This window comes from Suricata suricatta, chromosome 8, assembly GCF_006229205.1.
Source record: "Suricata suricatta isolate VVHF042 chromosome 8, meerkat_22Aug2017_6uvM2_HiC, whole genome shotgun sequence".
NCBI lineage: Eukaryota > Metazoa > Chordata > Mammalia > Carnivora > Herpestidae > Suricata > Suricata suricatta.
This window is the reverse complement of record NC_043707.1, coordinates 77,799,412-78,075,612: the sequence shown is the minus strand read 5'-3', so window position 1 is coordinate 78,075,612 and position 276,201 is coordinate 77,799,412. Positions and strand designations below refer to the sequence as shown.

General features: G+C 36.0%; 1 protein-coding gene, 2 long non-coding RNA genes and 1 pseudogene across 3 annotated transcripts; 2 read left to right on the top strand and 2 right to left on the bottom strand.

Annotated features, from left to right (window-relative positions):
- Nucleotides 1-118,079: 118,079 nt before the first annotated feature.
- Nucleotides 118,080-134,820, bottom strand: LOC115300073. The gene is made up of 2 exons (XR_003912489.1): nucleotides 134,634-134,820; nucleotides 118,080-118,140 (listed from the first exon to the last, which is right to left on the bottom strand). It is a non-coding gene; the product is annotated as an uncharacterized LOC115300073 (long non-coding RNA).
- Nucleotides 134,821-151,990: 17,170 nt separating this feature from the next.
- LOC115300074 lies at nucleotides 151,991-172,949 on the top strand. The gene is made up of 3 exons (XR_003912490.1): nucleotides 151,991-152,061; nucleotides 154,185-154,245; nucleotides 172,779-172,949. It is a non-coding gene; the product is annotated as an uncharacterized LOC115300074 (long non-coding RNA).
- ADGRL4 (adhesion G protein-coupled receptor L4) lies at nucleotides 152,391-263,064 on the bottom strand. Its single transcript, XM_029949660.1, has 16 exons — nucleotides 262,973-263,064; nucleotides 261,248-261,397; nucleotides 203,557-203,709; nucleotides 196,769-196,918; nucleotides 196,168-196,238; nucleotides 194,996-195,175; nucleotides 194,701-194,884; nucleotides 193,572-193,688; nucleotides 188,403-188,608; nucleotides 186,070-186,243; nucleotides 184,460-184,663; nucleotides 182,240-182,460; nucleotides 182,050-182,116; nucleotides 155,943-156,034; nucleotides 154,177-154,345; nucleotides 152,391-153,819 (listed from the first exon to the last, which is right to left on the bottom strand). The coding sequence occupies exons 1-16, from the start codon at nucleotides 262,992-262,994 to the stop codon at nucleotides 153,757-153,759; spliced, it is 2,223 nt and encodes a 740-aa protein (XP_029805520.1). The 5' UTR covers nucleotides 262,995-263,064; the 3' UTR covers nucleotides 152,391-153,756.
- Nucleotides 190,100-190,684, top strand: LOC115299402 (annotated as a pseudogene).
- Nucleotides 263,065-276,201: the final 13,137 nt, after the last annotated feature.

Below are 276,201 nucleotides of genomic sequence, written 5' to 3'. Positions count from 1 at the left end.
AATGTGTAGATTGCTTTGGGTAGTAATGACATTTTCACAATGTTTATTCTTCCTATCCATGAACAGGGAATATTTTTCCATTTCTTGGTGTCTTCTTCAATCTCTTTCATAAGTTTTCTATAGTTTTCATCATATAGGTTTTTTATATCCTTGATTAGGTTTACTCCTAGGTATTTGATAGTTTTTTGTGCAATCGTGAATAAGCTTTTACTTAACAGTATTCATGGAAGTCCATGGGCTCAGCTTCCTGCTTAAGTATAGAGACTAAAAAGCCTGTAAAGAAACACTAGAAGAAAAATATGACTTAGCACCATAAATCATTATTAGGGCATAAGCCTATCAGAATTTCATTGAAAGGAAAGCAAAGTCGAGCAAAGTCATTCTCTTGTTACAAAGACTAATGTTTACTAGATCCTGGATAATTTTTGTCCTCATGAAGTATTAAATCATGTGACCTTAGGGAAGTAACTGAACATTCTGTGGCTCAGTTCCCTGATCTTTAAAATGGGAATAGCGAAAACAACCACTTTATTGTTTCGTTATGATTAAGTGAATAAACATAGGAATTCTACCGTTTGTGGGTTTTAAAAATATGGCTCTTTATTGCTATTGTATAACTCCTTATAAAGGAGTTGGAACAATTTCTTTCTTTCCTTTCTTCCTTCCTACCTTCCCCACCTCTTTCCTTTCTTCTTTTCCTCTTTCGCCCCTGTCCCTTACTGTATTTGAAACTACCATCTTCTGTCATTTTTCTGATTGATTAAGATTGTTTTGATTGGCCCTGTGTGTCCCTGACCCCTAAATAGTACTGATATTTCTTGATTTTATTTCTGTATTTTAAGAATAAACTTGTTTTGGAATAGTTTTAGATTGAGAAAGGTTGCCAAGATAGTAAAAAGAATTTCCCATATACCTATTATCACTTTTCCCTTAAAGTTAATGTCTTACCTAATCATGACACTTTTGTCCAAACTAAGATTAACATTGGTATATTGCTATTAACTAAACTAAAGACTCTGTTTGGAGTTCACCAGCTTTTCCTTAAGTATTATTTTTCCATGCCAGGATCCAATGAAAGATAGTGCATTGCATTTAGCTATTTCTATTTTTTAAAATTTCATTTTACAGAAAGCAAGTATGTGAGTGGGAGGGGGCAGAGGGAGAAAGAGATTCCCAAGCACCTCCGTGCTCAGCACTGAGCTTGTCATGGGGTTTGATTCCATGACCCTGAGATCATGACCTGAGCTGAAATCAAGAGTTGGATGCTTAGCTGACTGAGCCACACAGGCACTCAAGTCATTGCTATTTTTAAAAGAAAAAATATATTTATAAAATATCAATCTTCAGAAAAAATAAAACTAAACACGATTTGTTCATGAAACACTGATTTTGATAAATTAGGCAACAAAGTGGCAAAAAATTGGAAAATTTTGATTCTTAAGTTCCACTAATTTGACTGTATCCTACATGTTTAATGTTCCAGCCCTCTTTGTATTTCTAAGATTGCAGGAGAAAATTAGAGTATGGCCAGAAACTATAATTTTTTATTTAGTCAGATCTTTTAAGGTAACTTTCAGGAGAGAGATGATAAAATGCTACTTATTATGTACAGTCAACTAAGTGTTTGGATTTTAGTTCAATTGGGATAAATACTATTGAGTTTTAATTTATATAACAATAAGAATAATACAAATAATATGCAAATTGTCTTATTAGATCATAATTTGACCTTCATTTATTTTTTTATTACTTAAATACTGGATGACCTTGGTAGAGTTTTGTTGCTTAAATTTGGTCATACACAAATAAAGAGATTGATTTAGATGGTCTTGAGGGCCTAATTAATCTGGAAATCCCCTGGGTTTTATTTTGTATATGTTCTGAGTTTTATTTTCCATATTTTCATTATTTCATATTTATTTTCATAGTAAATCATGAATGGCTGAAGTATCCCAAATATTATTCTCAAGTTCTCTTGGAAAAGAAAAGGGTTATTTTTTGAGGTCTTAACACACTTTGATAGCTATACAGCATTACATGTGTCAATGGGTTAGATTATTTGGTTTCAGTAGGTGCAGGTAAATTTAAGGATTGATTTTTTCGAATAGTAAGAGGAGCACTCTGCTCAGGACAGAGTGAGGAGGGGTTGTTTGGAAATGATGCCTCTATTAAAAAATCCCAAAAAACAAAACCCCCAAAACCAGAAAAACAAAAACCATGTGCAGCTGACTTCAGAGTTTCGCAAGAGCCTCAGATGTATCTCTGGGTATCATCTTATGGTCACAGTGTAAATAGCAAAGCGTGTCATTGATAAGCCACAGCTTTGGCCAACCAAATTTCAACTTTTTTTTTAGTGGTTTAACCCATTTTTTTTCTTCTTTAACCATACGTGTTATACTTGTGTTTTTAGGCAGGCCCCTTATGGCTTACAAAAAAAGTAGCACTTTTAGTCTACCATCCATTGTCTTCCATAAAAACCTGATGAACTTGTTGAAGGTTTTAGTTGAGACCCTGCTTAAATCTGCACTTGACTTGGAAGTATGTTGCACAGAAATCTTCCAGATGGATCTCTCTCTGACTTATCAGGTGTAGAGAGGGCTTGCTGTAGTCTTTTCAGGTATTCCTTATTCCACAGAGTTTATCGCAGGAAATTTGTTTACATTTTGAGTTTTTAGCTGGTTTTAAAGATATAAATTGAATAATGTTATCCTTAGGGGTGATGTTGGTGATCCTCTTGGTTTGGAGAACTGTACTGAAGCATTTTAGAATCTGTCATTTATAAAGAGTATAAATACTTCCATTTACTTTTGAAAAGTGGCTTTACAAATGCGTCTGGTATTTGAGACTGAGCGCAGTTATGAAAATTATATTTTAGTTTCATTCTGGCTGGCTGGGATTAGTCTAAACATGCGTATTTTTCTAAAACATGTCCCATGTCTGACAAGAAAGGTGAATAGCTATGATTGCTATCATAACAGAATATTTTATAGTCTGTATGTGAAATGGAAGTTGCAGTAAATTTACTGATATTCTAGCACACTCGTTTGATGCATAGTGTGTGGTTAGAGTCTATCCACAGGAAAGCGTATCCATTTTGCTACCCTTGATACTGAACATATCGTATGGTTTTTCTGTCACAGAACATGGTGTCTAGTTTTGTTAGAGTGGCGTGCAAACCCTCTACCACATGGTCAAAATCTGCATCTTCCATTGGCCTGGTATATGCTCCTGAAGTTCAGTCCTCTGTAGATTTCTCACTGTTATTCAACTGCCTCTGTGTTTTCTCACCTCCATATTTGGTTCCCACAACTTCCTTCTTCTGGAGTGTCCGTGTGTGCCATCACAGCTTCTGACGTCTCACTCGTGGCTCAGGGTCCCACTGATCTGCCACTTCCATGAGGCATATGCCCTGTCCACTGGTGCACGACCAGTTGTGGCTCCCAACAAGTGTTCATTCTCTCCTTTGTTCATCTCTGTTTTTCAGTGCATCATCCTAGTCCAAAGTACATTTTCCTTTTCAAGATCTTGTATTTTTGTAGCAGCAGAACGACTAATTCTCCCCAATTTTATTTTATGTGTTTATTTCATGCGTTTTCCTTCTTCTAGACTAGAACACACTTTCAGGAAGGAACCATGCTTTGTGTACAGTCCCTCACAGTGCCTGACACCGAAGTCCTTGCTCCTCTCCTGACACACACACTTTCCTCTGACAGCAGGTTCATGCTGATGTTTTTCGTCACCGGCGTGTATTTGAGTTAGCCTGGTAAGGTATGGCTCCTCTTCTATCAAATGGTAAGCTCCTCGAGAGCACGTTTCATGTCTGAGTTATATTTTTATCCTCCAAAGTACAAGGACAGTGCCATGCACATAGGAAGTGCTCATTAAATCCCTACAGGGTGAGAGAAACAGCCTGTTCAGCCCCCGCACAGGACCATAGCATATTCAGCAGTCCCATAGAAAATGGCATTTACTGTCCACGTTTTAGAAGAGGGATATATCTTATTAGGATAGAAACAGAGGGAATGGAGAGGGGTCATATAACTTAGATCACATTCTAAACCTGGATGGGAGGAGGCTGGTGATGTTGATAATGGAAGAAGAAATTAGCAATGATTTGAAATATTTAATTGTTTCAGAAAAAAGTGATAGTCCTGTTACCACTGGTTTAAACTGTTTTTGAGCTGCTTATCAGTCATGTTTGTAATATTCTCTAGCCCCTGAGGCTTTTGATGTCTCCATTTTAGTTTATTACAAAATGTGTAGTTCCTTAAAAAATAAGGAAGTGGCAACACAATGGGATAAATAGAAGTTTGAGTTCACTTATAATTTAATTTTTTAAGCTTAACAATTAATTTATTTAAATTTAAAAACATTACCCATTTCTTCACCTCCCCACCCCTAGTCTCTTGCAACCACCAAGATGTTCTTTATATTTATGAGATTAGGGTTTGTTTGTTTTTGTTTTTGTTTTCTCATTCCACATATATGGTATTTGTCTTTCTCTGACTCATTTCACTTAGCATAATGCCATTGAAATCTCTTCCAGCTTCATCTCCGGTCACTCCCTGCCTTGACCTTTATAGTTTACTGAAACCAAACTGCCCAGGGGTCCCACAGACACCCCACCACATCATTCCCACAGTTCACTTTGCCACATTCCTCTGAGAGGGGCTTACATAACGCCCTGGTGCAGAATGTCCTTCCTGCCTTGACTCTCCTGTGCACCTGTTACTGGTCTTTCCAAACAGCCAAGACGTCCTTTCCTCCATCTCCTCCACGTGCATTTCCAAATCCTCAGGGGGACTAAATCCCACCGGGGAGCTCATGGGCCTCCTGCCACACACCCACGTGATTGGAATGACCAGTTAATACGCCCTGCTCGGGGGTGAGATGTCTGTCTCGGAGCCCTCAGCATGAAGGGAGTCAGGCAACTGTTGTCACAAATGGCAAGATTTCAATCTTTTTTATGGCTAAGTAATATGCCATTGTGTGTGTGTGTGTGTGTGTGTGTGTGTGTGTGTGTGTGTGTGTGTGTGTATAGACCACAATTTATTCATTCATCCGTTGGTGGATACTTAGGGTGTTTCCATATCTTGGCTATTGTAAATAATGCTGCAATGAACATGGGGGTGCATTCATTTTTTTGAAATAGTGTTTTGTTTTCTTCAGATAAGTGTCCAGGAGTAGAACTGCTGGATCATATGGTAATCCTGTTTTTAATATTTCGAAAAAACTCCATACTGTTTTTTCATGGTAGTTGCACCAATTTACATTCCCACTAATAGTGCATTCCAGAAGATAGGAGGTGATATCTCATTGTGGGTTTGATTTGCATTTCCATAATGATTAATGATGTTGGACATTTTATCATGTACCTGTAGGCTATTTTTATGTCTTCTTTGGAAAGACGTTTTCTCATCTTTTGCCCATTTTAAACTTTTTTTTTTGCTTTTGAGTTAAATGAGTTCATATATTTTAGATATTAGTCTCTTATCAGTTATTTAATTTGCAAAATGTTTTTTTCCAGTCAGCAGGTTGCCTTTTTATTTTTCTGATGGTTTTATTTTCTTTGCAGAAGGTTTTTAGTTTGATGCAGTTCTATTTGTCTACTTTGCCTTTTTTTTGCTTTTAATTTGATGTCAGATTCAAAAAACTAACACCAAGACCTTTGTCAAGGAACTTGTCACCTATCTTCCAGGAGTTTATAGTTTCAGGTCTTACATTCAAGTCTTTAATCTATTAAAAATTAATATTTGTGGGTCCAGTTTCATTCCTTTGTATATTGTCTGTCCATTTCCCCAACACTATTTATTGAAAAAACTGTCCTTTCCACATTGTATATTCCTGGCTTCTCTGTCATAAATTAATTGACCATAAATGTGTGTGTTGATTCTTGGGCTTTCTATTCTGTTTCACTGATATTTGTGTTGTTTTCATACCAATACAATGCTGTTTTAATTACTTTATCTTTGTAATATAATTTGAAATCAGGTAGCATGATGTCTCCTGCTTTGGTCTTTTTCGAGGTTGCTTGCTATTTGGGGTCTTTTATGGTTCTATATTCTTAATGATTTTGTATCCATTTCTGTGAAGATTATCATTGGAATTTTGGTAGGGATTGAATTGAATCTGTAGACTGCTTTGGGCAGTGTAGATATTTTAACAATATTAATTCTTCCAATCCATGAGCACAGAATATCTTTCCTTCTATTTGTGTCTTCTTCAGTTTTTATTTTATTTTTCATTGTTTTTAAAAATTTTAAATTTTATTTAAATGCAAGTTGGTTAACATATAGTATAATAATGATTTCAGGAGTAGAATTTAGTGATGCATAACTTACATATAACACCCAGGGCTCATCCCAACAAGTGCCCTCCCTAATGCCAAATACTCATTTAGTCCATCCCCGTACCCAGCACCCCTCCAGTAAACCTCAGTTTGTTCTCTTTATTTAAAAGTCTTTTATGGTTTGCCTCTCTCTGTGTCTTTTTATCTTATTTTTCCTTCCCTTCTCCCATGTTCATCTGTTTTGGTTCTTAAATTCCACATATGAGTGAAATCATATGATATTTCTCTTTCTCTGGCTGACTTGTTTTGCTCAGCATAATATACTCAGTTCTATCCACATTGTTGTAAGTGGCAAAATTTCTCATTCTTTTTGATCCCTGAGTAATATTCCATTGTGTACACACACACACACACACACACACACACACACACCACATCTTCTTTATCCATTCATCTGTTGATAGATATTAGGGCTCTTTCCATAATTTGGCTATTGTTGATAGTGCTGCCAAAAGCATGGGGGGTGCACGTGCCCCTTTGAATAAGCATTTTCATATCCTCTGGATAAATACCTAATAGTGCAATTGCTGGGTCATAGGGTAGTTCTATTTTTAATTTTTTGAGGAAACCCCACACTGTTTTTCAGAGCAGTTGTACCAGTTTGCATTTCCACCAAGAGTGCAAAAGGGTTCCCCTTTCTCCACATCCTCACCAACATCTGTTGTTTTGGATGTTGAGTTGTTAATTTTAACCATTCTGACAGGTATGAGGTTGTATCTCATTATGGTTTTGATTTGTATTTCCCTGATGATGAGTGATGTTAACCATCTTTTCATGTGTCTGTTAGCCATCTGGATGTCTTCTTTGGACAAATGTCTATTCATGTCTTTTGCCCATTTCTTCACTGGATTGTTTTTTGGGTCCTGAGTTTGATAAGTTCTTTATAGATTTTGGATATAAAATCTATAAAAAATCTTTTTATATCTTCTCTAATTTTTTGTATTAATAACTTGCAATTTTCAGTGTACAGGTCTTTTAGCTCCTTGGTTCAGTTTGTTGCTAGGTATTTTATTCTATTTGATGCAATTCTGAGTGGGATTGTTTCATTAATTTTTCTTTCTCATAGTTTGTTGTTAGTGTAAGGAAACAGATTTTTGTGTACTGATTTTGTATGCTGTAACCTTAGTGATAGTGTTTATTGGTTCTAATACTTTTTTGATGGAGTCTCTAGGGTGCTTGTATATAATGTCATGTCATCTGTGAATATTGACAGGTTTACCTCTTCCTTTCCAATTTGGATGCCTTTTATATCTTTTTCTTATCTAATTGCTTTAGTAAGGACTTCCAATACTAAGTAGAATACAAGTGGCAAGAGTGGACATTCTTGTATTTCAGACCTTAGAAAGCTTTCAGCTTTTCACCATAGAATATGATCTTAGCTGTGGACTTGTCATATATGACCTTTATTATATGTAGGTACATTACTTCTATGTCCACTTACTTGAGATTTATTATCATAAATGGAAGTTGAATTTTTTCAAGTGCTCTTTTTACATCTATTGAGATGATCATATGATTTTTATCCCTCATTTTGTTGATGCGGCATATCACATTGACTGATTTGTGGATGTTAAACCATCCTTGCATCCATGAAAGAAATCCCACTTGATCATGGTATATGGTCCTTTTAATGTACTTTTGAATTAATTTGCTAATACTTTATTGAGTATTATACATATTTTAATCAGGGATATTGCCTGAAGTTTGCTTTTTGTGGCATCCTTGTCTGATTTTTATATCTGAATAATGCTGGCCTCATAAAGTAAGTTTGTAATAGTTCTCCACTCTTCTATTTCAGAAGAGTTTGAGAAAGATTGGTATTGATTCTTCTTCTTCTTCTTCTTTTTTTTTTTTTTTTTTGATTCTTCTTTAAATGTTTGGCAAAATTAACCAGTAAAGCTGTCTGGTCCTGGACTTTTTTGTTGTTGTTATTGGAAGATTTTTGGTTACTGATTCAATCTCCTTTCTAATAATTAGTTTGTTCAGATTTTCTATTCATCATGATTCAGTTTTAGTATTTATATGTTTCTAAGAATTTATCATTTCTTCTAGGTTGTCCAAATTACTGCCATATAATTATTTATAGTAGTCTCTTATAATCTTTTGTATTTCTAAGGTATCAGTTGTAACATCTCTTTCATTTCTGATGTTATTTATTTGAATCATTTCTCTTTTGTCACAGTAAGTATAGATAAAGCCTTATCAGTTTTGTTTATCTTTTCAAGGAACCAGCTCTTAATTTCATCTATTTTATTGATTGTCCCTTTCATCTCTATTTCATTCATTTCTGCTCCAGTTTTGTTATTTCTTTCCTTTTAACTTTGGGCTTTGTTCTTCTTTTTCTAGTTCCTTGTGGTGTAAAGTTAGGTGTTTATTTGAGAATTTTTTGTTTGTTTGTTTGTTTCTAAGGTAGGCATTTCTCTCTACAAATGTTCCTCTTTGAACTACATTTGTTGCATCCCATAAATTTTGGTATGTTACATTTCCATTTTTGTTTGTCACAAAGTAGGTTTAAATTTCTTTTTTGAGAAATCTATGATTCATATTTGATATATGTTTTAGAAATAGCAACTCCATGAGGCAGGTAAGGCCTGTGGCTCAGTAGGGTTTAATGATTCACCCATGTCACCTCTGAAGCAAAATAAGATCTTAGGACTGCAAACCAGTGTGCTCCCCACTCCACGGAGGCCTCCCCTGGGAAATACTCTTGAAATGGCAAACATACACATGCAGCTCATTAGAGGTGGAGAAAGACACACTTATTTAAAGAAATCAAAAGGAGCTTTGGAATAGTCACTCTATAGCAGCATTTTGCTTCATTTCACTAAAATTTTTATTATTGATAAGATGATTACTTTTACTTTGAAAAAATAATCATTCTTTTACCTACATTTTCAGCAGTGTGTGACCAAGGTAAAGACACCATATGACTAATCTTTTGGAATGGGAAGTCAAAGACTAGATAAAATTAAATGTCTTTGACACTGTCACCAGAGACCAGTGCTTCACTACTGATGAGATGGCGCATCTGAGTCTACTTCTGTGAACATTCTTAACTCATGGCTGATACCTGTCGGCTGAGCATGCTTCCTGTCTGGTCTCAGTGCCCTAGCCATTAAGCATTATATGGCTAACTGCTTCTTCTTCTACTTTCCTTGAAGGTCACATAAGCAATAATGGTGCACTCTTATTACTGGGACAAAGATGTAGCTGTATTTTCAAATGCCCATGGTTGTGGCTATCATTTTTCACAAAAGTAAATGGAGATTTAAATTCTGAGGCTTGTGGGGGATGCACTTGGGTTTCATTATGGCTGGTATGCTGATGCATCCTTGCAATCTATCTTTCCTTTAAAGATGTGCAGTCTATCACAGAGGAATGGCACTAATGAGCCTTCCAAACAACTGCGATCACACTTTTTAATAAGCATTGGAAAATGAAACCTATGATGTCTTGCCTGTCATAGAGAAAAAGGAATGTGAGAGATCTACAAAGTCCTGCCTCATGTAAATTGGTATTTGCCTTTCCAAATGACATGTTTGCTAGTAAAGTATACAAAGATGTCTTAGCAGGTACTGGAGAAAGCCTTAGGGCCTGCTGGTGTGCAGCAAGTAAAATCATAAAAAATCTGAACTTGGGCTGGGATGAAATGACAGTAGGAGAAAAGAAAAATTTTGTTTATTGCTTTGTCTTTCTAAAGACTCCTCAGTTCCCATAATGATAAACCATTACATTGACCATAAGAATATTTCAGGCATTCTGTACAATCTGCCTATCTATATCCTAGAATGAACCTGTGATTCTAGGACATAGATAGCCTGATAACTAATTGTTTATCATAGAAAGGGCCTTTAAAAATATAGGGATATCAGGATACCCAGGAATTAAGGGGTCATTTGTCCAGATGAAAAATAGTAGACTAGTGGGGACCACATAGCCAGCACCCAATTTAATCTTCATTCTGAAGACAGAGTCTTGATCTTATCTTAAGAAATGCTTTGGGAAAATTCCATCAGAGAAATGTGATTTGGATGCCAAACATCTCATACAGTGGATATGGGTTGTTCAATCTGACAAATGGAGAAGAATATTAAAAGAAAAAAACACAGAGTCAAATTCCTTTAGAGATCAGGAACTAGCATTTTGTCCATTTACTAATAATCAAAAAATGGCCTTTGTAGCACAGAAAGTCTCTAAATGCTTTAGGGTACCTCTAACCAGTCTCAGTTACTGATCTGTACTGTACTTTAAGATTAGTTCCCGAGTTAGGAGTAAAAAAGGTGCCATTATTTTCTCTTCTGTGCTAGGAAACATGAAAGAAAAAAACAAAAACAAAAAAACCCTTCATTTAACATTTTTAGTAGGCTAAATATGAAATACTTTATACAATGAAATATTAAAAGTACCCATTTCTTGTTTTTTTAATCTAAGCATGATTTTAAAAGGAGATAATGTGATTCTATTTTTGTATAAGACGGAGCAGAATTCTGGATAATCTTATGCTTAGCTTGATTGCTTTATTGATAAAAAAGGAGGACGTGTGAATGTATATTTTATGAGTAATGCATTTATTAGGCACAGACGGTACATAATGCATTAGCCTTTATGTGAATTGCATTGGATTTATCTTTCTTTTAGAGCATATTTTAAAAAATGTTTTACTGCATCTATTATAACCCATTTATAGCTAGGGTGTTACTCCATGGCAAAGTGGGTTAGCATTTTAGAGCAACTTGTACAATGTTATTCAAGGGGAAAAAGGTCATTCAGGCATGCCTAATCAATAATCAACATATCTTGTCTCCCCATTTCCCCTTTTCCTTGAGCAATGCTTCTTTTTCTGTAATCTTCTAGTCAGTGAAGTTTACTGACAAATCTGTGAAGAAAGTGGAATGATTATAAATTAATAGGAGAAACAAACAGATCTAAAACTAGTTTGTAGAGGTAGAGCCAAATGTCTCAGTCTGTCATATTCTCTGACAGAGTGAAGCAGACTCCTGATGGCTCTTTGAGAACAAACTGCCTCCTGCAGGCACCTGGAGCTGGCTTCCACAGTCAGCCTCAAAAAGGAGGCCATTGTGGAAATTATGCTCCAGCCACCTGTTTTCCCTGAATCACTGTCTACATATTAGCTAATATGTTAGCTCCAAATATATTTTAAGTTCATTCATAAGGATAAAACTTTTGGAGATTTTTCAGAGCTTTATAAACTTCTAATTAAAATGTCCCATATATTCTCAAATCTGGCATAGCATTTGTCAGTTTTAGCATGAGCCTGACCACATGGCTTTATCATCTGCAGCATGAATAAGCCATATCCTTTAATGCTGAAATAATCTAAATGGAATAATATGATTCATCCTCCCAATAAAAGTTTTCAGCTGTTTGGAGGTTTATCATGGTATAGAGATAAGTATTAGAGCCTCCATTTGGATTAAGTTTGCATAACTGGAATGTATAAAGCTTCCCTAATTTTTTCCTGGCTTTGCTATTTACGAGAAGTATATTGCATATGAAGAAAGTTTAAAACCATTTAAAACAATCCAAATTACAGTGTAGATTTGTGTTGGAACTCAGCATCATCTGTTGGCCAGATCAAGCAATATTAAGGTCATCTTAGAATTAAAGTTTTCTGATCACTCCAACTCAAATGTTTCAAACACATGAAATGTCATACATGTTATCTCAATATGGCGCCTGTTAGCCACAATTTAATATAAAGAAAGTGATGTTCAGAATCAGATGTCTGACTGCAAGATTCTGAGTTACCTCATTCACCTGCTCTTTTTCCCTACTGCTCTTTAGTGTAGGCATTTTGTTTTGACCATGGTTGGTATTATGTTTCCCTGTGTAGAAGAAGATTTGATTGGCAGGGGGGGAGTACATGTCACCACTGAGAAAGGAAAGCTATCAGCTATTTCCATTACCATTTCTATAATATTCATCTTTTCTAGAACTTTCTAATAACACCCACTGTGATAGAACATCAGATTGTTCATAGGCCTGCCTGTTGTCAGCACGTTTCCAATGGTTTACATTCCATGATGGCCAATATTACCTGTTTTGCTTACTGCTCTACAGTCACTGCTGGCATAGCGACTGGCATGTGTTAGGTACTTAATACATATTTATGGGAATGAATGGATGGATGATATAGGTGTTCTCTGCCATATTTGCCTGACGCAGAGTCATTGCATGGAATGGACATGTCTGTTCCAGTTACTGTGACTGTGTAACAAGCCCAGAACTTAGTGATTTAAAGTAACATTTATTTTGCTTACATAACAAGAATCAGCAGTCTGAGCAGGGCTTGGTGAGAGCACCTCATTTCCTTCCCACTCATCATGGCTGAGGCAGTCCAGTAGACTGGGGCTGCTGGAATTATCTGAAGTCTTCGGACTCAACAGGTCTGAAGGCTGGACTGGAAAGACTCAAAATGTTGAGGACTAGAACAGCTGGGGATCCATGGACATTTCTCTCTTTCTCCATGTAGTTTCTGCTGAATTGAAGTTTCATTATAGATGGACTCTTATAGATGGTTTGGAGCTTCAAAAGCTTGTGTCTTATGGAAAAGAAAAACTGAATTATCTTTTGTAGCTTGGTCTGTGAAGTCACAGAGCATCATTTCTCCATATTTTATTGGTGGAGGCAGTCACAAAGCTCTTCCCAAGGTACAGGGGAATGCACATAGACCCCACCTCTTGATGAAGGGACATAAACATTGTATTGTAAGAAGAACATGTGGAATGAGCTACATATGGGTGCAGCCATTTTTGGAAAAATACTATCTGTCACAATTCTCAATCTTGTTTGATTATTTTACTTGGAAAGTATAGGAGTATTCTAAATTAGAAATCCATAAATCTCTCTTTTCTAGAAATAAAAAGGCAATAAAAGCTTAAGTGAATAAAAATATTTTTACAAGATGACTTAGGACTCTGTTCAATGTAAATTTCCCATTTTATGTTTCTAGGGAGATACAAGATTATTTACATTCTACTAACCCAAATTTTTAAGTTTTGGTAAATTCTAGTTTTTAGAAGTGTAGAGAAAATGGAACAAAAGCATTCACAATTTACCTTCTTATTATCTGAAGAGCATGAAGTACAATATTGTCTGAAGGATATGAACATTTGATGGCAAACATCAGAACCATTTTCTGTTATAATATTGGCCAAATTCCAGGCCAGTCCTCGAAAGTGCCATAGCCCTGTAATAGTATGTGTTATTATTATATCATGCTCCACAGATCATAGTGTCTCTGATCAGAAAAAAAAACCTTCACCAAGATTAGAGAGTCTGGAATAGCATCTATCAGATCATATAAATAAACATTTACTGAATTTGTGTGCTACTCACATATTAATGCACTAGCTTATAATAATAGAGTCTACTCACATTGACTGCAGTAAAATCAGAAAAGGATTTTTAGAGGATGCTTATCTATTTTTTGGTTAGTTTTCATAATTTCAAAAGATATTTTAAAATAGATTTTAATTTCTACATTAGAAATACATAGCATTAAAAGTTCTTCAGTTTTAATTTTAAGTAAGAAATCATAATGGAAAGGTAAGAGTTCTCCAATGATGGCAGAGAGTGAGGTTTAAGTCTCTATCAAACCACTAATTCTGCAGCCCAAGCAAATCACTTAACCCCTCATTGACTTGGTTTTCAGGCTGAGTAATTGAATGAATGGCTGGATGAAGAAATGAAAGAATTGTTAATGAATGGGCCAGGAAGAATGCTCACAGGTTCTAATCCATAAGAGACTCTCAAACATGGTTAGGGTGCTAGAACCTTAGTGAAATATAATGAAATGCACCTAGCGGTATTTCTCAAGGAGAAATTGAATGCTGATGAAAGGAATATAGAACTTTGTTTTCTTTTTCATATTTTATTATTTGTTATTGAGAGAGAGAGAGAAAATCTGAAGCTGCTGACAGCTCAGAGCCTGATGCGGGACTTGAACCCACAAGCCATGAGATCATGACCTGAGCTGAAGTCATACGCTTAACCAATTGAGCCACCCAGTTGCTCCAGGAATATAGAACTTTGTTTGATAAGACCCTTTGGTGGGCATGAAACTCAACAAAGGCTGGAAAGTCATAGGACTTTGGTTTAAAGTGAGGACTTTAGCAGGTTTAAAGCATTCAATTTTGGGTACTTCAGAGAAGAAAAGGGAGGCTTTGTCCCAAGGGAATCTCATTCTCTACTTCTCTCAATGTTCAGCATTTCCTCCCTTCCTCCCTTCCTTTTCAATATCAACTAACATTTATGAGCCACTTACTTTGTGCCAAGTGGTGTTTTTGGGAGTTTTCTATTTAGAAACCCATGTATAAATAAATGTTGGACACTGTCTTAATGAAAATTTATTAGCCTGCCCAGGCACTATGCTGGAGCAATCATGTTATCTCATTTACTCAGAGACTTTCACTTTTGTCCAGTTCCAGGTCATGGTTTTACCGAGACCCTGCATTGATGAGCAGGGACTTCTCTTAGAGCTTATTTTGTTCACTACTTTAGGTTTTCTTTGATGACTCATCACTTAAGATCTTTGAAGTTTTAAACTCCCAGAAACCAAAACATTAAAACAATTTTAAAAAGGAGGAATAGTAACAGATATGATCACATTACCACTATAAGGAAGAGGCTAGCTTCTTTGAAAGCTAAGATGTTATGTTAGGTGGGATAAAATAGATAACCATGGCATTATGGTCAGAATCAGAATAAAAAATAAAACAAGGAAAATGCCAAGTTCAAAGACAAAACTAGAATGAACATCATCTATTGATTCTGAGATTAGGAGGTTTAGATCATCGAAATGGATGTTAGTAAGGTCTGAATATTTGTTAAGGAAAACATAATATGGATTTCAAAATTATGCATACTTTGGACTAATTAAGTCAGATGTATCATGTAAGTATAAAGTTTAAAATAAAAATGATTATTATTTAAATTTTTCAAGTAAAAGTCATGTCACCTGTGATGGAGCAGCCTCATCTCATTTTGCTTTACATCTTCATCACCTATTAGTTGTTGGTATGCAATAGGAAGTCAGGTAATATTTGTGAAAGAATTATTAATGAAATTAATTGGCAAAAACATTAACAATACATAAGAATAATATTAAAAATCAGAAATAATGAAAATGTTTTTCATTAAGATATCACTCTGGATCTTTAGTTCATAATGTAGAAGGATGATATAGAAATTTTCTACTTCTGTTGCATATTCATATTTCTTCCCTTATGTATTTATTCCATACCTTTCTGTTAGCATTTGCCATTCTCTTTGCCTAACACAACTAAACTGTGGGTTTACACTCAAATAACTGTACCTGAATATCAGAGGGTTGAGGCAGAACTCTGTATTTTGTAAAAGGGTCATAGAGCATTGTCATGATCTTCCCTTGTTAAGGACAACTGGGCTACATTATCGTTTACCACCTCATACGTGTGGCTAATCTCTACTTGTTTTTTGAGATTTAGCAGATGGCTAATAATCAATGTAGTAAGAATTGTTAGGTTTTCCTTTATTTTGATGTTTATGAACAAACACAGATGGACAATACCAGTCAAAATAGATATATTTGAGAAGCTTAAGGGGCATTAAAATTTTAAATGGATGTTATCTGGTATTATAATTCATGTTGACAGGGACAGATATTGTCCTTTTATTGCACATTAACTCTAGCATATTAATATGGAGCTTATCTGTTCTAAGGAAAAATAACCTCAGGGTTTTACAGCATTAAATATGGCATTCCATGGAGTTAATATATGAAAACACATTTGGATATAAACTATTACATATTAAGAGTGGACTTTCATTTTCAAGAGAAAATTATTTGTGAGTAAAGAACCCTCCAACATTCTAAGAGAATCTCACTACCTTACAAATTGTAGTAATGTATGGTTTAATTAACTAGCTTCAAATTCCTCTTTGGTAGAAGGCATAATAAAAATACATCAACCCACATATTCGAAGTCACTTATCAATATCAGCATGATATTCAAAATTAAATAGTGATTTAAAGATGCAAAATATATTTTTATATTCTGGAGTGAGATGAAGTACTAATTTTGGTTCATAGTATTCTATTCAACAAATTAAATAATTATAATTATATGTTTAACAGCTAGAAAAATTTTATACATGCCTCTGAGGTAGGGGGTTTAATTTTATAGTCAGAATTCTGAATAAAACCAATATTCTTGATGGAAGCATTCTATAATTATCAGGAAGTGGTCCAGTTTCAATGGTATGTAACTGAAATTAATGCTCACAATTATCAACTCCAAAAAATTATGAATAAAGGATTTTAATTCACCAACAAAAAACTGAGTCTCCAGTTTTCGACTGGTGCAATATGGTTGATTGACATTTTTACTATTATATATGCTTGTGTTCACATGAATTTTGAAGCTCTGGTAAATTTATGGTCATGAAGAGGTATTTTTTTTTAGCCATAATTAACTTTGTTTAATGTTTATGATGAATCAATATATAGGTACATTAAGCTTTCTGTTTTAAACCTAGTTGGTGTTCACCTACTGTTTCTTTTATTTATATTCCAGTCTTTCAACAAAGCATAATATTCTAATGATACAGATATGGGTAAGTTGTGAACTTGTCCTTCAAGGAACTAAAGTGTTAGTGGATTGATAGAGAATTTGAAAAGCAATTACAAAATAATAAAGCAACAGTGGTATTTGACAACCTTGCCTTGGAAGAATGAAGAAGATCTGATAAGGAGATGATATTTAAGCTGGGCTCTGTAGGGTGCATTGATATTGACAAGACTGGTTGGGAGGGGAAAATGGACCTACATTTCATGGTCCAGGGGCCAGGATGTAGAAGGCTATCTGAGAGAGGGACAGAGGGCATTCATGGCAAGGGGCACAGCACAAGTAAGTCACATGTGTATGGACACCTGCAGATCAGACCATCTGAATAGTCATTTCCAGTCAAATCAAGGCAATTTCTTTTAGAATGAGGCTATCAGCCTTTCAACAATAGCCAAATCATGGAAAGAGCCTAAATGTCCATCAACTGATGAATGAATAAAGAAGATATGGTGTATATATACACAATGGAATACTCCATAGCAATGAGAAAGAATGAAATCTGGCCATTTGTAGCAAAGTGGATGGATCTCAAGGGTGTCATGCTAAACGAAATAAGACAGGCAGAGAAGGAAAGATACCATGTTTTCACTCATAGGTCTAACAGGAGAAACATAACAGGGGACCATGGCAAGGGGAAAGGAGTGGGGAAAGAGTTAGGGAGAGGAAGTGAGGCAAATCATGAGAGACCCTTTAAAATGGAAAACAAACTGAGGGCTAAAGAGGGAGGGAGGAAGGGGATGATGGTCATGGAGGAGGGCACTTGGGGGGAAGAGCACTGGGTGTTATATGGAAACCAACTTGGTAATAAACTATTAAAAACAAATGCTTATTTTGAACTTAAAAAAATAAAATAAAATGCATTATAGACCTAAAAAAAAAAAAAAGAATGAGGCTAGAATGAAGGCAGAATGTCAGTTCAACTGAGAGTTTTGACATCTGTATTGTAAGGGAAGAAAAAGTTGCCTTAGTCGTCTTAGTGTCCCTGGCTGGGTCTAAAAATCAAAAGGAAAAAGATCAAAAGGAGAAAAGCATATAAATTTTGTTGAATTTTTACATGTAAATAGAATCTTTTCCCAGATGAAGAGGATCCAAAGAAGTGACCAGAGCAGAAAGCTTTTATGCCTTTTAGGCAAAGAAACAATTAATTTGTGAAGAATTGACAAGACAGAGGGGTTTGGGCTAAAGGTAGTAAATGGTGAAGTAATTAGGACAATAAAAGTTAAACAAGTTTCCTTTGTATAGATTTCTTGGTCCTAAATTTTCTGACTCTGGTAATAAGAATATCTTCCTTCATCCAGGCACGGGGAAGGTGCCTTTCACAAAAATGTTTTAAGACCTGTTTCAGGGAGGAGGGGCAAGATGGAGAGGTCAGAGTGACCTTCCTATTTCTGCCATTTTCCCAAACTCCTTCAGCTTAAAATATTTAATATGCCAAGGTGTCATATTGGGTAGCATATCCTGAACCCCATCATTATACTAAAGGTCAACTGTCTTCCTGTCCATTGGCTCTTGTGCATTTGCAAGTGGTCATATGGTTGTAGTAGTTAGCACCTTTTGGATCTTCTTAAAGAATGAACTCATGCAAAATCATTAATTTTATACTGAGAATTAACTCAGACTTCTGTGGGTAGTGGTGGTGGATTTAACAAAGCAAATGATTTTTAGCCATTTTTTCCAGGCTCCTTGTTTTGCCAAGTCAACTAATGAGAACAATGATGGGGTAAAGATGGGAACAGAGGGTATCCACATCCCCCTTCCCTTACTGATTACACACACAGACTCCTGGCTTTGTTGCTTTTTATATCAAAGTTCTCCTTTGGAGATTACTTAGCAACTTAGCTTTATCCAGGTCGAGATTGAATTTAGCTACTCAAATTTCTACATAGTAGTCAGTGAAATGCATTGTTTGGCTAGCTGTCAGTATCCACACTTCTAGGAGGCCATTTACCACTTTTTAATACATGATCATTGCTTTGGAGGCACATCCCAAAAGGACATATTTATACATTTATTTTAAGAATTCAATGTTGAATAAAATTTGGTGTATAAAATTTTGTCTATCTTATTATTTATTGACGAGATCTCACAGACCTACTTGTGTCCTTCTCACTGTTACTCACATAGATCTAAAAGGTCCCATAGTGGGGCACCTGGGTGGCTCAGTTGGTTAGGCATCTGACTTCAGCTCAGGTCATGATCTCACAGTTGGTGGGTTCAAGCCCCGCGTCAGGCTCTGTGCTTCAGATTCTGTGTCTCCCTCTCTCTCTGACCCTCCCCTGCTTGCTCGTCTTTCTACATCTCTCAAAAATAAATAAAAATATTTAAAAAATTAAAAAAATAAAAGGTCCCGTAGTTAGGACCAACTACTGTGAGCAAAATTACTATGAACACTTACTTCTCTAGCCAGTTAATTAAGCTACCAGTTTAATTTAGATATTTCAGTGTGGCAAACATATATCAAGTTGAATATCACCTTAGAGAAAAAGTCTGTAAACTCCTCTACGTAAAGCCCATGTTGTATGTGTATGATACATGTGTGTCTGTATGTGTGATAATAGAGCTTATTTAAATAACAGAATGGAAGTACAAGTGTGAGGCCTGGGATGTGATGTGGTACAGTGTTAAACAAGACTTGGAGAAGAACCCGGGAGGATGAGACGTGAGGAGCAAACTAAATGCCCAGTGGAAACCTCTCCCATGTTCGCTGATGTTCTTCCTGTATTCCTAGTACCTAAACTTGGTGTCTAGTATGTAGAGGCCACTCCATATTTATTCTTCGAGTGAAGAAAATATTGGTGAGATGGGAAAGGCAGGTGGTTAAAAGTTCTGGACTCTCAGAAGTGGAGGGGAGACGGAGAGAGGTGAAGTCATAAGCACCTTCCATGTGGGTGAGATGGGGGCAAAAGGAGGTGGAGGAGAAGCCAGTTGTGCCCCTTGTGAGCAAGGGGAGTTTTTCCTTACCCAGCAGTATGCTGCTAAGATGATACCTGCCACAATAATTTGTTAGAAGGGATTACTCATTTAAGACAAAGCTTCAGGGGAAAAGGACTATCAAATTAGATCAGAATTTGCTAAAAGAAAATACAAGTGCTGTTTTTGAAAAGAAGTATAGGTGGATATTCTCATCTCTTGGCAAGAAGCTTTAGTTTGACCTACTATTACAAACTTAAACTGCTTTTTTTAAAGACACTGTTGAATCTGATGAAAATTTTATTTTATGAATCTGATGAAATTTTTATTTTATAGATACCATAAGGCTTGTTAACTGGATGTGGAAGTCAAGGGCTAGAACCATGGCTAGGCTCATACCACTAGGAAAGAGATGCACAAGGCATGCTTGCTTAAGAAACTGGTTAGAGGAAGGCATTATCTGGAAATAATGATGGTGGCCTCTCCTTGTCATTGATGGTTCTCACCTTTAGTAATTTCATATATCCAACACACACTAAGAATATCTGGAAGAACAGGTGGAGATGTGCCTGTGATTCCTACACGAAAAGAACCCACATTGTTTTTTTAAAAAATATTTTTATTTATTTTTGATACAGAAAGAGACAGAGCATGAGAGGGGGAGGGACAGAGAGAGGGGGAGTCACAGGATCTGAAGCAGGCTCTAGGCTCTGAGCTAGCTGTCAGCACAGAGCCTGACGCAGGACTTGAACCCACAAATGTGAGATCTGACCTGAACCGAAGTCGGAGGCTTAACCGACTGAACTACTCAGGTGCCCCAGAACCCACGTTGTTTAAATTTCCATTTATTTATGGCCTGTCTCCACAAAAGATTTGGAGCAGGTTAGCAAACATACATCATAAAATAATGGTAACCAGAATTAAGAAGAAAAATTTGGAAGCAAGAAGGTACAAGTAAGAATAGACTAAAGGTGGGGCACCTGGATGGCTCAGTCAAGTGTTTGACTCCTGGCTTTGGCTCAGGTCATGATCTCACGGTTCATGGAATCAAACCCTGAGTAGGGCTCTGTGCTGACAGTGTCAAGGCTGCTTGGGATTCTCTCTCTCCTCTCTCTCGGCTACTACCCTATTCAAGCTCTCTCCCCGCTCCCCTCCGTCTCAAAATAAATAAATAAACTTAAAATGCAAGATTAGATTGAAGGTACTGCAACAAAATTTGTGCGATCTGTTAGGACTGAATAGATATTTTTATCTAACCTCAGATTTAGTTGCAAACTCCCTGGGAACCAAAGTGAAAGGCAAAATATGACCACTATTATGTCTTATGATAAGAAAGGAAGAAATACACACCAAATGCTCAAGGAAAGCAAAGCTGTTCCTAGAACTGAATTTCAAAGGAAATTTTTCACGTGGGACTTTGTTTAGAGGGCATTTTGTGATGTGGTATATACTACCTTTAATAGTATTTCTCTAGAATAATGGATTCCATATGGCTGTTTCCTGTAATTACCTTCTGTAAAAGTTCAGTCAATGCTAAAGTGAAATTCAGTGAAGGAAATTCCACAAGAGGCCCTAATGGTGTGATCTGAGTGTACAACCTTCTTACAGAATGAGCAATGGATGGTCCCTAGATTCGTGGTCTTTGAACCTACAAGATTTTTGAAGAAAATTTACCCTTTCCCTCATCTTTAGGTTAAATTTGGATTTTCCATCTTAAGTTTGAAGTTTTACAAAGTTTGTAATTTATGATACACTCTGACTGTTGACATTTAAAAATATCTCTTACATTATCCTTTTACGTGTATTTACTGGAATCTAACCAACACAATATGAAACACATCATCACCCAAATATACAAATAGAAGTTTCTTTTGACGGTTATAAGTTTTGCATCATTTATCCTTGAATTTTAATTCTATTCGACTTCTCCCACATAATTTAATCCTTATGCAAAATTTTTACCTGAAACTTTTAAGTGACCACTCAAATATATTTTTCTATAACAAAAATATACATTTAAATAATTTTATTTTTTAATTCCTTTGACCATAGCTTTAACTGTTGAAATGTCTACTGAACTGAATTTATACAATGATAATTATTAATGGATAATGGATAAAAAACATTCAGGTGTAGGTTCAAATGTTGGTAGTTAATTGTTAAGCATGAAAAGTAAAATATATCTCAACAGGATTATGTAAGAAAAGGGAAGGATATCATGTTCTTTTCTAATTTGAAAGAAGAAAATTTGTGAAAGGGGAGGTAAGATAGAAAAAGTTGGGCCAAAGGCATTTTTTAGGAAGATCAATTCTGGAAAGGAATATTATATGTAGAAATTAAAGATGTAAAATTGATTCCCTTAATTTTTTTAATGTATATGATTCCTTGGAACATACTTTTTGCATATTCCAGTTTCAAAATGTTTGGAATTCAATTTTTTTTTATCATAATGCACTTACATGCAGTAAGAAACTCAGTAGCCTGCATATCTTGCTGTCCTAAGGGCCCATGGGATTAGGGGCATGTGTGTAGGAATAGTAAGAGCTTAGATTTACTAAAATCATGAAAAATAATGCCCAGTAAGCTTTAATGATATGCTTCATTTGGTTTATAAATACCACACCTAGAAACTGAATAGTTATTAATAAGTTCCTTTAATCTTATGGAAAATAAAAGTCTTTGAATTTTGTATCTTCACTAAGAACTTGCTTTCTTGGATCAATCTTTGGCTCTGCAGGAAGACGTAGCCAAACAATGGACCTCAGGGCAAAGTTTGAAAATTACCAGTCTGTTGTAATGGATGGTCTGCATGGTTTCCGAACAATCTTTATAAATGGTACATTCCCCGCACCCCCCCAAATGGTACATTTTAAAACTGAGTTAAAAATAATTTGACTCACAGTTTTGATTTCTACATATTTTCCTGTCTCTTTGATCCCTCCCTGCTATACTGAAGGCATACTTACTTAGGTCATACCAAAGAAAACAATGACTTGAGAAAGTCTTTTTTAAGTGCAAGCCAGAAAGATCCAGATACTTGGCAACAGAGCTGATTTTTCTGCTCTCAAAGACCATGTGAAACGTGGGTTAGCGTGGACTCTGGAATTGGATTTTTGGATTCCAATCCTAGCTCTACCATTTACTAACACTGTGTGATCTTGTCCGAGTTATTTAATCTCTCTGTATCTCAGTTTTCTCATCTGTGAAATGGCACTTAGGCGAGTTAATATTTGTGAAAAAAATGTCAGACCAGTGCTTAGTGCATACGGACTGGTATATAAATGCTTGTTTATTTAAAAAAGTATACGCACATATAATACTCATAGCATTTTGTACTTTACATACCTCTTTCATGTTAGTTGTATTATTTAAATCTTTCATTATTTTATAGTATATATATATATGTAAAAAACATAGCTAGTTTCTTATCCTACATCAAAGAACTATTAACAGACAAGTCTGTAACTCAAACCTACATGTTCTAGGTTCATATTTAGAAGTTTTGTTTTATTTCTGCCAAATCTATACCTGAATTCACTTTACCGTAGAGTTGTTTTGTTACTTGATTTTCTGATATTTAAAGTTTGAACTTACTGGGTATTTTTAGGTGCTTAAAGCAGACATACCTATGATTGAGTTCTTGCCAGCCTTGAGCTGTCCTCGTGGTTAGACATTACTTTTGACTAGGTTTTTCTGGTCCTTGGTCAAATCTAGGTCAGTTAAAAGGCTGCCACCCTGGGGGCACCTGGGTGGCTCAGTTGGTTAAGCGTACTGACTTCGGCTTAGTTCATGATCTTATGGTTCGTGGGTTCGAGCCCCGCATCAGGCTCTGTACTGACAGCTCAGAGCCTGGAGCCTGTCTTCGGATTCTGTGTCTCCTTCTCTCTCTGACCCTCCCCTGCTCACACACACTCTCTCTCTCTAAAAAACAAATAAAACAATTAAAAAAAAATAAAAAACAAAAAAACAAAAACTGCCACCCTGGAAAGGAATGGTCACTTCAAATAGTACCAGGTGACACTTATACTTGAAGTAAGAGGATTCTTTCACACTTAATGCACTGTCCAGGACTAAGATTTTCCCAGGTTTCTGAATAAAAATTGTAGTTAATAGAGAACAATATGAATATGCCAAAGGTCATTTATTTTCTTTCTGCTTCAAGTTCCTCTAACATAAAGCCCATTACACTGTCTCTGATTGGTCATTATTTTTTTCCTAACTAAACTTGAATAATGATTTCTTAAGGTTTCATTTTGTTAAAATAAAATTACTTCCAGTCCAGAAAGAGAGAAACCGTTCTCCAGAATTTTTTTAAGTTTCTTTTCTTTTCATAAAAAAATTTTAACATTATTTATTTTTGAGAGACAGAGACAGAGCATGAGCAGGGGAGAGGAAGAGAGAGAGAGAGAGAGAGAGTGAGTGAGAGTATCTGAAGCAGGCTCCAGGCTCTGAGCTGTCAGCATTTGAGCCCAATGTGGGGCTCGAACTCATGAGAGCCATGAGCTCACGACCAGAGCCAAAGTCAGACGCTTAACCGACTGAGCCACCCAGGCGCTCCTTAAAGTTTCTTAACTTCCACTGTGTTAATTGGGAAATTGTAGGTCTGAGGTTGAAGGAGAAAAATCTATCAAAGGCCTCTCCACCCTAATTGGTTGAAACTGAAATGTCTCCATCTCCCAGACCCCTGTGAACTCTGGATTTGCTCAATTTACAAGTCTCCAGGGTTTTTTTTTGCCCAGTTGCATGAAGTTCCAATTGAGGGCAAAGCTTCATGCATTGCTTAGAATTCAGTCACAAATTTGAGATTTCTTGTGCTCTTATTCTTCCGACCTAAAACCCTGCCCCAGGGGTGCCTGGGTAGTTCAATTGGTTAAGCATTGGACTTCAGCTCAAGTCATGATCTCGTGGCTTGTGAGTTCATGCCCTACATGGGGCTCTCTGCTGTCAGTGCAAAGCCTGCTTCAGATCCTCTGTCTCTCTGCCCCTCCCCTTTCTTTTCTCTCTCTCAAAAATAAACAAACATTAAAAACAAAACAAAACAACAACAAAACACAATTCTGCCCCACAAAGTCAAGCACCTCCAGTTTGAATGAACTCTTAGGTCTGACTCCTCAGTTTTATGAGCCTGTCCTGGTGTACTTGTGTTCCCCCTTATCTGTGTCATGCCTTTAGGCAAAAGGTGATAGCAAGGCTCATCTTGTGTTTCCCTTCTCTTAGGGATTAAAGTCCTGTGTTGCCTGTTGTCTAATGTTTCTGGTGGGAGGGCAAGTCTGGAACTTTTTACTCCATTGTGGTCTATCTGTTGAATCAAATAACAAAACTTTGGCTTGTGTTTGTATGTATTTTTTAAAAATTATTTTTCTTGCAACTTAATTTTATCATACTTTAAAATTATTTCAGACTGTGACAGAAGGGAAATAAAAAAATGCTACTTTTCACCACAACAGTTTAAACTTTAATGTGCGTACCAATCACCTGGGGATCTTGTTAAAATTCAGATTCTGATTCGGCAGGTGTGGGGACTGAGGCTTTACCAGTTTTGTCAGCAATGGCAATGCTGCCAGTCAGGGACCACATTTTGGGTAGCAATGCTCTGTGCCATAGGACGATCAGCTTCTGGACTCAGACACGTAATAGATATTGATAAACAATAAGTTAGATTTACTGAAGGAGTCAAACCAATTAAGAAATATCAAGACAGCCCAGGTAAGGAAGAGACATCTGTTCTTATTCTCTACCCAACCCTGGAGGAGTTGGTATTAAAGGAGGAACTGAGAAAAGATTACTCAAAGAGGGAGTCAGGGTCCCAGCTCAAGACTCTACTCTGGCAAATAGCTGGCAGTGAATGAAAGCCTAATAGACTTTGAGACTAAACTTTTAAATGCTAAAAGTGATAGAATCGGCCCAAGATAACATCAAAGTACAGGCAAATTATACAGAACATAACTGAAAGCAGTGATTAGAGAAAAACATTTCATATTTATACATCTCAATATTAAGATGACTTGACAGAGTGGTTATGTTTATACAACGCTTGCCTTGAGGAAAATTTTCAACTACATTTCAAAGTTTGTATAGAAATGAAATAAAATCATGCATAAAATTATTTTAAAATGTTACCATAAAACTGTGTTTATATAATTAAAGATTTAAAGCATCCTCTTTATCCAGAGCAAAATACACACACACACACACACACACACACACACACACGCACGCACACATGCACGCATACACGCACGCATGCACGCACACACACATACACCAATTTTTAATAATAGAGACAAGTCACCACTTCTGTGAGTGGCCTCTCTGGCTATTGACTCCAAGTTGGGTCCTTTATTTCTAATGTGTTTATTAAACTTGCTCAGCTTGAAAGGGATTGGGAGAGGCAGTGAAATCTAGGTAATAGAAGATATACAATGTAAGGCTGATTAACTCTAAAGAGAAAAGTTATTTTGTGACATGGAGTAGGCAGTAGGATTGGATGATTTTGTGGCTGCATAAATTGAATTACAATTATTGCCAAAGGCAAGCAGCACCATTAGAAAGCACATCAAAACAGTAACCAAACCAGACACACTGCCAGTGTTTTTAATGGGCGTATCAATTGTCTGTGGATATGTTGTTGAGAAATAACTTGATGAGACTCTTTTTCGACAGTGCTTCAGACAAGGGAACTATTAAGATGTACATTCTGTTGGCCTAGAAAACAGTGCATGTTTTTCAAGTTTAAGTGAATCGTTTCTCGAAAACTTGTGAATAAGCATGTGTGTACAAGCATACACACACGCACACACAAGGAACTTACATTTATGGCTACATTTTTGGTATTCAAGATCAAATATTTGTCTTTCAGTCATCACCCAAGGAGCTGTATTCCCTAAAAACTCTGCATAGAGAATATGGCTTCTCTTTTACAATTCTGAAATTAAAAATGTTATGTCAACTTTCCTATAGGAAGAGGGAAAAATATATCTAAAATTTTGTTAAGATGAATAAATCTACTTCTCTTGAGCTTGACTTCAATCCTACCTCCTCACTGAGGCTTTTTCTGGCCACCTCAACATAAAATAATCTATTTCACTATCATTTAATGCTTTAGCTTCTTATCTATTCACTTATTTGTCATTTAAATACTGCTCAGTGTCAATAATTATTTTTCCTTGTGTTATTTCCACCCAAAACTCTTCCAAGACAGTAATTTTGGTACTTCGCAGTAATTTCCATGGTTCCCAACAACACCTAGGAAATATTTAGTAATAATCACTACCATTCATTGAGTTTCAAGTACCTGCTAGATACTGCTATGTTATTCACATATTTCTAACTAATTTTTCTGATACCTATGTGAGGTGGCTGTTCTTTCCATTTTTTTAAATGATGACACCCAGTCTCAGAAAAATCAAATTACTTGCTAAATTCATGCATTGGATTAGGATGTGGTCTGATTCCAAAGTTTTATTCCTATGATATCCGGCCTTCATGTTACTTACTGTATGTGTTAAGTGATAGTTCAGGAGATCAGATTCCAGGACCAGCTCTGCCTCTAAATATAACTCAGTGATTTTGCCTTAGCATTTTATTTCACGGGCCTTGGTTTCTCTTGCTATAAAATGAAACTAAATCCATAGATTCTACAAGTGTGTTATAGGGGAACTCTGTGTTTACTGAGCTAGATATATAATATATCTATGTTATAGTTGATGAAAGTAAGAATCAAGGAAGTTTAGTAAATTACCCAAAAATATTCAGCCTAAAAATGGGAGTCTAGATTTGAACTTATGTGTTCCTGACCCTAATGTCATTGTCTTTTAACTTCACCAATCCAACAATTGAGGAAAGCTGCTATTGAGTTAATATTGATGTAGACCATCAATTTTCTATTTGGGGAGGAAAGATGCACACCATTTATCCCCTGTATTGCTCTATTGAGCTCAGATTAGTCTCACTTTAAAAAACAGTCTGCCTTGTGCCTGGTGGCTCAGTTTGTTAAGTGTCTGACTCTTGATTTTGGCTCAGGTCATGATCTCACAATTCTTGGGGTTGAGTCCCAGAGTCCGTGCTAACAGCACAAAGCCTGCTTGAGATTCTCTCTTTCTCCCTCTCTCTCTGCTCCCCCCCTCCACTCACTCAAAATAAATAAATAAACTTAAAAAATGATCTCCTTATCAGAGATGTATTGTTTGAGGCAGAAGTTAATCATGCCAAGTGGTCATAATAAATAGCCTCTAGGTACAATAGTAATTTTTATCACCTTTGAGATTCAGCAAAGTGTAGACAATATTTCATATATCTGCTTCTGGTAAATGTTTTACAAAATGTCTTTGAAGCCATTAAAATTTCCCAGTTTTCTAGTTTACAACTAACATTTGTAGTTATCTCTAATGTGTTTATATGATTAGTATGCCCCCCCCCCCCAAGGGCATGTAGTAAAGTAACTGCTTGCTCTTAGATCCAACTATTTTTTAACCACATCTAAAAAAAGTAGCAACTAATTACTCAGGGGTGGATTTGGGGATTATTATTGTTATTCTATTTTACTCACCCCAATCTGGAATCTAACCTGCTTTCTCCCTCCTTTGCCCACCCCCATTGTCATTAGAAGGTATTACATCTGAATTCAGAGCAGTGAGCTGCATTTAATGCTGCTCTTAAAATAGTGTGTAGACTCGGAAAAGCAATTTCCTGTTTAGGGGGAAAGAACGAACAAAACCATAACTATTTCTCCCAGGATGTGTCCGGGTGCAATTTTCACCTTGAATTAAACCTTTAAGTCAAAATCTGCAAATAGTGCCAGAAACTTTTTGGCTTAGTATGGTACAGCAGTTAAGACTATTATTATTTTTTTTCTTTTTCATCAACTGAGTTTACAAATCGGGTAATTACCAGAATGTTTTATTGTTTGCCATTAGGTGAAAATGTTTTATTTGGCATTAAAATGGTTCTACAAAAGAGCCCACTTAAAAAATACATATCAAGGAGTTCTCTTTATCACATGAAGGTCATCCCAACTGCTAATCTAACTTCACTGGAAAGGTCTTTTGTACAATTGATAAATAGGGAATGTGCTTATTTTAATTTCTTACCAAGTCCTAACAGCAGATTTCTCCTCAAGGTGATGTTTAATAAAAAGTGAAGAGCTAAAAGCAGAATCAGCCTTTAACCATGCTGTCTAAATGACTTCTTTATTTTGTCAATGAGTGTATAGTCCAAGAGTTAATTCAGATCTACATGGTAGTGTAGTTGGGATAATCTGAACCATATGCAGTTCTTTTTTTTTTTTTTTTTTTTTGAGACACAGAGAGAGACAGTGCAAGCAGGGGAGGGTCACAGAGAGAGGGAGGTACAGAATCTGAAGTAGGCTCCAGGCTCTGAGCTAGCTGTCAGCACAGAGCCCGACATGGGGCTTGAATCCACAAACCCTGAGATCATGACCTGAGCCGAAGTCAGATGCTCAACTGACTGAGCCACCCAGGCACCCCTGAATCATATGCAGTTCTTAAGAAATGCTGAGAACCATTACTGAACCAGAGCCTGAGTTCCTGTTAATAAATATTGAGATAATGCCCACAAAAACTGGAAGTGAGAAAACTCCTGTCACTAGTTAATTCTGGAAAAATGCTATGAATGCAAGGTTTGTATGGGCCAATCATCCAGTGCCTGCTTGTGTCATAATTTATCTGTTGTGGAATTAGTTCACAGTGAATTTTATGAAAAGTTGAGCTCAGCTCTATTCTATTCTACTGTTTCCAGATGGATGTCTTAGACCTACTGAAACATGTCCACTATAATTGGCCTCCTATAGGTCTGTAACACCTTGCCTGTACATTAAGGTAGGATTTGAAGATTTGAAATTGTGGATATCACTTAGTTTTTGTAATCTTCTAGCATCTGTTTGCTATCTTTTACAGAACTGACACGTCTCTGCTGCCTATTGTTAAAATTATCCATTAAAAATTCTTTTATCATTTATTTTTTGAGAGACAGGGAGAGGCAGAGCATGAGCAGAGGAGGGGCAGAAAGAGAGAGAGAGTCACAGACTCTGTAGCAGGCTCCAGGCTCTGAGCTCTCAGCACAGAGCCCGATGGAGGGCTTGAACCCATGAACTGTGAGATCATGACCTGAGTTGACGTCAGATGCTTAATCGACCGAGCCACCCAGGTGCCCCTAAAATTATCCATTTTTTAGTCATTCTTGAAAACATGGGACTGAGTCTCCACCAAGGGTTAAATTTAGTATAAACAATGTTCAAACTAACGTTACCTGAGGGAAGGAGACTTATCTTGAATTAATATCGGTGATGCTATAAAGAAGGCTCTTGGCATTGCATTGATTTCATTTTGCTGAGAGTGATTTTGAGACATTAAAAAGTAATTGAATATTTTACTCCCTTTACACAGTCTGAAACATCTACAAAGGACAAGGATATTTAGAAGCCATATTATGAAAAATAATACATACTCTATAGGCACAGTTAAATACTTTTGTGCATTTTTAGACTGCTGGCTTTGCAGATTATACCTCAAAAATGAAAATGTGTCTGTCCTGTTTTCTTTTTTTTTTCTCTCTCTCTCTTTAGTTTTACAAAGAGATACTAGCACCAGGAAGAAAACTCTGTGTATTGCATTCTGAGAGAATAAATTGTTAACTGTGGTCAATATACTTCCTGCTGTGTTAGGTTAATAGCTCCTTTCCATTGTTTATTCCAGAAAATGCATTTCTCCAAGGTCATTCTTGTTTCATTAAGTTATTAAAAACTAAAAACAGCAATAACCTCGTGTGTAAAAAAGTTACCCCAGCTTTTGATGTTGCTGTCAGGGTGGCTGATACTGCTGCTGTGCCCATGGCCACGCATGCTGACTGGTGACCACGTTCTTCTCCCCAATCCTATAAAGGCACAATAAACAGGATTGCATCTGTAAATTATGCAAAACTGAAATCTTTGTTTATAAGCAAACACATACCTTTGTTTTCTTTCAAACAGCCATTTAGCTTCTCAACAATAGAACAAAGTTGAGTCAAGTGCCCTGAGTTCTTTATCTAAGTGAGGAAGATGTGAATTGGTCTAGCACAGTTTCCCTGCCTATGACTGCATCATTCCAGGACATGGACAGAAAATAGCTGCTCGTATTGTTGAGTTGAAATGTATTTTTGGGGCGGGGGGGCTTGAAGCTATGGCTGGGAAGAAGAAACATTCCTATTTAAAATAAACAAAAATTATAAGGAATCTTATTAAATCTTTATCTTCAAATTTTGCTTTCCTTCTACCTGGAAGCAGTAATTTAAGATTGCCCCATAGTATTATTTAACATAGTTCCTTGAATATAGTAAACTCATGTAGGACTTGAGACCATGGAGGTTGAATCAAATTTGATATAAAATAAGTTTGATCACGTAATTGCTATGCTAATATCTTTCCAAGTCTGTAGCATCACTGGTGGTCTTGCATTTAGATGCACATTCCAATTTCTATACCCAGGACAGTAGCCTGAACAACCACTGCTGGTCCAATAGTTCTGGAGACTTAGGCTGTAGCAGAGAGGAGAGAAGTATCTCTGCTCTGGTATTAGAATCAATCATGGTTACATCCTCCAATTTTGGTCTAAACTCCTGATGCTAGAGCTCTTTAGAGACAAAGCTATCTCAGCGTGTGTGTGTTTGTGTGCATGCACACACAAACATTCAATTTTCTAAAGCAGCAAACAGGTAGCACCAGAGTGGTTGGGTCAGGGGCAATTTCTGCCATAGTCATATGAGGTCCCTAAAATCTTAGCAAAGAAGGCTGTTTATCATTCATTCATTTAACAAATATTATTAATTATCTGCTATGCATATACACTATTCTGATACTGCAGATAGAGTGATGAAAGACACATAACCTGTATTCTAGTGAGAGACAAAAATAATAAACAATATAACTTCAAGTAGAAATAATCCTACCTGTAAAGCAGATTAAGGAGATAGGGGGTGACAGTTGGTTTGGAGGCATGGTCGAAGACAGTCCCTCTGAAAAGGTGACATTCAGGCAGTTGTGGGTAAGATGAAGGGGACAGTCATGCAAAGATCTATGATAAGAGCATCCCAGGCATAAGGAACAGAAGTGTAGAGACATGGGGGAGGAGCTAGCTTGTGTTGTTGAGGACCGGCAGAAAGAAGTAAAGCATGGCTGGAGTGTGCTGAGGCAGAATGAGAGCAAGGAGAATGTGCGGAGGATCTTTTAATATCCTCAGAGAAATAATGTGGCTTGGACTTTGGTAGTATTCATGAATGCAGTAAGAAATGGTTGAGATTTAGGAAATGTTTTAAAGCACAGTCAGAAAGTCTCATAAGGCATGAAGAGAGAAAGAGAAATGGTTTTTCCATTAACTGAGATAAGAGAACGGGTATCTTGTTTCCCTTCCTAAAGACATCAAGTGTTCTTTCAGACATGCTAAATTTGAGTAGCTTTTTTGACATGTAAATAGAGACCACAAACAAATATTGGCCACTTGTGTCAGGAGTTCTGGGGTGAAGGGTGGAGCTGGAGACATAAATGTAAGAGTCATTTGCCTGTTGATGATATGCAACTCCATGCAACTGGATGTGGTCATCATAAAGATAGAGGAGGTGGAAAGAAGAGGTCTACCATTGGAGGCCTAGAAGAAGGGAAGGAACAGCAAGGAGATTTCACATTGTTAGGATTGATCATGCTGATGAACATGTCTAATCATGCTAATAAACATTCAGATCACAGATTGCATCAGAAAACTGTTTTATGTAAACTCTAAACTTGAGCTATCATGGGCAGAGGAAAATAATTTTCTGTAGTCTCTAATTAAAGCAATTGTAGAAGAAAGCAAACTTTCCAAACTAGGTAGGGTGAATGCCAAATATCAAATGCATAATTAACACAACTCTCAGTCCTCATCTCCCTAAAATTAAAGATTTAGACCTGATTTTTCACCATATCCTATGGTAGAAAATTAATTCTCCAAAAATATAATTTGGTACTTGTTGAATACACAAAAATATTTATGTTAAATCTTAGAGAACTATATACACTTTTTAATTCTCTTTTTAAAAGTATTTGTTTGTCTATTTATTTATTGAAAGTATGAGCAGGGGAAAGGCAGAGAGAGAGAGAAATAGAGAGAGAGACAGAATCCCATGCAGGCTCCATGCTGTCAGCACAGAGCTCGATGTGGGGCTCAATCTCACCAATTGTGAGATCATGAGCTAAGCCCAAATAAGAGTTGGTTGCTTGACTGACTGAGCCACCCTGTGCCCCTTCACTTTTTAATTTCTACTTTGAATTCAGCCATATTTAATGAATCTTTTTGCTGTCTTTTTAGTACCAAAGTAAAAAATTCCTTTGAGCCATTGTTTGTTTGTTTTTTTAATGTTTGTTTAATTTATTTTTGAGAGACAGAGACAGTGCTAGCGGGGGAGGGTCAGAGAGAGAGGGAGATACAGAATCTGAAGCAGGCTACAGGCTCTAAGCTAGCTGTCAGCACAGAGCCCAACAGGGGTCTTGAGCCCATGAACCACGAGATCATGACCTGAGCCAAAGCAGGACGCTTAACCGACTGAGCCACCCAGGCGCCCCTGAGCCATTGTTATAGATTGAACTCTGACTCCTATTTCTGGTGTTCACCATAGGCAAAAAGCAGTCAACTTGTTTCTTTTTCAGGATAATGTCTTAACAGGGATTTTTCTTTTATGTGTACCCTAAACATTATAAATGCTCCAAGCAAATTGTCTAAAGAGACATGTCCCTTTTTCAGGATCCTTTGGTAAAGTAGTTTTAAGAGCAGAAAAGAGGGCATTTGAAAAAATGGAAAAGAAATCCTGTGGTTGCATTAGACAGAGTTATTTTCTTACCTCTAAATGTGCCCTTCATTTGTTAGAGTTGTTTACAAGGGCTGAGAAGGCTGACCTTTCTCTCTGTTTTTTTAATTCTTTGTTTATGAACTGGTATAATCAAACAAGAATGCACATAGCATGAGGAGTGAGTGGTAAACAACCATTGTTTTGTAATCATAGCTAATAACATTATACAATTTCTCAAGAGATTTGCATCATTGTTTGGTGCAAAGCGTTTTCCCATTAATTTAGAAATAGATTCACATATAGAGAGAGATTCAGTAAATCCATTTCAATTATTTCTTCAACAGTGTTTAAAACCAAACGAATGAGAAAGTAATATAAATTTCTGTAATTTATCTTGAATTCTTTTGAAAAAAATGTAAGTTCAAATATCTTTGGCCTACATTGTGTATACTAGTCTTGTTTTAACTGTGCATCTGTGGCCAGAACATCCTTAGCAACTAAAGCAAACACTACCATGCATGTAATGTTCTGTAGAGATGATAGATGTTAAGCATAGTTGTCTTTGGAGGCACAAAGGGAGAGGTCCAATGGAAAGGTGGCTTAACTTCATTCTTGAGGATGGCCAATGTATTTGAAACTTTCTCAGGATCCCATGAAAGCACCATTTATTTTGGGATTGGATTCCATGGAGCCCATGGAAACTAGGATAATACAAACTCACTGTGCATCCCCTCAAGACTTATGGTGCTAGATTTGATATTCTGGAGCTACTTTTCAGGTGGTCACAGCTTTGATTCCTAGGAAAATTCATTAATGTATTTTCTCTGTAACATTTCTTGTTATATAGTGTTCAAAAACCAGAATAAGCATTACTGATGTTACAAAAGACAACACAGGAAAAAAATTTCATACACAGATTCCATCTTATATCCTATTTGATTCATCTACTGAATGCTTATGTCTTCTCCAATTTCATATGTTGAAATCTTAATTCCAATATAATGGGATTAGGAGGAGCAGTGGTTGGGTGCTGTGTAGGTTACAAGGGAGTAATCCTCATGAATGGGATTAGCGTACTTAAAGAGCCCTCAGAGTGTCCCCCTATCTCTTCTGTCATCTGAGGATACAACATTAAGATGGCCATCTGTGAACCAGGAAGTGGGTCCTCTCCCAGCATCCCAAACTGAGAGAAATGCATTTCTGCTGTTTATAAGCTTCCCAGTCTGTGATATTCTGTTAGAGTAGCCCAAACAGACTAAGACACATCTTTCTCAACTTTGTGTTACACAGGAGCATTTCATCACTTACGATGATGCTACCTGCTGCAGTGGATTAGCTTGAAATGGGTTAATAAAAAAAAGTTTATTTTCTTCCTCTCATAAAATCCAAATAAGGTGTTCTTGATGCGACATAGCTTTCTATATTTAGGGACTCAAGCTTTTTCCATCTTGTGGCTCACTCGCTTCTTAATCAGTTTGGCTGGCAACTGTTACATATTACATCTATTGTCACCAGCTCCATGGCTCCAGGGACATGCTGAAGGGGATTGAAAACTGTAGTCCATTATTTAGTAGCCAATTCCCAGTAACACCTCTACACAATGGAGGGGAAACCTTAATCTTTGTCCTTAGACTTCTCTGTCTCAAACATCCTTGACGAATGCTGAAGTGATAGTTCTTCATTTAAAGCTAACTTGTTTGGGGCCTTTGCTTCTAAGAAGTTTTAAAAATATGGGGCACCTGAGTGGCTCAGTTAAGTGTCTGATTTTTGATTTCAGCTCAGATCATGGGATCCAGCCCCACGTCAGGCTCCCAGCTGAACATGGAGCCTGCTTGGCATTATCTCCCTCCTGCACTCTCGGCCTGCTCCGCCCCCCACCAAAATAAATCAATAAACATTAAAAAAGTTTTTTTATATGAAACAATATGATGAGAATTTCAAGGTTAGAATGTATTATTTGAAAGATTTTTTAAGAAGGAGTCTTTCCTTTTTTTAAATGAACTGTTTAATTTTAGAGTCAGTGCAGCATTGATTTCCAAATGATTTACTCATACAAACATTCAGCAAAGGACCAAAGTCAGTTTAATTAAGAGATGATGTCTTGTAAATTGTGATTTGAAATGGGGATTTATTCTGTGGCTTTTGTAGGCGTGGTGAAGGCCTGAGGAAGAGAGAACCTGGAAGGGTTAGAATGTGGTAGGGGGAAGGATGATGTCAGTCACAACTTGTATCTATTTTCTAATTGTGCTGAGTGTCAGGCTGAGTGGGGAATACAAGTATCAAATATGGAATTCAAGTAACAAATAGCAGTGAATAAAGAAAAACTATGCCTCTATTTCTTGAAATGCATTTTTCTTCCAAGTGCCCACTAATTTGTGTACAAGTGAGAGCCTACAGTCTAGTGTAATTAAGATTGAATTGATTCTTTTGGTAAATTTAGTCAAAATAATGATAACTAATAATGAAAATGTATTGCTAATATTGGCAATTTTAGTTTCATTTAAATATTTTCTAAAAATTATATTTATTTATTGAGAGAGAGAAAGAGAGAGAGAGAGAGAGAGGGAGAGAGAGAGGGAGAGAGAGAGAGAATGAGTAAACAGGGGAGGGGCAGAGAGAAAGGGAGAGAGATTCTTAAACAGGGTTTACACTCAGCACAGAGCTCGATGTGGGGCTTGATCTCATGGTCATGAGATCACACCTGAGCCAAAATCAAGAGTTGGACACTCAACAGACTGAGCCACCCAGACACCCTCGTTTAAATTATTTTGAATTCAAGTAACATTTTTTATTTACATATGTAATATTTTTATATTATACATTGATATATGTATATGTACTTAACAGTAGGATGAAGGCAGTACAGCGGTGTTCTTAGACCCCAATGTAGTATCTGGCACATACATAATCAATAATACTGGATGAATGGATAAATCAGATAATCCTGGGTGGAAAATCAGGAGACTCCAGTTACGATGATTCTTCTAATGACTGTCAATGTGACATAACCTATGACTCTCTATTTCTGTTTCCTAATATATAAAATGAGGTAGAAATAATCAATCTACCCACCTAACAGTCTAGACAGTTCCTTGGATAGCAACAAAATAGCAGATATGTAAAACTTGTGAATATTCCAATAGCTGATAAACAGTCAAAATGGAATATATTCTTATTTGACTAAGATATTTCCATATTCTCTTTTAGAAATAAGCTTTCTAACTGGTGCACGCCTTAGGATATTGAAAATCACTTTATTTTAGAAAATTTAATTATATCACCATCAGGCAAGTATACTTTGTGAAATCTTGGAGCCTAGAATCTCTTAGAAATGTAGCCTAATGGCAGTGACTTGAGGCCTTGGAAAAAAGTATACCACATATAATCTTTTCCCCAATGCTTTCCTACTCATGGACAGATGCTTCCCAAGGTACATCCTTCGTATATATTTTTTCGACCTGGATTGCATAAGGGAAGGAATGGTTATTTGAAGGCAATCAAACACCAGGCTAAGAGAGAACAGGAACACATTCACAAATTTGAGACTGAGATGAAAGAGACATGTTTTATTCAAAGTTCAACATCCATTTATTTTGAGGATAGAGGTGTCTGTGTTGTGGCTCATGCATGCTGTGAAAAAAATGCCACGTGTCTTGATAACTAATGTTAGCAAGGAAAGATTCACCAGGAGGGGGCAGAAGCTCATGAAATGCTAATCTTTGAATACAAGAGTGAGAATCAATTTTTAGATTCTAATCTTTTTGGAACATTTCAAAGGACCTAATATTTTGGAAAAAAAAAGGAGAAATCTATGTATTCTGAGAGTAATGATAAGCACTTTCCTTTCTTACTATTCATCTTTGAGGTTTTCTTTTCTTTTCTATTTTTTTCTTACAGTTTGGCTTTCCCATTTTGCTTTTGCCTTCATGCTGTCCCTCCTCTTCCCTCTAAGCTTTCAGACTGAACATGGCATTCATTTCCTTTTGAGCCTTCAGATTTAACAGCCTATTTACCTTAAAAAAATCTGGTTGTGAAAGTACTCCTCTTATGCCAAGTGTTGAAAAGCCACAACTTTAAGCCAAGACAATACTTCCTTCAAAAGCCCTCCTTGAACAAATGATTTTTCAGAGCATTAAACAGGCAATAAGGAGACATTTCCCCTGCCATTGAATGTATGATGAATGTTATATCCTGAGAGTGAATGGAGGAGCCATTTTAAAAAGGTATGAAGAACAAATATTAGGGATAAGTTGGAGACTGCACATTAAGAAGAGACAGAGGACAGTTCAGTTGGATGATAATGGGTCAAACTGATTCTGCAGAATAACAAGATCAACCACTGGGAAAGTCCATTATAAAATACCTTGGAGTGAAGGCTTGCAAGAAGTCAATCTTGCATAAGTATAAAAGCCAAATTCTTTTAGAAACTACATTGCTGAATGTGATTTATTTTTATTTGATATTTTAAAAAAAATTTTAGACCTTTTACTTGAAGGGAAATATTGATTTGCCTAATAGGACACACATTTTGTTTTCTCTCCAGATGATAATGGCTTCAAAGGAAGAGGTGAGAAGGACCCAAAAGAAGCAATCACAGACCACAAGCATAGAATGATTTCAATAATGTTGCATTTGAGTACAAAATTGAGTTAACAAAACTACAGCCTCCTTCAACTTGTAATTCAAACACACAAAATAATGACTTCAATAGGCAAGGAAAATTCACACACCCTTGGAAATTTCTGAGGTACTTACAGAAAGTCAAAGAGAGGACTTAAAGCAAAGAAAAATGTGTCTGATTAATAATTAATAAAGCTGCATTGATTCAAAAAGTATTATTGAATAGAAGCTTTTCAATATCTTAAACATCTTAATGTTAAATGCAATGCCGTTGAATGGCTTTCAAAGAAATGCTTGCTCTTTTTCAAGAAATCTCCATTTAACACATGACTAGCTGGGCTTACTATCTTTGTATTAGCCAGTCTTGAAAGAAACTAGCCATATCCAGGTTCATATGTTGTGTGATTTGCGTGTCTTGAGCCTGATAAATGTAGCTGTAGAGAATACATATGTTTTAAAAGAATCAACCATGCCACTTGCTCTTTTAAATCGCTCTGCTACATTTTAAAAAGTTTTAAAAATGGCTACTTGTACATAGAACAGCAACTGTTGCTCATTCTGTCTTTGCCTCTACTTCAGCAAAGGGATATTTTAAAAAGGAATACATTAGGAGTGCATCAAGAGACATAATGCAATGAAAATGTTTTCCTTTTTTTTTTTTTTTTTAAATCTTCAGTACAAGCATTTTGTCTGCCCTGCAGAAGAGAATGTTTCTCTTAAAGCCTTCATGGCCACTGTCACTGTGGCCACGTTCTTAGCTCCATCAAGGCACTTGGTTGGCATGGACCAAAAAATATGATGCTACTAAGGAACAGCCTATTCCTCACCGGAATAATACTGAAAATAAACACAGCTGAATCACTTGTAAGAATGTATGGCTGAGCTAGTTAGCAGAAAAGCTGTTTCAGGCTACCTTTTCCTTTCTCTCCTTCACTCCCTGTTGCCATGATTCAGGAAGCTTATTTCAGCTAATAACAACAGCAATGTGAAACACTGACATGGAATATTTGGATCTTAAAGTAAGAGGACAGATTTCTTCCAGAAGTTTTAAAGATCAAAACTTTGAGGAGAGTGTGTTTCATACCAAAGAATTTGGAGTTAATCAATGACCATAAAATTGGGTGCCAAAAGGTCTCTGAGAATTTTGAAACAGAAGCTGAATATGCAATTGTTTTATATTACTAACAGTTAAATTCATTTTTTACATTTCTTTTTAATGTTTACTCATTCTAGAGAGAGAGAGAGAGTGAGAGAGAGAGAGCACATGAGTCAGGAAGGGGCAGGGAGAAAGAGGGATACAGAATCTGAAATAGGCTCCAGGCTCTGAGCTGTCAGCGCAGGACCCGATGCGGGGCTCAAACTCAAGAGCCATGAGATCATGACCTGAGTCACAGTTGGACAATCAACCAACTGAGCCACCTAGGTGCCCCAGAAAAATTCATTTTTAATGCATGTAAAAGAATGCTGTGGGAATTTTATAGTTTCTTTTCTGTTTATGTTCCATATTCAGGTATAAAAATATTTAAATATTCTTAAATTTATATTATTAATTATTTATATTTGTTTAATTTATAATTATAAATTATAATAATTTATATTATTACTGATTATATTAATAATATAAATTTAAGAATATTTAAATATTTTTATACTTGAAAATATATATTAGCAAATTTATATAATAAACATTGGTTGAACCCATTATCCAACCTAAGAACTAAAATGTTAACATGACTGGTGTTTATCTCTGTACACTTTATTATTTCATCTTACTTTCCAGGAGAGAAAACTGGATTTATACTAGCAATTTGTATACCAGTGTAGGAAACTATATAGGTAGTTATTTTGGCATATATAATTAATCCAAAGGCAATATCTGGTCTAATTTTTCTTGTCTTCAGATTTATTAAAATGGTTTTAATTTTATGCAGTCTTATAGGACAAGCCTATTCAACATATTTTAAGACATCATTTTTGTAAATTCTTTGTTTCATTTAGTATCTTAACTACTTTCTAATATTTGATCAGCAAATACAACATTGCTTATTTGTCTATTCCTTTGTGAAAGGATATTTGTGTGGCTTCCAGCATTTCTTTTTATTATTAATACTGTTGTTGATATTTTTGCATCTTTCTTGTACACATATGCAAGAAGTTTGCTAAGATTTGTATGTAAGAGTAGAACTATTGGTTTGCAGGGCATGAGAATACGTGTTTAGCTTTACAAGATAATGTCAACAGGTTTTCTGATAAAAAAAAATCCAAATTTACATTCCCTCCAACAGGGTATAACAGTTCCTATTGACTTTCATCCTCTCATATATCATAGTTCTTAATTTTTTGTTGCCCTCGTGGGTATGTGTAATAATTACAGAGGATTTTATTAACTGATTAATAATCCCTTTCTCACTGTAGTCTAAATTACATCTCATTTATTGCAGCATTTACCACATATTTATTGAGTGCCTGCTATGTGCCCAGTACTATTGACTGTGCTCTAGATCCAGCAACAAACAAAACAGAAAAAAGAAAAACCCTGCCCTCCTGAAGATTAAGTTCTACTTGGGCAGAGACCGAAAATGAACATAGTAAGTAACTGAATTATGTAGCATATAAGGAGATAACAATCACCATGGAGAAAAATAAAGTGTGGTTGTGAATCTGGAAATAGGGGGCCAGTTGCAATTTTAAATAGGATTTAAATTTTGGGGGTGCCTGGGTGGCTCAGTCGGTTAGGCATCGGACTTCGGCTCAGGTCATGATCTCCCAGTCTGTGAGTTTGAGCCCTGCATTAGGATCTGTGCTGACAGTTCAGGGCCTGGAGCTGCTTCAGAGTCTGTGTTTCCCTCTCTTTCTCTGCACCCCCCACCCCTCCACTTATGGTGCTCTGTCTCTCTCAAAATTAAATAAACATTAAAATTTTTTTTTAATTTTAAATAGGATTAATTTTTGGGAGAGAAAATTTGAGCAAGGACTTAGAGTAGCAAGGTCTTAATGATGCAGAGGGGGCAGCTAGGGCAGAAGGGATCCTCATATGTTTGAAGACTAGTTACAAAGACATTACATCAGGAGCAAACTGAATGAAGAAAGAGTGGAATGGGATGAGAATGAAAGGTAATTATGGGGCGGGGCCATCTAATGTCTTGTAGACTCCTTTAAAGACTAGCGTTTATATGGTGAAAAGTGACTGTATAGAAGGATTCTGAGCACAGGATTTACATGTCTTGAGGTAAGAGGTTGAAGTATGGGGGCGCCTGGGTGGCTCAGTCGGTTGAGCCTCCGACTTCAGCTCAGGTCAGATCTCACGTTCGTGGGTTGGAGCCCCACGTTGGGTTCTGTGCTGACCGCTAGCTCAGAGCCTGGGGCCTGCTTCCGATTCTGTGTCTCCTCTCTCGGGCCCCCCCATACTCTGTCTCTCTATGTATCAAAAAAAAAAAAAGTATGGAGACCAGGTAGAAGAAGTTTAGAGAAAGGTGAAAAGTGATGATGAATTGGACTATCGTGATAAAAATGGAGGTAATGCTAAGGAGAGTATATACTTCTAAAATATTGGATGATTTTGTGCTCGACCACTGGCTATCTCTCTGTGTAGGTTTTTATAAGGTCTCTCCATAGTGTTAAATTTTCTACACAAATATCTGCTCATCTTTTGTTTCTGTTTTTTTGTAAAGAGCCCCAATCCCATCTCTTCTTGTTCTTGCTTTTGGTGCTTTAATTTTTTAAAATTTTTCATTTATTTTTGAGAGACAGAGTAATCAGGGGAGGGTCAGAGAGAGAGAGAGATACAGAATTCGAAGACAGGCTCCAGGCTCTGAGCTAGCTGTCAGCACAGAGCCTGACACGGAGCTCGAACCCCTGGAACCCCTGAACGGTGAGATCATGGCCTGAGCCAAAGTCGGATGCTTAACCGACTGAGTCACTCAGGTGCCCCCTGGTGCTTTAAACATTGTATCAGTTTGTTACTTCTGTGAGATGCCATTTATTTTTGTATACTGTCTTTCTTTACAACTTGGGTAAAATGCTGCTAAATTCTGATTAATTCTAGCAATTTGTATATAGATAATTCTAGGTATTTTATGTGGTCAGTAATATCATTTACAAATAATGTTTTCTTTCTTTAAGTATTCTTTTAAATATTTATGCTTTTAATTTATTTTGCCTTTCTTAGTGTACTGAACAAGATCCTCAATAAAATTGGAATAAAAGTTAGTGATATGGGAATTATTGGCTTATTCCTGATTTTGAGAAGAATACATTTAATATTTTACCACTAAGATGATACTTGTGGTAGGCTTTTTGGTGTTTATCTTTAATCAGACTGAGAATCTCCCTTCTAGTCTTAGTTTTCTTGATGCTGAGTTTTAAGGGGCTCCTGGATGGCTCAGTCGGTTAAGTGTCAGACTTTGGCTCAGGTCATGATCTCGATGCTGAGTTTTATAAAATTCCCATATCTCTTAGATGATCTTATGCTTTTCCTTTTAAATATGTTTGTGTAGTTTTACAGATTTTCAATGTTAAAGTATATTTGTATTCCTAAAATAAGTCAAACTTGGTCATGTGCATTTTCTATGCTATTCTGGATTCAGTTGTATATGTATTGTTTAAATTTTGCATCTATATTCAGAAATGAGATGAAGTTATTATGATTTTTCATGAGATCATGACCTGAGCCAAAATCAAGAGTCAGATGCTTGACCTGAGACAAATCAAGAGTTGGATGCTTAACAGAATGAGACAGCCAGATGCCCCCTACTTGTATATATTTTAAGGTAGCAGATATTTACCTAAACTAATGAAATGAACACTCAGTCAATTATATATTATGTCTGCTGTGCTTTTGTAATTCATAAAGGATGATTAGCCTCTATTTATAGATAAATAGCACAAGAATGATTATTCTATGGGGTTAGGTGTTGCAAACCAATTCCTACAAGAATGTGATGTTTTGAACATAGGAATGTTAAACCAGAATCTCTATGTGAAATGTCTACTTTTTTTATATGTGTATATACATATACACATATATATATATATATATATATACATATACACAAATGTATATGTGTGTGTGTGTGTGTGTGTGTGTGTGTGAATTTCATTTTATGTATGTGCCAGTTCCCAGATCTCTGCCCTAGCCAGCTAGGCTCCTGTTATCATGTCTGCCTGCTTTTAGATCATCTAACATTTTCAAGTTAACTGAGTCTTATTAATAGTGACTTGACTAATTCACCTTAAGGTCAGAGATCTTTTTAAACTGTAAGGCTCTTTAAGTTGTCACTTCCAAATTGCACCAGACCACAGAAGTTATTAAATAAATAAAATGATTAAGACATGAATACTTTAAAAAACATTCTATTAGAAAATTTAAACAACTTGGTAATATCATGAAGTTGTTTAAATGGATTACTTTTTTTTCTTCACAGTATTATGGAGTGAAACATTTGCTTTATACAATAAAACTCGGTTGGAAGCTCCAAAGTTTTATTTATTTGATAACTTGATGAACTCCCTGTAGGATTGTGAGATAAAAATGCAAGATGTGTAATATTTGGGACATATGCAAACAAATATTTGCAGTTTATTCAAATTTTATTTTTTTCAATTTTTCCACTTATTCAGATTTACCTGGGTGTCTTGTAATTTTGTTTGCTAAATCTGGCAACCCTCTCCCTAGGGGAATTAAAAACAAAAACAAGTTTTCATAAGCACAGTGTGTAATTTTAAAGTAGCACCCAGCTCATCTGATTAAGCCTATTATGTAATCACTTCAAGTAGTTAACATCTGTTCTAGTTAGTCAAAAATAAAGGCAACGCAAGTCAATTAGAGGGGTTTGTGTACATCTTTTATATACATTTAAATAGAATTTTAGACAGTTCTTGGTATGTGGTATATCTTTTACATCTGAAATAGAACTATGGTGTACAATAAGAATAAGTGAGAGAAAAAGGAGTAGCTACATCCTCCCCTGACAATGACTAGGGGTGAAGACTTCTTTCAGAGGTGTGGGTCTAAGTTCACTTTGAGCAACTAACTCAAGATGCTTGAACACTCATACATGTATTCGAGATGCATGTAAGTGAAGGAAGAGGGCAGAACTCTGAACCAGCACTACTTGGAGAGTTGAATCAGGGGTCTAGGACCAGAAAATGGCTTGGTTAGGAAGTAGATGAGATAACTGGTATTTTCAACTAGTCCCTAGAGGTGCCAGTCAAGACCTGCTGCCCTTAATTGCCCATTCAATGATGCGATGAGAAACCCTGGAATATATCAAAGAGGAAGTACTCATAAATGCTCTGTTGGTAAACTTTCACTTTCTGAGAAGTTGCTTTTCCAAGTAGAATAAAAGAATAATTTCCATTTCCATGAATACACTTGCAATTATGTTGAGAAAAATTCCAAATAAGTTTAAAAGCATTTTGGGAATTTGTATTAACGCAAATAGAAAAGTCACATAATGACTGAAGTGATTTTTGAATGGCTCTGGGTTGAGTATGCAAATTATCTCAGATACTTAGTTATTTTAGGTAATAATATAATCTAAGCAGAGAGGAAGGAAGCTCCTACTAAGTTTTAGTGAATAGGTAGATTTTTTTACTATGATTTGGTAAAAGCTGTCTGCCTCCCAATATGACTGCTACCTTGAATTTAACTCTCATTTATGAAAGTCAAAGCAAAGCAAAAAGTAAAACAAACACAATATGCAAAAATTATCAATATTAAATTTCCCAATTTTACATATACTTACATTGAATTCCAAAAAAAATATTTAAGATAAAGTGCCAAATTGCCAAATATTTATTTATGAATAAAAGCATTTATTTTAATATTACCTCTTGCCAATGTGTCTTTAATTAGAAATAGAAAACTGTTCAGGAAGTTGAGTATCAGTCCAGTTTCAATAATTAGTCATGATAGCTGATCATGAAGCTTCAGTATATTGAGTAGCAAAATATCCTTAAACCCTCTGGTATTAATGTTAATACTACCTATAGAGCACTCTTGCCAATAAACAGCAAATGTTTCACTTTCCAAAGTCACTCATGTATGTTGAAAATTAACTTGAATTGGATCTGTCATTTCTTATTTCAAATATATATGTATTTATTTGTTTACTTAATTTTGTTGATTTTTAAAAAATATTTTATAGTAGTTTTTCTCTGCTCTCAATAGTTTAACATGTGATAAAAATGCCTAATGGCAAATTACCTATACAGATGGGGTTTATAAGTATCATGGATTATGCAAAATAGTTTGCAGTAGAATAATATTCCTTATGTAGTAATAAGGAAATTTATTATCTCTCTAATATGTATCACTTTGACAGGATGAAACTTGTCTGTAAAGAATATTGAGCTGAAACCACATTTTGATTCCAGCAGTCAAATTGTTCAATTCCCAGTGCAAAACAAGTCCAAAGGTCTAAGAGTATTTTTTGTTAATATCTCTCAATAAAGGATGAAAGAAAATTTTCATTAGCTATTTAGCTCTCCAGAGTGGAGCTCTAAAGATATCTGTTTGGTCCATGAATAGATTACTAAGGACTTATTTGACATTTAATAAATTCTAAGTGCTACACTGGGTAGTACACAGCATAGTCTATGTCTTCAGAGCTTTCATATTTATTTAAAAAACAAGACGCAGATTTATGGCCAAAAAATCAGATGTACATTTAACTGCATTAAAGTGAGACACAGAACAACCATGTCTCTCCCTATTATGTTACAAATTAAGTGCAAAGTCCTCATCTGGAATTTTATACTCTCCATAGTATGCCCATACTCTCTTTTGAAGTTTTTGGTCCGTTGTTTTCCGCATATCAATACACCATAGTTTGATGGGGCTCTTGGTAATTAGATTAATCTGACATTAGTCAATTTTTTGAATGCTTATTGTGTGTCAAGCATTTTAGTTGCATGGAATCATTCAATACTCATAACAATTCTACAGGGTAGTTACTACTTTGTCCTCATTTTATAACCCAAAGAAAGAGAGAGAGAGAGAGACAGAGAGACAAAGAAGAAAGTGGAAGGCATGAAGATGTTAGGCAGCTTGCCCAAGGTCATAGAATTAGAGGTTGGCACTGTCAGCAGATGAACCTGGGCTGGCCGGTCCCTGAGAACCTAGGTGTTGTTACTCTGTTATGTGTCCATCTTGCCTGCTCTTCTGATCTTCTATTCTTGTTGTTTTTTCTTACAATGTTTCCTTCCACCATTAAAACTTTGTCTGTTTATTGAATTCCTACTTATCTCTTAAGGTTGTTCTCAAAAGTCACCTTTTCTTATTGACCATACAAGATGTACCTTTTCTACTACTCTAAATTACTCTATAGTACTTTATTTAGCTCTCTTCAGCTATTTATTCCTACCTCATATTATTGTAATCTTTGCACTTATCTGCATTGTGAGATTATAAGCATCTTTTTTTTTAAGTTTATTTTGTGTGAGAGAGACAGAGAGTGAATAGGGAAAGGACAGAAAGAAAGGGGGAGAAAGAGAATGGCAAGCAGGCTCAATGCTGTCTCTGCAGAGCCTGATGCAGGGCTTGAACCTGTAAATTGTGAGATCATGACCTGAGCCCAAACCGAGTCGGATGCTTAACCGACTGAGCCACCCAGGCACCCTGATTATACGCTTCTTGACTGTAAGTTCATTCAATCATTTATTTATTCAACTGAATGAATGAATTCATTTATTCATGCAACTCTCTGTCACTGTGCCAGTCTCTGCAGAACATGGAATAACACAGAGTTCCTGACCTCAGGAAAGCCTTTTAGAATATAAGGTAGTTACAACAAATAATTGCACTAACCGTGGGGTCAGTGTAATGACAGTAAGATGCAAGCATGGCAAAACCAGAAGGTTGAATTGAAGCTAGCTGGTGAGTAAGGAGATGGAAGACAAGAAAAACTTTTAAGATTGTTGATATTGAGCTGAAATGACTGGTATTGAAATATTCAAGTGACTGGTGAAGAAATGGATGTTCTAGTCCAAAGTGCCATCACACTGTGTCCCTGCAAATAGTAGGTGCTTAACAAACATTAGCAGAATGTAATCAAATTAAAATCACTGCGTTCAGTTTTCTCTCTGTCAGTCATGACTGCTGCCATGCACACCCAGTGAGAACAACTTTGAAGCCATTGATCAGAAAAGACGTTGTAGAAATGAAAAGTTGCAGCTTTTTGTGAAGTTCTCTGTCAAGCAATCTCACAATTGTGCATCATGGTTAATAGCTTGGCAAATATTATGGGCTTTGTAGTCTTTATTTTCTTTAAAGCTCTCTATTTTTTAGAGATTTCTAGATAAATACATGGCAGCACTGCACATACAGAGTGCGCAGAACAGAACATTCAAGGATAAATCCTACCAAGCTGAGGGGATAAAAGAATTTTTAAAAAGTCAACTTGCATTTCAGGTGGTTAGTCTGGGCCAAAAGAGAATAGAAACAGCTTTCATTTAACCCATTCAATCATTCAAATCACTGGAGAACAGTGGTGGAGTCATCCCCAGGCAGAAGATTCTCTTATTTATTTTTAAAAATGATTTTTTATGCCAATGGTCTATTTCTACCATCTAATGAAAGCTGAAGATCGATTCTTCCCTGGTGAGTGCAGAGAGTTGGCCAAATGTGGCTGCATAACAGGTGACATATGTCAATACCTGTGGAATTATAAAAATGGGCAGCCAGAGCTAGCTCTGGTGTTTTAATATAAAAAAAAAGGATTATAAGGATATGAGAACATGTGTGCTCCCTATGATCTTTGTACCAGGAAAAGCGTGATAGATGTTTCCAGCCAAAAAGCGCTCATACTTTTTAAAAATATATAATATTGTGGAAGATTGAGTGGCTATAATAGTGATTGTATATATAAAAATGTTTACTTGGAATGTATTTAAATAACTTTTCCTCAGCATAGTATTAAAGAAAAAGAACAGTACTTTCCATGGCATATGCCCACATTTGTGCTTTAATCATAACAGCCTCGTTTTCCAAAGGTTTATTTACGTAAGTGCTTTCTCTGTAAATGTTACATTAGAAAAAAAGTACACACATTCACATAACCTTTTAAATCAACGACTGCTGGCAAAATGAATGGAGGAGGCTCAAGAAATATGCCAAAAGTGGTTTGGAAATGTAGTTAGCCTTAATGCTGTTTGTAAAATTCATTTTCACTCTGATGCCTGATTGCATTGCAACACTTTTTCAAGGTTCCATCTGGCACCATAAGTGTAGTGGGTAATCTGTGCTGAAAAGGGAATTTGGGAGGTGTTAAGTACACTGCCTCATGGGGGTCTTGGACTAAGCTTTTTAGGCAGAGGTACTTTTGACTGATTAATATCTAGTGAACCTGACTTTACATCTTCATCTCGGGCCCTGGAGGCCTGTTTTTCAGCCCCTCAGTTCAGCACCTTTTTAGTGGATGATAATGAGACGGAAGAACGCCCTCCTAGCCTGGTGAAAGATATTGTCCTCAAATATTTAGACTCTTTTCACTTCCTAGATGCATTATTTTCAAGGAACTGATGAAACTGACTTTGATCTTTACAAAGATAAAGCTAGAGCAACAACAAAAGTCATAAATGGCCTAATGACCGAGGGAAATTTTTAATGAGCTCTTCAAATTTTGTTCAGTTCTTAAACTCACTCTTCTCACTCTGACGTCATTTTTCTCAATTCATGGAGCACATTTTTTTCCCTTCGGTCTGGCACAGAGCCAAATGTTGTAATTATGAGACCAAAAAACAAAGTAATGTGTTTTGGCTGTTTAAGTTCTGGCTTATTTTATAAATGCTTTTCTTTAAAAATATAAACGCATTTAAAATTGAGAGAGATACCAGGAAACCTTATTTCAGTCACTTTTAATGTGAGCTTTCTGAGGGCAATCTAAGAAAATTCTGTCTCTAGTATATCCTCCTAGGCCCTTCCCTGGGGGGCAAAATTCTTTCTCAAGATTACACCGCCATCTGTTTTCATTCGTTTGGTATTTGGCCGCAATTGTTCATGGGGTATATGTTTGAATAATAATTAATAGAAGTAAATCAAACCTCTCAGAGAAATAATTCTCATATGTGGAATAACAAAAACAGATGAAAATATGACTAGAAATATCAAGTTTATTTTCAAAGTTAAGGACTGGAGATTTTGCCTGGCGGCCTTGATCAAGGTCAATAGGACTCATGTGAGTAAGTCTTGGCAAAGTGCTCGAAAAATGCTATCCCTGGCAAGTATCTAAGGAAACTGGAATCAGGTTAAAAAAAAAAAAGTCAAGAAAACACAAGGGCTTGAAAGAAAGAAAACCTCAGAAACTAATTTTTTTGGTAAAAGCTAGAATAACTTGCTGTATTAAATCATTCAGTATTTTTGGAAATATATTGGAGGTAAAATTCTGTATTCCAGAGCAACCATAACTAATTCTTCTACCTGCTGTCCCTTGGTTTCTATATTTTTTCATTGGCGGTTTCTTTCCTTGGCTCTGCTAAATTCAACCTTCACCTCTTGGGGAAGACCAAAGAAGAGTCCAATTTTTCTTTATTCAATATGGTCTAAAAATCTCATCAGCATGCTGATCTCACTTTGAAATCAATGGAGTCTCAGCCCCCTGAAGAGGTATTTAACTAAATGAGAAACAGCTCATGGGAAAATGACAGGGAAACCATTTTATCATACTATGTACATTTCAAATCCAGATGTGAAAACATGATGGACAATAGAGGCAGAACTGCTTGACAAAGGCCATGATGCAAAGAAACATATTATGTCAAGAATTAATTTAATTCATATAACAAATGTCTCAATTAGACAAAGTGGGGAATAAGAAGAGGCGCATGTTAATGTCATTAACTTGATGTAATTAATGTTTAGTCAGTATGATCAACATGATTCAATATTTACTTGAACCCCTTAGCTAACAAGTGGTATACCAGGGTTTCCAATTTTTTATTGTCTGTGACTAGAAACAACATGTTCAGAATTATAAATAGCACATTTGATTACATTATGTTATGGAAGTTTATCTAGAGTGTCTATATTTTATAATAGAAGCATGATCGTTTTCGGGAATAATTAAAAATCTGGTTATCTCCTGAGAACATTATTTGCTTTGTAGGTCTGCTCAGTGGGAAGGCTTATTCCCTGAGACTTCTCACTTTTTTTCAAGACTGGGAATATTGTCATTTTCCAAGATTGTATTTAAAAATATTTTTAGTTTACTTATTTATTTTGAGAGAGAGACTCCTGAGCAGATTCCACACTCTCAGAACAGAGCACGATGCGGGGCTCAAACCCACGAACGTGGGATTGTGACCTGAGCTGAAACCAAGAGTTGGTTGCTTAATCGACAGCCACTCAGGCACCCCTCCAAGACTTTAAAACTCACACAAAAACTTTCAACATGAAAGTAGCACCATTTGCTTGTCAATATCCTTTCTATCATTTACTTTTCATTTATATTTACATAAAGTTTACATAAAAATAAAAATGCAAATTTCCATTCACATGTCAGGTTATTTATTGAGGACAATTACTTGTATGTTACAGTCATACCCACCCCTTCACTTTCTATTATCTTATGTGATTTCACCATATAAATCACCCCAAATATCTCAATCTCACGGCTTCTTATTTCCTTTTTGAGAGTGTCTTTTCCTAATATTTTTCTCCAGGGGCTTATCTTCATAGCCGTATCCTGAACATTGTCCTCACCGGAAATGGAGTCTCTATAAATAGGATTAGAAGGTTTAACTTCATTGTCTTTCTTTCCAATTACATAACATCTTTTTCGACACCTTACCATCATGCCCCACCCACATTCTTGTTCTTTGGTCTTTTGGAGGGCATTCAGTCTCTTGACATACAACTTTTTCTTCTAGTCTGGACTTACAATAGATATTCATTCTTTTTCACTTCATTACATCTATTCATTCACTTCAGGTTTCCTTTAGCTAATAACCTCAAGTCTTTTGCCTTCCTGACTTTCTCCATCATCACTTCTAATCCCCTGGCAATCAAACATTAAAAATTTCCTTCTACTTTCCTATGCCTGTTAGCTTTGAATGCCACAGGCAATCACACTTTCATGGCTGTTCTCTGATTTATTTAAAAAACTATCCTGATCCGTCCATTTGTTCTTCATGCTCTTACCTGTTTTCTTGCAAACTTAGAGATAATCTTGTCTTCTATTTCAGAGAGAACAGTATGAGCCACCAAGCATGAACTTTCTTTACTAACTCCCCACCCTCTTATAAACATGTCTGTCTGCCTCTAGCTTCATTTTCTTTTCTTCAGTCTCTTAGAGACTAATTCCCAATTCCTCTCTATCCACCTTTAAAAAAAATCAGTGTTTGTAAAACAAACAAAACAACTGATGTATCTCCAGATTGCACACTACCTTAGATGGTACCAGTTTATCTTCACAAGAGCTTTGTGTGTTTGTCCCTGGTTCAGCAATGTTGAGTGTTCAGCCAATGTCACCTTGCTGGTGGCAGAGTACCAATCAATTTCAAGTCTTTTTCTTTCCTCCATACTGCATTGTTAGTTATCCTTTCATATGTAATCTTCCAAATTAAATGTATGCTCTTTATTCTTTGTATCCATAACACTACTTAGTCCAGTACCTTGTAAGGTGAAATCTTGGCTCCAACTACGTATCTTGGTGTCCAATTTACAGAAATGTAATAGAAGAACCTTTCCAATAGCAGTCCAATGGGTGTTGGCATGATCTTTAGAATGCTTGAAAGAGTAATGGTTTACATCACTGAACTATAAAATTGTACTGCCGACTCCTAATGACCTTCTTGACTGTCAAGATTTCCCTCTGGTTCTCCAAATGCCTGAAATTATAAAAGAAGAAAAATATGAAATACTAAAATCATATTATAAACTGCACCTGGAGAAAATGCTTCCAGGGGTCATAAAATCGCTAGGTTATGCAAATGAAACAATTTTATTTGAAAAAATCATAAAGAGAACTTATACCACAAATCAAAGTATCCAAAAAGAAAAAACCCTAAATTTTAATTCAATTTTCTATTCCATTTGGGATAAATATTTATGAAATACAATAAAGAGAAGTTTTTGTCCAAATAACTTTGCATATACAATTGTGAGATTATTTGTAGATGCTGCTTTTCAGTCATTTTGTGGATATTGCTTTTCAGTATAGCAATAGAATAGCATCTCCCTCACTTGCAGTATGAAAAGCAATTTTCCTGCTTTATTTTTTCCTCCTCCTCTTTTTGGGATATTATTGCCCATATGTGCCCATAAGTGTCATATCTGATTGGATGCATTTCCATAAGCTTTTCTAGACTTTGTTAACTATGCATCTCTATTTATTTTAAAGGATAGATGACACCAAAAAAGATTTAATCTACCTGTTAAATCCAGGTAAAAAAAAGAGTCTCTTATGTTTTGCTCCTCTTCATGTTTTTTAATTATTTTTGCTTCCCTTCCCTTATGTTCATCTATTTTGTATCTTTAATTCCTCATATGAGTGAAGTTGCATGATACTCTTCTTTCTCTGCTGTGCTCACAAGCGTAGCTACTACCATTGATCACCTTCCAACACAGTATCATTGACTGTATTCCCTATGCTCTACCTTTTATTTCCATGACCCACTCTTTCTATAACCAGAAGCTGTTATCTCCCTCTCCCCTTTACCCGTCTTGTCCATCCTCTCAATCCCTTTCTGAAGAGAAATAATTCAATATGAAGATACTAGTAGTATTCTGATGGAAAAGTGATACCTGTCTTATTTACTGAGTAATGTCCAAGGACATTTTCTGTCATGAGAGAATGTAAGGAAAAGGAAATACTTATCAGCACATGTATAGGTTAGATTTTAAAACTACCCTTTGCAGTTTGAACCAATTTACTAATTGCCTCATATGACATACAGCATAATGTGAGAAGTGTTGGAAATCCCAACCATAAAACTGATGTCATTAAATCATCATAAGCAGAACACTGTGCATCTTTGTCCTATTAATGTGTATAATTAGAGGCCCCTTGTTCATTTCATGGCAATTATAATATTTTTTTCCAATTGTACCAGCCAGATCATTTGCATTCCTTCACATTCTGTAATATCAGCTCATGAGATGTATTAAATGGGAATCACTCAATGTGATGTAAAAAAGGAGATCAAGAGATGAAACAAATGACTCTCTTTTGCTATCAGTTTGGGAAAACCGATGAAAGCATTGGAAAGAAGTTGGCCAGATGGTGAAGTGTTTTTATCGGAGACTAAATTACAGTGAAGTAGTTTGACATATTCAGTAATACCTGCTAAAACATTAAAAGTGAGAGAGCGACAAACTCCCATGTAACCTCAGAAACATTTGCCTGTTCTAAGTCGGGGCATTCTTCTTTGAACTTATTCCTTTTTGCTCTGGTAGAATTGGGGAATGAGATATGGTTTTTCATGTAATCATTGCATTTTGAATTAGACTGGTAGCGAGTTCCATTAGGTTTGTCAGGAGAAGTAGAATTTGCCAGTATCATATTCTGTAACTTAAAACACTGTTCTCTAGAGAGATGATGTGGCAGGTGCAAGCTTATCCATGTTAGAGTGAATGACTCCTCTGCTAAAGCTTCATGGGAAGAGCTTATTGAATATCTGGTGTGCATTTGGACCCCTCTTCTCTCTACTTGTCAATTCTATTAATTGTGTATCTGAAATTTCTCATTTAATAAGAATGTAGGGGTGCCATTTGGTGAAAATCCTACCCACACAGATGGCCTTGTCTTTGCCTAACTACATTTCTTTGGATCCCATTTATTTTTTTTTTAACATTTATTTATTTTTGAGAGACTGAGAGAGACAGAGCATGAGCAGGGGAGGGGCAGAGAGAGAGAAAGATAGAATCCAAAGCAGGCTCCAAGCTCTGAGCTGTCAGCACAGAGCCTGATGCGGGGCTTGAACTCACAAACTGGGAGATCATGAACCGAGCTGAAGTCAGATGCTTATCTGAGATCATGACCTGAGCTGAAGTCGGATGCTTAACCCACTGAGCCATCCAGGCGCCCCTCCTTGGATCCCATTTAAAGAGGAGTTTTGGAGGTATCTTTGTGGACACAGACTCTCTTCTTGACCTAGCTCCAGTCAGTGCCTCTGATCGCTCCCCAGGCCTCTACCTTCAGTGTCTGTCCAGTGGGGCCTACATTGCTCCGCTGTAGCAAGAATTCCTCATCTTGATGTATGATTGTCTTTGATACCTGGTCAGATTTCTTCTTCCGTCTCCTTAGTGTCTAATCACCCTGCCTTGACCTTGGCAAGAGTCCTATTAAGTCAATTTAGCCGACTCTCCCCTTATCCTTGATATTTCCTCTTAGTATCTTTCCATCTTCTGACCTTCACCCTACCACATGGCTGTAAATTTCTCCTGTCCATGCTGTATTTGGAATTGAGCTCAGTTCTATACTGAGGTCTTTTTCCCCTCTATTGTAACAGTTCCTGAATAGAATCTGTTTTTACCACTTTATTGTCCAGCTCTGATTTTTGTGAACATTCTGAATATATATAATTTCAAAAAAAGGAATTCAATTTGACAGAACACATAAAAAATAAATATGCAGACATTCAAATCAATCAAAGTTGGCTGGTATTTATGTGCATCAAAGTTTTTTTCCAAAATTTTTATTTGTTTCTCATTCAGACACCTTAGTGTCTCTTAGAGTATCCCATAAACATTCTTTTCTCTCTCATCTCCACCACTGGGGTCTAATGTTAACAACATCATTCCAGTATCTATTGATACTGGAAGAGATTGATCTGATTAATACATTCATAGTGAGGTGTAAAGGACTTGATAGGTTATTTCTTCCCAGAATTAAATAATAGATTTTTAAAATTTTAAGGTGAAGGCTAATTAAAAGAAGGAAAAAAATACAAAATGACATTAGTGGGAGAATTCTATGGACCTAGGGAATCATTAGCAGTAATTTAATTCCTCCATGCAGTCACTATCCCACTGTCTGTACATAAAACTTGCACTAATACTGATGCCCTCCTTTAAAAACTCTCAACTATTATATATAGCTATTGATATTTTTACTAAAGGCACAAACTAAAGTTTAAGCGTAATTAATGTATTCTTATATCATTACTTTCAATTCTGAATTTTCACTTTACAAACCACACTTTCTAGAATAAAGAAGTTTCTCTTTGGCATATGATCTTGTTCTTTCCCTATGGTTCAAATGCAGACTTCTCCTTATCTGTAAGTAGAGTCAATATCCTCATAATATAAATTATGTGGAGTATGTAATTTACACTTTTTAATAAGTTGGTGAGAAGTATAGAAAGAAGCTTTGTAATACTTGTGTGATTCCAAAGCAAAAGGATTTTGTCATTCTTTTTGGGCAGTGTCCAACTTAACTCTCTTGTCTTTAAAAAAAGTAGAGATTTTGGGTGCCTGGGTGGCTCAGTAAGTTAAGAGTCAACTTTGGTTCAGGTCATGATCTCACAGTTCATGGATGTGAGCCCCACATCAGTCTCTGTGCTGACAGCTCAGAGTCTGGAACCTGCTTCAGATTCTGTGTCTCCTCTCTCTCTCTCTCTGCCCCTCTCCTGCTTGTGCTTTCTCTCTGTCTCACTGTCTCTCTTTCTCAAAAGAGAAACAATTAAAAAATTAAAAAAATAAAGTTTTAGTATACTTAATAAGAATAGTTATAGCACAGTACCATATATTTTGCCTATAATGAAGGTATTTTTTTTTCAGTTGGCTATCACATTATATATTTTTCCCATTGCTTTTGTTAAGGAATAGTTTTATTAAAAGTTTATTTGTTTATTTTGAAAGATGGAAAGAGAGAGAGAGAGAGAGAGAGAGAAGTGGGGGAGGAGCAGAACAAGAGAGGAAAGAGAGGGGGGAGAGAGAATCTCAAGCAGACTCTGTGCTGTCAGTGCAAAGCCTGTCATGGGGCTTGATCTCAAGAACCATGAGATCTTGACCTGAACCAAGATCAAAAGTCAGACACTTAACCAACCACGCCACTCAGGTGGCACTTAAGAATTTTTGAAGGAAAATAAAATCATGATTTCCATTTAGATATAAAAATGAGTACATATTAAAGGTTTTATTTAACTTGTTAATGAGGAAAATAGATATTACAACTTATTCTAAAGAAAAGTCAAAGCAGCACACATTATATGGAATTATGGAGTGTTGAAGTGAATTGAGGCAAAATTGGCTTTCCCACAGCAGGGGAAGTTTGTCTTTTCATAGAATTTATTTACATGTTGATAGATATGAATTATTTTATACAATAGCTCTCATAGAATTGGAATCAGATAGTCCAGAAGGATGTGCTATAAAAAATGTATAGTTTTGCATTAAAGCACAAAGCTTGCCCTACATTGTGTATACAGGATGAGCTTGTTTATCTGTCCTCCTGGACTGTAGTCAAGAGGCTTGGGTATATGAGGACCGTGGACCTCAGCTGAAACTCCTAAGGAAAATTCTAGAGTTGAATTTACCATCTTGATAGCTCAAAATACAACTAGACTGCAAAGCTCCTAAGGCAGTCCTGAAATTGGTGGCACTTAGGAAAATCTGGACCTGGAATCTTCAAAATAACCTTAGCAGCTAAATAGCAAAGAAAGACCAATGTTAAGAAATTTAGAATAAACAACAAAAACAAAAACAAAATGCAAGTGTCTTCAATGGAAAACTATGCATTGTTTAGACTATCATACCTTTCTGGGTTACTGACGCTAGCTTTTTTTTTTTTTTTTTTTGCCTTTGAGCTATTTTAAAACTCTGCAAGTTGTAGATAACTGTTAGCAATGGGAAATAATTCCTGTCAATATACATGCAAATGAATTTTGTCAGGTGGAAATTCAGTTGATTTCCCTCACTCCTTACCCCTCAAATACTCCTGTGAAAAAAGCCAATTTTAAGTCATTTGCACATTTATCTCAACGTTCCCATATTTCACATAAATCTGTAGTTCTTTGATTTCTTTTTTGATAGATATGCAGGTTTTAAAGACCAGTCTCATATTGAGTGAGTCACATTACAAAATCAAGTAGAAATTGAAGGAAATAATGGCAAATTAGATTACTTGGAATACATTCCTTGTAATCTCTCTTGTACTTCTTAAAATGAGTATGCCTTAGTTTTGGGAATAAAAACTAAGTATTTGGTTTGTAGAGGGATATTTACTAGATGAAAAGCACTACATAATTACCATACTTGGTAAATAACCTGCTATCTCTATATCTTACATTTTTATCAGAATAAATAAGATATTCATTTAAATCAAATCAACTCAGTTCATTTCAAGTTAACATACCTCTACTGTAAGTGTACTAGAGGTGCTTTAATTATAAATTCTTTTGTGTTATCCAAGTTAAATATATTTTGTATAGTTTGCTGTTGTTTTTATGAAAAACTATTTCATAATTGCAAGGTCCTTCTCAGATTTGTATATAAGCAATAACTAATTATAAAAATTTCTTCCAGTTATTGCCAGAAGGCAGTGCCTTCTTTGAGAAAATAAATTGGTTTTTGCCAATAGTTTTACTCAGACATAGATCTGTTCAGGTTTCCATGCCAGTCCCTTAGCCTTCATTATGTAGTTATGAGCAATGAAGAGAAAATATTTACCGATGGAAAACATGTTGAGATAGTTAAGTGGTAAATTCTAGCTATTATTTAGGAAGATCACTAATGTAAGCATCTCATTTGAGGTGAGGTTTTCATGCTCAATTGCAATTATTTGAAATTCTTTTAAAGAAAGTGCTCAATTACTTTGACTAAGTGTAGACAATGAACAAATACCTTTCAAAGACAGCATCACTGAACAATTTCTTGTGAGTTTTCTTAGGGAAAAGTTATGTGTACTTCTTCTGCGTATGTAATACTATGGCACCTTGAAGTGCAAGGGACCATGTATTTGTCAGTTAGGGCTGCTATAACAAAATGCCACTGACTTGTTGGCTTAAAGAACAGAAATTTATTTTCTTGCCATTCTGGAGGCTGGAAAGTCCTAGATCAAGATACCAGCAAGTTCAGCTTTTGGTGTCTACAAGCCAGGACTCCTGGCTCCCTTTGCATTGTGTTCTCACACGGCTCTTTCTTGGTGTGCCAAGGAAGGCGTGGGCAGACACAGAGAGACAGAAAAAGACAGAAGGAGTGTGAGTGAGCTCTGTTGTCTCTTATTATAGGAACACAAATCTATGGAATCAGGGACTCACCTTTACGTCCTCCTTTAACCTAAATTATTCCCTCAAAAATCCTGTCTCTAAATATAACTGCATTGGCGGTTAGGACTTCAACATATGAATTTTAGGGAGATACAAACTTTCAGTCTATAACAGACCATATAGATCAACTCTCATGAAAACTTTTGACTCTGTGTATAAGCATTTTGTTACATATTGGTTAGTGAATTATTCAGCCTGAATAATATTTGCTTATACTAGCACACTTACACAATATAGAGAAACTGACTCTGGCTTCAAGACACCACCTTTAGTGTAAATATAAGACAAATTTACATTCTATTAATGAAATATGTTTCCATAGTGCAGTGAAACTTGTTTCTTTAGTTTGAAATAGGCCCTCACATTGAAGCAAAAGTAAAATATTTCCTTATGTTACAACTTTTCTGAAAAAAAAGTTTATATTTCTCCATTTCTGTGACAAAATCATTCAAAGAATACTTTTGCTGATAATCAAAATGAGACTCTAGTAACAGAGGTTATTGTATTTTAAAGGTAAGAAGTTAATTAGGAACTAAGTGCCAGTTGAGATCCATCGAGGCATTGTGACTATATCCTCCAAAATATCTACTCAGCAGGATCTGTAGAAATGCATGGTTATTACAGGCTGCATTTCAGCCTGTACTGCTGCCAATCTGAGACTGCATCAACTGATATCTCCTTACATATCTCCAAGGTTTCTACATGAACTCACAGAGTCATCACTTTGCGAACAGTATCCTACACACCTCAGTGTCTTCTGGCTTGTTATTTTCTCTCGGCTACAACATGAAATACAATTCAAGCCACATCATACCAACTTTCTTCCTTTTACACTGCCACTTTGTAAAAGATTCATATGAAAGCATTAATAAGAAAAAGAAGTAAGCCCTGTAACCCTAAATAACTGAGATGTTTTTGATTATTGCTATAAAACTGCTTACTTTGGTACATTAAAAAAATAGAAATGTTCTTTAGAAGTAAAACTTTCACTATTTGCAGATAATGTGATACTCTATGTAGAAAGCTGTAGAGACTCCACCAAGAAACTACTAGAACTGATAAATGAATTCAGTATGTTCACAGCATACAGGATGCCATATCCACATACAGAAATCCCTTGCATTCCTATACACTAATAATGAAGAAACAGAAAGAGAAATTAAGAAAGCAATGCCCCCCAAAAGCAATCCCATTTCCAATTGTACCCAAAATAATGACATACTAAGGAATAAACTTAAGGAAGGCTAAAATCAAAAACGCAAGAAACAATTGTTGGTGAGGAGGTGAGAAAAGTGAACTCTCATTCACTGTTGGTGGTAATGCAAATTAGTGTAGCAACTGTGAGAAGTATGGAGTTTCCAAAATTAAAAATAGAACTACCTTATGATCCAGTAATTGAACTACTGGGTATTTACCCAAAATATACAGAAACACTAATTTGAAAGGATATATGTACATCTATATAGCCAAATTACAGAAGCAATGTAAATGTCCATTGATAGATAAATGGATAAGGAGATGTGATATACATGTAAAATGGAATATTACTCAGCCATAAAAGCCATAAAAAGAATGAAGTCTTGTGGTTTGCAACAACATAGATACAACTAGAGAGTATAATGCTACGTGAAATATGTCAGCCAGAGAAAGAAAAATACCATATGATTTCACTTATTATGTGAAATTTAAGAAGCTTAACAAGTGAACAAAGAGAAAAAGAGAGAGAGAGAGAGAGAAAAACCAAAAAACTGACTTTAAATTATAGAGAACAAACTGATGGTTAGCAGAGGGGAGGTTGGTGGAGGGATGGGTAAAAGAAGTGACTGGAATCGGGATTATACTTACGATGATGAACACTGAATGATGTGTGGAAGTGTTGGATCACTATATTGCACACCTAAAACTCATGTAATATTGTATGTTAACTGTACTGGAATTAAAATTTAAAAACTTAAGAAAAAATAGAAATGTTCCTCATACTTTCAGTGTTCAGTGGTGATTATTCTTTCCTTAGGCATATCTTTCCAAATGTCTTTCGAGTTCCTAGCACAGGTATCAATACATTACTATTGTTTCTGTGGTCTGTTTTCTATTTATTTTTATTGAAGTGGGGATTAAAAGCTGCTGCAGAGTATGCGGAATTGAAGACTCACATAAGCATGTCTGCCAAGGATCTCAAAAAAAAAATCAAAATGCTACATTCCCATTTTGGATTTTGAAAATATTTCAAGGACTTTCCTTCCCATTGTTTTTCCAGAAATTGACCATTAAAATGATTTTCATATTCACTTTGACTTTAGAAAATACTCCTTTGTGGTCTTCTAATAAATTATGGACTCAGCTGCCTTTTGGCAACCTTCCCATATTACTTCCATTGTTATGAGGATTTACAAGAGGGAACACATAAATTGATACACATGTAGACCTCATTATTGGGGAGTTCTCATGCAAATGTTATTTATTAGGAGCTGATCACCAAGAATTATAAGAAAATAGTTGGTATTGACCCAGGTGTTAGGGCTCCTGTGATTATCATACTCAGCCATTTACATCACAGCTATATGCAGCCAAAGATCTACAAACACAATTCCCAGTAATATCATTGAAATTCAGCAGACAGGCTATGGAGTCAGACAAACCTGAATTTAAATTCCAGCTTCACTACACATAAACTTAACCTTCTGGAAGTTACTAACCTGTCTAAACTTCTGTTTCTTCACTGGTGGTTGATGAAATTAGAGATTATGTATATAACCACTTAGTATAGCTCTGGACACAATTTTGAGAGTCAATAAACTCTTAGTATTGTTTTTTGTTATATATCTATAAAGATAGGTTATTGCTTGTTTTTCATAGAAATGTCTCTAGCTATGTGTGACTTTGTAGAAAATATTCACAGTATGAAATATTTTTGATTTTTATAAGATCAACGTGAAAATCTTAAATGTTTCAACATATTTGTATTTATAAAATATTATTTTATGTAAATGGTAGCAAGTAGATTTCAAGGCCAAAGTGGAGGCTTAGCGACCAGTTGGTCCAATTGCACTGTAACGATAATTTTGGAAAAGGTACTGGCAGTTTGATGGAAAGTTGTAGATAGATTTGAGAAGTGTTTATAAGATAGATTCAAGAAGCCTTGATGACAGGAAGTAGGTTGTAAAGGGTAGACTCAAAGAAAATTCATAGGTTTTTGTCTGAAGCAACTATTTGCACTGTCATACTAAGAAAGAAAACAGTAGAGTAAAATTGGGTTCAGGGATAAAGTGAATAACAGGTGTACAATAAAATGTACAGATATTAAGGGTTTGATTTGATCTGTTTTTGCTATTTTATTCACTGGTGCAATCACAGCGCAAAACAATATATGGAATATTTTCATTAACTCAGAAAATTCCCTCATGTCCCTTTCCAGTTGATTTCAACTCTCCTGTAGGCAACTATTTTATGACTTCTACTATCATCGATTAGCTTCGTGAATCCTCATACTATGTATAAATGGAACATGTTGAATTTATTCTTCTGTGTCTAGGCTATTCATCGAAACAAAATATTTTTGAGCAAGTCATGTGTCTTGGCAGCTCATTCTTTTACGTTGCTGAGTAGTATTCCTTTGTATGAGACTGTCCCAATTTGCCCATTCTTCCATTGTCAGGCTTTAGGATTGTTACCTGGTTTAGCCTATTATGGGTAAAAACTGCTATGAATATTCTCCTACAAAGCTTCTAGTAGCTGTGTATTTTTATCTTATGTTACTATCAAAGAATGGGATTGCTGGGTGGTGGAGTCGATGTATGGTTCATTTTAATAAGAAACTGACAAACAGTTCTCCAAAGTTTTATCCATTTTACAATTTCAACAGCACTGGATGAGAATTTCAATTATTCCACATTCTGTCCTGCCTTTAGTGAGGCTTGTTTATTTTCCCATTCTAGTAGATGTGATTGGTTTTCATTCTAATTTGTGTTTCCTAATCACAAATAATCATATTTCATATAGGTATTTATTTGTTTAATCAACATTTGTCCCCATCCCCCAACCCTTTTCTTTCCCAATTTTCTGAGCAATTGGCCAAATATGTGAGGCTGTTTTTGACCTCTATTCTGTTCACGGATCTCTTCATCTGTATTTCACTAATATCACACTGTCTTAATTATTGTAAAATTTAAAATCAGTGTGTATTATTCCTTCAACTCTCTCTTTTTAAGGATTTTCTAGATTCTTTGTATTTCCATATGAATTTTAGAATCTTCTTACCAATCTCTACTAGATGTCCTGTTGGGATTTTGTTGAAACCAGAGGGCAATTTAGAAAGAATGGAGATCTCTAAAATATTGAATCTTCCAATAATGAAATGACAAATATATCCCTTTAGGTCTTCATTAATTTCTTTAAATATTGTTTTCTATTTGTCAGTATACAGGTTGTACATATTTTTCATTTGATTTAGTTGTAATACTGTTTATGTTACTTTAATGGTATTGTTATTGCTATTAGATAGGAATGCAGATCATTTTTATATATTTATATATTTTGAATACTGTGAACTTGATCAATTCCTTTATTAGTTCTAGTCATTTTTATAAACTCTATAGAGTTTCATACATCATAATCATGATATTTTCTTTTGTTTTTAATGTTTATTTATTTATTTTTTTGAGAGAAAAGCGGAGTGTGAGCAGGGGAGGTCAGAGATGGAGGGAGACACAGAATCCAAAGCAGGCTCCAGACTCTGAGCTGTTGGCACAGAGCGTGATGTGAGGGTTGAACTCACAAACAGTGAGATCATGACTTAAGTCACAGTTGGAGGCTTAAGTAAACATTTTTACTTTATTATACTGTATAGGACATCCAACACAATGCTGAATAGAGGTGGTGAGACAGAATATCTCAGCCTATTTTCCTATCTTTGAGGAAAAGTCTTAATATTTCATTATTAAATATGATGCTGGCATTAGTCTTTTCATAATGTTCATTATTGGATTAAGGAAGTCTTCGATTTTTATTCTGAATTGTGTTTTGTTTTTGTCTTTGTTTTTTTAAATCATGAATTGCTATTGAATTTTGCCAAATGTTTTATTGCTTTTCTTAAGAAAGTATGTGGCTTCCTCTTTTATTCTGTTAATGGATTAAGTTACTTTGATTTTTCAATGACACACTAACCTAAGTTTCAGGGATAAATTATATTTGGCTATAACATATTATCCTTTTTATGTATGGATGGGTTGGATTCATTGATATTTTATTATGGATTTTGTCCTCTATGTCTATTAGAAATAATGGCCTGTATTTTTTTTCCTGTAATACTTTAACCATAAGCTTATTCTGGTTTTATACAATGTTTTGGAAAATGTCCTCTCTTTTACTAATTTCTGTAAGTTTGTGTATGATAGTTATTATTTCTTTCCTAAATGCTTGGTAGAAGTCAATAGTGAAGCTGAGTCTACAGTTTTTTGTGGGGAAATTTGATATTAATATCCTTAAAAAATATGGGTCTTTTGCATTTTCTGTTTCTTTTTGGGTAAGATGAAATTCTCCATGTCATCTAAGTTTTCAAATTCATTGGCATGTAGTTGTTAAATCTATTTTCTTATAATCCTTTTAATAATTTTAGTATTTCTAATTATCTCCTCCTTTTAGTTCCTGCTGTTCTTGATTTGTGTTCTCTCTTCATAAAATACAACAGGCTAACTTGTTAGCTTTGGCAGTAACTTGAATATATTTTTAGCAGTCCCAAATTGGACTAATTTTAAATTAAAAATGATAATTTGCTATTTTACCAGCTCTTTCTAGCAACGTAATTAGTATCCATTAATACTCGTACACTATTTTTAAATTCCTTGCTGCAAATTAGTCTTCAGAACTAGTACTTAAAGCAGCATAGTAAGCATTAATTTCATTAATGACTAAAATTTAAATATACAATACTTCTTTGCAGCTGAGAGTACTTGAGAGGTACTTTGGTATGTTCATGTTGATGTTACTTGCACTATTAGGTAAAACTAGATTAACTAAATTATTGAGCCATTCAAGAGTTATTGCCCCTTAAAGCAACTCTTGTGCAAGTTACTGGAAACATAATAATGAATAAGATATAGTTCTTGCCCTAAAGGGGCTATGACATTATGGTTTACTCTAATAAGTGATGTGATAAAAGTAGGCAAAAAGAATGCATGAAGAGGTGACTCAATTCAGTCTTAATTAGGAAAGGCTTCTAAGAGGTGGTATCATAAAATTCAATTCTGAGGAATGAGTAAGGGTTAGCTCAGCTGCTCCCAGGATCCTATCTTTCAGAGGCTGTGAAAATATAACCCATCATTATTCACAGATTCTGTATTTGGAAATTTGTTGACTTACTAAAATATATTTGTAACCGCAAAATCCATAGTCATGACATTTTTATAGTCATTCACAGACATGTATAAAGCAGTGAAAGTTTTGAGTGGCCCAGTGTCCATGTCCATGTCCATGTTCCCAGGTGAACTCACCATCCTGCATCTGCTCTCATATTATAAACAAGTATCTTTTTCACAGTATTTTTGGTGCCTTCTCTTCTGTACTTTTGTGCTCTTTGCTGGTGATTTCACTGTTTAAGTGAAGTTGATGTGCTTTCTAGTGTTTCTGAACACAAGAAGGCTGTGATATGCCTTATGGAGAAAATACAAATGTTAGATAAGCCTTGTTCAGGCTGTTGGCCAGGAGCTTAGTGTTAATGAATGACCTACATATATTAAGTAAGGTGTTTTTAAGCAGTAACATACGTTAAACAGTTATGTATTGATTCGTTGATGAAAAGGTTGTGACCAAAAGCTCACAGGAGCCTAAGCCTGTATTTTTCTCTAGGAGCAATGGCTGTGTATTCAATAATTCCATTTTTGCAGTGACTTTATAGAACACACCTACTTCAAATAATGAGAATTGGTTATAAATGTCTTCTGTTTTAGGTTTCTAAGTGTTATAGTCCAGGTGTCCCCACTATCTGAAAATAGAGCATTTTCATAAGAACTTTGGTAAGCTGAAATGACATAAAGCAAAGAAGTAATTACCATTCATTTATATGGAAACATTTTTGAGCATTTCCAGACCCACAGAATAATTTCTCTGATACTGTTAGCAAGTAGGCTTTTCATATGCCTTAAGACATATCTTCCCAATGAATTCATGAAATCAATGGAGATAAAGTCCAAATGCTCACAGACTCAGTTGCAAGCTCTGGTGGCTCACTGCTGAGATGCTGAGTATGGCCCCTGGGGAGGGAGGTTGGTGGGGCCACTCTCGCTGCTCCAAGGGCACATTGCCTGTGTAACAGCCCGCTGCAAATTAAACCCTGAAAGCTACTTTCAATTTTTGATCTTTTTTCTTCATAAAAGCAAAACTCCTCTTTGGATTTATTTTGGTTAGCCAAAACAGGTGCTAATATGTCTTTCTTAAAGTGAAGTGGCATAATGTGGACTTTTGAAAAGTGGGGGGTACCTGTGATTGGTCATGCAGCAATAGATAACTAATGGAACATATAAAATCCAATGATACAGACTTTTTATAAGGCCTGCGTAATCTGATAACTACAACACTTGGGAGAACATGTCTAATAATTAACTGAAAATATTTGGGGACAGAATAAATGCATGCACTTGCAGGTGGATATTTATTCTTTTTTGCTGGAATCAACATTGCTCCATACACTGTTTATTTGCTATTACTGTGTTTTAAGTGATTCTGAGCAGTTTTCTATTTGGAAGCAGTTTGATGTACCAAGAGGTGGCCACCTCAGTTACCTGTGGACTTAGCTTTGTTTTCAGGATCTCCTTTAGCAACGTGTTATGAACAACATAACAGGATTCAAAAATATGTGTTTTGTGGATTTAATGTTGTATAAATCAGTTTGAAAACCAACTAAACAAAATTCCACTGGTTAAAAGGCATACATCGACAACCTAAGATCTCTGTTTGGTTTTCACCCTCCGTGATTACTCTATATTTGTTTTACACTTAAGTCCATAATTATTATTTAAGTTACAGAAGAAATTTGCCTAGTTCTGATGAACACACATAGGTGTTGGATGAGCCATCAGTGAAACATTAAATCGTTGGCGCTTTATTAGAAAGTCCCATTTAGTTTATTAAAAGGTTCCAGATTGTGTATAAAAATAGAAAACTGCTGAATTGGTCACAGGCATCCTGCTGGGATTAGATGAATGGCAGCTGCAAAACCACTGTAAGATGCAAAAAAAGCATGTTAGCTCTCACTAAAAAGACTTGGGGTCTCACTTTCATTGTAGCTCTGGGCCATGTCTTGCTGCCAGCTCAGCTGTTAAATGACTGTGATGTTGGAGAACAAGTTGGGGCTAGCTGTGCTGATAAGGAAAATAATTTAGGAAGTCCATGTGGTCATTCCCCAGAATAGCACCTAAAATGGACAGTTAAAGAAAAAGAATCATAATATTCAATCGTTTGATATGTATACAAAATATCTTACAAAACATAGGAAAAGTAAAGTATTTTACCTGTGGAATTAAATACTTACTGAGAATTTAAAAAATTGAACATCTCGGGGCACCTGGGTGGCTCAGTTTGTTTAGGCTTCAGCTCAGGTAATGATATCACGGCTCAAAGGCTCGTGAGTTCTAATCTTGCATTGGGTTCTGTGCTGATTGCTCAGAGCCTCAAACCTGCTTCTGATTCTGTGTCTCCCTCTTTCTCTCTGCCCCTCCCCTGCTCATGCTGTCTCTCTCTCTCAAAAATAAGTAAACTTTAAAAAAAATTGTGCATCTTAGAGACAACGTTGATTCTGGAAATCATGTGGTTATTTAGTTTAGAAGAAATATAAGAAGACATATAGAATATAAAACATATATTTTTAAAATTTAACTGGTAGCTGAAAAATCACATACATCACATCTTCCAGGATCCCTTTTTTATGTCTTACTAATAGAGTTTGGAGTTTGAGCACAGCAACAAGAATCTTGGCACTTACATCCTTTGTGGTTTCCAATATTGCTCTGAAAATCATAAAGGATGTGACCTATTTGAACTTTAGTTCTGGTTAGACACAGTCACACTTCTTGTTTTCATTTATCATGGAAATGGGAAGGAAGGATGGCCTGAGAAGAAATTAGTCAAGTATTTTGCTTTGACAGTATTTCCTTGCTGCCATTACCTCCACCCCTGCTCCGCCAGGTCATTGATTCCCACCAGGGGGTGGGGGGTGGAGGGAGTGGGGGGAGGGGTTAGGGCAGAGACCTTCAAGCCATGGGTTCAAAAAATATGAACTAATGGCTACAAAAACAACAAATTTTGGAAATGGGAAGATGGGTTACTATTAGGTCTACCCATTTAAAATTTCCATGTTTTAAAAGTCTCAATAATGCTCATATTCCTACAAACCACAAAATGGCCTAAATAAGATTTTATTTCCTCTAAGTAATCCACAAGGAGCTGGAAATGGAACTACATTCTAATGCATTATAGTTTAATAGATACATTATTATTTAAATTGACTGAAATATTTTTGTATTTTTTTATAGAATTACATTCAATCTAGCCTTTGTTCTACCCTGCTGGAAATATTGTTCTTTGGAAAAATCTATTAGAAACTTTGATCTCTTTTTGAATTCACCCATTAACCAGTTCAGTTCACTGATTTGACTCTAAAATCTAAGCACACGGAAAGACTGAAATAATTGGTTTGCTTTGAATTACACAAACTCCTATGGATAGAATCTCTGGATGTATCAGGAAAGCTGAAAATAGTGTGAGAAGATTTCCTTCAATAGTTTCATTGTGCTGGAAAGAATGATAAATTTGTTTTTATCTCTGAAGTAAAAAACCACCAACAAAAGGTTATGAAGTGATATTTTATTACTATAAAGATGTATAATTTACCTTTATGTCCCTTTAGTTTAACAAAATGAATTTTAACTTTAACTTTTCAAAAGATGAGGGATATTTCATAAAATGCCTTAAACTCCATTTTAATTTGTTGTTTTGATCCTATCTTTACATCAATAGTTAATCAAGTCAAGTTAAACCAATTAGGCAATTGAATATTTATGTTTCAGAGATAAAATCTGTTGACAAAGTTTTTAAATTAATAAATTTTCTTTTTTAGAGCAGTTTTAGGTTCACAGATTGAGTGGAGAGAACAGAGAGTTCCACATGCTTCCTGTTTTTATATACACAGCCTTCCCCACTATTTACATCCTGCACCGGATGGTACATTTTGTTGCAATTGATGAACTTGTATTGACACATTATCAGCCAAGGTCTATAGTTTGCATTACAGCACGGCAAACATTTTCCTAAATAGAGATATTTAACATATGTATTTTCATACATATGTGTCTATTGGTGCAATATCCAAAATTTTTTGAAATACTCACTTTTATTATAACAAAGGCTGGACAGTGTTTTGATCACTCTGGAAAGATGAACTTCAGTACACACACAACTTTGGAAGTCACTCAAAGGTTGTGGCAATATCTTTTTTTCTAAATAGATATTCTTTCATTAAAGGTCCCATGTACTCATAAAGGGAACTTGTGAGAAGCACAGCATAAATGCTAGATAGGGGCCAGAGAGGGAATCTTTTCCATACTGAAGACTGAAGTGATCCCCGCTTTCTTTGAGCTTATCTCTTGCAATGGAGCATAACCCAAGGGGTGGTGAGGAGGGGCTTCTGGAAACTGTGTCCTACATGTGATGAGACATCTTGAAGCAACTGCTATTTGCTTGTGTTGGTTCCCTGCTCACGTTATGGAAAGTTTGTAAACTGATTTTGGCTGATAGTGTGTGTCAGAAATTTTTTTACCTAGTTCTTAATCTAGAACCAATTGATACTGACTCTGTAGTCATGTAGCAGGTCCTCAAGTCTAATTAATTCAGATGGACCTGACAAAAATGGTTTTATGAAGCTTCAAAAGGGAGAGCCAGCCCTGAATTATGATGAAATTTGACTCTACGGTATAGACTGAATGGTGCCCTGCCCCCTTGCACCAAGTGTGTTGAAATTTTAATGACCAGTGTGACAGTGTTAGGAACTGGGCCTTTGAGAGATGATTAGGCCATTGGGTGGAGCCCTCGTGAAAGGGATTAGTACCCTTATAAGGAGACCTCAGAGCTCTCTTGCCCAGTCTTACATGTGACAGCGCAGCAGGAAAGTAGCCATCTGCAAACCAGAAACCAGATCCTCACTAGACATCAAATGTACTGGGGCTTTGACCTTGGACTTCCCAGCCTCCAGAATCTCGAAGCAATAAACGATTATTGTTAAAACCACCAGTCTATGGTATTTAAACTAAGACTTTCTGCCTGCACAAACAACCAGCATTTCGAGATCAAATTTCCATTTTTAAAACCTCAAACTGCAACCTTCACCAGAACATATATAACTTCTCCCGTGCTCAGTAGATGTCTTGTCAATGTAGGGACACAATGTGCACTAGTGGCTAAGCAAGCAGGTTTGGAATCACATACATCTGGGCTTTAATCAGAGCTCCCCTTCTATTAACTGTGCAACATGTGGGACATTGCTGGAAACACTCTGGTTCTCAATTTAGCCATGGAATGATTTCCACTTAATAGATTATAACGTGATTATAAGTTACTTGGAGGTTAAGTGAAAGAATGACTATCACCTTGCATAGTTAATGCTAAAAAGTGGGTGTTCCATAAAAAGTTGTTTTCCCTTTATTCCATCTTTTAGGTTATTCGTTTATTTTTTAAATAGTGATAGTGCAATGAAAGAGACCCCTGTGGGCAGTGCACTTCTGAACATTTCTATATCATAACTACAAGATATAAATAAAGATAATATGGAAGGGCCCCATATGATATCATGGGGGATGTCTGCTATCTTAATATTACTACTGCAATTACCTCAGTCATTTGAAAACCGAACAGAGTAAATTCCACAGGGCCTTTACGTTAGGACAGATTTCAAGATAGATTGCTCTTCAAGAATGAATAGGGTGATTTTACTGCCTTTCATGCAATTTCAACAATCGATATGAAGCACTATAATTTTTCAAACTGTATGCATTTGCTCTTGATGGTATTTTCAAAAATTTCCAAGTTGCCTTTCTATATATTCAGACCACGATTTGATTTCTGATATGAGATGTAAATTCTTCCATTTTGGCCCCCAGGATACTGAAAATTGACAGATATGACAAGCGGTGTTGCCTGAGAGTTGGTGAGTTTAAACGAAAGAACAAAGCTGTTTTTTGGCCAGTTGCCATTATGCTCCATCATTATAACTGAATTAATCCCCCAAAAGGAGCATAGTTCTGATTTTTCATGCAAAAAGTTTTAGAAGTCAATAACTTTGTACATAGTACTTCTTTCCATTTCATCTGTGTTCTTTTAAACTTTTTTTTATTATGGAAATTTTAAACATAAAAAATAGAAAGAATAGTATAATGAATCCTCATGTACCAGCTTCAACAAATATCATGGTACTTTATCGCATTTTATTTCTCTCTTCAACTTTTTTCTTCCTGGGATATTTTAAGCAAATCCTAGATATTATGTCTCATATCAGTTTAACCACAAATATTCAGGAATTTATCTCTAGTAAGTAAAGACTTAAAAAAAGCTATCACAGTGTCATTATCATGAACTAACAAAATTAAAAACGATTTACATCCTATAATATCCAGTCTGCCAAAGAAAGAGAGAGAGAGAGAGAGAGAGAGAGAGAGAGAATCCCAGGCAGGCTCAGCACTGTCAGCACAGAGCCCTACTTGGGGCTTGATCTTGTGAACTGTGAGATCGTGACCTGAGCCCAAATCAGAATCAGATGCTTAACTGACTGAACATTGCAGGCACTCGGTGTTTATATCCCAAATAGTCTGTTTTATTGTTTGGCTCAAATCGATATTAAAACAAGTTTTATACACTGTATTTGGTGTCTATTTCATAAGCCTCATTAACTATAACCCCTCCTCCTTTTAATTTTAATTTTTAAATTAAATTAATTTTTTTCTATCTTCAAATTGTCTCTCCCTGTAGAAAGTAAGTAAAAAAAATCTTCTATGGATTTTATTTTTCCATAAGAAGTATGTAATTATCGGGAACACAAAAATCTTAGGATTTTTTCTGTAAGCTAAAACTCATTCATTTGTTCAAAAAGTAGTTTTGGGTGCTTACTATGTGCCAGGTATGTGTAGTGTAACTGGGTAGAATGTTGAGCAAAAAAGATATAATTACTGCTCTTCTAAAGTTAAATGTTTAGCAGGAAAGAAAAACATGGAATCAGACAGTTAATATGCAGTGTGCAATAGAAGTGCAGGGCATTATGGGAGCAAATGAGGGAGAACCTGACTCAGTCTAGGAGTGGGGAGTGTTTGGACTGAATTCTGTCCCCCTAAATTCATATGTTGAAGCCCTAACCTCCAATGTGATTATAATTGGAGATAGAGCTTTTAAGGATGTAAGACCAAATAAGGTCAAAGGTTGGAGCCCTAATTTTCAGACTGGTGTTTTTACAAGAAGAGGAAGAGACACCAGAGCTCACTCTCTTCTCACAGAGAGACAGTCATGGTCATGAGAGGACACAGGAAGAAGGAGCCATCTGCATACTGAGGGGAGATCCCTCACTAGAAGTGAACGCTGCTGACCTTAATTTTGGACCTCCACCTTCCAGAACTGTGAGAAAATGAATTGCTGTTGTTTAAGCCACAGTGTGTGTGATGATTTGTTATGGAAGCCTGAGCAGACTAACACAAAAAGGAATAGTTGGAAAGCAGCAAAGGTAGTCCTTTCTTACCTCTTAACCCCAACGCGCAGGAGAATTCCTTAATTCATTCATCAGCAATACTCATGATGAGTCTATACCGAGGGCTAGGCTAGGATGTGGGTTGGTGGGACAAATCACACACATATCCTGCCCTCACGGGGTGTATGGTCTGATGGGCTATGTAGACATTAAAGCAGGTATGAGCTATAATGTTGAATTATAGATGTTGAATGCAGTGAAGGAGAAGGGCAGAGTCCTAGGAGATCAATAATGGTTTGGAATGTGGGTGGGAAGGGGCATGCGAGGCAGATGAGGAGTATTCACAAAGCTGAGGGAACGCCTCCAAGAGGAAAGGGCATTTAAAATAGAGCTTGAAAAATGAGTGGGAATGCAGGGAAGGCTCACAGGAAGAGTATTTAAAGCCCGAGGACAGAATCAGTTTTGATTCACTTGAGAAACAGAGACAGATCCTGTGTGGGGACTGTAACATGAGAGCCGAGAGCTGTGAGGTGATGGCGGAGTGGAGGGAGGACCCAGACCCTCGAGGCACACGGAGTCATGCTTCTAGCACGACCACTACTGCAGTGGGGGACTCTGAAGGGTAGGACACAGGAGACACCTGTCTAATGGAGGAATAAGGAAAACTACTCAGGCTGCTAAGGGGAGAATGATGTCTAAGCACTAACAAGAAAGCACAAGATCTTAGGAATGAAAGGAGAGGGCAGGTTAAATGACTAGAGCAGGTCACCTCTTGGCAGAAATTGGAGAGGAAAAATTCGTGTCTTGCTCAGCATCTTCTTTAACACAGTGACAATAGCTGCTCTCAAGCATCTAGAACCACTCCATCCTGACTCGTCCCACTTATGTTTATGATTATTTCCTCAAGGCAGCCTTTCTAGCTTCCTGTAAAGTCGGTGGGGTTCCCATTCTCTCGGACCAGGGATCAGCAAACTATTTCCTGCAAGCCGAGTCAGCTCTGCCTGGTTTTGAAAATAACGGTTTATTTATTTCTTTCATGGCTGAAACACAGCCACGCTTATTTGGCTATGTATTGTCGGTGGCTGTATTTGCGCACAACACAGACATTGAGTCGTTGTGACAGAGACTGTATTGTTCACAAAACCTATAGTATTTAATATCTGCCTCTTTGCAACAAACGTTTGCTGATCTCTGTCTTAGATGGCCGTTACATACATTCTCCTTTGTCCACAAAGCTTTACCCTTCTTTCCCCTCGTGACTCTCAGCTGAGAGCCTTCCTTTTTAATTCAAAAAGAGATTAGAGATGCATAGGAAAAAGGCCACATTCTTCCAACACCACCTATATATATTCCTCAGGCGCTCTCTAGGTTTCCTGTTCTCTGCTTTCTTTTGATCTTGTCAAACTTGATGAGAATTTGAAAGAGTTCTCTGCATTTACTATATATTTTCTACTCTTCCATATTGTAACTAGGTATTCTAATAGGAATATTCTTGTCAAGGCCAGTAATGACTTCTTTGTTACCCAATTTATGGGTCAAATCCAACATGCCTTATAAATAGCAGTTGACAAAATTAGTCACTTCCCCTCTCTTGAAGCCTCAAAATCTATTGATTATTCTCTTACTTCACTGTCTTCTGAATTTCTTTGTCTTTTCCCAGGATTTATTTTTCTTCCCATCTTTTACACATCATTGCCCCCAGAACTGTTTCTCTCTCCTCCCCTGTATGTACACACAATATTAGTGATCTTACACACTCTCTGGCAGAAGTGCTCTCTCTGTATTGTCTCTTCTTTGAATTCTGGATTTATATTTCTCTGTCTAGTTGATGTTTTATTATTTCATTTTATTTTATTATTTTATTTTTATTTTTGTGAGAGAGGGTGCAAATGAGTGAAGACAGAGAGAGAAAGAAAGAGAGAGAGAAAGAGAGAAGTGGGCTCACCCAAAGTGACGTTCATGTTTTACTTGAAGTAGGTCATGAGCTCACCAGAAGTGGGACTCAAGTTCATCCAATGGGGGGCTCGAGCTCACGCAATGTGGGACCCAAACTCATGAATCATGAGATCATGACATGAGCCAAAGTCAGATGTTTAATAACTGAGCCACCAGGTGCCTAGTTGACATTTAAATTAAATTTTTCCAAGTACAAATTTTTAATTTCCTCGTAAATTCTACAGCCTTATATGGGTGACAGACATCTCCAATCTTCCAGTTGCTTGGACTAAATGCTGTAGTTTATTTGGGGGGGAGGGGTTTTCTCTTTCTCTTATATCCTAAACTCAATCCATTAAACTACCCTAAAAGATTTGTGCAAAAAGTATTCAACCACTTCTTGATATATCTACCTCTATCATTTTATGCATGCCAATGGTATCTTTTATCTGGATTGTTAAAATATCCTCTGAGTTGGTCTCTCTGCTACCAGCCTTGTCTCTCTGTCATCTATTCTCCACACAGCTGCCGAAATGAAATGGTACTATTTAAATACTCAAAGCTCTCCAGAGACCCCTTGGGCACCCATATCAATACCAAATTCTTTCCTTGTAAAATATAGTCACAACAGGAAACGAATGGCATATTCAAATTTGCCCTTTTTCTAGATAATCAAGTGTCTGTTTACAAAGATATGGGCAAGGTAAAAGATGAACTTCAAGATATAGTGGGCATAGTGCAGGACCATGGGATCAGCGACTGCAGAGGCCATTAGCATCCCTGGGCCTGAGGGGCTGATGGGAGAAAATGATTACTGGAGCCCAGAGAGAGAGGATTGCTTGTCAGGAGCTGTGGCTTCAGTTTAGGGTCAAAGCGAACCTGAGGCATCTAAAAACAGAGAACTGAAAGATCGAGCACCTTACCTGTACTCTACTTTCTCCTCCAATTTCCTCTTCAGACCTTTTATTGGCCAAATCCAACCAAAAGCCAAAGGGCAAGACAATACATTAATGTGGTCCTTAAAAGGGCACAGATGAGGGCATGGAAAGTGGGGAATAAATCCAAGGGACAAATAAAAGGTATCCAGTTTACAAAGTCCAATAAAGTTGTCCTGGGGCTGCCCTACCCCTTTCTACCTATTTTTCTTCTAATTCTACCTAACAGTAGTTTTCTTGTAACCACTGGCCTGCTTCCTTTTTCCCATTACAAAGTACACTTCTGGGGTGACTTGGTGGCTCAGTCAGTTAAGCGTCTGATCTCAGCTCAGCATCCGACTTTGGGTCAGGTCATGATCTCACCGTTCATGTGTTCAAGCCCCTTGTTGGGCTCTGTGCCTACAGCTGAGAGCCTGGAGCCTGCTTCAGATTCTGTGTCTCCCTCTCTCTCTTCCTCTGCCCCTCCCATGCGCTCTTTCTCTCTCTCTCTCACTCTTTCAAAAATACATAACATTTAAACATTTGAAAAGTACACTTCTACTTTGAGCCCCTTGCTTTGGTTCCCTCCTCTGCCTGACACTCTTTTCTCTTCCATTTCCTGCTTTAAAGTCATTCCCAAAGAGAAATTTTCCCTGACTAGCCTGTATAAAAATACAACACACTTATACTCACTATTGCCCTACTCAGATGTTTTTTATAGTAGTTTTATCTCCCAACATGTTATGTACTTATTTGGTTATTGCTCTTTCCTACTCTATCCACTGAAATGCAAAAATCTTGAAGAAAGGACTATGTCTAATTTATTCTTTGCTGAATTCTCAGATTCAAGAGTACTTGATAAATAGTAAAAAGAGTTGATCTTCATGATTCAGGATAATTATATTCTGTAAAGTTATTGGGAATATGAATTAGTGAATACTGAACTAATGTTAGCAGAGGAGTTACAGGGTCACGTTTCTCACAGCCTCTGGTCACATTTTTGTCAACACTTTAACCAATATATAACTTTGTTTTATGCATGTTTCTGTTTAAGACATGTTATTTAATATATGGTATTTATTTATACTAAAACACCAGATGAGAAGTGTTTAACATGTTTTTGACTCTGGCTAACCATAAATTATTTTGGCTTTCAATTTCACAAAAATGTTACCTGCCACACTAAAAAAAAATTGGTCATCATCTCATGAATTCACAAATGTAGCAGCTTCTTCATCTTTTCCAACATAGTGATTAAAAAACCAGATTATTTGCAATACAAATGTTTATCATTAGTAGAATGGATAAATGTTATATTCACATAAATAAATACTGTACAATATTGATGAAAATCAAATTAATGCTACAGGCTACAATCAGGTTGTTTCTCACAGTCAAGTTGAAGGAAGTCAGACACAAAAAGTACATATTAGGAAATACCCAGATAGAATTTGAGAACTGTGAAAAGTATACCACAAAGACAGGAACTTGGGTGGGTAAATTAATGGGGAATTGGGGGGGTAAGTGAAATTCCCCATATCCACTTGTGCCTCACCGATTCTGTACTTTGATGCAGCAGCAAGAAGGAGCTTTGAATAGTGCAATCTGTTGATATCTGTGTCTTGTTCTAGGTGGTGGCTAGAAAGTTATGTACATATAATAAATATTTATTGATCTGTACACTTAAATATTTGTACTCTTTCTGTAGTATGTATATTATGCTTCAATGAGAAAGTAAAAAGCATCATAAGGAAAAGAAAATGTGACTCAAAAATCTTATATATGTCCAAGTTGACATGTAAGTGTATGAGAAATAATAAGTAGCTTGATCTATCATCTATCTATCTATTTATCTATATCTATTTCTATGTCTCCCTCTATTTCTTATCCCCCCAGCGCTTCACTCTCTAATGGCTAAATCTATCTTCAGGGAAATTTCACAGGTTTAAATACCTAACTTAACTAAATAATAATAGATTAAAAAAATACCAATTCAAGACAAAGAAAGCTGAAATTTGTCCAGAGAAAGCAAAGCAAGAGAAATAATAAAAAAAATATTAATAAGTTAGAAAACAGAAAAAAGATACATTATAAATATATTCTAGATGTGACGCTTTGAAAAAGTAAAATAAATAGTGACTGATTTAATCATAGGAGGTAGCTGGTTATCCCTGTAGTGTGCATCTTTATAGTAGAAAGAATTCAGGCCATATAGCTTTAAAGCACAGGAAATTAAGAGACACTACTCTGAAAAACTCCATTCAAATAAAATAAACCTAAATCTAGATGAAATCAATGGATACTTTTTGAGGAAAACATAAGTTGGCATTATCATTTGAAAAAGAGGTATAAAATTATGCAAAAAATCACAATAAAAATGGAAGTTTGGTGAAGTTTGTCAAAGGTCTAAGGCCCCACAAATAACCAACTGCAGGTGTGTTCACAAATGATTCCTTTCATACTTTAAGATAAAATACATAGAAATCAAATGAAACTTCCAAATTATTATTTGTAAAATTTAGCATGTACCAAATGCTGATGAAATTCATGGATTTCAATAAGAGAATTCCTTTTAAATTCAGCATCAAAACAAGACTGCCTATCCATCATCTCCATTATTCAGTAGACTTGTTATGGAATCACTAACCAACAAAAATGCAAAGAAAATCAAAGAGGAGAACAGATGTTAGAATGTAGAAGCAAAACATCACTATTTGAAGACCATACGATGGTAGTCCTAGAAAAACTATTAGAAACAGTAAGAAATCTAGTAAAAGGACTGGAAAAAAAACCCCACTTTTAAAAAAGTTTTTCATATAAACAATAACTAGTAAAAAGTATATGATGCTATGCTAGAAGAAATCTAAATTACAAGCGTTACCAAGAATAAAATATCTAGGAATAAATTGAGAAATGGGCAGAAGCCTTAGGAAGAATACTTAAAAAATATTTTTAAGGCTTCTCTTTTATTTAGCAATTTTACTAATGCACATTTACTGAAGTTATGTCTGTAGTCATATATACATATCTTTTGCATCTACAAATCATCATACAATCAAAGAGAGCGCGTGCGCACGAGAGAGAGAATGAAACAACAACAACAAAAAAGAGCAAACTTAAAGGTGAATCTTCAGAAAATTTGATGTTGAGCTCCAACTCAGAGTTCATGGTCTGTGAACGTGGAAACAACCACATTCCCCTCTCGGAGCCGCTGTGAGAACTGAATGGGTTAAACTATGTAAAATACTTAGTATAAAGCCTTAGTATAGTATCAAACACTTAGTATAGTATAAAACACTTACTATAAAGTGTTTTCTGATAACAATAATAATTAAAATAATATAATATAGTAGACCTATATCTGCTGAGATGAAATCTAATGTTAGTATATGAAAAAGTAAAAAACAGAACGATGTACATGAGTGAGCCTTTTCTTCTATTTTGTTACAGGATATAATTACATGTACATACATGGATACAGAGAGATGCATGTCTGAGTGCAGGCAAGTATTCCGTAGTTACATTTAATTTTTCTAGAAAGGTATTTAGGAGCAATTTAACTGTGGCTGTCCTTTGTAAAGAGTATTTAGGATTGGTAGAGAGGTAAAAAAAGTCTTTTATTTTTCATTTAACATTTTTAAGGATTTTAAATTTACTAACTATGCATATTTTAATACCTAAGATCCATAAACTGATGTCCTCAAATAGAGTAAGTGAACAATGTATTCTATATTAACTTAATTTTTAAGACTCTAATTATGTGAGTGATATTAATGAATTTACATAGTTGTAGACAGAGTTTTGGAATGGCACAACTAAAGAGGAGAAATACATTTCAATAAAAAAAACTTAATGTGACAAATTTCTAGACAAATTTCTAAAAATATGAGTAGGTGAGGAAATCATATTATACATGCCTTTGTGAGAAAACTGCTGGACACTCTAAGTAGCTGATGATGGAACTTCATAGAAAAATTGGTGGGAAAGTATTTTAATTTGTATTTAATTTTTGAGGAAAAACTTAAATATATACAACACTTATCATGGCTATGTTCACATTCAGAGTAGTGCAAAGTTCCATTGATTCAGCACTAACACTTCACCTTGATCTGTCACTGGCATCAACCAGACCTAGTGCTGCCTTCAGGAAATAGGATATTTAGCAATTCATTACTCATTATAAGTGGAATATTGTCAGAGAAAATACAATACCATTGGAAAATGGTAAAAAAATGCACAGTGGTACAATGGTATTGGCACAATTTTTGTTGAGAACTCTAGGTGAATATCCACTAAACTGTTGGGAAACTAGATCCTTTTGATCCTGATAAAAATTGGAAGAGGATTTTAAGTGAACTTTGAGGTTCTAATTGAAGTAGTTTGACTGTGAACTCATTGAACAATTTCAGTTCATTTTATAGTAATGACGTAAGAGAAGTTAAAGCAATCCAAATGAAAGATAATATTATTCTGAGAGGTAATCTCCAAAGACCCAAACTTAGTCTGACCTATTTTATGTGGAGGACTTAAGGTTGATATAGAAATATTAAACCCTGAAACTCTGGACACTTACCTTCAAAGATTTATTGAAGGATTTATCCTTTTAGATATATAACTGTACAGAGATGCAGGGAGAGATACGAAACATCTTCTTTTTATAAGACCTATTAATCTATGATTTGCCATATGTACCCAAGTCAAGAAATGCTTTTATGATAAATAGATTGAGGGGTCCGTTTTCAGTTTTTTATTTATAATGAAGCTATATTCTCATGTCAGATGGGAAACATTAATATTAGTGTGCAATTAGAATATAATTCTCTTTGTTGAACATAAATGTAGAATGCACCCTTGAAATGCAAAACCTGGAAATTATATTAGTTGTGTTAAATATCAAGTAACACGAAACTGCTTTTGTCTTTGTTTTCTGCATATGATAGGAGTTGATTAACTAATCTAAGTTACATGGTTTTGGTACAATTGAATTGATCTTGGAATGAACTGCTGTGCATCCAAAATTATGCTCTATCTCCCTGAGCACAAAGCAGAAGAGATCTATCAAGTCCAAGGTTGGCTTGGACTGAGAATTATCTGGCAAAAGTACACAATAGAATTCAGACTACTACTTAAAGCAAAGTAAACAAAAAGCTCCCCACAAAAACCAGGCTTAGTTACATTCTGCATGAATTGGCAAAATATATGATGAAATTTAATTATTTCTTCAAAGCTTGAAAAAGTTAGAGGAAGAAGGTAACTTCAGTTTCCAAATTGGATATATTATCTTAACCTAATGAGACTGGATTTTGGATCTAGGCTGGTGATTTTTTTCTTTACTTATCATTTACATCCCAGGATTTCCAAGCACTTTTGTGACAGTGCACTAGAAATATTCTTTCCTATTTAGAACTATTAATCGTCCCTTTCTGGAGGTTAAGTTTTGATAAATAAAATACCACTCCAGAATTACAAGCATGTTCAATTCTATTTAATGAAATATGAGGAAAAGGTTTAAATAATGGATGTGCTTTTGTTTCCCTGAAGAACACATGCAAATGTGAAAGCCATACTTATCTTAAAATGCTTAAATACTCTATACTGTAGATTTAATGATGAAAACACTCTTATATATACTAATATAATGAGATCTAATAATTAACTGAGGTAAAACAGTACCTTCTCTAATCAATTTTTCGACCCACGAACACCCCTGAAATGTAGAAAATATTGCCATGAGGTAAGATTTAGAAGAATCACTTTCCACTACACTGCAATATCATTTGTTTTTTGTAATACATCTATTTTGTCAATTCTGTCTTCCTTTAATTGATATTCTCCATTTTAAGGAGCAAATCAAAATAGCTTCTTATTTGATAATTATTAATACCAGGAAGAATTTCCTAAAGATCTATTAGTTTTTCATATAAGATTCTGAAGCTTTTCTGTTTATAAATGTTCCCCAAGCCAATAGTCTGTCTCTAATATATTACCCATCATGTATTTCTCAGAAAACTGATGATAACAAATTAAAATTTATTTACAAACCCTAGAGAAGGAAAAAAAAAAGAAATAAAATAGACTACCTTATTTTAATGTGAACCTTACTGTGAACCATACTCTAAATTCACTTTAGGAAGAAATATTTAGTCAAATAATCATTCTAGAACTTAACTGTAATAAATTTTTAGAGTCAATATACATATCTTAAAGTCAATATAGATTTACAATTGCAGGGAAAGCAGATGTTTTGTTTTAGCCAAATTATTTCCATTATTATCTGAACATTAAATATATCTATAATATTTGTATTTTTAATCAAATTTCCAGTCACAGTGATCTGACACTGCAATTATCAGTATATCTTAAAGACTAAAAAATAAGACAATTATACTTTTATTCCAGTAGTGGTTTTATGTAAATTTATATTGTTTAATTATCTAGCAAAGGATTTAGGTATCATTGAAATGGCAACAAAATTTGTTTAGATGATTTCCAGCCTATAGACTAATTTAATTCTCCCAGAAGTCCTGGGGGGTATAATAGGTAGTAAACACAGTAGTACATATCAACACTTGCTTTTTCCAGGCTCTATGCCAAGACTTCACGTGCTTTATCTCATTAATTCTTTCAACAATGTAGTGATTATTTATCCCCAATGCACAGACGTTGAGACTGAGGCAATGGAAGCTAACAAATCTGATTAGGTTTACACAAGTTAATAAATGGCAAAGCAATAAAAATGCAAGGCAGGATGACTGTCTCCAGTTGAAAGAGGAAGAAACCGAATGGCAGAAGGCATTATTTGGGCAAATTCCCTTTGCATGTATTATTTGCAATGCTGACAGTAGCATCAGCACCTTATTGATTTAATGAAAATACTAACAATATGTGGCAGTCACACTGCTAACTCTTAATCATTAGAAGACTAAGTGAAACTTGCTATTTTAGGTTTCTTTTACAGAAGATGAGGCCAGGAATGTTTATTATCTTGCCCCAAATCATGCAGCTGGTAGGGGCAAAGTATGGGACGTAATAGAAAATATTTAATTTTACCTTATCTACAGGACTCTGTTCTTAAACAGCCTTGTGTTGATACAGGTAGCCAGATATGTGAATAAGGCTGCTACAAATATTGTCTCTCTGAGCTGCAACACCTACTCCAGACCAGTGCATAGTTGACCCCCAATTATTTGTGGTGAAGAAATGGAAAAATAAATGTAATTGCACAGAATATATCATGAGAGTTATTCTGACCGAGCCCTTATTTTCTATTTCTGTAAGCCTGAAAGTTCATTTATCTACTACGTGTCCCCCTTATTAAAGGGGCTACATTCCAAGGCTCTCACTTTAAGTGCTCCATTTGTAGGATTTGTGTTTACAATTCTGCCACACTAGAGATCTTGGTTTCCAGGGAGGGGCTGTTTCTTCCAGGGATACAGTGAAGGTTCTGCTGAACTTGAAGCTGAAGCTACCACTGGCTAGCCACTTTGAGTTCTCATGTCAGTAGTCATATGGACAGAAAACTAAATACTAATGCAAATAATCAACTGATTGCCATGAGAAGGTTGGGTTGCTGTTACACATTGGGGGTAGGGTGTAGGGGCCCATCCAGCCAAAAGGCCTGTTGAGATCCTGCTATAAGTCACCAAGAGGAACGCGCATTATCTCCAGCTTGTCTGGAAAGTGCGACCCTGGTGCACTAGGGTCCCTCAGTTGAGGATCGGGATTGAGTCACTCTTCTGGGAGACTGAGCGTACAGTGTCATATGGCTTGTTGGGTCCTGCTTTCCTTTGTTTTAGAGAATGCGCATGACCTCTTGATCAAGATGGATTAGAGACTGGAATTAGTTTTCTATGACCTTTAATTATAGTTTCGGTGAGTGGGCAAATTTTCAGATTGAAACTCCCTTCCTGGTCAGGGACACTTTACTTGTAAATCATGTTCACCTTTATGGAAGAATAGCCTTTTCTTAAGCTTCGGTTAATATTATACTATATGCGTAGAACAAGACCCCCCACTGATGTATTTGGAGTGATGAATTCTGTTTTTTGATCTTCTGTATTGTACCTCGTTCCTGTTTTTGATTTTCTGTTCTCTCTTCCATAAAAATAATAATCTTTTCAGGAACATATGATTCATACCCTGAATCTTAAGAAGTTACAAACAATGTAATCATTAGAAGGATGATGTAATCACCTATGGTATATAAGACACTGAGTATCACAGTAAAGTGCAATCCTGCCACCATTCACTTTGTCTGTGTTCTTTCTTATAGATACTGCGCTGACACCAACCCCCTACTCAGAGACCCTTAGCCGGCTGGTCCCCCACAGTAGGGTAAGTGTATCTAGTTTCTGCAGGATTCCTCATGATTTCATTCCCAGTATTGTGGCAAACAGGCAAATTCCGGCAACAATGGCCCAATAAGGACAATAAAACTAAGGGCCTTTGAGTTCTCCACCTGAGCTGAAGGTCTGTATCATCACACCCGGCAGATAACCAAGACTAGCTTGGCTAAAAGAGTAAGAAGTAGAGAGGGAGATGGTGACTCAAGACCTCAAGGTCAGTGGCAACAGTGGGGTTGGTAGCATGTTTCTCTAACTCTCTGCCCTTAAGGTTCTGCACAGATTGTGGCTGGCTTCTGCCTCAAAGGAAACTCTGACTTATTAAACTTGTATCACCACTCTCTGGGAAAAATTAAGGTAATCATCTCATGAAATTGGGGGCCCCATCATGTAATTTGGAGCCAGTTATAATGGAAGCTATGGGTTTATCTCGGTGGCAAATATTCGACCAACACTTGGTGAGAATCAGTGCATAAATTCTTCTTCCTTTCTCCCCAAAGATATTCTGATCTGATATGAACTTTATATGCTTTCCAGGAAAATGTTCCCCAAGATTGATTAATTGCTGCTCTGAGCAGCCATCTCAGTAGATATGGGAATCTTATAAGGTTTCATCTTGACTAAGCTCAACAACATTGCCCGAAATTCCTGTATAATTCTGGTTAGGGCTAGTCAAAAGAGGAATTTGGGCAAGATTTGTTCAGCTTATATATATGATTTATATATGTGTGTGTATATATGTATATATATTTTACATACATGTTACATATATTATATTATCTACCTATCTATGTATCTATCACCTATCTATTCTATTCTATCAATTACTGAGTCAGAGGTGTTAAAATTCTCAACTATAATTATGACTTTATTTCACTTCTTCAATTCTATAAGATTATACTTTATTGTAAAATGATTTTTAGATATATATACATTTACAATTGCTATATCTTTATAATAAGTTGATATTTTTATTTTTAGCAATTCTTATAGGTGTGTAGTCATATATTGTGGTTTTAATTTCTACTTTTCAAATGACTAATGATGTTGATCATCTTCTAATATGTATTTTTGCCATCTGTATGTCCTATTATTATTTTAGTATTTATTTAATGATTTAGAGAGTGAGAGAGAATTCCAAGCGGGCCTGCACTGTCAGTGCAGGGCCAGATCTAGACTCAATCTCACAAACCAAGATTATGACCTGAGCCAAAATCAAGAGTCATATGCTTAACTAACTGACTGAGCTACCCAGGTGCCTCGTCATCTGTACCTACTTTTTGATGAAATGCCTGTCATGTCTTTTGCACATTTTTAAAAACTTTATTTATTTTGAGAGAGATAGTGAGAGGGGCAGAGAGAGAGAGAGAGAGAGAGAGAGGGAGAGGAACCCAAGCAGGCTCCTTATTGCAGAACCCAACCCGATATGGGGCTTGAACTCATTAACTGTGAGATCCTAACCTGAACCAAAACCAAGAGTTGGACACTTAAACCACTGAACCACCCAGGTGCCCCTGAACATTTTCTCATTGGATTGTTTGTTTTTAGTCCAACCCAAGGCTTAGTGAATGCATTGAGATACTCCTTGTAATATCCAAGAGAGGCAGTCTTGTGAGAAACTGTTGCAAGACTGTTTCCCACCCATCTCTACTTTGTTGGAGGCCCCTGTGTAGTGGGAGGCCCCGATGTAGTGGGAGGCTGCTTCAAGGCAGCTTCTCATTCACCTCCCTGGTTGTGGTGAGGTATGGGACTTCCCACCAACTCCTCCACTTAGGATGCAGGTATAAGCCATAAAATGATGACTTAACTGCAGTCCAGAGATGGCTCATCCACATCAGAGCAATGTACTGATTGTGCTGACATTTGGTCCCCCAAGTCCTGTGTCGTTCTGTGGGATTAGGTTCACAGACAGCTGAACCGATGCTGATACTGCTTTTGCTTTCTTTCATGTTAGGAATAAGCTGTCTAAGTCCATTTAGATTCGTTGTCTTTTACTGACTGAATCTATAGAAATGTGGCAAGCCAACCTCGTAGCTGCCACCACGCTGTTATTCAGGAACTGCTTGACCACTTGACACTATGCATTAACCTTCTACCCAAACACCATCTCTCTTACCTATAATTACATTTGCTTAACTGATCTCCCTGCCAATAAACTTGCTTTCTACAGATCTCTGTCTTATACGGAAACTAGAGTAGCTTTTCTAAATGCAAACCTAATACTGTTCTCTAGCTTAGACTCTTCTAACTGCTAGATAGAGTGAAACATTTTACGATGTATTTTAACCAGTTCAGGCTGCTATGACAGAATACCATAGACTATGTGGCTTATAAACGACAGAAATTTATTTCTTACAGGTTTGGAAACTGGGAAGTTTGAGATTAAGAATACAGCAGAATTGGCGTCTTGAGAGAGCTCACTTCCTTCTTCACAGTCTTCTTGCTGTGTCCTCGGATGGCAGAAGTGAGAGAGCTGGCCACAGTCTTATTGATAAGGGCACTAATCTCTCTCATGACTTAATCACCTCCCAAAGGCCCCTACTTGCTAATATAATTATATTGGAAAATAGGATTACAACATATGAGTTCTGGAGGGACATATTCAGTCCAGAACACTGTGGCTTATGATGACTTCCATGATTTGCCCCTGGGCTACCTCTGCCCCCTCATATCTTGACACTCTCCCTCCTTTTCTTTTTATTTTAGAGAAAGAGACCATGAGCAGGGGATAGGGGCAGAGGAAGGGAGGGAGGGAGAGAGAGACAGAGACAGAGACAGAGACAGAGAAAGAGAGAGAGACAGGGACTTAAGCAGGTTCCCAACATGGAGTTTTCTCCCACAACCCTGTGATCATGACCTGAGCCAAAATCAAGAGACAAACACTCAACTAACTGAGCTAACCAGGCACCCTAACACTCTCCCTCTTACAGTATAAATTCTAGGAGAATTGAATACATTCTCCTTTTGTTTTAGGCTATTTAATGTGCCAAAGTTTAGGCATTGAAAATATTTAGTCCTTACTAACCCTAAGCACAAAATATGGCAGAAAGACATGAAGCTGAATAGAAAAGCAGAACAATGTTGGATTTATTTGGAATACTTCAGTCTTGCTTTATTTCTCTGATTTAACAAGGTGAGTGTATATCTTTAAGATATACTAGCCATCTATGATTTGCATGCAACAAATACCACACTCACCATGTATTGATGGCCTCTAGGAGGCTCCAAGACCAGAACTATGGTTCATTCCCCTTTTCCTATATTTCCAGGAAAACAATGACTTGTTAATTCCTTCAGTTTTATAAAATTTCAAAGGTGGTTACAGGGAGCTGATTTGAAACATCTTTGATTGAGTAGTATAGTATGTGCAATATTATGTAAGTGGCTTTAGGATTAATAAGGTCCTATTTGATCTAACCTTTTGCTTTAGTATTTGAAAAGGCAGCACATGACTCCTGTTGATACAGGTCAGCATAAAAATCCAGACCACAAAAAAGGTGGCTTTTTTATCTTTGACACTCTACTCGCTGCCTTTTTCATCTTTCTCAAACTGTGAGAAATTAAGCAGTCCTTTGTAAATATTTTCTAACTTTTTTAAAAATATGTGATATCCAGAAGCAAAAACAAAAATGGGGTATAGTTAATCCCCCCAACAGACTGTTCCTCAGTAGGCAGCTCACTAGAAAACCCAAGAATAACGTTCCATAGAAGGACAGAAGATCTTGAGGGGCGATGTGTAGAGGAAGATGGTATCTTAACACTTGTGAGGGAAAATATGATTCTCCTCCATTGTAGTAAGGGAAGCTCACATTTGTGAATTACCCATGTTAATGCTTTTAATGGGCATCTGGTACTTGGCAGTATTGGTAGAAGTAAAACTAAGAGTGAGCAGAGCATAAGTGTGTGAGAATGAATGGAGGATGTTTTGAATTGCAAAATGCCCTAGAAATACATTTTAATTCTTGCTTTAGAAATACAGCTTTCACGTCCGTGTCCTTCGTTGCAAACATATTCTCTTTAGGTAACAGAGTTACGTTAACGGCTGTTAAAATTCAGCAGAAATGCGTGGGTACTCCTCTAACTGTATTCATGACACTGAATTATGGTTTAGTGACACCACTTTCATATGTTGTTGAGGGATAAAATGGGATTGGGAAAATTGCTCCCAGCCGCCATAGTAAATTTTCACCAGAACAAGTAGGCAGCTATGGTAGATGACATTGGCATTTACTTTAGCTTCCGAACACATTATTCGAATGGAAATAGCTTTATGTCATATCCCCAAATATATGTTCTGTTTTAGTATCCTTTGTTGCTGAGTTATGTTTCCTAAGATTCTGTGTCAGTATACTACAGTTTAAACAAAATCAATACTTCCGATATTTTCTATTTTGGTATTTGATGACATTGACACACAAAGACTTGTTCATGAAGTGGCTAGTATTTACATTGTCATTGTATGAGGATAAAGGTGACATGAAATTTTTAATCGCTATACTTAATTTTGCATATTCTCTGCAGATTCCACATTTTTTTCAAATCTTCCAAACCACTCACTAACAGAAATTGTAGCTAAAAGTGACAGTTGACATTGTAAAAAAAATAATTACATGACTGCAAGGAAACCCGTTTCAACTCAGTATAAAATGTGGTGTTAATTCCATGCATGTGTTTTATCCATTTAACTTTTGAAAAAATATTTTTAGGAAAAGCGTATTGCTGATCATCATGTCAGAACCCAAAATGTAACAGTAATCACTGACTTGGAGTTTGTATTTTAACATAAATGTCTTGTCTACAGTGAATGGTACTGATTGCAATCTGCTGTGAGCTTCATCAACTCAGACTGTCCTCTTAGTTGATTCTTTTAGAGGATGACGCTCAATAATTGTACTTCAACTTCATGGTAAAGATGATTTTAACTTGAGGTCAGCCTTTAATGTCAAAGGGCTAAAATATAGCTCTGAATAAAATGAATCATACAATCTACAGAATTTTCTCTTGCAATATTATAATACTGCCCCTTTTTTCCCTACTATTATGGAAATATGAGATTGTATGAGTTTTTATTTCTCTCCCAATAATTTTGGATTAAAACTTTGACTTGGGAAACCAGGAGATTGAGATGTTAGTTCTAACTTTGCCACTTTTTACATTTATTACCTAGGCCAAATCATATTAATATTTCCAGACCTTAGTTTTCCTATTTAAAGTGGGAAGGAGTTGGATAAGATCATCAATAAGATTTATTTAGTTAACAAATGCTATAGTTGTATAACAAAGAACTTGCTTATGTAGGAAATTAAGTTAAAAAGTTGTACCACAAAATTTGGTATTACTTGTCATGTGATTTTAAAGTGAGGTTTGGGGGCTTCTGGGTGGTTCAGGATCCGACTTTGGCTCAGGTCATAATCTCAAGGCTTATGGGTTTTAGCCCCACATCAGGCTATGTCTTTTGTCTCTCTATATATCTCAAAAAATAAATAAAAACTTTAATGTTTATTTTTGAAAGACAGAGAGAGACAAAGCACAAGCAGGGGAGGGGCAGAGACAGAGAGGGAGACACAGAATCTGAAGCAGGCTCCGGGCCTTGAGCTGTCAGCACAGGGCCCAACGCAGGGCTCAAATCCACAAATTATGAAATCATGACCCAAGATGAAGTCAAGCACTTAACCAACTGATCCACCCAGGTGCTCTGACATTAAAAAAAAAAATTTAAAGTGAGATTTAAAAAAACATTTGTTGATGTGATGAAAACAAAACTACTTTCTTAAAATTTAACTACAATTACCCTGTATGTTATATATTTATTAAAGAATAATAAAACATTACTTTTTATGTAAAAGTATATATTAATGAGAAATAAATAATGATTTTTTTCTGAAGGACTTGATAAGTCACAAAGATTTACTTTTCTGGATGGTGTGTTTCATTTTTATCTAGAATTAATATTTTGTAAAACTTAATAATATCTTAAAAAAGGACAATACTTAAGTCAACAGTTGAATATGTTATTAGAATTGATTGTGAAGCATGTGATGTTTATTTTTGTCATCTGCAGGTCAGTGTGACACATAGTCAAGATGATACTAGGTCAGGAGAGAAATAGCTATTTTATATTGAAAGAAATCTTTGTGCTAAATCAAACCTTTGTGCCAACTCAAATAGAGAGCTTGATTTTATTCTGAAAAATGTAAAATCACCTAATCATCTAAAAGTAAAATCTATTTAGAAGTAAAAGTATTCTTTAATCTGATCATTATAAAAATTCCAATCACTGGTTAAGTATTCTTTGACTCATGTGACATTGAGTTTGTTTATTTTGTTATTTTTGTTCAATTTTGCTCACATTTTTGTTTCAAGCTTCATTCAATGGAGCAATGATTTCAATGACCTCAGTTCACTGTATAGCAGAGAAATTTGCTACTGCCTTGATACACATTGAGTTAGGGTCAGGACAGAGTTTCTCTTTGGGTCTAGGAGAGATTATACTCACTTATGTACAGTCCCAGGAGAGGACTAACACAGCATTTCGGTCAGTCATTGTCGTATTAACTACAATGGGCTAAGTCGAAAGAGCTTATCTCAAGAGTAAGTCTAAATGTTTTTCAGAAATCATTAAGTCATATTTTTGGTGACTATTAATCATTTAAAGATTGGAAGCAATTTCTAATTAGTAAGCATCAGAAGAAATACATTTGAAAAGCCAAATTAACTTATTCTAATAACCTTTTAAGTCAGATTATATTAGAATCACTAGTAAACCATATGCCTCTTAATTATAAATGAAGATTTGAGCTAAAAAAGTAGAATAAAAAATGATTTTATAGATTGCTTCCAGCTTTATGATTGATTGGATATTCTAAAAACAAACAAACAAACACCCTTCCTTCTCCAATACAACTTGATCCAGGATAAACTTTAACATGCTTGTATTTAAGTAAATGATTGAACTTGTAAGGAAGTAAGGAACATCACCAGGGATCTCCAAATAAGAATAGTTTGCTGGAACCAAACTAGTGAGAATTTAGTTAGCAAAATCTAGGAGATGCTTCTAAAAGCAAATGCATGTATCAGTTAGCGAGATCTTAAACACAAATGATATAGCATGTAGGAAAATTAGCCATTATTGTTAGACCACCAAATTAGAAAGAAATGAATAACACACACCTGCTTTGATCTGGGCTAATATAAAGGAGCTACACATTAGTGAAAAGATAGGTCACCAAAATTTTTCTGAACGGCAGAGGGAACATACAAAAACATTGGTTTATCCTACCTCGAAAAAGTGAAAGGTATGATATAAAAATAATGATAATCATCAAAATGATAGTCTTCGTTGATAATTTACAAACATTATGCTTCTCTCAGGTGACTCTGGATTTAAAACTTTTATAACCAATGTCAAATGTGTGTCAAGATAAGAAATTAACGTAAATTGGTTCCGTCCCAAGTGAGCAGTTCTTCTAATGACATATAAATCCTCCCAGGAGGAAAACAGACCCAAGAAAATATCAGGATTCCAACAGATTAAATTCTGTAAAAGTTAATTCAAATAAAAAAATACTTAGTACTTCAGGGGTGCCTGACTCTTGATTTTGGCTCTGGTCATGGTCTCACGGTTTGTGGGATTGAGCTCCTTGTAGGACTCTGTGCTAATAGCCTGGAGCCTCCTTGGGATTCTCTTTCTTCCTCTCTCTGTACTCCTCCCCAACTCTTGCTCTCTCTCAAAAACTAAATAAAAAATAAATATACTGAGTACTTCAGAAAAGAAGCCATTATGTTTGAGATCCAGCACAAATAAACACAGTAGATAAATACATCCAAGAACTTCAGAAATTGGAATTAACAGATTCAGAATGTAAAATAATTACATGCTAATTGTTTAAAAAATTTTAATGTTTATTTTTGAAAGGGAGAGAGGGAGATAAAATGTGTGAGTGGGGGAGGTGCAGAGAGGGAGGGAGAAACAGAATCTGAAGCAGGCTCTAAGCTCTGACCCATCAGCACGCCTGACACAGGGCTTGCACTCACGAACTGTGAGGCATGACCTGAGCCAAAGTTCGACGCTTACCCGACTTAAGCCACTCAAGCACCCCTATGCTAATTGTTCTTTTAAAAAGATGACATAAAAATAGCAATGTACAAGAAGTTATCATAAAACACCAGAAAGATTTGACTTTAATGAAAAATAATTGAGATAAAAAATAATAAATTTAAAGTGAATAGAAGATAAAGCAGCAGGTTAAATAAATATGTAGAGAATATTGAGCCAGAAGAGATAGTAAGAAATTATTTAATCTCAAGCAGAGAGAAAAAATAAGATGTATAATATGAGAAAAGGTAAAAGATATATAGAAAAGATGGAGATGGTCCAATATTGATAGAATTAGAGTTCCAGAAATAAAGAGTAAAATAGTGACTAAGAATAAATGTTAGAAAAGATAATTGTTGGTAACTGTTTAAAAATTTACATGATTTTATATGACACAAAAATCATTGTGAATATGAATAGGATAAACAAAAAAAGTGAAATACTTAGATACTTGATTCTTTGTAGTGAAATATCTATACTATGCTCAAACACAAATAAGCAAAAAATCTTACACGAAATAGTTTTAAAAAACCACAAATTATCTCTTTTTGAGCCATAGTTGTATTGACAATTGATATTTCAAGAGTAATACTGTAACCTAGACAATAATGGAAAATATCTTCAAAGTGGGGAGAGAATTTCTGTATCCAGCAGTACTATATTTCTTTTTTGTGAGTGAGGGAAAAAGAAAAGAAATTTCCAAAGGAACAAAATGGAATTTATTAAAAGAACTCACAAATTATATGTGCATCTCAGGAAGAAAGACAATGATTCTAGAAGAATGTCTGAGATATAAGAAAAGATGATGAGAAAATAAACTAGTAAACATGTTTATAAATATAAATACATGTCAACTGTATAAAATAATTATATGTATAATTTGGGGAAAATGAAAAAAGGCAAAATATCACATAAATTGGGGGCATATAAACCATTAAGAGTTCTTGGTATTTGAAAAGAGAGTTAACATACCGATTATATGTAGAGTTTCTTTACATTAGGTACTCATGATACAATTGTAAGTGTAATTCATAAAAGAATAAAAATAATGTAATAGCACCCAAGCATGTAGATTTAAAGAATTAGAAAAATTAACAAGTGACAATCCTTGAAAAAGTCTTCCAAAAAAGGCAACAAAGAATAATAACAAAATAAAATCAGAATAATAGATTAAAATAAAATGATGTAAAAAAAGTCTAATATATCAGTAATCAAATGTACACAGACTAAATGTTCTTTTTATAAGGCAGAAAATGCCAGGTGTGATTTTCAAAATCCAGTTGTAGATATAGGTTCTTTATAGGCAATAAACCAAAAATGTAAGACACCAAAGTGTTGAATATGAAAAGATAGAAGAAGTTGTAGAAGGTGGATACCAGAGATAGCATAGATGTTATTAAGAGAGGAAAGAAATAGACTTTAAGGCAAAAAAGTTATTTGAGACCAAAGGAATCACCACATAGCGATTAACAAGTTTAATTCACCAGGAAGATGTACTCATTTAAACTTGTATGTAGCTAATAGATAAAGCAAAAATTTATTAAACCAAGTGGAATTTGAAGAACATGCTTAACCAATGGTATTTAATAATAGATCTTTTCCTGAAGCCAACAATCAAAGAATAAAAATCCTTCTCAAATACTCATGATATATGTATACCACTTGTCTTAGAAAATGCTAGACCATTAAAGATCTCAACAATTTTTTAATAAATTGATATCAGACAGATAATATATTGACCGTGATTATATAACATTAGAAGTAAGTGAGAATGAATTTGATTGTGGTAATTTCACATTGTGTACGTACATCAGACCATCACATTGTTTACCTTAAATATATTCAATTTATTTGCCAATTATACATCAGTAAAGCCAGAAAAAAATAAAATGAAAAAAAATTCCTCCAAAAACAAATTAGAAATGTTATAAAATAATAGTTAATAAAATCTCTTTCTATATTAGGACATTAAAAAACACAATTAATTAAATATTATTGACTCTATGAAAAAAATCAAAATGGACATTAAATAAAAAAATAGGGGTCCTGGATGACTCAGTTAGTTGAGCCATCAACCAAATCAAACTTGACTTCTGCTCAGGTCATGATTCCAGGGTCATTAGATTGAGCCCCATATTGGGCTCTGTGCTGAGCATGGAGCCTGCTTGAGACTCTCTTTCTTTCCCACTCTCTCTGTCCCTTTCCTGTGTGCTCTCTCTCTCTCTCTCTCTCTCTCTCTCAAAAAATAATGTTTCCTGCATGGTATCAAAATACTGCATGTTAACACTAGGTAGATGCAACCAAATTGATTAAATATAAATGTATGGCCTTTAATACATAGAAAATAAAGGAGCCTGAAAATAAATGAGCTCAGTATCCAACTTTATTTAGAAAAACTCCGAGGACAAATCTAATAAATACATGAGTAGAAATTAATAGACTATAAAACTAACATACAAAATAAAAGAACAACCAAGCTAAAACAATGATTATTAAAATACCTATAAAGCGTTGTCCCTTTTACAGGGTTGAGAGACAACAATAAAAAAAAGAATGAAAATCCAAAAACATCAAGATTAAAATGGCAGCATAACTAAGGATATCATAGAGATTTAAAAGATAGTAATAGAATATTATAGACAAATGTTGGGCAGTATATCTGAAACATATGGAGCGGGAAAGCTTCCTAGGAAAGTGACTTATCAAACCAATTCAGAAAGAAATAGGAACACTGAACAATCCTACAAGCATTAAATAGATTGAATCAATTAACAATCTCCACGAAGATAATACCACTAAATGTTACCCGCAGATGGTTTTACAAGCAAATCTTATCATTTATATGAAAGAAATATGTCGCATCTCGAGCAAATTATTTACAGAATAAAAAACAGTAGGAATGCACCCCAGCTTAATTTATGAAGCTACTATAATCTTGATTCAAAAATAAGAAATAAAACAACGATATTCATGAAACAGGTGAAATCATTAAAAAATAGTCAAACAGAGGACAGCTGTATATAAAACATGTATGACATCATGACGTGAAAAGCATGTCTGATTTAATATTATGCATTCTGTGTAATTTTCTCATTAAAAGTTTACAAGAAAAAAATCCTATGATCATGTCTGTAGCGTAAAACAAAATTCAGCATGCGTTTATGATAAAAAGAAATCTAACAAATTAGGGCCAGTTGGGTGAATGATCAAGAAGCTGAGGCTCTGGGGCACCCGGGTGGCTCAGTGGGTTAAGCATCTGGCTTTGTCTCAGGTCATGATCTCACGATTCATGGGTTCGAGCCCCGCATCGGGCTCTGTGCTGACAGCTAGTTCAGAGCCTGGAGCCTGTTTCAGATTCTGTGTCTCCCTCTTTCTCTAACCCTCCCCTGCTTGTGCTGTCTCTGTCTCTCAAAAATACATAAAAAACATAAAAAATAAAAGAAACTGAAGCTCTATATTTATCATATTTGGCCAGGAGTATGGAAATCGCATATACATATCCGTGTCCTCTCTCAGAAAGGGCATTTGAGACATCTCTATCCTTGTGGCATATTTTAGTATGTGCAGTGGTAGTTACAAGGTTATATAAGATTAACTTTTTAAAAACATTTTTTTCTTGAAGTGTAACATGCTTTCTTTTGTTTCTTTTTTTTAAATTAAACTGGTTAAATTAAAATTGGTTTCCATATAACACCCAGTGCTGGGTTAAGCGCCCTCCTCCATTACCAGTACCTACCTTCCCCCCCCCCCCCCCCCTTCAACCCTCCCTTCGTTTTTCCGTATTCAATAGTCTCTCAAGTTTTGTGTCCCTCTCTCTCCCCAACTCTCTTTCCCCCTTCCCCTCCCCCTGGTACTCCATTAGGGTTCTCCTGTTAGACCTATGGAAATGAACATGCTTTCAGAAAAGTTAAAAATCTTAGGTATAGAGTTTGATACGTTTCACAAAAGCCACAAATTGACCACTGCCCAAATAAGATAAAGAATACACGAACACCATCGAAGTCTCATTCAATTCCTTGATGATACTTGGGCTCTTATTGCTCCAAGTATAACCACAATCCTGACTCCTGACTTCCATCATCATAGATACCAGGATTTACTGATCCGTTTTGTTTATGAAAAACAATAATGGATATTTTTCACCACTGTAGTTGCTTATCTTTATTTTTTCTGCTTTTTTTTAAGTTGTAGGAAGAACACTGAACATGGCTATCTCCTTATTGACTTTTAGGTGCACAATACAGTACTGTTAATTACGGGCACTATGTTATACAATACAATTCTAGAAATTATACATCTTGCATAACTGAAACTTGATACCTACTGAATGATAACTCACCATTTTACTCTTAACCCAGACCCTGGCAATCACTATTCTACTCTCTGCTTCCAAGGTTAACTATTTTAGGTTCCTCACATACGTGGAATCATGCAATATTTGTCCTTCTGTGACTGGAGTATTTTGCTTAGCATAGTGTCCTCCAGGTTCATTCATGTGGCTGCAGATGACAGTACTTTCTTCTTTTTAATTTTTAAATGTTCATTTATTTTGAGAGAGAGAGAAAGAGAGAGAGAGAGAGAAAGAGAGAGAGAGTGCGCACGAGTGGGGGTGGGGGACAAAGAGACAGGGAGACACAGGATCCAAAACAGGTTCCAGGCTCCGAGCTGTCAGCACAGAGCTCGACATGGGGTTTGAACCCACAAACTGTGAAATCATGACCTGAACTGACCTGGGCCCCCTTACAGGCTAAATACTATTCTCTTTTATGTACAACTACATTTTATTTATCCATTTATCCATCATTGGAAAATTAGATTATTTCCATACCTCGACTATTGTGATTGAACAATAAGGTGCAGCTCTCCAAGATCTTAATTTCAGTCCTTCTGGATATACACCCAGAAATGGGATTGCTGGATCACAGGGCAGTTCTGTGTTTAATTTCTTGAGGAATGTTGTGTTGTCAATAAAGATCGCACCATTTTACCTTCCCATCAACAGTGAACAGGGTTCTAATTTTTCTGTACCCTAGGCAACCTTTTTCTCCTTTTTCTTTTTCTGATAACAGTCATCCAATTGTAAGGAGATATTCATTGTGGTTTTAATTTGCATTTTCTTGATGATTATTAACGATGAACATCATTTCATATACTTGTTGTCAAGTTGTGTTTTTTCTCTGCATCTCACACATTTTGATAAGTTATATTTTCATTTTTATTTAGTTCAAAATATTCTTTTTTTTTAATGTCTATTTCTCTTATTAGCCCATGTGTTATTTAGAAATGTGTTGTTGGGGCGCCTGGGTGGCTCAGTCGGTTAAGCGTCCGGCTTTGTCTCAGGTCATCACCTCACGGTTCGTGGGTTCGAGCCCCGCATCGGGTTCTGTGCTGACAGCTAGCTCAAAGCCTGGAGCCTGTTTCAGATTCTGTGTCTCCCTCTCTCTCTAACCCTCCCCTACTCCCACTGTAGCTCTCTGTCTCTCAAATATAAATAAAAAACATTAAAAAATTAAAAAAAAGAATTGTGTTGTTTAATCTCCATATGTTTTGGGATTTTCCAGCTATTTTTGTTTTTGATTTCTAGTTTAATCCTATTGTGGTCTGAGAGCAGATATTGTAGGATTTAAATTCTTTTAAATTTGTTAATGTCTGTTTTATGTCCCAGATTGTGCTCTATCTTGATGAATGTTCTATATGAGCTTAAGAAGAATGTGTATTCTGCTGTCATTGGATGAAGTAGTGTATAGATGTTCAACTAATTGGTGGTGTTGTTAAATTCAGCTATGTCCTTGCTGATTTTCTGTCCCCTGGATTTGTCTATTTCAGTTTGGAGAAGGATGCTGAAGTCTCCAACTATAATAGTGGATTAATCTATTTCTCTTTGCACATTTATCCATTTTTACCTCACATATTTTGATGCTGTGTTGTTTGGTATACACACACACACACACACACATAGGACTGTTATATCTTCTAGAGAATTGACCCCTTTATCATTGTGTAATGGCCCTTTTTATCTCTGATAACTTTCTTTGTTCTGAGGTCGACGCTGTCTGAAAGCAATATAGATCATTCTTGTGCTGTTGTTTTTAAGTGTCAGCACCGTATATCTTTTCCCATCTACTTATTTTTAATCTATTTGTGTCTATATTTAACATAGTTTCTTATAGACAACATATGGTTGGGTAGTGTTTTTTGATCTACTCTGAATTTCCGTTTTTTAATTGGTGCCTGTAGACCATTATTGACATGGTTGGAATAATGTCTACCATATTAGTTCCAGTTTTCTATTTGTTGTCCTTGTTTCTTGCTCCTATTTTTGTGATTCACCCTTTCCCTGCTTTTTGTTGTTTTCTGTGGTCATTTTATATGATTCCATTTTCTCTACTTTCTTAGTATATAAAATATATTTCTTTTTATGTATGTTTTCAATGGTTGTCCTAGAATTTGCAATATACATTAACAACTAATCCACATCTATTTTCAAGTAACAGTCCACTGCTTCTCAGGTAGCATGAGTACTTTATAATGAAAATAATCTTAATTCTTTACTTTTGCCCCTTTGCTGTCATTCACTTTGCTTATTCATAAGCATGCATAGGCAGGTATGCACCACACACACACACACACACACACACACACACACAAATGTAATCAGATACATTGTTGCTATTGCTATTTAGAATAAACTTATCTGTTAGATTAAGAATCAGAAAAATAAAAGTTTTTATTTTATCTTCATTTATTACTTCTTCTATGCTCTTCTTTCCTTTATACAGATCTGAGTTTTTGATCTGTATAATTTTCCTTTTTTCAATAGAACTTCTTTTACATTTATTACAACAGCTATTAACAACAAATTCCCTTGTATTTTGTTTGAGAACAAATTTATTTCTCCTTCACTTTTGAAAGCTAATTTCACAGCATTCAGAATCCTAGGTTAGTGCTTTTTTTCTTTTAACACTTCAAGTATTTCCACTGTCTTCTTGCTTGCATGGTTTCTGAGAAGTAAGATGTAATTTTTATCTGCACTTCTATAGGCAAGGTTTTACCCTTTGGCATTGTGTAGAAGTTTTTTCTTTACCTTTGATGTTCTCTTGTTTGAAAATGATATATCTAGGTTTAGTGTTTCTGGCATTCATGCTATTTGGTATTCTTGGAGTTGCCTGGATCTGTGGCTTTATGTCTGATATTAATTTGGAGAAATAGTCATTATTGTTTTAAATATTTCTTCTGTTGGGGCACTGGGTGGCTCAGTCGGTTAAGCGTCCGACTTTGGCTCAGGTCATGATCTCATGGTTTGTGGGTTTGAGTCTTGTGTTGGGCTCTGTGCTGAAAGGTTAAGGCCTGGAGCCTACTTGGATTCTATGTCTCCCTCTCTCTGCCCCTATACCACTCTTGCTTTGTCTCTCACTGTCTCTCAAAAATAAATAAACATTAAATTAAAAACATTTCTTCTGTTACCATTGGGAAAGGCGGTGTTGTGCACAATCTTTCAATCTCCACTTAACAGCATAAGAATGGGTCTTGGCGGGCACCCTCCTACACTGTTGGTGGGAATGTAAACTGGTGCAGCCACTCTGGAAAACAGTGTGGAGGTTCCTCAAAAAACTATCCATAGAACTCCCTTATGACCCAGCAATGCCACTGCTGGGGATTTACCCAAGGGATACAGAAGTGCTGATGCATAGGAGCACATGTACCCCAATGTTCATAGCAGCAATGTCAACAATAGCCAAATCATGGAAAGAGCCTAAATGTCCATCACCTGATGAATGGATCAAGAAGATGTGGTATATATATATACAATGGAGTATTACATGGCAATGAGAAAGAATGAAATATGGCCATTTGTAGGAAAGTGGATGGACCTTGAGGGTGTCATGTTAAGCGAAATAAGTCAGGCATAGGAGGACAGAAACGATATGTTTGCACACATAGGTCTAATAGGAGAACAGGAGAAACCTAATGGAGGACCATGGGGAGGGGGAGGGGAAGGGGGAAAGAGAGTTGGGGAGAGAGAGGGACACAAAACTTAAGAGACTATTGAATACTGAAAATGAACTGAAGGTTGAAGGGGAAGGGAGGGGGGGAAAGAGGTGGTGGTGATGGAGGAGGGCACTGGTGGGGAAGAGTACTGGGTGTTGTATGGAAACCAATTTGACAATAAACTATTAAAAAAAAAAAAAAGAATGGGTCTTGGGCCCTGGAATACTTCCTTACCAAAAGATAAAGAGCCCACACAGCCTATGCTGGACTTATCATCTTCTGTGGTAATATCTTTTCCTGTTTCATGTCCTGTGTATGCTCTTTTGTCCTGTTTAAGTGTATGAGTCACATGGTACCTGGACACCCCCACTGCTACATCTGTCCCCTGGTGAGAATGGATGAGGTCTTTCCACCAAGGGAAAAATGGGTAATTTTACAAATGGGTACAAAATGGGTAAATTTAGGCAAATTGCCCTACATTACCTGACATGAAAGATCGGCTGGCCAAGGAAGATGAACATCCATGATTAAATCTGATCATTCTTTATCTTGTCTCTATGTAAGTAAAGCATTGTTTCCAGCCAGTGCTTAGTCAAGTGTGTTTTTCTTGGTGACTCTGATACGAAGATGTAATGGGCAGAAGTTTTTAACTTCTACTGCTGGTGATTGGCATAGTGACGATCTTTACTATGCTGTATGTAGTTAGAGTTCTCCCCTGGGATTAGTGATTGATGTGCAGTATTCTGTTCAGCAGGTGTTTTGTTTTTTTTCTGTCTTCTTTCGGTAGTCTCATTACGTGTATATTACATTTCAGGTGGTTGTGCCAGTTAGAAATTCTGTTTTGTTTGTTTGTTTTGTCAGTCTTTATTTCTCTTAACTTTTTAGCTTTGAAGGTGTTTTTTTTTTTTTGAGATATCCTCAAGAGGAGAGATTCTACCTCAGCTATATTTAATCTACTACTAAGATCATCAAAAACATTCTTCGTTTCTGTTCATTTCTGTTAGTTTTTTTCTTTTCTTTTCTTTTTTGATCTCTGGCTTTTTTTTTTTTTTTTTGTTCTTAGAATATCTCTCTCTGGTTACATTGCCCATCTGTTCTTGCATGCTATTTATTCATTAGCACTCTTAGAATATTAATCCAAAAGTTGTAAATTCCTGGTCTGATGACTCCAATATCCCTGTCATATCTGAGTCTGCTTTTAATGTTTTCTTTTGTCTCTTTAAACTGTGATTTTGCCTTTTAATTTGTCTTGTAGTTTTTTCCTGATACATAAATTTGGTGTACTGGATAAAAAAAACCAGCCATAAACAGGCCTTTAGTAATGTGGCGGTGAGGTAGGGGGAGGACAGGAAGCATCCTAGAGTCGTCTGGTTAGGTGTCAGTCTTCAGTGAGCCTGTACTTCTGGACCATAAACATGGTATGTGCTTCTCATTCTTCCTCCTCCTTAGGTGGGACACAATGGACAGAGGGGATTGCATTTGCATATTTCTCCATGTGGAAGAGTGGATCTGGCTGGAGTTGGATATTTCCCTTCCCCCGGTAAGGCTCTGATAAACTCCAGCTGATTTGAGTTTGGATAAACAGTTTTATCTCTGGGCAAGCTTTGTTAAGAACAGCATGCGCTTAGGTATTTCAAAATGGTTCTCTTCCTCCCTCTCAGAATATTCTGGAAATTTCTCTCTGATGTGAAGAACTCCAGGAAGTGTGAGGTTGCCTGATAACTGGGTCCCTCTGGAGCTTTTAATCTCCCAGTTTTGTCCACACTGAGCCGCTAGCAGTTAATCAGTTATAGTTCAGGTTTCAGTACCTTGGCACTGGTTTTGACTGAGGTTTTAGCTTATGCGTTTGTGCTGTTGTAAGTTGTGATTTTCAGTATTTGCCTATTGAAGTCTCCAACTTTAAGGAGAGCAATTTGCCCTGTGATCTCAGTTCTCTTACAGATCTAAGAAGCATTGTTGATTTTATAGTTAATCATATTTTTTATGTTCTTAGAGTGGAGTGGCAACTTCCTAGCTTCTTATGCGCTAGACTGGAAACTGGAAGTCCTGGCTTGGTTGTCTTTGATACTCATGAAAAGCGTATAATTCTTTTCTGTAATTAAAGTATTTTTGTTCCTTAACATATACGAGGCTGTTTTGCTCAGAAGAAGTTGTGGACATGGGAGGCATCCAAAAAATTGTACTCTCCTCTCCTAGAACTTTCACATACACATTTGATCCTCATATCAATGAAATTGCTTAGGATCTGAATTTTCTTTATTTTGCAAAAAAAGGGCATCGAAAGATTGGTTTGGGCAATGCCATACAACTCTGTTTGACTTGAATGTCACTAATTTCTAGGCAACAACTATATTTTATTTATCTTGATCACTTCAGTGCCTAACAAGGCCCTGGCACATATTGGTGTGTAGTTAACAATTGATGAATAAGTGAATAAGCAAAGAAATAAATATAAAATTAGAACCTAGACTTCTAGCCTTTTTCTCATTCCATCTTACCAAGGGGGTTTTAAACTTTAAAATATTTTAAAGTTTATGTCTTTGCCTTTAGTATTTACTACCATATTCCCAAAAGATACTCCTGGGGGACAGACAGTGCAAAAACATAATGGCATTACATTTTAAATTGCTTTGTAGCTGAATTCTGTGCATATAGTGTTCATGCTCTAATTTTATTGTTTTATAAAAAAGCTTGTATTTCTTCAATAAACGTTTTTATCTCCATAGCTTACATTAGATCCCTTTTCACTTCAACACTTTCTTTTACTGAGTGTTCACTTGCTAACTCGTGTAAACTTATGTGTGGACATGACACAGATGCTACATTGATATCTTGCAGATTAAACGGACAAAAAAGGCATACTTATTAGTCGGGAAATATGATTATTTTTCACTTTAAATTTCAACAAAGGTATATAAAGTAGTAAAGAAACGTGCTGTATGTACTAGGTAAATTTCCATGGAGATGCAGTAAACTGAATCCTGCAAATCTGAGGTCTATTTTAATTTGGGTCATTTATAACCTAACACTATGTCTAGTGCCAATCAAAGTGACAACTGCAAATTCAGTCATGAACTTCATCTGAGGAGAAGAGAAATACATGCAGATTATTTAAGTATAGGAAGAGTAGAGAAAATCAAATTTATAGAAATTAATTACTGTTCATTATAGCTGCTAAAACTGCTGGGTTCTCAGAGAAGGGATGGAAAGAGTTCCCAGGTATTGGCTATTAATTTGGAAGGATGTAAAATGAGATTAGAAAAGGAAAGTTTAACGTCCATATAACAAATTAGTGTGAACTGGGGTGGCACAATTTCTCATCCAGAATCAAAGAAACAAAAAACACCTGAATAGAAACTTTAATGGAAAACCTTAAACTTTTGGAAAAATAGTCTGTCAAACTTCATAATATGAATTAGGTAAGAGTTTTTGCTTGCCTCAGGGAGAAAGAGGGCTATTGGTTTTAACTAATGAGATTTCATGGAAATAGATGAATTCAAAGAAGAATAATTGCTCTAATATTTTTACCCTTTTTAATGGCTAGGATCAAGAAAGTTGCTATCCATATATATATGTTTTCAGGGTAGTACTTTAAAAAATTTTAGAATACTACTAAAAGACTGCACTTTAAAACATATGTATACATTTCTGAAGTACAATGTTGGAAATCAGTGGGGAGTTAGTATATGTTGGAGTGAGGGAGCAGGAAGAAAAAGATGAAGGAGCATGAGGATAAGAAAAAAATGAAAAGAGATAGAAAAATGGGAGACATTATTATAGTAGCTCTGAGGTTCCTGGTTAATATACTACTGATTTTTAGGTTTAAAGTTTATTAACATTCAAAATCTCCAAAAAGATATAAAGACTACTGTATCAAGTACCCACATACTTACCAACTATCTCAAGAAAATTGCTTGATATGGTTAAATCTCTTTTACCAATCTTTCATGGACACAGCTAATCTCTCCTCTAGAAATATCTTAATATTCTTATTTAGCACTGTCATGAATTGCTTTCTAGTTTTCTATACAAGAATATATCCCTAAGTCATACATCATGTCTTGAATATTTAAATCTTTGTATAATTGGTTTTGATGTGTAACTTCATTTTCTTCAACCAACATAGTGTTGTGAGATTTATTTATATTCATTCTTTTTGCCTATTGTGTGAATATACCAACATTTATTTATTCATTCGCCTGCTATAAACATTTAAATGGTTTTTATTTCTTTTATTTTTTACAGTATTATTTTATACATTCTCCCAAGGGACTGTACCAATTCCCAATCCCACCAGCAATGTATAAATATTTCTGATACTTCTATACTTCACCGACAGTTGATAATAAGGAGCTCTTGACATTTTTACCAACTCAATTATTATGAAATGGTATTTCACTGCGACCCTAATCTATTTTTTTCTTAATTACTAATAGAGCATCGTTTCATCTGTTTATTAGCCTCTCTTGTGAATTGCCTATGCATAATACTTGTTTATTACTGTTTTTAGGAGTTAAAATATATATTATAGTTATCTGCATCGTATATTGTACATAAATATACATGAATATAAAAATTAAATATTTTTTCCAATTTTCAGGCTCTTTTTCCACTTCTTGTGATGTGTTTTAATGAAAATAATTGTACATTTTAATCCAGTCAACATACAAATAAACTCATCACCCAGATTCTCATCCCTATTAGATTCTGTATAACCTACTAAGAACTACAGTCTTCAACTTATAACCTTTTTACTCTCTCTTCTCCTTTTGCCTTGCATATGGACTTCATTGTCTTGCTTTTTATTGTACAAGTTTAAAAATCTGTACTGTAAATGAATCCAACTCTTTGTACTCAAGATTTACATTGGGACGCCCATCTCCAGTGGAGAAAAAAAGCCTACAGCCGTGATGGCTGGCTCATTAGAACTCGCAATCCTGTCACTTTGCTGCTCTTATAGGTAACCATCTCCTGATTTCTCCTAAAATTTGAAACTCTCTTAACCATCTTCACTCTCAGTTTATGTCCTTGCTTATTTCACTGAAGAAAAGGAAAAATTGGAATGAAGATGCTGCATACCTTCACCACCAAACACCCAGGAAACTTCAACTGTGTCCAGAGTCCCTAAGTCACTCCTATAACTAAACTGTGCTCTTCTTTCTCTTTTTTTTAAATAGTTTATTGTCAAATTCGTTTCCATATAACACCCAGTGCTCTTCCCCACAAGTGCCCTCCTCCATTACCATCATCTCTTTCCCCCGCCCCCTTCTGCCCTCGGTTCATTTTCAGTATTCAGTAGTCTTAAAGGTTTTGCGTCCCTCTCTCTCCCCAACTCTCTTTCCCCCTCTTCCCCTCCCCCTGGTCCTCCATTAGGTTTCTCCTATTCTCCTGTTAGACCTATGAGTGCAAACATATGGTATCTGTCCTTCTCTGCCTGACTTATTTCACTTAGCATGATACCCTCGAGGTCCATCCACTTTGCTGCAAATGGCCATATTTCATTCTTTCTCATTGCCATGTAATACTCCATTGTATATATATACCACATCTTCTTGATCCACTCATCAGGTGATGGACATTTAGGCTCTTTCCATGATTTGGCTATTGTTGACAGTGCTGCTATGAAGATTGGGGTACATGTGCTCCTATGCATCTGTGCTCTTCTCTAAAGTTAAACTTTCATTGGATTCCCCCCTATTTTTTATGCTCAAATATCTTTCCAGCATGGATCTCATTTTTATTTTGTGCACCATCAGTTTTACCTCTTTACTGGATCATTATTATCATCATACAGATAAGGAATACTTTTTCATGTACATGAGAACAAAATCTCTCTGGACTCTACTTCCTAAGTATCACCCCTAGCACTCCATTTCTCATCTCCCTTATATACCTAAGCTACTAAGAAAAGTTTTTTGTAATTGCTTCTCCAATTCTCTGCTTTTATTCTCCTGTTTTAAGTTTTTATTTAGAAAAATTCAAACATACACAAACAGGATAATGAAACCTTATATAACCTATCAGCCAGATATCACAATTATTTGCTATACTGTCTATGTCCTCCATTTTTCCTTTCTTTTCTTTTTAGCTGAAATATATAAAAGCATATTATTGTACCTCTGTAGTCCTTTCACCATAATGACTATTGTCAGGGTCAACTATGACCTTTACATTGCTAAGTCCAATGGTCAATTCTTCATTCCTCTCATACTTGGCTTATCTTCGTTTTATAAAGTTGATTTTTTGTCTTGTTGAAAGATTTTTTTCAGTATATTTTTTCAATGCTTTCCAGTGTATCCTGTTTCTCTGGTTTTCCTCCTGTTACACTGGACACTCCTCTTCAGTTCATTTTCTGGCTTCTCTTTAAATGGAGGCCTTGAGATTTAATTTATTTTCTAATTTTAGAGAGAGAGAGTGTGTATACAAGTGCGGGAGAGGTACAGAGGAGAGAGAGAGAGAGAGAGAGAGAGAGAATCTTAAGCAGACTCCATGCTCAGGATGGAGATCAAAGTGGGGCTTGATCCCATGACTATGGGATCATGACCTGAACCAAAATCAAGTCAGACCCTTAACTGACTGAGGGATCCTGGTGTCCCAGAGAGAGAGAATATCCAGCAGGCTCCATGCTCAGAGTGAAGCCCAATGCAAAGTCCCATTCTACAAACCATGAGATCATGATCTGAACTGAAATCAAAAGTGGGACACTCAACTGACTAAGTCACCGAGGGGCCCCTATAGGTGCAGCTTTCAAACAACATTTGCTTACTTGGTTGCTTTGGGTTACACTTGGGTAATTCTGGAAACACTTCAAACTTTTTTTAATTATTTTATTGTTTTTTATTGTTATTATATTTGTTACAGTGATCTGTAACTAAGCTTTGCTGTTACTATTGTGATTGTCTTGGGGAGCCACAAACCAGGCCCATGTAAGAGGGCGAACTGAATTAATAAATGTTGTATGCATTCTGACTGTTCCATTGATCAGCTGTTCCCTCATCTTCCTCCCTTTGGCCTATTCACTAAGACACGATAATGTCGAATGAAGTTAGGCCAAGTAATACCTCTACGATGGCCTCTAAGTGTTCATGTGAAAGGACAAGTTGCGTGTCTCTCATTTTAAATCAAAAGTTAAAAATGATTAAACTTGATGAGAAAGCTTGTCAAAAGTTGATACAGGTTGAAAGCTAGTCCTCTTGCACCAAATAGTTAGCTAAGTTTAAATGCAAAAGAAAATTCCTTAAAGGAAATTGTAAGTGCTACTTTAGTGAACACATAAGTGATAAGAAACTCCACAATTTAAATGTTAGAGCCCTAATCCCTAGTGTGACTGAATTTGGAGATAGGGGCTTTAGGAAGTAATTAAGGTTAAATGAGGTCATAGGATGGGTCCCTAATCTGATGGGATTTTTGATGTCCTTATAAGAGGAGAGATACCAGAGATCACTTGTGTTCTCTCTCTCTCTGCAAGATGAAGCTATAGCTAGAAGGCAGATACCTGCAAGCTATCAAGAGAGCACTCCCCAAGAACTAATTGGTCTACACCTTCATCTTAAATTTCCCCACCTCCAGAAAAAAGAGAAAAAACATCTGTTAAACCACCCAGTCTGTGGTGTTTTGTCATGACAGCCTGAGCAGAATAATATACCAGGAAACTTGGTACCAGAGTCTGTGCCTCTTACTAGTGAAAGCTCCAGGTGAAGCAATGACTTATCCGAGGCTCCTCAAACTTGTGTTCTGGAATGCCCAAGCTAGCAGAGTGGAATGAGCAAATGAGTATTCCCATATGTACTTGTTTCCTAAGGCCTCCGTAACAAACTAGCACAAACTTGGGAGCTTAACCCAACAGAAATGTATTCTCTAACATTTTTGAAGGCTAGAATTCTGAACTCAGTATGTCATCAGGGCCATGCTTCCTCTGAAGGCTGTAGGAGAGAATTCTTCCTTGTCTTCCAGCTTCCGGGGACCTCAGGTGTTCTGTGACTTGTGGCAACATAATTCCAATTTCAACTTCTGTCTCCACTTGGTGTTCCTAATATAGTATGCCTTTCTGTGTGCCTTCTCCTTACTAAGACACCAGTCATTGGAGGTAGGGCCAATCCTAATTCAGTATGACCTCATTTTAACTTAGTTATATCTACAAAGATACTAGTTCAAATAAGGTCACTTGCTGAGGTTCAAGTTTTACTTGAATTTGGAGGGAAACTAGTCAACCTATCACCCTATCTCTAGGAAGCCTAGATGAATTAAGAGCTACTTTCCCCTCTGAGACACCAGGAAAGGGACAATTTTACATGGGCCATCCCACTTCCTTCCATCCTTCCTTCCTTCCCCTGGATTTATTGCTCAGAAGGATTTGGCTGGATTCTATCTTTTCCACAGCAAACAAGAAATTAACTTCTTTCAAATTTCCTATATTTCGAAGAATGGTTTGTAGGATGTAGAACTATGTATGTGGCTGGAAGAGAACTAATTTCAGAGAACTAATGTCAAAATTTAGAATTAAGATTACTCTGGTACATGTGCATCCCAGAACCTTCTCTTAAGCAAATATTGTGTTGGAAAAGCTGATTGAGCTTTAGGAAACAGTCATATTGAGATTTGTTGGTGAGTTTTCCTCTTCCTGATAAATATTTAAAACTATAGGTGTTATTTTTGGGAAGTCATTCTGAAAGTGTTACCATCTACATGTTTTAATTATTGGGTTGGAATGAATACATATACATTGCTACGAAAGATAGTTTGGACATCATTTACTTATTTTGTTAGTTCACATATATAATAAGAACAGAGTATAAGAAGTGAATTTGGAGCAATTAATAACTTAAAGAGACTTTGAAAAACTAAAGAAAGCTTATAAGCCAACGGAAAAGGTCTATACTTCATGAACATTAACTTACAGATTTCAACATAGTACCTCAAAATATCAGAGATTTCAAAAGTTGGAATATGGTGATGATGGATAAAAGTCATAGTGGCAGTCCAAGAAAATCTCACAGCAAAATGCAATAAGTTGTTGTGAATGGGTAGGGCCAAGGCCATGGGTGTGTTCATAGATGATGTAGGGCAATAGACTTGTTTGAACAAGGTATACTGGGAAGCACTTTCCACTGTATAGACCTGGGGATTTACATGAAAAGCCAAAGAAGTCTTCTGGAATGGAGGAAATTATCACAACCTTGACCTCTTTTGCCCTCCTAAAGTTTAGCGTAAAAAGGAAAAAAAAAAGTCTTGTTTACTAGGGTTAATCTAGACCATGCCAGAATATTGGAAAGAATAAAAGAAGGTTCTAAGAGGAACCCAGTCTGAAGAGAGAAAGAGGGTTGACTTGTGGCAGGACAACAGCAGTGTCTTGGCCCGTTGGGGAGGCCAGCAGTGCTGGGTGAGGCACAGGGAATAGCTGATTTAGGAGCACATTCAGATTCAGCGTATTTTCTGAGAAATGAAAAGGTGTGTGCACTGAAAGTTCTGTGCCACTAAAGAGGGTACTATTGCAGGTCCAGGCAGCTTTGTGGTGGTGAGTCTCTGATTATATGTAATGAGGAGAGCATGTCCTTCTCTGACCTATCAATCCATAGAGACAAGATGTTTAAGTTGGAGAATTGCTGGCACTTTTAGATGGGCTATCAAGGACTCTAAATATTTGGCCCCACTGTTAGCAACGACAGTCCACTGGAGGTAGCAAGATCTAAGGCTGTGGGCAACCAGAACCACTTGGGAGAGTGTGGGACACCATCAGTTACGGAGTTAGCTTTGAATGATGCCATTGGCAATTGGGAGCTCTGACAAGGATTGACTTTTGGACAGAGTATAAGAAACTCTAGGGATTTGTGTAAATATTTACATGGAGAGTAAACTCTGGGAAAAATGAAAATGACCAGAAGTAAAAGTATAGTGGCTTCTTTTACTATAGTAAAAGATACTATAGTCTAACCATAACTATAAGTGGCCTCTCACTTCTGCCATTAGGCTAGTGAGGTGTGAAGAGGTTCTCAGTGATAAGAGAACTCATATTAGGGCAAGGACAAGGGGGCCAGTAGCTGAGAAGTTGGAGATAACTTTCTTGTATTGGAAGTCTGGCTCTATTATTTACTAGTTTGTGAATTTAGAAGGTAGATTAATCTCTCTATACCTCAGTTCCTTTAATCTGTAAAAGCGAGCACAGGGGTACCTGGGTGGCTCAGTAAGTTGAACATTGGACTTGGGTTTGAGTCATGATCTCAAGGTTCATGGGCCTGAACCCCACATCGGGCTTGCTGCTGTCAGCACAGAGCAGAGCCAGCTTCCGATTCTTTGTCTCCCTCTCTCTCTCTGCCTCTCTTCCGCTTGAGCTCTCTCTCTCTCAAAAATAAATAAACCTTTAAAAAAAGGGGGGGGGAGCACAGTAGTGCCTATTTCATTGGGCTGTTGTCAGTTTCAGGGTCCTAGATTATTAAGTACTTAAAGCAAAGCCAGGCCCATCGTACATGCTATATTTGTATTTAGATAAAAGGCGACCAAGGAAGTAAAAAAGAACAAGGAGAGTTGTGTTTTTTAAAAATAAAAAGGTGGGAGGCTGAGTATTTTAGCATTTCAGGGACACCATCCATCGACTCTGTGGACACTGAACACCTTCTGTGTGTCAGACAAGATTGCCTACCTGCAGCCCTAAACCAAGAAGCTCCAGCAATAGGTGAGCCCATCAGAGAGGGGTACTGGCATCTGTTGTCCTCAGGTATTCAGAAGACTTGCCATTGAACCTCTGTGTGGATTGATGGCCAGTCTGAATGTTTCCTACCAGGGTGAAAACAGGCAGTCCTCCAGCCTAAGGAGGGACCCTAAGAGTGTTTCCCAGGCTCTCCTCTGAGGGTGCTTAGGGCATTGCTAGACATTGAGAAGCAGCAGTTAGTGATATGTGAAACTTACCATAGCACCAGACAGGTCAGGGTGGTTGTAAATAAAGAAACACATGTGGAAAGCCTAATAATTGGCACATTGTGGGTTCCTGTTATTAGGATGTTGTGCTTCTTAAATTAGTCTCCTCTGCTGGTTCTCTTAGAAATTCAACATTGGTCAAATACTGGACACCTTTAACAGGGCTTTTGGGATGCAGCAAAGCATAATGGTTCAGGATACAGGCTCTGGAGACCTACTCCTTGGATTCAAATCCCAGCTCCTCCACCAGCTCATGTGACCATGAGCAAAGTTTATGCCTCAGACTCTTCATCTGTAGTGGGAATGATAAGCAGTTCTAGCTTCACAGGTTTGTTGTGAAGATTCAATAAGTTAATACACGTGAAACCCCAGAAACATTGTCTAGGGCACAATAAATGACCTTAATAGAACTATTAACCTTAAATGCTACTATTAATATAATAGTGCAACAAAACACCAGAAAAAATGGTATCAGGAAAAATTTCACAGAAGATATAACAAAAGAGTGACAAAGTCAGATTTGCATTTTCTGTAAAAGCTTTGATAGCAGAGTCCTGTCTCGACCAATCATCACTTCCAGTGGGACCATAGGCAGGAAAAGGGTGGAATAAGGATTGTGGCAGTAGCAGATATGAAGGTGAAAGCAGGAAGCTCATGAAGGTTTTCCTATGTATAGGAGATTCAGATTTTTGGGCGGCAGGCTCCTTTAAGAACCTACCACCTGGCGAGTCTGAAATCCAGTTTTCTTAGAATGTCCCACTTGATCTTCTGGCTTTGCTTGCTTAGGTCTCCAGTCTCATTTCCACTTTCCCCAGGAATACCCCTCTGCACTCTGCCTTTTCTTTTCCTCCAATGCTCCCAATTCTAAACTAGAATTAGCCCCAGACTTTTGAACTTGAGATTGCCTCTTCCTCAAATGCTCAGGCTCTAGGCTATCCCTGCTGGCAATGCTTACTCAGGCCAGGATTCCCTGAGCACTTACTGAGAAGTTCTGGGCAGACCCTGGGCACTTTCAATCTCCCCACTTTGCTTTCTTGTCTTCTTTATATTTATCACTGTGCAAAATTATCTTGTTTATTTGCTTACTTGTGTAGTGAACGCATGGATTTTTGTCCCAACCATATTTTTCTTCTGTCTCTGGAACAGTGGATGGCATATAGTAGGAGATCAATAACTATTTGTTATGGATGAAAAATATTCTGGCTGCTCAGCAGAAGGAGGTTGGAGTTTACAGGTGAACTGTCCTCAGCACCTGCAGCTGAATGGGGCTGGTAAAATCAGGTAGAAACGTTTTCAGGTGTTTTCACCTCTACGATGATGATTTCTGTCTTTCCATGAAGTTGTTGGTTCATCTTAAAAGGGGAGGACAAGCCTGTAATCCTCCAGGATGGTTCTGACTGAACGTGGCAGGTTTATGTCTATCTTTTCCTTCTTTCTGTTAACATTTAAAAATACAGAAGAAAAACAACATTAGTTAAATAGGCGAATGAAAAAAAAAAAAAACAAGAATCTGGGACCCGTCTCAGCTTTATATGGATTTTTAGCATTTCGTTAATGTAGTATTTCAAATTCATGGATAACAGATTGGCTATTCAACAAATGATGCTGAGAAAGCCAGTTAGCCTTTGGGGGAAAAGTGTAATGAAAATCCATACCTCACTGAAATCAATTTCAGATAGAGCAATGCATGTAATATTAAAAAGTAAAATTTTGACAACAGTTGAAGAAAATAGAAGTGACTATTTTAGAATCTTTGATAGAGGACAACTTTTCTGTGCACGACATCAGGCCAGAAGCTATAAAGGAAATGATTGACAGAGTTTTCTAGAAAAACATTAAAAGTTTCTGTCGGGAACAATAGGTCCTGTAAACAAAATTAAGAGACATTTGCAAACCGAAAAAACATGATGACCTGAATGTATTTGGGGATATATTTACACAGGCACACACACACATGCACACTCACACATGCACACTAAAATTTCAGCAAGAAGACACCTGTCCTTTGTGAGATGGCTGGTGCCGGTGGCCCCTCATTAGTCACCTCTCTTCCCCCTCATTTCTCTTTGCTGGCATCATCAAGTTCCCACTATTGAGGCTGAGCTGGCCCCAGACACATGCCTTGAAGGGCCTCTGCAGTTAGACTGAGAGCATGCGACTCAGTCGTAGTAGACGGGATCTGAGTTGAGGTCTGCTGGGCCTCCTAGGAGATGTTCTTCCTCCAATTAGAAGAGGCTCAGAATAAAAAATACTTCCCCCCTTTTAAATTAAACATTGCTCTACCTGGGCACAGCATTTTCCCAATATGAGGGATAAGTCAAAAGTTTCAAGCCTAAAGACCAAGCTCCTATGCTAAGGAATTCCATTTTGCAATTAATTTGGGAAATCATGTTAATGTACTTTATCATTCTTCTAAATGTCCCTGTTGCTTTTCTTTTCTTTACCTTTCTTTTCTTTTTTTAAATTTTCTAATCTAAAAGCTTAGGCAGGTTATACATCTGTCAATAGTCTTTGGGTTTTTTTTTTATCATTAACATGTAGAATATTTGCATCAGCTCTCATTCCGAAGGCTCAGCCAGAAAGTCTACCATTTGTGGATCTGCCGCCAACCAGCCCATACCCCGTGTACAGTAACAGTCTCAGGATTTTCTAACAGGTGAGCCACACAGTATGCAATGTTTCAGGCATCGGGAATCCCTGTCAACCAGGCCAAATGGTAAAATAAATGCTCATTGTCTTCAGTGAGACTGTTGTAGCTAACTTCACACATTTCCAATCCCTGTTTTAATCAGTTAAAGATCGTCCTGCCTGCCCCTCTGGCTCATCTGTGCCCTGATGTTCTTGTTCTCTACAACACTGCTCTACTTTGTCCTTGGGCTGCCTTCCTGCACCTACTGGACCATTCACGACATCCTCTGAAGCTGCTCCTCCATAATTGGCAAACTCCCCTGTATCGTCAGTGGGTATCTCCATGTTATCTCCTTCATCTGGTCTTCACTCATAACTGCCTCCTTCCACGCACACCACATCTGCCTTCTACTGTTCACTTTCTCATACCCAACATAAATCACGGCCAGGAATTAGGCTTCAGTGACCCGCTTTATCTCCCTCATCACCTCCAGCGCATTACTCTTCCACTCTCCTGTAAATAACACCAACTCTTTCCCCCAAGCCAGTGTGTGGAGGACTGTGTTGCCTACTTTACTGTCATCGCCTCCATCACCCCGCATATATCTACAGTGCTCACAGGGTGAACCCTCCAGTGTCTTGGCTTCTCAGTGCATTGACCTCTTCAACTGCATGACTTTCTCTTTTTCTCCACTTGTCTACTCCAATAGGCATTTCTAACATCATATCATCATCTCCAAATTCTTTTCTCCTAAAATCAGTAATTCAAGCCTCACTTTCTTCACCATGTCCTCTTAAATGTGTAGCTTACTTACTTACCTGTCCCCTTTCCAGCTGTTCAGTCCTATCTGTGTCCTGTTTCTATTCCTAGCCATTCATGTCTTTGTCAATAGCTACTACTTATGCCTCATCATTCAGGTTAAATTTCATGATTCACCACTTCAACAACACTCTTGTCAGTTATCTTATACTTCTTTTCTGTTTTTTTTTTATCACTTTCATTTGGAACTGTTCAATTTTTTCACTTCATTAGCCATTAGCTGCTTCTGGCTTTATGGCCTTTCCCTTTTACCCTCCCCAAAGTTTATTATCCACATTCTTCTCATAGTTCCCTAAATGTCTTCATTTCCTTCTATCCAATTTACTTATTAATTTAGTCCTGTCAGTATTCTGATCTCATCTTTCCACCAAAATAATACATGGAACAAACACAAATGATCTCTGTCTTCCTAAATTCTTCAGACAATTATCAGTATTTATTTGAACTTTCATCAGGATACTGTATTTCTGACTCACCCATCTTAAAGTAACTCTCTTCTCTTGGTTTCCATGTCATTATATGCTTGCTACTTCATTTTTCTCAGACCTCTATTCTATGCTTTTTTGTGTGTGTGTCTGTGTGTGTGTGTGAGTGTGTGAGTTCATTCTTCTCTACTCACCCAATGAACATTGACATTGCCAAGGGTCAATATTGCTGATAAGGATATGCAACTGTTAGTTGATATCTTTTTTTTTTGGATGTGGTAAAGGTATCTGAAGCCAAATATGTCTAAAGCAGAACAAATGATGTCTACTCATCTACCTTAGAAAACAAACAAAAAAGCACAACACAGGTCCTCTTTCTGGTGACACAACATTTGTCATTTGTGTGAATTAGAAATCCTCCGAGTCCTGTGCACCAGGAAGCACGATCAGTTTCATCTTCCACATACTTAGGATAACATCATTGTTTTCTAGGAATGCTATTCTGATGTCACAACCACGTCTCTTCCATCTTGCAACCATCCCAGCCAACACATTTCTCAAATAAACTCAAGTAGATATACTCACTGTTTAAAACAATGGCTTCATCTCACTCTGATGAAAAATATTTTAAGTGGCCTATAGTTATATTGTATATCTATCTGATATCTCCTTTTCAGCCTCACTGTGTACCTGTCTTCCCAAAAAGAGTAGTCCAGATTAATTCAAAGACTTGGCCTGAGAAAATTCTAGCATAGTGTTGACACTTTCTAAGATAGAGAAGAATGTACAAAGGATGGGGATATTATTACTAATTTTGTTGTTAATAATTAATTTGTTCTTCATTTTATTTGTAGTGGTGGAAAAGTCAAGAGTTATTATTTTGGGGGGTGCCTGGGTGGCTCAGTCGGTTAAGCGTCTGGCTTCGGCTCAGGTCATAGTCTCACGGTTCGTGGGTTCAAGCCCCACGTCAGGCTCTGTGCTGACAGCTAGCTCAGAGCCTGGAGCCTGCTTCAGATTCTGTGTCTCCCTCTCTCTCTGACCTTCCCCTGCTCATGCTGTCTCTGTCTCTCAAAAATAAATAAAAATAAATAAATAAATTAAAAGAAAGTTATTATTTTTGGAATATTTCTTAAACATCAAAATGGAGATGTTAAGTAGGCAATTTGATAGAGGATTTGGGAAATTAAGAAAGAACATGACACTGGATATATTAATTATGGAATCATTTTGTGAAATTACCTATGAAGTGAATATTAATAGAGAAGAGGCTCAAAGACTGAGCTCTCAAGCAGGGAAACAGAAGTCTGGACGAAGGGAAGGATCCAGCAGAGGAGAAAAGCAAATAATGGTGAGTGAGATAGGAGAAAAATAAACGTGGTGGTGTCTCAGAAGCTAAGTGAAGAGTGGGTAAGTGTACGAGAAGGTCCTGATTTCAGGAAGTTGAAGACTGGGTTTTAGAGTATGTGGGTCATTGGTGAGCTCTAGAAATGCGGTCTCAGGAGGAATGGTGGAGGTAATAACTTGATTAGATGGCTTCAAGAGAAGAGAGAGGTGAGAAAGTAAAATCAACAAATAGTGAATTTCTACCAAAGAAGATGTATCTGACTTTGTTCACCAGTGTTTATAATAATACATAGTAAGCTCTCAATAATCATTTGTTGAGGAAATGAATTAGGTGGATAAAATAAATGAAAGCAAAGTCACGGAAACAAAATCATATACATATATTCAATTGTTTCTTATTAGTAACTTAATTCATACTTTTAAATTCCAGTTTTCTTTATATAGCAATACATAGCGTCTTTTAAAAAAAAATAACGCTTAGTTATTTTTGAGAGAGAGTCAGAGTGTGAGCAGGGGAGGAGTAGAGAGAGAAGGGGACACCGAATCGGAAGCAGGCTCCAGTCTCTGAGCTGTCAGCACAGAGCCTGACCTGAGGCTTGAACCCAAGAACCGTGAGATCATGGCCTGAGCTGATGTCAGATGCTTCACCAACGGAGCCAGCAAGGTGCCCCTAATATCTTTTTTAATTATAAAAGAAAATTGATTTTTTACTTTGCCTTACAGCTATATGAATTTTAAGACACGTATGGTTTCCACCATTATCAGGATACAGAACAGTTGCATTATCTCAAAAAACTCCATCATGCTCTCACTTTATAATAATGCCCTCTCTTCATCCCTTTTCATTGGCAACCACTGATAATATGTTCTCCATCACTGTAATTTTGTATCTTAAGAATGTCCTATAAATGGAATCTTTTGGTATGTAGCCCTTTAAGACTGGCTTCTCTCACTGAGTCTTTGAGAATTGTCTGAGTTATCGTGTGTAATAATAGTTCATATTTGTGGCTGAATAGTATTCCATTATATGGATGTACCATTCATCAGTTGAAGAACACTGGGGTTATTTCCAGAATTTGATTTGTTAATTAGTAGATAGCCTTTTTGTAGAACTTCTATAGTGTTAAATTTCATATGGTATCACTGAGAAATACCATTATAGGAAAAGATAATTTAAGGAAGGTTTTTATTTTTTATAATTATTTTATAAAGTTGAACAAGATGACCTTTTGTCCCTTAAAAGAAAGGCTATTTAAAATTCTGTCAGTTTCAATATAATTATAATTAACTATTTGTGACATTGTAGGCATAAAATGCTCTTGAGGTTAAGACAGTTTTTTAAGGCCAATACATAGAGAAAGCTATAAATATTTTGCATTACAGATGATATCTGAAATATGTTTCTCTACTTACTTTCAAAGCCTGTAAGGCTTTCTTGGATGAGTACATATGTATTTCTTTTCACATAAAAAAAATTGTTTCAACAGCTCGTGTTTAGAGTCCTGAAAGCAGTGGGTTGTTTCTTCATGAATCTTCCATTTTTTGGTAGTTGTAATAAACTCGTACTTCATTGTATTTCATGTGGGTTAAACATGCTCAATATATCTTATTTAAATATAAATGAAATCTGATAGATTATAGAAAAATGTTTAACTGTCAAGACAATACTAGGGATAGAATGTTCTTGGGATATAGCAAAATGGAGTGGAAACCAATCATTCACTTAACTCAATATAATGAAATCCCATTGTGATTTTTGTTTACAAGCTGATATGGAGATACATGTTTGGATCTACTTAGAAGCCTTCCATTTCCAGTCATTTCCAGAGATGACTACGGGAGAGCTGGAGAGGTATGCTATAGACAGAAGACACGGGAGGGACGCAGAGATGGCATTCAGACAGTTGTTTGAGCTCTGTATATTAACATGCCTTCACTTGTACCCACTGGATCAGAAGGCTAGGCAAAAGCACAGAACTGCACTCTCTCACACACAATCGAGATGCGTGATGCATAGGGATGTAGAATGTAGACACACCTTTTGGGGGTTAACCAACTGTTCTTATCCAGTTTGAGTTGGTGATGGCTTGAAGCCCATCCCCTTGTTCTTTATCCGTATAATTTGAAGACAGGCCAATCTGTTTTCATGAGGTGCATTAATGGAAGTATAATCCATTTTAATGCATGACTACAGCGCATCAAGAAAAGCATATCCCCACCTTCCTGTGTGTGGGGTAAAAGCTGCTCAGGGCTACCATGTCCTCAGGATGTATGTGCGGAACCACCATTAGTATTTAATAGAAGCTGGGCATGTGCATCAAGAAGATAATATTATAGTTCCTGAGAATTGGAAAGAGCTATATAATATTAGGGTTTTCTTGTGGAATAGACATAAAAATGATTGAAATCCTGGTTTAAGAAAAAAATGTATTCACTTTAACTGTCTTCTTTGGTGGTATTTATAGAAACAACCTTCATTCTTCTCCAGCAGTTTTCCTGTGGAAAAAATAAATGATCTCAATATAATGCAATGCAGTATATAAACCCAATGCCTGCAGTTGTCCTATGTAGCATTCAAGTACAAATATCCATTCGGCTGGAATTTGGAAGGGGCTAAGGTGACTACTTTAAAATTTGGTTTCAGTTGAGAGCAAATTCAAAGATGCTTTGGTGGGTCTCGGTGCATATGCTTGTGCGTATATGTATGAAATGATTCCACAGCACATTGAGATGGAGGAAAAACAATCAATGATCTAATTCAAATAAGAAATGTTTTATTTTCTAAGTGTCGATTTACTCCAAGAGACTGTCTTTTCAAGGTTGTTGGCTTAAAAAAAATGATAACACATGTTTAAGCCTTTCTTCTTAACTTTCCTCTTTCTCGACCTCACAAGATAAAAATAATATATTTTTTTAAAAAACAGCCTAATAAATCTGTGATTGATTAAAATGGGGGGATTTAAAAATTCTAATTATCTCTCCACAATTATCACTAAGCTTAGTGTGATGAGGCTTAGTGGCCTCCATTACATGTTTTTAAATCGACTGTCCCAGATCCTCACATTCAAATTCAATAAGCACTTCTTGTTTGAAGTAGAACTGTATTTCCAATAGACTGTTTCCTTAAATGAGATCTCTTAAAAAAAAAAAAAAAAGTGTTTTCCTCTTTTTTACTCCAAGGAGGTAGAGGGTATGGGACTGGGCTGGGAGGCCTTAGACACTATGATGCACCAATGCCTAACTGCTTATTGGAAAACACGACCTTTCAGAAACTAGGAAAGACTCCATGCCCTTTGTTAGAAACCATGGTTGTTAAATTCAGATAAATCAACACTTGCTTTTACTGAGGATTGTGTCTTTGCATTTTATTCTATACCGAGTTCAAGGTAATTAAAATTTTTAAATTCAATTTTCTTTCTCAAACACCGTATATGCTGTTTTGATTGTGTTTCTGTGAGGGCATTTCATTTTTAAAAAGTCAATCTTACTATTATTTAAATCTTTTTAAATTTTACAACTCCCCATTACTCTTTTTAGTAAATTCTAAGTGAATGACTTTGTCTATTTGTATTTCCATGATTCTGGATATAATTCATCTGAGTATTTATTATATTGTCATGTGTACACAATAAACCAAAGTGTCTTTTATTATCTCAAGATTTTCTTTTTTTGAAAAATTTTTTCTTTTCCTGTTTTTATTTATTTTTGAGAGACAGAGAGAGACAGCACAAGCAGGGGAGGGTCAGAGAGAGGGGAGACACAGAATCTGAAGCATGGTCCAGGCTCTGAGCTAGCTGTCAGCACAGAGCCCAACGCGGAGCTCGAACCCATGAACCGTGAGATCATGACCTGAGCCCAAGTCAGAGGCTCAACTGACTGAGCCACCCAGGTGTCCCTTCTCAAGATTTTCTAGAAAATGTGTCCATCGGTGGGGTGCCTGACTGATCACATGGTCATCCGTTTGATCCCCACATTGGGTGTAGAGCCTACTTAAAAAATGTGCTCATCAAAAAATAAGCTAAATTCTAAGTATAACAAAAAAGAAAAAAAAAGATTTGCTTCAGTCTCAGGTCTATTTATTCTTTGTATGGTTCATCCCCTCCATTTTTTCCCTCTATCCTTACTTAAAAACAAAGAAAAACCTTCCTTTTTCTTTGACCAGGTATCCTTTCTTTCTTATTGTTCTTAATTTTTAAAAGTCTTTTTTTTTTCTTTGAGAATATTCGTGGATTTTTTTCAGCGAATTGCTTCTTGGGTTGGAAAATGCAGGTTCATTTCAGTTTGAGTCTCTTGCTTTTAAAGATTACTCCAGCAGGTGGCACTAAAACACTGTAAAAAGATAAGAGTCACAACTCACCTGGAAAAAAATATCAGACGGGTCATGAGGTTGTTACATGTAAAGAAGGTATGTTTGCAAACAATAAGCATTTTGCACTTGAAAAATCTTAGCACTGCATACATTTAAACTACTACCCATAGTTTAGTCAGACCTTCTCTACAAAAGAAATCAATATTTTTATAGAAATCGTAGGAGTTTATATGAATATGTTTATCTCTGTTGGGGAGAATGAATTGAGACAATCTTTGTCTCCAAAGAGTTCGCTAAGTGTTGTATAAAATATTATGTTAAATCTGCATGAGATCAGAATTAAAAATGTATTTATTAGTCTCCATATGGTTATGTTCCCATTTTGACACAAGGGAATTGGTACACATACTCTAACGCCTATTAGTGTTAATGGGAATTATATGTGTAAATCCCAACGTCCCCGTGCACTGAGATGAAAATCTCCACAAGGATTTTGAAATCCGTATTTGTATTGCTTTTGGTTATGAAGAAACTAGAAGTACGGTAGTTGTTCTTGTATCTTTAAACTGAGTAGGGAGAACTTGCACCTGAAACAACAGACCTTGAAGTGTTATTTATTCCAGTTAAACATTCAGTTTTAGTGTGATGATCAGTTCAGAGCCAAAAGCTGGAGAGGTTTCTCAGATTGCCAACCCTGAGTTCTGGAACGTAGCCATCCCCGAAGAGCTACCACAGCTGTTCCCATAGTAGCAGAGAGGTTGCTCCTGGGTCTGGCTTCCAAAAAGAAAGATCTTCCTTCCGATGCCAGTTCAAGCACATTAAAAACAGCATAGCTTTCTTCCCCCTCCTAACCCTTATCTCGGCAGCATTTCTGCCTCCCCCAGTAGGCTCGCGTGGTCTCCGGGGCACCTGTTGCTCCTGGGATCTTCGGAACACCACCTGAATTTGAGGCTGCTCCCCGGGGACCTTACAGAAGTAGGTTCTTTCCAGAATGCCCCAGGCCCAGGCAGCGAGGAGTAACCGTCAGCTGCTCCGTAGCAACCAGCCCTTGCCGCTTGTCAGTCTTGGTTGGCACTCACCCAGGAAAGTGTAGAGAAGCTTTTGACAGCCGGGAGAGCTTCTGCCCCACAGATCTAGAAGATTCTTGTGCCAAGAAAGAAACCCTTCCACGCGGGAAGGCAAGGAGCCAGCCAGTCTTAGCTGACTGTCTCTCCCGGCTCTGCTTCTCGGAGCTTCACCGGCCGGGGTGACCAATAAGTCCGACCCCTTGAGGAGGCTGTGCGGTCTCCATCCAGCTGCATTCTGCGCCTCCCCTGGTCCCAAAGGCTTTCTGGCCCTAGTTAAAAGCCCTTCTGTTCTTGAAAATGTATTTCCAGTAGCCAGAGACTTCAGTTTTCTGTCACTGGATAAGTTGATTAGCTGATATTTATTGAGTATCAACAACGTGGCACGTGTTTTACGCCGATTATAGGAGAGATCGGGGAAAAGATTCCCATCCTTTTTCAATTTTCCCAACCCTCTTGATTCTGACGAACTGACTTTGAAGTAAAATAGTCTCTTCTTTCCTTTCCTTCTTCTAGGTTGGCTGTGTCTAGCCTTTCTGTCTCTGCTTGCTATATTTGCCGAGATGGTCACTGTCACATATTTATCTGGCCTCCTGTATTTAATGAGCGGGTTTTAAAATGCATGATTGGAGACAGTCTATCCGATAGAGAGATAATTCCCTCCGGTTTGAGGAAAAGATGAAAAACAGTCTTTTATATTAGCCTGAAAATTCACTCTCCTTTGTATCTTGTCGGTTTTTAATTCCTAAAGCAAAGGCAAAAGAAAAAAAAATTTTTTTTTCTTTTCCATTTCATGCTCAAGACAGACTGGAGAAGTGCGACACCAACGCCGTGTGGTTAGTAATGATCTGCTTCACTGATAGAGCAAATTGGTTGTTGACAATGGCTGACTGCAACTGACACAGCCTAATAAGGGAAAGAGGCATTTTATTGATTATAAGACAAAAGTGCCCAAACTGGGTTTTGTCCCTTTAAATTTTATGGACTATAAAATGGAGACCTTGTACCTTTTAAATGTGAATTTAGTCTGATCTTACCATTACTTTTACTATCATTCTATTTATGATCTCTCAAAGGGTATACATATTTATTTGCAGGGGGAAAAATCCTACTCCTTAGCAGGTATGTTGCTGAGGAATACTTACATATGCTTGCGTGCAGAGAAAAATTCAAAGCCAAAGATAAATGGTGAAGGGGAGTTCTGAGGTCATTGCTAAAAATTTTTGATTTGAAGTCGTTACTCCAAGTTGAATATGACAATATTTCTTTAGCACAGGATCCTCAATCCATATCTCATTTACCATATTTAAATCCTTAATCCTCTAACACCAATTCAAATAACAGTCCACTTGCTAGCTTCCAGCTTCGGGTCACTGTTGAAGGAGAAGTGACAGGCAGTGAAATCAGAAAGGCTCCCTGGCAGGTAGGTAACGTATGTCAAAGAGAGCCTGCATGACTCATAAACAACCGGGACTTATAAATTATCTATTAAACAAATATTATCTGAGCACTGTGCAAGGCAATGGGGGCAGCGACTGAAATAATCACCAATTTCAAAAATTGTCACTGTTCCCAAGGGACTCGTGGTCTGGCAAGGGAGGTTGATAGAGAGGAAACTGCAGCACCTAATAACTGCCATAAACCCAGTAATTCTAAATGTCACACACCTGCTAAGCACCTAATATATACCATCTTGTTAATCTTCACAACTACCTCATGAAATATACATTATTATCTCCATTGTACCAATTAGGCAATGAAGGCTTAGAGAGATTCCGTTACATGGCTCAACTATACCTCATTAAGTGACAAAGACATCACTTGAACCCAGGATTGTCAAGCTTTGGAGACGGGTCTCTCTGCACACCTTCGTATTCTTTCTCTTGGGAATGAAATGATCAAGTCGAACTTTCTGCCAGGAACACTGAGGCTAACAGGTACACAGAGAAGGCATTTTTTGGGACTGGGGAATACATTTTCTTGGCACATTTCATTAGCTAATTTAAAAAGAAGTGTTGGAGTGTTGCTAGGTAGTTTATATTTTATTCCATTTCAAGTTGGAAAACTACCTTGCTTCAAAGCTTTGTTTTTGTATATATTCTTTGTGGGGTGGATCACATTGTAGGCAATTTGGAGAAAATGTTTATAGTTGTACAAGCTGAGAATCTGGTCCTTTCCCAACACATATTTTAATGTATAGCAAAACACAGCCACAATATAGTCCTGCTGTTCATGAAGCAAAGCTTGATTCTGGGACATAAACAGGAGTGTAACTATAGAAGACAGGAGTTAAGCCTCACAGTTCCTAGCGTTTGTAAAGCTTTGCTAAGTGCCTCATGTTTAGCACTGACCAAAGAAATTTAAACAGATATGTAGAACCTGGAGAGAATCCAGGGGAGAGAGCAGGAATGATGTAAAAACTCCTCATGTAAAGAAGGCTGCCTTGTGTCAAGAAAATAATTCAACAAACACTCATGTGCAAGTATCCTAGTGGGAAAGCCACAGCCCAAGTGGGCTGGACCCACATCTGTTTTTTTTTTTTATTAATATGCCCATAGTTCTTCGCCTAGTTCTGCGTACATAGTAGCACCTCAGTTCTCATGTGATGAATTAGAGCCTTGGAATCTAGTAGGGGTACAGAAATAAAGGCAAGTCTGTAATCCAAGGAACAAGAGGTAAGCAATAGAGCACATGTATAGATAAAGAGGGAAGGAAAGGATTCATTCTGACTGGGTTATCACCGAAGGCTTCATGGAGCAGTCTAGTGTTTGAGATAGGCTATGGACGGTGGGGAAACTTTCCACGGGATGAAGAGAATGTATGTTTGTGGAGATGGGGGCAGTCTGTGAAGAGATGTAATTGTGAGAGAGTGCGTGACGACCTTGGAATGCAGACTAGAAGAGCTGCAGTCTGAAGTTCATGGGGGAACCCGAAACAGAGAAAACAAGACTGAAATTAGGTGGATTTCAGGTTACAAAGGCTGGAACGTCATGTTAGGAATTTTGTACTTTATTCTTTTGGTGGTGGAGATGAGCCTGACTATTGAGCTATGGTAATACCAAGTTTCATAGTGAGTAAATATGCAATTTACAAACACTGCCTTACTTAATCTCCAAAACCAAGCTGAGGCTTAGAGAGTTGAAGTAATATTCCCAAAGTCACATATCTGGCTAAGAGCGTATCTGTCTGAATCTAGATCTATCGCCAGCGCTATTAACTATTATACTAGACTGCTTTGTTATCAAAAGCTTTTGGAGGAGGAAGTAATATGATTGGAACCACATTATCAGTGTAAAGGATACAGTGGAAATAATGAAACCAGTAAGATTATTGCAAGAGTCTAAGCAAAAGGCAGTTTAAAGCATAGCTGTAGAAATGACAGTGGAAGAGAAATGTAGAGGCTGGCCATGAAAGTAAGGTCCAAGGTAATCTAACTAGGACTCCAATAGTTTGGATTTGGGGATGCAGTTGTCATTACTGCTATCAGCTAATTCCAGTTCTTTTTTTTTTTTTTTTTTAACACATTGAGTGCATTTTTGGTCTTTTTCTGGCTGGGTGGAGGCACATGGTTAATTAGAAACACTAAGTTATTCACGGGAGTGAAGTGCATTATTTCCTGCCTGAGTGTTTAGTCACCAATGCCTGAACCTCCAGAGCTCTCTCTTTCCTACATCATTGCAATGTGCAACATCTGCGGACAGTTCTCTCTCAGCCTGATCCTTGAGTGGCTATATGGAGCAGAGAGCCCACTGACCCACGGGAGGCATGTTCTATGAATGACAAACAACAACCATAACAACAGCAACAACGACAACAATAACAACAACCTTCTGCTTTTATAAACCACTGAAATTTTAGGTGTATTTGTTATTGCAGCAAAAGTGGCCAATCTTGACTAACACAGAGGATGAGGGAACTCGCTAACATTGATGGAGCTCTTACTATGTGTTATGTTCTACTCATGAAGCATCACATTTAGTTCTAAGAAAGAATCCATTACTTAGGTGCCATTATTCTCTCTATATTCTGGTAAGGATCTGAGATATGATGTTGTAAAGAGAGCTTGGCTGATAGTTTCTTAGCTAAATAAGCTAGGATATGAGTCTAGGCAATTGTCCTCTATTGACAACATCTGTATACATCATATTATCCTTTCATCATGTTTTCTGGCCAGGAGAGCTGGCATAATGGTTCTGCAACATTAGTTGAAGAGGGAGAAGGTTCCTTGAATATATGTTCAGACATTATTATATTTAAAATATTTTTAGGAAGACTTGGAACTTTTAGAAACAAACGTTGGGAGGTTTTATGTAATATTGCGAGAAATGTCACAGATGATGTGGTAGACAGAATAATGGCCCTTCTTCTTCAAAGATGTCGATATCATAATTCTCAGAATGAGCAAATATGCTATCTTATTATCAAAGGATTTTGTCAGTGTGATTAAGATAACAATCTTGAGGGGCACCTGGTTGACTCAGTTGGTTAAACATCTGACTTTATCTCAGGTCATGATCTCATGGTTTGTGAGTTCGAGCCCTGCGTCAGGATCTGTGCTGACAGCTCAGAGCCTGGAGCCTGCTTCCAATTCTGTGTCTCCCTCTCTCTCTGAACCTCCCCTCTCTCTCTCTCTCTCTCTCTCTCTGTGTCTCTCTGTCTCTCTCTCTTTCTCAAATAAATAAGCTTTACACAAAAGATAAAGATCTTGAGATAAGATATTATCCTGGATTTTCTGAATGTGCTCAAGGTAATCCCAAGTGACTCTGGAAGAGGAAGAAAGAAGGTGAGGTGAAGATGGAAGTGAGCAGGGGTCTTAGAGCCAGAGAAGACAGGAAGATGCTGGATTGTCAGCCTCCAAGGTGGAGGAAGGGGTAGTGTGCCAAAAAAGCAGTTGGCCTCTCATAGCTGGAAAAGGCAGGGAAACAAATCCTCCCCCAGACCCTCCAGAAAGAATGCAGAGTGGAAGAAAAGAAGATCTGATAGTTTACCATAGACTGGGTACTGTTCTGAGGGTTTTACGTTTGTTAATATTTTTAAACATTGCAACGACCCAATAAGGCATGCACTATTATTAGCTTAGTTTTGTAAGCGAGGAGATGATTTGTGAGAGCAGAATTTTAAGTGAAAAAGGTAAGAATCTGGACAGTCTGGCACAGAGTCTATATTCCTACCCTCAATGCAGATGAATTTTTAAGAGAAATATAAAAGAATAAGACCATCATAAGTTCAATTCTGTTAGTCCATTTAGCTGATATATAACCTTGGAAATTTTTTTTTTTTGCACTTCCCCCCCTAGTTTTAAAAATAAGTATAATGAAAGCAGTACTTATTTCATATGGCTGCTTGGAGGTTCACTCTACCAGACCCAGTTGGTTGCAGATTGTAGAAACCCAACACAGACAAGCTTAAATCAGCCTCCCATCCCCATGAAGAGGAAAAGTGGGTGTGCTGGAAGGGTTCTGAGGTGGATCCGAGATGGAAAGAGGGTCAGGAACTCTTAGAAAGGAGAGAAACGAAACTCTCTCTGTGGATCCCAGCAATTCAAATGGCATCACAGCTTTTTTCCTGCTGACGTCTCATCCCTACCTCTCTCCGCAGGTGCAGTTCGTCCCTCTCCCACAGAAGAATGTTACCTCCATTCAGGGAGGAACGTGATACTTTGGGCATCTCAGGCTCCTCCCTGTAACCTTTGAGATTTGGCCCATGGATATTTCTCAGATCTTCTTTTCTTCCACTCCTCTGGCTCTTCCAGCCAGCCATACTAAGTTTCCTTGTGCCCCTTGAGCCCAGCAAGCATGCTACCATTACAAGTTCTCTGCTGGGATTCTCCACCCCAAGATAACAATACTAACATTCAGGTATAGAGTATTTATTATGTTCAAGTATGGTTCTATGTACTTTATATAGAGAGTAATTCATTTAACAATCAGCATTAAACTTCTGGAAAAGATATGATTTTATCCTCATTATACAGGCGTAAGAAACAAATTCATCAAAAAGTATTTTCCTCAATGTCACAGTCGGTAGCACAGCCAGATTCAAACCCTGAAACTTGGCTTCAGAGTCTGTGTCTTTACGGTTTCATTTTTACTTCCTTCAGAACACTGCTCAAATACTACCACCTCAAAGACCCGACTACTCTATCTAAAATAACGCCTTTGGTACTCTCTTTTATCCATGCTTTATTTTCTTCTAAGCATTTTAGAAGTACTTGGGCATTACATTATTATTTGTTGGTTGTTATTTGTATTCTCCATAATCACGTAAGTTCAATGAGAACAGTCTTTTTCTTAATTAAAATGTTTTATTTTAAATTACACTCTAGTTAACACACAGTGTTATATTAACTTCAGGTGCACAATATAGTGATTGAACATTCCGCACATCACCTGGTGCTCATCACAAGTATGGTCCTTAATCTCCATCACCTATTTTACCCATCCCCTCACCCAGAACAAAGTCTCTATCTGTTTGCTCAACCACCTGACGCATAGAAATATCCAAACATCGGTTGGATGAAGTGAATGAATGAATTATTGTGTGGTTACTATGTGCCAAACTCTAGTCTAGATATTTGGAATGCATCAAACATCGTTGCTTTTGCACAATTCACATGAGATGGGGACTTGTGGGAGAGAAAACAAACAGCAATTATAATATGAAAGTGTATTTTTTGTATGTTTGATGGTGACAGAGTCTATGAAAGGGAAAGAAGTAGAGCAGGGACACAGGAGATTGGGAATGGTACTGAGGAATGCTGTTGCTAGTTCTACACAAAGACTTAAAGGTAAGGGAATGAACCACATGGAAGAGCATTCCTGGCAGAGAATATAGCCCGTGCAAAAGCCCTCAGGCTGGAGTTTGAGGGGAAAGTTGTCCGTACTGTGACAGAGTTGAGTGAGGAAGAAATTAGAGTGAGGAGCTGAGATAAAGGAGGCCAGAGGCAGGAGAGAAAGAAAGGGGCCAGTTTACCAAGAGACATGATGCTGATTGTCAGTACTTGAAGAGAAATGATACAGTTTTGCTGAATGAATAAATAAATGAGGGATTATTAAAAAAGGGTAAACTATAGTATGCTGGCTCTACTTTAAAAAATCCTCGGGGGCGGGGGGCGTCTGGGTGGCTCAGTCAGTTCAAGGACTGACTTCAGCTCAGATCATGATCTCATGGCTCATGAGTCTGAGCCCTGCATCAGTCCCTGTGCTGACAGCTCAGAGCCTGGAGCCTGCTTTGGATTCTGTGTGTGTGGCTCGCTCTCTCTCTCTCTCTCTCTCTCTCTCTCTGTCTTTCAAAAAATAACTAAATATTTAAAAAATCCTTAGAATGACTGAGCCACTCTTCTTTGGCTCTGGGTCTATTTCTTTCCTTTTTCTTTTCCTGTTTATTTATTTATTTTGAAAGAGAGAGCATGCACGTGTGTGGGAGGGGCGGAAAGAGCAGGAGAGAGAGAATCCCAAGCAGGATCCTTGTTGTCAACACAGAACCTGATGCGGGGCTTGATCCTATAAACTGTGAGATCATAACCTGCGCTAAAATCGAGAGTCATATGCCTAGCTGACCGAGCCACTCAGGTGCCCCACTTCGTGTCTATTTCTGAATAAATCCCATGACCATGGCTAGGAACCTAAGTAGCAAGGTTCGCTCACATTTGGTCGGTTGCCCACTTCTCAGAAAAGAAAAAACAAAAGCCAAAGTACTTTTTGGATAGAAAGGTGAATTAATATGAGAAAGTGGTGATTCAGTTTAATAACATTTACTTAGGTTGGAGGAAAAGAAAATTCCCCCAAAAGTCAGTGTGGGATCCCAGATATGGCTCAGGACAGCTACGATTAGCTGGGGAATAACCCGGCAAACAGTAAATTTTAATTACATTGAAATGCTCTTTTATCTCTTTTAGTCATTGAGAACCATTCTGTTTGCACTTGTGGTATCAACTTTAGATTATCTTTTATTAAACTCACTGTTCCAGGCACTGGGGACATAAAATTAATTGACCAAGACGTGCCCTCAAGAAGCTCACACTCTAGCTAGACAAAATGTAAACAAATCACATTAATAGGACGTACTCCCTGGCACAATGGAGAATGCAATGCCTGCTACGGGGACATGCTGGATGGAGCACTTACCTCATCATTTTCACAAGTCAGAGTGTCACCAAGTGTTGTCCAGGGGCTGCCTGCATCAGAATCACCTGGAAGGGGGGTGGGGGGGGCTGGTCCTCATTAAAACGCAGATTCCTGGGCCCATCCCCGACTTACAGAATCAGAATTTCTAGGGCTAGAGCTTAGGAATCTGTTGTTATAACAAGGCTTCTAATGACTCTTATCCACACTAAAATTTGAAAATGATTGCCATATATTCTTTCTTTCCTCCAATGCTGCCTGGTAACAGTGCTGAGCACAAAACCAGCTGCAATGAACAGTTTACAGCTTCACAGAGTCACAGGGGATTTGCATGGTAGTCATTCTGCCACAAGGCGCACAGATCTGAAAATTCAGAACTGAAAATAGAACAGCACCGGCCCCCAAGCTACGCTTCAGATTTGTAAGCCAATGCTGTGGTTGCCTGTATTTAGAAACTAAATATTACTGTGGGTGATAGGCTTCATTTTTTTATTGTCCATTGTGACTTAATTATTTTTAAAAACAGTAGGCTTTTGAGGAAGTCATTCTTTGACCACTGATAAGCCTACTGTAGTTTACCTCAGGGTCAGATAGACATAGTTATCCAAGTTAACCTGATTGTCAGATTGGGGTTCAACCAAACTGTTCTTTACATTGAAAGAAAGAAACTCTCTCTTTCTCTTTAACTCTCTCTTTCCTTAAAATTTTGGACGTAGGCATTACTTACTGTCCCTACAAAGAGTTTGTCTGTTATCTATGAATTCACCTAGGGGATCAGTTTTGATGGCGGTCAGCTCAGTCATCCAGACCTCTGGAGCTTTGTGTCTCAGAATCACACATTAACGTCTCTTTATTCAATGTTCATCTCTATTATTGTAGTCTGTAACTCTTATGTTCCCAAATCTAGCTTGCTTCAATATATTCCTTGTGGTTCCCTTTGCTTTTCTTCTACCTAGCTGAAAGGTTCAGCAGTGCTGCCTAATAAATATGCCCTAATATATCACTTTCATAATGCCAATGTGTTACTTAGGCTTTTTTCTTTCAATTCTTTGAATGAAAAAACAGAGTTTTTCTCTGACCATGTTACATATCAGGTGTTATTGGAAGCAACGGTCTAGTCTCTTTGTCTCCCTTATGACCTATATGGCTTCATGATGTACTTCTATGTACAGATTCCTTCTTTTTAACTCTTACTCTTCCCTGAGAATTCTTCATGCAGTTAGTGTGATTATTATCACCTAATAATCATCAACCACATTCAATATTGGTGAATCCTTTGTTTATTCCTGAACTGGGTACCCACCCTGATACCGTTAGTTGTCAGCTCAGTGCAAGACACTGTATAGCTTCGCTTCCCGACAAGGAGTCTCTGGCTGAGAGCACCTATAGTTTTGCAGCTTGAAAACCTAACTCTTTGTTATGGCCATAAAAATATTTACGCTTTCTGTCCATGGATTTCAGTTTTCTTGGTAGCATGACTCTCTGCAATTTTTATTTCTTTGCTGACTCTTCTCCAGTGTGTGCTCACTGCTATAATTAGACCAGTTTTCTCTCAGTTTCTTCCACATACTATACACATTCCCACCTCTCTACCCTAGACTATCATACTCATTTCACCAAGGTGATGCACCTCAATTATTTTCTGCTAGTGACCCTTTGCTCGTCTAGCCCCAACTGACCCATTTTGCAAGAATCAAGTCCTATCACCTTCACAGAGCTACTCCAAGGATTTTGTCTCATGTTGAGCCTCCCTTTTCGTATTCTTTTTGGACATTCTAAGTACTGTCTAACTATCTATATCTTGTTATTTATGTTCTTTATTTGGTGTGTTTTTTATGTAATACATTGTTGTCTAGTTGGCTTCTGTGGGTCAGTATTGGCTTTGCCCTGGGCTTCTTGGGTATTTGGATCATATATTACTGTGCTTATGTGATATAGCGCTCAGTCCAGTTCTAAACATGAAGCGCTCAAGTAACCATTGCTTAGACAGTGTGAAACCGTATAAGCAATTGTTAAACAGGTAATTGCCCAAATTACTGCCACAAGGGTGATGATCAATAATATTACCCAGAAAGTATCATGTGACTTGGTCAACAGGAAAGATATTTTTAGTATGAATCCCATCAGTGAGTGATTCTTTTTATTAAAGAAAGAGGATTTTCCCCCTCCTTCATCTATGTACCTCAAAAAAGGTAAATCTTGATCTTGTGAAAGCACACAAACTAGATAAAAAGTCCCTTGAATGAGGTAGAGGATTTGATTCTAGTGCCAGATGCTATGGGGGCGAGGTTACTATTGAGCATACAGAAAAGTTACACTGGATCTATGACATGAGTAAGTAAAGAGTAACCCAGATTCAACTGATTCAAAAATTCAAATATTTTTGTCTTCTTTTCTAAGATTTCTTGCTAGTTCTTAAGTGAGCAAATTAACATCATAACTTATGTTGTAGTATTTGAAGTTGCTTTATTAATTTGTACCTGGGATATCTGTTTGAGAATTTTTGTCATTCTATATTTTTTCTCATATAAACCTATTTGATTGAATGTTATTTCTTCTTAATGATTTTCTTTCAAGTATTCTTATGCATAGGTGACAGAACTAGGTGAAGCTTTCTCGTATCAGAAGGACTTTTCAGCATAGGTACTGGAAATTCAATTTAAATCACCGTGAGCACAAAATGGAACTTATTGAGTTATATAAGCTGGAAATCAAGGGCAGATCTAGTTTCATGCACATTAGAATCTAGGATTCGAATGATGTTATCTGGCTTTTCTCTTCATTCCTTTACTCTGCTTCTTACTATGTATCAGTTAGAAATTTTTATACTCCATATGAGCTTTTCACAGGTGGTTAGCTAAGGAGGCTACTAGAGGGCACAATTATCTGTTTCCAGCTTAATAACACTAGAGGAAATAGATATTTTCTCTCTAACCTTTGTCTTCAGAAAAGACTGATTGGTCCTGCAAGACGCACAGTTCCTAAGAACTAATTACAGAGGCGCTGGGTTTTATGATTAGTCAGGTTGGCTGTGTCCCTACCCCCTTCCCCTCCAGTGGCCAGGGTAGACTGGGTACCACATGCAACAGCACCGTATGATTACATGAATTCTCAGAAAAAAATAAAAACCGACGTTGGCCATTCGACCTATGTCTATAATTATGACCTGATAGTGGAGATTATGTTGTCCATATTGTGAACATCCTGACAAAATTTATTTTTGCTTTATGGTAACTTGTAAGACTGTACAGTATCAAGATGGCTGCAACAAATCTTCTATCCCACATATTTTCTTTAGTGTGATCTTCCAACACCCCAGTCAAGACGTGGGGTCTAACTCCTTCCTGCTGCCACATAAGTCTGGACTGTAAGCAATAGAATGTGGCAGAACTGCTCCAGAGGCTTCTGGAGCCAGGCTAAAAGCCTTGCAGCTTCTGCCATCGTCTCTTGGAATGCTTGTGCTGGGAATGTTCCCTCCTGGAACCCAGAATCCATACTGCGAGAAGCCCAAGCCACGTGGTTTGGCCCCATGTGCGTGTTCTGATCAACGGTGCTAGCTAAGCCAAGCATTTGAGTGATTCCAGCCCAAGCGAATGAAACAGCAGTGTTGGAAGTGTCAGCGTCAGTGCCAGCCCTTTCAGCTGGTCATTGTGTCTCTCAGCCGACCTCCAGACAAGAGTCTGGAGTAGGTGATATCATTGTGTCCCAGTAGAATTTGTGAGCCTCCAAATTAGTGAGCCTAATAAAAAAGCAGTTGCCTTATACCATTAAGTTTGGGTTGGATTGTTTTTGAAGCAACAGATAAGAAGAGCTTTTTTCGTGTTTGAAGTGCCCAGCATGGATTTTGGCAGAGGACAGAGAATGTATTTCCCTCCTGATATCTGAAACACAATTATTCCAGATGAGAAATATGTATGCTGAAAATAGTATTATCAGAGAGGAATTTACAGAGAGTAGTAGAGACAATCAGTATATTCTTTTAAAAGGGTGAGATCTGAATTTTGTGATCACAAGTCAGTGAAGGATATTAACTATTGGAGAAGAATGTAAAATAAAACCCAGGATAGAGCAATCATTGATCAATACCTACTTGGGAGAACAATGAGATGCCGACTTGATTGAGATGTATGGATGGGAGCAGAGATGAATTTCAAAACAGGACAATTTATTGGGATCTTAAGAACTCTGCTAAGAAGTTTAGATTTAGATAAAGACTAATAGGAGAGTGAAGATGTATTCTACTTAAAAGTTATATACCAAATATGGTAAGAACAATTATTGTTACCATTGTTTATAATGATATAGAGTGAGGAGTAAGAGAGGCAGCAAAGATAACAATTTCATCCTGCAGTGACAAGAGTCTGCAAAAAATGTGAAGACCATTGAATACATGTAGAAATGGTAGAAGGAAAATAGGATAATTGTGTGGCTGATTGGAGGCTAATCATAAATTCTTGATTCCTATAGATGATTAATCTCCACAAGAGTCTGGCTACAGTTGGTGGTAAGGGGCATCTGGGGGGAAAAAGCTACTTTTGAGGGAATTTTAAGCATAAGTGGTTAGTATAGAGATGTAGTTTTCAAAAATAGCAGAGGAAACAAAGATGTTCTCACTCGACATATTTGTGATCTTAGGTTTTTCACACCAGTCTTATCAGTCGTGATTCCCAAACCAGACTAACAGAATATGTTGCACTTGATAGAGTGTACTTTTAAAGGTTTAGGATTTTGAAATCCTTCCACTAGCCATGGTATCTAGAGCAAGTAACATTCCTTGAACTTAGTTTTTTGAACTACTAATTGACTATTTTATTGATTTTATGGGAGAATTAGATAAATAAAAAGATGTGTAATGTTTTTGCACACTTTCAAGTGGTATACAGTTAAGATTCTTAAGATGAACCTATTTAAGGAGGACTCACAAAAATAAATTAGAATATTTCAGCTATGTCAAAGGAGTACAACATCTCTGAGAGTATACAGACGAGGGTGGTGTCCTGCGTTCTATGTGGTGCTATCAGGAAGGCTGTATTGAGGTGCTTCGTGGCTCAGTCAGTTAAGCATCCAACTCTGCGTTTGGGCTCAGGTCATGATCTCATGGTTTGTGAGACTGAGTCTTGCATCAGACTCACACTGAACAGCATGGAGGCTGCTTGGGATTCTCTGTCTCTCTCTGTCTCTGTCTCTGTTTCTGTCTCTCTCTCTCTCCTTCTCCCTCTCTGTGCCCTTCCCTGCTCGTGCTCTCTCTTTCTCTCTCAAAAGAAACAATTAAAAATTAAAAAAAGAAGGGTGGATGAGCCCAGACTGAAGGTTGGGGAACACTACTGGATGTTGGATTAGATCTGACCCATTTTATGGGATAAGGAGCCAGAAATTGGTGCAGAAGAAACAAAGCATAGGTATCAAAAGGTAAAAAATGAGGAATCAAGTAAGGTCAGTCAGAGAAACAGATTTAGATAGACTGAACAATGTCAGAAAGCTCTCATTGCGTACCTGTAGGAGAGTCAGAAACAGTGGTATGACCAGTTTGCTCTATTCATCGGTCCTCTTGCTGTGGGGCTTTCTCCCCAAAGAGTTAATAGGGATTTTCTCATATATGCATACTTTGTTATCAGCTGCATCCTCTTCATTCTTAACAGTTATCAAAACTGTTATACTGATAATTTGAATAAGAGAATTCCTGTTCATGTCTCAGGCTAGACTCTGAGAAGTAAGAGATATAAAAACTCTTGTCCTAGTTGGCTAGGCTCAGTATCATGACAGAACACTTCAATTATGAGGGCAGGTGATACCATAGGCACCATACATAAAGTCTCTGCTTTGTGTCATGAATCCCTAAGCTGCTACTATGGTTTCCTTTATCTCCCCCCCCCGCCCTCTTTATCCCTTTTGCAATTCTGTTGCCTCAGAAGTCATTCCACCACCTTGCCATCTTTGGATTATTCATTTTACCAGGTTGGGCTTCACCCTTCTTTTGAGCCTAGAGAATGTCCATCATCTTTTGATTCCATGTCTCCCACAGCCACAGGCCACCCTTGCTCCAGTCAAATATTTTAATTTGGTTCCTATTGTCAGGGTCAGAACCCTGAAGAGATTAGTCAGCTATGGCAATTACATAGGTAGGCATTAATGTGGTCAGTTATATTTCAGGTCAAACGTTGAGGTTATCTCCTGTTTCCATATGTTATTGGAGTGATGGAGCAAAATTTTATCATTACCAAGTAATGCTGTGTATCTGAAATAAACAGAGATTGGATGGTGGGTACAGTTTATAAATAAAAAATGTGACATATCTTTTCCACTTGCAAATACTTTTTCCCTTTCTGGCATGGGATTTGAATTACATTTCAAGGTGAAATTAAAGGAAAAATTCATTGAATTAAAAAAATCTTTTCTGTTTTAGAATAAAAATCCTAGATTTACAGGATTGTGCAGGTAGTACAGAGTTCCTATGTAACCCAAAACTCAGTACATTTGTCACACACAATAATAAATACAGATACATTATCATTACACGAAGTTTAAAATCTAATTGATTGCTTTAGTTTTCATCTAATGTCCCTTTTCTGTTTCAGAATTCCACTGAGGACACCATGCTACATTTAGTCTCACTCTTTTTAGGCTCGGTTGACTGATAATTTCTCTGAGTTTCCATGCTTTGGATGCCTTTAATAATTTTGAAGAGTACTGGTCAGGATTTTTGTAGAATGTCCTTCAACTGGGACGTGTTTAGGTTTTTCTCTTTATGAGACTGGGATTATGGGCTTTGGAGAAGACAATCACAGAGGTGAATTGCCATTCTTACTGTATCAAGATTACAGTCTAGCAACATGACTTACCACTGTCAAAGATGTTGACCCAGATCACCTGACTGAGCTAGTGTTTATCAGGTTTCTCCATTGTAAAGTTACTCTTTTTTCCATGTAATCTTTGGAAGGAAGTCTCTATGCCCAGTCCACAATTAATATGTGGGGAGTTAAGCTCGACCTCCTTTAGTGGTCATATTTACATGAGGTTTTTCTAATTGTATTGCATGGAAGATTTGCTTACTCTCCTCTCTTTATTTAGTCTTTTATATCCATATGAACTCATAGGTATCTATTTTATACTTAGAGATATAATTCAATACTTTATTTAATAAACTCCATCTTTTAGAGAAGTTACAGATGCACAACAGAATTTAGTGGAAGATGCATAAAGTTCCCATACACCATCTCCAATATACATGCACAGCCTCTCCCCCCATCATCACACACCAGAGTGTTATATGTGTTACCATAAATGAACCTAAATTGACATGATTATCACCCAAAGTCCATACTTTACATTAGTGTTCACTTTTGGTGTTGCATATGCTATACATTTTGACAACTGTATTAGAACGTGTACCCACCATTATGATATCTTAATAGAATGATTTCACTGATGTAATAATTCTCTGCACTCTCCCTAGTTGTCTCTCCCACCTGCTAATCCTTGTCAACCACTGATCTTTTTACTGCTTCCAGTAAAATTCTTTTTCTAGATGTCATATTGTTGGAATCAAACAGTATGAAGCCTCATCAGATTTTTTTTTCACTTAGTAATGTGCGTCTAATTTTTCTCCGTGTATTTTCACACATTGACAGCTTACTTCTCTTTAGTGCTGAATAATACTTCATTGTTTGTATGGTACTACAGTTTATTTATCCATTCACATACTGAAGGACGTCTCAGTTGTTTGGCAAGTATGAATATAGCTACTATAAACATCTGTGTGCAACTTTTTGGTGGATATAAGTTTTCAGCTCTTTTGAGTGAATGCCAAAGAGTGTGATTGCTGGATCATTTGGTAAGCACATGTTTAGTTTTGCAAGAAAATGTCAAACTGTCTTATGAAGTGGTTCTACTATTTTGCATTCTCACAACAATGGATGAGAGTTGCTGTTGTTGCCCATTCTTGCCAGTATTTGGTGTTGTAGTGTTCAGGATTGTAGCCATTCTAATAGTGACATATTGTTTTAATATGCATTTCCTTAATGATATAGGCTGTTGAGCTTTTTCCATATGCTTATTTACCATATGTATAATCTTTTGATGAGGTGTCTGTTTAGGCCTTTTGACTATTTTCATATCAGGTTGTTCATTTCCTTATTGTTGAGTTGTATGTTTATTTTGAATACTTTGGATTACAGTCCTTAATCAGATATGTCTTTTGCAGATAATTTCTGCCAGTCTGTGGCTTGTCTTTTTATTCTCTTGACAATGTCTTTCACACAACGGAATTTTTAAATTTTAATGAAGTCCAACTTATCAGTTATTTCTTTCATAGATCATGCTTTTGGTATTGAGTCTAAAAGTCATTGCCGGGGCACCTGAGTGGCTCAGTCGGTTAAGCGTTCGGCTTCGGCTCAGGTCATGATCTCACAGTTCATGGGTTTGAGCCCTGCATCGGGCTCTGTGCTGACAGCTAGTTCAGAGCCTGGAGCCTGCTTCAGATTCTGTATCTCCCTCTCTCTCTCTGACCCTCCCCTGCTCTCACTGTCTCTCTCTGTGTCTCAAAAAAAAAAAGAATAAAAAACATAAAAAAAAAATTTAAAGTCATTGCCATACTCAAGGCCCCCTAGATTTTCTCCTCTTTTATCATCTAGGAGTTTTATAGTTTAGCACTTCATATTTAGGTCTTTGTTCAATTTTGGATTAATTTTTCTGAAGAGTGTAAGCTCTGTGTTTAGATTCTTTTCGCTTGTTTATTTGTTTATTTATTTATTTACATATGGGCCTGCAGTTGTTAAAGATCCACTTTTGAAAAGACTGACTTTTCTCCACTGTGTTGTCCTCACTCCTTCATCAAAACCAGTTGTGTTCCTGCTTTGGCCAATGGGAACTCTTTCCATTGACCAAGTGTCCCCTTTGCATATTGCCATCGTTTCAAAAACTCTTTTGAGCACTTCCTTACCTTCTGGCTCTACAAGATACTTCAGGCTCATTTTGTATATTTCCTGCCCCATTCCTAGAACAGCTATTTCTTCAAGGAGCTGTGCTTCTTTTTACTGGAGAATGGTATTTGGAACCAAGACCTGACTATTAGACATGCTCTTTGTTCTTGGGTATCATTGTTTTAGGCCCTCTCAGATGGCAGAGCAATGAAATAAATGTCTATCTATCAACTCATGTATATACACATACTCATGTGAACACATACACATTTCTGTCTGTAACTGTCTGTATCTGTTTGACACTTTCTGTGTCTGTATCTGATGTCTCCGACACTAACGCACCGCATATATCACTCTAGCCTTCTTGCCGTGCTGAACTGTGACTTCTCACTCCAAAGTGAGAAACTTGGTTACCACCATCCATCTTACTTTTTTTTTAAATTTATGCTTTTTATTTATTTTTGAGAGACAGAAAGAGACGGTGTGAGCAGGAGAGGGTCAGAGAGAGAGAGGGAGACACAGAATCTAAAGCAGTCTCCAGGTTCTGAGCTAGCTGTCAGCACAGATCCTGACATGGGGCTTGAACCCACAAACGGTGAGATCATGACCTGAGCCAAAGCTGGACGCTCAACCGCTTGAGCCACCCAGGCGCCCCTATCCATCTTACTTTTACTTAATTTTCCAACTCTCGTACACCTATATAATGATTTCAGAATTGTTAACCCATACCTCTATAGAAACCAACATTTATAGAATACAATGTTATGTACATTTCTTTTTTCTACTTTAATCTTACAGACTCTACTCACTTGCAAAGTTCCTTTACATGACCCCCCTTTCCTTCACCCTCTTTCACCACCTTTTATACATTTGTAATAGAGTTATAGTCTCTCATTGCATTTTGCATGACATCACGGAATCCTTCAACTTTCTAAATGATTTTTTAAAAATATGCATACATTAAGGTCCACTCTTTGTACTATAGATGTCTATGGATTTGGACAACTGCATAGTATCATGGAACCACCATTATAGGATCATACATAACAATTTCACTGCATGAAAAATAATCACTTTTCTCCTATCCATAGACCCATTTACCAGTTCTCCCTGGAAACTACTGATCTGTTTATTGTCTTTAAAGTTTTGACCTTTCTGTGTCATTTCCATGGAATTATAAAATATGTAGACTTTTCAGTCTGGCTTCTTTTACTTAGTGATTAATAATATTCAAGGCTCATCCATATCTTTGCATGGCTTCATAGCACATTGCTTTTAATCACCAAATAGCATTCCATTGTATGGATATTCCACAGTTTGTTAGCCATTCACCGATTGAAGAACATCTTGGTTGCTTACATTTTTAGTAACAATCAACAAAGCTTCTATAATATTTATAACATAATATGTGTAGGTTTATGTTGACATTAATTTTTGAATGAATTGGATGAATATCTAGGCACACAATTACTGGATCATATGGTAAGCTATGTTTAGCTTATAAGAACTGCCAACGGTGTCCTAGAGTAGAGGCATAGCATTCCTACCAGCAATGAAGGAGTTCCTGTCGCTCTACATTCTTGCCAGAGACCGATATTGTCACTTTTCTGGATGCTAGCCATTTGAATCAGCATGTGATGCTATCTCATTGTCACTTTAATTTGCATTTATATAATGGCAAATGATGTTGAGTATCTTTTCCTAGGCCCATTTGCCATATGTATAACTTCTTTGGTGAAGTGTCCAGGTCTTTTGCCCATTTTTAAATTGTGTTTGGCTTTTATTGTTGGGTTTTAGTTTTTTGTATGTTTTAAATACAAATATTTTATCAGATGTGTGATTTGCAAATATTTTCTCTGAGTATGTAGCTTGTCTTTTTATTAACAGTTCTTTGCAGAGCAGAAGTGTTTAGTTTTTTTAAAGTCCAATTTATTATTTTTCTTTCATAGTCATGCTTTTCATATTGTATCTAAAAGCTCATCACCAAATTCAAGGTTAAATAGATTCCCACTTCCACCCTGTTTTCTTCCAAAGATGTTATAGTTTAAAATTTTATATTCAGGTCTATGATCTACTTTCAGTTATCTTTTTGTGTAAGATGTAAAGGCTGTTTCTCGGTTTTCTTTTCCTTTTAATAGATACCCAATTGTTCTGGCACCATTTACTGAAAATACTATTCTTTCTCTATTGAATTACTTTTGTGCCTTTGTCAAAAATCAGTTGATTATATTTGTATGGGCTTGCTTTTTGGAATTTAGCCAAATATACAGTCAGAGGACACAGTCCCCGCAAGACTCCTCTCATTTCAGACACCAGCCATAAGGTCAAGGGGTCCCTAGGATTACCCTCACTTGAGACCAGTTGGCCACTATTATTGCTAGTCTTGTGTGTCAATTTAGCTAGACTATAGCACCCAGCTATTTATTCAAACACTAGTATGAATGTTGCCGTGAGAGTATTTTGTAGATATTGTTGACATCTGCAATCAATTTACTTTAAGGAAAGGAAATTACCCTCTATAATGTGGATGAGTCTAATCCAATCAGTTTAAGTCCTTAAGAGTAAACACTGAGGTTCCCCAGAGAGGAGGATTCTGCCTCAAGACTGCAACATCAACTCTTGTGTGAGTTTCCAAACTGCCAGTCTGCCCTACAAATTTTGGACTTGCCAGCCACCATGAAATTTCACAAGCCAATTACTTATAAAAAATTCTCTCTTTCTTAACAATCAGTCAGGGTTCCCAAGAGAAACAGGATTTATGTATATAATATAGCTAAAATATTTATGACACAGCTACAAATTTAAGGAGTCCCTTGATCACTCATATGTCTGATAATTCACCAGAACAACTAACTCAGGAACACATTATACTTAGGATTCAAGTTTTTATTACAGTAAAGAAACACAAATTAAAATCAGCCAAAGGAACAGATGCACCGGGCAGAGTCTGGGAGGGGTCCAAATGTGGAGCTTCTGGTTGTCTTCTCCCCATGGAATCACAGGCAACTTTACCTTCTCTTGGCCACCATCTGAGACAATGCATACAGAGGATTGTCAGCAAGGGAAGCTTAGGAAAGCCTTGGGTGTGCAGAGTTTTTACCTGGGTCTGACTTTATATGTCCCGTCCAGCTGATCTTCAGTTTCCAGTCCCTCTTAGAGATGGAGCAAATACCTTTGGTCCCTAGTTCCTCAGGGGTTCAGAACCAATTTAGTGTGGCTCAGAGCTTCCATTAGAAACCACACTGTTGGGCTGTTTGGTGGCTGAAGTCTCTGAGCCAACAAAAGTACCCCTATCAGTCAGGACATTCAGATCTGGAGATCACCTTCCAGAAGTTGAAGGCAAAGTTCATATCTCTTTTCAGGCAAAGTTAATTCCTCGTTACAGATCACATAACAGAAGAAAACAAATCTGGATTTTAGATACCATGAAACCAAATTTAAATATGCATGGTAGTGTCTGTATTTACCAGTGCTGAAAGAATACAAGCGTTGAGATTTTTAAAGAACTTGCAAATTTTCCTTGGCTACGTTGATTATAGTTATATATGTTTCAGTATTTTGTAACACAAACTTTTTAATCAGAAAGATGCTTCAAATGGTCAATTTTTATATGTAGCCATTATAGTTGTTGAAGTCTTTCTGTATTATCACATACTAGTCTTTATAAGCTGTTGTTTGTCTCTAACATTATGGAGGAAAGAGAATAGCCCCACACGTGGTCTTTCCCTCATTGGTGTATTCTTTAAAACCGGGTCAGAATCATTTAAAGTTAGCTTATCATCCCTTGCTTATAAGATGATACTTTTTGAGCGGCTTGGCTTTTCAGTGATTGGATTATTACATAAAGCTCTCTTCACTGGTTTTCCTTAGTTTATAGTACTTTTGATATGCCACCTCTTGAAAACAAATTTAGCTAAAAGCAAAATAGCTGTATCTTCATTTCAAGCATCTTGGTGCCTGTAGTGCCACCACAAGGCAATGACCACCTACTTGGGGATTTAGCTTATTAGAGACAGAACACTAAAGGAAAGCAGGCGAACTTTGGGTGGCGGTTATTTTCCCTTTAACAATGAAAGGCATAAGCTCTGGCTAAGGCCACGCGATGATGAGTGCAGTGTTCACAGACTGTGTTGCTTGGGTGGTTTCCGAGAAAAACACTTTCTGAACGTAGGATTTTTCACTCTCCCCCCATTATCTCAGGCTGCCCCTGCTGGGTCTGTAGGGTGATTATGTCTGATTCAGTAGTCTGTAATACTCTCATCCCACTTGGAAGTGTTGCATACAAATCATCCATTAAAAGGGCAGACTGGAAGATAACACCGAATGCGGTTTTAAGATTCGGTAGATGCCTTTTCAATTTTGTGTAGCTTCAGGGGAGGCATCCCTGCAAACTGCTTTCATTTACAGCTTCTTTCATTTCCTCACTAATTCATAAATTCATTTTCCATGAAACACAACTTCATTATTTCCTTTTTCCTTTGTTCACTGTCACAGGGAAGCAAGGACCTGAAAGTTCTTCACTCTCATGGGTAGCACACACTTCATTTTAAATCAGTTATTTTGTCTTGAAAAAGTTCCTCAACTAGATCGAGGCTAGATGAAATCTGGTCTTAGCAGGCCACCTGTTGTGGGTCATAGCCTTTTGACTCAGGTTGTCATGGAATAAGAAAGTATGACATGGTTTGAGTTTGGTGTTACTAAATGTATCCACCTTTTGAAATAGATTTCTTATTTTTTTAAAGAAGATTTTAATTTTAATTTTATTTTTTAGCATTTACTTATTTTTGAGAGACAGATCATGAGCAGGGGAGAGGCAGAGAGAGAGGCCCATACAGAATCGGAAGCAGGCTCCAGGCTCTGAGCTGCCAGCACAGAGCCTGGTGCAGGGCTTGAACCCATGAACCGTGAGATCATGACCTGGGCTGAAGTCGGACATCAACTGACTGAGCCACCCAGGCGCGCCAGAAATAGATTTCTTATATTTATAAATGTTTCTTTCTAATTTTTTGTATTAAATATTTGTCTTCCCTTACTTAGGGTCAGAAATATTATTTTATAAATGGTATCTATAGCCTACAACATTGAATTAACTAACACTAGGTCATTCACATTAATTTAGAAAATGTTTCATTATCACTAATCTTACAATGGTTAGATTTAAAATAATACGCTATGAGTAACATAAGATAATTTACATGCCAGTTTATAAAAGGTAAATATGTCCATCTTAATTTTAGAATTGTTTTTTTAAAGAACTAATTATTTGCAAATATGTTCTAAACTTGAAACTATTTTGAAAGGTATCAAGTAAGTGACAGAAGACATTTGTAGATTTTTACACTGACTTCAGATTTTATACTATAACCCAGAATTTAGTATTAGGATTACTTTATTTATAAAAGTTAATCTTGCTTGATTCTTGGCTGTATATTGACCAGTGAGGATTTTAACTAAACTGTTCTCAGTGTGCTACATATACGGTAGAACTCTGGGCCCTCCACCACCCAATCATTTGTTATATTCTCTGGTAACATATACCTGTGGTTTGCCTCTTAATAAAGCTCCTGAGTCCTCTTATATTGTTGTTTTTACAAAGATCACCAACTATATCTTGGATTGATTGAATGCAAAGAGATATTATTTCATTTATAACAGGTACTTAGAGTTTATTCTCAAATAGAGTAATACTCAATATTTCTGAACAGTTCAAGTGATAGAGTCAACAACTGTGGATGAGGCACTGTAGAAGGATATAATAACTGTGCTATACTGATCAGCACTCCCTAGTCTATGCTTTGTGCAGTTTCCCAGATCTTAATTGGTGCACCCTGAGTTTAAAAAGGTACAGCAAAGCTATGTTACATGACTATCAACATTTTGGTTTGTGCATGCGCATGTGTGTGTGTGTGTGTGTGTGTGTGTGTGTGTGTGTGTTTAAAAACAACAGTACTTCTCGAAACATTTTCTATTTTAAAAGAATTGACAGGCTGAGGCAGGGTCAGTGGCAGAATTAAATAATGGCTTGGGCAAACTACACAGGGTTTTTCAAAATTTTTTATTTATGGAATACCTTTATTATTTTATTTTTTCAAATAAAACCCTATTACCATTAATCAGAATACTGGTGTTCAGAATACTAGGATATAGTATGGGAAATACTGATATAGACATGGATTTTTAAATCTATGTTTGGATTAAGGTATAATAGCAAAAAATAGGGCGCCTAGGTGGCTCAGTCGGTTGAGCGTCCGGCTTCAGCTCAGGTCATGATCTCACCGTTTGTGGGTTTGAGCCCCGTGTCAGGCTCTGTGCTGACAGCTAGCTCAGAGCCTGGAGCCTGCTTCAGATTCTGTGTCTCCCTCTCTCTCTGACCTTCCCCTGCTTGTGCTCTCTCTCTCTCTCTCTCTGTCTCTCAAAAATAAATAAAAAAACATTAAAAAAAACATTAAAAATAGCAAAAAATAGTTATCTGGGTTATATTACTTGGAACTTTTATGACTTTTCTTGCTTTTATGAATTTATTTTTGGTGTGATTTCATTGGCATATGCTCAAGGACACTTGAGGAACAGTCCTATAAAATTCACTGCTTGGTCTAATGTTAGAATATTATGAAATATAGATATTAGCCATAGCATAAAACTTATGATTGTATTTTCCCAAAATGACCTCAATAATATTTTTCATTTCCATACACTCTTATGCAATGTGACCTTGCCACTCCTCCATTAAAACCTGGTTCCCTTTCTTCAACCCCTTAAGTATGGGTGGGCTTTGCAACTGACCACTTTGGTAGAAGTAAACCATATGACTTCAGAGGTTAGGCGGTAAGAAGCCTTTCAGTCTTTACTGGGGTTTCTAGGAATGCTTGCTTTGGGGATGCTCCCTCAAGGACCTCAGAACCCATGTTGTGTGAAACCCAAATGACACAGAGGGACCATTAATGGGTGCTTGGCCGGCCATCCCTTTTTGAGATGGCCGTGGCCGCTGTAGGAGACAGCTGTAGCCCCAGTGAGTGTCAGGCTTCAGCTCCATGAGAAATCCTGGGTGGGAGCTGCCTTGTTGAGCCCAATCAACCAACAGAAACGTGAGAAACAATAAATCATTTCTTAAGGCACGTTTTGGAGTGGTGGTGTTACATGGCAAGGGATGATGGGACAGAACATGAATGAATAAGCACTCATGTTTAAAGTTTTAATCTCCATTTTATGACTGCAACTTTGTTTTTCCCTAGACACAACTCTATCTAGTATGTGCTTTGCATTTATGCCATCTAGCTTCTATTTTATCCATCTGTGTAAAGCGCCTTAAATTCATTTTTTGAGAAGTTTCAATGGACATAATTCTTTGTGTATAAAATTCACATCATGTCCAAGTCACATGTATATATATTAATTTATCTACATTTTTGAATTTTATAAAGAAAATAGAAGCATGTTAAGAAACAACCTTGTACTCCTAGTCTTAGGAAATTGAGATTTGGTGAGCAAAAGAGAGCTTCATATTCAACTTGTCTCTGCAAGTAGAAAACATGTTTGGCTATGTATTTGGCTTATTCAAGCTCTTCCTGCAAATCTACTTGGTAAAGAAAAAAATCACCCAATACTAAATATATCTTATGGTTTAGCACAGAGAAGAATAAAGAATTATGTTTCTGACCTCTGAGGCATTGTGTATCAGAATGATGAGGTATGCAGATGAGGGAGACAGATGAAATAAAATCTCTGAATTCCTAAATAACTAACTAATAGAATTCTTTAAAAAATTTTAATGTTTTTTTAATTTATTTTTGAGACAGAGAGAGACAGAGCCTGAGCGGGGAGGAGCAGAGAGAGAGGGAGACAGAACTGGAAGCAGGCTTCAGGCTCTGTGCTTGAACCCATGAACGTGAGATCATGACCTGAGCCGAAGTCAGAGGCTTAACCGACTGAGCCATCCAGGCACCCCAAGAATTCTTAACTCATTTATCTCAAAAATTTCAAAATCTGGTTTACTTAAATATGGACACTAGAAATCACTTTGATATAATAACAAAGACATTTTATTTTTTCAGGAAATAATAATGAACCTCAAAACAGTATAAATAATAGGGAAAGCCAAATGCATCTTACCTATGAGTAACAGGCATTTATTAAAGAACATCTTTTCTTTTCCCACCGAAGATTCCTGTATTATTGTTTTTCTCAAGCATTAAAATAGCTCATTTGCTTTTGCCTCTAAAGAAATCAAGACTGTGTTTTAAGAAACATGGTTTCTATGGTTTTATGTTCAGCAAGAGCAAATCAAATGACTACGCAAGTGTCCCGAACAAAGAACATGAAGTATCCAAATAATGCCCAAAATTTCTTTTCTCATTTTTTTAAATCTAAAGCAATATATGTAAAGCTGAGAATACAAATTATCTTTGCTGATGTGCTAATACAATATTATCTTTGCTGTTTAAAGAGATTGTATTTTTCAAGTTCACGTAAATGCTGATAGTATTTATATTTATGTAAAAATATGTTGATGCATCTTTGCACAGGAAAGCTATTTTAATCAAATTGTAGGACATTGTCCTATAGGGGCAGAGACTTTACATGTACAGAGCAGTGTGGGGCCTGGGCTGCACCCCTACTGCAAAGATATGGGTCAATAACGTTAAGCCTTAGAAATTCTCTCTGCCATTCTACCGGCTTCACAGAGCGTGGCAGTGAAATTCCAGGTTGGAGGTTGTGAATGCAGAAGGGTGATAGTTGGGAAGACAAATAAGGAGATGGTGGAAAATAGAGACAGTAACTTTATCATTACTGATTTTTATGTTTACTGTTTCCTTGTTGTTTGAGATATAACTGGCTGATCACTCAATACTGTAGAAATCTTCACTCTGCACAAGAGATTGATGTCTATTTTTTATTAATTTGGTTTTACCAGTGAATCCTACCACACACCTAGAACCGCTGCTGGCACTTAATAGGTGCACAATCAAAAGCTGTTCACCCAGGTTATAGTACCAATAGCTAACCCTTCAATGTCACTCGCTATATGCTAAGCACCAGAGTCATTATCTTCCATATACCAGTGATACAATTCTCACAACAGCATTTAAGACAGGTACTGTCGTTGTCTCCGTTTCTGAGATGAGAAACTAAAACACACGGCTGTAACTCGCCTGAGATCCTGTCTCACCAGAGGTAGAAACAGAGCTCTAGCCCAGTTAACCTGACTGCGAAATCTGGTCCCCGTATCCGTGACAATGCGGCGCCTCCCTGCAAGGTAAGTCCTTCCGGGAGAGGTGGCTGTGTCCTTACACATTCCTTTAGCAGAATCTGAGAAATGGATCTGAGTGGGAAGATCAAGTTGAGGAGCATTGAGGTGGTTCTGCAGAGGCGCTGGAGGCACTTGAGGAACAGGAAACAAGGTTGTTTTGTATAATTACTTTCCCCACTGGGGTCGCAGAAGGTCTTGCAGAAAAGCGTCCTGCGTAAGACTGAGTGAAAGATGAAGTTGTCATGATCACGGAGCGGCCTGAAGTGACAGAATAAATGACCTCGCTAGAACAGTGCCGCTCTCCAGGAGCCAGGATGCACAGAAAACCAGGAGAATTTTAGGGTAATTTGAACAGAATTTTCAGGCATGGCAGCACAGGTTTCTTTCTTCGCAGCGGGCAGCTGTATAGCGGGGAGTCCTTTTCAGGGCTCTGTTCTTAGCACCTAAAACTTCCAAAGCTTAACGGACTGCCAGGATAATTAGCCCCCCTGCATACTGGAGGTTCTTTTAGATCCACTTCCGATACATTAAGAAAAAGAAAGAAAATAATCATTTTCAGGTTGAACAGCCTGGCCCTTAGATTCTGATATATGGCAAATTGCAGCCCAACAGGAAATGAAACCACGTTTCTTTAGGACAATTTTGAAAGAAACCTATTATTTTTTCCCTTATTTTTGAGTGCATAAAATTGTAATATACATTATAGATCTTATTTACAACGCCTCCGAGTGGGGGGGTTGAATTAGAATCGTGGTGCGTTGGCACCGGAAGAGATCCACAGCCGCTAAACCAATCTCTCATTAACTACCACGCAAACCTACGGTGCGTCACGTCTGAATGAAACACCGAATAAAGTGCTCTGTACTTTCAGAGTGCCTACTGATCTTAATGTTTGCTCAAGCCTTCAGTCTAGGGTAAATAATTCAAATCCTTTTCACTTAAAATGCTCAAGGAGACTTGTGGATCTCAAATCTTGGTATGGTTTCACTGAATACCTACAAGAACTAATAAGGAACCTCTACATCAAAGAAAGTGTTTTGTCTTATCCGCATAAACCCACACCTATCATAGGAAAAAAGATAGCTGTTGGCATTTGGTATTTTTGACAACAAAACCAAAGTATATGGCATAGAGTACATTACTTCTGTAAGATACTGAAGTCTTCCAATGTATTACTGTATTAATGCAAATTGGCTATCAGCTGTACAATTTATGGTCCATCCTCAATATTGAATATGATTTAGTCACCAAAAAGAATGAGTGAGCTATACCCGTTAGCTTTCCAAGTGAGGAAAACAGGTAGGAGAGATGTTTTTATATTGTGATCTTATACTGATGATTTGAATATGATGATATAAACAGGAAGAACAATATGGAAGAATATATAATGGGTAATTAAAGTGAATTGCTTAGTAGAGGGTGTGAGTGGGGATGAGACAGAAATAAATGTGCAAGGAAATGGCAATCAAGCAAAGAGAAAAGAAGAAAAACATTTCACCTTAAAACTTGTGATATTGTGTATTTCAAGTTGCATATGCATGTAGAAAAGACATGTCAGAATGCCATGTCAGAAAGCACGTCATCACTCAAGAGAACATAATTATAAACAGAAATACAGTCCTCATACTATATGAGTATGGCCATGGAATGGTGGAACTTCTGTGAGCAAGTTCCGGAGTTTACATGGGGGAGCAGAAGGAGCTGGGCTTTGAACACTAACTTTGCAAGTTCCGAGCTATTGTGATATCAAGTACTTTCCACTGGAAAATGAAAATAGAATTGCATATGTTACTGTGAAAATTCAGTGAGATCATGCAGTGTAATAATTGAAAACTGTAGCAAATTTCAGGAAGAAATCATCTTTTTCCTCCTTTAAATGCCTTTTCTAAGTTATTTCTCTCATATCTGTCATTTAAAACCTAGAAGTTTTAAGTTTGAACACTGCATGACAATTTCACAATGACTCCTGTCAGGCGCTATGTTATCTTGTACACTCTCTATGTGCTATGGGTGTAGGAGATTGGGGAAATCAGTAAGGAACAATCAGAGAGGCTTCATAGAGGGAGATTTTGAACGATGCGTGGAATTCTCATGGGAGAAGACATTCCAGATAAAGAAAAAACTTGAACAAGGGTATTCTTTCTAGAAACATAAGCTGTGCTTTCTTCAAAGATTTCTTATTGGAGAAATGAGAGAATGATGTTGGTACATAGAAAAGACTTCTACTGCATAAGGGCAGAGAAGACAGGAATGGTAAGTAAAATTAAGAAAGGTCAAATTATTGTCTAATTTTAGGGGAGTGACCCTGAATTGAAAGGGACTAAAGAGATGATGCTATCAAGTTGGTAGGCATGGTGTGCTGGTTATGCCTAGCATGCAGATTGTTCCGGAGTATTTGCTGACAGATTTAAAAAATACTTTTCCTAATTGTTATATTGTGTATAGATACATTTATATAAATAGATTTCTATTGTGTGTAAATATATTTACACAATGTAATCAATCAAGCAACTTTTTTTTAAATTGGGACATTATTATGTCTAGTTAATAGCAAATTTTCATGGGAGATTTATCTTATACTTCTTTGGTGTCCATTCTTCTCATTGTTTGAGACCAACCTTAAAGTATCAAATTCTTTGACCAAATCTTTTGAGATCCTAAATCTCCTCTCATCCCCACATATTTATCAAGAAAAGAAAAATTTGTAAATAAATATAACAAAATTTGTGATACATTTTAGAGGTTGAGGAGATTGAGTCTAAAAATCCTAATTTTGGGGCACCTGGGTGGCTCAGGCAGTTAAGTGGCCGACTTCAGCTCAGATCATTATCTTACAATTCATAGGTTTGAGCCCCATGTCAGGCTCTGTGCTAACAGATCAGAGCCTGGAGTCTGTTTAGGATTCTGTGTCTCCCTCTCTCTCTGACCCTCCCCTGCTCACGCTCTATGTCTCTCTCTCTCAAAAATAAACATTAAAAAATTTTTTTTAATTAAAAAAATAAAATCCTAATTTTTATCTCACTCACCATCAAACAAGGAAGTGAGTGTTACATGAAGAATAACAGCCAAATGGAAAATAAATCACTACTTTATTAGTAGTTTGGCAAGGTCATTACAAATTGCTGAAGATCTTTCCTGGAAACTAATTAAAGCCATATTCTGAGCTCAAGGCTACATTGGTAGCTTAATTCCTCTGCCTGCTGCGTTTCACCATTTTGAGATTGCTGGGTCATGTCTTCCCCTGAACTCTCTAACAGAGACAAGCATCCAGGACTTTACCTGAGAAAGCCAGTTCACTGAATGGGCTTCTAGTGTGGAATACCTAAAGCAAAAGGCCAGAGTCTTCAGATGGTCCAGACCCTCTTATATCAGTCATATGATCATAAGGCAGCAGAGGGCAATAACCTGGATTCAGGAAGCAAAATGGAAAAAAAGTTCCTGTCTTTAATGAAGAACAAAAGTAGGTACAATGAATGTCCTGAGTTCTGCCTAAATACATGCAATACAATGTAATGAGTATTAAAGTAGGTTAAGTACTAGAGAAAGTGGTGACACAAAAGTGGAAGTGATTAATCCCTTGTGTGGATCCAAGAAGGTTTCATAGGGAAGCTTACGTTAGGGATAAATAATGTTTGTCAGAGTAATGAAGTTAACAAGGAGAAAATTCTAGGAATTGAGAATTTGGTAAACCATAGTAAGCTTTGGGAAAGACAAACAGTTTGGTGTGACTGGAGAAATTTTCAGAGGGAAAAAAGTAAAAACTGAAAGGTCTGAAATCTTATTGTTGGAGGAGATCATCAAGAAGACTTGACATGTGGTTGACTTGCAAGCTGGACATGGGCAATTGGTGGCTCCTCACCCCTTCACTGTCCTTGGAATGTACATTCTGCTTGTCTTCTGTGCTTCCAGAAGATGCTCCAACAAAGCAGTCTTGGGATTGGAATGTGGCACTGAGATTACCTGGATGGTACATGTGGCTGAACCCAGTTAGGGTCTCTATGTCAACTTTTAAGATTAGATGGGTAGGTGTAGAGATCTACTTATTTGTGGTCACCTAAGAGAAGTCTCATAAGACAAGTTTTCTTGCTCATTGAACCTGCCTCCTACCAATCTGGAGTGGCCAGCCTCTTTCTTCAGTTCTCCCTGTCCTCCACTTAGGGGGATGGTTTCAGAAGCCTCCCAGGAGGCTCCCAAGGAGGTTGTGAACAGCATGCTAAAGAATACAAGCTTTATCCAATAAGACCTATGGGAGGGTCGATAAAAACAAGACACTAGAGTTAAGGGTTGCCCTAATGATATAAATAGTTGGTTATCTCTCAAGATGCCATTACATATTTCCATAATATTCCCTAATTGGGTAGCTATAACAAATTATCAAAAGTTACCAATAAACTTGTGAGAAATTATCAATGAACTTGGTGGCTTAAAACATATGTATTTATTATCTTACAGTTCTGGAGGTTAAAAGTCCAAAATGGGTTGTCCTGGGCTGAAATAAAGCTATCAGCATGGCTAACTTCCTTCTAGCGGCTCTAGGGAAGAGTCTGTTTCCTTGGCTTTTTCAGCTTCTAGAGGCTGCGAAGATACCTTACTTGTAGACTGCGAAAGTCTTCAAAGCCAGCAACGGCTGGTCAAAGCATCTCGGGCTGTGTCACTCTGACATGCTCTCTTTTCTTCCTCTCTCTTTCATTCTAAAGGACCCTTGTGGTGACATTGGGCCCGCCCAGATAATCCAGGATGATGTCCCCATGTCAAGGTCAGCTGATGAGCGATCGTAATTCTTCTCTCCATGTAACCTGACATAGTAGTTGCAGATTCTGAAGATTAGGGTGTGAGAGTATTGGGAGAGCTATTATTCTGCCTGACATACATCATTTGTATATATTGATTGAACAGATTCATTTTTCAATATCACATTCTTATAACCCTGTTCTATAATGACAATGATAATAATAGGTCATAGGCTTAGCATATAAGAGATCAGATGATATAATGAAAATTTATCACGGAGTCTCTAAAAATGTATAAGACATATTGGCAGGTAGTTCATCTTTCTTGTGAAAAATGACTCAGCAAAGCAGTAGCTGTATTCATTTAGATAACATTTTATTTGTTAGAGCAAGTTTTGACAGACTTCATTTTAACAGCTGGAGAAATTAAAATCACAGCATTTAGTGTGTTGGCATACTTCTACAAGTAGTTGCAGACAATTACATATTTTTGAAATAAAATCACTGCTTCTACATTTTAATAAGATTTGAGGATAGATAGAAGCCATACATTTAAGCAGATATGCTTTAATAGATACTAGAAAACTGTCAGAAAATATATCCACTGTGAACATTTCTACAGTTCCCAGTGATTCTTTTGTTATAAATAACACTTTTAAATGTGTACTTTTCTGAACAGAAAAAAAATAGCAATTCACTTTCTGAATACTTTCATATTTACAATGCCCTTTTAAAAATAGTAAGTTAAAAGGGAATATTGTAATGTGAACAATAACATTTCCAAAATTAAAAGAAATAAAGAACTCAAATATACTAGCCTAATGAGATCCAATAATTTTCACTACACTGAAAGGTTATAGAATAGAACACTTCAACTTTTATATACACACTATTTTTACATTTACAGCCATGAACAATATTATAGCTTGACACATTTATGTATTTCTGATTAAGGATTTGAATTATAATCTATGAAATAAGTATAGAAACAGCACATACCTCCTTGTAATGTTAATCCAAAAAATACAGAACATAATTGTTTGCCTTTTCATTTGTGAAGTTTTGTGTTTTTTTTTAATATTAGGAAAGAAAATTAATATAAGAAATAAAAGTCTAAGCTGTTTTACTATAATTTAAGTTCAGAACAATTCATGCAATGGTAAGATGTTTTTGTTCAATTATTTCAGGTATAATTTCTCATTTAGTTCACACAAAAAACAGGTTTACTCAAAATGCATCTCATTGTTATAATAGCCATTTCCTTTTTACTGCTTTACATTCTGCCCCTTCATTCTCTCATATTCCACTTTCTGTAACAGAGCTCATTACCAAGGTGATAGGGGACTAGTTTCAAAGGCAACATGAGTCACAAAAATATCAATCCCGTGGTTTCCTTCAGGACATTCATATATTTCTTGTGTTAGAAAGAAAGCTTTTCCTTGGGCGCAGTGATATCACTCTGGAGAAACCAATTACTTTTCAAATATTTGCAACACTATTTTGACATAACTAACTATGTCATGTGGGAAAGCAAACTACAGCTATAGGATGCATAATTATGGCCTCATATCTATAGTTCCTACACTGTAAACAGAAAAATGGATTTAATTACTTATCTAGTAATTAATAATTAGATCATCAATTCAAGTTATTTTTACACATTGGCCATCCACATCTTGGCTTTCTTATGTGTCACAACCATTATCCATAGTTCTCTATTTTTACCTTAAACATCCAAAACAACAAGGAACATTTTTGAACAATCTGTAATATTCTTCTTGTATCTAAAAAGAAAAAAAAAAGAAATGTTAAACATAATTGCAACAGTCACATCAAATTATTTTCAAATCACATTAAATTGTTATATTTGGTTTTCTAAAGTATGATTTCTCATTATCTGTCAGAATATGCTCCAATTAATGTAAGCTATGCTTACATTCCTAAGGGCAAGTTTTTTTCTTAAAGCATCTAGCCATATAATGAGATAGATGTTCTGGTGATTTTGATACAAAAATGTACAGTATTTAGGCAACAAAGACAACACAAATCTATGAGAGTAAGAATTTTTATCAATTTGGTAACTGATGGCACATGAATATTCTATAGGTTTGACCACAACTGCAATAAAAGAAACTGCTTACTTTTCTAGATAAGACACACAGGAATAAGAAAATGAACATCCCCTGGAAGGCGTTGCTGATGGTGAAGAGGTAAGCTGTCACCACCGACGCGTGCACGACATGGAGGACCCCGAAGATCCAGGTGGTGCCAAGAAGGAACAGGAGAGCAAGGGCGCCTCTGGCACAAGATCTGTATGTGAAGGAATTAAAATGTTTCAGTTGAGACAATGACATAGGCTCAACATGTCCCTAACTCCTCAACTTATGTGGGAAATGGTTTTTTGGTACAATTAAGAAGTCTTCTGCAAAGACCAAGAAGGATTTTGAAACTGATACGTCTTGCTGTTTACACGGGGCAGCCTTGAGGGTGTGTTAGTGCACTGTGACAGGGAGGCACTTCCAAAATGAAGGCAATGCTATTAAAGTATGGTATTTTTCAAGGAATTTCCTTAATCTTAAAAGATTTTTTAAATGCTTACTTATTTTTAAGAGAGAGAGAAAGAGAGAGTAGGGGAGGGGCAGAGAGAGAGGGAGACACAGAATCTGAAGCAGCCTCCAGGTTTTGAGCTGTCAGCACAAACCCTGAGGCATGGATTGAACTCAAGAACCGTGAGATCATGACCTGAGCTGAAGGTGGACACTTAACCGACTGAGCCACTCAAATATCCCAGAATTTCCTTAATCTTAAAATGCTTTTATCTAGTATACTGTCGTGCATGTGCTTTGATCTAAAATCAAATGTTGCAATAATTCCTGAAGGTAAGACATATATCTGTTAGGGAGCATTTTCCCTAAGAAACCTTGCAAAGTATACCCTGTGGACTTGGGTCAGTACATATGAATGACATCAAAGGAAGCTTCTGCTTTCCTTTCAGGTTTAGTAAAGAAGAAAGTGTAATATATAAAACTAGATTTTTTTTCCTGCTGTTACAATACAGTTACCTCAAAATAAAATTCATGTCAGAATACCGCTTTCTTAAAAATTAAAAAAAAATATGTACACATACTCGTTCTGACATATTTTCAACTTATTGCCTATGACTTTTGGTAAAACAATGTTCAATCCTGCTTACTGAGGACATTGCTTTGAAAATGAGGCAACTAATGATTATTTTCTTACTCATTCTTTGTCCAATCATTCTGTACTGCAGAAGATGTTTTAGCAGTATACCTCAGAAAATGAGTAATTTTCAACTTTATTAAAACCAGCACACTACATGAAGCTATGAATGGTGAGGAGTAAAAGAAAGTAATCGATCAAACATTTGCTAAATCCTAACTATAAATCTTGTGTAAGGTATTGAAACTATAAGAGTGTTTCCAAGCAACACAAACGTTAGTCATTTCTAATGTTCCCTATAGTACACTTCAGTTTTTCCTGAACAAACCATTTTCGAGGTCTCAATAAATCAGTTTTAAAGAGAGGGTTGAAGGAGAAATCATGGCAGCATGCAAACTAGGAGTCACAAGAAAGAAACATAGTTACTAAGCTCCGAGGAATGTTTTCCAAAGAAAATCACTAAGGCTGATTTTTGCTTTAAAACACAGCCATCATCTTTTCCTTCAAAGGGGATTATGTTAGAAAAGATGGCTCTACTTACCATTTAATCTGTGGTGATTATAGCCTTATTAAGCATATTTAAAATGCTATTTGACAATAAGTTTTTTAACACGGTAGAAGAAAGTTATAAAAAATTATTTAAAAAATAGCCCTTCCAAGAATTATTTGTGCCTTAAGTTACTCAATCTTTTAACTACTAAAGAAATAGAGTAGAAGAGACATTTACCTTATGTTCTCATAGCAACTAACTTCTGGTTTCAACCCTGCAGTGTGACGAAAAACTTTGTATATGATAAATCCAAAAGCCAAGAGATTAACCTGAGAAAATAAATGAATTTCAAAGAAGAGAATTTTCATAGTAAATTAAATACATATAAAGGAAATAAATAGTAAAGATTTCAAGTAAGATGGAAACTAGAAAATCATAGAACTTTTATGTAGATTACAAAGTATAAACCCTCTGGTAGAAACTGATCTGTGATTGATCTTTATAATATCACTGGAAATTGTTGGTACAAATGGTAGTAAAATTTGCCAAATTGTATTACAAACAACCTGTTCAAGAAACTTCTTCAGATGTATGATCACATCTACAGATTGATGAGTATCAGCTGCTGCCAATAATAAGTTAATATGCATATTAAGTTAAATTTTGGTTTGAAAAACTTTGTGAACATTTGAGAAGTCAAATTTTTCTTCATTAAATTGTGTGCTGCTTCTTCAAGGAGAAGTGTTAGTGATAATTCTGTCAGCCTTTAAAAATATAAACTGGAAAAAAATCAGAGGGATTAGAAAACCCCAAAAAACCCTTCAATTTCTATTGCTAGAAAATGTTTGAATATACTTTCATTTCTAGGATTCATCTAGTGACGTCTCCTAATATTTATGCTGAAATTTCCTTTCCTTAGATTTAATCTCAGAAACTTTCAAAATATCAATTGAAATATTTGAAGCCATATGCATTTTATTAATAAACATTTATCATTCTATTACTTATATTTCCTATTATTGGCTAAGTAGAATATACACAATTTTCACTCCTTTTAAAGTGACTATGTATGGAAAATTTCCCCTTTCCCATATTTTTGGAAACCTTTAAATCATATTTGTAGTGCCAGAGACTAGATTAAGGATATATTTTAATGTATATCTACTTTAACATGATAATATTAAAATTAAAATTATTAAATATTATAAAAATAATTTGTAAGTTAATCATATATTGACTGTATTTTATTAATCCAAGCAGATTTTTTTCAAAAGCTATTTTGTAAGAATAGTAAAGTACAATATTTTAAATCTAATTCTTATACTAGTATTTTAAGGGCTTATAACTATGAAAAAATTGGCTTTTTTCCTCTATATTCTAATATATTCTTATATAACTTCTCAAAACCTACTAATTACTATTATAAAAAGCAGTATGAAATAATGGGTCAGATAATTTCCTATAGTCACTTCTCCTGGGAGAAGTCCTTGAGAGAAAATCTTAGAGGAATGAGGGCTATTCCATTCTTTGTGCTTCTAAATGTCCATTACTTCTAATTATATGATCAACTAATTCTAATGACAACAATTCTTCCATACAAAGAAAAAGCTTCAGCAACTGCAGAGGGGAAGGAAAGCATATTAAAATGATTGAATTGTCAGTTTCACCCTATCTTAGCTCAAATAACTAACTAAAATGATATTTAATAATATTTTATGAATTATGTAGGAAGGATGCATAGCATTTTCTAGGCTTTTATAGCTATAGTTTCTTTAAATAAATTTGGAGACAATTGTGTTTACTTTTATAATTACATGCATATGTTTTTTAAATAACTATTTTATAAACCATTATTGGTTTGAATATTTTCAAATAATTTTATGGAGTGTTTATATTGAATATGTTATCTCAACAAAGAGTTGTGAGATAACTGTAACAAAAAATTGTTTTCTAGATGCATAAATTTTCCCTGTGAGTAATTTATAGTATTAAATAAAGTTTTAAATGGTTTTCAGTAAGACAGATTTGAAAAATCGTTGCTTATACTGCTATATCTTCTCAGAAGTACATATACATTTGAAATGTTGTTCCACATCATTTTATAAGTATGTAAACTTATTCCTCTCTGGTGATCCACTTCTGGAAAGTACATTTTTTCTGTACAATGGGAGAATGTTTACATATTTATAAACACCAGGTGTTGCTGGACAGCAGGAAACTAATTCCTACTCCATAATTTTATACTTTCCCAATTATAAAGAAGACAGATTAAAATATTTTTATCAAATGGTGTTATGGTTTTATGTAATGAAAAATATCCCAAACATGTTGACTATGTTATCCACTTTCATTGGTACTAATTCAAATACATGAAGCTTTTTACATGTATTCTAAAATTTTATAAAGGGCCCATATCTCTGGTCTAGTGGTGAGAGATGGTGAATATTGATGAACAAAGCAGACCTTGTTCTTTGTTCTCATAAACTTATTAAGAAAGTTATACTGTTAATTATCACAAAAATACTTATAAATCTACAAACTGTGATAAGTGCTATCAAATCATAAATTTGGGTTATTAGGAGAGACAAAATGAAGGTGGATTATTTCAGGAAGTACTTCTCTTAGGATTTAGTATTTAAACCAAGATCTAATAAATTACAATGCATTAGCTGGTCCAGGAACCCGTGAGGCTGGAGAGAACTGAGGATACGGTATACCTTGAATAAATTAGCAAAGGGGACTGGAGTACAGTAATCAAAGGGTAGGGCAGTATGAGAAGAGGTGAGTGAAGTAGACAGGGCTGAATACTAGATTTTGTCTTAAATGCAAAGGATTTTAATTTCCACTCAAGAACACTTTTAAGCCTTGTCCTTAAGGAACTTACAGTATAATGGAAGAGAAGACCAGTCGATCTGTAAGCACAACAGTATTCAGTTAGTGCCCAGTGATGGTTTGCATAGTAAACATATGGTAATGACAAGCTATCACACGATTTCTAAAGCCAATCTTGAATGACAAATGAAGCCAAAGGAGGGCAATCCAGAGAAAATAAGTGATTGCTCAGTGTCTCTCTCAGTCATCACACCTATCTATGCACACCCATTTCCTAGGTTATCAGACCCAATGGCTCAAGATATTATCCTTTTAAAAACATGTTTATTTATTTTGAGGGAGACAGAGTGCAAGCAGGGGAGAGGCAGAGAGAAAAAGAGGGAGAGCGAGAATCCCAAGCAGGCTCCCTGCTGTCAGAGCCTGATGTGGGGCTCTGTCTCACAGTCGGTGAGATCATGACCTTAGCCGAGGTCAAGAGTCAGATGCTTAACTGACTGAGCCACCCAGGTGCCCCTCAAAATATTATCCTTAACGCCCTACCTGACTGCTTCACTATGCCTACTAGGCATCAGGAGTTGAAAATGTCAAAAACCAAGCGCTGTTCTTCCTCCAAAGAACATATTTTTGCTTCAATCTGCCTCACCTCAAGGAAAAAAGTTACCTCATCCTTCTAGCAGATCAGGCTTATTCATCAGCAAACCCTTCACCTCTACTGTGGGAAGCTGCATAGATTCAGCTTATCGGCAGGAAGTGTCACTGCCTCTCTGTAGGGAGCGACCAGAAAAACAAGATTAACCATCTACAGACCAGGGATGTGTATTTCCCAACTCCGGGATTGGAGACAGGCAGACGGGAGAGGCCAAATTGAACAACAGATCAACCGCATTTAGGTTTATGCAGTGTTAATCGTACCCCTGCCCAGCATCGCAGATGCAAGTCTGGGAGCTCCGCTCCTTTTGATGCTGTGTTTGAAATTTCAGTTTCAGTTTCCCTTTTTCTAATAATCATTTGACTCTGTTACCTGGCAACCGAACCAGGTCAGCTTCCCACCCCAAACCCTATAAAAGTGTGGATATTTTCTCAATAAACGGGGGCTTGATCAGAAACGCTTGTCTTGCCTCACTCTCTGTGCTCCCCTTCCTGCCCTATTCTCTCTCCCTCCCTCAGGAACCACCCGATTTACCGCCCTGAGGGCCAGGGTGGGAACCCATACTCTACCTTTAAAACGGATCCGGAATATGACTACTACTTACTGTCTTTACTGTGCCGTTCCTGGGAGAGGCCACACTGTGCCTCACTGGGGCTAGTGCAAAAGCCCCCTAATTGGTCTCCCAGGTTCTGTCCTCACCTTCCTAAAATCTATTCTCACATTACAGCACTCAGACTGATCCCTTTAAAATGTAAGTCAGACCATGTCTCTATTTAGAACCCTCCGATGGCTTCTCATCGCTCAGAGTTAAATCAAAAGGAGCTCACAATGGCCTCTAGATTTGTGTCACTATGCCTCTTCTCTCACGTCCTACTTCTCTGTCTTTGATCACGTCACTACATTCACATTGGATTCTCTGTCCTTCCTCCAGCACACCAGCGCGCCTTCGGGTGGTTGTATTTTCTGGGTTTTCAGGAACTGCCAGGGCAAATTCCCTTGCCATCTCTGTTTAAATGCCACTTTGTTACTTACTGCCTCCCAGTATATTTTGTTGAAAACTGAAACTCAAATGATAATATCAGGCCTGAGTTCCATTCTATGGCAATATAGACAATAGTGGTATTCTCTACTGCTCTGGACAATTAAAATTCTGTATGCAAACATATTCCTCCCTTGCCTCAGTCATTAGAACACTGACAATTCTCCTTGATCAGACTTTAGTCAGGCTCCTCTGAGCTCTCTTCTCAACTAAGTCTCAACCTTGGGCTTCAGTGTCCATTTGCAGAGTTCAGTTTTATCAAGAATCCTGCTAGGTCAGCTTAGAGAGGATCCTACCACCCTTGGTATCTGGTCACTTTCAATATCTAATTAAATCTCTCACCCACACCCTTGGTATTTGATCACACTGGCTTGCATTTCAGCAAGTGTCCTGTTAAAGTAAACTTAGCAAGAATTCTCCCTTCCCTTGCCATCTGCTCTTTGTAATTTTCCACACACCGCCTTCCCCCAACACACAACCTGATCCTTGACTATAAATCCCCAGCTGTCTTTATTGTATTCAGAATTGAGCTGAATCTCTCTCCCCTATTGCAATAGTTTTGACGTCTATCAAAGAAGTCCTGAAAAAGTCTTCTTTACCATTTTAACAAGTGTCAGAATAGTTTTTTTTCTTTAACAAAACTCAGAGACAAATGCAACATCATATTATAATATTCAGCAGATTTGGGGTAACTGGAAAAACTTATATTTGTTGCTTTTACACTGCCTGCATGCTCTCTTAATACATAAATACATAAGCTACTTTAAATCCTTTTTAAAATAGAGTGAAAAAAACCATAAGTAAAGAATCAGTATCACCCAAAAGCACATGACTTTGTTTACTTAGAGGTGGAAATTGAGTTGCAATGGCATTCTACATGGTATGGAAAAATATTTTCAGGAGGCAATGTTTTATGAATAAGTACAAATAGTCTGAGATAAGATAAAAACAAAAGCTCAAACCAAGATTATATAGAATTAAAAGTTATTTCTGATCATGAGAAATGGTTTGCAATTATTCCAAAAGTAATGACTTGGAGGCTAGATAAATCCCTGCATTTTAGGTTAAATAACTGGAAAGGTACTACTAACACTGTGCTTACAGGCAATTCCAGCTACATGAAAACAGACTTGAATACTTGAGCGATTCTCTAAAATATAAGGAACATCATTAATAAGAACCTTAACGAAGAAAACAGTGCCTTTAAAATGATTCACACTCTTGCTCATTACTGTTTACCAATAGGTGCTGATTTTATCAGCTGCGGTTCCCTTTTTATTTATTTCTAAATATTAGTGCCATGAACACACAGGGGCTAATTTATGACCCGCGATTGAACAAAGTCATTCATTAGCGTTTCTGTTTCAGTTTTTTAAAAAAAAGTTTTAGCCTGTCAATTAGGAGTCCTTAATACTTTTCTGGGAATAATAAGCAAGACAAGCACGTTAGGTGGCAAACAAGAACTCTGAAGTTCATTGCTGCACTTGAGAATACAGAGAAAATGAAAATAGCTGAGAAGAAAAAAATCACTCAAAGTCATGAAAACTTAACCCTTGAGAGAAAGTAGTATTTTAAATTTAAAATCATTCCCCTAGCTTCATCTTAAGGAATATTATCTATACAGAGATCTGTTTCTTCCCTTCACTGATATATGCAGTGGCTTCAAAGCTTGGCACACATGCTCTGATGTTTGACAGAGTGCATTAAAATTTTTTAAGTACCTTATTTTTTTAAACAAGAAATTTACATAGATAAGCTGGGGAAAGAGCATGAGCTAATTCTGAAAGATTTAGACCTACAGGTACATTCAACCCAAGGGCTTCAAATTCAGACTTTAAAATGAAGAATCCCAATCAGTCATTTTTCTTTTCTTAGTCTTTTTCTCAATAATTGATGAAGCCATCTATATGCTGATGTCAGATCTCACCAAAAAGAATGAGAAAATTTCTCTTACAGCACTTTTAGACCTATGCTTTAATTTTTCATATATATCAAACGGAATCTGGTTCATTTAAGAATGTGTCATGATCACAACTACTATGTCCTTTCAAATAGTTTTATTACCTTTAAATTAACTGGCCTAGTTAATCTGTTTCTGCCATGGACAAAGGGTGAGTTTCTACTACTAGCCTACCATGAGGGCATTAAACAAAAACAAATCACAAAAAACAATGACCTGTTCTCAGTCCCTGGGTCACTGCAAAATGGCTCAGTAGTTTGCAATCAAAGCTTTAAAATGAAAAGATATCATCTCTTAATTAAAAAAAAAAATCTACTAGCAACACTGGAATCAAGTGGTCAGAGTTTTGTCTTCATTCTGATTTTATTTCTTAATTGGAATAATCCCTTACTTACTTACTATGCTAATTACATAGATTATCAGAAAAATTGGAATATGTGGTAAGCAAAAAATGTCCCCCCCTTTCTGAGAAAATGGGCACGACTAATGTCTGAAACCTGTGAATACAGCAGAAGGGATTGTGCAGATAAAATGAAGTGATGGATGTTAAGTTATCCGGGATTATCCTGTTGGTCCCAATGTAAGCATGTGAGCCCTTAGAAATGAAAGAGGAAGGCGGAAGAGATCTAGCAGCGAGGTGCTACAGCAGAGAGGCAGGAGCCGGGAGGCAGAAGTGGAGGTCAGAGAGAACTGAAGACCAAGAGGGTAGTCAGTCAGGAAATGTGGGAGGCCCCTACAAATTGAGACTGACCTCTGTCCAACAGCAAGAAATCAATCGCATGGAACTGAATTTGGCCAACAACCCGAAGAAGCGTGGAAACAAATTCTCTCCCAGAGCCTCCAGAATGGCCGATGCCTTAATATTAGCTCTAGTGAAACTCTCAGCAGAAGAAACAGCTGAGCATGCTATACCCAGACTTTTGACCTTCAGAACTGTGAAATAAGAGATGTGTTGCTTTAAGCCACTAAATTTGTGGTAATTTGTTTTGACAGCAACAGAAATCTAATGCAAGATAAAAGACATGTAAATATAAAATATAAATTACATATATGTATATATGAACTACCCTATAAAATACTGTGTTTCTTATATTTTAAATAAAAATTTAAAATCCAGTTTAAAATAAATACTAACTTATCAATGACTCATATTTATTACTGATGTTCTAGAGAAGCAATGAATAATGAATTATACAAAAACTTATTTGTGGATTCTGTTTCTATGTTACTTAGAAGATCAACACAAATTAAAACTAGTACATGACTTCCCTTTCAGTAAGTCAGAAATAGAGTTTATACCTTCAAATTCTTGTCACATTTTTTTGTGTATAACACACACCTTGCCACGCCCTTCTCATAGGGTTGCCTCAGTAGTAAAAAGACAAGATGTCTGTTAAATTTGAATTGCAGTTATATGATAAATAATTTTTTAGTGTAAGTATCTCCCATACAATATTTGGGGCATATTTTTAAAATACTTTGTTGTTTGTCTGAAATTCCAATTAATTAAGCATCCTGGGTTTTGTATGGTGACCACAACTCCATAGCTTTAAAATTATTTTCACATCTGATTCTTTTTGTAACCTGAGGACACTGGCTTCTTTGTAGAAAACCCCAAGGACATCACCCTCTCCATATATGACAGTTTGAAAAGAGATCTCAGAGGAAGAGGGGGTAAATTTCAGATGCTGCAATTGTTGTGGAACCAGAACATGTGTGTATGTGCAGAGACTGATAAAATATATAATATATAGTGGATGAAAGCACGTATAAAATTTTTGAGCCCAGTAAAGAGCACACCCAGGCCAGGCAGACCTTCCCATTAGAAACCCCTCAATATGCATGGTGACAGCTAAGCTGATACCTGTTAATAAACTTCTGTTAATGCAATATGGCTACAAATAAATTTTTCAAAGCTTAGATGTGAAATTGCATTAGTACAAAACCAGGGGCGCTTGGGTAGCTCAGTCAGTTAAGTGTCAAACTTCGGCTCAGGTCGTGATCCTGCAGTTTGTGAGTTTGATCCCTGCATCAAGGCTCTGTGATGACAGCTCAGAGCCTAGAGCCTGCCTCAGATTCTGTGTCTTCCTCTCTCTCCCTCTCTCTTCCCCTGCTTGCTCTCTTTCTCTCTCTCTCAAAAATAAACAAACATTAAAAAATTCAAATTTGGTGAAAATTCACAGAAATTATGACAATGACCAGTTGTCGGGATCCTGGAGTGCAGTAACTTTCTTTCCCAATATATATCTATATGACTGCCAAGAAGCGTCTTTCTCCAAACATCGCAAGCCTCATCTTACTGCACATTCCTGAAGCTTCAGATTTTGCAGCCTTGGAAATATCTACAGACCTGTGAGATACTCCTCAACTCAGGTTATCCACCCTTGGCTCAGGAGGGAGGAGACCAGAGAAAAATAGGAGTGCAGTCTATATAGTCCTATGAAAAAATATTAGGAATTACCTGAAACATACTGAAACATCTGAAACAATCTGACAGTATAATAAATATATTGAAATAGGTTCTAAATATTATAAGAGGAGAGTATACTTCCTAGAACACTGAGATAGTAACAGTATTCATGGTAGTAATTCCTTGAGATTGATTCTTTAGAAGATAGTAATGCTCTCCCACCAAGCCTTGGCTGTTGGGGTTTACAACTGGATGAACAGTTGTTCTGGGATAAAAAGCATTTTGCAGGTAGTTACAAATTGCTGTAACACTGAGACTCGAATCAATAACAAAAACATTATGAGTATTTTCCGTGTGTCGGACATTATTGCCAGTGTTCTTTGTTTTTAATTCATTTCACCCTCACACAGACTTTATGGGGTAATTCTTATTATTCTTAAAATTATCATTATCATTAATTTATTTTAGACATAGGGCAACAGAGGCATAAAGAGGTCAAATAATGTGTCCAAGGTGAAACAGGCAGGAAGCGTCAGAGCAAAGATTCATACCAGTAGACGAGGAGGGAGGATAATTCCCTTAAGCTCCTTTACAAAACAGCCAAGCCACAGATGAAGGGCCGGTAAAGAAAATTAAATTGACATTGAAAATTTCACAGTCTCAACTGTTTAGACATGTATTATGTTAACTGCTAATAGTTACTTCATTTTAGAAGTGGTTAAAAGTCGAAGAGTAACACAGTAATGAGTAGTGATACGATTAGCTGTCTGACATTAGTGTTCATTCAACGTAGTCAAGACACCAGTGGTGAAGGCCTTGGAAACATGAGTAGGATCTCGGGTGTTATGCCAGCGATCCCCTAATGGAGAAGCCTGTCTTCACGGTTCTGTGTGAGCAAAGGATCTGGAAATGTGACAGTCTTCAAATGTGGTCCATTTAAATAAACGCTTTAAATAATCTACTGGGGAATTGCAAGAGCACATTAGAATTCCCATTGGTATTTTTCCAAGGAAAACTAAAGCTTATCATTTTTTTAGTGTTTATTTGTATTTTTAAAGAGAGGGCAGGGAAGGATCAGAGAGAGAGGGAGACACAGAATCTGAAGCAGGCTCCAGGCTCTGAGCTGTCAGCACAGAGGATGATGCAGGGCTCGAACCCACAAAACATGAGATCATGACTTGAGCCGAAGTCAGACACTTAACTGACTGAGCCACTCAGGCGCCCCAGGATTTACTATTTAAAATACATATGACACTGGTGCTCTCAAATCATTCAGTGGGATGAGTGTTCCTAAAGGTAGAGAGGTTTGCCTCTGCTGTTATTTTATGGCCTATTGCAACAGATTGAGTTCCTGTTAAGTGGTTTTCATATCACATTATGTAATTTTAACAAACTAACTCGAACAAAGTAAAAAATTAAGACCTAAAGTGTCTCCAAGTACATTGTGGGTTAAAATTAATCCTGATAAAGGATATGCACATGGGACAATGACAGAAGTGACTATTCTACTCACAGAGTAAGTTGTTTCCTAGCAAAGCTGAAAGTCCACATAAGTCAACCAAATTAAAATACATGAAGATCTACTCAGATTTGATAAAATGTCATTTAAAAATTCAAATTATTAAGAGGACTATTTGAAATATGCATTTAGATCCACAATTTTCAATCATATTTAAAGTCATAATCAATTCAACACAATTTCTCTAGAGTCAATAATACATGTTCAGAGTCTTTTAATGTTTTCTACTTAGTGAGAGTTTTAAAAAGTCATGTACCATTGGAAAACAGCTTTGCCCTTCATGATGAAGTAAGTTAACTGAAATAATATCTGGAAAATAATATGGCACAAATTTAAATGCATTCATTTATAAGTTTAAATACACATTCCTGTTAGTAATATTATTTCAAAGTGCAATTAGAAAGCATTACTGAAGATTTGAAGAAATGAATGTTAGAACAAAGCATTCAATGTGATCTGTTGGCTATACATTCACACTAAAGTGCAGATTTAATGCCTCTTGGTGACATATCAGTTCCGATAACCATTAAAACCGTGTTAAGCTGAGCTTAGATCTACACTTTTAATACACTGCTGTATTAAAATGTAGTCAATATTCCATTTAAAAATCTAATAATATTTTTGTGAGGATTATTAAAGTATTATCTTTAAAATTTTGAATTTATATTTTCTGACAGAACATATTAGGAAACTAGTAAATATATGCAATTTTTCAACATGTAAACTGTTTATTAAGGTACATACTTTTTACTCTTGAGTTGAAAAATTTAGAGATCATTATCTTATATAATTTGACAGTATGAAAAGAGCAATAGATATGGGGTACCTGAGTGGCTCAGTTAGTTAAGCGTTGGACCCTTGATTTCAGTTCACATCATGATCTCAAGGTTTGTGGGATCCAGCCCCACATTGGGTTCTGTGCTGAGAGCACTGAGCCTGCTTGGGATTCTCTCTCTCCCTCTCTCTGCCCCACACTTGCTCACATGCTTTTTGTCTCTCAAATAAATAAACACTTAAAAAACAACAACAGAAGCATCTTCAAAATAAATAAGATAAATGGACTCAGAGCCACATTTCACGGATTCAAGTTAAAGCTCTGATACTTATTTACTGGTCAATTTATGTAACTTTTTGTATTTTGCTATTGTTCTGTGTAAAATATGGATAATATTAGTATTTACCATAAGGGGTATGTATATTACATTAAATTACATAAAGTACTTAGAATAGTGCTCAATATATAAGCTCTCAAGGAACATCACTTATTATCATTAATGGCGATTATGTTTTATGTAAATATGTTCTTCCAAACTGTCTCAATATTTGACCTGCCCAATGATAAATATAACATATTTACTCCACAGTTGGATAAAAATTATTTTGGGATAGTCTCATTGGACCTATAAAGAGCACCTTATATCAGAACTTATACTTTTCAGTCTTTATCTCAAGCAATATGACCTCAATAGAAAACAGATGATTTTTTTCCACTTTCAGGAATATCCTCTAAAATAATGCTAGCAAAATAAATACTTCAACAATAAGTCAATAATGTAGTATAATTTGACAATAAGTCAAACATTTGTTGTTCATATAAAAAATTTCTCATTTTTTGTTGAAACTCCACTCGTTTCAACTAGTTTCTCCACTAGGATAGAGGTGAAATTTCCAGGTCAAAAATCTGGGTATTGTCAAAGGTTTATAGAAAAGGTAGGAATATTTCAAAGGGCAATCCATAGATAAAATTACCAGGTAACTTAAATACAAGAAACATATTCTTCATGAATCCAATATGATATCTGGGATATTTTATGGGAGAGGATAACTATCTTCTCTTAAATCACTCTAGTGTAGAACAGAGGTCAGGAAATTTTTTCGGTAAAGAGACAGGTTGTAAAGATCTTATGCTTTGAGGGCCATATGGTTTCTCTTACAAACACTGAACTTTGCCATATCATTAAAGCAGCCTTGGACAATACACAAACAAGTGAATATGTTTCTCAGTAAAGATATATATATGTACATACATACATACACACACACACACACATATATGTGTGTGTATATATATATATAAACAGACTGTGACCATTTGCTGACTCCTGGTCTAGAGTTCAGGATTCATAAGGGTAAGGACTTTTCCCTGTTTTATTCATGACGTATTCCCAAGACCTATATCTGGTATATAAAAGATGCTCAATAAATATTTGCTGAATGAATACAAAGATGAATACCTAAATCTCAGGTATTCTTTATGGCCCATGTAAAGGAGTATTCTACCATTATTTTGATTAAACATTTAAGAAATATACTTTGTTTTGTTTCACATCATAAAGATCTTGACAAAACAATATCTTTTTAGAAATCTCTTACCCATAAATAGATACAGGAATAGACACTGAGGGATATATTATACATTATCAAAATGTAATGACCCTTGAGGGATAATTTTGCATAGAGAGAAAGGATGAAGTTACTCCCTCATTTTATGGGTAGATACCTTGGAGTATATGCAATATTTTGCATCTAACAGAAACCACAGATCCCTGGATTTTATGATGTATATTCATTAATCACAATCATGGGCACACAGGTAGGTCACAACAGTCTTCATCACAAATAGGCAGAATATGACCTCATTAGGAAAATATCTTCCCATATCCCCTCAAGTAACAGCTGAATAATTGGTCCATTTTATTATGGCTAAAAATTCCATATTTTTGTAAATGTCTATTTATTTTTGAGAGAGAGAGACAGAGACAGAGCATGAGTGGGGAGCGGGGCAGAGAGAGAGACACACACACAGATCTAAAGCAGGTTCCAGGCTCCAAGCTGTCAGCACAGAGCCTGACACGGGGCTCAAACTTACGAACTCTTAAGATTATTACCTGAGTCAAAGTTGGACCCTTAGCCGACTGAGGCAACCAAGGTGCCCCTAAAAATCCCATCTTGATATATAATCATCTTAGACATTAAAAACTTCACTCTGTATTTTTAACATGTTTCCATTAAGAGTATTTCAATAGCTGAACTTTTTGTTCAGTGTTTGAAAGAGCAATTTACTGTCTTCAAAATGGAATCAAAAGGTGGAGAGAACTAGAAATCTATAAACATGAAGGATAAAGTGATTTGTGGGTGTAAATGAATTCCATGGGCTTATTTTTTTTAGCTGGTTTTAACTGTAGATGGTTAGAAGCCATAGTAAGATATCAGAAAAGGAACAATAGTGAATGAGAAAAACTATATATGAAGAACATTTACAACAGTTGTTCCATTTAATGTGACAATGAAAACCCGGTGATAAAATCTCCCTTGTTAAGATACAAGCAAAGAAACATGTTCCTTATGTATATTTACTGAAAAAGATGATAGAGGTTAGTAAAAAAATGTACATATGTATTATATATATTATATATACACACATAACACACCAACATATATAGATCATTTGATTGTAATGTAGCATTTAAAATATATCTTGCTCAACTAAATTCAATGCTGTATCTAATGTTATTGCCAATTTTAAAGGTAAAAATAGAAGAGTCATAAGAATGTCTCTTAAATTACAAAAAATTTTCCTTTTTTAGCTTTTGAAGGATGCTTTTATTGTTTTAATTTCATTTCTTTTTTTATAGTTCTGTATATAGAATTGGCATCAATATCTTCATGTACATGTTAGAAATCCAGGGCACAGAAAGCATCACGTTGTACCGGTTGGCTTCTGAAAACCTTTCACATTATCTGGCCAAGACCTCATTTTATTCAGTTAGAGGTAAAATGCCAGTGTTAGAATTCTGCGTGAAAGCGTACCATAAATAGATAGATCGATGCAGACAGACATAGAACAGTCATTTCTAAGGAGAAAAGAAATGAAGGAAAAGTGACATGCTATAAGAAATGCTTCATATATTATCTCTTTGGAGAAGTCCTCTCAAAATAATCCCATTTCTGTGATGGTGATAATTTCTTTAAATTTCCTTTGAGGAAAAGGAATGAACATTTTTGACTAAATACTGTGCTTGGTACATCATTTATTTATTTACCCAATGGTTTACCTGAATGATAACTACCTGGTAAACCTCAAGAATAATACAGTGAGAGAAAATCTATAAAGCTTTACTCTCAAAGGGCTTATAGTCCAGTGGAGGAAACATATGAATCAATTATTAATCAGTTATTCACACTAATAAATGTGCAATTATATATTAAGGAAAGTATTTTTTTTAAGTGAGCTTCTATGAAGGCATATAACACAAAAAAGTGCACTGCAGATCAATGAGTCAGGGAGGACTTTCCTCAGAAAGTGTTGTTTGAATTGGTACCTGAAAGACAAACAGGAATTAGCTAGATGAAGGGACGGCCACAGGGAAGTGACAGGAAGCATTTTAGTGCAGAGGCCCTGAGCTGGGAAGGTACATAGAACCTCTTAGAAAATGTAAAGCAGACAGTGTGATTAAAGCACAAAATCCAGGGGCACCTGAGTGGCTCAGTCGATTGAGCGTCTGACTTCGGCTCAGGTCATGATCTCGTGGCTCGTGGGTTCGAGCCCCCTTGGGTTCTGTGCTGACAGCTAGCTCAGAGCCTGGAGCCTGCTTCAGCTTCTGTGTCTCCCTCTCTCTCTGACCCTCCCCTGCTCACACTGTCTCTGTCTCTCAAAAATTAAAACAAAAAAACAAAAAAACAACCCCATAAAACACAAAATCCCATGGGAGGGTCATGTGACACGAGGCTGACAGTGGCCATAGCATGCAGTGTCCCCAAAGTAAAGTGTCCACTTTATCCCTGTTAGCTGGGGACGGTATTTTTTTTTTAAAGAAATTTTTTAATGCAGTTTCTTTTTTTTTTAATTTTTTTATGTTCTTTATTTATTTTTGAGAGACAGAGAGACACAGTGGGAACAGGAGAGGATCAGGGAGAGAGGGAGACACAGAATCTGAAGCAGGCTCCAGGCTCTGAGCTAGCTGTCAGCACAGAGCCCGACGCAGGGCTGGAACCCACGAATGTGAGATCATGACCTGAGCCGAAGCCGGACGCTTAACCTACTGAGCCACCCAGGCGCCCCTGGGGACCGTATTTTTAACAACTGTTGCCCAGTGTTCTGTTCGGGGATTTTTTTGTTTACATCTTATAAAGATAAGCCTGGTAGATTTGGTAAGCTGCACTCCCAGCTGTCAGGTCTCTTGGGGGCACTTGTGTGAGTCACGTGTGCAATGACCATTCTGACTTTCACGTGTGCTAAAACGTGGACGATAACCAGCAATATCCCACCTCTCTCCAGACCCTATTCAGAGAGAGCATAAACAGCACCTCCAGCTGAATATCAGCCTCAGGCATGGGAGGTTAGGGACAGCTTCATGGAAGGAGGTTTCAAAATGGCCGTCACTGTCCATCACATGTCAAATCATTGTTGCTGTGTTGAAAAAATTACTTTTGAAAACAGGTTTTTGATTGGAGGTGTTTTATGGGTACATCAACAAAATGTAAGCAATCTGAGTGATTTTTCATTACCTACTTTTGCTAAAAGTGAACCTAAAAAAGATTTTGGTGTTAAGTAAATAAATGTGGTCACCCTTACCGTAGGCTTTGTTGAAGGTTTTAGATTTGACCCCAAGAGCAATAAAGCCAAGAAAGAGGTAAAAAAAAAAAATGGGGGAAAGATGTTCAGATTTGCTTTTCCAAAATATTACTTCAAGCATACTAATATATTATCTTAGAATTGTTTGTTTACGTATGTCAAACTGATACAATTTTTTTTATTTAAAATTTTTTATTTTTTATTTTTGAGAGAGAGAGAGAACGTAAGCAAGGGAGGGGAAGAGAGAGAGGGAAACACAGAATCTGAAGGAGGCTCCAGGCTCCGAGTTGTCTGCACAGAGCACAACATGGCACTTGACCTACAAAACCATGAGATCATGACCAGAGCCGAAGTCGGATGCCTAACTGCTTAACTGATGGAGCCAACCTAATACGCTTTTTGAGAGCAATGTATTTCCATTTACCTCTCCTTAGTTTTTCTAGTGCAGCCTTATTTGGGGCTTTAATGCTTGTAAAGTTTTGACCTATTCTGAAATATTCAAAGTGTCATATCTACTTTTTCCCAAGTTTCTTCTTTTCATACTACCTGTACTTTTATTTTGATATAATACTATGTATATTGATAGAGTAATATTAGTTAAATAAAATCATAATGATTTTTCAAAGAACCCAAAGGACTTTTTTTTCTAAAAAATATAAATCTTCTAACTAGAAATATGAAATTCAGGACAATTAAAAATGGGTGAAGCATTAAACTCATCTTTTATCTTCTTCTCAATGAGAGAAAATGGAAAAAGGAATTTGAGCAATAGGATGTCAAACAGGGTTTTGGAAATTACTTATTGATGAATGTCAATTAATAGAACAGTAAACCTCCATGCTATCTGTATTCCACATACTGATCTATAGTCTGATAGAGTCAGGATTTTAGGTAGGGTATTTTGGTTAGTTGTTGGATATTTTTGGCAAGATTCAGGTAAAGCAAACAAAATGGGGGAAGGGATATTTATAGGGGGTAAGATTTCCTTCATTTACAACAATATATAAAATAATTTATTTGGACACCTTCACTAAGTAAAATAAAGAATTGAAATTTTGTGAATAATTTTCTGAAACTCTGTATTTGCAGGGTCTTTCACAAGTTATCCTAAAACTGTTTGCCAGAATCTGGAAAATGAGAACAAGATCTTCACGGACTTAACAAAAATCTGCAAGCTTCAAAAGGAAAGGATATGTGATAGTGAAACCGTGCAGAAGGTGAATTTGGAAAAACTGAGTTTGCCTCTACCTCTCAGTAGCTGGGTGAGCCTGAGTAAACTGTCAAAGCTTGCTAAGCCTTAGTTTTTGCTTATTTAAAATACAGACAAAATGGTGGCTGTTACCTGAATAAGTGTGAATTAAGCTCTAATGACTAAAGGATGTGCTCTAACAGTGAACAACTTGGGTTCTCTTTTTGATCAGATATCATTGGGAGGCATGCTTTCTTCATCAGAAGGAATTTTAAATGTTCCTTTCTTGGAAAAATCTGGAACTGGACATGACAATATTTACATATGAGAAACAGAAGTCAAGACAGAGCCACCCAGATAGTCCATTCTCTCAGAATGAGTCATATGTATTTTGCAGAGAATATTGAAGGAGACCGAAGGTTATAATAAATCCTTATAGGAAAGATTAAATATTTTCTCATGTGTAGAATAAGATCTCCGCAAGTGCTAATAAAGACTGATTGAAAGAAGGGCTCACTTTTGTTGCGGACCAGCTTTGACAAGGGCATTATTTTAGGCTCAGAGTTAGATCAGAGGTATAAGAACGATCAGAACATGTACTGAACTTTTGGCCAAGTTTAAGGATTTTTATGAATTCTTAGTGAGTAGAAGCTTAAAGGTTTTATCTGTTGCCTACATAAGAATGTACATAATTTGCTTCAGTGTAACCCGTTCTCAAGGAATTGAACTTCTTTAAAGAGTTACAAATAGCAGAACCCCCATAGGTACTTATAAATAGATAAGTCAAGGTTATAATAAATAGATCTAGTGAAAATCTAGTAAAACATTATCTCTTACTAAATGCTATTACTATTTATATTTTGTTGTACTACCAAAGCTTTTTGTGAGGATTAACTGAGGTGTTAAAAGGGTTTTGTAAAGATTAAAAGACTATACAAATGTGAAGTGAATAATAATTCTAATGATACCTTGTCTTACCAACTCACTTTCACTATATCATGATGTAACATCCCTCACTGTAAAGCTATATTTATAAAGAAAAATACCAGTGATGACCTTCACCTTGGCTAGTTATTTCCTAATTGGGCTTGAGAGACCTAAGGGATATTTGTTTTTCAGTATTCTTTTGGGATCTCTAATTTCTATAAGGTTATTCAATTCTTATAAATTTTTTTAGTACAAATCCCGAGGAGACTATCTGTGAAGGCTTTTCCAGTAAGAATATAACTCCTGTGTATGAGAATGCGTTGAAAACTACAAATGTATTATTTATGTTAACTATTTTTTTTAAACTCCACTTTCTCTTTTTTAAATTCTAGCTACCTATTGTTCCAAGAAGGTTGGAATAATACAAAAAAATAACAAAATGTTACAGGCACTGAAATGCTTATTAATATATAATATGAAGAAAAGGTTAGAATTTTAAAATGCCTTGAACCACAGAGGTCACCAAAAGATGCATCTAACAAATAGGATGGCATTAATTTAAAAGATGTAATTAAAATGTCGATGTTATCCATAACATTTAAAATTAACAATGGTTAGTGTTTCTAATATAGCTTCAATGGTTATCTAAAGGACACTGCCCACATTATGATTTTAATTCTTTTTTTTTAAAAATATGTTTGTTGTTTAAAGAAAGCTGCAAAATGCACTCTTATGCAAGATGCTTAATGTCCAAGTCTAGACTAGTGGCTCCTAAGGAGGAGGATCGGGGATGTCATTCCCCATGGGATGTTTGGTTGTACGGGAGACATTTTTGGTTTTCACGTCTAGGCAGTGGTCACAGCCATGCTACTGGCATCTGGTGAGTAGAAGCCAGTGATGGTGATAACCAAAGTGTCCCTGGTGCCTTGTTGCAGAACCTAGTCTATCATAATCCTTCCCTTGGGTTCATATATTCCAGTGTAGCTACATAGACACGATAGCAAATAGTAATACCTAGTGTTAGCAAAAATGTCAGAAAAGAGACATTCTCAGATATTGCTCACATAAATATCTATGGAAGTAAATATTATGTGACAATTTGTAAATTTAAAAATTCATGCCTTGTTGCCTTTCTACTTTTAAGAAGCATCTCTTAACAATTTTATGTAATGGATATATATAACTTTATTGGATCAAGAATTCTCTGTGTAGGCAGTATTATTTATAACAAGAAAATATTAGCTACAAATTAGAGGTTCATCAATAGGTGGTAAATTAAATTAGAGCATAAAATGTAATGATAACAATGGTAGAATTGCATATCATAACAAAGAAAGATGAATATGATTATTGCAGGTTATAAATGATTCAGGTCTTTTTATTTGTAATCAAATTTTTTTGCTTAAATTTGTATATATGTGTGTGTGAGTGTGTGTACATATACACACACATACCAAAAGTCTGGAAGGAGGGAGAGCAAATATTAAAAAAAAGAGTGGTTATGAAAAATATGAGTGTGGGATAAAACACCCACTTTTTACTTTACATAGTTTTATAATATTTGCATTTCTTTCAAGCTTGGACAATTTGTGAAATTAAAAAATGTAATAGGAATAGCTCACACAATAATAAACATACATAGACATCTCCGTTGTGTAAGGGTTATGTGAGGGATTCACTTCTGAGGAGGTTTTAATAGGCATTTCCTGGTGAAAGGGAATTAAGAGATTGCAAACATAGAAGGAACAATTAGAGGAGACCACTACAAAGAGCTGAGTGGAATTCTGGGCAAACCTAAAAGGAAGGAGCTAGGAGTAGTAATATAGAAACACTCAATTATAAGAGCTGTGATTTAAATTCAAATGAAAGCTCACATTTTGAAAAGAAAATGCCTTATTTGGACATAGCTTAATTAGTATTTGCCTCAATCAAGTAAATTTTATTCTTCAATACTGAACATGTCTATGGGACACTTCAATTTCTACTTAAAAGTTAAATTATTTTCACCAACTCTTTTTTATATTTGTGTACTTGAATCTAATCGCTTGTGCAGTTTTAGTTGAAAGGATTCAGCATTAAAGATTAAAAATATTGAAGAAAGAAATGAATTATGGAAATTATCTTCAGTTTGCAGCTTGCTTTACAAAGATTTAGAAGCTCCATCTTTCAAAAGCGCCGTTAGGGCTTTTTATGTATAGTTACAATCAACATTCTAAAGGTAGCGATTCGTAGATAGAATCTGTGGGGTCACTGGTTCATACTTCAGATTTCTAAGAGATCCGTAATATTAATGAGTCAACACCTGAGGAAATTATTTCATTTGATCAATGCAGAGAATGTTGTTGCTCAACTACCTAAATCGTTAACACTTATCAGAGTAGATTAAAAGCCTGAATATTCCTTTGAAAGGACAAACCTGGGGGTAGAAAAAGCCACCAGTGCTGATCCAATTCATTTCTTGCTCATTTACACATTTTAAAGGCATTTTACATTTTACTCCCAAACCAGACTTGCTCCAGGGTTCCATTCATAAAAGCAAGCACATGCCATTTGCAGGGCCTAGTCCTTACTCTACAGAAGAAATGGAAGGAATCTGTGTATGAATGAAAACTATTGCCATTGTTCTACAGAGATGTCCACTCTGGAGTAAGAGTCCTCCCAGGCTTGTTTAGAGTTAAGTCACCAAATTAATCGTATCCCTTATTTAAAAGTGAGGCATAACAGAATCACCACTAATTATCTATTTACAATTGAAGGTTCACTTACATTTTGTCTTTATCCTGTCTTTTCATTCCATGAAACTTTTATTGCTTTTCTTAAGACATTTTATGCTTTGTTTTAATTTCAGTTAAATTTTCTCTGGCAGAGTGTTCTAGAGACTTTTAACAAATTCCAGAAAGTAACAGGCACATATATTAAATCTTATCTGGCTGTAATTAAACAAGTGCTGTCATATCTTCACCAATATTTTCAAAATTAAGATCTATGCTTAAATATATACATATACATACATGTGTGTGTACACACACACACACACACACATATATATACGTATGTATACACACGTATACACTGTATTGACCAAACATACATTCCCTTGCATACAATTTTTTTTTTACTGTCCAAACCATGACTTTAAAAGTAGTCTATTTTCTAATACAAAAAGTATAAATAAGAGAGCCAAAAATTGTCCTCCAAATTACTGTGCATTTCCGTATTTTGAGTTTAAAGAATGGATGTTTTTCTGAAACATTTCTTTTTGCTTTTACATAGCCTTATCGTATAGGGCTGGCACTGATATCTTCATTTTAGGTATTGGGAATCCAGGACACAGAGCAGTCACACAGCTTAAGAAGGATCTCATGGTGTTTCTTCCTGTCTCACTTCTTTCTAGGTCTTTTTTTAAATGTTTTTTTAAAATTTATTTTTGAGAGAGAGACAGAGTGAGAACAGGGGAGGGTCAGAGAGAGAGAGAGGGAGACACAGAATCGGAAGCAGGTTCCAGGATCTGAGCTGTCAGCACAGAGCCTGATGCAGGGCTCAAACCCACAAACTGTGAGATCATGACCTGAGCTGAAGTCGGACGCTTAACTGACTGAGCCACTCAGGCGCCCCTACTGGGTCTTTACTAACAGATTAATTAAAATATACAGATAATTAATAAGGACTTATGAAAAACTTCTATATTCTGGTTGACCAGAAAGAGCCTGTTCGATGGTCTAGGGTTCATAGAGAATGCAGTGTGAATGTTGCTCAGTAAAGAGTGATTGCAGTTTACTAAATGGAGGCCCCTAACATTACGCAACACAATGACACTGATTATTGAGCAAGATATGGTCAGTAAATCAAGAAACTCATAGCTCTGTTTGGGAATTTGGATGTGGGGGATGGGTAGCATAATGCATACAGAAAATTACCATATGTAACAAAACAGAACATTAAAAGTACTATGGAGGGTTTGAATAAAAATTCTATGGTAGTATTTTGGAGAGAGAGATTGGTTACAAATCTGGAAAGGTTTTCATCAAGTCCTTAGTGATAAGATTTCAGGCAGAACTGTGCACAAGGTGGTAGGATTATTGAAGTGCAAAGGAGCAAGAAAATATCCAAGAATATCTAACAAGGATAAAGTTTTTGAAGGAGCTGTTTTGTGGGGATATGCAGCGTGAAAAAGGCTGAAAATAGAATTCCAGCTCATAGAATTTGGAGGATAGACGAAGGGAAATATCAGCCCTGGAATTAAGAAAGCAGGCCATGGATTCAGGTTCATGAATGTGAGTTTCAGCTTAGTTGCTTACTAGCTGTTAAGCAAGTTGTGTAATCATTTTAAGTCTCAATTTCTCCAACTTCAAAATAAAATACATACACCAAATAAAATGCATACACATATATGCAGCCATTTTTGAGCCGTTTGAAGGATTAGATTAAATGTGGTAAAACATGATGAATGATTAGGTCAACATCAGGAATATAATAGACTTTAACATTAATGTTATTTTCTAATAGCTGCCATTGTTTGAGCTGACTTTGGGGCAGTATATTATGGAAAGGTGAAAATGAAATTGAGAATGGCAGCAGAAAGGTAGGTGATAAGACAACTGCAAAAGAGGCAACGTTAATAGGAAGGTGGGTGCTAGTTTCAAGTTCTAGTATCAATATTTCTTTGTAGACTTAGAACCTTGAGCCAATCACTTAGTATTTGGAGTCAAATTCTATTTTTTGTTAATTATAACATGGGGTAGATAACAACAATGTGAGTGTGATTTAAGGAGATTGAGTGTCAGCTATGTCAGTAGTAGTTTGTAAATTGTAAGTTAAGAAATTCTTATTATTAATACTAGAATCTAAGGAAGCAATAGCAATAGTTTTATTCTGAAAGTAGAGGAGAAATGGATAAGTTTATGGAGGAAAAATTTGATACATCATTAATGACATTCAGTCTAAGAAGTGATGAATCCATGAAATGACATAATCAAATATTATTAACACCAGATGATAATTTTGCTATTTCTGGCATTATCTTATGCACAAAGGTGACCATTTTGTCTGTGCTCTTTGTTTATTTTCAAAGGAAATTGGGCAAGTTTATGGGGCTTCTTGGTAGAAACTTAAATCCACATTAAGAATCTGCTGCATGTAAAGCAGAATTTGCTTCTTGCCCTTCTACAAACAAGTTCATTCATCTCAATGAAGATTTGTTGAATGATTATCATAGTCCATACTGATCTCTCCCACATCTTATCAGTCATTTATATTTTATTATATATTGTCCTTTGTCATTTGTTTGATCTTGCTTCAGCCTCATCGAAGTGGGCAGGGGATAATTCTTATATTTCCTTTTCTCCCATAATGCCCATACCACTCAATAAACATGGAGAACCTAACTGTATGGCCTGGTATCCTGCCAGAGTATCGCCAACATAAGATGATGACTTTCAATTCAGTAGATCAATGCGGATGAGTGTGGAACAGCATAGCTGCCTCTCAGATGCTGTCCTTTCACTGCTAAAGCTCAATTCCTCTGCTTCGTGACATCATTTTGGTTTAGGTTGGTTCTTATTATTGCTGATAATCTTGGCTTCTATGACGGCCACCACTTAGAGGTATATGTGATTTTCTTGGTGTTAATGGTATTTCCTTTCCTTCTTGGCCTCTTCTATCCTTCAGAGAAGGGCAGTCATGCCCTCATTTAACATCACCTTTCTTCAACCCATTATCTGAGTTGTGCATAACTTCTCTTTGACCTGGCAACCTTCTGGGCAACCCTATAACTTTGTCCACTTCTCTTGTCCACTTTCCTGCTTTTACAGCATAGCTGAAGTTGTGTATGTTCCTTCATCTTTTTATGCCTAGGCATGCTATATAATAATCCCTTCCATCCTTGATGTCAAAGGATACTCTGGTAAGCATTCAGCTTTCAGGAAACTCTGAAAAAAGCAGGTCTAGTCTCTATGTTAAGATTTGGCTCAAAGTCAGGGGACATATGTCAAGCTCTCTTAGATACTGGATTATTATACTCTGCTCTTAGATATCAAGGAGACATGAAAAATCAGTCATGTTGGAATTCAATCTGGGATCAGAATGATGATTTTACTCTTACTGTATTCCTGATTGGAGTACTCATCCACAACTTGTCTACAACTTGTCTTCAAAACATAGGGGGGCACTTAACACCTTTATTGGCAGCAAAACAAAAGCTTTTCAAAAAGAACATTGCATTCCTCCAAAGGCCAAGGACCCCCAATTCTGACACTACCCCTGGAGTCCTCGTCTCCAGTCCTCTTATGGGGCTACAGCTGGCCCTGATCGAATCCAAGGGAAGTGACAGGTCCAAACTGTTACTGGCTCTTTTTCAGATGTTTGATTCCCTATATTTCTTCTACTTCCTCTCTGAACTAGGGATGTATACTATTCTGGAACAACAGGATGTGTTTCACTTAACACTGTGTCATATAGCAGAATAATAAGAATTACAACAACATATAGCTGAATAAAACGATTATAACAAACAACAACAACAACAAAGATAATACTTAGCCAGTATTAGCCCAGAAAACCAGGAATAACAGGAATAAATGAATTCACTTTAATTCAGTAATTATTTAAGAAATTTTTGCTGCTTTTAAAGATCCTGAAAAGATAAACATTATTCAGTTTTAGAGTAAAGCTGAGGTGCCTCATCCATTTCTTAAGTAGCCTGACCCTCTGGTTAAATGGAATGATTATCCTACTGAAACTATGGAAGATAAATTGGTTCATTAATTCCAGCCTAGGACAGTGTGACGTTATTCATTTAGGCTTCTAGGAAAGTTTGCAGGACTCATTTTTAGATAAGCCCATCTAAAGTCTGTGGACTTTAAGATGATTCAACGTTCTCTTTTCCCTTACATAAGCAAAAGTGAAAACACAATTTCAGGGAACACTTTCTGTTTCTTACTTAAGAGCAAGATACTCCTGTTCTTCTTGTTTTCACTGTAATTTCTAGCTCACTAGTTTTTACCTTAATTAGAAGAATTACTGATCCAAAGAACTTTCACGTGTACAAAACAGTACTAGACATGGCCCATTCTATAGAAAGGGAACCAGTAAAATCAGAACATACAGGGAGTGTGTTTATACAAAAAACTCCTATCAGGGCAATGCATGAAAATATGGGAAAGGAGTAACCTTCAGTCTATATTCTCATGTGGGTTGAAAATTTTAGAATTACAATAAACTATGAAATTAGTTTAGCTGAAATCTAGCCAGTGATTTCTTGTTATATTACTAGATTTACTGAAAATTAGAAATAATTTTCTGTGATGATTAAGAAATATCACCTCTGAATGTACTGTTTCCCCCACACCATTAAAAAATAAACACTGAGGAAACTGTTTTACATTTCAAGTCTTTCTCCCTTTAGCAGCTTCCTTACAAGCATAAAAACACAAGGGGAAAGAGAGAAAAAAAATTCAAAAAGGATAGCTAGCTTATGGTCAAAACGTGGGTGACAGAGTTGTCCAACATACTGTTACAGCTCCTCCACCAACAAGTCATTCCACTCTGGAGCCTTGTCAGCCCTCCCATATTCATTGACAGACTATTATACTCAGAATGGCTGTGAAAACTTACAGCACTTAGAAATGCTCTTGAGACATCTAAAAATATCTTTATTTAGAAAGGAACACATAACACCGGTCAAATTTGTAGGTTTGAAAGGCCACTTCCAGTACGAATTAAAAGGCCCTCTTCCTCACTGAAATGGGAATATCAATATACAACTTGTCTGTTCATGAGAAATAGTGGGTTCTTGTCTCTGACGTCGCAATTTAGTTTAAAATCACTTTCTTGATGACAGGGTACATACAGATGATGAAACTATGAAGATAACAGTCTAATCTTGAGAGATCACTGATCATTGATAAAAGATTAAATCATGTAAACATCTGAAATGCCAGATTCTCAGCTGGCTGGCAAACTCTCAGTCTTGAAGTGTGAGGAGACACTACTGATAAGTAGTGCTTTTCCTATATGTTATGCATAAATATAATCCTCCTCCAGAAGAGGCAGATGAATTTTAATACCTCTGATTTTGAGATGTATATATATGTATTTTTTCTCAATATTGATGCAATATGTGTAAAATGTTAAAAAAGGATATCTGTAAAGTGCTCAAAATTATTGTTTTCCCTCAGAGTAATGCCCGATTGCTGAGAATTTTAATCATCACTGTTTAGAACTTGAACCAACTTTAAATATACGTACAAGAATGATTAGACATGCTGGTCCTATAAAACTCCAAATAAAGTTGTTTTCTGTGCTAAGCCAACATCTGAAAAGTAAACAATAAATCTATAAATATGTTTGTATGTACTTCACAAAGCAACATTTTCAATGATACACAACGCATATTCAGAATTGCATTTCAAATACTTATGAGATCATTTTAACTTACACTTTGGTGGTGCCATAATATCTGTATCCTAGTGATGCTGAAAATGCAACTACCACAGCTGGGCTGAGATAGCCAAAGATATAAAAATTCTTGTGCAAAAATCCCTTGTTGTAGATGACGCCCACAACAATGAGATAGAGGTGTATGCCTTCAATGCACATCCATGCAAAGGCAGCTAAAAAGAAATAATGCAGCAGCCCAGCAATGATTGAACAGAAGAGCTGGAAATCAAAGAAAGAAAGGAACCATAATAAGCAGTGTTTGCTTTAACATTAGCGTAACATAACATCCTGACTTTCTCCATAATTTATGCCACGTGAAAGAATGCTTGATCACATTAAAATGTCTGCATCGAGCCCCACTTGCAGGTGAGTTCACCAATGTGAAGCAATCCTGTGATAGAACTTGAGTGACTGCTCTTGTCCAGAGTTACCCTTTTATACATTTATATTATGGGATCGGTTGTGGCTACATCACAGGTAAATGTGATATCTGTGTTATGATTTAAGTTGATTTCTGTTTTGGAGATGCCTTTATTCGCCTTAGTTTTATATTCATGATCAAGGAATGAAAATTATTGTTAATACCGTGTTAAATGAAATGTAATAAATATCTTGATTATCGTGGCAAACATTGAATTTACAAAAGGGACAATGGATAATATATTTCACAAAAAAGCATCCATTATGGAATCACTGTCAGTTGTAAGATTATCAGGTAAATTTGAGATGGATTTCAGTTAAATATTATTTATTAGTATTTACTTCACAAATAGAATTGGAGTTAAGCTTAGAAGAAATAATGGAAAAAGAAGTAGTTACACACTTTTGTATTAGTAGAATTAACAGTATCTATTGCTGGAAAGGGAACATAATTCATACTTACATACTGTTGTGCTTAATAAAAAGGAGTATAATCCAAGCATAATGTGATTACATACTATATTAGGGGGTACTATATATGGTTGGGAACAGAGAGATCACTGGTAATTAAAATGTGGGACCTACTTTAGTGAGGAATTGAGATTGAAATAGGTCTTGGAAATGGGAAGAACTTGATAGGTGAAACAGAATTGAAAGTAAACACGCTAAGGAATAGTTTTGGGTAAGGCTAATGGGGGGATGAAACTGATGGAAAAGTGGGCATAGGAGGATAGCGGGCGGTATATAAAATTCGCAAAACAACAACAACAACAACAACAAAACAGTTAAGAAGTTGGCCGTCTAGTGTATACTACTTAAAATAGATATTTAGTGTCAGAACCTAGTACCTAGGGGTGTCAGTACTTGAAAGATTTTTTAACAAGAATGCCAATATGGAGACAATTTAATGTTTTAGGACCATGAGAACACACTTCTCCAATCTCCACCTGGAGGGAGAGCAACTGACCTAGAGCTCCAGTAGTGGCACTAGGAAAGACATTGCCAAGTTCGTTTCCCACAGACTGATGCTACTATCACCTTCCTTTTCTTGAGACACAGACTTTGGCTCAAGGTCTTCTCAAAGGACTCCTTGACAACCATGCTGAACTTCCCTGAAAAGTGCACTGCTGTGGGAAACACTTCCATCTACTTGTCCTTCCTTCTTTCTTTCCTTTACTCCGGGCCAGACTTACATCTTGGTCTAATGACTTTCCAGTCTCTCTCTTCCCATTATCTCTCATCCATTCTGCCTAATTAATTGACTGCATGTTTAATTCCACTTTAATGCCTGCCCCTAGGAGCACCCAGACTGACACAATATAGAAACTGGTAAGGCCCTAGATCAATAATAGTAGGAAACAGGCTGTTAGGAAAGTGCAACGACTAAGTGGAGCCTATTTCTCACAGTTCGACTTATGAACCCAGTTGCTTTTATGTTTAGTTCCTATGTTAAGAAAAACTTTTTAATTCCAATTCTTACTCTGTCCCTTTTGCCTTTGTTTAATGCCCAGGTAAGCACACAACAAAACAAATGAACAAACAAACAAGTTATTTCTTCAGTTTGTAGCAAAGTTTTCACTTGTTCAAATGGTTCATCATAACAAGGGACACTGCTCTGAATGGAATTGAGAGCAGGTTTTAGTTATGTTAACATGAGCAAACTTAGAAAAGAGTTAGGAACAACATATACAGTATGTTTGCTCATTAAACTTTTAATTATAATTCATGATTCCATGACATTTATATTTAGGAAAGAAAAATATTAGGAAATAAAAATAGAGAAGAGAGATCTACATACCTTATTACTATTTATATTGATCCCAACCAAGAAAACAAGTTCAGCAAGGAATAGGTTACAGCAGAGATTTTTGTGAATTGTCGTTCTGGTGCTTTGAATTTCACTGAAGAACCAGAAGGTAAAAATGCATATGGCAAGGCAAATCAGTGAGATAATTATTCCTAGTTGAGTGATCCTTGTAAGAATATTATAATCTTTAATACCCTAAGGGAAAATAATAATAAAGCTGTTAAGAGAATAACTCAGTAACTTGTCAAAGGCACTACAACATATAATGAACTTCCTTTTTGGGTGAAACATTAATCCAAATGTTCATAAAAATGTAAAAGTACAAATGTGAATTTAGATGAGAAAAATTTTGTACCTTTGAAAATGCTCAATATTCAGAAAACTGATATAAATCATGTAGCACTTTAAAAGTTCTGCAATTAGTGATTTTTTTTCTGGGAATAGTATATATTAGTATATGGTTTAACAATGTTATCATCACCAGTTTCATGATATTAGGAAGGCAATTCATTATTGTAATGTGAAAATGTTAATTAAAACAGATTTATCAATGGTAATAACAAGTCTTATTTCTATGCAGCAATTCATCTAAAACACATTAAACAAAGGTATCAGAAATGCTAAATATACAGAACATCAAAATAGTAAAGTTGAAAGACTTTGAAATGGAAAAGTTGGTTTTATTCTAACCAGATGAATATTTATATTTTATATACAGAGTAGAGGCTTCTTTCCTCACTTAACATTCAGGGGAAAAAAGTCTTTATGACTGACATTATGGTTAGGTAGATCTATTTGGCCACTTTTTATATTTGATGAATTCTCAGTAGACATGGAAACTAACCTGATATTTAACAAAACTTATGACTCAGAGATATAAAATAAGAAATTATATAACATAAAAGAAAGATACTAATAAGATGAGATACACAGCATGAAGCTATTCACTGTAGAGAGATATCTCATGTCTAAAAATCTTGTAGAGTTCTATATTATTAAAACATGTATCAGGTATAAATATGCTAATACTTATTGGCCAGGTGTCAAACATTTTTACCTAATTTGTAATCCATAAAAATAAACCCTCAAGACAAAAGCAAATGCCCTTAAAGACCATAATACATTAAAATGTATAAGTGAGCTTTTTCCATATCATACTTACTTATTTATAATATAATTTATTGTCAAATTGGCTAACATACAGTGTATAAAATGTGCTCTTGCCTTTTGGAGTAGATTCCCATGGTTCATCGCTTACATTCAACACCCAGTGCTCATCACAAGTGCCCTCCTCAATGCCCAGCACCCATTTACCCCTCTCCCCAACCCCCATCCCCATCAAAAGCAACATAAGAGTCAATGGATAGATATTTAATACACAATCTACTAGCTATTATAGACTAGATAAGTCCTAGACATCTTTAGGTTATTGCAGGTAAGAAAGCAAAGATTAAAAATGACAATGTTGGGGCTTTATCAATTAACTAAATCTGATATTTACACCCAAAGAAACATAAAAAATTAATTCTCTTTACTGACATAACCAAGAAAAAAGAAGAAAATCGGCAGGTTTATAAATATAAAATGGAAAATTATCTTACAATGGAAGGACCAGAAGACATCAAAATTGCAAAATGTGTCAGATGGTTGCAGCGGCATGAGGTATGGGTGTCATTTGAGAAGGTCAGCTCACAGCCCTCCAAAGACCAACTACCATTCATGGTGTCAGATGAGTAGTTCCAAAATGCACACTGACTCCTATACTTATCTGTGGTCTGAGAAAGAAACATTTTACTGATGGAAAAAAGAGAAAATATATATACATCTAGTATCACATTTGTCATATTTAATATGCCATTTTGTATGTCAATATAATTAACACCATGCCTAAAAAGTAAAGTATAAAATCAATGTTAATAAATGCATACCACTGTTTTGCGGAGGGATTGAAGTTATGACAACAATGCTATATTTTATCAATTTCCGTGTCACAAAAGTAGTTGCGAGAATTACTTATTATTAAAAGAGATCATTTAGAATAGTGCATGTCACGTAATTATCATGCAACCATTGGGTATATACTGGATATTAGTCATTGACCCAAGTACTAAAAATACAATACTGAACAAGACAGGAAAACTATTTGCATTATTGATTCTATATTCTCATGAGATGAAAAATGATTAAATAAGAAAAATAAACCAGAGTAAGGAAAAAGAAAGCAGTTGAGGTTGGTCTGAGGAGGTCTTAGGAGATGATATTAAAGCATATTCCTCAATGAAGTTAGAGAGTATAAACCCCGAAGACTGGGGAACAGAAGGATCCAGTTGGAATGGAAAATGAAAAAGCTCTGAGTTGAAACTGAATAGGAATCTTCCAGAAGCATCTAGAAGAAATGGTAGTTAGGGTAGAGCAAATGAGATAAAGAACAGTTGAAGACAAGATCAGAGATAGGGTCTGGTCACATAGACTACAGGATGGTTGTTTAATAAATAGAGTTCTCTTTACCATATATTTATATTAAGTAAGCACAACATAATACTATTATGACAACTACTTTAATTGAGAAGTATATATTAATTGGTAAAATTACAAATAAATTATCAGGGAATCAGGAAACAAGGTGTTATATAGGAGATAGCTTCTATTTTTTTTAGGAAAAACATAGGACTCAAATTTTTTCCTTAGGAAGAGGGAAACCATGAATTAATAAGTGTGTGGTCCAAAGAAAGTGATAAAATTTCATAGTGATCATTAATCGAATGGATAAAAGATTTGAACACAGAGGAAGATTAAGGACAATCAATTTTCCCATTAATTTTGGTGAAGAATTTTTATTTAAGTTTGCGTTGTGTTGTGTTGTGTTTTGTCATTGTGTCAGAGATGGTGAACTGGGTTGTCCTTGGCATTTCTTCAGCTGCCAAGACATTCTACTATTAAAAAGTACAGAAAAACCATCAGACTATGTGAAAGAACAATGTTTTGTTTCTAGTGTCAGAATGTCATTCAGCATTTGAAAATAACTAAATGTTGTTTCCATTCTTAAAACATTTCACATCTTCTTTTACACGAACATAATGGCTACAAATGTTTAGTTTGAGCTACTATTTTCTTGTATTTTCTATACATTTAGTTTCTTTTTATGTTAGATGTCTGTAGTTAAAGTGACACATTTGTATTGTGTGTAAGCATATATGTTCTTTTAGTCCCCTCTCTATCCCATAAACATGCAAATACACTGTCCAGCTTCAAGACTCTCCAAATGGAGCATTAAAGGTAGTTTATTCAGGCACTAGGATTGAAATTCTATTGGAAGTCCAGGAAATCATCAAAAGCAGCGAATAATCTATAATTTTAGTTTCCTCATTCATTTTTAGGTTTATAAAAATAGCTTTTCTAATGTTTATTATATTAGAGTTGTAATTATATAGAAGCTTGAAAAAGATTTAGAATAACAATAAAAGGGTAAAATGGTCTCAGTTAATTTCTTTATGAAATAGTAAACTTCTCTGTGATTTTACTTTAATCAGCATCTAAATCCCTGTGGCAAACATTATTTCAAATGGCAATTATTAATCAAACATCTCTGTCATTACCCAAATGACATTTATCTCTTTGACTCTGATTCATTTTTATAACTCATTCATAAAAGGTCCAGAGACTTCCAAAATGAATGATGTAATTAAAAATAAAACTAAAATATAGCTTAATTTCAGAGAATCAAATGTGTAAAATTCCTTGATATTTATTAGAAAGTTTACAGAGCAATGAAAGTAAAACCCCATTTTATAGAAAAATGAGTAAAACTACTTTACTCTTTTATTTCAATTTTTAAACTCAAGAATTCACATATAATTAAAGTGACACAATAAAAATGTTCACTTCTCCAAATGTTTCACAATCATAACCAAAAGTCACCAGAAAAACAGCTTACCTTTACGTGACTTAGTGTAAATGTTATTTTTTCAAGTTCATACAGTGTGGGTGGGTTCGAGCTAATAGAGACTGAAATCACTGAAGAAATGACTCTTTCTTCCTCTTCAGAATTATCATAGCTTTGAGGTTTCAATAAGAAGTTGTCAGATGATGAAAACAAGGGACCAATACTCTTATAATATAAAAATGCAACTGCAACATTGCCTATGAATCAAATAAGTGCATTTAGTGAAATTATTATAAAAATACATATTTAAGCTTTCAAACATAAGAATTTAACCATCAAAATTTTTACTCAAAGGCAGTCAGACAAACACCTGGACACTAATATGTGGGTCATAATAAGCCCATGTCTATATAATCAAATCATATTAAGACATATTCTTTGACCTCTGTGACTCTGAAACTGATCATGGACTATAGCCTGCCCTTTGCACAAGCTATATTTAGAAGAAAAATAGTCCTAGATAAATGCATATCCAACTCCTAAGAATACAGATGTGAAATGTATTCACTTAAAAGATAAAATTTTTTATCTTTGCTATGCAAATATAAGAATTAGAAAGACAGTGGAAGAAAATTATCACTGACTTAGAGTATTCAGGAAGTTTAGAATTAAACAAGTTGTCAGATGCCATTGAGTTCCACCTCATGCCTTCTGAAATGTTTCTTATTTAATATTGATAACATATAGTTATGCAGTCTCGGGGCAAGAAATTTATTTCCTGGCCAGGCAGCCATTTATCTGTGCCCCCTAACAGTCTCCAAATGCAGTAGATCCATGTATAACCCAGCATGAGAAATGCAACCTTATCAATACAGATTATCATGTGACTATTTTTCCCCTAGCCTAGACACTACACCTATATTAATGGATCTCATATTGTCTTGGTTTTTGAAGCAGTTCATTATTACTGATTTAAGTGTGTGAACAACTCAAAATCTAGATCAATTATCTTTTTAAAATTCCTCTTGCCGCTTAGATCATACACCTCCACTACTTGTTGCACAGAATTATGGACACTAAATTTATTTATTTTAATGTTTTTAAATTTATTTTTGATACAGAGAGAGACAGAGCATGAGGGGGGGGGGCAGAGAGAGAGAAGGAGACACAGAACCGGAAGCAGGCTCCAGGCTCTGAGCTAGCTGCCAGCACAGAGCCCGATGTGGGGCTTGAACCCACGAACGTGAGATCTGACCTGAGCTGAAGTCAGAGGCTTAACCGACTGAGCCACCCAGGTGCCCTATGGACACTAAATTTAGAACTTTGCATTCTGAATTTACTCTTGGAATCAAAAGTTCTGGTTTCAGTCATTGCTCCTACTTGTGTGGCTATGGATAAATTGCTTTGAACCTCAGCTTCCCTTATAAAATGATAATAATAATACTCACTGTAGCTACTTACTAGGATAAGGTGAAGACAAATTAAATAACACGAGTCTTCTGTAAAATTTAATGTGCTACGGTCATATAATTACTGTCATATTTATTAACTAGGAACATTACATGTTTGCTTTAGATGACTGGGACACCTTGCAAAGAACTCTATATTTGTTCCCTCAAATTTATGACACTGGCGAATAATGTGACAGGCACCAATCAGTCAAAACCACAAATACCAATGTTGATCATGTCATTAAAAAAACCCCAAAGAACTGTGCCCTCTGGCTTCCATCTTGCATCACCGCGTGTATGCACCTAATCTCAGCTGGTCTTGCCAAGACCCCACACTGCCAACGCTACACCCCTCACGCTGTCCCATTTCCACTCCCACAAGCTGAAAGAAACTTGAACCAGGAGAGACTCGTTAAACTGTGCACTGGGAAAGGAACTGCTTGCTTAAAGAAGGTGGTTCACAAGCATGAAGGAACTGCTTGCTTATCATCTGCAACCGCAGATGATAAAAAACTTCAGTTCTCCTTAGAGAAGCTAGGGGTAAACAATACCTCGGTACTGAAGAAGTGATGGTGTTCACAAATCCAGGACCAGTGTTCCACTTTAATAAGCCTAAAGTTCAGGCATCCCTGGCAGCAAACCCTTCCACCATCACAGGCCACGCTGAGACGAGGCAGCTGGCAGAAATCCTACCCGGTGGGTGTGTTAAACCAACTTGGTGCAGACAGTCTGACCAGTGTAAGCAGACTGGCTGAAGCTCTGGCCACACAGTCTGTGGCTGGAGAAGCACCACTTGCTACCAGAGAGGATGAGGAGGAGAATGAAGTTCCAGATCTTGTGGAGAACTTTGGTGAAGCCACCAAGAATGAGGCAAACTTCTGAGTCAACTTCTGAAGAAGAAAAAACTTGAAGAAGTTATTGGGGGCTGCTGTTTCGATCTTCTATTTTAAGCTTATTTTTATTTGTTTTGGGCGAGAGCAAGTTGGGGAAGGGCAGAGAGAGAGGAAGATGGAATCCCTAGCAGGCTGTGCACTGAGAGAGCCTGATGTGCGACTCGGACTCACAAACCTTGAGATCATGATCTGCGGCAAAATTAGGAGTCCAAAGCTTAACCCACTGAGCCACCCAGGTGCCCCGGGAGCTGCTATTTTATATCATGACTGCTTTTTAAAATTTTGTTCATGGATCTGATAAAATCTAGATCTCTCTGATGTATTTGAGCCTGAGCCCCTTGGATGCTGCAGCTATTTTCAGTGTTTGCTTATACACAATTCATTCTTTGGAGCTAATGAAGCTGAAGAAACCTGGGAATAGAGTTGGAAACAAGGCTAATTAAGAGAAAACCCTCCAAAAAAAGAACCGTGATACAAACCTAAGTCTCTCCACATCATAATATCATACTAATGGATAATATTTTTGGATACTGTTATGGGTATGTGAGCTAGACATTGCCAAAGTATACCATGATTCATGTTTTCTGTCATATCTAAAAAGAGATCACAAGAAAAGAAACATCGCTAAGAGGTTGCTGAAATCTATGTGTATTAAATAAAAGAATTTTCCTGAACTGTCAGCTTAAGAAAACTTATATCGAAAAAGAAATGAAGTTAGTCTCACATGGTTGGCTAGTGACAATATGAGGACTCTGAGTGAGGGTCCAGCCTTGGCTGTGGACAAACCAGGGCCTGAAGCAGGATCTGAAAACCCTTTAGGTCAACTCGACCCTGTCTGGTGGATGAACCAGTTCAGGTCCCAGTGACTTCTCAGAAGTTGCAGTAAAGGGTGGTCCAAAACCAAACGAAGCCCCAAAATGATAAGTTGGATTTTTAATATCTATTAATCATTCCTTTCCTTTCTCAAGGAAAATATTTAACATCAAAATTTGACTTGTCATAAAATGTGATTCTTGCGGTACAGAATGCTCCCAAAACCATTGTTACTTCTGTTCTGAGTATTGTTTCAGTATTTGTCCATTGTCCTTGTCTGAACCTCTTCTAATTCTTATGATTTCTCACTAAATCTCAGCCTGATCTAGCTTTCAAGTCTTTTATCAGGTATGTACCTTCATTCAATAAATGAAGGGTTCATTTGCTAATGACAAGAACTACAATTCAGTCTATAAAAAAGACTAAATATCTACCTATTTCTCCATAAACCTCCCTTATATTTCTATGAATGACAATATGCAGATTTTAACTTGAAGCCTGTGTTTTACTAATGGATTTTTATCGGTAAATGAATCATCACATGTAAATATTACAGAGCAGATTTTATCAGTTTGTTAGACTTGCCCTTATTTTTAAGATACAGTCCTTACGGAAATCAAATTTTCTCCCTGTGCTTTATTGAGAGCTGATATTATGGTCTCTTTCAAGTGTCAGAGTTTGCATGGGTGACCTTCAAATATAACAAAGCTATCATACAGACAGGATCTCTTCGAGATATTAATTCCAGGACAGTTTCATCATCTGTCACTATAATAAGTATTGTCAATGGCTTTATTCTCAACTTTTAAACACTACTTGAATTGTCTTTGAAATTTCAATTTCAATTTTCAATCTGTGGATTTGCTCCTAAAAATTATATGTGTCCTTGGTGAATTAGAATATGATGTAATAAGGTAAGAGCCTTGAGTTCAAGATACAGCCTAGTTATTTTTTCTTTGTTTTGTGGCCTTCTGTTCCTTACTATTGTATTAAAAGTGACACACACACAAAAAGAGGACAATGTCAACAGATTAGGGAAAAATCCCATACTAGTGTTATACAAATTTTTTAAAAGATATTCTTCTGAGAACGGATGTGCAGAATGTTAAAAAAATAAAGACACATCCATTTATGAAATGATGTCTATAAAAGAAACCACATGTGTGTTATTAAAAAATCCTTTTCATTTTTATTTATGACCACCCACATATTCTTTGAGGATCCATTATAATTCATGTTTTCTCTAGGTACTATCTTTTGACCTGTATGAAAATGAAGACAATTCTTCTATGGCAGAGATTTTTTTTTTCTAAGTGCATTGAATTAAGAGAGCAGATGCTGCTTGCTTGCCTAGGTTAGATGACACGGAAAAGCTAGTCAGGGTTGATTTCTTTGTTAACTTTATTCCTACTAGTACTGGTTCTGTATTACTTGTTGTGAATGGGGACAAATCCATTAACTTCATTGTGCCTTCATTCCATTAGCCAGAAAATGAGGAAACTAAGTTAGATAATTATCAAGTTGCCTGCTAGTACTGGTATTTTCTGTCCCCATCCTAAGAAATCCTGCCAGTTGAAAAGTTTACTGTACAAAGACCAGGAAATGACAAGTGAGAAAGAAATCCAAGCCTAACAACTTTCTGTCTTTCTGAACATTATCTGTCTTCCTCACACAATCACAAATTCAGTCTCCCGATAAGGAATATGAAGCACTGGTAAAGAAGAAATACTAAAAGAATTCTATGCAAATTATAGCACCTATGACTGCTGCGAAACAAGGAATAAAATGACAGTCCCTTTATATATTTCATCAGAATTTCAACAATATCAGACAGTTTCAGAGACTGGGCATTAGACAAGAAGGATATAGATATTGTCAGCTAAAATTCTCACCACGTATTTATATTGCAATGAAAATCTCAAGTACAAATACAGAAATTTTGTATGGAAACATCAAATATTTCCTATAGGAAACCACATGGGTACATATGATACAATCAAAGGCATGATAAGTATTTATTGCAAATCACTGACATATTGAACGTAAGACTATCAAAATCTTACCATATGTATCATAGGCAGCTTTTCTCTTTGGAAATATCTTTATATAATCGCCATCCACATTCATATGGGGATGAATATGTTTCATGTGATTTGAATCAAAATAGAAAGCTTTGAGAGCTGAAACAGAAGCCATAAAAATAATAAATTTGAAATTAGTTTAATCAATGTTATTTGTTTAGTTAGGGACAATGTTATCCATCATTATTGTATTTCACTTTTTTTATGGCAGGTAGAACAAACATATTCTGAATATGCTTGGACTTTATATCTTAAAAATCAAACTCAAGTTTTAACTTTTTGATTCCACCATAGCATTCATGGTTTAATTTACTCTTTATTGAATTAAATAAAAGACAAGATATATACACAAGGGAGCTATTACTAAATCAAAGACAAGCAACCACAATGTTTTAGAAAATGCTATCTATAATATAATTTATATATGGAGAGTGATTGAATTAAATTCTTGAGTGATAATTTCCTTACGTGGGGTGGTTCATCTTTCTTCTGCAAGAACATTACAGAAATGCAAGGACCCTATATATATTTATAAAGCTTGCTACTTTAATTTTGAGTAAGTGGTTAAATCATCATATGAGATAGTCATTTTTGCTTACTTACTATTGTTCAGCAAGAGGTCACCCAGACAATATACATGAATGCAGTGATTATGATAAAATATACTTTGTTTCCTCAGAACTTTATAGGCATCTTCAGTTTGATTCAAGATGCTGAATGTTCTAAGTATAAGATTGCTTGAAGCAAGAACCATTCTAATTTGCTATGTTGATTGCTTTATATCAGAAAATCTGTCTAGAACTATCTTTGGTTAAGGTAAACCCTACCAAGTCCTGGGATGACTAACTCAAAATGACAAGGGAGTATATTTTACTCTGAGCACTTAAATAGCTCAGGAATAAGAGGAGGTGCAGAAGGTAGGAAGGAGGCTTATTCATTCTTTTAATTCATACTTCATTCATATGGCTCTTGTAATGTGCATTGTCATTCATTTCTGCATTGATAAAACAGCTGCCAAGTTAATTAGCTGTATTTTAAATACTTTCTTTCCCTTTTTAGGATGGCTTGTTTGGCAAACACTATTATTTTGAAATTGATCTTGGCTTCTTACCTATATCACTTGCATTAGTCTCGAACTGAGTGGTCTTTTGGAAGTTCTGAGCTATCCGTAAGGTAGCCTGTTCAGTAGCATGCATCAGTTTTGCAAGATGAGTTCTTCTACGATTCGTAGGTAACTTGTCCCAAACTATAAATGTGTCCTTTTGAACAAAATTATTCACAGTTTTTAGAAATTCCTGTTGAAAAAAAATAGTGTGTCTTTTAAAAATGTTGGAATCTTACATGAAACACAGATGTAAAGAAAGTTTAAAGGTCGGTTATATGGAATTAAAGCTCAATATACTTACCGTAAGAGTTGAATTAAAAAGAGTGTCCTTGGCTGAATTAGTGCTGTTCATGTCACCCAGTAAAGGGGATGATTCAGATAATATTTCTATGTATGTAATTATATCCATTGGAGAAAGATCTTTCACAGAATTTCTATAGACTTCTTGTAGCAAAGCCACAGGTTCTTTTATGTGTCTAATCTGTACAAAAATGAGAAAGAAACCAAATTAGAGTACTAGAAGGGCTTTTCAAGAATGTCAAATTTATCCTAAGTTTGTTTTTCTTGTGCTATATTTTAGTAAGTTATCAGACTACACTAAACCATAACATACAGCACTGAAACTTGAAATTATTTACAAAGGGTTAGCAAATAAAAAGCACAGAAATTACTTTGGAAATGAAACAGCATGCTCAAACTAATAACCTTTAAACATTAGCTATTAGAAATGATGATAAATTGTTACTTAATTCGAATTAGATTTTAATCAACCAGAGAAAATTCTTTACAATGTGATACATTGGAAATTTGCTTTTAGTTGATTATTAGTCATGTTGAGAACTACACTTTCAATCACATGACAATAATTTTGTGACTGTCCTACTTTATTTACTTTTTGAAATATTTCCTTTGAAGTACAAAATCTAGTTGCATTCATTATGTCTTCTTCAAATGTGGGAATGGGCCTGGGGTCAAAGTATGTTTTTACTATTTTATTCATCACCTTCCTTTGTATGTTGAGAAAAATATTTCCAGTATACTAAAAAGTAATATATGTTAAGTATCTAAAAGTCTTTAATGTTTTGGGCATTTTTCAGATTGCTCCTTTCTATGACTCAAACAAATTATATAAATACTTTAGACGCTAGAAGCAGATCAACTGGTCATTACTTTTTTTTTAATGTTTATTTATTTTGATTGAGAGAGGGGGACAGTGCTAGCGTGGGGAAGGGGCAGAGAGAGAAGGACAGAGAGAGTCCCAAGCAGGCTCCACATTGTCAGCGTGGATCCCGATACTGTACTTGATCTCATGAACTGTGAGATCATGACCTGAGCTGGAGTTGGATACTTAACTGACTCAGCCACCCAGGTTCCCTGATTGTTCATCTTTTTTAAAATGTGATGTAGGAAAGATTTTAACAGAAACCAAAATGTCAAAATATACTAAATTCTGAATCCAATTAGTTTACTTACTTTTGTTAATGTTCTATCAATGTTTGCAGCAACACAGGCATTATCTAGATGGCAGTCTGAACTCACATTTTCTGTAGAAAAAGAAAACAGACTATACAGCAAATTTTTAAAAATACTTTTTTCTAAGATGATTATGTTAATTCTAATAATTTTGCTCCCTTAGTTAAATATTAAAAACACATTCCTAACACTTGAGTTTTGTTTTCATTTTTTGTTTTATTCATTAATGTGTATTTACTTTTCATTATTTCAAAAATCTTACTCAATAAAATACACAATGTTTACTTTCATTGCATTTGTTTATTTTTCTTTATTTAGTTTTATCTATTTAGTTTTTATTCATTAAAGTACACACTATTTTATGGAAAAATGGAAGAGTGTAGTCACCCTGTGGAATAAAGTATGTTAAGTACATGAAGCATATGGTCTATCTTTTCCACTAAATAAAGCAATACCATTTTCTTATTTCATTTTATAGACAATTTAAAGGGATACTGGCAAATTTCTTAGACGATGTAGTTCTTTGCATACTTCACTACTGTGCAGTATTATATTTTATACAGTTCTTTGATAATACATAACATTTCACAGTATAATTTACCTTGGCAGTAAGTGCCATCATTAGGCGTGAACTGTGATTTTCCTGTGGATGTCTGATAACCTTCCTTGCAGGAGCAATTATACCCTCCATCCACGTTTTCACACACCGCATGATCACCACAGGCAGCAGGTCCACTGCACTCATCTATATCTGGAAATATTTAAAACATTAAATTTTTTATTTACTGCTTACACCGTTGCTACCTCGCTGATACAATATTAGGTGCAGTTAGTGAACTCATATCAAATTTTACAAGAAAGCAAGGAAAATTCCATCATTTGGAAAATGACAGAGCAAACTTAGCCCCCTATCAATTTTTTTAAAACCCTGATTTGGCCAATCCATTTTGAAAGTTAAAAAATGTCGTTCATGGACCAACCAAACTCTTGAATTATTTTCTGAATAGAATGATTCATCTCCAAAGCCACTAAATTAATTTCCATAATTGACAATTTTAACACTTAGTCCTAATTTAATAAAAAGCCAATTTGTTAAATACATCTAAAATTCCTTGTTTTGTGGTATTACAGTACACTCAATTTAGGGTAACCTATAGGGTAAAAAAGAATAGCCCACTTTCTTTCCAAAGCTTCATTTTTGTATGTCAGTTATCCTAAGAATTAGCAGAATGTGTGCTGTAACTCCCTTACGTTTTACCACAACTTATTTATTACTTTCGTCCAGGTTATATTTTACTATGGTTCTTAATACACAGGCATCATAGATAAAGTAACAAATTGTGCAGAATTAAGACTTAGATTTTCAGTAGCCGTATATCAAAGTCACAAAAAAATGTTAGGTTTTAAGCTCACATAATTTATATTCTTAATTTAAAATTTCACATACTGCAGTGAACTATGTCTTGAAGTTATAAATGCAGTATATATACTCTGCCAGTAGGCAGAGTTCCAATAGGGAATGCTTCCAAGGAACTGAAGAGTCCAGATCATTACCTTAAACTCATGCAAAGATTTTTGTATTCCCAGTCTGGCTCTGACATCTTAGAGATATTCTGTGTTAGATTAATGAATAAGCCTGTAATCTTAAGTAGAAAATTTGATTAAAAAAACCTAACAGAGTGCCACAATACTGTTTTCCATAGAAAAGGGGGGAGTAATCATGGTCCAATTTAAAAGAACATCTAGCCAGCTATCTTAAAAGTAGCTGATCCTAACCTCTCACTTCGAAAAGGTAATGAAGGCACAGAATACCATTAAAAATTGAGCCACCCAAACCTGGAACTGACAGTAAACCGCTCCATAGTTCTGAAAGAAATTTCTATTAGCTAGAAAGGCAATGGCATGAGATTTAAGAAGACAATTCACAGCCCTAAAAAAAAAAAAAAGCAAGTTCCTTATTCTTCTGCCAAATCTATTCGTAATCAGTCTGACCCAGAAGTCCAAGTATACTACCTTTAAAGAAACAGGAATATTGTCCTGGAAACCTCAACATCTTCCTCTCATTTCTGTGTATGTGTGTTTAAAGACTGCCGCTCTACACACATGCACGCATGTGCACACACACACACACACCCAAAGACAGAAAATAAAGTAGGTGATGAACAAAAGCAGATTGACTCTTAAGATATGGTGAACCATCCACTAAATGATTGCAGGTTAGGGTAAAGAAAAGAAGCCAGGTAGAAGTGCAGACTAGCGTTATTATTTTTCATAAAATCAATGAAGTGAGAAAAAATATATACAAAAACTAAAGAGCATTTTTTTTTTCTGGAGCAAGGCTGAAGAAATAGCATGGACTGTATCCAAATGGGGACTTCACCCCAGTGGAGATGTGAACAGACCCATGTGATATACATAAATAGAACCGTTTCTTTCATGAATAAGAAACATTTGTTTTCTGAATGCTCATGTTTCATATTTTTATTTTATTTTATTTTATGGTTTTTTTTAATGTTTATTTATTTTTGAGAGAGAGAGAGTGAGTGTGTGAGCAGGGGAGGGGCAGGGAGAGAGGGAGACACAGAATCCAAAGCAGGCTCCAGGCTCTGAGCTTTAAGCACAGAGCCCGAAGTGGGGCTAGAACTCATGAACCACAAGATCATGACCTGAGCTAAAGTCAAATGCTTAACCAACTGAGCCACCTAGGCACCCCATGCCCATGTTTCATATTTTAGATGCCTCATATGGCTAACAGGAAATGGGGTGTTGATCTCTCTTAATTTTAAAAATGTTTAAAGGTGCAACTTTTCTTGGTAGCTTTGTCCCAAACCCAATGTCTAAGCAGCATACAAATCTTCGCAAATTCAATTTCCACCCACTCTCATGCATTTTGGACACAGGTATATACAATCTTGGTGCTCATAACTGATGGTGTTTCCATTTTTCCTTGTGCATTTTCTATGCCTATGGTACTTGCTGGGATCTCTGCTCTAGTTCAAGCCTTCCTACCACCTCACTTTCCTAGTTATTATCCCAGAATGTCAGCTGTGGACCATGTAGGGTATTTCAACTTCTAAATTCACCAAGTGACAAAACAGTAATCCATAAAAATAGTAAGGAGGTTGTATCTTGGGAGGCCAGCATTCAAGATTAGCATTATGCAAATGTTTATATTCTGACTCCAAATGTTATACAATAATATTAATTAACTTACCAAAGTAATGCTTTGCAAATCTTAATCATCCCAGCAAAGGACTGTTTTCCAAATTGTTTACACTTTCTTGCTTATGCTTTTTGTTTTTGTAACTTATTTACTAAAATGTGGAAGTGAGGTTTGCTGAATTTAATATCCTTCTCACTCTGTGCCTCAGTAATCGAGTTTATGGAATCGAACCTACCTCATAATGGAGTGTGTGACTACAACCGGCTTTGTACCACAGTAGTCAAAAAGCTTCTACTATTTTTGGGATGTCACTCTCTGCCCCCCGCTACCTAGTCATGTAGAGAGAATCACAACATATCAAAAGAATGCCGTGCCCAAATGAGATGCAACTGGTTCAGCAAAATGAACGTGATTGTTCTTTTGCAGCAAGACCTACACTGACTTCTTTAGCATTCTCTTGCAGAGCCTCATTAGCTGATATCTAATAAAAACGCTATGTGTCCTTCTTCTTACAGGTAAAGGCCCTGTGGAAGATCTTAACTCAAATACCAGCTATAATACTCATTAGTTTTATGATTTGGGGTAATACTATCAAAATAACTTTTACTTCAGAAGAGTTCTGTTTTAAAACAAATGAGGAAATGTATGTGAAGGTGTTTTGAAGTAGTGCCCAAGATATAATAGGCCCAGTGATTCTATTTATACTGCGTGTTTTCTTAATAGCAGGAGCCCTGTGTATATGTAGGCTTGGAGAAAACAGATTGACAACGAGTGTCTCATTAGGTTGCCATGTCTTGGTACTCCCCACAGATGCAAAAGGGGAAATGAACCCCCACCTCATCTTAATAATAGTTAAATAGCTACTATGTAATTATTTCAGTCAGGTTGGAATTGGCATACCATATTTTATAACTGATCCACTTTTTTTCACCACCAACCTAACACTAGGCTTAATACTAATAAGGTGATTTTGCCAAACGTAACACATCATAACAATCATTTGCTTGTTTTACACATTAAAATTCGCTTGATACTTTTTCATTAGTGAGGTTATACTTGTTTTCCATGTCTGCAATGAGCCAACCCAGCACTATTTTATCATAATCTTCTTTCAAAACATGATCATATGATTGTTTTGATTCTTATAATTTTCATCAATAACTGAATTGTCTAATGTTTAACTCACAGACTACAAAGAAAAGATAAAATGTTCAATCACTGAAAGTAATTTGCAAAGACAAAACTGAATGTTAATATTATCCAAAGCCAGGAAAAAGTCTGAAAGTATTGGCATACCCAAGGTAATGTGACATAAAAAATTACACCCAGTAAACGCTTGCTCTCAAGCACATAGTAAATGTGAAGCTCTTAGGTTCTACTCCTTTGGCCTTGGGAGAGCCACTTTGCTATTGGATGCCTCGTTTTTCCCATTTGTGAAATGTGAGTCTAGAATCAGGTCTCTACAGGGCTGGGAATCTGAAATTCTGTATTCCTGTAATTCCAAGGGAAAACAAATATACAGGATGCTAAATCTCCCCCAAATCCTTTTGCAACAAAACTATCTTATCTGTGGCCAATAGTTATTGAATAGAGACTAAAAGTAAAGAATTTTGCTTGGGTCATTCCTTGCCCTGAATTGGAGTAATTCATTATCTATTTATAGAGGTTCTTAACAACAATGATTACCAGACATGTTGAATTTAAGGATCAGGTAAACTTTCAAATCAGAGGTAATACAGTACAAGGTGATATACTAATGTAAAAGGAAACAGAATTATAGTTCTCTGTTCAAAGTCCCTGAAGATTATTATAGTGCACAATGAAAATTACTATAGGACTAGAGAAAAAAAAGATACAGCTGTTCTACTTCTCAAAAAAGCTTAATCCATAAGGACAACAAAACTGGTGAGAAATAACAATTTTCCAGAGAATGGGTTTTTCAGTGAATAATCCATCAAATGAAACAGGTAGAAACTGAAGGACTCGATATTGGGTACTGGGTTTTAATATAGTTCTTGTGTTTACTGATTGCTTAAAATAACTAAAAAGGGAATTAGCCAAAACTTAGGGCCCTTCCACAGTATCTCAATAATAAATGAGTATTGGGAGAAAGAGTCGTAAATTACAAATACGTTATAACTCCATGAAACGTTGGCATTCAATCAACTGTGTGTGTATGTGTTTTCTCTGTGTCTGTGATTCAATTTTTTCTAATATAGGAATTCTCTACCTGTAAGGAACATAAACAGAAAGACAAATACAGTATTTTGTGAATTGAAGCATATTAAAAGTAAAAATGATCAGAAGAAAAGACAGATGTCTTCCAGAGACAAGAGGGAATGGACAGCATAGTTAAAATTAAATTCCAGTGATTAAGATGTTGTGTATATTTCTTCACTAACTGGAACATTTCTAGTAAAGCTTACAGAGCTACATAATTAGAACATTAACTCCTAAAGCTAAAATACACATATGCATAACATTCTAAGAAGATCAGTAAAAAGAGCAGAGGTTTGAGAGTATCAAATAGTGACACAAGTTTTCTGGGGAGAGCTTCATAGACTGTGTATGGAATATACTGTAAAGCTGTTTTCCAATAAAAATTTTTGCTGCAAACACTAAAAGTGAAATTATCATTCAACAAAAACAGTCCTATTGTCTCATACTTAAACTTTTGCAAAGCACTTGCAAGATTTAGGCCAATGCTTAAGATATAGATGGCCACCTGCTTTGGCCTCCTGTGGCTTTCCGGATACAAGATTGGGGTTCTAATCCTCCTTTTATCCTAAACGTGTGAATCGGAAGCAGCCCTCACTTATCTTAGAGATCAAGTGAGGAGAAGAAATTCTTTTCTGTTTATATAGTGGAGTAAATGTTAGGAACCATAGGTACATGAGACACTTCACTGATAAAGTTTCTTTGAGCATTGTCTCCTAACTTCTCGTGTGTTAATAAGAACATAGCCAGACTTGTCTTTAGCTTACTAATGAGAATCTCAGTAGGCAACGAATCAAAGGCTTTAGTGTGATCTAGATTAGCCTGGGTATTTCTCTTTTATCTAACATGTAAAGTAGACATAGCACATTACACTTGTCCACATTGCATACAGTCATGAACTTTTCCTGGCCATGTGACTTCACTCTCAGGTCTCAATTCATATATTAATTCTGCAGATTAGTATCAACCATAATTACTTACACTAATTGTTGGCAAATTGGACAGTTTTGTATAAACCATGATCAAGATGTTTTATAACTTACTTTCAAAGCTAAAATCTTTGGCCCCAGAGAATTTGCCTCTGAAAATTGTTCATCTTTTTGAATTTCCTAAACAATCTTTTTTTCACAGACTTTAATCCAAATTCTACAGGATCTGATATATCGAATGCATGACCAAACTACAACAGAAGGACATTTAAAAAAACTTCTAGATACTCTCTTCAGTCTCAGAATAATATTTCACTTAGGGACTTAATTGAAATTGTTATCATTCCAGAGAACATTTCAGTAAACCTGAAACAATTTTCTAAATAGGACTCGAGTGTTCAGAAAAACCCAATGTAGATCTAAGTGTAACTACCTTTTACCTGACAAAGTGGAATAATTCTTTTAAATGTTTATTTATTTATTTTGAGAGAGAGAGAGAAAGCGAGAACAGGGGAGAGGCAGAGAAAGGGAGAGAGAGAATCCAAGCAGGCTCCGCACTGTCAGCACAGGGTCCGACGCGAGGCTCTATCTGACGACCACGAGACCTGAACTGAAATCAAGACTCGGATGCTTAACGGACTGAGCCTCCCAGGTGTCCCTAGAACAATTCTTTTATAACTAATGCCTTTCTGAACATTTTCTGAGAAAATGTAGAGCCCACCTCAGACTGCATATTTATAAAGCATCAATATCTTGCCATGTAAATGATAGTTGTCTTGGGTTCACATATTATTTTAAAGTGTACATATTTATTCTGTGGCTTGTCATCACGCTAGATTTCATACTTACATGATTTTTTTCTTATGAACTGCTTGATTTTCTCTCTTAACTTTTTTCCTTACATCGTTAGATAAATATTCCATAGTAACTGATGACACAGTGTTAGTGGACTAAAGGGATTATTGAAGTCTCTAAAAGTATTGCACAACTAGGGTACACTCAAAGACTGGCAGGATTTGGTTTAAATGTTATAAACAAGAAGAGAGAGGTACAAATTTTAAGGCAGGGAGTCAAACTTACCTATGCAGAGGGTTCCGTCGTTTGTGATAAACCTGTCTTGGTTGCTGCTGGATCTGAAACCAGCCACACACATACAGTAGTAACCTCCCTCTGTGTTCGTGCAGTTGGCATTTTCACCGCAGGGCTGGGTCAAATTTCCACACTCGTTATCATCTAGGGACATAACAATTTAAAGCATTATCTTTATATAATTGAACTTAATTTCTAATATTTCCCACCAATTTTTGCAAATTGTGACTCTTAAACAGTATAAGGAGATGCAGTGTCAATTTCTAGGAAAAAATTAACAGTCCGAGCCATATTCTGCCCTGTGTTATTCTTATTTATAATGGGAAACCTTCTTTGTTATTGCAAAGCAAAATAAAATCTCTTACTTCTTTTTTTTCTTTCTTTTTGTTTATTTATTTTTGAGGGAGAGAGAAAGAAAGCATGAGCAGGGGAGGGGCAGAGAGAGAGGGAGACACAGAATCCAAAGCAGGCTCCAGCCTCAGAGCTGTCAGCACAGAGCCTGATGCGGGGCTTGAACTTACAAACTGGGAGATCATGACCTAGGTTGAATTCAGATGCTTACCTGACTGAGCCATTGAGGGCCCCAGAATCTCTTATTTCTGAAATACTGAACTTAGTTATCAAATGTATATTGTGATGACATTTTCCAAATTTTATATGTAATTTCATTATAATAATGTAAATATATATATACTAATTTTTAAGTTAAAAAATCAGAGATTACAAATTGACATGTTCTAATCATGTACCATGTATCTTTATTACTTAATCTCTAGAAGAATTTTGCATTAGTAGATTTCTTCACTTATTCATTAATGTGTTTTTCATTATTATGTGAATTTTATTGTCCTATAGAAGAGTATACAAATAAAAAAAAATTATATCATGGTCCAGGGGTTTTACCTAATAGTATTTTAGTACAATTTGTCAGAAAATATATAGGTTCATAAGCCCTTTATAAAAATTAGAAAGCAAATTGATATAATCTGTCAAGTAAATGAATCTGAAAATAAGTGCTTTTCAGAAGTGATCATGATGGGCTGGAAGAAAAAGAAAATATTTTCAAGTGACACTAAAGCTTGTTGTGGTTTGAATTATGTCTCGCAAAAAAATATGTTCAAGTCTTGTTGACTAGGTGGACCCTAATCCAGTGATCGATATCCTTAAAATAAATTATATAGGAAATGTAGACATGAAGACACAGAGGAAAAAGCTACATGAAATCAGAGGAAGAGCTTGAAAGGATATAGCTGCAAGACAAGGAATGCCAGAACAGTTGGCAACCACTTGAAAGAGACAAGAAAGGATTCTTCTCTAGACCCTTTGGAGGGAACATGGTCCTTCTGACATCTTGATTTTGGACTTCTAGCCTCCAGAACTGTGAAGGCTACATATGTGTTGTTTTGAGCTTCCAAGTTTGTCCTAGTTTGTCAAGGTGGTTCTTGGACACTAATGGACCCAAACTGGCCAATGTAGGATAGCTAAGTATTGGGTAGAGAGAAAAAAGGTCACTAACAGGAAGGCAGAATGTTAGGCAAAGATGCAAGCATAAAGCAACTGAAACATTTCTGAAGGTAGAGGGAAGCCTAATTGGGCAGCACAGAGAGAAATCATAGGGGAATTATAAAAATAAGTTGGAAAAATGTCTTTGATTTTTACCCTCTATTTTAATCAAACCAAATTTAATTTCTCTTTAAAGAATGAATTGTGTAACATTTAATTCACACACAGGCTATTGGAGACATATAGTGATGACTAAGAGTTGGTGCATTTTCCAAATGTTTTATAAATATGAATTCATTGAATCCTTACATGAGCTCTAGGAAGTAGGTGCCATTGTTATGCGTGGGAGGCAGAGGCAAGATGGCGCCTTGGCAATCCGCCCAAGCACAGGACAAAGTATGGCCTGCCTGCCTCTGGTGTACCCACCTCCCAGCCAGATACCGCGGTAAGTGTACGACCAATGCAAAGCCATGAAATTGGTTAGCCCTGTTGCTGTCAGCCAATCATGAGCGGCCGCGTAGCCTGTACGGTACATATATGAGGGAGGGTGCTTTGCGCAAGAAAAAAAGAAAGAAGAAGGAAGAAAAGAACCAATAAAAGTCTCTGCAATGAATCCCGGTGTCGTCAGTTCTTCAAACTGCGGGCAGTTTGAGCGGCTCCGGCAGTTATGCTCTCTAACTGCTGAAGAAAATAAGGACTAGAGAGGGAAGTAACTTGCCAACATCACACAGCTATTTAGTTGCAGAGCCAGGGAGTTTGGTTCCAAAGCCTGTTCTCTTAACCGTTGCATCCTGCTGCCAATGTGAGAATTATTTAAAAATGCCAAAATGTATAATAGGAATTTATCAAATGAATTATGGGTCTGTTTTGCAAGATGGAATGGTATTGAGGTAGTGATTTCAGGAAGAAAATGGAAATTTTATTTAAATTCTATTTTTTCAAGTTTATTTATTTATTTTGAAAGAGAAAGAGAGAGAGAGACAGAGAGCGAGTGAGAGAGGGCGAGAGAGAGCTAACAGGGGAGGGGCAGAGAGAGAGGGAAAGAGAAAGAATCCCAAGCAGGTTCCATACTGCCAGTGTGTAGCTGGACATGGAGCTCGAACTCACAAACCGTGAGATCATGACTTGAGCCGAGATCAAACATCGGAAGCTTAACTAACTAAGCCATGCAGGCTCCCCTGCATTCCATTTTTAACTTACGTTTTATTTCCACTTCCTCATTTTCAAACATTAAGAATGTAAGTATAGAAGCTAACGTATAGTAGACAACTAAAGCTAAATTCATCTCTTTTTTCAAAAATGACTTCTATGGACAGGTCAGGGAAGATTTGCAAATCTCACTTATATTCTTTGTCACTTTGACTTATTATATTAAGTATAATAGCCTAACTGCTATAAATGTATCCAAACATGTAATGGCTTAGTACAATAAAAACATTATTTACTGCTCTAGTCAGAGACCATGGTTAGTGTTCAAGTAATTTTTCCACTATGGTTCAGGGACACAGGCTTGTCCTATGTAATAGCTTCCACCACCCAGAGGGCTTCCAAACTCTCTGTACTGATCCAGGTAGGGAGCTAGCATCGAATAGACCATAAGAGAGTCATGGCCATGCCTATAGAAGTCATCTATCACTCAAACCCACAAACCTTGAGACTGAACTGAGCCACCCAGGGGCCCCAATATTATGAAACTATTAAAAGATGTTTTGGAAAGAGAAGAAAATAATGCCATTGATGTCTTTTCAACTCCCATGTAACTGCAGGGTAGTTTCCTGCCTTGTAGTTTTCAGGAGAACACCTTTTTTAAAATGATTTTTAAAATTTTTTTATTTTAGAGACAGAATGGAGTGTAGTGGAAGAGAGAGGGAGAAAAAGCGATCGGGAGAGGGAGGGAGAGAGAGACCGAGAGAGAATCTTAAACATGGCTCTGCACTCAGCACAGAGCCTGAGGCGGTCTTGGTCTCACAACCCTGAGATCATGACCTCAGCCAAACTCAAGTCGGAAGCTTAACCAGCTGAGCCACCCAGGAGCCCCCAGGAGAACACCTTATAAGACAGGGTTGTATGATTAACGTTACAACCATTCACTGAAGTCTGCCAATGAACCAGGTACCATACTAAACCCTTCGCATACATTACCTGACACACATCTTTAATACTCACATAAAGCTTATGATGCAGGCATCATTCCTATTTTACAAACAAAACTGAAATATAAAAAGTTGGATTACCTCACCCAAAGGCATACAACTAAAAAGTGGCACAGTGATTCAAGCCTGGACCATTCTGAATGTTGAAGCAATCCCATTTTTTTAAAATACATTATAAAAAGAGTTCATAGTGCTAACAACTACCATTTATTGAGTGTTTATTATGTGCTAGTGACTGTGATAGAAAGATTACTGTAAAATGGAAAATACATTGTGAGTAACTCAAAAGATTGTCAAAAGGATTCAAGAAATTGATGTTCAGATAATGCTTAGAGTAGAGCTTAGCATGTTTTAAGCAGTATATACAGGCTGCTAATCTCTATATTGTGTAAAAAATATTACTTCTACCATTTTAATTGCTAGAAATTTGTTTACACTCTGCTTAAAATTCTTAACAGTTACTTGGCCATTAGCATGTAATGTCATCCCTTCTCTATGTAGAAGGGAGCTTCCAAAGTCTGGGAATCAGTTCTAATCACTTATTCTTACACATCTATAATAATAAAGACTTTGGTAGGGGCGCCTTGGTAGCTCAGTCAGCTGCGCATCTGACTTTTGATTTCAGTTCAGGTCATGATCTCACGTTTTGTGAGTTCAAGCCCTGCACTGGACTCTGCCCTCACAGTGAGGAGGCTGCTTAAGATTCTCTCTCTCTTTTCCTCTCTGCCTCTCTCTCTCTCTCTCTCACAGACTCACTCTCTCTCAAAAATAAATAAATAAATGTTTACAAAAAAGAATCTCTAATATGAGTTCTGAAAATTAGTTTTCCCATAATTCAGTTTTTAAAATTTCAGTAATTTAATGCTGCTCATTATAATTCTTTGAAAGAATGCTGAGAAGGAAAGAAAAGAAAAATCATTTGTAACCCCATTACACAAAGATAACCACTCATCCCTTGAGGCATTTCTAGTTGAAACATAATTCAGATGCAAAATTTCTAGTTTTGTATATGGCTTTATACTGTACCATTATATTAACATGTTTCCCCCTAAGAATTACATGTTATTTAAGTTTGCTGAAATATCAACAAATGGTGTTATTTCATTTTATGATATGGAAATATACAATTTACTTAAAAAAATATTTCCGTAAACAGATTTTCGAATATTTGAGACCTGATTTTGGCGTTAACGATAAGGTACAAAGCTCAACAAATATGAGATGTCCTACAATCAGACCTATTTCACAGTAAGGCTGGTGGGACTCCATGTTAGACCCCTTTCCTAGGCCCAAGGCAGGCCTGTCCCTAAAACAAAGGAAGCAAACAGCACTTGAAAGGTCTTTTCCTCTGAGGACACGCCCAAATTTCTACAATGGGCATACTACCATTTGAACTGCTTAAAAAAAAATCAGTTCAAGAGAAAAAGCAGGCAGCCTGTGAGAAGCAAGAACATTGTCTCTACTCTCTAGAGCAGGGCTAGGTCAGGCCTTGTACCTAAGATGTGTGTGTGTGTGTGTGTGTGTGTGTGTGCACGCGTGCGCATCAGCCTTTTTTTTTTTAACCTTACCTTAATAGGCATCTCTCTCTAATCCCTTGTTCACTGAAAGCTCTAGTCCCTAGCATAATACCTGATTTATTCTTGTATAAATAGGACAGAGCAGCGAGAGTTTTGAACTCACCCCGAGAGGTCAGCAACTCAGAGACAGGTAAGAACAAAGACTGAGGTCCCCTAAGCTCTAAAGGCCGCGTAGGTGACGCCACCAGGTGCCAGATAACAGAAGGCTGTATGGCATAAGGCACTGGAAAGTACACAAATTACCTAAAGGATTAAAATTTTTACAAATTCAAAAAGTATATTTAAAACACTTTGTTCATGTGTAGCAATTGGCTAGACATTTGTCAACCCTTAGCTAAAGCATATGGCGGCTGGAGGAGTTGAGGAAAGTTGCTGACAACCTGATAATAAAGTCAGAGAATTTCTGAATGGCTTTATATAAAGCAGGCTGAAGAATTAATACTTTATTAACATGTGTGTATTTAATTATTAATTTATTCTGCACACAGATGTATTACACAACTCTAATGATAAAATGCACATATATGCTCAGGGAGCGAGCACATCTGTTTATGTATGCATATACAAAACCAAGTTTATTAAAGTTAACTGAGAGTAGCTCACAGATTGAACACAATCATCTAAATCAAGTTAAAGAAAAAATATTTCATAACACTGGGTTTGATTCAATCATTTAGTTACTCAAATATTTATGGAGTTTCCTAGTTCCCAAATGCGAGTACGGTCTATACTGGGAAATAAGTAAAAATTAATCAAAAAGTCAGGATATGTGCCCTGCTGTCAGAGTTCACATTCTGAAGCAAGTTAACACAGGAGCATATAATTGAGTTCTTATTAAAATAAAAGTTTCAATTTTTTATCTCAAAATTTGACTCCTTCTACAGCATACTGGGAGAAGTTTATATTAACTTTAAAAGAAATTGTGCTCTCAGATAAGTTATTGGTAATATAGAGAACGATGAAGATTTCATCCCTTGTGGTCTATAGCTGAAAAATGATATGCAAAAATACAGAGAAAAAGGCCTCGCTAGGTCTGAGGTATTGGTAAGAGTCCAAGAAAATGAGATACTATATCAACTGATTATGTTTCTAAAAATAAATTAAACATGGCAATACGTTATTGGACCTCAACACATTTTTAAAAGTCTTGGGTGACATTATTAATAGGCAAAAAGAGAGAGAGAGAGAGAGAGAGAGAGAGAGAGATTAACAATGAGTTTTGTGTCTTTCTCTACTGTGTAGTTTTCAGCACTTGACCTCTTAGCTTTCTTATCAAGAATTGGGAAATAAAAGTATTTTGTTATCTCTCTCCCAATCTACTGGCCTGGATATACAATAAGGACTAATTCCCTAATGGTCCCAGTCAAATCTTGTTTCGTAAAATAGCACTTATCTGAAAGTAGCCTCCTCTCTTCCCCCAAGATAGTGGAGATAGGCAAGAAATTAACTTTGTGAAGGAATATATAAATTTGAAGTATTTAAATAGCCTTAAACTTTCCAGTGTCCAGCTTCATAATAATTAATTCTCAAGGAGAAAGTTTCTCTGGACGGGTGCTCTTACTTCCATCATTCAAATCAACTTACAGTTATATGTTACCCATTCTCTGTAACTCTACATTAAATCTTGTGGGATAATAAAATAAATATTTAGATTAGAATATCACTTGAAAATTTCATTGTAACACCATTAAGCTGGAGATAAAATTTTTTAAAATTTATAAAAACTGTTAAGGAGAAATATTAAGACTTTTCCAGCAAAAATTCTTAGTGGTTCATGTCTAACACATTGAGTTGAGCACTACAAAAACAAAGGCATGCTCACAGCCTGTGACATAGCAGGGTCCACGGTTCCTGGAGAGAAGATGTACAAAAACCCAAATTATTAGAATGTAGTGTGTGCAACAAATGCAAGAGGCATTCAGCCATGCAGTGGTAATTCAAGAGAATGGTTTCCTGGGCAAGTTTTCAGGATAGAAGGGAAAAGGTTATTTATAGGGAAGGTTTAGAAGAGGAGGAGAAGCTGGAAACAGGCAATGAAGTATAAGAATTTAGACAAACCAGGGGGCCTGGGTGGCTCAGTCAGTTAAGCTTCTTGACTCACAGTTTGTGAGATCAAGCCCCACATTGGACTCTCTGCTTTTTTTTTTCTTAATTTTTTAATGTTTTATTATTAAGACAGAGAGAGAAGTAGAAAATGAGCGGGAGAGGGTTAGAGAAAGAGGAAGACACAGAATCTGAAGCAGGCTCTGATAGCTCAGAGCCTGATGTGGGGCTCGAACCCACAAGCCATGAGACTGTGACCTGAGCCAAAGTCAGCCGCTTAACTGATTGAGCCACCCAGGCGCCCCGTGGACTCTCTGCTGTTAGCACAGAGCCTGCTTTGGATCCTCTGTTCCTTTCTCACTCTGCCCCTCCCCCACTCATTTTCTCCTCTCTCTGTCTCTTTCTCAAAAAAAAAATAATAATTTAGACAGAGAAAGGGGCCCCCAATAATCCTTTCAAAGGATTACCCAAATGCCTGGAGTCCTGCACAAGCAGCATACTCTACAGGAGAGCTATATTGTTGACCACTGGGTATGGGGGGAGAGGATGGAGAGCAAGAGTCTGTGCAGGTAGGCATGGCTTGAACTGAGAAAACTTTTGCTAAGAACTTGGGACTATATTCAGTGGGTAAGAAAATAGCCATCATCAGGTTTATGTGATAGAGAAATCAGATTAGGTTTGAATTTCAAAACAGTTTTGGAAACACATGGAAAATTAGCTGGGATTCAGGTAGACCCAGGACACTACAAGACATGAAGAACTAACCAAAGCAGAAAAGAGGAGAAAGTGGGGTAGGCTATATGTCAGAAATATTTAGGTGTTAAAAATCAGTGATGTGGGGAGAGGAAGAAATGTGGTTCAGATTAAACTAGATTAGGTATGAAATGAAAATTGTAGGGGCATCTGGGTTGCTCAGTTGGTTAAGCATATGAATCTTGGTTTTGGCTCAGGTCATGATCCCACAGTTCATGAGATCAAACCCCATATCAAGCTCTGTGCTGACAGCATGGAGCCTACTTGGGATTCTCTCTCTCCCTCTCTCTCCCTGCCCCTTCCCTGCTTGTGCTCTTTCTCTCTCACACAATAAATGAATAAACTTTAAACTTAAAAAAATTGTGGTAATAATATAATTAGAATATAATTAAATAATTAAAAATTAATAATATAATTCTTATATGTTTAATAAGAATAATATAAAGATTTTCTAGTTTATGTTATTATATTATATTATTTTTTATTATTTTTACTTTTGTGGGTTTGGATTTTTCTTAATAAAATAATTTTTAAAATATTTGTGAGGATTGGAGACTAATAGGACAAGAGTTCATTGTAGACCATGGAAGTAGGGATGACTCCCAGGTTCCAACTCGGAGGAATTTTGCTGATAAACAGATCCACTTACCAGGAGAGGGGAAGCAGAGCAAGAGCTTCGTTGGGGCTAAGAAGGGAGTTTGCTTTTGGACAAGGAAAGACTGAGGTGCCTTTAGGACATTTAGATAGGAGTATTAACAGTTGGGCAGTCAACTGTATAGCCATGGATTATTTAATCACCAAGTGAAACTCAAGGCTCCCTCCTTTTCCAGAGGATGCATCAGAATCAAGAGCCTGGCATTTGCTCAGCTCTAGAGCCAGAAGCAAGCCTGCTGTCATTCTTAGCACTTCTCTTCAGGTGGATCCACTCTCCTGACTCCACCTGCTTCGATCTCCATCGTTTTCATGAGTGTTGCTGTGGCACTATTGCACTCTTGTTTTTCCTTTATTGTTATTGTTGTTTCTTATATGCTGTTACCTGGGTTTGCTTCTGAGTAATATGGTCCAGAGGTTAGGATGTGAGAGTAGAAAACAAGGACTAAAGAACCCTTTTAACTTATTTCTGTTCCTGGTGTTGGCCAGAAAAATCTTTGGAGTTCCACATGGTTCAGTCCAATTTACCTGAAAACCACACAGGAGTTTAAAATAATAGACAGATGGATATGTTAGAAAAATTGTCTCTCAGCATATTTGGGGGAAACATGTTCCTGTGGCTGGTGGTTAGCTCTTCATTTTGTTATTATGGGGTTACATTAAAAACTAGACCAGTGTGATTTATACCTTAATAATCTGAAAGAAGACGGGAAGTATTTCTCATGCATTCTGCTGGATGGCTCATTTTATTTAACTGTTACAATAACACAATGATTGGTATTATCTCTATTTTACTTATGATAAAACTAAACCTCAGATCTGCTAAATCACACCGTTTAGAAAGAAAGGCTGTTGTATACAGTTTTTATGCTGAAGATATCCGGCTCTACCTTCCATCTCTGCAACGGAGAGTGACGTGTACTTCGCCATAAAGCATTCTTCTAAACAAGGCATAATTAATGGGCGTCTAATTCTCCAAATTCAAGAGTGCTATGGACTATCCAGGCAAAGACACATTTTTGGCAACAAATCATATAATTATATGGCTTTCTGTATAATTAAGTTTTACTGGGTTTGTAAGACACTGCCATTCCAGAAGCTGAGCATGAGTTTAGTTTCTATTCCATTTTTTTAATCCACTGACTCAGTCAGGAAAAAAATAATTAAAAAAGAGAAAATAGTGTCCTCTTTTCCAAGCACTTGAGATATTATTGGCAAGGCTCAAATGAATTCTAACAATGTGAAAGCCACAGAACCTTAAGAGAGCATCACTCTTACACACATTTTCCCTCTGGTCATGATCTCCAGTATTGCTCTGTAAAGTTGAACACTAAAATGACTATAACTATTATGTTCCTTGTGAAACAGGCCCTCTATGTCAAAGGTGAAGCAATGAGAGAGGTTTTTTTTTTTTCTTTCTATTTCTCCCCAAGCAGCCTGCCAGAATTGTCTGTGTCCAGTAGCACTGGCAATCAATAGTCTTCTCATACCCAACTGTCGAATGAACTGAGAAAAATCATCATTATTAGCCTCCTCAATTATGGACTTTCTTCAGTTTGTACTTATCTTGGGAATATTAAGGTAAGCATATAGGTAAGAACATAAGCAAGAAAAAAGGGAAAGATAAAAAAACGGGAGTTACTGTTTCCACACTGAAATGATGTCATTACATCCTCTATATGAGACAAAGAAAGGGAAGACAGAGAATTAGATCTTTCTTCCCCTCTAGGAATATTCTGCACCTGAATCTTTAAGCGCAGTTAAAAATGCGATACACACATAAACCCACCCTTCCACATACATGGACTCATGTTTGCAGAATTAAGAAGATAGATAAAAAAATTAAAAAATAAATCTAGTATTGAGGAGATAGTTCTCACTTTTCCATCGTTGATTACAAAACACATGGTAAAACTCATGTTTCCCATGACCAGCGATTTAAAAAGTCCAATTTAGTACAGGAAAGGTCTGATAATACACCAAATGCAAAATGTTAGAATTATCATGCTAAAGAAAGTAGAATTACATAAGAATCAAGTTTTTCCATTGGGTGTTCATTAGGTTAAAAAGTTTCTTTAATGAAACTGTTTTTTTTTAAATTTTTTTCAAAATAGTTTTTAATGTTTATTTATTTTGAGGGAGAGAGAGAGTGTGATCAGGGAAGGGACAGAAAGCCAGGGAGACACAGAATCCGAAGATGGCTCCAGGCTCTGAGCTGTCAGCACAGAGCCGAATGCAAGGCTGGAACTCAGGAACTGCTAGATCATGACCTGAGCAGAAGTCAGACGCTTACCTGACTGAGCCACCCAGCTCAGGTTTTTAAACTGTTTTTTTAAACTGTTTGAAGCAACAAGTATCATTTCAAGGTTTTTGAAAGGAAAAGTATGCCTTCAAATACAGATCAGGAATTTTGCCAAGGATATACATCCCCCTCTTCCAAAGTATAGAATGGTCTTTTGTTGCTGTTTTTGAATTTACTTATTTTCTGAAGGAAATGTAGCACTTTAGAAAATGTTCCCATTTTATGCTATGATGATTTTTTGGTCCTCTCTTTGTCATAGTTATTAAAACACACATTTTTGTAAGAGTTACCTTAGGAGGGTGACCGAGCGGCCATTTTACTGTGGGTCAGAGAATAGTTCCAGGCACTGCCAGGGACTGACGACCCCTCACTCTCTGATCTGGAATGTCTCAAACTGGAATGTCTCACATCCTTTGGAATATAGCCTACCATGGAATTCCAGTATCCCCTCACCCTGCAAAAAGGAAACAGCCAATACCATCTTGCCACGGTCCAAAAATGCCCTTACTTGGCTATCTGGCCACCCGAGATGAAACTCAGAACTCTTGCACACATAAAACACCTTGCCCTCCCGTACCAGGCATGACTTCCCTGACTCCCCACTCCCAGAGTCACGGAACCTTGCCTGGGAATTGCAGATCCCAATAAAGGGCTTTCTTGGCTCCATAACTTGGTCTCTTTCTTTCCTCTCCTCTCTGCCTCCATCTATTAAATCTTACAATTTTAGGACAAACAAGCAAAACCAAGTATAAGCAGAGTAGGCAAAAAGAAAGAAAACAAGCCATGTTATTTCTCTACACACTGGAAACCACATCTCTTGCTCATTGGCTTTAGAGGGTGGGATGAAAATCTTCATACATTTATTTCAAATTATGAATCAAGGAGTCTAATTTTTTTCATTGTGTTGTATCTATTAACCATAACTATAAAGATGAATAATACTCATATAGTCTTTCTGGTACTTAAGTGATGGTTATGAAAGACTTTTTGAGAAACTAGTTTCATTGATTTTTGTTTCTAATCATTAAAGTAATACATATTCAAGGGGAAAATCAAATCAATAATAGAAAAATCTTACAAACTCTCAGTTACAAAAAAATGTTGCCAGTTAACATGGGAACATGATGAGAAAAGTATCAGATTCTCACCGACATAACTGAGAGGCAGTCAGGTAGCATGTGTCCGTTACTGGGATAAGAAAACCAATCCAATTGTTCCCTAACCAGCTAAAGAAATCTTTCCCTCACGAGAGTGCGAAACATTTGTAGAAATGCATGGATTCCGAGAGGAGATCACCACCCACGTATTCTGTGTGAAGCAAACATTCACAATATCAATCAAATAATAATGTATTTTGTAGACAGGTCTCATTTGAGGTTTGATAATGGTAGACACTGAGCCATACAATACATAAATGCAAATGGATGATGACTATATGACTATGAATGTGTAGAATAAGAGATAATTAGGGTTCTTATATTTACTGAAATAGAAAACTAAGAGTAGGGACGTAAGAGGTTCATAGAGTTGATATTACTTTGATCAAGGTGAGAATGGGGTACAGTGGGCAAATAAAGCACACTGCAGAAAGGAAGTATGGTTAGCTAATTTTAGTCCAGCACAAAAATATGGATTTGATGATGAGTACCAGGAATGAATGTAGGGGAGCAAGAATCTCTTGTCTTGACAAAATTTACTTTTGTCATCCAACTATACATAGTATAATGATGATCTGCTGCCTTCCATAATATGTGATTATAACCATGATCTCAATATTTACCACATTTAGGTGTGACAAATGGCACTGACATGCAAAACTATCAGTTTTGTCTGTAGCTTTTTTGTTTTGTTTTGTTTGTTTTTGTTTTGTTTTGTTTTGTTAGTTACACTAGAATTTTGCTTGTCCCATGACTAAGTGATATTCTTTCCTGATGCCTACATCGATGACCCCAACTTCACCTAGTCTTGTACAATTTGTTATCCATTCCTAGAGCTATGACTATGTTAATATCTGAGAAAGAAATGGCAAAAAGTTCACAACTTATTTCTCTATCAGCCCATAGATGCATCTTGCTATCAGACTAATATTAAAAAATAGTATTTGTTTAATGGTCAAATCTGTCTTATTTTTAATTTTTGGTAGATCAAAACTTATCATTTATTTTTCAAATCCCTTAATCATAGTACAGAGCCCAGCGAGTGAAGCACAGGTGGGATTTCAGGCTCTCTGCAATAAACATTAAGCATCCCTAAAATGCCTCAGTTAGCAGCCCTTTGTCTTTCTTAGAGATTGTATTCATTCTGTGTTTTCAACTAATACCCCTCAGGACACTCCTACATTTTTTTTTCCCCTTCCATCCTTGATCTCTTTCTGCATTTTAATTCAATAGCTACTGGATATTCCTAATGTCTCCCAACAATTCCCTCAATTAAATTTGGAAACTCTTAGTTGATTAGCTTCCTCTTCAAAGATGACAACCATTTTGCCTCCCCCAAGTTCTTTTTATCTACATCATTGTTTCACAAGTCCTTGTGCAGAAGATCCATGTTGAAGATATTGTTGATTCTTTATCTCCCTATCTTCTCCATCCAAGCATAAATTTTATCTTGACAATGTCAGAATGACACCTTTTTCTTTAGATATTGGCCATAAATCATATAAAAACATTCTTCAAAAATTATAGTGTAATGTCATTTATGTATTTTTGTTTAATAATGAATATAGCTATACACATATGTATAGATGTGTATATAAATGTAACATACATAGCATTTAGTTGTTGAAAGAAACAGAAATTTCATTTCAATGATTTTTCCATCTCTTTGGTGACATATCCTAGCATATCTCACAGATATCTCAATATGCTCAAAATAAGTACAATAATGGTGAGGGCATATTCAAAATTCTATGGCCACATAAAACTAATCAAATGACAAATTTTGATTAATGCAAAATATTGTGCTAATCTGCTTAAGAAAAGTTTCCACGGAAGCTACCATTCCTCAAGAAAACTTGACGTGCAAAACTGTGATATACATAAAAGCTTGTTTCCTATCTTATGATTCTTAGGATAGGGTTCCCATATTTTATTATTATAAGTTGATGAATTCTCTACAAATAGGTCCTCGATTTTAAATTGTGAGATTGTCAAGGAAAAAGACCATAAATTATTGATATTTGTATTTTTCAGACATTTATATATAGCTAGTAAACAAAAGATGCACAATAAATCCTCATTCAATGAGGAGATCACAATTTGGAGTCTTCTTATTTGCATCCAGATCTGAGTATGTCACTCACTTTTTATCGACAACTGTTTAAAACTTAGGATGGGGCTTGTAAGAGGTATAAATCATACTATGTTCAAACCACAACACAGGAGATGGTTCATACTCCATATTTCCTTTGCCCTAACCCCACTCCGCTGCTTTGTGTACCCATCCTTCCACCAGATCCCAAGTTCCTCTGACCCTACTTAGGAGTAGCCTCACTTCCAGAGGGCTGCCAAGATTATCTTTCTTTGCCTTCCGAAGTCTCTTTAGCAAGAGAGAACCCTCTAATTGGATTTGGATATTTGAGATCTAGTTTGGGACTTTGAAAAAGAAATCATGTATTCATAGTTTTCATATCAGCAGGATTAAATATGACATTTGTTTAAATTTTAAGACAAATCTGCTTTAGTCATAAGGCATATCACAAAAGCATTATTTTATCATTTATGTCTGGCTGGTCTCAAATCATCGGTCACTTGACTGTTTTATGGGATCTCTTTGTAAGAAAAAATAAAAATAAATTTACACATAATAAAATCACAGCCCTAAGAAATAATTAAAGCATGTAAAGAAACACTGTTTTATGGGGCATATAATAAACATATGGACATTTTTTCCATTCTCAGAAGAGTTCATTGATTTAAAACTTGTTGTGATTCAAAAAAAGGTGTGAGTAATTTATAGCTATTTAAATTGAAAATGATACTAGCTGTAATCAGATATCACGCTTCCAGTGCAAAATAATTGCCTTAAGGGTCAGTCAGAAATTGCTTTCCTCCATCAGTTTTGTAGCCTTATACCACTGGTTAGGTACACTGAGCAGTGTGAAGATGATTTAGCTAATAGTACTGACTCTGGGAAAAGAGCTGATGTCTTATTTTCTGGACCAGTGATCTGACCCAATATGGGATGGTAAAACTGATTATATAACTTGAGATACGAACACTTAAGAGCAAGGGAGACTGATTCAAAAACTTTGTCCAACTTGAAAATGAATGTTCAAGATCAGAGTGATCCTGATATTACTGTGTAATGTACATTTCCTTATCACTCTAGTGCATTTCTAGCTCAGAGTATGCAGTTACTGCATTTTTTTAATGTTTAATAGCATCCTTTTATGACAAGCCACTGAAGTCTTAGAGGTATCTCATTTTTATTTCAGACACTATTTCTGATCAAAGTACAAAGCAGAAAAGGTTGCAAAAATAACCTCAGAATTAAGTTGTTTACATCCCTATACGTGATGCAAAAGTAAGTGAAAACAGCAAGGACATTCCAGGCAGTTTGGATTAGGTTGCATTCCTGCTATCTACTTAAAATGTATTCATGTTTATTTTTCCCCAGCACTATTGTTAGCGGTGTCATTTTAAAACCTAATAAAATTTTTCCATTTAAGACCTTCCCCCCACCTAAAATGTTTCATCAATCACAGTAAAACTGTGTTCTGTCATGAGATAATTGCAAATTGGCAAGCCAAAAGGGCATCTACATGTCCTCATCCCTCTTATCTCTATGCTGGGCAGGGATGACAACCAATTTATTAGTTGAGATATAGTTAAACTCATCAAATAAAATACTGTTTCTGCCTCTGTGATGTTTTCTGTTATAGTATCAAAGTTGTTTCTTTCAGAGCCCATTTACAGATGGCTGTGAGAGCACTTAGTTATGCCTAATGACTCTGTTGTGCAGACTTACTGAAAACGGGAACATCGTGGTTCTGGCTAAATGACTCATACTAGATATTCTGGTAGCAGAAGGACATGTAATCAGAATAGCATTCTGCTTTTCGCTGTGTTAAAATCTTTTACAAAGGCTTTGAGTTGAGAAGATAAGCCCCAGTTGTGGATTTATTTACAAACAGTTGTGTTATTTCAGGCAAGTCACTTAGTTCTATTTTGTGTCTCCGTTTTTTCATGCACAAAGTGCATTAATAATATACTTTCTAAATTTCTGTAGAAATGTTTTTAGCAACAAATGCAGTAGTGAATATAAGTGTACTTAAATAAGCACAATTTTGAAGCTATTTTATTCCTAAGTATTTTAATCTCTAAAATAAGAATTCACCTAAGTTATAATATAAAAATATAATTGCTGCTTATGATTACTTAGTCCAGAGTTCTGATAAAATCCAGAGTTCTGATAAAAATAAAATTTGGGGAGATTCCTGTTTTAATGTGAAATCTAAAATTGTTGTATTTTTAAAAATCTTTATAACCATCACACTTAACTGTGACTCAAAAAACCATCATCTGTATAATACTTTGTTATAAAAATAAAATATAAGTGAAAAATTAACTGAGGATTCAATTTTAACTGTGCTAGAAAAGGATATCTCCTTTGGAATACTAACTCCTTGTAAATGTTTGTTTATAGCTGACAAACCTTGCAGGCTGACCTAAAAATATAAATAATATAGAATAACATGCCAACATTTCAGTTTTTATAGTACTCCCAGAGATACCCAAACATTCAGGGTTAATTTAAGGGAAAATAATGGAGCACTTCCTTATCTCACATCCCAACAATTTTATAGCAAACAATAAAATGATGTGCCAAGATCAAGTATGACTACAATCTTCTTTAAATAAACTTCTAACGCACCTGGGTGGCACAGTCGGTTAAGCCTCTGACTCTTGGTTTCAGCTCAGGTCATGATCTCATGGTATATAAGCAGAGCCTGCTTCCAATTCTCTGGTCCGCTCTCTCCCTTACCCCAATCTCATCCTCTCTCTCACCTTTTGAGAAATAAATAAACACTTAAAATATATTGAAAAACAAATAACCTACTCCAAAGATCAATAGCTGGAAAGAACAAGAGATTATAAGTATTAAAACTACAGGACCCATTTACATTGATCTCTTTTTTGTTACTTTTAAAGTGAGAGTATGCGTGAGTTGCAAGAGAGGCAGAAGGAGACAGACAGAGAAATGGAGACTCTTAAGCAGGCCCCATGCTCAGTGCAGAGCCTGATGTGGGGCTCCATCTCACCACCATGAGATCGTGACATGAGCTGAAATCAAGAGTCAGAGGCTTAATGGACTGACCAACCCAGACGCCCCATCTGTCTCTTATAATAAGAAAGTACTTGCTAACATTGATCGAGCATTTATTATATGCCAGGCAGTTACATTACTGTGTCATTTAAATACAAAACAAAACTTTGAAGTATAATTGCCCAATGTTATAGATGAAAGCACTGAAGGCACAGAGATGTTAGACAGCACACAGCAGGACACAACATTAGTCTGTCAGAGCTGGGTTTTAAATCTGACACTGTAAAATTTTAGGCAAGACTTTTATTATTTCCGATGAACATGGTGACTAAAGAATTATTCTCCAGTGAGATAGGAAAGTTTATTTCAGCTTGACTGTAATGATAGCATAGAACCAAAAACAAACAAACAAACAAAAAACCCCCAAACCCCTGTTATTTGAAATCCTGCTTGAAAAGGGCCATTATGAAATTGGCAAAAACACAGATGAAGAGTCACACAAGACAGGGTTTGAATCTTACATGACATGTCCAAAGTTTAATTCCCCCCCCCCCAGCAAAATGGAATCAAGGATGTCCACTTGGGTTATTGTGAGGATTAAAAATCCATTAAAGAGGAGAGAGGGAAGAACAGGCAGAGCAAAGAGGATTCCCGAGCCGTAAAAATGGTCTGTATGGCACTCTAATGGCAGACACGTTTCATTATACATTTTACATTGTACTGTAAACTGTGGACTTTGGGCCAATGTGTCCACATAGGTTCACCAGTTGTAACAAATGTACCGCTGGAGTGCAGATGTTGTTGGTAATGGAGGAGCCTGTGGGCTTAGGGGGAATATGGACATTTCCATTCCTCTCCATTTGCTATGAAACCAAAATTGCTTTAAAAAAATAAGGACAAAAAGAAAAAAAACATTAAATATATTCAGGTAGTACCTGACACACTGGAAGTGCTATATAAATATCACAAATAATAAAACATGCTAATTTTGGAATAAATATGTAGAAATGAAAACAATTACTTTTAACCCACTGCTTAGGTTATGGAATCCTACCTCTGTTATGTAAAGCCCTTATTTATCACCATATCATATTGTCATGGTGAAAAAGTTTGAATTTTTGCTCAGTATGAATCTTAGGTTTATTATTTATGGTCAAATCTTCATTAAGACAGTAAATGAAAACAAAAATCATCGCCTAATTTAAAAAATAGAATTAGTAGGTTTCATTATAGATTTTTATTGACTTATAAGTTGTCTAGTGTAGCAAATTTAGAACAAATGGAAATTACAAATATGTTAAAAAGAATAAAGTCCAAAACATGAGGAATTTATGTTAAAAAAAGTTTCATTTCTATAGTAAAGCATTATAATTAAAGACTGTATACATTCGCACTATTACATTGATACAAGTTGGTAAAATGAGAAAAGAAACATGTTGGAAATAAAATTTATTATTTAAAAAACGAGAGAAAGGTGTTGGCTATTTGATTTTACAAATGTAACTGCTAACTGCCAAAACTTTCTCAAATCCCTCACAAAGGTTCTGTTTTATAATTAATTTCTCAAATTGTAAGACCTTTCACATAGTTTCATGGCCAAAATACATCTGCACATGTTTCCCCTCAAATGTTTTTTGTACCACAGCGATACTCCATCTGTTGTCACCGCCTCGCCAGTTCAGCACCAGAAGGGTGGGAAGTGTGGTTGGGAAATAAGATTGCCAATGGACCCTGCTCCCACCGGGTGGGGGCCTCTCGGCTACCAGCATCAGACTGGATTCGGTTGCAAAGCACATATTTCTGTGGTTTTAAAGGAAGTCAGACAGGTGGCACCCTTAGGTTGTTAGCATTTGCATTTTCTCTCAAATATCAAGTTTTCTCTACTTAATTCCAGATTTAGTTTTCTTCCTCTTCCTCCCCACACCCCTTGCTTTGAGTTGGTTTCAAAGCATTTTTAAAAACAGGTTCCTGGTTTTGGTTTAGATGCTAAGAGTTAAACTAAGAACTCCTTTTGTTATCCATTTTATATCTTTTTTAATTGAGTTTATTTTTGCTTCATCTAACAGAAGAAATATCTATTAGCTCCTTCTCATATCCACATAAGCATTATATATAAGCTATGTAGAGAGATTACCTTCAGTTATAAGGAAACAAAGGATTCCAAGTGAGTCTTCTGCTTATAATTAAAAATATTATTTAAAAACCCTCACATAAGCACTTATGGTTTTAAAGATATTTGTATTGGGGCATCTGGGTAGCTCAGTCAGTTGAGCATCCCACTGTGGTTCAGGTTATAATCTCATGGCTCTGCTCATGGGTTTGAGCCCTGAGTCGGGCTCTGTGCTGACAGCTCAGAGTCTGGAGCCTGCTTCGGATTCTATGTCTCCATCTCTCCCTGCCTGTCTCCCACTCATGCACTGTCTCTCTCTCTCTCTCTTTCTCAAATACAAATAAACATTTAAACAATTTTTAAGAAAAATTAAAAAAAAGATATTTCTATGACTATACTTAAAGTTACAAATAAGGGGTATTTTATGAGCAAGTACAATATGTTGAAAAATACAATTTGAAAAAAATGTAATTTATATCAATTTCTCCTAAGTGATGCCTGATGTAACACACATGAAAATAGTTCAGTGACAACAGAAATAAGAAGGGAGTCTATCTATATTAACATTATATAGAAAAACACATTTTTCAATAAGTTTTGCCACCTAAAATCGTTATGATAAATTGACCTGGTTATTATCTTTCTCCACTGTAAACTGTACTAAAGTATCCATTATTGCTACAGGGTTTTTGTTTCATGTTGTTTACTCATATGCATCCATATTCTATAATTTTTCTTTTCAAAATCCTAAGAGGAGTTTTGACTAATTTAACAAATTGGAGCAACTGAGGAAATCTTTGGGTATTCATGAGCATTAACTTCAATTTCATTATTGGATTATTGAGACTTTTTTTTGATAATAATCTTTAAAGAAAAATACATTCTTTTTTTCTTGATCAGTATACTGAACACACACACACACACACACACACACACACACACACACCCATCTCCTTCAAGCACCCCTTACTAGAATGCACAACCATAGACCTCCTCTCCTGTGTTGCTACCTTTCCTAATATTCTCTCAAATATATACACAAACACAAGTCTCTTTATCATATTCCAAGTCATCTTTACTGAAAAGTATTCTACCAGATTTCTAATTTGGGGGCAATTAGTCTGTTTTTAAATTATTATTTATTAATTACCTATGAAATTATGGAGAAAACCCAAGCCTGTGTTATGTCTTCTTGTGGACACAGGTGAATTTTAGTACCTATTAATTTTAGATCTATTTTCTTCTACTTTTTCAGGTATTTATTGGCAACTCATTCATACCATCTAGCTTTTATAGTGTCTCTTTTAAAAATATGACTCCAAAATTTTAGGAGGTTAAAAAATAATAAAAATAATAGAAATATATCCACGATGCCTTTCATTTTTATATGGTATTAAACCCAAGGAAACAGTATTGCTGTATTAATTTCCTTTTACTGCTATAACTAGTTACCACAAAGTTGCTGGCTTTCAACAACACAAATTTATTATCTTACAGCTTTAGAGGTTGGAGGCCGAAGTGAGTTCAAGTGGGCTAACATGTGTCAGTGGGACTGAGTTTTCTCCAAGAAGCTCTAGGGCAGAATCCATTTTCTTGCCTTTCAGGCTTCTAGAAACAGCCAGCATTCATGCCTCACTTTCACTGTCAAAGCCAGGAATAGCTAGTTGAGTCTGTCTCAAATTTTTTCACTCTGAAACTGATACATTCTGCCACCTTCTTCCACATTTTAGAACACGAGAGATTACAGTGGGACCCACCCAGACAGTCTAGGCTAACTGCTCTATTTTAAGGTCACATGATTAGCAACCTTAATTCCATCTGCAAATTTGGTTTCTTCCTTCCATGTTACATGACATATTCAGAAGTTCTGAGAATTAGGGCATGGATGTCCTTGAAGGCCATTATTCTGCCTGCTACCTATTTTGTATGGTGAAGAAACACCAGCAAAACTAACATAGACTGTAGTGGGCAGGTGACAACATTGTTTTTCAGATTCTATTACAATCACAGTGAAAAAATGAATTAATTAACTTTTTTTTTCCAGCACAGACTTGAAATTGGAAACTTATGTGATTATCAAGTAATCTTCAGTCTTGACCACTGTTTGTTTCTGGATATAACTCTGAAAAGTAGATCTGAAATGGTTTCTGAGTTGTAACTCTGATGGGGAAAATGTTAATTATTACTTAGAATAAATATCTCATGACAAATTAATGATATGACAATTATAACACAAAAACAATGATGGTGAAAATCTATAGTTAAAACACCAAAACAATGAGCAAATAAAGTTGTCAAATTTCATAGCAGGAAGAAGATAATCCTACACTAATATCACATTCTTGTTTTACAAATAAAAAATCTGATATGCCTTATGTTATGCAGATGGATAGTTAGAGAAGCTCAGATGTAGATAATGAGTCAGAAAGACCTGATGTTTGAGTGTGAAAAGAATATGTTTATAGAATTATAAGGTTTTAAAACTTTTTTGGCACAAAGAATCTTTATTATACCCACATATAGAAAGATGAACAAAGTAAAGATGCATTCGTCAGGGTTTTTCATAAAGGAAATATTACATAATAAAGTCAGGTTGAAAAATAGAACATTAACAGCATCTCATAAGACACCCCCCCCCGCCTGTACCTCCTCCTAATCACTGTGCCAATTCAGTCCTAGAGGTAACAACTATCTTGAATTTTATGAAATCACATTGCTAATCTTCTTTGTAATTTCACTGTACAAGAGTGGTAACCTAAACACTACACCCATTTGCCAGGTCCTGAAGTTTGTAACACAATATATATTCTATTTTGTCTGGTTTTTAAATTTAATTTGTTTACTTTTACTCAAAATTGTACTTGTGAGATTCACTCATATGACTTTATCTATATCTATATATATCTATCTTTGCCTTATTTATTTTTATGATTCTATTTAATAATTATTCCATCATATGACTAGACTCCAATTGATTTATCATTCTACCAATAATGGTCATTTTAATTGTTTGCATTTTTGAATATTAGAAATATTGTTGCTACAAATATCTTTATGTCTTTTGAGGTCTATGTAGTAGAATGGGTGATAGTGCATGCATATTTTCAAATATACTACATAATACCAAACTGTTTTTCCAAGGTAGTTATATCAACCTATATACATATTAGCAGTGTCTCACTGTTCCCAAATTTCATTAATATTTGATATTGACAATCTTTTGAAATTTTACCCATCCTGGTAATTATGTAGTATTAACTTATCATTGTTTACCCTTAATCTCTGTAAATATTAACAAATATGAGCATTTTTCTTATGTTTCCAGGGCATTTGGATATATCTGTTCATGGCCTGCTTACTCAAGTCTGTTACCCATTTTCTACTGGGCTCTTTGCCTTATTATTATTTTGCAGAAGTTTTTATATATGTTCTATATAAAAGTCATTGATAGATTACATGTGTTGCATTTATCTTCTCCCACTATATAGCTTGCCTTTTCTTTTCCTTCACTTTCTAAGTTTATTTATTTATTTTGAGAGAGAGAAAGAGAGAGAGAGAGAGAGAGAGTAGAGAGAGAAAATGGGGTAGGAGCCAAGAGAAGGAGAAAGAATCTCAGAGCCTGCTTGAGATTCAGCAGAGTCAGTGCATCAGTGCAGAGCCCGGACACAGGGCTGGAACCCATGAACCTTGAGATCATGACCTGAACTGAAATCGAGTCAGATGCTTCATGGACTGAGCCACCTAGGTACCCTTGGCTTGCCTTTTCACTAATGATGTAATTTGATGAAAACAGATTAATCTAGTTTCATTTATATTTACTTTTATGGTTACTACTATTCTTTCCAATAAAATAAATCATTTCCTAACCTCCTAATCTTCTAACCTTCTAGCTTCCTAATCTTCTACAATATTCTACAAGCTGTTCTGATTTTAATGTCATCTAAAGATGTACAATTCAACTGAAAATGTCATATATGCTGTAAATAGTGTGCATGTACATGCTTTTCATTTTTCGACATGGATATCAAATTGTTTTATCACCATTTGCTGAAAAGACCATTCTTTCTCCAATATCTGCAATATCTCTCCTATTATAAATAAAAACAAGCATGGAAAAGAAATATAGAATTAACTATTAAAGAAATTGAATCTGTAATTAAAGTTTTCCACAAAAACAAAACACTAGGCTGTGTATGGTGTACCATCTGGAGGATATAAAGAAATAATGCCATTTCAAAAATTCTTTCAAAGAACAGAAAAGATGCAATTCTATGTAACTAATAATAAGAAGCCAGAATAATCTAAAAATCTAGAAGCCTGAACAAGGATGTTATGAAAAAGAAAGATTATAGTTCAAATTTATTCATAAACATTGATGCAAAATATCAAAACAAATAGCAACAAATCTCATCTAGTAAAACTCAAAAAATGGGTAATGCATGGTGGCTGATTTATTCCAGCAATATAAAGATTGTTGAACAACTGAAAATCAATTAAATTTATCACACTAGTGGTATAAAGAAAAAAAATGGCATGACCATCTTAATGAAGAAAGACCATAAATTTTAACATCTGTTCCTAAAGAAAATTTTTATATGTTAGAAAAAAAAGAGATAAAGAGAAAAACACAATATTTAATGATAAAAGAAAATTTTTTCTTTGACATTAGATATAAGAATGTCTGCTTTTATTACCTCTATCTGTCATTGTACTGGAGGTCTAGTGATGCAATAAAAGAAATAAAAGGAATAAGTATTGAAAGAAAAAAATAAAATTGTAGATGATTTATTAAATTATCAGAAATATAAACAAATGTAGCAAGCTCGTTAGATACTAAGTCAAAATAAGAAAAATATCAACTGCATTCCTTTTACATAGCAATAAAAGCAATAAGCTTTTTAACAATAAGAAATATGCAATAAAGTTAAAATATCGGTTAAAATACCAAAAGGTCACAATATATGCAAATAAGCTAAAAAAAACCTAAACAAAACAAACAACAACAACAAAACCCAACCCCCCCCAAATAAAACTGTGCAAGCTGTCTACAAAGATGACTAACCACTATTGAGAAATGTCAAATTATTATCAAGCCAGAATATACTATGTTCATGGACAGGTTACCTCACTATTATATAGCTATCCATTTCAAACTATTTTTATATATAATTCTTGCATTTTGAAACAAAATCTCAGCTCCCCAAATCAAGCTTTTATATGGAGCTAATCAGCTATTTTTTTCAATTTACATAAAAATACAAAGTGATGAAAATGAATAAAAGAGATCAGATTTACTCTCTTGTCGGAAATAATGAGCCTTAAAGACAATAGCAAAACCAAAAATATATGTGAAAAAATGGTTTTCAAGACATTGGAAAACAGATATCAAAAGACACTAATACCTGTGAGATGGGTTTAAAAAAATTAGGCAAGCTTACTGCCTTGAAAGAATTTCTTGCCCATGACCCAGATGGAGCCTAATGAATTCTCTGAGCTGAGCAGATGGATCTAATCTCAGAAGACCAGGGTATTAGGGTTCACAGGATAGGAACGAAAGGGAAGAAGGAAGGAAGAAAGGAAAGAAAAGCTACAGAGAGAAAAACACCTAAAGGACTGCAAAGTTTCACCTTGAGGATTCAGCTAAGTACTGATTCGTGCTGCATGTGAAGAAAGAACCATCCGAAAGGATAAAACCACAGTACCCCTTTCTCACACAGCAAGTTTCTGTTCCCACAGGCCAGATGGAAAACAAGAAATTAGGTAGAATGTTTAACACTGTTAAGTTTCAGCAGTTTCCCCCACATGTTCAAAATTACATATAGACATGGAGGGGCACATGACTGGCTCAGTTGGTTAAGCAGCTGACTCTTGATTTCAGGTCAGGATCTCATAGTTTGTGGGTTCAAGCCCCGCATTGGACTCTGTACTCATAGTGTGGAACCTGCTTCAGATCCTCTGTCTCTCTCTCTCTCTCTCTCTCTCTCTCTCTCTCTCTCAACACACACACACAGTCTCTCAAAAATAAGTAAATGTTGGGGTGCCTGGGTGGCTTAGTCAGTTGAGTGTCCGACTTTGGCTCAGATCATGATCTGGCAGTTCGTGAGTTCGAGCCCCACCTTGGGCTCTGTGCTGACCACTAGCTCAGAGCCTGGAGTCTGCTTCAGGTTCTGTGTCTCTTTCTCTCTCTGCCCCTCCCCTGTTCATGATCCATCTCTCTGTCTCTCAAAAATAAATAAATGTAAAAAAAATTTTTTTAATAAATGTTAAAAAAGTAATAAAATAAAATAAATTACATGCAGGCATGGGATATCAAAAAAAAAAACTTCAGAGATAAAATCTCCAATATCTAATGTAAAAAATAACCTGCATGTCTGTTTTTGTTTTAATCTGAGTTTTGTTTTAAGGTATTTAGGTTGGAAAAAAGAATTAAAACTGTCTTTATTGGCAAATTATACAATCATCTATTTGGAAAGAATAGTCTTTTTAAAAAACAGTGATAAAATATTTGGATATTCATATGTTATAGAAACAAAAACAAAAACACTTTAATTCATACCTTATACCATGTGTAAATATTAACCTAAATGGATTATAGATCACAATGTAAAACCAAACAAAGGATGAATCTGTGACTTCTGTTATAAAAATGTTTTTTAGATATAGCACAAAAAGCAGAATCCATCAAAGATCAAACTGCTAAACCAAACAATCACATTTAAAAATATAAAGTCATAGGCTGGGAGAAAATTTTTGCAAAGCTTGTATCTCAAGAAAGACATATCCATAATCTACTAAAAAAAAAAAAACCTTAAAAATTCTTTAGTAAGAAAGCAACTCGGGTGCCTGGGTAGCTCAGTAGATTAGTAGTCTAAGTCTTGATTTTGGTTCAGGTCATGATCTCACAATTCAGGAGTCTGAGCCCCATATCAGGATCCACATTGACCATGTGCAACCTGCTTGGGATTCACTCTCTTCACATCTCTCTGCCTCTCTCTTTTCTCTCAATAATAAATAAATAGGGGTGCCTGGGTGGCTCAGTCGGGTAAGCGTCCGACTTCGGCTCAGGTCATGATCTCACGGTTCGTGGGTTCGAGCCCCACGTCAGGCTCTGTGTGGACAGCTAGCTCAGAGCCTGGAGCCTGCTTCAGAGTCTATATCTCCCTCTCTCTCTGACTCTCCCCTGGCTCATGCTGTGTCTCTCTCTCTCTCAAAAATAAATAAAAGCATTAAAGAAAAAAATTTAGTTAAAAAATAAACTTAGAAAAAAGGAGTTAATTTAAGAAAAAAAAAAAGAAAGCAACTCAATAACTTTAGGCAAAATATTTGAACAGATACCGCACCAAAGATAGGGAATGCAAAGAAGCGCAGGAAAGATGCTTAACTTCATTAGTAACTTGGGAAATGCAAATTAAAGCCACAATGAGAAGCATTCAATATCTATGGGAAAAGTCAAATTAAATGATGGCCCCTACCAAATGACTATGAGGATGTAGAACAACTGGATCTCTCATACATTATCTACGGGAAAGTAAAGTGGTTCAACCATTTTGCAAGACATTTTGTCAGTTTCTGATAGACTTAAACATATACTTCCCAAATGAACTAGCAATTCTATTTCTAGGCATTTACTCAAGAGAAAATTTCCACACTGATACTGTATATGAATGTTCATAGAAGTTTTATTCATAATGGCCCCAAACAATAAAGAACTCCAATGTCCATCAACAGTGAATAATTAATAAATGGTGAATATTTCTCAGAAAAAAAAAATGGAACTACTGACACATCCTACAACATGGATGAATTCTCAAAATTATGATGTGGAAAAGAAGCCATATGCATATATATATATATATATATATATGTGTGTGTGTGTGTACACTATATATATGTGTGTGTGTATATATATATATGTGTGGTATGTATATGTAGTATATATATGTAATATATATATATCTCTTTAATTAGGTAATTCTAGTCTATGAAGACAAAAATTTGAGCAAGAGTTGTCTCAAACCTGGCTTGGGGTTAGGGACAAGACTGACTGATGGATTAAGTGAACACTTTTTGGAGTGATGGAAATGTTCTATAAATGGACTCTAGTATTGGTTATAGGGCTTTATAAATTTATCAAAACTCCTCAGATAAGTTTAAAATGGATGAATATTGTATGAAAATTATATCACAATAAAGTTGATTAAAACTGAGAATAGCTAAATACTTCTAAGGTACTCTTGAAGAAAATAACGTGAGATGAGTCTAATAGCAGAGACTAATATAAAGCTCAGTATTTAAGACCATGTGATAATCATAGACAAATGGACCAATGAAATCAAACACAGAACTTATAAACAGATCCATATACAAATACATGTGTGTGGAGAAGCAGTAGTGATACTAGCGGTACCACTGTGTGTATATTGCTGAGCAGTTTGGAGTGTAAGCGCTGTTTTTCATCTGGCAAGTCTGGAATCTAGCTATAGACTATTTATGCTAATGAATCCAGTGTATACATAGATGTGAATTTTACCTGGAATTAATCAAAATACCAGTCACCCCTATTACATATTGGTAGTAGAAAATACTAGCAAAGAAATATAAGCCACTAGGCCAGAATAGAAATTCATTAAATAAAAAATAATTCAACAAATAATTAACATTTTAAAGTTAATACTCAAATTAATAGTATTCTCCCCAGCGATTTTTGTGACGCTGTATATTTCCATAGCTCTTCAGCCTTCTGCTCTATCCTTCCATTTACTTTGGCAATGTAGAAAAAGTTTGGGGTTCAGCTTCTTTGGCATCCAAAATAACAAGACTTTGGGGCACCTGAGTAGATCAATTGGTTGGCTCCAACTTCGGTTCAAGTCATGATCTCACAGCTCATGAGTTCAAGCCCCACAATGGATTCTGTGCTAACAGCTCAGAGCCTGGAGCCTGCTTTGGCTTCTGTGTCTCCCTCTCTTCCTGCCACTCCCACACTCACGCACGTGCGCTCTCTCCCTCTCTCAAAAATAAACATTAAAAGAAAAAAACAAAACAAAACAAAACAAAACAAAAAACAAAATAACAAGACTTCTATCTGGCTCTTCAACCTTAAGTCATGTGTCGAATCTTCAGTATTCCAATTTTCTTCCAGTTTAAGAGCACCCATTGTGATCTACATTTCTGACTCTTGTCAGGCCCTAGATTTCTGGAGCTTGGGGAACTGACTCCTGATGGGTTTTCTTGCCTTCTCAAAGGTTCTACATAGATCTTCCACTGGCATAACTGATCCTCCCATCCATGCAACTATTTTTGCATTAAAAATGCACGGCCTTCCTTATAGCTGACACTCTAAGAGTGAGAGGCAGTACTTTGCCCACAGGAACATGGGGATGAAAAGTTACAATTTCCAAGTAGAAAATTGCCTGAATAATCAATGTTTCAATTTCTCTCTCATGTAATTCCTTAGGCCATTGTTGCCAGATATTTGTTTTCATTATCATTTTTTTTCTCATAACCTTACTCTTCAGTCTATATGAAATATACTTCCCTCTGAGATGGATTCCCTGAGAAACCTTACAGTATTTTTACAAATATGCACAAGACCTGACTAACATTTATCAAGTACTTTCCAGGTGCTGAAATCTGTAACTGCTTTACATGTGTTATTTCAATCGATTCTTACAAAAATTCCTGTGGGTTGGATTTTATTAGTTCTAGTTCACCAGTTAGAAATTAGAATCAAAGAGGTTGATTTTTCAATGTTTACCGAGCTGGAAAGTTTGGAGTCAGGACTCAAATACGAGTTAATCTAATGCCAAAGATCTTATCCATGTTTTGTCGCTATTTTAACATCGATATAATGGTATGGTATTAGTGTCTTTTAGTATAGGACAGCATGTATACTAATTGATTGATTGATAACTAATATTGGTGTTTTAAATTTTAGTAGTTTTGGACTGTTAATACTATTTACCACTAGCGGCAGCAATATTTAGAATTAATTTTGAGTTAAATTTAAGGAAAACACATCTATAAAGGTGCCTAACTTAAATCAAGAAAACATCACAGCCCTCTCTGGACGCTGCACAGTTATCTCTTCAATGGGGCTTGCCTCTCTGAAGAAAATAAAACCAACTTTCCTGGTAATTTGTAAGTGGTTAATCTGACCCTCAAAATATAATAAACACTGTTCACAGTCATGACAGATACAGACCCCTTCACATTTCACATTTCATTTCCTTTCACAACTTAAAAAGCTTTTGTTTACAAAATTAACTTCAAACCCTATGGTTTGCTACGTAAGTCCATTGCCCACAGCTTGGTGCTGATGCTCCTTCACCAGCCAGCCCTTGGCTGTATCCACCTGCTCAACCTAACCTCGCACCCAGTGTTTCTGATCTATGAAGTGCTTGAAGATTTTCAGACAACTCAGGCTCTCATTTTCAGAACCATTAAACACATTGCTTCCAACATAGCATTTTTTCTTAAATTCACTTGAATAAAGAATACTAAGGTTTAAGGACACAGCTCAGAGTTTGTCATTTTCTGACCCATCTGCTCATGTATGGCGGCGGGGGGGGGGGGGGCACACATGCTTGTGTGGAACACTGGAAGGCTTCTTCTCCCTCACGGGCTACCCCCTTGCAATGTGCACATTCGCCTTGAGATCTGATCTTTTTTATTTACTGTATGACTTGTTCATTTGACATTCCTTCTGAAGAGAAGGACATCTTTCCAGTACTTCATACTTTTCCAGCTAAGAATTTAGTTGAAACAAAACACTGCTTCTTACAATATAACATTATCTTCAGGAGAGACCTATAAATCAAGTCCATTTGAGTGTTTCATCGAAAAATAGTCCTGACTCCAATAATTAAAAGAGTTTTACTTAATATTCTTAAAACAGAAAATTTTACAGCCACCGAGGAGTAAAAGCTTTATTTATATAGTAAGGTCAGAAAATTCAGAAGAAATCTTTAGTAACTAGTTTACCATTGAGAATACTAACTGAAGCCAAATGAAATTTATGAACAGTTCTGAAGAAATATTTTATTTCTTCACAGAATTACAAGGCTGGGAATGAACCAGAAAGGTCGCTGAGTTCATCTCTCATGTTTAAATCATCCTGGAGAAATAAAAAACGATATTGTTTGTAAAAGTAGATATGGCAGCTTCTCTTTGTATTCATTCCAGTACTTAACACCTTTCACCCTAAACATCTCTCCCTAAATGTAACCTAACTTCCTATTGCTAGAGTTTAAATCTATTTCCTCTTGTACCCTCATTGTTCAAGCCTGAGAATAGCAGGTTAATTTCCACCAGGTAAACAGTAGCTTGAACAGTATCAACTATTCTTGGAGCCCTGAGTACTACCTTTTGTCTCAGTTTTAATAGTCATTTTCCAAAATTGTATTACTCTTTATGACAATTCTTGCAATTCTTTCCAAAGGCACCAGCCTCTTTCTATAGCAGCCTTCTAATTTTTTTCTCCTGTCCCCTCCCAAAAGCAGTCCTGTTATCATGAAAACTTCAAAAAGGACAGAATAAAAAACATCTGCTGAAAATAAAACAGATTAATACGAAGTGACTAATATAGACAAATTGGTTGTAGTGAAGCCATGATTATATTATTGTCATTCCCTTCGTGATGTTTCCAATTTTTTTGTGCCAATTTATCCCACTGCTGATTCAGGTATAAAAGTTAAACTGTGACAATTATTTTTACCTATAAAATGGCTAAAATAAAAACACCTATTTCATGGGATCAATAAGGATATTACGAGTGAATTATTGCATTTAGTAGGTGCTCGGTAAACGTTAGTTGTTAGTAGTAGTAGTATTTGAAGTAGTAATGATGATCTTTTACTCTTTTAAAGTATATGAATCATATTATATAATTGTAATTCTCTAAATTTCACTTTTAAGAAATATTATGGTATAATTTTCTTCTCTAAGGTTTACATTAAATATTATCTTTTTGAATTTTTTTCTTGCTCATTGCATAATCTTCCTTAAATTTAAGAGATTTTCTACTTTGAAAATCTCACGTATATTTCCCATATTTGCAAACACCAGAACAAAATATGTTTGCCATTTTTGTTAGAGACAGACAACTTCTTGTGTTAACATTCTTCCATGAAAGTCTGGCCAACAACTCACACCAGTTAGAGCCTTACAATCAAGGCATAGGTGAGAACAGCTGAGAAATCAAAGCAAACAAACTGATTATAGATCATGAAAGGTACTTTGAGTAACAGAAAAGCTATTTCAAAGTGGCTTAAACCACAAGGCAATCAATTATCTCAGAAAAGAAAAAGTGCAGCAGTTGAGCAGCTACCGGGTTGATTAGTCTAGTAGCACAATCATGTCATCAAGGTTCTTTCCTCCTCCTGTTCTGTCATCCATAAAATTAATGTTTTTTTCCTTGGGCAACCTTTCTTTGTGGTCATAAGATGGCTTACAATAAATTTTGATTTTTTAAATTCCAATTATGTCAGACTTGATAATTTCAACACCATTCTCCAAGAGGGTACCTAGAAGTGTCAGGTGTAATATGACAATTAAAAATAAATGTACTGTTAAAACTAAGTCTTCCAGGACAAAACTAGGATGTAAAACCAAGTCTCAAAAAACTTTTTGGAAGTGATGATTTTGTAATGACTTCTTTGAGAGGAGATTGAAGTGAACCTGTGTAACATGAAGTCAGAACTAAAATAATTGCTTACTCTCAGGTCCATTAAAGGGTTACAATCTTGGTGACAGAATTGACTTTAAAAAGGTCTTCACAAAAACCTGTAACACAAAACACTGTATTCCTTGCCTCAGGCAATGTGTAGGGGGAAAAAAAAGTCATTTCAGAATTCATGACTACATACCTGTGGCTACAGAAACCCCAAGCTGAAAAATTAGTAGAAAATTGTTCTGAGGTGATATTGACAAGGATATGGCAGGTGGGAGAAGCAAATTAATATTCTTCCTTCACAGAAAGAAGCTTAGCATAAGCATTGCAAGATCCCCACAGATAAAGACTGGCTAAAATAAATTACACAACTAATACTAAAGACACACAAATACAAAAACCCCACCATTAGTGAGGATCAGCAGCGACACTAAGTAGCAAAGTTAGAAGCTTTTACAAACGTAATTACTGGATGCAATTTATAAAATGGCTGTATTTAAAACATTAAAGAGATGGAATTTAAAATACATGAAAGCAACCAACAGGGCTCGATTAAGAGAGAGAGTTTAAAAGAACCAAATAGAAGTTCTAAAATAAAACAAAAATAGTTGAAGTTAATAATTTAGTGGATGAGTTACACAACAGAGTGCATACATTTGTAAAGAAAATGTTGATAGATATGTCTGAAGAAATATGTCTGTAATATATATACACAAAAAAAGATGTAAAATGAAAACACAATTTGAGTCATGAAAGATAGAGAACATTCGGTTGGAATTTCAATGAGTAAACGAAAGAATCATCATTTTAAAAGCTAGTAGAGCAAAATTTTACAAAATTGAAGACAAAAATATTTAAATTTGGGAAATACAATTCCAAGCAAGAAAAAGTAAAGGAAGGAAGGAAGGTTGGAAGGAAGAAAGGAAGGAAGGAAGGAAATTTAAGCCTCAACCCAACACAGTGAAACTGTAGAGATGATCATATAAACAGATGATCTTATAAACAGTGTTATGGACTAAATGTTTGCATCCTACAAACTCTGTATGTTAAAGTCCTAACCTCTAATGGGATAATATTTGAAGATGGGGCTCTTGGAAGTTAATTAGGGTTAGATGAGGTCATAAGAGTCTGATGAGATCAGTGTCCTCTAAGAAGAAACATCATAGAAATTGTCTCTCTCTCTTTGCCATGTAAGAACAAAGAAAGAAGGTGACTGTCTTCAAGTCAGGAAGATAGTCCTCACCAGAGCCTGACCATGTAGACCCCATGATCTCAGACTCCTAACTTCTAAAACTGTGAGAAAATAAATTCTTGTGTTTAAGCCTCTCAGTCTATAGTATTGTGTTCTGGTAGCTCTAGCTGAAAAATACACACTGCTGTACAGAAAAGATAGATGACCTACAAAGATAGGTGACAACAGACTTGTTACCGGTGACAACTAGAAAATAATATATCATATACTGACAAAGATCTACTGACTCAGAATATTACATGAATTATAGAGCCAGGGAAAAATATAAATATCTGCAGATAAATATACACTGTAAAATTTATCACCTATGGTGAACCTCAGGGCAGCAAAAATTACTGACCCCAGAAGGGTGGACATGGAATGGCAGACGTGAAGGAATGGTGAAAAAGAGATGGATAAATAAACATCTAAAGCAACATTACTACATAAACAGTACACTGAAAGAGACAATAGACTAATGGTTTAGATTATGTTTTATGAAGCTATCCTGCCTATGTTTTATATCCCATTCAGTCATTAGCTGGCTGATGCCTGGCAATGTATCAGAGTCCACATCTGAAAGTCAGGTGTTATGAGGATTATATGAGTTAATATAATCCAAGATTGCAAAAACAGTTCCTGGCACAAAGTAAGCAAGTTGTAGCTCTTCTTATTTTTATTATTGCAAAATAATAATGACTAATGCAAGGAGGAAAAATAACAGCAAACTAAAATACTGGATTATGGAAACAATTCAGACAAGAGGCAGATGATTGGTACTGAAATATTTAAGTTCTCCTCTTTTGAGAGGGACATAGAGATACTGATTATCTTTGGCTTGTTTAGTTAATTACATAAGCTAAAAATTAAGGATACCACTAAAAGAAAAGAAACAGAGAAGGAAAATGTGTGCTAGGCCCACCTGAATAAATTGCAAATGTAGCCATCTGGACAGAAGAGGCATGTCATCTGTGAGAGGTCAAAGTTAAACTAACCTGAATCTTTGGCATGTCAGCACCTGAAGACATAGAGAGTAGTGTAGGGAGTTCTAATAAAAAGACAACTTGACTTAAAAATAGTACGTTCATACAAAATTTTTGAGTATTTTTAAGTATAAAAAATTAGATATTTTCAAATGTAAAGGAACACTGCAAATACCAGTGAACAGAAACCTTCTTGAAAAAACATCTCCAATGATTAAACTCAGCTAATTAGAGATATTCTTAAATCACCTGAAACGGAAAATCAATAGTGAAAATTACTCAGGGAAAGCACTAAAACCTTTTAAACATAAAATCAAGACTAAATTTCTATGGGAACTGTGGTTGAACAGAATATCAATAGTACAAGCTTTGACAAAGTAAAAATAGTATAAGCAAAAAATAAGCAGGTAAAAAGGTAAAGGAAGGGAGAAGGAAGTGTTACTATGATAACTGATTCATTTTTTATTTTTTGAAGTTTATTTAATTTGAGAGAGCAGGGGAATGGGCAGGGGCAGAGAAGGAGAGGATCCTAAGCAGGCTCTGGGCTGTCAGCTCAGAGTCTGAAAAGGGGCTTGAACCCATGAACTGTAAGATCAAGACCTGAGCCAAAACCAAGAGTCAGATGCTCAATTGACTGAGCCACCCAGGAACCCCAAAGGATTCATCTTTTACAGAAGTGGGTGAATCAGTACTGTTTGAAATTAAAACAAATGGTTAAAAAAAATCATCTCAGCACTCTGATTCTACTTACACATTTTTTTCTTACATTAGCAGTTCTTTTAAAGTTTATTATCTTGTGGCTAAAAATAGAAATATGCAATCAGCAATTCTTTCAGTTTCATTTCATTTCCTTTTTTTTGGTTAACTTCCAGTAAAATGAGAGTGGGCACCTTTTAGGAACAAAATATTCTGTCATAAAATCTACATTATCTATCATCTATCTATCTATCTGTCTATTATCTATCTATCATCTATCTATCTATCTATCTATCTATCTATCTATCTATCTACCTATCTTTTATCTAACTTATCAACTATTTCCCTTATCTATAACATACCTTGCAGGTACACATAAAAGATCCACAGAATAATGTTCATTAAATACAGAAAATTTGGTTTGGTAGGGATAAGATTTGAACGATGTTGTGCTTTCTCCTTCATATTTTTCAAATGGCTTAAATTTTTATGAGTATATATCACACACAAAAACAAAAATTTATTTTATTTTATTATTTTACTTAATTTATATTTTATTTTTATTTTATTTTTACTTTTTTAGAGAGGAAGAGACCATGCAAGCAGAGGAGAGGGGCAGAGGGAGGAGAGAATCCATGATCCTGGGATCATGACATGAGGTGAAATCAACAGTCGGACATTCAATTGACTCAGCTACCTTGGCACCTCAAAGAAAACATTATTCTAAAATAATATTTATAAACAAATATTCATAAATAAAAGAAGCACAGAGTTTATTCCTTATTTGATAAATTTCACAATAGTATCTTAACCTTGACCGTTAGTTGTTTCTCACAACTAACATAATATGCTTCCTGAATGGTAATTTCAGATTTGTTGATAGTTTTAAACAATCTCTCATTTCCCATCAAAATAAAGACAAAGATAAAAATTACACATAAAAAACCCTGCTTAGATTGTGGAAGACATGAATGGCCAAACTTAAGCAATATATGAAAAATATGATTCATATTTAAGTTTTTATACAGCAGAATAATGACTAGTTGACTTTGTTTTTTGGCAATGAAATCTACAACAAAAAATGTTAATTTTTTTAAAAACAGTATGTATTATTTCCCTCTCATTAAAACTTTTAAAAGAGGAGAGATAAAATAATATTTTGCAACTAATAAAACAAAACTGAGATCCAAATGCAAACTATGTTTCTACTCAAATTCAAATATTTTCCAAGTTGTTGACTCATCATAACTAAAAGCAGCTGGTGTCCTATTCAAAATGACTGCAAACAATCTGAGTTAACACCTCTAAAGATTATCTAGAATAGAAAAAAAATGTATCTTGGCAAAGAGATTGGATAAAGTGTCTAAAAATGAATTTGACCATAAGGGAGGTGTTCTGTAGCAATAAGATGCTTTGAAGAGACTTTAATCTCAATACATGTGTCATGGAACAAAATGAAATAAATTATGGCACTATGGTATCATTTAAAAATGATATTTTAGAAGGAGCTGTCAGTGCTATTTTTAATAGTAAACTTTCAATTTCACATGAACTTTTTTTTTTAACATGAAGAACATTAGTTAAAAGTAGCTGCACATCTCAATATCTAAATCAATATTTAACAGCACAATAACTCTATTTTCCAAGAATGATTTGAGATAGCCACATAGTAAGCATATGACAGGCGACCATGGTATACTTGTCAAAGAGGGGTCCATCAGTACCAGCTGTTTCTAAATTACCATGGGGGAAATGCACCTCAAAGTGTGTACAAAATGATCCATGGGTACGCAGGAAATATTATTAACATTTCTTCATTTATTTATATCTTTTCTTTTTTACAATTCCATTTTGGGGTGTTTCAAAATGAAGAGTAGTATAAATATAATTAATAAATGTACATATATTGGATGTGCTGTCTGTAAACTTATACCTTACAGCATAAACACAGCATCCCCCCAAATTTACTATCAATTTAAATGGCACTGATTCCCTGCCAATTCTAATTATTTGATAGTTATTGCACAGTATACTGTTCTGAAACAATTCTAAAGCAATGTTCAGTCAATATTGATTAGAGATACTCTATGGATTGAATATTTATATCCCCACAAGATGCATATGTTAATCCCCATTGTGATTGTATTTGGAGGTGGGGTTTTTGATAAGTAGGTCATGAGGGTGGAATGCTAATAAATGGAATAGATGCCCTTTTAAGAAGATAAAGGGGCTAGAGTTTTCCCTCTCTTCCTTATGAAGGTACAAAGAGAAAATGGCCATCTGCACATCAAGAAGTGTTCTCACCAGACATCTATTATGTGGGCACATTGACCATAGACTTCCCATTCTTCAGAACTGTGTGACAGAAATGTTTGTTGTTTATAATCCACTCACTCTATGATATTTTTTATAGCAGCTTGAACTGACTTAAGTCAGAAATGATGATAATTATCTATGGGAGAAGATAGGAGACATGGCCTCATTGGAACCATCTTCCGGCATGTTGCTCTAGGTCCTGGCAGATACTGCTTGGTTATTTTATGTGGATAAGGTTTTTGTTGCTATCCTTTTCTTTTCAATATTGCAAGACTCCTGCATCTTCCTAGACAAGCCACATTTATTCCCTTTTTCATCCCCATCACTCAAGAATTTGAAATAGCATGGTAGGATACTCTAGAAGCCAAACTTGTGAGTGTGCCTTCAACTAAGGCATAATCTTTTCCTGCTCTAGAGCCTCACTTAGCTTGGGGGTGCTTTCCTGAGCCTGAGGCCCCATCTGTTTTTGTCTTCATTGAATCTGTTTCTTCTAGTCTTTTCTTTCATCTTCTACTTTTTCTCTACTTAATTCTTTCCAAGAGCCTTTACATTTGGTCACTTTCCTTATTGGTGTTTCTGTTTACTTTCATAGCCAAACTACCTAAAAGAATGACTTTATTTCTCATACACTGCTCAGCCTATTCTAGATTGGATGCAGTCACCAAAGTAGTTCATGCTAATGTCATCACTGATCTCTCTATTAAAAGAGTTACTAGGTGTTTTTCCATTTTCATTGGACCTCTTGGTAATGTCTGAAATTGTGAACTTTCCTTTGCTCCTGAAATACCCATTCCCTTAGCTTTAGTGGTAACATACACACTCTCTCTAACTTTAAGACCATATTTTTAAATACTCTATGCCAATTTTTATTTTCCTACTGATTAATGATTTGAGTCTCTTATGAACTTTATTTTCATTCTATGGTGTCTCTATCTAAAGGTAATCATATCTGCTTCCATGGCTTCCATTAATATGAACATTCTATTAAGGGTTCCAAAAATTTTCTGTCTATTCAAGAATTTTCTAAGTTTTCAACCAATATATACTATTGTCTGCAACTTATATATATCAAGAGCATGTCAGTCATATCATGTCCAAAACAGATGAATCACTTTTCTCCTTTTGACATCATATTTCCTTTTAACATCAAATTCATCAACATCTACCCAGTTGTTCATACTATAAATCTAAGAGAGTTCCTTCACATCTATCTCTCACATAGACCATCCAATTCATCATTAAGAACTATATGTCTCTTCATTTTATATATTACTTTTGTCTGTTTTCTTTCATTAATCTTAACTAACCAATATTCTCTTTCTCCAACCAATGCACTAGCTCTACATTACAAGACTTTGTCCACACTTTGCTGGCATCCAATTTATTTCTTATGTAGAAATTAATGTGATCTTCAGAAATGTAAATATCTAAAAATATAACCCAACTATTTTTATGGATAAATCAGTACTCCACACCATACGAAAACAGACCAACTTTTTAGATACATCTTCTACAATTCCAGCCTTTTACTAACTTGTAACTTATTTTTATTTTGGCCCTTACAGCTCTTTATCATTCATTACACCATTCATAAGTGCATGGAATGATCATTCTTACCACCATTCCCACCCTTAAACACATTTTCATCAACTTCATTCCCAGCTCAATCCTCACCTTGGACACTGTCTTCTTATGAAGGTTCTATGAACACTCAGCCACTCAAATGATTAAGTAATCATTTGTGTAATTTTGTTTTTAATGTTTCTTTATCCTTCTAGAATCCATAAAGGCCACATGCTTGGTCATTGCTTTACATTTAACCCTGAAAAGTGTCTAATAAATCATAAATTCTCAACTGTATATTCTGAGTGAGTGAATGCATGAATTTATGAATAGTAATAAATAAATTATAAATTGTAAGTATATATAAACAAATTATAAATTAGCATCCAATTTGATTCAGTCTTACTGCTCTATTGTTAAAAAAGTACACTAATTATGAAATAGAAATTTAGATTTAGATTTATTTTTAGGTACTATTTATCCTATCACTTAAAATAGGTTTTTTAGGGGCACCTGAATGGTTCAGTCAGTTAAGTGTGTCTGTCTTCAGCTTAGGTCATGACCTCACAGTTTGTGGGTTTGAACCCTGTGTCATATTCTGTGCTGACAGCTCAGATTCTATGTCTCCCTCTTTCTCTGCCCCTCACCTGCTTGCACTCTCTCTCTCTCAAAAATAAATTTAAAAATATTTTAAAAATTGTAAATAGTTTTTGTAATGGCAAACTGCGTTTTTTGTGTCTGTAATTCAAGAATATTGATGAATTAGAAGGAAACCTATAAAATATATTAGAAATTAAATTTAAAAATAGAGAGATTTAAGGTATAACCTGGTACTTTCTTTCTAAATTATAAAATGAAAGGTAATGGAAAACAAAGAGATGTTATTATATCAAGGGTTTAAACACTCTATTTCAGGGCACTTTTAAAAACTTATATTGGTCACAAAATCCTTGATAATACTTTAAAACAGGTTTAAAAAAAAGTGAGAGGAGTAAATTTAGACTTAAGGGAACCTATTGGGAATTTTCACCACTGGTCAAGTGCTACAAAGTCTGTTTTGACATTAAAAAAACAGGTGAGAGGGATGACTTTTCATTCTTAATCAGTTGAATTTGTATTTAGCCTCCCTACATTTCTATTGGGAAAATTTCCAAGAAATTACATAGGGTTCAAATGCAATGGATAAATATTTGGTCATCCTGGGTTGACATGAGTTAAGTTGTAACTCAGAAATATTATTGGACTAAATAAGGGTGTCTTGACATGTTTCCATTCAAATCTATCCTGATTCAGGATGAGAAGTATTACACTGATGAATGCTTGGATAATCACGGAAGAGCAGAATCATGGTAGAGTAATCCTAATCATTCCTCTCACCCAGGTTCTGTCAGTGAACACACATCGCTTCTCCCAGACACTGAGAATCCTGGAAAGTGCCACCCCGTGAGGTTACTCTGTGGATCCATGACTTCCCTCAGAGCTGAAGAATCTACGTGGAGATTATATTGAAAGGTAAGACACCAAATTCCCATCTTTGAAATAAAGTGTGTCAATTGTTCAATCCTTCTGCTGTGCAAAATTACTTTCCCTTATATTTTTCTTAGAATGAACCTACTCAATGAAAAATAAATCTTATTATACTTAATAATCTTATTACATATATGAAGAGCTTATTACATATCATATTATATAAGCACACACAAACATGCATATTATATATAGTTCTCTACTCTAATGAGTTTTATAACAAAGCATCCTGCAAGTCTTTTTAAAAATTGCATAATAATAATTAAAAACAGATATATATGTATAAATATCATCTATTTTTCTATTTATCTTCATATACTTCAAAATAGCTAATCTTATAGTTAGATATTTGTTAGACCAAAATATATATAGAATTGGATAACAGATTTGTTCACATTTTTAGGTAAACCCTACTCTTTTCAAGCAATAAAAATGTAATGATATTTGTATATTTGTTAGTCAGTAGTGATACATAGCCATAGTAAACCAAATAAAGTGTTTTCTGAAAATTTATATGTTTTAAACCTATAACCTAGTAAATTTTATATCATTCATTAGGTACAATGCTTCCAAAGCCGAACATTTTAAAATAATTTTATTTAGGGTTTGTGTGTGTGTGTGTGGTCTGTGTGTTTTAAAGTTTTTCTTCAGAAAAAAAAAGCCTAAGATATAAGCTAAGGATTAATAAACTGTTAATAAGTAAGGAGTAATATGCCCGTATTCCAGATATGTGTCAACGTGCACATATGTGTTGTTCATAGAGTCTGAGGAAAGGAGAAGCGTTTTGGTATTATATGTGTAACGTCATCCACAGAACCGAGCTGCCTAGATGATCTTAACATGGTTTCCTGGATGGTTTGAGAAAGGAGAAAGAGAATGAACCTTCCACGAACAATTTGACGAGAGGTGACTGACATATTTACATTAGTAACAGTTATCACTTATAGATGTCTTTCTATATGGCCAGTGTCATAACTAAGTGCTGCATTTGTCTTACCTTCTATAATCTTACAAAAATTCTTTGACATTGATAAAACCGTTTATATGGCAAAGATGTAGAAACTGGTCCAAATCTGATAGCGAGGAGTAAATGACAGAACAAGGATTGAAGCCCAGGAAAGCCTTCCTCAGAGGCGGTGCTTCCTTCATGGCCTTGCTTCCCATAATAAGCCGTAATTCTATTTCTGAGGAATCTTGGATGACATTGTCAATAGAGTCTGAATCCTAAACGTTGAGGCTCATAGTTTCAAAGTGGGTCTGCATTATAACGTTTCATCTTCTGAAACCAACTTCAAAATAAATTACGGTCATTCCTTTCTCTTCTATATTTATTATCTGTACTTGATATCCTAGTTTTGAATACTTACCATATGTCAAAATTTTTTTTAAAATTCTACTCTCTAAGTATATCATACTTCCATTTGATTGTAGTGTTGTTATAAGGATAATTTTTCCCCTTAATAAAGGAATAGATCTGGAAATATTAAGGCATTAGTAGTAGTAAGTCCTTGGATCACAATTTATGAATCACTGTAATCTTTTATTAAAATTGTATCACCAATAATTAACAGCTCATAAGTTTTCTTATCAGAATACTGGAATTACTATGGGTTATAATCTAAAGCCTTGCTTAAAGTCAGATTAACTCTATACTTATTTATTCTTAAAGCAACCATCTTATTTTTTTCAAAGAATAAGTATCAAGAGATCATTGACTATAAAACAACAATTAATGCCTCTACTGAAAATTTTCTGACATATTTGTCTACTAATAAACTGAAATTCAAAGTCCCAAACACATTTAAAAAACCATTCTTCTCCACATGGTATTCCATTATGAAACTGCAGCAATGAACATAACATTAGTTGAACAAACATAACACTATAATCAAGCATCTGCTTGCCTTCCTGCATTGCATGTACAACAGAGATTTGTTGTAGTTTTTTTTAGTATTCTCAATAGGTTTCTGTGTTTATAAAGGTCCAGAAATTATCTTCAGAACTTATCCTCCATATGGCATCAGGAAATGCGGCATAAGAACCTTTCTGACACAAAGGATACACAATTCTTTTATTTCAAAAAATTGCTTTAAATACAGAACTATCAAACGAGGGTTAGGATCACCTCAACTTCTGTTCAATCTCATCAAAATTGGTATAGTTGTCCATATATGTTAACTCTAATTCTTAAAAGTGCAAAAAGGCCCCACATTTCTTTCTTCAAGTTCTAAATGTTAAACACAACTTAATTATATTTTAATGGCAAATTATTTCAGACTTTGGAAGTATTCTTGTTCAGCAGAGTGCCAACAGCATGATGTTACTGAATAAACATGACACAAAATTTGGTTCTTATATTCACAAAAGAGAAATAAAATAGAGATATCCCCTTTGCTGGATAATTCTTGTGTAGCTAAGTGACCTGGCAGGTTAAGTTTAAAAAAAAATCTCATGGAAATTATATATTTGGGCATTTTTTGGAAAGATTTGCCAAATTGCACTATTTGTTTTAACTCTTATCTGTAATCTATCTTCCCTGTGTAAGCACAACCTGAGTCAATACTTGTTAAATAAGCTTATACATAAGAATTATTAAAGACACTAACAACATAACCACTGTCATTCTATTTTAACTTCTTAAAAACTGCATTCTAAAATTTATGGAATTATATCAATATTAAATGAGATTTATGTTTTAATGGGCTCATGTGCACATGCATTCTTATTTTTGACTTCATAAATATGGCCTTTAAAATGTTAAAAAATATAAATTAATGCATTTAATTTGTACATAATGCCACTCCTAAATAACTTAAAGGGCTCCACCTTCAAAATAGTCAACCAACTAAATATAATGTCAATTATGTAAAACGCACGTGTTATTCAATACAGGGAGATTATTCAAACACCTCACCAGCAAAAAGTAGTTTCTTTTTCATGTGAGTAACAAAGTGATTAACTTGCTAGTTTAACATGAAGGAATATATATGGTTCCAAGTACGTATGGTTTCTTAAATCTAGTCAAGACATATTGCCAGATATTTCAATTAACGTGTAGCAAGGTCACAAAATCAATTTCTTATCAGCCAAAAACACTCATACAGTAAATTTTATTTTCAAACCATAATCTCTAAATTAAATCTGTGTACCTAAAAAATACAGTACAGAAACTCAGTCATTGGGTTTTCTCCTTGATAGCATTTTCACAAATGGCACAAGGCTTTGCATGCTATATATAGCCTACACTGTTTGGTTAGATTCTAATCTTCCTAGAGAACGTCATTATCTCTTTCCATGGCAAATAAAGGACCAAAGTGTTAATTTCCTCCTTAAAATAAGTACTAGGTTTTAACAGTTCTGACATTCTATCTTCCAGAAATTTATTTGGGAACTTTTAAACAATTATAAAGTGAATCTCTGAAACTATATACTAATCCAGACTTCCTGGTAATAGAAATTAATTATCTAAAAATATCAAATTGTGGGGAAAATCATGTTAATATAGAAAATAGTGGCACTATGCAGTAAATCGTATGAAGGGACTTTGTAGGAATTGTGCTTGTCTGACCAATGACACAAGATAATCACATTTTTAATGGAAGCTCTTTGACTTGAATATAAAATACCATCATCTGTTACATTCAGGTTGAAGTTTTTTCTCTATATTCCAATTTCTTTAAACGGAATCTTTTTCTCCTAATACCCTCATCCTCTCCTTACTCACTGTAGTATTTTAAGTGCTAGAGCCTTTTATCTGTATTCAATGGCAGTGACCAAAATAGTTGAAGAAACTGAAATACCTCAATAGTGCTGCCTTAATACTTTAATATTCAGAATATTACAATTTCCATGCCAGATAAATGTTCTGAGATCCATGTTTTTTAACACTGCAAATGTTTGAGACATTTATATAAATGCTATATACACTATACACTGGTGTCCTCTCTTACAGCTGACTAACAAATTATACAAATCTATTGTGAATTCAGATCCTTGAGACCAAGATGATGTTTGATGGTTGATAAAATACAGGATAGAAAATTGTATTTCAAGCAGACAGGAAATAGAATATTATCTGAGATAATATTTAGAGTTGTTCAAATCATTTTCCCACAATCTTTTTAGTTGATTCCAGCACTGCCAAATGGAATGAGAAAGAATCTTTTCTAGATCAAGAAAGTGAGTAAATCTGGGGAAGGGTTAAAATATGTTTAAAAAAACACATTATTTTGTAGATAGGAGACAATATTCTTGATAATCTTTATATTTGGAAATATCAACATTTTAATGAAAAGATTTAAAGTTACTGAGAGTTAAGAATATTTCTTCCCATTTCATGTGATCACTTATTCTATTTTAATCAAATTTAGAGTTTGATAAAAAACAAAATGAAATAGCAGTGCTTCCTTTATATACCTTAATGCAAAAGATAAAATTTCATCTTACATAGTTAACTAAAAAAGAAATACAGTTTCATGTAAAGTTGAATTTAAAAAGGTCAGTTCATTTGAAGGAGCAATAAATGAGGCAGGTGTTTTCAACAGCACATAAACTAAAAATCTTTTTTGCAGTTTAAGAAAGAATTATCAAAGTACTATTATGATGAAAAGTAAAAATATCATTTAAAATTTTTTTTAACATTTTTAAATTATTTTTGAGAGAGAGAGACACAGAGCATGAATGGGGGAGGGTCAGAGAGAGAGGAAGACACAGATCAGAAGCAGGCTCCAGGCTCTGAGCTGTCAGCACAGAGCCTGATGCAGGGCTCAAACCCACAAATGTGAGATCATGATCTGAGCTGAAGTCAGCCGCTTAACCAACTGAGCCACCCAGGTGCCCCTGGTGCTTTTTTTAAAAAAAAAATCATTTTTTAAGTGCCAGTATTTTGACATTTCCTAAGATTTTTGTTAAAAAGACATTTTTGATACATAAGACACAAAAGGAAATACCGCAATCCACATTAAATAACTCCTGGGACTCTAAAGATGACATCCAGGGGGCCTCAAAACTAGGGGACCATCATGAAGGATTAGTGCCAATATTGCAAGTGACCCTGCCTAACACATGCTGCTAATTCATGAAAATTCTCAAAGGTGCAATAAATACGTTAATGAACATTCAGTCTTGTATAGAGGATCCTCAAACTGAAGTAGGCAAACAAAGATATTATGGAAAGAAGTATGTGAAGTTTGTGATGCTCACTGATCATGCAAACTTTCCATACGACTATACTGGAGCCCATATAGAGCAAAATATTTGTGATGGGATCATACCAAACGTCACCTTGCTATATCGGCCTTTTACAATGCATAAAATTCAATGAAATCTGAGTGCTGCTTCCTGCAAGTAGAGATATCATCATTGCAATATCAGCATATATTCAGCATAGGCAAGGAATAATAAAAACAGTGCGCCGACTATCTGAATAGCCCTTGAGAAACAGGGTTGTGGTATTGGATCCAAGAAATTTTTTGGTAGTTTCCAAGGGTACAATCAAGAATAAGAACTTGCCACTGTCTCAAAGAGCCATCACTGTCCCCAAACAGCCATTCCTTCAGGGACTACTACTACACAGGTAGACCTCATCCAAACTTACTCCAACATTATGCATTAATGCAAAAATAAAAAAAGGAATTATGAAGAGAACATGAAAAAATAAGCAATTATTCTTAATAGGTAGAAATGAAAAAATCTTGCAAAGAGAGTGACATGTACTGTGTCTTACACAATGTGTCTCATCATAATATTTCTGACATGGAAAGTGCCCAATTTCTCCTCTGAGCACACACATAATTGATTGTCCCATCCCATTTATTGGGCCTGACACAAAGGTATTTTGATGCCTACCCATACAGGTCAGCCTCAGAAGGGAGAAATTTGGCCCAGGTTTCCAGTAGAGAGGACCACTCATCTGGTCAACTCCATTCTCACCATCCCTGGCTCATCCCATAATCATAAACACACAATCATCAATGTACTTTTGGAATTGCAACACAAGGACAAGTTCCATTTGTAGCATTTTGTTCCAGATGTTAGTTAAATGGTGATTATAAAAGCACATGAATCACAACCCTCTTACCTGCAAAATGGATATACACACCATTTTATTCACAAGGAGGTACCTCAGTAACAGATAAAAGTAGCTAAACTTCTCCCATCAGAAAGCAAATAGAAAAAACCAAGATTTTACAGCCTTCTTGTTTGTGTTTAATGGTTCAAACGACTCCGATATAGTACTTATCTTGCTGGTTGCATTATATTTAATAGCTTACTGTTCAACACTGCAATAAAGCAGCGCTCTCTGAAGACTGGTCCAAAAATTCCTTCCAAGGGTGGAAGCCACCAGAGAAAGCATGGAAAACAAGTTTCACTTATATGCCAATCTCTATTCATTTGTAGTGCCTCCCTTGAGGAGAACTCGGAGGTCACATCCTGGCTCAGGCAGGAAAGAGTATCAGGATGTGTCATGCCATGAGTCAGAGGGAATGGGGCAGAAAGGGTAGAAGAAAGCATTGCTAGCCTTGGTCACACCAGCTCCCGAGATCAGAGTTAAAAAAAAAAGCAGAATGGTACAATGAAAAGTGCATGGAGTTCAGCAGCAAGAGACCAAAATCTATATCTGTTTCACTTTCAGGTCTCAAATAAAGCCCAATCTATGCTCTTTACCCCAAAACTGATTGAACTGGAAATTAACTACAGTTCAAACACATGTCTCACAATAATAGAATCAAATGATAGCGATCCTAGTGAAATCTGTTCATTTCACAGAGAAACGGGCTCAAATGCACTTTGTGACTTATCGTGAGAATCCCAGTTGAAAAGGATGAGAATATTTAAAACAAGTTTGGAAACCCTGGCACAGCAATATTAGAATTTATATCAGAGAATCTAGTTACTAGGTCTTTGCATACTAGGAAGCCTTCAACTTATAGGGCTGGGTCTTAGCTACTGCAATATAAGAATATGAAGGATGGATCTAACAATGGAAACTTGAAAAAAAGACTTTGAATTAGAAATTACTTTTTTGGGGGATGTTCCTGAGTGACTCAGTCAGTTAAGTATTTGACTTTTTTGAGTTCAGCTTCCATCATGATCACATGGTTGCTGGATCAAGTCCCGTGTGGCCTGCGGAGCATGGAGCCTGCTTGGGATTCTCTCTCCTTCTCTCTGCCCCTCCCTCACTGGTGTTCTCTCCCTCTCCCTCTCTCTCTCTCTCTCTCTCTCTCTCTCTCTCTCTCTCTCTCTCTATATATATATATATATATATATATATATATATATATATTGTGAGCACTCTCTCTATTTCAATATAATAAACTTAAAAAAGAGAAATTAGTTTTAAGATAATGATGAATACTGCAGGACTTCTAAAATATACTCGCCCTCCCTTCCATGGCCTAGAATTAGTCTCAGAAAATGGATGAAATAAAGTAGGGATTAAATGAAAGACGAATGTAGAAATGAATGTAGAACATAGAGTCTCAAGGGATTGGTGAAAACTTTTCCTGTAGTAGGCATCTACATTTTTTGGCTGCTATTCACTCTTCTGATGGCCACAGCCACTCTAAAGTCCTTTGTCTCACTGTCCCTATGATCTGAGCAAGTTCTCAGTCTAGGCTCTAGGAAGGGAGTAGCCTGATAGTAAATCATCCAGTATTTCTATTATTCTTTAAGGACATGAAGGTAACAACTTGAATGTATAAATAAAAGTGACAGGTTATGAAGTAAATGATACTCCTCTTTTATGGCAGGATCTCAATCAATAGGCATTGAAGCATAAGCTGAGAAGTGAAGGCACTAACGTATTTTTTAGAAGATAGTTGGAATTAGAGGGCTATTTTAATTGAAGACTCATGTTTTTCTTAAGCTCTGGGAAATTGTCAGACCTATTATTATTTCCTTTGCTAAAGTTTGTCGTATCCTTTCTTCAGTAAGATTTCTTTTTTTTTTTCAATATTTTATTGTCAAGTTGTTTTCCATACAACACCCAGTGCTCTTCCCCACAGTAAGATTTCTATTACATGAATGTTAGGTGCTTCATGTCTGGTCCTGTTCCTCCACTTTGTTTTCATAATTTTTGTCTTAACTTTTAGTTCTGCAATTTCTGGGATATTATTTTTCAGCCCTTCTACTGTATATTAGCAACTCATCTTAGGACTAATACTGATTAAATGATAAATGTATTTTATTGGAGGAGAAAAATACATGAGGTGTGTCTGGCAGGAATCATCAAAAGTATTAGCCGGTGAATTCAGGAAATCACTTGGGAAAACAGACACTATAATGAGACTGCATAGGGGCTCCATTGCCATATTAATGACATTATAACATGAAAACCACAGATAAATCAGGCAATTATGATAAGGAAACACGTTGGCTACCTTGTTTCACTTTGAGAGAAAGCATGGAAAGAATTTGGGAGAGGTTTTGGCACGGATGAAGGAAAAGATCACAAAAGGGTGAACTGTGTTATAAAAAGGATGATTGGTCTGAGCTGATGGGTTCAGATTATTTTAACTTCTTGAGTCCTGATGTATCTTCCACTGATATGTCAATAAATTTGATATTTGTAACTTCCCTGTTCCACGCATGATCATTTGGTAGGAGCAGAAACCCAGGAATAGAGACTACAGTCTCAATTTTTTGCTGATTTTTAAACATTGGCTTTCATTACTGACAATTACAGCTTAGTGTCTTGATGCCTCTTGCTACAAAATGAGAGGAACAACAGCGGGGAAAAGGCATGAGAAACTGAGTGGCACAAAGGTTTGAGGGTATACTGAAGAAGAAAGTATTTTGTGGTGTGATAGTTCTGTACACAGAAGCCTATTTTAGTTGTTTTTGTTTGTTGAATGCAATCTTTTCCAGCATCTCTTTGATGAAATAAGCTAGACTCTTCCCTTCAACCTCTTTTCTCTTCCTAACAGTATCATTTTCCAGGCCAATTCTTCTATGTAATCACCTTTGTGTTTGTATTATTGTGCTTTTCTCTAAGGACTGCTTATCCTTAAATGATCCTCATGCTTTTAGTTAAGGAATGATGTTGATTACCTCAGGTAGCGTGGCCCAGGTTTTGCCTGCCAGCCATTACAAGCTCTTTAGTACAAAACAGTTCAGAATTCCCTGTACCCGTGGGTGTAGGGCAGAGCAATTTCCAATCGTTATTCCTGGTGGCAAAATGAGGGGTAGGCAGGAAGGTGACATCAATTTTTACTCTCAACAATTTCTTTCAGGTGGATGCCAGAGTTTCCTTAAAGAGTTTTCTCCTTGGCTTTATTTGGGATCAAACACCAATGAAGAATAAGGATCCTGGTCAGTGTAACCTTTGGAAAATCACTTCTAAACCAGTCACCCAGAATGCCACTTGGGAAGGGGATAGGATATCACCACAAACAAAAGCTGCCATTTTTGCAGAAGCTTTATCCGATTCTGCTTTGAGAAGTTCACTCTTAATTTATCGAATTTCTGTGCCCAGCCCCCTCACCCCAATCTCCCTAGTTTTATTGTCAATACCCTGAGTTTAAGGAGATGGATGAACAGGAGCTAAACAACTGTATCTGATCTATGAGTTCCATCAAGATATTGAAACTTGTAAATAGGTTTAACTTCCCTGCATTTATTACTAAGGTATCTTAAATATGTACACCTCATATTTTTTTTTTGTCTTTAATCAATTGCTTTGATAACGTAGAGGGTAAAAAGCAGATTCAAGGTGGGGGGTGACAACCAAAATCATATATGTCTGAATGAGATTCAGTTTCCTTATTTGCAGACTGACTTCACAGAGTAGCTTGAGAATTATATAAAGCAATAGTTTGAATGTGCTTTCACTGGAAAATTATTTAATCTATAAATTGAGGATAATACCAGCACTCATTTCAGAGAGTTGTTATGAGGATTAAATTTATAAATTCATGTAATGTGCTTAGAGCAGCGTTTAGCTCACAGAAAGCACTCAAATCAACATCAATATTATCACTCATTTTGTAAATAAACTGTAAATATGAAAGTTACTTACTTCAGCATGAAAAAAGTCTAAATAAGGAAAAAGAAATAATAGAAAAATGGATAGTCAGGAGACTGGATAATTTGCTTCTGAAATAAGCAGGAGGCGGCTGTGAAGTATGCTGATGTCCTATAAAACAGGGGCTGTAGATAACTGACATCCCCCAGAACAAATCAATTTAGCAACCTAAAGTTTGCGATCTTAAAATGCTGACAAAAGATCAGAGCTACAATAAACAAAGCAGAAAGATTGGAACAGGGTGAGTTACTTTGTGGTATTGGAAGTGCTACCCCTATGATTCTTCTGGTCTTATTTCTACCAGTAGTTTTCTTGAAAAGCATGGAGGATTAAAATGTATGAAAATTCCACATTTAGAGCACAATTTCCATTTAGTTTTAATTTCCTAGCAGTTCCTAAAGCTATGGCTGAACAGAGAATAGACGACGTCTAGCTGTTGCGTTCACTTTGCGCCCAAAATGAACACTAATTGTAGAAAAACAATAACCATTTTTTACTGATGCCCTATCATCAGGGCATATTATATGGCACATACACACACAAACACACATAGATAGATACGTACTTTGTGAACTGATGTTTTAGCCTGAAATAAAAAACAGAAATGGCAGTCTTCACTGAGAAAAAAAAAAAAATCAGCACTCTAATAACATCAAATCAGATGGTAAGTCTTACTTAGAATTGATTTAACTCAGAATTTGTTGAACAACTCTGTGATTGTTGAAATTAAAACTCAGAAGCAATGTGTTTACTTATAATTCTCTATGCTGATACTACTTTTCTGATTCTATCTATGTAATAGCCCCACTTAGATAATACTGATTTAAAATGAATGCAGGAATGCCTGGGTGTCCCAGTCGGTTAAGTGTCCACCTCTTGATTTCTGCTCAGGTCATGATCTCATGGTTTATGAGACTGAGCCCTGCGCCAAGCTGTCACTGAGGAACCTGCTTGGGATTCTCTCTCCCCTTTCCCTCTGCCCCTGCCCTACTCACGCACATGTGCTCTCTCTGTCTCTCACAAAATAAAAAAGATTAAAATCATAAAATAAACAAAATTTTTACATAAAGAAAACTTTCATGATATTTCATTATAGACTACTTGGAAAAACTGAAAATCATATGTTCATCTTAAACCCTCTTTTAAGATCTCAAGATATTTCATAGTTTGTTATCTAATTAATTCTTGTAATTATCCTGTGCAATAAACATGATATAGAATGATTTTTTTAAAAATGATTTCAGAAACAGTCTGCAAAAATGACATTGTCATGTCAGATCAGATTAAGTGTTTATTTATCAAATTGTGCAGCTTGGCAACAAAACCCAAATGGCACAAGTAGCAGCCAGGACCAGAACTTTCTTTTATTTGTCCCTGCCTTCATTTCCCTCCCTCTCCCTCTTCTCTCCTTCTTACTGCAGTCCCTAGAAGGAGGTGGCTCCTGATTTATATGTAATATTTTAAAGAATATTTGAACAACTAACTGGAGGTGTTAGATGGAAGAAAGTTAGATAACTCCCGGATTCATCTCCCTTCATATTGATATGCCAATAAAAAGTCTCAAGGAAGCATATTTTTTTTATTTTTCGGTAAAACAAATGCAATTTTACATGCTCCAGATGATCTTCTTTGGCACATGAACACCAATACAAACTTGGAAAAGCAGGAACTCTGATGTGCTTCTAGATAGTCATGTATCAGATGTATTTAAAGCACGGTAAATATTTCATTGGGATTTTTAGTACTGAATGGAAATGTAACCTATTTAAGAAACAACAGTCTAAATTAACCGAAGGCTTACATTCCAGGATGCGTGATTTCCATCTTCCTCCAAATAAATAAAGTGCCTTTGCCAATTCCAGAAATCCTCTTCCTTGTACTAGAAGTATGACCTCCTTTGTGTGTTGACAAGAAAGGCTACACAATAGAGAGAACAAACTCTACCACAACAATTAGGTGGAATTTCCTCAAAAATACCCACTCCATAAGATGGCAAATTCCTTCAACATATAAGAAAAAAGTAAAAGGAAAAACTATTATAAAACTTCCTGTAGGCTAATATTCAATTTTATTAAATTTTTGTTAACATTTATTTATTTTTGAGAGACAGAGAGTGACAGAGAATGAGCAGGGGAGGGACACAGAGAGAGGGAGACACAGAATCTGAAGCAGGTTCCAGACTCCAAGCCATCAGCACAGAGCCTGACACGGGGCCCGAACCCATGAACTCGTGAGATCATGACTTGAGCCAAAGTCTAATGCTCAACCAACTGAACCACGCTGGTGCCCCATCTATTTTAATTTTTTTTAAATGTTTATTTATGTATTTAGAGAGGGAAGGTGTGCACATGCAGGCATGTGAGTTGGGGAGGGGCAGAGAGAGGGGGAGAGAGAATCCCAAGCAGGCTCCGTGCTGTCAGATGTGGGGATTGATCTCACATAACCTGAGAGCATGACCTGAGCTGAAAACAAGAGGTGGACACCTAATCGATGGAGCCACCCAGGTGCCTCACGAAAATTCAACTGTATTTTAAATGTTTTTTATTTATTTTTGAGAGACAGAGAGAGACGGCATGAGCAGGGGAGGGTCAGAGAAAGAGGGAGACACAGAAGCTGAAGCAGGCTCTAGGCTCTGAGCTAGCTGTCAGAACAGACCCTGACGCGGGGCCCGAACCCATGAACTGCGAGATCATCACCTGAGACAAAGCCAGGTGCTTAACCAGCTGAGCTACCCAGGCACCCCTAACATTCAGTTTTTAAAAGGAGAAGGAAAGAAAGGACTTGCATCATTTAAGTTTTGCTGTTTAGGTGTCTATTATGGAAATTACCACACTGGCATTTTGTTAAATATTTAAAACTGAAGTTATTTTTTTGTAGGACATAGTTTATTAATATATCTGTGGTAACTGGTGATACATGATGTACAAACACACACACATACATGTTGTATGCTCTGCATCTGTTCTGATGTCATTTGGTTTGCTCATTTTGATGACCATCTTCTTCATTACTAAAAATCAAACTATTAGGGAAAAAATTACACGTCCTTCTTGCTTATAGTTTAGCCTGGGCAGAATGATGCTGGCAGATTATTTTACTGAATATTTCTCCCACATTCTGAATGCACAGACCATTTCTTCTTCTAAACTCTTAGATAACTATTGTGACATTGTTCTCTCTACACTTACCAATGTCACAGTGCTCTCTAGTTTATTACGATATCCTCCCAGTTGAATTTTATAAGCATATATATGGTATTGGATAATGATGAAGACTGTTTTTTAAGCATAGAGTATGTCTCCCTGAGTGCAGGCACTGAGACTTCATTATTTCTTATAAAGTGTTTGTGATGTTGTTCATAAAAGGCATGTCCCAAGCTATGAAAGATCTTTATACACGCATACAAGCTGTCAATTACATCCCTCCTGACCTTTTCTATCCTCATCTGGGGGCAACTGTTTTTCTCTTACTCATTCTGACTCCATGAAATTTCCCAAAACACCGCACCACTTAAAGAGTTTAGATGCCAGTAGGGAGAGACAGTCTACTACCTCTTTCCTGACTCCCACAACCCAAGTAGTCACAGTCCTGCATCCTTTCCCTGGTTCTTGCTTCTTACCTCTCCCAGCTCAGTTTATTTCAAATCAAGCAATATCATGTTTTGTATATACACAAAGATTTTTTTCAACCTTTCCCACCTTCCTTCCCTTTTTTAAACTTTCCTAGTTACCGAGGGGAGATGGGTTGTCTCACTTTTTAGATTTATAACTGTGTTCCAGAGAGTAACCACCACTGTGCTGAGAAGCATAAGATATAGCAACAATATTTGTTTAAAAGACTAAAATAATACTAAGTTATAGGAAAATGATTTCAAAGTGCTTTAAATATATCCTTAAATTTCTACCCAACACTTCCTCATCTTCTGCCTTAAAGTACACTCGGTGTAAATAAATTCCTCAGTAAAGCTGTAGAAAATAATAAACAATTCCTATTCAAATGATACTGTTTTACCTATTTGATTTTAAAATACTACACTAATCCAATTATGTCATCTGATTAGTAATACTAGTGACTCTTTTGGTAATCTAGAGAAGGTTGAGATCCCCAGGGTTTGAGTCCTAGCTTTGTCACTTTAGCCTTGGGACACTAGGAAACTCACTTAAGCTTCAGAATCTTGCTCTCTCATATGCAAAAAGCTATAGCTTTGAATTTAACAGAACTAGTTATAACCAGTCAAAATGGTGTTTATAAATAAGAGACAGCATCCATATATTTATTTTCTTTTTGAAAATTAAGATATATTGGATAGAAGTGACATAAACTATAAGAACTGTACAAAGTACTATTGGCTTTTTTTTCTTTTTTCTTTTCCTATTTATTTATTTACTTATTTACTTATTTATTTTGAGAGAGAGAGAGAGCAAGTGGGAGCAGAGAACCCAACTCAGGGCTTAATCCCATGACCCTAGGATCTTGACCTGAACTGAAATCAAGAGTCAGAGGCTTAAACAACTGAGTCATTCAGGCACCCCAGTACTACTGTTTTTATAGGTTGGGCTGATCTTTGCTGTTTTATTCTTATTCTACATAATGGGATCCTCTTTCTAATATACACTATTTATCATGCAACTCAGCTACTTAATACTTGCCAACGACTCTTTTTTGTTAAGAGAAAAAAGTCCATATCTTGACACCCTAACTTAATTCCTGACCCCTCAGTTAATATGCCCTGTGATATACATTCAGCATAAAATGCTTGGGGCTCCCTAAAACATGGTCAACTTTTAGGCCTTTGTTACTCTGATTCATTTTGCCTGGCTTGTCACTTTGTCAGTCTTCATAAATTCTATTTATTCTTCAATTCGCAGCTTAAATGTCCCCTCCACCTGGAAGGGCATAGCAGTATCTGTTAAGTAAAGGCCTTATGTCAAACATAATGACTAAGAGTACAGGTTCTGGAAACAGACTTAGGCTCAAACCTCAGCTCTATCACTTATTGGTTGTATCACTTGTGATATTCACTAACTTTTCTGAGACTCTATTTCTTTATAGATAAAATAAGAATAATAATAATAGAAGAAGGTGTTGTGCTAATTAGCATCTTAGATATTAGCTATCCTGATGTGTTGGTGATAATAATATTTAATAAATATTCATTCAATAGAAAGATAATTAAATGAAATAAAGTCCCTACTATTAAAATTTGTTTCTATGGGACCAGGTTATCCAAATTCTAAATGACCTGTTCAAGACTGGTTCTTGGAAGAGGGTACATTTGGTGAGGTCTGGTTATTCCCATAATATTTATGTGACAGGTCTCTGACGGAGCCACATTGGATAGAGATAGGAAGATGATGTAATGATACCAAAATGAAATCTACTTTTATTCCTTAAGAAGAAGGCATCCTCTGTAACAAAACTGTTGTCTGATCATTTCTTTTTGACCTCATATCAATTTTAGAGAAAGATAAGAAAAGTGGGAAATTTCTTTACAGATGAAGAAAGCCAAGTATTCAAACCCAGTATATCACCTAGACTATTCAGCAGTTGAGAACATAGTGCTTTAACTCTAAAAAGCATATTAAATATACTTACTGAAATAAATTTCAAAAATCTATCAGTGAATTAATAAAAAGTGCAAACCACTGTTTGAACAGTTTTAGGAGGACATTGTAAACCTCACAAAGTGAATATTAAAACAAGTGAATTTATAACATTCTTTAAATATGGGATTTGTTAAAAAGAACTTGAAAAAAAAGTGCCATTATAAATTGTGTTCTGTGTGAAAAGAAATTACAGGCAAAAAAAAAAAACTTGAAGTATTTTTTTTTTCTACAGGAGGCATTTTCTGCCCTTCAGCTCATTATTGACTGAGGCAATAGGGGGAAAAAAACAAGTGCATTGGATAATGGATGATGTGTTTTAAAAAATCATTAGAAAGATGATTATGATCTGGTTAGCTGCTGAAGGTCCAAATTGTGAAATATTATTGATGTTAATGATGGTAATCATGACAGTTGAAAAGTATCTAAATAACAAAAAGGCAACAGCACTTACGAAGTATCAGTACAATTTGTAATGATTAGTGGAAAAGCACACTAATATATTTGATGCAATATTTTGAAGGTCACTCAACTATCAACTTGCTATAATGCCATTCAATTAAATACACAATAAAAATCTAAGATTATTTATAGAAAGAATTTCATAGTGCTTGTAGAATAGTATATTACAAATCCTGGCTGTATGTAGAAGCAGAAACGCCTGATCTAATGCACCATTAAGCAACTGTAGCTTTGCTATACATTTTTTAAACATTAGACTAATTATGATGTGGTTTGGTCTTACTACGTACTGCATATTTAATCTTTTTTAAGAGCCTACCAAATTGAATCACGAGATACTTGTTTACACTATAAGAAAACACATGCAATATTAACAATGTACAATATCCTGGCTTAATTAGAAAAAGTCCATGTCATCTTAAATACATTTAGGAGTATAATACCACATAGTTCTAATTTGAACTTGTCATTTAATTATATTTTAAAACTAATTTATATGACTTGGAACTGCTTCTCTCTCTGCTACACAGAATGTTTTTCCATTGACCCAGTTAAAAGTAGATTCTACTAAAAATGAAAGAGAGAGGAAGGATAGAGTGAGGATTGAGGGAAGATAAAGAGTGGCAGTTGAAACCAGCGACAAGAAAACACTGAAATATGATTTTCAGACAGAGTTCTGTGTATCAGATCAGTGGGCCGAACTACACCCTTCTAGGACCTTTTCTACCATTCTAGCTCTGGATGGTAGCCTCAAGTTCTGTAAATGAGATCTACTTTTTCAGAAAAGAATACATTTTCAAAATTCTCTCTCTCCAGAGTACCATGTAGGACATACAGGCAAAACCCTTGAATTTCTTAATATCATCCTCAAATTTAGGTAGTCAGCTAGTAAAGAAGGTGCCCAGAGGCAACACGTATCTGTAAAGCCCGGACTTCATGAACTCCCTGTTATTTTGTTCCCCAAAGTATTGACTCTGGTCTCTGCAAATTAGTTTTTCAGCTTAAGTTCAAGGACAATGTTTAATATTACTCCAAAAATAAGATATACATGGACTCCTCAAAAATCAATAATTAAATATAAATTTTTCAAGTGGGACATTCAAACTTGTTTAGTTAATTAAGTTTCTTTTTATAATCGATAGCATGAAATCACACAGCCTAATGTAAAACAATTTCTGGACAAGAGTAGAGCAATCATATCAGAATTTAATCTTACCAAAAAATTTAAAAGAGGTAATAAAGATTGTTTACCTTCACAAATTGTAACACCATTTCCTGAAAATCCTAGGTTGCAGTAACAGGCTTCAATTCCATTCCGTATTTCACATTTTGCATTTGGAAGACAAGGTGTCTTGGTGCAATTCTGGGTGTAGGAACAATTCAGCAAAGTGGAAAAACCCACTATGGAAAATAGAGAAATATATGTTTTCAAAAAGAAGAAGAAGAATTAGAAGAATGAAGAAAAATTAGAAGAATGAAGAAGAAGAAGAAGAAGAAGAAGAAGAAGAAGAAGAAGAAGAAGAAGAAGAAGAAGAAGAGGAAAAAGGAGGAGGAGGAGGAGGAAGAGGAGGAGGAGGAGAAGAAGAAGAAGAAAGAGAAAGAAGAAAGAAAGAAAGAAAGAAAGAAAGAAAGAAAGAAAGAAAGAAAGAAAGAGAAAGAAAGAGAAAGAAAGAAAAAGGAGAGAAAAAAAGTCTCTTCCCTACCCCCCCCATTGTTGAGTTAGACTACAGTAAATACAAAAACCCTTCTTCCTTTCCATCTAGATAAATGGATTATGAGAATTTCCCAAGGGAATATTTAGCCAAATAACAGCACAAGAGCAAGTAAGCAAAAAGATTAGCACTTTCTTCAATCTTAGTATTTATCAAGTAAATCGCAACAAAGCTATAATGTAGTAAACAACCCAGCTCTATAAAGAAAACAGTATTCCTAGATCACTGGACTGTTGATTCTGAGGCAAAATAGTTTTAAGGGAATTGCATGATTGTAAAGGAATTTCTCGCCTCTGGGAATGATTCTGTGCAGAAATCGAGGTGAACTGATAGTCTGGGTCTGGTCAAATTCAAGTCTTTGTAATTTTAAGATGAAGAGCAACATATCATGACATCAGAAGGACAAAGGCAATTGTTTTTTCTGTAGTCTAATGTTCTTTTAAATTCTGCCCTTTCCATAATTAAATGTATGCTACATTTTCTCCCATTAGGAGAATTTAAGCTAAACTCAACATATTGGTTAAAGATTGATCTTCTGGAAATGAACAAACACGACCAATAAAATGAAGCAGAAAAGAGAACAAGACTTTATGTCGAAGTTACTGAAAACAAAGTTGGAAATGGTGTTTTGTGGGCCGGTCGGAAGCCATAAGGAAAAGCACGGCCCATCCTTTTTCATTGTTGTCCCAGGTCTTCTGAAGACACACCTACTTGAGGATGGACAGTCGGTAATCAAGCAAATCACTGTTCTTAGAACAGTCATCTGAGATAAATTGTCCTTATCTGGTAACAAGAGATTCTTAAACATTCGATTCTAACTCTCAGCCTCTCATAGGGCTGTAGATGCTGTCTAAACCATAATTAATTCAGCTTCTAAGATGTGATTTATAACCCTTCTGCACAGCATCATCCAAATGGTATTTTCCAAAGACTGGGCTGACAGTCCCCTTAATGCCAGGAAGCCTCCCACAGGCCTTACCGGGTTGGATTCCCCAAATTTCTTGAGGGGAGATCAGAAAAAAAAGGTCAAAGGAGACTTAGGGGGTTTTGCGGACTTTGTATTCAGGAATAAAAAGGTGACTTTAGTCCCTGGGCCCTGAATTTCGAATTACAGAGTTAAAAGGCCAAACAGAAAAACATCCCGAGAAGCGCTGCCGTCCATTCTTCTTGGAAGCCTGACCGAATCGGCCTGGCCCGCGGGTCCCACCTCGGAAAATCCCCGTCCCCGCAGCGCGCGGCCCTCGGCGCCCCGCTGGGCACTCACCTAGGAGCGGGAGGAGTCTCATTGGCGGCGGCCGCGGTGCAGGCGGTGGCGGGAGCGCGGCGACGAGTGCGGGCCGTGTCCCCGGGGCGCAGCTGGGCGGCCGCGGCCGGGTCCGGGCTCCGGCCCCTGTGACGCGCCGCTTCCTCCGGACACTTTCCGGCCTCCTTTGTGTGAGCGTGTGGGTCAAGCCCTGAGTCTGCCGGTCACGTCCGGCCCCCGGCCGATTCCTTCTCGCCACCCTGACCTTCATCCCAGGCCTCTGGACCACCGAGCGCGCTTGCTGACCCTTGGTGGGTCATTTTGCCCCCAGTCTCGGTGTCCAGAGTGCCATCCCAAACCCTCAACTCGGTAGCCAAAACAAGGGGGCCGCCCACGGAGTGTCCCTCCTGGAGGGCAGCCAGGACTGCAGAGGTCGTAGGGGTCCTTTGCAAATTCCGGGACACAGCGTTCTTTTGTTCACTAACAACACATTTCCATAAAGCCGTTAGAAACAGGCTGAGCCCTGCTCGCAAAGATGGGACACTCCTGGCCAGTATGGAGTCCTCACCTTGCTGGGACTCAGGGTTTCAGATGCAAAAGGATCTACTCAGTCTTGTCTACAGGTTGGGAGTGGGTTTCACTTGACTGAGTGAAAAACAAGCCCACAAGAAAGTCAAGTTTCAAAGGTACACGCCTTTGTCGGAAGGCGTCAAATTGCTGCATCTTATCGTGTATAAATTATACCTTAACAGCATTGATTTAAAGAAAAGAAAGGACTGCAGTTTGTGCCATCATGACAAGTTAATTTTCCTTTAAACAGCTGGGCACCACCTTGTTCTGTTTCATTTACATTCCTGAGAATTCACTTTGAATAGAGAGTACACTCTTGAAGATGAGGAGTTGCCCCCCCCCCCTCCAACTGGGGCAACAACCAAAACTGGTCACAATGACGTAAGTACTTAGGTATAAACATACTTCCCTGGCTCTCTACTGCATTTGCCTAGACCCTTTCTAGCTTAACTTAATTCCCATAAAGAGCTCTTGAGAGTGGGTTTGCACTAGATGAGGGGAATGAGGAACAGAGAGGTAGTGTGTGACTTGCCCAGAGTCATGCAGCTAGTCTTACTTAAGTAGCAGGTCTGATTCAAACCCAGGCCATTTTGCTCCTGAGTTAGTGCTCTTAGCACCTTAAAAAGCTGTTGCAAAAATGAGGGGTCACCAGTTTTCCAGTTATTGCTATTCAGGGAGTTTGTAAAGGTGATTTAAATGCCCTAAATGCCCTGAAAAATGTTTGGGATTTTGTTCTACTGTTAATTGGTTTTCTTTTAAAGATTATTCCCCCACCCTTTTTAAAAGCTAGACAGTGGTTCACTGAAAAAGTCTGGCAGCAGTCTAAATGAAGGATATTAAGGAGACATCAAAGGCAGGGAAGCCAGAATAGTTCAGGAAATAGACTACAAATGTTTGAACAAAGGTAGAGGTATTTGGATGAAAAAAAAGGGCGGGGGAGGGACAGAGTCCTAAAAGGATGAAAGGAAGACAGATTGATGTCTGATTGACTAGTTCAGGTTGAGAGATTTGTCTGAGACACAGAGTAGAAAGGTTTTCAAATTGTATGAATAGAGGAAGGTTGGAACCATTCAAGAAGATAGGAAAGATAGGGTGAGGAGTGGCTTTGAAGGGAAATAAATCATGAGCTCAGCCTTATGAAATTCGAGGTGTTCCAATGGCCTGGTTCTGTTTATGAAGTTAGTGTTCCCATAGTCACGGTATTTATTCATCATATGGAGTCATTGAACATACTCATCATTCTAAAGGCATAATAAATATATAAACACATTATTTTCCGAAACAAGTTATAAACTGAAACACAGTACCTGCTTTTAAAATCATTATCCTAAGATGGTTTACTTCATACGTTAGCCACACATGCTCGCTCTTTACACTTAAGATAACCAAAGATGGGCAATTAAAACTTCTATACTATTCTTCACGATACATTGTTTTAAAATTAACAAAAGTAAATTAAAATTCAATTTAAAAATATTTTCCAAGCTTTCTTTTTTGCATGTGTATTTTTATAAAAAGCAAAATTGTATTCATATTTCTTTATCAAGAAAACACAGGAGGACATAAGGGTGAGCATGAAATGTTTGAGGATGCTTACAGTTGAGGATGCTCTTTGTAAAAATCAAGATGACTTAAAAAGTTATTTGAAGTAATCTGTTTTCTTAAGGAATAGATCTAAGTTAGCAACTGAATACTTTTTGACCCATTTTCTTTACATTACTAAAAAAGAGGCATTTAGAATTTTCAATCCAAACAAATATTTTAATTGTGAGAGAAAAGTATATTTTAAAGAAGTCTTCTCGGGCACCTTGGTGGCTCAGTTGGTTAAGTGTCCAGCTTCGGCTCAGGTCATGATCTCACAGTTCTTGGGTTTGAGCCCCGCATCGGGCTCTGTCTTTCGTTATTTGTAATTAATGGTTCTCAAATAATTGGGGACTGTTTCTTTTCATCTACTGTTAAGCTAATGGTCTTAAATAATCAATATAAAATTGCTACAGTTTTGGGGGTGTCTGGGTGGCTCAGTGGGAGAAGCCTTCCGCACTTGACTACAGCTCAGCTCAGGTCATGATCTCAGTTTCACTGTTGGGCTTTGTTCTGACAGTGCAGAGCCTGCTTGTGATTCACTTTCTGTCTCTCTGCCCTACCTCTGCTCACCTGTGTGCTTTCTCTTTCTCTCTCTTGCTCTCTCATATTAAATAAGTATATTAAATAGTATATAAAAAAAAGAAGTGCTACAATTTTCAAACTTAGGTATCTGGAAACTTGTGTCTCTCTAATCTGCTCTGAGTCTATTTCATGTCTGTCAATATTTTGTATCAAAATATACATTTCTACTTAGGCATTTTTAATAACTTAACCCCATAACTCTAAAACTCAAGTTAGTATTTAAAAAATGATTTTAAAATAGACTTTTTAAAGCTATGGATATCAATACTTGACTAGATTAATGCTCCTAAATTTTTTTAGTGGAGGTGGGTGCAAAAGCATCTGGTAATTTTCCATGTTGACTAGAAAGGAGGACATCTGAGTTCCGTCCCAGCCTGGTCGTTCAATTGTTCTGTGACCTTCAGAAAAGTCACTACATCTTTCCATTATTCTGTTTAACATTATTGCAAATGTCCTTGTTTTTTTTTTTTATGATTCTCTCTTTCCTATGATTCCTATTCTTAAAGATTTATAAATTAGTGCCAATGCTTAGGAACTGATATATTTCAGCCAGGCATTGATTAAAAAAAAAAAAAAGAAAGCATGCGTATTATACTAATTGTTTGCATTATAACTGACCTCTAATACTTCATTAATGTCTTTTCCTTTGTTTGGACCTTTTCCATGTTATAAAAATACTAAACTGAGCTATTTTTTAAAAAAGGGTGGCACTTCTAAAAATAGAAGTCATGCTAAAATCATCTTCTATTTAATATTGCTACACTTTTTAGCTATGCTTTTAACATGTGGTAGTGTTGATTTAATCATAATTTGTTAGGTTGTCCAAAAGAACATACTAAGAAGTTACAGAATCCATCAGGATGTACAAGTAATTTAAATTATTTCCTTAGTATATAATACAATGTACTTTACATTATATTTCATGCACTTTGTGTTCTTTGATCACTAGTTTATCATACCTTTTTTACAATTCTCCACAACTGCTCAAATTTTTTAAGGAAAATTAAGTATTGTAATTACACACTGCCAGCATATTACAGCTGCTTGTTATTCACAATCGTCCATTATTATTAACTTGCATATTGAAGATATAGGTCTCTTGTTCAAATCTCCAGGGAACGTCATTATTAACTTCCTACTACTTAGAGAATTACCATTTTATTCATACATTTTGGTGTCGACTTTGTCACAAATCTTTATCTCAGACAAGATTTAATTTTCCTATTGTAATCTGTTATTAATAGCCTTCTATAGGAAAGGATTGGCTTAAAGAATGTAAAGCTATTTTGAGCTTTAAATAAAATTCATTAGCTTATAATCATTTGTAATTTTTCTCATTTAAAAAATTTTTAATAAAAGGTATGTATCAGGTAGTCATGAGTTTTCCTCATTATTTCTAGGTATAACCATAAAGGAATATAAATAGCACTGTCTTCAACCAATTGCTAGAATAATTTTGCCTAAACAGAAATAATTAGACAAATTTGAAGGTAACCATTACTCCCCTAAAAGTCATGGTGACAAAAAGGTATCATTGACACATTACTTATAAATTGACATTGTAAAGTAAGGGCTAAGATATAGAGTTTAGCTCTCATGTGTGTCTTAAAAATTATTCACAAACCAGTTGCACTACTTTCTCTTCCAAAATTATTTCCTTACTAAATGTTTTATTTTTTAAAGTAATCTCCACACCCAACATGGGGCTCAAACTCAAACTTACAACTTCCAAGATCAAGTCACAGGTCTAGCCAGCCAGATACCCCAAAAAATTCTTAGTAATTTCCCAAATTTAATTATACCAAATTCCACTACAACTTTTTCTAATGACATAATGACATTTTTTAATTGATAAATAAAAATAAATTTCTTTGTCATGTGAAATTACACAAACACTTTCATTCAATGACTTACAAAAAGTGCTGAAAATCTAGAATGATGATCAGTTTTGGTGATAATTCTAAAACTACTTCTTTGTATTAATTAATTTCTACAGAGGGAAAAATATTTAAAGTAATGTCTTTTGAAAGTGAATCTTATCTGTGAACTGTACACAAAGTTATGTAAATTATAAAGAATAATGTTGTGGAAAAGTAGTCACATTATTTTATTTTCGTGACAAATATAACTACTGAGCTCAGAACATAGGACAAATGAAAAGGTTTTTCTTTCATTAGGTGATATTCAGGTACTTATAAGCAACTTTCCTAATGTAAATACATATGTTCAAAATGAAAAGCATTCTAAGCCATAACAGTAATAACATTGTTTAGGTGTGAAATTGCTTAGCTGTGATAGAAATTGTGGTTAAATTATTGCCAATGTACTTGACCCTTTAATCGTGAGGATGAGATTTTACTTTAAAGTATTTTCTCACTTTGTCTAACTAGCTCAGGAGATATAAATAAGGTCCAATGTAAGCAGTTAACATTTTCCTTAATCTAGTCACTTTCCTCTTTAAAGAAAAAGAAAAGCTATATATTGGATATTTTCTTAAGTAGTTTTTATTTTATTTCTATTCTATTATTTTATACTATTGTTCAGATTTTTTGTAATTAGTTTTCACCTTATTTCTAATAAATTCAGTATGCTATCATTGGCAACGTGTCTTCTAAATATGTCCTTCAATGCTCTCATATTTGTAAGAATAAAAAATTATTTATACTTGTCAGAAAGTACTTTTGAAAACAATACAATGCATATCACTTTTTAAAATTGTGAATCCTCTGTTGACTGTTTTCTTTTGGTTTTTGAAGGCTGAAATTAATATCGTGCATTGTTTATTCTTTCAGTGCTAAGATTGTTAAGGTTGATGTGCACAATTTTTAAGTGATATGTCTTGTTTACAGAGTTCTATGATCCATTACTATAGCATTTGAGAGGAACCATATGATTATGGTCTTAGAGGTTATCCTGTAAATACACTAATTTTGTTCCATTTTCTTACTATCCTTGTCAATAGAATGACTTTTTCTTTTTGTTTTATTTTTTCCTAAAGGACTTACAAGGCTGTCAACAAAATGGTTTAATTTTATACATCTGCATCATAAAATGTTCGACCCTAACAAAGAGTTATCCTTGAATTTGAAGTGTACTTCATACTTTCACTGTGCAAAAAATTTACTGGGAATTTGTGGGTCAAAATAACTAATTTATTCTTATCTGAATCTTTAAAACTCAGCTTCTTGGCATACCTGGGTGGCTCAGTCGGTTAGGCCTCCGACTTCGGCTCAGGTCAGATCTCACGTTTGTGGGTTTGAGCCCCGTGTCAGGCTCTGTGCTGACAGCTAGCTCAGAGCCTGGAGCCTGCTTCCAGTTCTGTGTCTCCTTCTCTCTCTGCCCCTCCCCCTCTCATGCTCTGTCTCTCTCTGTATCAAAAATAAATAAAACATTACAAAATAATAATAAATAAAATAAAATAAAATAAAACCCAGCTTCTTGGTTCATGTTGGGTGCTACACAGCAATGAAGAAATATGGTTATGGTAAAATAACTTCCCCAGATGTAACTTTCTCATCGCAGTAATCAGTTACTGGAATATCAGATCGTTCTAGCACTGAATCATCTCTAAGTAGTATCCAGTAAAAACAATAGTTTATATAATGTGTCTAATAATTAACTAAGATACTGGGAACAATAGAATATTTCTGAAGCACCCTGCTATACCTGGAGAACTGTGATCTAGTTCATTTTTATGACAGCTACTATTTCATCCTTATTGGTCTCCAGTGGCTTCATATGCCCAGGGGATGTCAAACTTCTTCATCTCCTAAAGCCAAAGGATCACTTCATCTACTTGGCGTGATATTCACATGAGAACAGGAAACTCAGCAGGATTGATACGAAGCTTTCCTGATCTTCTATGTGCCTTCAAACCAGTTACAATGGGCTCTTTTTCTCTCCAGTCCTCAGAGAAATTAGAGAATAGTTTTTCCTTAATGATTAGAAGAATCTATTCTAACTAAATGATTGGAATCAGATTGAAAGAAATATAAGTAAGCTGAAAGGAACAGCATGGAAGAAGCTTCCATTCTGATGGCCAATACCTAAGACAAAGGCTCTTAGCATTACTCCAGCTCACTCTGTATTTCCCTTGGTAGTGTCCTAGAAAGCTTAGATCTTTCATGAGAAAACACTACTGACAGGTAAGCATATTTACATAAAGGTGACTTTTTTTTTTGATTTAAGGAAAATCACGAATAACTCATATATTAATGTACTTCCCAATGTTGCTATCAAGTGTAACATCAGATATCCTCTATTCATTCATTAATTCTCCAGACAACATTACTGAGTGTCTACTGTAGGCCTTATTCTCTGTGACACTGGAGACTCAAAATCACAGCATGACAAGCAGAAATATCCTGAAATCATCCTATAGCCTCATTCTTGGTTTCCCGGACAATGAGCTAGCTGGGACATGAAGATGCCCCTCTACTTTCTTCACTAGAAGGGGCCATATCTAATCTGGCTTCCCTGGGGCCAAGTACTTTCCCAGACAACTCTTTCAACAGTTAATATCAGAATTCTGACCTCCATCAACCAAATTAACTGAAAATTCCTTCTTCTAGAACTAACAAGATTATTGTCCTACTCTTCACCACCTAAAGGGAAAGCAGCGCCCTCCCAACTGGAAGACACATCTGTACTTCATGCACAGCAGAGAGCTCAGGACCAGCAGCTCCCTCTTAGAGGGGATGGGTGCCTTCTTGGTTATTGCTGAGCATGGGCTTGTGAATTTGTCTAGATAGGTGCTTTTCAGGACATACTGTGTAGGTAGGTTTGGATTCCAGTGAAGGGAACTTGGCCCTCCATTCTCCCTTCTTATTTTTTTTAAAGTTTATTATTTATTCACTTAGTGAGAGAGAGCATGAGCAAGGGAGGGGCAGAGAGAGAGAGAGAGAGAGAGAGAGAGAGAGAAAGAATCCCAAGTAGGCTCCTCAGTACCAACCCTGATGCAGGGCTTGAGCCCATGAACCATGAGATCAGGACCTGAGCTGAAAGCAAGAGTCAGATGGTCAACTGACGGAGCTACCCAGGCACCTCTGTTCTCCCTTCTTATAGACAACCCAGAGAAAATCACTTTTTCACAGGGAGATAGACTCCTGGGAGCCAAGTAATTTAAATGTAGGTACTAGCTGCCTAACATCGGGGATTGTAGGGCTTTTTGGATGTTGTTAACTACTATAGGTGGCTGGGGTGGGAAAGAAAACTGCCTTCTGATGAGAGAAGGAGAATCCCTAGTTCAAGGTCTCTTGCTAGGCATCCCAAAATGAATCCTCAGAGTAACTTTCAGGCAGTCCCGACCTTCAACATGACATGTTACTGACCTCAGTAATTCATTAAGCAAGGATAAACCAACATTTTGATATAAATCGATAACTTTCTGTAGTGGTACCATGAGGGTGTGAGAGGGATTGCTGGTTGTTTCTCTAACAAATACATTTTCCATCTTTCCTGATAATAGTAGCCTGTACCTGAAGCTGTGAACTTAACCTATCAACATAGGAATTGCATTTTCTGATCTATCTTGCAACTGGTACTGCTGAGACTAAGTTCTGGCTATTGAGATATAAGCACAGCTCTGGATTTTGTTCTTAAAACCTTTTTTACATAACCTAATCCTCCCCCTCTCCCCCACCCCCTGCTTCTCCTAACCTGTTGCTTAAGAAACAGTGGTCAAAATCGGCACTCTCACAGTTATCCACCAGGAGAAAGAGCTGCAGCCTGGTGATGGTGGACTGTTTGACCAGAGTCATCCCTGAGGACTGTAGAGCTAAAGCCACCTCCCAGAACTGGCAAAATTGGCCACCCCTAGTCTTAAATGTGAGAACAATTGCCTCCTATTTTATGTGAGCAATTGTTGTTTTGGGGATTTACTCTTAAGCATGATGTTTTCAGAACTATCGATGTTGAATCTGAAAGAGCTGAAGATGAGGAAAGTTTTGGCACATCAGGTCATCTGCAAGTGTATTCTTTTACCAATGTAATGCTGGGCTTTCTCCTAATTTGCTTTTGACACCCAATTGGTAATTCTCAGAGACTGTTAACAAGGGAAGTCAGAGGCTCTGGTAGGAGGTAACATTAGGATAAGACAAGGGACCTTGAGCCACAGTTTAGGGAATTAAATACCACACACACACAATCACACACACGCACATAGGAATATATACATACATGTATATGTGTATATGTACCTATGTGTGCATAGATATTTCTATAGACATAAATAAAGCCACTTTTTGAAAGTATAACTTCTTTTCATACCTAAGTACAACAAAAATATTTAAAATTAGAATCTATATTTTCATGTAATTTTTTTTACTAATTTATTGAGTCCAGAAGTTAAAACAAAGTTAGGGTAAATATGTTTTTTCAATATTTATTATGAGATAATAACTTCTGTGTTAGATCTCTCTTTATCCTAATTCTTTGAGCATGTTGGGTCTATTATAATAGATCCTCAAGCTGTAAATTGAATTAAAGAGATCTTCCTTGATTAAAATATGAACACTACATGAAAGTACTCAGTGTGGCAAGTCCAAATCCAAGTGATTTAACTGCTTGTGACTCTGTCCTTTGAGTGCTTCGCTTAGTCTATTAAAAATAATGACAAACCTTCAAGATTTCATAGAAATCCATAAGGATTTTGTTCAATCAAAGGGTTACTGAAACATTTCTAGAGAGTCAACATGGTGGCTTTTATAGATTATGAAGACGGTCATTAAAAAATAAGATGGTATTTATCAGTAACATAAAAAAAGCATCCCAGCATGCTGTAAGTGATAATGGGAACTTTTATTAGTTTATAACTATCATACTGTGTTTTGTAACACAATCCTGGGCTTTGAGTGAAGCAAATGTGGCTTATTGATAAAGTCTTTTGGTTTCTAAGTAGTTGACATCTTAAATGAAATACTTAGAACTAATAGCTTTATTAGTAAAATTGTCAGCTCTTGTTTTCCTCTAAGTGCAATTATTAGATAATATTAGCTTACTGATATTGATAGATTTTCATACAAAAGTTAAAAAAAGTAACATTTAGATATTTATGAGAGGTCTCTGCAGTTTCTATCAAGTACATTAAATCTTTTGTTATATATCAATATTTATTTTGTGTGATCATAATGAGCTTTCCAAATAATATTTTAAATGTTTATTTATTTTTGAGAGAGACAGAGCACAAACGGGAGGGTCAGAGAGAGAAAGGAAGACACAAAAGCTGAAGCAGGCTCCTGGCTCTGAGCTGTCAGCGCAGAGCCCAACACGGGGCCGCAAGATCATAGCCTGAGCTAACGTTGGACACCCAAGTGCTCCATAAAGACCTTAAAAACTTTCCTATTAGAAATGTGTTGCTATTGATGAGATTGACCAAAAATTAAATTTAGGGGAAAACATGAAGAAAAATCTGAAGTATACTTTTCAGTTATAAACAAACTAGAGACTCAATACAGTGGTGTAATAAGAAACAGAGTAAGAATAATCTGTTTCCACATTATGAGTGCACATTTGTGATGTGGGACACCATTTCTTGTATGCTTTCTGATGGTTTATGGAATTTAGTTTCTTCATCCTCTATGTCTCCTTGATTTTATTTCTCTACTTTAATTCTTACATGATCTGCCTCTGTGTTGTTTCTTATACAGAATGCCTCACTAAGTTCCTTCAGAGATGAACCCTGTCTTGTGTAGCTATAGATAAGTAATTTTGAGTCCTATTGTATGTGTGTTTGTTGCTGCCCACTGTGAAAATTTATTGTGGGAATATTGTTACAGCAACAATGCCTAGGATGCCTCGACACAGGTGGCCTAGTACTATAATTCGTTAAACCGAAACAAAACAAAACAGAAACAAGCACGTAGATTGGAGAGCAATCTCTCAGTGTTTATTAGCAACCTTAAAAGCATTCTCACTTTTTGACTAAGTAGTTCCCATTCTTCACTTATATTCTACAATTAAAAAAAAATAAACACCCTTAGATTCTGATAAGTTTTACACACTAAGGAATTTACACCCACTTTGTAGCATTCAAAAATTAGAAGCAATTTAAATACTCGACAAAAAAGAAATTATTGAAGAAATTGTGCTACAACTGGTCAATATTATATGTTCATATAAACTTAGTGATAGTAATAGCAGAGAAAAATGGATATTTTGATGGGGTTTTTGGGGGTTAATTTTAAGATGCTGATGTAAGTGCTAGTCTTTTATTGAAACACAGTTTTAAATTTATAAAAAAATGAGAGTAAATACATGATGCATTTCAAATACAATAAATTATAACTATATCATAAGTCAGGGAGTAGAATTATAAATTTATATTTCCCATTCAAATAGTAATTGACATAATAAAATATTTTCAGTGAGCCAATAATCATGCAAAGAAAAGTTTTAATTCTAAAATATTTAAAAGAAAATGATATTTGTTCTTTTCTAAAAGCACTATTTGAAAAAAATTTTATTACATTTACTTATTTCTGAGAGACAGAGTGAGACAGAGTGTGAGCAGGAAGGAGCAGGGAGAGGAGACAGAGTCTGTAGTAGGCTCTGGGCTCCGTGCAAGAGTCCAGCACAGAGCCCAATGCAGGATTTGAACCCACAAACCGTGAGATCATGACCTGAGCCGAAATCAGATGCTTAACTGACTGAGCCACTCAGGCACCCCTTACAAAAGCACTATTTTAGAAAAGTGTCAATATTGTCAATGTTAACTCATGAGTATATTTTTGTGTAGACTGTTCCCTGCTGCTATAAATGCACATTTTGACTATACAAGTAGAGAATGATGAAGAGACAGGCTTAAAATAAGTCCAAATACTTTATTCTAAATCTTTCATCTTCAAATAATATATCCCTTAGTTGATAACTTTGAGAAGATCATTTAAAATAAGATTGTAGAGGGTCTTTTTTTTTTCCCTAGCTCTACAAACTTCTTACTGATGGCAAGCTGTATATTCTATTTTTGTTACAATGAACAGTTTCCTGATTTGTCTTTTTATATATTTTATCATGAACAAATGAAAGTTTTGAAGCAGACTTAACTATATAAGCATTTCAATACTGTTATGTTTGTATTCCATTTATTTAGAATGTTTTTGAAGCAGAGTAAAAGTTGTTTTTGAAAAGAGCTGCAAAACACAATACATTTGCCTGTTTAGATTCATGGGCACAGAAGAGGCTAGGCTTATAGAACAGTAATTGATTTGTCTTTTCGCATTAATCATATACTAGAGTCAGTGATTTTTACCAGAATAAAGTAATGATACGGATTTCAGATTTTTTAAATGCCAGCATGATGACATAATGCTAAAAAACAGACCAGTGTGTTAATTTTTAAAAAGAGCCCCAAATATTGAAATAACTGAACACAAGGGTATTGCAAACACTATTTTTTTCTCTCTCTTTTTTTTTCCCAACTGCAGTTTTATTATTTGCTAAAAGAGACCTTAGCAAACATAAAAGCACAGAAGAGAAACATCAGCTTTGGAAAAGGTAGACTTTTAATAACTGCTTTTTATCACCAGGTTAAGTCATGCAGTTACAAAGTAGTTAGAAATTTCTGAAAGAATACTGTTGTTTAAAAAAAAAAAAGCTCATTCTTACATAAATAATATCTAGTACTTCATTGGGACACTACTGTTTGAAAGGCCCTGGCGAAATAACTCCCAAATAAAACATTCAAACCAAGGCTGTTTCCAGCCCACTGGTCATGAAGCTGTGCGCAGAATACAGGCCTCTGAGAGAGGACACAAAGTCAGGGCGGGTCGGGGCCATTGGCATGGCTCAGAGCCGCCAGCGAGACTCCAAAGCGGAGCCCAAGTGGTTTTTTTTTCTGGGACACACTACTTGAATTATTGTTCAGTTAGACAACACAGATCTTCCTTCAATGGAGAACGATTAATTAATGATAAGGAGGTTACTGCACTCTTTGGACTATACGTGGTCATAACTGTGGTTAGTGAACTCTGACAGTCTTAACAAAAATAGCCTCCATCATTTGCGGTTATGAAGGTAACTTAATTCTCCATTGGGCTTTTTATTTTTTCTGGACAATACATGATTGATAAGCTATAAATGATACTATTTTATGTTATAAAAATACTTAGCTTTTTCATTTATTATGTTTACAGGCATTCACTGCTTGAGTCAAGGTTAGGCTTGTTTAGTGATTAAAGGCAATTTTATTACAGCAGCACGTACTTATTTTATTCTAAGAGAATAAAATGCATAAAGAGAAACAGCTTTTATTTTTGTTGCAATCTGTAAAACTGAGTTATTTTGCTGATGTAAAAATACCAGTAACTCACTTGAGGACCATGCCAACTTCTGAAAATGCCACACACCTGTTGCTTAGATGTGTCCAAGTTACAGCAAGTCTCAGACTTATCCAGAGCTGAAGTGATAAGAGACTGACTGCTCTTGGACGACAGGTGCTTTCCTGGCCACAGCCCCGGCTGCACTGGGCAGCGGCCGTGGAGCAAGGCGGTACAGCCGAACGCACGGGGCTTTTCATT

What these genes read in the sequence shown, in the direction of transcription:
- ADGRL4 (XM_029949660.1), bottom strand. Translation starts at nt 262,994, where the DNA reads ATGAGACTCCTCCCGCTCCTAG. An exon ending in TATTATGGCACCACCAAAGT is followed by an intron (nt 182,117 to 182,239) that starts GTAAGTTAAAAT and finishes TTTACTTTTCAG; the next exon opens with ATGTTGGCTTAGCACAGAAA. An exon ending in CAGCATGTCTAATCATTCTT is followed by an intron (nt 156,035 to 182,049) that starts GTACGTATATTT and finishes TTATTTTCTCAG; the next exon opens with GTTAATCTCTTGGCTTTTGG.